The sequence below is a fragment of the Gopherus flavomarginatus genome, chromosome 8 (assembly GCF_025201925.1).
Source record: "Gopherus flavomarginatus isolate rGopFla2 chromosome 8, rGopFla2.mat.asm, whole genome shotgun sequence".
NCBI classification, from domain to species: domain Eukaryota; kingdom Metazoa; phylum Chordata; order Testudines; family Testudinidae; genus Gopherus; species Gopherus flavomarginatus.
The window spans coordinates 14,978,386-15,266,743 of record NC_066624.1 but is presented as its reverse complement, the minus strand read 5'-3'; the positions used below and the strand labels follow the sequence as shown (position 1 = coordinate 15,266,743).

The window sequence follows — 288,358 nt, the reverse complement described above, 5'->3', positions numbered from 1 at the left end:
CATCCTCTTTACATGCACTTAAATGTCATCCTTCACTTTCAAGGGAAGAGCTACATAGGAATGAAGTATTTATAGCACTTCTATAAAAAGCCTTATAATAGTCCATTTGTGCTAACTTATTACTTTTCCATTACAACAGTGTATAAATTGCAGTCTTGATCAGAGAAATATCTAGCTACATGAAACTAGATCACTAATTTTTGATCCCTTCATCTCCATCTTCCTTCAAGAGATGAAGAGCTGTTCTCATGAAAACTTAACATTACAGTCGCTGCAATTTATACACAAAAACTTGTCAGAAAAAGATCTCCATTCATAAGAAAATATGCAGTTAACGAAGCCCATAGCAGTGGTAAGTGAAGTTCAATCAGCCTTTAGCACAGCAATCTAGAACTCCTGTTATCAGCTGTCACAATTTTTCCAAAAAAATGGTGCATGCTAGAATATAATGTTCATCCACATTTTATTGCCTACAGGTAAGATTTGTTTCCCTCTATGTAGCTCATTTTCTCTAAACTCTTCTTTTCCTCTCCATCTCTCTTCCCATTACTCTCCTCTGAATGGTTTGTCTCCAGGCTGAATTGATATTGGTTTCGACAAATTGGTTAGCCAGGAACACAAAAAGGATATTTGCAGAAGTAGCGAATACCCACTGAGCACTGCCTCTCATCCCTTACTGTATTATTCTCAGGCTTTGTCTACACTACACAGCTTTTAGCGACACAGCCATGCAGCTAAAAGTTGGGCAGTGTAAACGCTGTTCGTCAGCACTTTTGCCGACAAAATACTTCCACCCCCTACGAGCGGGGTTCGCTTTGTCGACAGGAGAGCGCATCTGCTGACAATGAGCCATTTACACTCCCGCTTGCTGCAGTAAAACTTGTCTTTCGGCAGAGGGCTTTTTTAAGTATCTGTGAACGACAAAAGTTTTGTCATTCAGTTGGCAGTGTAGACAAAATCTCTGAAGAATAACAAATCTTTGAACTATAAGAAATAAAGCAAATTCTCCAGTAAGAGTTTCTGGCATGTTGGAGATTGTGTTATTGTAGTTTTCCCGCTATGCACAGTTTTCCTTGTCCTCCCCTGGAGGACAGGTAGTAACCCCAAAAGCAGTGTGTGCACACATGGTACTCCAGACCATTACACACTGCAGACAGAATCATAAGAAAAACTTGAGGCACAAGTGCAAATGGGTAGAAAGCAGAGCAGAGGTATTGGTTTCTTCTATGAACTCCACCAGTCCCCATCATATTAGTATCAAAAGCACCATCTAGGCCAATGGTGGGCAACCTGCAGCCTGTAGGCCATATGCGGCCTAACAGGGTAATCAATTGCGGGCAATGACACATTTTGCTGATGTTAACCGACCGCAGGCACGGTCCCCCGCAGCTCCCAGTGGCCGCAGTTCACTGTTCCCAGCCAATGGGAGCTGCAGGAAGCGGCGTCCAGCATGTCCCTGAGGCCCAGCACTGGCTAATTATGAGTGAGGTAAAATTCTGATGGAAGACACGGGCTAGAGTTGCCACTTTTTCGCTGATTAAAAAATGGATGTTGGGCAAATCACTCATCTCTTTATGCATCGCTTTCTCCATCCCAACAAGACTGGTTGAAAAATGAGTTTGAGATCTATGGAAGAAGAGTGCTACATAAGAACTAGTTTGGTAATATAGTGTTATCTCACAGGGTACTTTACAAATATTAATGTTTGTAAGATGCTCTGAGATCTTCTCATGAATGACGCTAAGTTCCCCTGTATATATTTATAAAGAAAAGAACTTACACCTCACATACATATACGTTACCATTCCTCCTTATTGCCAGCTGCTAATGTGTATTTGCATATGTGAGATTATGGCACCTGCTCACCACCTTATAGAATTAGCCCTTGACTTTCCACAAAACATCGATATTTACTCATAGGTGCTGGAACTAAGGGTGCAGGTGGTGCTGCAACATCCCTCGACGAAGTGGTTTCCATTACATGTGGGTTTACAGTTTTGTTCAATGGCTCTCGGCACCCTACTATAAAAATTGTTCCAGCACCCCTATATTTAGACTCATAGACTTTAAGGTCAGAAGGGACCATTATGATCATCTAGTAAATGATTTTGGCTATTAAGCAGAAACATATTAGCTCCCTGTGCACTGTTTTTTTTTTCTTTATGTCTCCATCTTCCTACGCAAAGACATCACTTTTTCCTTTTCTTTATTAAAAAGAAAATTAAATGCAAAAAGAAATTACAATTAAAAAAGATTAACCCTTGCCTTCTGTGGTTCCCTAGAGCTGCTGTTCTACTATGTTCTCTTGCTAGAAACTTTGAAATTAAAATTCTTACACAAATAAACTAACAAATCAAGAAACACAGAGATAAGTTTGACAGTCCATCCTTTACTTGCTTCTCTGTCCCTTTCCCTTTTTCCTCAGTCTTGATGTATATGTTTAGGATGGGGCTTTAGTTTTGAATTTCCTGACTTTTGTCATTCCGTGTCATAACTTTAACGTTATTTAAATGCAATTTCTTCTTCATTTAAATTTACTACCAAAGTTTATTGAGTTTATTTTAACACCATTATGGGAGATTAGAAATTAAATAATATTTATCTATTTGTATAACGGTAGGTTAGTAGGTTTAATTTCTTATTGTTCTAGTGAATGTCAAGGTGCAGAGCACTGAGCAAAGCCTGGCAGTGAATAACAATGGTATTTATGATATAAAGGTGATGTAGCCTACTTTTGCTTCAGGAGGTCAGACCTTGGTCTAACCTTGAAAACTATATATAAATTAAAGCCAGCAACGAGGTACATTCCTAGCCAAAGATCCAAACTTGCAAGCCCTGTGCACACTACTCCAATTACACTAAAGGAGAGTCCCACACGAGGAGGGGTTGCAGGACTGGCTTTTTTGTTTTGTTTTCTTTCATTTTCATGATGCCCTCATGCCTATTTGCTAAACCAGCAAGCCCTCCTCATTCAAATCCTTCCATAAAACTCACTTCTGCTGCATTGCCCCACATGGTTTGAGGTCATTCACTATAGTCAAACATTCCATGGCACAGCTAATTGAGTGTACATGTCTAAGCTACAAAAATGTATTACAAAGTTGATTTTATTAAAAAACTACAATATTTTCAAGACCCCCAACCATGGATCAGGGCACCATTGTGCTAGGTGCTGTACAAACAAAAACCAGCCCCTGCCCTGGAGAGCACACAATCCAAGTATAAGATGACAGAATAAACATGTGATCTTATCACTGTAACCCTCAGCCCATCCCTTTCCCATCATTTGTTACTCTAGTCTGTCATGTTCCTTCTAAAATTTGATGGTAAATTCTTCAGGGCAAAGACTGTGTCTTTGTATTTGTTCTGCAGCATGCCCAGCATGATTTGGGGGATGTAGAAATACCAAATTAATAATAAAATTAAATATTAGCAATAATGAAATAAATTAATAATGATAAATGACAACCCATTAATACTGGAGAATTGAGCCTACTGTACTGCAACCCTCAGACATAATAGAGGTTATGCATCTATTTTGTATCTTGCTACCAATGTATCTTGGTGAAGTCATTTTAAAATGAAATTAAAATATGCATCATGAGTCAAATATCTTTTTTTGCTTCAGAAGAGCACATTTGTAATGACAGACATTAAGCAGGGTAAAGAAAAGAAATATTTGATTAAAAGAATACTTTTCTTTTATTTCAGATGAGTATCACTATTATACCATTTTAATCTTCTAACTTTTTTAGGAAAAGATCTGTAATGTACTTTGGGACATATTGAAACAAACCAAAGGGATCCACAGCCCAATAACAATCACCCAAGCCACCCCAAAACATAGGATTCAGATGACAGACCTGAAATGTCTAAGGGCATTCATGGAATGTCTTGTAAAAGCCCAGCAATGAAAACATTCACAAACTTGAGTGAAATACAGTCAAACCTAGCAATCAAACTTCTGATCTTTAGAACAAAGTTGAGCTACAATGCGTAAACCTTATAGTTCAGAACCCAGGGTGTTTCTCTTCACGGATCTAGTTCACTGGCCTTTTCTATTGATATCCCTTATTTCTCTGAGCATGTGCAATTGCATGAATATGAATAATACTCAACTAATTAATCAGTTATAAGTGTGGGAGCTCTTACTTGTACAGTCACTATACTTATAATTGTGACTGTAGGCTCCATAGAAAGAAGGAGGTTATCTTAGACAAGAAATTTTTGATGTGCAAATCTGTAGGAGAGAATTTTACGCTATTGAATTAGAATTAACCTGAGCAAAACTAAGACAGACCCCACAGCAATTATTTGCAACATGTTGTGGTTACTGTCTCTAACTGTAGACAATAAGCGGCTTTAAAAATACCCAGAACCACCATGATCCATAGTTAGCTATTCACATGTGCTATACGTGATGCCAATGAAATATCTCTGGTAGAAAACAAACAAACCACAACCTATAGAAACAAGAACTATTTACACGTTGTGTGGTTTAACACAAGCATCAAGCAAGATGGAATATGCTTCTAGGTGATCAACTGAAAAATGAAGTGTTATGTACAACCAGTGAGGCATTTACTGACAAAGATCCTGTGAAAACCATTGTGATAAACCTTTTAGCACCCTGTGCAAAAGACGATTTGCAAAACCTTGTAAATGATATGAAATCCTGCTTCAATTAGAGGAAAAAAAATCATCAAAATTAACTTGTATATTCAAAATGTATTAGGGAAAGCTTGTAAAATTATCTTTTCCTATATATTCTTGTTTCTTTTCCTATCTCTTTTGTGTCACTATCTTGTCCTCCTACTCCCACCATTTTTTATAAATCCTAGATTGCCAGCTATCTTGGGCAGGGACTTTGATTCTTGGTTCCTTGTTTCAAGACTTTAATAATTATATATTTTAATTAGATCCGTCACGAAACAGATTAAGCTTTTTTTAAAAAAATGCAGGATTTTATTCCCCATTTTACAGTATAAAATCAAAATAATTTCACTACATAGTTCAATCTTCCTCTTTACTCTTAAAATGCACAGTGATCCTCCCCCAGAATGTTCAAAATGAAGATGATTTCATTTTATATGGGTGCTTTTTCTGGCATACATTTTACCCTTCATTCACAAAAATCAGAGCTGTAACAAGGAATTTTTGTGCCCGAGGCAAGGGCCAGCTCCAGGCTCTTTGCTGGCAATTCGGCGGCAGGTCCCTGAGTCCCTGTCGGAGGGTAGGACCTGCCGCCAAATTGCTGCCACCGTTTCATTCATTCTTTGGTGGCAATTTGGCGCCAGGTCCCTGAGTCCCTCTCAGAGAGAAGGACCTGCCACCCAATTGCTGCGGCCACTTCATTAATTCTTTGGCAGGACTTCGGCGGCAGGTCCTTGCCTCCGACAGGGACTCGGGGACCCTCCACCAAATTACTGCCGATCGCCGTAGAGCTGCGCCACTCCGCTTTGTGTGCCTGAGGCAAGTACCTCACTTGCCTCGCCCTTGTTACGGTACTGACAAAAATGCAAAACACTAAAAATAAAAAATAAAAACTAGAATCTGGAGAAGTAATGTAATCCCATCACCTATTCTGATTCCCTATTATACTTCCATATGCTGCTTACTGAATCAATACTGATGGGGGAAGAAATCACATACGCCTTAGACTCATAATGGGATATAATGTAACATTCTTTTCCATTTAGGTATCTTGCCAAAGAAGTCAGTCTGTGAAATTTCAAGTTCTAATGGAACTACAGTGGTTTGTAATGAGGCCAAGCTGATAAAACTTTAGCAGTAACCATAAAGTTAGGTTGGATATTGGCAGTCAGCATCATTAGATTGTAGGAGCAACAATCCCCAGCAAATATATGCTTATAAGCAAAGCCAGCCCACAACATTTTGGCACCTGAGGCGGGGAGCTCAAATGATGCCCCCATGCCCGCTCGCTTGGGCCAAAACTTTGAAAGGTCTCAAATTCTGCCTTCTTCCTCTTCTACTCCTCTCATGGTACTGCTCTGCTACCTGCCCCAATAAAGGAGAACTAACAAATTAAAATGCCTTGTTGAAAAATTTTAATACTTAATTTTCAAATGCCTGAACAGCAAATATAACTTTTCTTGTCTGCATAGTAAACACTGACATTTTTATCTATTTGAATAATCAAAGTGGTGCTTTCCATGCCTTCTTGGTTGCAAAGATTTGAACTGCTTCCCGAACGTCCAGAGTCTGGCCCAGCTCATGTTCTATTGAGATGGTTTCAAGGCTGACCAGCCTTTCCTGTATCATTGTGGAAAGTAAATATGTTTTTATTAAATTCAGCTTGGAGAAGCTGCGTTCTCCACTGGCAACTGTTACAGGAAGTGTTAGAAGTATGCGCAGAGCAACAAAAGCATTTGGAAAGAGGGTGGTCATCTTATTTGTGCACACATATTCCAGAACAGCATTTGGAGTTGATCCTGCTGAAATGTATCTTCAAAGGGCTTCCAGTTCATCACCTAAATCACTCGCATCAATATCATGCATATCTTCATGCATCAACACTGTCTCTAGTACCCTGCATTGCTGGTGTAGGTCTTCTTCAGGTATAGTGAGGAGTTTTGGAATATCATACAACATCCCAAATGTACTGCTGTGTTCCTTGATCTGCATGAAAAGCTCTTCAACTGACTGTATTGCACAATATAGCACCTGGTTAAACTATTCAACTTTGAATTGTTGTTTGGGATCTCTTATGGGATTATCCAATGCTTCATAATCAAAATGGCCTCTTCTTCGGTGACTCTTGTATTCTTGAATGGATGGGAAAATAGCTTCAGTGTGAAGTTCCTCTGCCAACTTCTGTGCACTCCTTCTGAAGCACTTTGTTCCATTGCTCCAGATATATCAAGTTCAACACCTTGGCATCTCATGCTTACAACTTTTATTGCAAACAGTATGTCATGCCACAACACTAAGCCACACAAAAATTTGAAAGTTATGGATGTTTCTGGTGATTCCATTTCCCTCTGCCACAGTTCTCCCACAAATAGTTCCTGCCATAACATTATCCTCCATAACGACAACGATGGCATCATCTATCTTCCCAATTCAGTGTTTGATAGGCTTTATTGCTTCCACTCGACTTTCCCACTGTGTGGCACTCAGTGGTTTCAGTGTCAGAGAGGATGCTCCCAGATGTTGCTTCAAAATTTCCCATCCATGAGTTGATGCAGAATAAAATACATAGCTGCTTTGAATTACATTAAAAAATTCAGCAGCCTCACTAGAAGCTGATGCTGCATCACTGACCAAGCTCAATGAATGAGAACTGCATGGGATAAAAAAAGCTCGAGGGTTTAACTCTCGGATCCATGTCTGCATTCGTCTGTTCTTTCCTCTCATGTTGGCACCATTATCCCATAGCCCTGACCTCTCGTGTCAGTTATCACAATTCCCATATCTTTCAGCTTTTTAAGAAGCACAGGGCAACAAAAATGATTGGGGAGCTGGAGCACATGACTTATGAGGAGAGGCTGAGGGAACTGGGATTGTTTAATTTGCAGAAGAGAAGAATGAGGGGGAATTTGATAGCTGCTTTCAACTACCTGAAAGGAGGATCCAACGAGGATGGATCTAGACTGTTCTCAGTGGTACCAGATGACAGAACAAGGAGTAATGGTCTCAAGTTTCAGTGAGGGAGGTTTAGGTTGGATATTAGGAAAAACTTTTTCATTAGGAGGGTGGTGAACCACCGGAATGGGTTACCTAGGGAGGTGGTGGAATCTCCTTCCATAGAGGTTTTTAAGGTCAGGCTTGATGAAGCCCTAGCTGGGATGATTTAGTTGGAGATTAGTCCTGCTGAGCAGGGGGTTGGACTAGATGACCTCCTGAGGTCCCTTCCAACCCTGATATTCTATGATTCTATGGATTTGTCACACCAGCTCCTATAGTACCATCAATGCCAATAAATTCTAGAAAATGCTCTCTGACAGTCACCATTGCAGAGACATATTCACTAGGTTCCATTGTTGTTACAAAATGCACCACTGAAGTCATTTGTTCCGTATGGCTGATGTCAGGTGTGCAGTCCAGAATAACAGAGTAATATCTTGCTGATTTCAGATCTGCCACAATCTTCTGTTTGATTTTTGTTGCCAGTAACTGTATGATCTCATTTTGAATTGTTTTTTCAAGGTAGTGGTGTGTGTACATTTCTTGGGTGTCACTCTTAGATCAGAGGTAGGCAACCTATGGCACGGGTGCCGAAGGTGGCACACAAGCTGATTTTCAGTGGCACTCACACTGCCTGGGTCCTGGCCACCAGTCCAGGGGGCTCTGCATTTTAATTTAATTTTAAATTAAGCTTCTTAAACATTCTGAAACCTTATTTACTTTACATATAACAATACTTTAGTTATATAGTATAGACTTATAGAAAAAGACCTTCTAAAAAGGTTAAAATGTATTATTGGCACGTGAAACCTTAAATTAGAGTGAATAAATGAAGACTCAGCACACCACTTCTGAAAGGTTGCTGATCCCTGTCTTAGATGCTCCTGGAGTACAGCATCAAACCCAGCCATCCACTCCACAATTTTAAGGAAGTTTCCATTATTTGGCACATACAGCTGATCTGAAGTGTCACGCAGTGCTAGGTGTTGGGTAGCAAGAATTCTCACAATGGCAATGAGCCTTTTCAGAACATTTTGCCAAAGAGACTCTGATGCAATCCTCTCCCGATTCTGATTATCTATGGTGTCCTTTAACCTTAGTTTCATCTCAAGCTCTTTCCACCTATGGAATGCTCTCTGGTGATTTACTACCTTCTCATGGCATGCCAGAGTTCTAGCCAGATTTTTCCAGTCCTTTGTTCCTGTAGAACCCAATGTGGCTGGAACATTAGACCGGAAGAGCTTGCAACAAGCACAGCATGCAGTATTCTGGGTTGTTGAGTATATAAGCCATGGCCTCTCCACTTTGTCACCATTGGGGATTTCATACCAGTAATGTGTTGGATGGAAACTTCTATTTTCATTGTCTTTGGGGAACATTAAGTTTTTCACTTGCCGTGGCCCATGCAGTACAAGGAAGTCCCTCAGGCGACTGCTCAAGTGGATCCACAATCTTGGATCATCTAAACTTAAGGAACTAAACTCAGCAGCAGCTGTTTCTTGTGCCTCCACCGCACTCTTCTCTGATCTACACTTTTCTTCAGGAATGTGCATGGTTACATCCATTTGAGATGGAGATATGGATGCTGCAGTAGCTGCCATGTCACCTACACTCTGACTGACTGGAATATCAGGCATCTCCTCGCCACTCACGTCCTCACTGGGGCTGGAAGGCTCACCGTGAACCTTTGTGTCTATGTATCTCAGGAGAGCTCCTTTCTGCCTAGATAGAAAAGCTTCCTTTGCTTTCTTTCTTTTTCTGAATGCTGCCCCAGAGGGGCGTTTTCTTCTTTCACTCATGAGTGCTGTTCTATGCCAGTGGCTCTCAACACTCAATTGAAGGGGACAAATTAGCAGGCTGGTAGCAGGGCCTGAGTGAGAGAAGATATCAGCGTCTTAAGGGCCTCATGGCTCCTACTACTTCAGTTGACTGCCTGTTCTCCTCAAGTGGATTCAGGGAAGGAGCAAGAAACAGGAAGCTCCCTGAGAAGCTAGTGTTAATCAGTCTAGGCTCCTGGCGGTGCTAGAGAGGTACATAAGACCAGGCCCGGCTCCAGCTTTTTTGCTTCCCTAAGAGGGGGGCGAGCTGCAATCGGCAGCACTTTGGCAGATGCTCTATTGCGCTGCTTCATTCTTCAGCTGCAATTCAGCAGCTGGCCCTTCCCTCCGAGAGGGACTGAGGGACCCACCGCCGAATTGCTGCGGAAGACCCGGACGTGCCACTCCCTTTAATGGGCTGCCCCAAGCACCAGCTTGCTCTGCTGGTCCCACATAAGAGGCTCCTCCTCCTCCTCCTCTATCTCACTGCAGCTCCTGCTATTTTCTGTTATTCCCTCTCACCTTTTCCTCGACTGCCTGTTATGTCTCTTGTGCCCTCCTTCCTCCAGCACAGCACTCCACCATCTCTGTGCATCTAGAGCAGAGAGAATACATATGCACCGGCAGCAGACACAATTTTCCACACTCTGGGTCTTAGTGGCGCCCTCCCATAGTCTGGCACCTGAGGCAGCCGCCTCAGTTCGCCTCATGGTAAGACCAGCCCTGCTTGTAAGTGATAAATTCAGTGAGAAATGAAATTTCATGTGGGAACTGCCCACTAATGTGCATTGGCCAAACATGCTGAGTTTCCAACCAAACTCTTCAGAATAGCACTGTGGTTCTCAAACTGTGAGTCAGGACACCAAAGAGGGTTGCAACCTAAGTTCCCTCTAAGCCACACGGCCACGCATCTGCCTATTAAGCCCCACGCAGAGGCTCAGGGCTGCGGCAGGGAGAGATGCCTCCCCCCCAGTGTGGAACTGATGCTGCGGGGAGAGGCGTCCCTCCCCCATACTTCCTGCAGCTGAGGCAGAGAAGCCCCTCCCTTAGCCCAGCCCAGGCCCCAGGAGCTACAGGAGCTGGGGAGAGGCGCCTCTCTCCTTGCCCTGAGCTACTGTGGTGAGAGAGGGCTGTGGAGAGTCTTCTCTCCCCGTCACAGCCCGCACCCCAAAAACCTCATCCCCGGTCCCAGTTCAGAGCCCACTCCCCAAACCCCTCATCGCCAACGCTGCCCTAGAGCCCTCACCCCCAGGCACCACAAGCCTCTGCCCCAGTCCTAAACCCCCTCCCACACTCTGAACCCCACGGCCCCACCCCATGAATTTTGTTATGAGCACCAATATGGAGGTGGCACATCATCTTCATATTGGTGACATATCACCTTCATATTGGTGCTCATAACAAAATCCATTCCACACATGGATGTAAAAAAGTTAGAAGGAACACTGGTTGCAAACCCATTTTAATGAGGTCATCAGGGCTGGTGTTATTGCTGGGGTCCAAGACCGAAGCCCGAGCCCCACTGCCTGGGGCCAAAGCCCAAGCCCAAGGGCTTCAGCCCTGGGTGATGAGTCTCAGGTTACAGACCCCCTGCCCAGGGGTGAAACCATTGGGCTTTGGCTTTGCCCTTGCCCTCTCTCGTCCCCCACCTGAGGTGGTGTGGCTTGGGCTTTGACCCTGGCCTCCTGCCCAGGGCAGCAGGGAAAGGCAGGCTCAAGCTTTTATTCCCCCTCGTGGAGTCAGGCAGTAATTTTTGTTGTCAGAAGGGAGTCGTGGTGCAATGAAGTTTGAGAACCGCTGTGCAACGTAGCCTTCTCCCTGCTGCCAGCCAACAGAGGAGTGAACTTTTTAAATGAGTGTGACACCTTTGTACTCAATTTATATGAAGCAGATCATTGTCTGCTGGAATCATGGGAGCCTTTGGTGCCTAGAAACAAACAAAAGAATGGCCATTAATAAAACACAATATGTGGAAAATGTATCATACTTAGAGACTCTGTAGTGCCTTATGATAAATTAATAGTGTCCATCTAGAATAAAATCTTCATATTGAATCATCTTCAATGTCCTATCTCTTCTCTCTCTACCGAAAAAACAAAACAAAACTGGTTTGTTCTCAGTTATTCTCTTTCAAACGTACTCATTCCACCCCCTTTCATCCCTGCCCCATCATGTCTATAGATGTCACTCATTTGATATACAGTATCCTCCATAGTGCACTTATTTGTGTATATAGATTGTAGACAGCAGTGAAATGCTTTAGAATTCATTTGTTAGAAAGATAGAAGACCTGAATTGTATTATATTGCATGGGAATTAATACACAGAAAGGATCCTGTACAATTTAATAATAGCTATAAACTTGCTTCCTGTACACTGCGCAGAGAATAAATAAATGTTAGAATATGAACATTCTTTTGACTTCCACTCTGCAAAATCCTGTTACATCCTTCATAAATTCATTTCTTTTTCAAGATGACTTCTTGGAAGAAAAGGTTACCAATAGCTCTAAATGGAGTAGCATTTAATCTCTGTACAAGTCAAGGTCATCCACTTTTTTTTTTTAAGTGTAAAACTGTTGACCACTCAACAGTACATAGTGAAAAGCTAGCTATCTGAAATCTAACCAGATTGCTGGGTGTGTGTGTGTGTGTAAGTAACTGCAGCACAGTAATAAAGAAAAGAAATGATCTCATGTTTGGGGGGAAAAAATCAAGTTTAATTAAGGCTCATTTCTTACAAGTTGCACTGAGAGAATGTTAAAATCGCAACGGCAGAATATCATTATATGGCTACAAATCTTGGTGTGATGCTTCAAATATCAGTTCCACAGTGACACTAATAGGAATTGCTGGTTTGTGTCCTTTGACTATGAGCCAATTTATACCATTAATAATGCATTCTTGCCCAATCAACATAATAATATGTTCTTTCCCTATGGTAAAATCATGTGTCTAAATAATTAATTGCAGTGATCTACTATGTGAGAATGGTTGCCTTTAATGCACTATGTGACAATTTTTGCAAAAGGCCTAAAGCTATGATCAACCAAATGTCCTCCTTACAGTAACAATACCCTTTGTAAAACAAAAACTTCGCCAACAAGAGAAATAAAAGCAGATTTTTCTAAGGGCTTAATCTTACAAATTGTTTAAGTCCCCCTTCAACTCCCACTGAATTGGATCATGCCCTTAAAAAAAAATTATAATTTTCACTTATTTTGGGATCAATATATTTTAAGATGACTATATCTTTTAAAAAGGGATCATAAAAGACATTTTTATTAAGGTTTTATTGTAACATACTGCTACATCTCTGCTAACAGAACTCCTTGTGTTCAAGTCTGATCTGGTGCTGTTGAAGCCAATGGGAGTTTTGCAATTCTGTTTCTCGTGAGTAGGGTCAAGACTCTTAGCTACTAATTGTTACATGCTGTGTGTAATAGCAGGTATATGTTGGGAGAGATTAGGGATACTGAGGCCATGGATTGAGGGACCAACTCATTAGTCAGTGTATGAAGAAAATTACAAAATGCTAGCTATTGTCACTTCTCTCTCTTTTCCCAGTGAGCATGAGAGCAAATTGTTAAAATTGAGAGAGCAAGGCAGAAGAAAAAGAGGTGGGGCTGGTAGTCCCCAAAAAAGAAACTCACCTTTCTTAATACAAAAGACAAGCAAAGGAAAAAGAACTCAAGTGTTTTTTTGGATTTGGTCATAATTCCCTAGGGAGTCCAGGGTCCTTCCTCTCCTCCTGCACAGCCTTGTCTCTTGGTTCTGATCGGTTATGTTCTCTCTAAAATGGCCAGTGAGAGAGCTGTCTTTGTATAGGCTTCCACTCCCCTTTGCTAGGTGGTCAGGCTTCCACTCCCCTGGTCAGCCTCAAAATCCCCATCGGGTAATCTGTTACTTGATCATCACCCCCCCCCAGAATCTAGACTTGAAAAATGGGTTTTTCTGGTAGCCAGGTCTCTGTTTAAGGGTGCTTTCAGTTGAATGGATGATCATCAAGGTTAATGACCCTCCATCGTTAGCTCTCTGCTAAGTGCAAGAATTTCGTTTGATATAGATACATACAGAGAGTATATAACATCAAACAGAATTCATAAGTCATACAGAGACAAGTCCTCCCCAAACTGTCAGAGTACGGACCAAATTCAGCCTGGTGCAAGTGGGTGTAATTCCTGTTACAGTTAGTTGGTGTTGTGGAGTGAATTTAGCCCTATATACTTTTCTGAAAATTAGCTGCTGTACTCTAATCTTCTCATAATATGGACAGGTGCTAAACATCTATTCCAACATTCCTCTTCCTTGTTTATCACCAGTGGCAAAGTATCCATTCAGCCTTCCTCAAACCTTTCTACAGGTTGTCATATATCAGAAACCTGCCTGGATTATGTTACTTTTTTCCGAATACTGTTGTTAAAAGCTGTCCTACTAGCAGCCAATCGCTTCTTTTATGCACAATAAATTGTACTCAAAACAGGAAAGATTGGTCAATATTCCCCTGATGGCTTGAAATGTCATCTTTCATAGCCTGACAATAAACACTGATTGCCATATGGCATATGCCTATACACCCCATTCAGTTAGGATTACACCTTGTGTATTACAAAAATGAGTCACTTTTACCATCTCTCACATATAGTCTCAAAGCCACATCTTAGTCTCTAAGAGTAGTATGCGACATTTCTCACCATAGTCTAAGATGTATTCTCCCTAATCTCTAAATATTGCTTTACGGAAAACCCATTTAAATATAAGTCAGTTATAATGATAAGCTTCCAATACATCTACTCTGAAAACATGCTTGTATAACATAACAGAATCTCCACACTCAATATGAAAAGGCTAAATTTTCAACAAACATTTTATCGGTTACAGATAGATCTTCATTTCCACCTAACAAAGACACTCTCTCTCTCTAGATTAACTGAAAGATTAATTTCAATCAAGCACGTCTTTCACTATGATTACAGCCTAGTGCTAAAACAGCTTAGCAGAAAGAGAGAAGACTGTCAAATCCATCTCTCACTTTGAAAACCTTCCATCTTGTCCCAGTTTTACCAAGCTGTGTATAGTACGTTATATTACAGAGGAATGAGAGTCACATTTGTCTACTGGGCTAGAAACAAAATGCAAGAAGAGCTGAAGGTGTGGCTGATAAATTGAGGGGTTAATGTGTTGAGTTAGAGTGATTTGAAACTGTGGAAGCATTATCGGCCCAAACGTGCCACCCTCATTCACTTTGAGTAGCACCTTTCTAAATTCACAGACCCACTGATTTCAGTGGGACTACTGCGCACTCTTAACTCTTCGCCCTGCATAAGTGCTGCAATGAGTTGAACCTCTCCTGGAAAAACTAAAAATTAAAAGTATCAGAGGGGTAGCCATGTTGTCTGGATCTGTAAAAGCAGCAAAGAATCCTGTGGCACCTTATAGACTAGCAGATGTTTTGGAGCATGAGCTTTCATGGGTGAATACCCACTTTGTCACATGCATCTGACGAAGTGGGTATTCACCCACGAAAGCTCATGCTCCAAAATGATAGTTAGTCTATAAGGTGCCACAGGATTCTTTGCTGCTTCTAAAAATTAAAAAGAAATTGAAAAGAATGAATTAGAAATTGAAGCATCTGGTCTGAAATGCTGACTTTCTGGAACCATAATCCTAACAGATGTAGCCCTTCAAGCCCTCCCAGATAGTTATATTCAGTACCTTGTGATTTACTATGTTTAAGGGTCTTTTGGATGGGGCCTTATGGTCAGAAAACTGGCTATTTTAAATACGGCACTGCTCAGTACTGCCAGTCCCAAGCATTCAGAAATCATGAGTTGGCCTCCCCAAAAATCATGACTGGGTTAAAAATGATGAGATTCTTAAAAAATAATACAGTGGGGGTTCTTCTTCTTTTGCTTTTTGATCAATGAGCCTTTAGGTGGCCTTCAGGTCACAGTTCCAAGCATTTTTCTGCAACCATCAGAGAAAGAAACATACTTCTTAAAAATGAAAGCTAAGATTCTTACTTAATCACAGGACTCGAGGAGCTGGAGTTTAAGGAGCATTGCAAGAGTTGGCAACATGAATTACTCCACAATTGTGGCCCTTGGGTGTATTGAGAATCATATCTTCTTATTTTACTGGCTGAAATAAGTTAGCAGTACCACCTACTCCCTGGCTAGCACTGCAGACCCAACGCAGCCGTGGCAGGATGAGCTGGATTCTATTCTGCCTCTCACATTGTTAGCACAATAATACACTAATTCCTTACTGCAGAATCTTTATATCTGGTGACACCTAGCTAGGCTTTTCCAGGCCTGAGCCTCAGGATCCAAGATGTGTTTGCGGAGCACACAGCAGACCCCATCTGAGTTCACTCTTCTCCAGTGAGTGGGATTTTAATAGTTTTGAGCCTGACTCAATTGCAGGAGTGAGTACCTGGAGAAAGAGCTGAATTGACTTCAAAGTCCCCCTGGTGCTGCAGCTAACAAGTTTAAAGACATTAAATGTTGTTGTGATTCTACAGAAATAGGTTTCAAATAGGGAGGTTCACATGAGAGAGGTGACCCTGAAATGTCAAATTCATCAGAGCAAAAATCAACCAAGCACCCAAAATAATAGAAACAAAGGAGAGAGAAAAGGAACCACTTAACAAAATCCACTTGTCATCCTGTCCAAATGAAAAGGGAAGCTTGGGTTTGGAAAAGCAATGCCCATGAGAGTCATATAACTCAGCTCGGTCCTGTGCTGGTTGACAATACCTCTTCCAAAGCTTAAATCCAGCCTAAAACTAAACTTTAGTTAGTTAATTAAATTGCCTCAAATGAATTCCTCTTGCAGTGGCCAACCCTTCCTGGACAAATTAATACAATTGAGGGCCAGACAGACTTAAAAAAAAAAAAAAAAAAAGATTCTCCACATAAAACAACATCCCCGCCAATGATCCTACCCTAGATTAGACGAGTCTTCTCATAAACAGTCCCAGAGAAGCCATTGCTTCCATGAATTTTCTCCCAGAAAAGCCACAGAAATGAAAATGCTATGTTATTACAACACACTGCCTGCAAGACAGACCCCCGCACTACAGCTATTTCTTCTTGTTCTTCCCTTTATCATTGCAATAGGAAACCTCATTCTGTTCCATTTCCAGTGGTTTTTAGGACCCTCATTCTGCAAGACCAAAATTTAGTAGTACCACGGGACTACTCGTGTGCTTAAAACCAAGGATGCACTTACATACCTTGCTTAATGTGGGTCCATTAGCAGAAGGTAAAGACAAATCTCTGTGTGTCCTATTATTGCACGAATATGAGGAAAGTACCAGTTCTCAAGTGATTGTGTAAGTGCTTTCCAAAAAAAGTGGCAAATATCCCCTTCCACAGAGCCCTTTGATAAGCCCCAGAAGTCATTTTGGTCTCCTAACCTCATTTGCAAGATTATTTATTTTGGATAAAAGTAAAGACACTTCCATTTCCATAGCTGACATTCTTTGCTGCAGGGCATGCATTTTATTTTCCATGTCGTTGATCTGTTCCTCCATGTATCACACTTATTAATCAGATTAATAAAGGATTATTTAACTTCCTGTAGGGTATTATTGATCTCACAGAGATGCCTGGCAATTTTTTTCCACTACTGCCCCCTCCCTCCCATCGCCCACCACCACCCAGGGGGATGGTGTCCAAATAGTTGTGATGTTGAAAAGTATTCAGTGAGCTCTTCCTGAAGCATGACACTGCAGGTGGAGAAGGAGTGAGCTCTTCCTGAAGCATGACACTGCAGGTGGAGAAGGCGGCAGGGAGCAGGGTGGAAATGTAAAATATACCCTTTCATTGTGTTGCTTCACAGTCCCTTTTTGTCTGACTCTTAGTTTGTCCAGCATATGTAAAACACATACAGGGAAGTAGGAGCGAATGATCTTCATTGCAACAGAAGGTTTAATAGAGATTCCTGACAACTGCCATCTGGAGAGCCTGGTATTGTGATTAAATGTATTTGCAGTATGGGTTTTTCAAATTCAATTGGTTTTAAAATCCATGGCCTCATATTAATTGCTGGATAATTTGGGGTCAGTATTAGATCATGGTTCACATCAAGAGTGTGGGCTTAAGCCAGTTCTTTCTCTCTTAACTGTACTGACGCTGTCTGTGTGTAAGATTCAGAGATTTACCTCATATTGGATCCAGAGATTTACCTCATTATTTTCCTTTGTAACTCATCCCACCCACCTGAGAGTCTCAGTTCCAGGGTGACTAAAAGTGAGACAGAAAAGAACTGGATGGAATTTCCTTCCTATCTCCTGTGCTCTATATGACCCGGTAGGCATCTATCTCAAGCGATGTGATCAGCTCTGTGCTGATTGCGTTACCATCACAGTGTGCCTATCCCTCGGCTAGATGAAAGACCAAGAGGATGAGTTTCACAAGCTGCATTCATGCTTCCGTGCAGCTCTATTATTAGATCACTGGGGCCCAGGCCTCAGTTGCAGCAGGTCTGAGAGGTTAAAATGCTTAGATTCATAGTCATCTTTGACTGATTCTAGCCTCTGACTAACCTTGGTCAGGGTTTAGTTTTAGACATATTTTGATGCCTCCCCCTTTTAAGCTCCACTTCAGTTTAACCAGTATGCTTTAAATAAGGTTGTGTTTATTTATCTGGCTTTTGGCATGAGAGATAAAATGAAGTTATACCAAAACTCAGTACATAAACCCCAACAAGTGTGTCAGATGTACCTAGATCGTAAAGTAAAATAACTGCAGAGAGCTCACTTTACAAAGGGAATAAAATGTTTTAAAACTGATGTGACAATAGCTGTGAACCTTTATGTCATGCTTATCCAAGTGGGTTACAATTGCACTCATGAATTCAAGATGATGTACTAACATTTTTACCACTACTGAAGCTGGTTCTATCTGTAATTTTCCTTGTTCTCCCCCATGACCGCTACTTTGGAATAGCCCAGGCACAGATCCTAGTACAGGAAATGTACTTTTCCTTCATATGAGAGCCAAAGAGGAAGAAGACAATGTCATGGTGAGCAGTCTTTTATGACAGAACCTTCCTGGTGATTTATATCTGCATCATGTGGAAGCATAGCTTCATTTCTGCCCTTGAAATATAGATCAAGCAACATTGTCAACAGACCTTCTTCCCTGACAAACATTCAACTAGTTTTTGGAATGTATAAAAAACTTAACAACAGGGCCTTCTGCCCATGTCACAGCTGAAGTGACTTCTTTGCTTTCATAATTAGTTTGTATTTGCACTAGCAAGCAACACAAATATCTGATTAGTAGAAGCACCTGCTTAACTAGAGAGCGTCTCACTGACTTCTCAAATGGGCAGATCTAGGCAAATAATCGCAAAACAACATGTGTCTCTGCTGTTCTGTACTTTCCAATATACCTGGACTAAGTTTGTGGTTTGTTCAAAACACCTCCAGCATAACAAGAGAGGTTTTGAATGAGTTGGAACTCAGTTCTTCAGTTTGTTTTGTACTTTGATATGGGTCAAAACTATTTATACTTAATGGCAGACCAGAATAGGCTTAGTTCATGTCTGAGAACTTAGTCATGCAAGATCCTGATCTACTTCTGAGAGGTCCTCAACTTTCTTTGACTTTGAGGTTGAGGATGCTCACCCTCCTTTCAATATTGGTCAAGCATATGCTGCTTTCCAGCAATACATTAACTACCCTGCAGGAAGTTACTGTTGCACCTAATTACATAGCATGCTTACATTCCTCTTCTTCCATCTCTACATGGTGAGTCTCCAACCCGTGCTGCACATGCACAGGTCCTCTGCTGTGCTAGTTAGCTCTTATGTAAGATTCCTAATGGGGCTTGGATGTAGCAAAGCAGGTGTGTTTTTAAAACTAATCGAGTACTTTAAAAGTGAGAGGGTTAAGACAAACATTCAAGGGGAACTGGCCGGTAAAGTATAAGAGAGAAACAAAGCTTTAAAAGGCTGGATATGAATGTAGAAAGAAGATGAATTTAAGAAACAAAAAATAAAAGTTGTTTTAAGACAGTTTGTGATGCCCATCCGTAATGCTGGACTTTTGACTCTTCAGGCAGTAGCTTCACACTTTGACATTGCTGTCTGCTTGGCAGCTGAGTTTTAACGCAGTGTCAAAGTATAGAGCCGGGGCTAGAAATACTGAACATTTTCACAGGCTCTTGAACAGCTTCCAAGTATATTTATTTAATTTAGCATCATAGAACTCAAGGCTTTAAGACAGGCTGAAACTATTGAAATTTTGGACAGTCTCTCCTCAATAGAATCCTGGATCAGCTCGGTTAAAATAATTATTAATACATGAATAGACTGTTGTATGACAGCAAAGTGAATGTACTATATATGATCGCAACAATGGATTACAGCAATGTACAAAAGAGTTAAAAACTTTCCTTGAGTTCTTCAGGTTCATGCCCCACTTAGCGCATTCCACTGTCACGGTGACATGCTTGGTTCCAAGCTCTTGATTCTTTCAAAAGAACCTGAGATGGGCCTGAACCACAAAGTTTGGACTTGGAGATGAACATTTCCAAAGTTTGGGTGCAAGGGTGGGTTAGATTCAGAACGTGGGTCCATTCCATTGTGGAGGGCTGGACCAGCCACAGAATTCAGCTATGTGGTGAAATCCTGTCACCACTGATTTCAGTGGGAGCTTTGCCACTGAATTCAGTGGGGCCAGTATTTACAATGTCATGGTTTCCATAGTGACAGTCTCTATATCAGACAGCTTTCTGTCATTTCCATTGAAATGATATTCATGGGGTGCTTTATAGAACACTTCCAGTTTCTCCATCAAGAACAATGGCCGCCACTTCTGACAATCAGTATCTGGCTGACAAGTGCCAAATTGTGTGTGCATGTATCATGAAGAACAAAGAATATAATGCCCAGCGGGTACAGTGAAAGCAGCCCTCATATTACCCAAGTGTGATATTTTCCTAAAATGCAACTACTACATTCTCCTTGGTTCTGGTTTTGAGAAGTGAACTGGAAAGTAAAGGAGAAATTTCCTCTCAGAAATTAAAAGCATCAAAGTGGAAGTGATCCATTTTATAGATTAACTTTCTCCTTCCCAAATAAAACAGGCAAAGGTGTGAGCACACAGATTACCTAATAAAATCTTAAATTAATACAACACTTTATAGCATCCTATCAAACCTGCAGACATCAGTTCACTCTCTGCTCAAATGCTGTCAGCCTTTCTCTGAAGTGGAAGGCAATGACCAAGAGAAAAAACTTGCAGCAGGAGGAGAATGGAGATTTCGAACCAGGACACTAGAGGCAGCCTTTAATTAGACTGTATAATAATGTATACATGCATTCATTACATTCTCATATACAATTTTTTCCATAGGATCTCTGCCTCATTCAGTGTACCGGATGGACCTCTGGGATAAATCAGGGGTGTGTACTGAAGGAGGCTGTTTGTCTGTAGAGCCACCGTTGTTGCAGAAGTTGGAAGATGTGTAGTGAACCAGGGAGAGTAAGGGTGGTCTCATGCTTGAGATGGTTGAATGCATCTTGGAAAACTCAATTCTATTCCTGCCTCTTCCACAGAGTTACTGTGTGATGCTGGGCAAGTCTCTTTAAACCAACATTTCACAGGTGGTCACTAATTGTGTGTTCCTCATTTTCTGGGTTCCCAACATGACACCCTGGAGCTGAGTTGCGGAAGTATTGAGTGCTTCCTGCTGCATCTGAAGCCAGTGAGAGCTGTGCTTGAATATATGAAGTGCTGTATGACGTGTACTCTGAAAAATCAGATACTGAGTGTGTCACGTTTGGGATCCAAAATTTTTGATTCTTTTGTCCTTAGTGCCTCTGTGACACAGTTACCCATCTGTAAAATGGGGATACCACCCCCCACATCTCACACGGATGTGGTAAAGATAAATTCATGAATGTTTGTGAAAGCCTCAGATACTGTAGTGAAGGGTTTCATAAAGATGAGGAAATGGATAATTCTGTCTTCAGAGCAGCGTTTGAATAATGTGTAGTAAATAGGGCCTAGAGCCATACACTGAACTATGAGAAGAAAGCAATGGAATGAATAGTTGCTCATTTAGTGAGCACTGTCTATTATTGTAATATGTATGCAACCCTTCTTCTGGCCATTCTTAACTGTTGAGTAGCTAATGATGTGTGTGTGAGAAAGTTACATCCAATGACAATCTCCTGATGATATTTAGAAGTGACCACCAGTTCAGATGTAAACTGAAACCAAAGACTGGGCTAGTTCGTCTTGAGATGGACATTTTATCTCAGTTGCCTATCTAGTTTCAGAGCCGATATTTAATTGTATTGGTGACGTAGTACCGATGATGGTGCCCTTTTAGTGCCTGAAAAGTTAGGCTAAGATTTTCAAAAGTGACTAGTGATTTTTGGAGCCCAAGTTGGGAGTGTGTGTGTGTGTGTGTGTGTGTACAATTTTCAGAAAGTCCTGAGCACTCATCCTCTGAAAATCAGGCCTCTTTGAGGAGTGTGTAGTGGGACACCAATAAATTGAGGCAGACAAAATCATCATAATCTTGGCCCATAGAATGTTCTTCATCAGAATAAATCACAATGGACTGCAGTGATTCGGTTGTTTTAGGGTGAACGTATTATAAGTGGGTCAATGGCTGATTGTGCTCACAGCTGTGCAAACATATAAGACCTAGACCCTTCCCCCAAGAAAGATTCAGTAAATCAGTCTACAGACGAGTTGAATAAAGTGTAATTAACACATTCGTAAAAGTGGGAGAATAGATGGATTGATCAGCACTTGGTTTATTCCCTTTCTTAAGCCTCAGTTCTAGTTTCAGTTTAGCAAGCTGTGGGATAAGAGAATGCTCATTCTTTGAGATGGGGTGGAGGTGCACATCTCATTTTAGTTGTGCACCACCTGGAATGCAGAGGTAGGTAGCCTGGTCAGCAGTACATCACACATTAGTCTTGTTAAATTTTAACTGCTGGCAACACCATAAACTTCGGTGGTAGACAATGGCAAGCAGAGCAGAGAAAAGAGAATATGGAGGATCCTGATAGTCCTAGCAGGATTTTTTTTAAAAAACGTTCATTTAGAAGCACAAAAGAAATTGGAACTAATTAGCTTGGTTCTCAACATTTTAGTCTTGTGTTATGTATTCATTTTTATGATAGTAGCTCCAGGGCCGGCGCTTCCAGTGAGGCAAACTAGGCAATCGCCTAGGGCACCAGGATTTTCGGGGGGTGGCATTTTGCCAGGGGGGGAGGCAGGTGGCTCCGGTGGACCTGCCGCAGCCATTTCTGCGGAGGGTCCTTTGGTCCGCGGCTCCGGTGGAGCTGCCGCAGGGATGCCCGCAGACGGTCCGCTGGTCCCGCACGGCTGCAGCAGCTCCTGCATGGCTGCAGCAGCTCCACCAGAGCCACAGACCAATGGCCCTCCGCAGAAATGTCTGCGGCAGCTCCATCGGAGCCGCGGACCAAAGGACCCTCCGCAGAAATGGCTGCGGCAGCTCCACTGGAGCCGTGGGAGTGGTGCGCGGGGCAGCAAAATGGCCGTGCACCTACGGCGCGAAAAACTCTAGCGCCGGTCTTGAGTAGCTCCCAGTGACCCCAACTGAGAATGAGAGGCCCAGCATGCTACATACAATATAGATATATAATGTGAGACTGTCACTGCCCTAAAGAGCTTACAGTCTGCATTGGCAAGACAGAGAAAAGATTTGCGAAGAAATGGAGGCACGGAGAGGCGAAAAGTCCTGCCCAAGGTTACAGTGGCAGAGCTGGGTTAGAAGAAATTAGTCTCCTGGCAGGTTGTTGAGAAATACATAGTGCTTGAAATTCTCTCTTTGTCATCAAATATTTTCTTTTCTCTAATGGTAATTTCACTTCCATAATTCCACCCCTCCCCACATGCAATCTAAATGCAGAGACCAAGTAAGCTTGATTTCTACCAAGGATGCCAAGACTTTCCACTTCAGCAAATTTATTATTTCAGTTCCTTTGAGGGCAGGAGAATCCTCTAGTCTAAGCACTAACAGATAATATTTTATTGTATTCTGTATGATAAATTAGTTGGAATAGTTATCAGACAGATGTTTAAAACTTTCAGTGCAAATCAAAACTATTAAACATGAATTAATACTCCATAATTCATACATGGAAATGTCTTATTCTGAATCTAATGTTTTAGAACAAAATGTTATTTAAAAATACCTGATGATGAGAGTAAAAGTTCTGAAACTGGAATTACACTGGGATAATTTCTCTGCTCAGAATTTCAATTATCTTATCAGGTTACTCAATGTGATTTATTTCTTTATAAAGAAATACTACATCTTCAGCGAGATTATTTGAAGCTTGATTCTGCATGAATCCCATTCTATTACGGTTTATGCAGGATGCATTTTTTAGAGTCACTCTTCAAAGTTGAGCTGCACTCTAAAACCCCAGGTCCTGTCTGCTTTGTATGAACTAGAGCTGGCTGTTCGCAGCGAGGCTCAACTGTGGGATGAGGCCAGGGGAGGTCAGTTATACCGACGGGTAGGCACAGCAGTCAATGGCATCCCTCTTTGTTTATTTCTAGTACTAGGATTGGCTAGCTGATAAGCGGCCCACCTACAAATGAATAACAGCAGGCAGTGGTGGCCTCTTTTGATCCACGCGGCACCCTTTGCTGTTGCAGAAAGCCAGGCTGCCTCTAGCGTCCTGGTTCGAAATCTCCATTCTCCTCCTGCTGCAAGTTTTTTCTCTTGGTCATTGCCTTCCACTTCAGAGAGAGGCTGACAATATTTGAGTAGAGAGTGAACTGATGTCTGCAGGTTTGATAGGATGCTATGAAGTGTTGTATTAATTTAAGATTTTATTAGGTAATCTGTGTGCTCACACCTTTGCCTGTTTTATTTGGGAAGGAGAAAGTTAATCTATAAAATGGATCACTTCCACTTTGATGCTTTTAATTTCTGAGAGGAAATTTCTCCTTTACTCTCCAGTTCACTTCTCAAAACCAGAACCAAGGAGAATGTAGTAGTTGCATTTAGGAAAATATCACACTTGGGCAATATGAAGGCTGCTTTCACTGTACCCTCTGGGCATTATATTCTTTGTTCTTCATGATACACACAATTTGGCACTTGTCAGCCAGATACTGATTGTCAGAAGTGGTGGCCATTGCTCTTGATGGAGAAACTGGAAGTGTTCTATAAAGCACCCCATGAATATCATTTCAATGGAAATGACAGAAAGCTGTCTGATATAGAGACTGTCACTATGGAAACCATGACATTGTAAATACTGGCCCCACTGAATTCAGTGGCAAAGCTCCCATTGAAATCAGTGGTGACAGGATTTCACCACATAGCTGAATTCTGTGGCTGGTCCAGCCCTCCACAATGGAATGGACCCACGTTCTGAATCTAACCCACCCTTGCACCCAAACTTTGGAAATGTTCATCTCCAAGTCCAAACTTTGTGGTTCAGGCCCATCTCAGGTTCTTTTGAAAGAATCAAGAGCTTGGAACCAAGCATGTCACCGTGACAGTGGAATGCGCTAAGTGGGGCATGAACCTGAAGAACTCAAGGAAAGTTTTTAACTCTTTTGTACATTGCTGTAATCCATTGTTGCGATCATATATAGTACATTCACTTTGCTGTCATACATCAGTCTGTTCATGTATTAATAATTATTTTAACCGAGCTGATCCAGGATTCTATTGAGGCGAGACGGTCCAAAATTTCAATAGTTTCAGCCTGTCTTAAAGCCTTGAGTTCTATGATGCTAAATTAAATAAATATACTTGGAAGCTGTTCAAGAGCCTGTGAAAATGTTCAGTATTTCTAGCCCCGGCTCTATACTTTGACACTGCGTTAAAACTCAGCTGCCAAGCAGACAGCAATGTCAAAGTGTGAAGCTACTGCCTGAAGAGTCAAAAGTCCAGCATTACGGATGGGCATCACAAACTGTCTTAAAACAACTTTTATTTTTTGTTTCTTAAATTCATCTTCTTTCTACATTCATATCCAGCCTTTTAAAGCTTTGTTTCTCTCTTATACTTTACCGGCCAGTTCCCCTTGAATGTTTGTCTTAACCCTCTCACTTTTAAAGTACTCGATTAGTTTTAAAAACACACCTGCTTTGCTACATCCAAGCCCCATTAGGAATCTTACATAAGAGCTAACTAGCACAGCAGAGGACCTGTGCATGTGCAGCACGGGTTGGAGACTCACCATGTAGAGATGGAAGAAGAGGAATGTAAGCATGCCATGTAATTAGGTGCAACAGTAACTTCCTGCAGGGTAATTAATGTATTGCTGGAAAGCAGCATATGCTTGACCAATATTGAAAGGAGGGTGAGCATCCTCAACCTCAAAGTCAAAGAAAGTTGAGGACCTCTCAGAAGTAGATCAGGATCTTGCATGACTAAGTTCTCAGACATGAACTAAGCCTATTCTGGTCTGCCATTAAGTATAAATAGTTTTGACCCATATCAAAGTACAAAACAAACTGAAGAACTGAGTTCCAACTCATTCAAAACCTCTCTTGTTATGCTGGAGGTGTTTTGAACAAACCACAAACTTAGTCCAGGTATATTGGAAAGTACAGAACAGCAGAGACACATGTTGCTGCTTCCTTCAGCAGAAACACTGTTGTTTTGCGATTATTTGCCTAGATCTGCCCATTTGAGAAGTCAGTGAGACGCTCTCTAGTTAAGCAGGTGCACAAGCATTCTTAATGCTGGCATTTACTAACTTCTCAGTATTTGACTTTACAATCTTAACAATGTTCTTTTAATGCCATCTTTTGGGGAGAAAAGTTCCTCAGTTTTTAAAAAAGCAAATTGAAAAAGCAGACATTGCATCACATGGCATCTTACTGACACCACAACAGATCAGAAGCAGGGTTGGAACCCTTAGATCCTCCACATAGACCTCTGCACTGAGCCAACAGAGTAACTGATTGTAACACTAGATTTTCATTCTCTACGTGGACCAGCACTAGAGGAGGAGGAGAGACACACTTTACCACTGGGTTTCACAGATATTTGTTGGCAGCAGAGGAATGGTGAGACTCTAGAAGCTTGAGTTCCATTCCAGGCTCCGAAGGTGAATGTTCTCTAGTGAGCATAGACTTTTGCCCATCGCCCTGAGCTGAACTCCTGCCTCATCCCCACCAACATGTACCTGGCTCAGTCTTACCCCTTTCCCCTTGTCTTAGTCCCACTCTCCTCACTGACCTAGTCCCAGCCTCCACTCCTTAGGTTTCTCATCCCAATCTGTGTCTCCTTGCTTCATAAATCCGAATCTCACTCCTCCAGACTCTGTTTCCCAGTTCCAGTCTCCATGACTGCCACTCCCAATCTCCCTACACAGCCACTCCCAGTCATCCCCCTCCCTCCCCGGTCCCAGTCCCCCTTCCAATTTGTCTCTTTCTACCCTGGCCATGTTCCCAGTCTCCCTTTCTGGGCTTCTTGACCAGTCTCAGTGTCCATGTTGCCTGATTCCTTCTCCCATTCAATCTCAGTTCTCCCCCTACATTCCACCTCCTTTTCCCCAGTCACAGCCTCCTTGCTCAGCCAGTCCATGTCTCTACCCCCAGTTTCCAACCTAAACCTCTCCACAAGTGCTAGTCTCAGTTTCCCTTCCTCACACCACCACCAGACATCAGTCCCAGTCTCCCTCACCAGGGTCCTCATCTCAGCCTATTCACCTCTCCCTTCTCCCCCAACCCCCAGGGGTCCAGCTCACATCCTTTTTGCATTTGAGCCAGGCAGCTTCCTCCTCCACACTGCCTGGGCACCACCAGGGGGTCGTTAGAGCAGAAGGCAGTAGGCTCTCCGTTCTCAGTGTCAGTGCCCAGCACACCCTGAACGAGATGAGCTAGGAGCTGTCATTGCAGTGATAGGCCGGCTTCACCTCTGTAGCCCTTTGCTTGAGGGAGCATGCTTGGCTCACTTGGTAGGAATGGCACATGCGCAGTCTAGTCACATATAGTAACTGTGAGGAGATGGCTTGTCATAACTTTCCTACTCAGATCTGAACCTTAGAGTTCAGAACATGAGAAGCTAGCATGAAACCTCCAAACTTAATTACCAGCTTGGATCTGATATCGCTGCCACCAGCCAGAAGATTCCAGTGTCTGGCTCACTCTGGTCTCCCCAAAATCTTCCCTGGGGAACCCCCAAGACTCAGATGCCCTGAGTCTCACCACAAAGGGAAATAACCCACTTCCCTTCCCCCTCTTTACCTCCTCCCAGATTTCCCCGCCCTGGGTACTCTAGGAGATTCCCTGCTTCAAGTCCTTGAAACACAAGTACCGAGAGATCAATCTCTCTCTCCCCTCACCCAGAGGGTATGCAAAGTCAGGCTTAGTAAATCTAACACAAAGAGATTCTCTCTTCCCCCCGTCTTCTTCCTCCCACCAATTCCCTGGTGAGCTGCAGACTCAATCCCCTTGAGCCTCCACTAAAAAAAAAAATCCAACAGGTCTTAAAAAGAAAGCTTTATATAAAAAGAAAGAAAAAATACATAAAAATGGTCTCTGTATCAAGGTGATAAATACAGGGTCAATTGCTTAAAGGAAAAAATGAATAAACAGCCTTATCCAAAAAGAATACAATTTAAAACATTCCAGCAACTATACACATGTAAATACAAAAAAATATATAAACTTATTGTCTTACTATCCTTGTACTTACAACTTGGAAACAGAAGATTAGAAAGCCTGGAGATTGCTGTGGTCACTCTCAGAGCCCAGAAAGAGAACAGACCAAGACCAAAGGACTCACACCCAAAACTTTCCCCCACCCAGATTTGAAAAAGTCTTGTTTCCTGATTGGTCCTCTGGTCAGGTGTTTCAGGTCACTGTTTGTTAACCCTTTTATAGGTGAAAGAGACATTAGCTCTTAGCTATCTGTTTATGACATGGCTCATGTTCAATGACACTGGGATCTTTGGAAATTTTAGCTACTAAAGTTGAAGAAGTCTCTACTGAAAATGTGTGAGTTGATATTTTTCAAATGGATACATTTCAAATTGCCAAATTAGGGAATATTTTCCCAGGAAAACACAAAGGCCTACACAAGGCCACTCCTGTGCCAAATTTCAAGACCCAGCCCCAAAGCACAGGGACCCTTGAGTTTTGTGGAGGGTGGGGAGAAGGGTTGTTTGTTTCTTTTAAGAAAAAGATCAAGAATTTTTTTTTTTAACATGAACAAATCAATGTTTTTCCCCCCAGCCACATTCTTGGAAACAGCTCAACTGTTTTGGCTGTAATTGTCTCCAACAAATCAGCCTGAGGCACACACCAGGCATGGAAAAATTCAACCCAAACAGTTGACGTTTGGCAAAGTTATCAGCAACTGAAAACAGGGTCTTGGAATGGGCATTTTAATAGGTGCTGGTACTAGCCCTGTCTGTAACCACCAGTCAGTCTCATGAAGCAAAAGGAAAGCTTGTGGAGAAGAGGAGAAAATGCCGTGTGTTACAGCTTTTTCTTCGGAAGCTCAGAAATACCTGGAAGAGCAAAGAAGAAAGAAGCAAGAGGGAGATATAACAGGATTTGAATATTTTAAATTCCTCTGACAGCAACGCACTGACGTGCATTTTATCTTTGTGAGATCTTGCAGCAACTGAGAAACTTTATGGCTGGAATCCCAAAGAGCGGATGTTATATAATGCTTAGCTCGCAGCATCTTACTGAATTTTACAACAACTGCAAAACTTCCCTCCCTGCTTTCAACCAGGGATTCAGCACAACAGTCTTTATTTTGCCAGCAGTGATTTTAAAACAAGCCTAGTGGTTTTAGGGACAGAATGAAAGAATGCTCTGACTCAGAGGGGATGTTCTCAAGCAATATTTCATGGGTAGTCTGGCTAATTAAATTGAGGAACAGAATGACGTCATCATCTCCTGTATTAAGAACCTTTCACCAGTCACGTCCCCCTCCCTTCCTTACTACCTCACTATCTCCTGCACAATGATCCATCCCCTCCCCAGCAGTGCACCCCATATAATCACTCCGTTGGGAGTTGGGAACAGACCCTGACAACACCCCAAGCAGAGTCCAGGGGATTTGCGGAAGGAAAAGGTCCACCAGTGCAGAATCCCCATGCGTCTTTGCTGCAACTCCATGCCCCGGCAGGGCTCTAGCCCCCACCAGCACAGCTCCAGTCATCTAGGAGGAAGCAAATTTTACTTAACCAAGAGCCACACCTGCAACTTGCTAGGAACTTAAGAGCCACATGTTTGTACACACTAGAGCAGGTTGCAATTACCCTGAACTTTAATACATTGGCACAGCCTGCAGTGCTAGGCCCCTCGAAATCAGAGATATCATTGTATGTTGGGACCATAGGCTCCTCTCCCCATTAAAGATTGGGGCTAATTGTAGAGCTCTATGGACGACACTCACATTTGATCTAGCAACTGCACTTTGAACCTCCAGGAGGAATCACACCCTAATCACAGGGTGCCCTGCAATAAATCTTGCAGAATCCAGTCTTTTTTCCAGGTCCAAGGATAACAGATGCCATCTTTCAAACAGTACTTGTCTATCACATTAGAAGGCCTTATCCCATGTATTACACAAATCAATTCATGTTTCTTACTCTCTGGTGTTTTCTTTCTTTGTCTGTGCAATTGTATTGTTTAACCCTGTAAAACATGCAGGGATACAATTTGGATGAAAGGCGCTCTGCAAAAGGAAATTGCATTCCATTAGCTAGTAGAAAGCCAGAGAATGAGAGTCATCAGCACACAAAGAATCTTAGAGGGACTCATGCATTTAACGCAACCACATTAATTTCAGTCTACATTCTTTCATACACAGTATCAAATAATTTACAGTAGATTTCAGATGTAAACTACAGCCTAAGAGAGGGTTTATTTATGACACCATGTGGACTATTATACAACATCCTGATGTATTATTTGTATCTAATAATTTACAGATCCTGCAGGACTGTGCCTAAATTTGGATTAGTTAAATTCAACCTGGATTGGAGTTCTTCCCAGCCCTCAGGAATCTACATAATTTTAAAAAATAGGAAACTTTAGACAAAAACAGAATCTTAGCTTTTGTGTCTTTCTACAGGGATCTAGAGTGCTTTTTCCATCAATCACCTGTGATATATAGGAACAGAAGTCCAAGTTACTTTATTAAAACCACTCAGACATAACTGGATACATTTACATATTAAGCAGGCAACTGAGACTCTAATCTTGCTATTTTATGTACCACTTTAATCATGAGTTAGAGTCAGAATGCCTGTGAAATACTCTGAATACCACAGAGTACTCTAAAAATCAAGATAAGTGCAGGTGACAAGAAAAGGCTTATATTTACAATGCTGATTTACAGTGCCATACTTTAATCTCTGTAAATAATTTTTGTGCTTTAGAAGCATTAACTCAGAACTAGTAAAATGATTTAAAACATGTATTTTGCACCAATAAATGTTTTCCTATTACACTAAAGAGCTTCACAATTGTCTGGGAAATGGTGCATTCCATTAAATGTTTTTTAATCTCTTTCCTGGAGTCTAAGCAGCAAAGGACAGTCAAGTACTACATGGCCAATTTTACCAATTTTCACAGTACACAATAGGTCATGCAACTCTCTTCTTCTGGACAGCAAGGTAAGCCTGAGTTATGCTACTACTTCATGCAGGCCGTGACACAATAACAGGGCTCAGAGGGTAGGGACATTCTTCAGAAAGCCAACCTCTAAAGCGATACCTCTTAAAGAAACAGGAAGGGCAAAAGCAGCAAAGAATCCTGTGGCACCTTATAGATTAACAGATGTTTTGGAGCATGAGCTTTCATGGGTGAATATCCACTTCATCAGATGCATGCATTCGACGAAGTGGGTATTCACCCACGAAAGCTCATGCTCCAAAACGTCTGCTAGTCTATGAGGCGCCACAGGATTCTTTGCTGCTTTTACAGATCCAGACTAACGCGGCTACCCCTCTGAAACAGGAAGGGCAAAAACTCTACATCCTTTCGTGGAAAGAACTGGACATGACTTTTATTTGACATCCAAAGGGCTGAATCCTCAGCTGAGGCTGGGTTCCATTCAGAGAAGCTGCAAAGTTAAATCAAATATGGATTTATATCAATTTATCATCCCCTCCCTCTGCTGTCACTCTGGGAACTGTTGGATCTCATCTTCAGGGCTTCTCTAAGTTGCATTGGTTGATAACTCAAGGGGCTACTCCACCAGCGAGAGATCACTGGAGCACAGCAGTATTCCAGCCGTGAGCCCTTCCCCCAGGGCTGGCGCTTCCATTGAGGCGAACTAGGCAATCGCCTAGGACACCAGGATTTTCAGGGGGTGGCATTTTGCCGGGGAGGGCGGGGGGGAGCGGCAGGCGGCTCCGGTGGACCTGCCGCAGTCGTGCCTGCAGAGGTTCTGTTGGTCTGTGGCTCTGGTGGAGCTGCCGCAGGCATTCCTGTGGAAGGTCCATTGGCCCCGCGTGGCTCCGGTGGACCTCCCGCAGGCATAGCTGCAGCAGCTCCACCGGAGCCGCGGACCAACAGACCCTCCGCAGAAATGGCTGCGGCAGCTCCACCGGAGCCGCGGGAGCGGCGCACGGGGCAGCGAAATGGCTGTGCACCTAGGGCGCGAAAAACTCTAGCACCGGTCCTGCCTTCCCCAGACTGTCCCCCATGACTCCTATGCCCATGTGAGTGAAAAAGCTGGGAAATAAAGTATTTCAAACAGGGCAGATCAATGAGGCAATGGTGTGTGGTTTTATGCACAGTAGATTGTGCTGCATCTCAAATCTCCATTGTCACTGTGCCCTCAGAACTGTCTGCTCACATTGTCTACCCTTCTTGCATATGAAACATTTCCAAGATAAGAATCTGTTTGCTTAGCAGGTGTATAATTCTAACCAAGCTCATTCTTTTCCTGTGCTGTTTTAATACTATTTTGTGAAATCTATATCCAGTGTCTTAATCCTCTTGCAAACCTTGTTCATGTTCCCAGCTAAAATTAGGACCCTAAATAACTGGAGAGTTGACCCAGCCATGTGCTTTACAATCACATGGAAACAGCTAGAAATAAGGAGACATTTGTGAACACCAAGAGCTATAGCCCTGATCCAAACACTGGAAGTAAATTGAAAGACTCCTTTTCACCCCAATGGGCTTTCGACCAGGCCCCAAATTCAGAGATGTTCTGCAAGATGGTATATTATTATGCATCAGAAAGTGGATGTAAGCAACTCTGACCCAGCAGCCACAGGTCACGTAGTGTAACATAGTGTAACCTACAAACTGAGGCATTAAAAAGAGGTGAGAGATAATGTGGTTACTTGAGCATACATCTCAAATGCTTCAGATAGTTGCTTTTTCTGCTTCATTCTTCTATTCCAGCCCCCCAGCTTATATTTACAGCTCTCAGAGCCCCTTACACCCATTTACTGACATATCATCAACAGTCTTTAACATCACCACAGAATTTGGCCTGAATTTTAGCAGCCTTTGGAGTTGCTAAAGAAGTTCTGATCATCATATGGCAGCAGATGTCTAGCGATTCAAACTTTAACCATGTAAGAAGAATTCTGTGGATTCCTTAATATAATCTGACCAATGTGCTCCTGAGTCACTAAAGTATATCCTATCCAGGCACATTGGCAGCAAGCTACAACCTGTCTTTTAAGAACATTCAGGAAGTATTGGCCCACGTTATCTTGGTCATCAGTTACACACTCACAGCATTTTTCACAGCCACAGGGGAAAAAAATGGGGGAGCATGAAATTACGATGACTTTGTCATGTAAATGGCCTGTGGTAACATTTGCTTTTGCAGAGCTGCCTGTTTACATTTTCTGCACTTTAAACAAAGAAAAGAGAAATGTGGTGGTTTATAGTGACAGTGTCATTCCTCTGGAGAGCACTGACTGTGCCTGGATTACTGCTTGGGGAGGGGGTATTTTTTGTCTATTTTTAAAACAGATTCTCTCTCAGCTAAAAGTCTGTGAAAGTGCAGAAGTTAAAGCATGGTGTCAACAGGGATACTCATGTGCCCCAAGGCATTGGCTGTTTCACCTCCAGGAAGCAGCATTTGGCTGGCTCTTTTTGTCCTTCATCTGCTCTTAAAATTTAACTAGCTGCATCCTCTGTGTTAGTGATAGGTCTTCATCTCTGGCGTTAGAAACTGTCCATTCTCCTCCCCCCCCCCCCCCCGCGAAATTACACACAATACGATCAATATCACAGGAAATCATAGAGATACTACAGCCACAGGGGCACAAGTATTGACCAGTGGGTGTACACATTTCAAATTGCCAGCTATGCACATGTTTAAATAGAATCAACAAAATGCCCAGAGCTTTTTATTTATTTAGTTTGCAGTGATCCGTATGTGGTCCTGATTTAATTTCACATTCTAAAACAGGGAACTGCTTCCATCCTAGCAGAATCACTCAGCTTCAGCAAAGTGTGTAAATCATGCACAAAAAACAACAGTAAAGTAACCAGGGTACATAAGACAACACGATAGGTGTCATCAAATCAATTGTTTAATCATTAATCAATGGTGGTGAAACCTCCAGTTTCTCATGTCATTACCATAAGCAGCTCTCCAAAATCCGCTGCTATAATTTTGAAGTATCAGAATTTTTTTTTAAGTGTCTGCGGGAAGGGAAGAGGAGGATGAAGAATTAAAAACCTTGAGAAAACAATTCACTCCTGAAGACTAAGTTTGAGAATGAAATTAAAATGTAAAAGCTGTGAAATCCCCAAAATCTGGGGACAGTGGCTGCATCACTGTTAGACAAGGGTGTGCTACTGAGCACCAGGCGAATAAAACAAGTCACTTTTAGTTAAAGACATTAGAAGAGATCATTACTCCTTTTGTTTTACATGTGCCTAGGCAGTACTGTTTCAGCGCAGACACCTGTCAATTACACAGCTGTCACATTTAATTCCTGTAAACCTGTTTCACAATTAAAAAAAGAAATTAAAGTGTTTATTGGTGTCTCCAGAGTAGTTTTATGAAAAGCAGCCCAGTGTCCACAGTTGGCACATAAACAGCGACAGTCTGTTCTTTCTCTTAAAAATATACATTTTAATAATCATTTTACTTGGAAGAAACACCACAATACAGTGCTAGAACAACAAATCTCCAGGCCCCTTCCCTCCCCCCCCACTCACGCATTTACGATCTTTAAGAGTGAAATGTCATCGTCTGCTTCCATAGACTTAAACCTGAAAGCCAAGGATACCCAATAGCAGATGCACAATTGCATCCTGAAGTGGACTCAGAACTTTCAGTAGGCCTGTGCCAGTCATTATTTTTATACTCACTCTTGTGTTATGTTGGCAATAGGGTTTGTTGGTGGTTCAGGAAACTTCTCAGCAAAATCCACTTTGCCTTTTTTTTCTTTTCTAATCAATGTAGAAACAAAGATGCTGGCAGGATAAGAGACAATCAGTACTGCCTGTTCACCAAAGTGCTAGGCAATGCTATATGTTGTGCAGTGTTACAGTTTAGTCCAGTAATGATGGAGTTAAATATCTCAAAGTGTCTGGCACATGCACTAACCTATAGTCCTGATGAACTGCTGTACTAACAGTAACCTAATACTACACTATCATTGGAGTGGTGTGTGCTCACATGTTGCTGAGCAGTGAAACATATCTCAATACAGTAAAATCAAACTTGAGGGTCTCCTACCCCAGTCACTATAAACACATTTCCTCAGACAGAGAGGCAAGCAGCCTTTCAGTGGGTCTGAGTAAATGTTGTAGGATTGGATGCATATTTTGCATAAGCTTTTTTACATACATAGTATCCCAAAGTACCTTACAGAAGTAAATAATCCAGTCATAATTAAAATAAAATAGAACAGGAAAGGAAAGGAACAAAGAGTTATGGCCAGAGGAAGAGAGAAATGTGATCAGATGAGAAATGACCAAAGAAGCAGAGCTCATAAGGAGCAGAAACAGAAGAAGCTGGCTACAATTAAGGGGTTAAGGGGGCAGAGAGGACATTGGTATCAGTATCAGATGAGCATTGGGAGTAGGGGACCATACAGAGAGAAGAGAACCTCAAGCCTATAGAAGGTTCTTAGAACAAGGAAGGCAGTTTTGATCAGGATTTTATTTCAGCGTGCAGGGATTTATGCAAATAATTCCCAGTACCACTAGTGGGGGTTACAGGTGCAAATCCCCATCCTCAGAAGGGAGAATAGAATTCTGTGGCTTTCCTACTGAATTAGAATGACAGAAACATTCAGTTCGGCTAAATTAGTTCTTGTGGATCTACTGTACACAAATGTGCAAAGTTCAATAGCCTTCAGAAATTCACATTCCTTTTCTAGGGCTGGAGTTACATAGTTTTGCTGTGGTTTAGAACAGAAAAGAACCCATTCTATTGTTTTAAATTATTGTATTCTGAAAAGGTCTCCCATCTCTAAAGGCTGGATATAATTAATACACAGAAAACAAGGCAAGACAACTGAGAGTACAAACCCAGAATTTCATATTGGACCCTGAGCCCAGAATACCCTCATGTAAACTGAACCCTTCTTCCATGAATTTGGTTCTGAGAGAAATCTCTTGTCCAGATCCATCTTGGATGACATCCATTCCTGAAGGATTTCAGCCCAGCATGGGGGAAATCTGATGAGGCCGGCTAATATCTCAATATTCCCACTTCATCGGGGAAGAAATCTCACAAGCAAAGCTCACAAGGTTTTTGGTGCTGCTGAGTCCAAACTTGCTCTTACATTTTGAACCCAGCTGTATCTCCTAAACCCACACCCTAATCCAGATCCAATCATTGAGCCCCAGAGTCCACATCTAATTAACACAAAATAGCCAAGACTTTAAAAAATTGGGTGACCTAAAACTATGTCCTGTAGATGTCCTTTACATTCTGCATTTATAATTCTCCCATTATTAAAAGCAGCAAAGAGTCCTGTGGTACCTTATAGACTAAGGGATGTATTGGAGCATAAGATTTCATGGGTGAATATTCACTTCATCGGATGCACGGCTACCCCTCTGATACCTGACACCATGCAAGGCACCTCCCATTATTAAAGGCATAGCTGTTATAACTCTAACAGGCAGAGGCTACTGGGTATGTACAAATGGCAATGCAAACATTAAAAATCTCACATGAATTAAACAAATTGCTTTGACTTTAAAAGCATGTGGAACTCATGCTAACATACATGCTCATGGGCACCACTGCCCTCTGATGGCTAGAGAAATAAAACCTTCTTGGGAATCCATGATTGTCTTATATTTTAGTGGCTGGCCTACAGAGGGGTGGTAAAATAATGGATTATAATCTTTAGATTGTGTGTTCTGGGATTGGGGTTTAATTCACACATGTATGAACGCTGCTCAGCTGACAACTCTGGAACCATACATGCAGGCAGCCTTGGCTCATTAGAATGGGTTCCATGAGATCTTGGTTCCAATGGGGGGCGGGGGGCAGGAGACGAGAAATCAGGCATGAAGTTCATGCACAAAAATTGCTATGCAATTGTGAGCCTAAACTTTGCACATGCAGTTGCAGTAATTGGGTGTGAGAAAGCAGACATTTGCACACACCCAAATGGCACCTAAATACTCAAGAGGTTAAAATAGTCTGGTGGGCCGCCTCTAAATATCCCTTGCATGCCAAATAATCTAGGCACACAACTGCACAAATCTTTCTGAAGGTGGGCTTCGTTGATAATTTTTTCCAAAAATTTGGCCTTCCGCATCTGGTACACACTGATTGCAGCCTCTAATTTGGGCTCATTTCCCCGTGCATCTCCTTTCAAAAGGTTTAAAGAGCTTTGTTTCCCTTGGAAGCTGACTCCAAATTAAAGCTTCCAAAAAGTCTAAAGCAGTAGCAGGGATTTGTCTCTCAGAGAAGGGCACATAAATGACAGCTGCAATGAGGCAGTTCCCAAAGGGGACCCTGTAAATTCGGGTAGCTTGCCATGCAAGCTTGCTATGCTTTTCAAGGGATGGTAATGCACAAGGCCAGGCAGACTCCTCATATGGAACGGAATACAGAGGACATGCAATAATGGGACCCAGCTTACCCGAGATACAATAGGTAACTTCTTAGAGATTCATAAGTAGTGGAATCAGCTCTGATAAGGGTTTCAAATAGCCTCTGATGCTGCCTCACTTTTGTGCTCCTCTCTCTGCATACCAAGAGGCAAAACTAATAAAAAAGTAAATATTTGTTCATGTTTGTTTGTTTTCTGGCGGATGGTGCTGGAAGAGGGGCAGAGCAGTGAAAGAAAGAATAGGAGGCACAGAGAGATTCAGCAGCTCTGAACATGAGTCTCCAACTATGAATCCAAACGCGGTGCCAGTAAGACCACAGTTGTACTCAATTGGAGCACAGGGAAATGTGATTGGGAGGCATATGGTGATTGTTCTGCACTGGCAATATATTCATCCCATGGCTCCTTTTACATCTGTTACCTATTAACATATTTTCCATAGTACTTGCTTTAGCTATGCTACAGCAGCCAAGCAGCTGCACCTAAGAGAAAGGGAAAGGTAAGCAAAGAGCCAGAGCTTGCACCACTGAGGGACGTTCCCTGCCCACAAAAAGCTGAGCCCTTGAGGAGGAAAATGATGAGCAGTCTGTTCAAGGGCCAGAAATGACAACAACTAAAACTCCTCTCCCAGATTAGCAAAGCTCAGCACCGCCCACTCTCAAACGCTCCCAGGAAGGTATATTTGGCAGCGGAGAATGAGTTAATTGGGAAATAAAGTCTACAGGGATGTTAGAAACAGAATCCTGACATGAGAGTGCAACAGCCAAAGAAAGCTGGGCTGGTGGCATGTTGTGGGTTTAGGCTGTGATTTTAATGGGAGCGGGGTGCTCATTCCCTGAGGTTCCTTTGAAACTCCCAGCCTGGGAACTGTGTTAAATGATACTACACTGGGGGAGTATAATGTGAATTTTCCCACTATAATGCCATTCACCACTCCCCAAACTCTTACTAAATCCAGTTGGCCAGGGTTGTGAGTTCAATCCTTGAGGGGGCCATTTAGGGAAGTGGGGATTGGTCCTGCTTTGAGCAGGGGGTTGGACTAGATGATCTCCTGAGGTCCCTTCCAACCCTAATATTCTGTGATCTGTGATCTAGCTTCTCTTTGAGCTCTTAATCGTCATTTCATTTCTAATTGTGTTATTTGTATTGTTCATTTTCACTGCAATGGCCTCCAAAGTCACCATTCAGGAGCAAGGCATCAGTGGCAAGGTGTTGTACAAACATCACAGCAGTATCCAAACCAGTGCAGAGGTTCTCCAGGGATAGGTCAAGTCCAGGCAGCAGAAGAATAGAATCAGGATTAAATTGCAATGGTGACCATCAGGCCCTGAAGCTTAGGCAATTTCCAAAGGAAGAGCAGTATAGTGTGATATCCTTGCACTCAGAAAACTAGGGCCAGGGTGCCGGAACAATTTGTACAGTGAGGGTGCTGAGAGCCACTGAACCAAACTATAAACGCTGTATATGATGGAAACCACTTCCAAGCAGGGGATGCGGCAGCACCTCTAGTTCCAGCATAGAGGCCTTTTAATTTGGGAAGTCAAATGTAGCAATTTCTAGAGGCCAAGAATTACAAAGAAATTATTTTCTATTACAATGTTCTTCTTAACATAATCCACATCTAGCATGTGGCATTACTTCCACTCTGGATTCCATCGTCCTATGAAGGAGGATGCCTATCTTGAGACTCATTATCTGTCAATGTTTTCCAGCTTAACCTGCTACAGTAAGTCATTCAAAAATTGCAAATGAAGCAAAATGTAATGTCTAAAATATCATTCTGTGATTGGACTGAACTTGGGAGCAGATGTCACTTCCTTCTTTTACTCCCTCTGCTGTCATTTACCGAGAACTAAATTTCAATCTTATATAAGCGAAAAAGGGAATCACTAAACAGTGGTTTACCTAATTCACTAAACCTCCTTCCAATCAGTCACTGCCTGCCTATACTTAGCCTGAATAATTCTTTTTGAATAATTTTATAGAAGAGGTGAGATCAATACGTTTGTTCCATATTTGATTAGTTTTTGCCAGATTTTTTATTCTCTTTTTTCCCTGTGTTGTTTTTCTTCATGCCCTTGGCATTTTATGCTTAAGTATCTCAATATAAGCAGGTTCCTTGACACTCATGCTGGCATAAAATCTTACACAAATTAAACCTACCATGGTTTCAATGCCATTAGTGGACAACTCTCAACTTGAAATTTAGCACATTGTCTAACAGTGACTCCAAAGTACTGCTGCAGTCCTGCTGCCAATATTTAATGGTTATACAATCACGCTTCCATATTTCTTAAAAAGTTTTTCTTCCTTCTCATCGCTGCATGAAGGACCAGCACAAACAATGGATGAAGATTGATCAAGGCCCTGGATCCCAATAATACTTACGCATATGTCTAAATACTTGCAGGAATGGGACAAATTGACTATAAACAAAAGGCCATCACTCTCACCAAATAAACAAATTACAAAAAAAACATTGGTTCTACTCTCCTTTAGTTATAACCACCTAGAAATGTTCAGACGGACGTGTGGTTTTTAAGATCTTAGTGACCATTTGACATGAAACAGAACCTTTAAACAAATGATCACACCATGCAGATTAACTAGTATGTAATGTCATTATATAGATGTAACTTCACCAACAGCACCAAGTAGCTGTAATAGAACTTTCTTGAAATTAAAACGTGAAGATCTAAACGCTTCTTTTAAAAAACAGAATTTTGCATTGTTTGCGTTCATTAATTTTAATTTAAAAATTGTTCTATATATGTACCAAATATAAAAATAAAATCCAAACCCTAAATTATAAATTACGCTCCACTGTGCACTGCAAACATCCCAGCCTACATGCTTGTAGCTTATCCTCTGTTGCAGACTTAGTCATTTGGCTTGAGCTGAGGAAACAACTTTACTGTCCAAAAGACGGCCCTCACCTATGAGAGTCATTGTCTTCATTTCCAAAAAAGGTGTGTTTATGATAGACTCATAGACTCATAGATTCTAGGGTCAGAAGGGACCAATGTGATCATCTAGTCTGACCCTCTGCACAAAGCAGGCCACAGAACCCTACCTATCCACTTCTATAGCAAATCCCTAACCTATGTCTGAGTTATTGAAGTCTTTAAATTGTGGTTTGAAGACCTCAAGCTGCAGAGAATCCACCAGCAAGTGACCTGTGCCCCACGCTGCAGAGGAAGGCGAAAAACCTCCAGGGCCTCTGCCAATCTGCCCCGGAGGAAAATTCCTTCCCAACCCCAAATATGGCCATCAGCTAAACCCTGAGCATGTGGGCAAGACTCACCAGCCAGCACTCAGAAAAGAATTCTCTGCAGTAACACAGATCCCATCCCATCCAACATCCCATCACCGACCACTGGGCATACTTATCTGCTGATAATCAAAGATCAATTGCCAAAATTAGGCTATTCCATCATACCATCCCTTCCATAAACTTATCAAGCTTAGTCTTAAAGCCAGATATGTCTTTTGCCCCCACTACTCCCCTTGGAAGGCTGTTCCAGAACTTCACTCCTCTAATGGTTAGAAACCTTCGTCTAATTTCAAGTCTAAACTTCCTAGTGTCCAGTTTATACCGATTTGTTCTTGTATCTACATTGGTACTAAGCTTAAATAATTCCTCTCCCTCCCTAATATTAATCCCCCTGATATATTTATAAAGAGCAAGCATATCCCCCCTCAGACTTCTTTTGGCTAGACTAAACAAGCCAAGCTCTTTGAGTCTCCTTTCATATGACAGGTTTTCCATTCCTCGGATCATCCTAGTAGCCCATCTCTGAACCTGTTCCAGTTTGAATTCATCCTTCTTAAACATGGGAGACCAGAACTGCACACAGTATTCCAGGTGGGGTCTCACCAGTGCCTTATATAACGGTACTAACACCTCCTTATCTTTGCTGGAAATACCTCGCCTGATGCATCCTAAAACTGCATTAGCTTTTTTAACGGCCATATCACATTGGCGGCTCATAGTCATCCTGTGATCAACCAATACCCCAAAGTCCTCCTCCTCCTCTGTTGCTTCCAACTGATGCGTCCCCAATGTATATCTAAAATTTTTATTATTAATCCCTAAGTGCATGACCTTGCACTTTTCATTATTAAATTTCATCCTATTACTATTACTCCAGTTTACAAGGTCATCCAGATCTTCCTGTATGATATCCCGGTCCTTCTCCATGTTAGCAATACCCCTCAGCTTTGTGTCATCCGCAAACTTTATTAGCACATTCCCGCTTTTTGTGCCAAGGTCAGTAATAAAAAGATTAAATAAGATTGGTCCCAAAACCGATCCTTGAGGAACTCCACTAGTAACCTCTTTCCAGCCTGACAGTTCACCCTTCAGTACGACCCATTGTAGTCTCCCCTTTAACCAGTTCCTTATCCACCTTTCAATTTTCATATTGATCCCCATCTTTTCCAATTTGACTAATAATTCCGCATGTGGAACCGTGTCAAATGCCTTACTGAAATCGAGGTAAATTAGGCCTACCGCATTTCCTTTGTCTAAATAATCTGTCACCTTCTCAAAGAAGGAGATCAGGTTGGTTTGGCACGATCTACCTTTAGCAAAACCATGTTGTAATTTGTCCCAATTACCATTGACCTCAATGTCCTTAACTACTTTCTCCTTCAAAATTTTTTTCCAAGACCTTACATACTACAGATGTCAAACTAACAGGCCTATAGTTACTCGGATCACTCTTTCTCCCTTTCTTAAAGATAGGAACTATGTCAGCAATTCTCCAGTCGTACGGTACAATCCCTGAGTTTACCGATTCATTAAAAATTCTCGCTAACGGGCTTGCAATTTCATGCGCCAGATCCTTTAATATTCTCGGATGAAGATTGTCTAGGCCCTCCAATTTTGTCCCATTAAGCTGTTCAAGTTTGGTTTCTACCCCAGATGTGGTAATATCCACCTCCATATCCTCATTCCTGTTTGTCATCCTTCCATTACCCCTAAGCTCCTCATTAGCCTTATTAAAGACTGAGGCAAAGTACTTATTTAGATATTGGGCCATGCCTATGTTATCCTTAACCTCCTTTCCATCCTCAGTGTTTAGTGGTCCCACTTCTTCTTTCTTTGTTTTCTTCTTATTTATATGGCTATAGAACCTTTTACTATTGGTTTTAATTCCCTTTGCAAGGTTCAACTCTACTTGGCTTTTAGCCTTTCTCACTTTATCCCTACATGTTCTGACCTCACTAAGGTAGCTTTCCTTGCTAATCCCACCCTTCTTTCATTCCTTGTAGGCTTTCTGCTTTTTCTTAATCACCTCTCTGAGATGCTTGCTCATCCAGCTTGGTCTACAACTCCTGCCTATGGTTTTTTTCCCCTTTCTTGGGATGCAGGCTTGTGATAGTTTCTGCAGCTGTAACTTAAAGTAATTCCAGGCCTTCTCCGCATTTAGATCCACGAGTTCTTCAGTCCAATCCACTTCCCTAATTTCCTTAATTCTTTAAAACTAGCCCTTTTGAAATAAAAAACCTAGTCCCAGATCTATTTTTGTTTATCCTTCCATCTAGATTGAACTGAATTAGCTCATAATCACTCGAAGCAAGGTTGTCCCCTACAACCATTTCTTCTATGAGGTCCTCACTACTCACCAAAACCAAATCTAAAATGGCATCCCCTCTTGTTGGTTCTTCAGTTTGGTGAAGGAATCCATCAGCTATCACATCCAGAAAAATCTGAGCCCTATTATTCTTGCTGGCACTTGTCCTCCAGTCTATATCTGGGAAGTTAAAGTCTCCCATGATCACACATTTCCCATTAGTGTTTACTTCATTAAAAACATTAAAGAGGTCTCTATCCATATCCAAATCAGATCCCGGCGGTCTGTAGCACACCCCAAGCACTATCTCAGGGGAGGCTCTAGTAGCTCTCTTTCCCAGTGTGATTTTTGCCCAGACAGACTCTGTCTTGTCCATTCCATCACTTCTTATTTCTTTACAGTTAACCTCCTCATTGATGTACAATGCCACTCCACCACCTTTGCCTTTATTTCTGTCTTTCCTAAACAGCACATAGCCTTCAATACCCGTACTCCAGTCATGACTACTATTCCACCATGTTTCTGTTATCCCTATAATATCCGGTTTCACTTCCTGCACCAGTAGCTCTAGTTCCTCCATTTTGTTCCCTAGGCTCCTCGCATTAGTGTACAGACATCTTAATTTTTGCCGTTTGGCTTCACTCATATTCTTTACCCTGTTAGGCACAGACATTCTACCACCAGCATCACCTGTTAGTTTGCTATCTACACTACCCTTCCTCCTTATGCCAATTCTTCTGTCCACGGCTGTATCCCCTCTTACTTTGTTTACTTCCCTCTCAAGGTTAAATTCCGGAGTGGAGATCTCCTGGACATCTCCCAATCATCTCCCCCAAATTTCTAGTTTAAAGCTCTCTTAATCAGGTCGGCGAGCCTCCATCCTAGAAGTCTATTTCCCTCCTTACTCAGGTGAAGTCCATCCCGAGAGAACAGTCTTCTGTCCGTAAATGCTTCCTAACGGCTGTACATCCCAAAGCCCTCCTTATAGCACCACTGCCTGAACCATCTGTTGATTGCCATAATCTTGTTACACCTTTGTTGCCCTTCTCTAGGAACCGGCAGAATCCCACTGAAGATCACCTGAGCCTCGATTTCCTTAAGCGTCTTCCCCAGTCTGGCATAGTCTCCCTTGATACATTCCAGAGAGTATCTAGCCGTATCATTCGTTCCTACATGAAGGACAATCAACGGATTCTTCCCTGCTCCCGGTAGGATCCTTTTCAGCCTCAGGTCCACATCCTGTATCTTAGCACCCGGTAGACAGCACACCCTTCTGTTCTCCCGATCAGCTCTAGTTACAGGCCTCTCTATTCTTCTCAGTAAGGAGTCTCCAATCATGTAGACCTGCCTTTTCCTAGTGACAGTGTGGGTCTCCGGTCTACCCCCCGCACCCACTGGCTGCAAGTCCTCTCGATTCCTATTCCCCCTTGCAATCCTCCTGGGGCTTATATTTGGTGTTGCCTCCATTGACTCCTCCCCTCCTCTTGTAGGACTATGAGCTCTTCTCTTTTTCCTTGCCCTCTCTCCTAACACACATTAGCTTTCTGGCTGTAAGATCCTAGTGGAGACCGGGCATCTGTAGTTTTACCATGAGCTAAACTAGATGAGATGAACCATGGGTGGGAGTATAGTGATGGTCTTGCCTAGCTATGTCAAGGCCCTGATCTCCACTAGGATTCTAGAGCAGGATAGTTCCCACACATTAGTTATCCGGCTGTAAAACAAACACAAACACAAACACACACGCACTCTTACTTTTCCTGCAATGAAGACAACCTGAGACTCACCATACCCAGGCAGATGAGAGCTCACTAGCCAAATACCAACTTTTCTCTCAACTGTAGTAGTAGCCTGTCCGTTCCAGGATATTAAAGGGATGAGGTGGGTGAGGTAATCGCTTTTATTGGACCAATTTTTATTAGTGAGAGAGACAAGCTTTAGAGCCCAACAGAGCTCTCTTTCAGGTGCTTTGTATGGCTCATAAGCTTCTCTCGCTCTCACCAACAGAAGTGGATCCAATACACAATATTACCTCACCCACCCAGTCTCCCTTAGGCCTCTTTGAAATTCCCAGGCCAAAATGCCAACTGAAGTTGAGAGAACAAATGCTGAGTCTCTCTCCTTACTTTAAAAAAAATGCAATTTACATTTCATTTTATCAGCTCTGCCTAGCCCTAGGAGTCAGCACTCCCACAGAGCTACAGCAACGAGCTTTTAAAATGAAAGGGAGAAAGAAAAGACCCAACCCTTATCTATGGCAAGGCAATGAAATTACTTTTTAATCAGTGCTAAGCAGAGTTATTAAATGGCATATACAGTTTCAGAAATCACTTTGAAGAGTCCCAAACTGTAATCTCTCTGCTGTCTCTGTCTCCCTCTCCACCCTGTCCCCATTATGTGTATCACATTAAACATATGCCAGCTAATCAGTTAGCTGGGTGACTGACATATTTTCTGATAAAAGGGGAAAAAAATTCAACTTTCAGCCACAGAATAATTTATTCATGGAACTACAGTACCCTTTGTAAGACTCATTTTAGAGATAAGCTACTCTCTGATTGGCTGAAGCACTGTATAAGGCCAATCCCACAATCAGATCCTCTTAAAACACCTGTACCAGTGGGGCTCTGTAAGGCAATCAAAAGGAAGATTAATAATGTTACAATGAATAATTGTCTGTGCAACCTTAATTCAGTCCCCCTTGTGCATGTGCATTATGATACAGCCTTCAAGTATACTATCTTGTGCTATTTTTTTCCCAGGGGATCCCTTATTCAGTGCACAGGATAGATCTGCTCTGTGAAAGAATCAGTTTTATAGTGAAGGAGGCTGTTATCTGTAGGAAACCTTGCCTCATTTGTTGCAGAAGTTGAAAGGTGAGTACCTATTGTAGTGCCAGGAGACAGTGGACCTAAGCCCGTTCATAACTAAAGGCCATCCCCACAACCAAGTTGGTTGAAAGGTGGGTAGTGAAAGAGGCAGAGGATTGCAGGAAGCAGGAGAAGGCGGGGGGGCTTATGATTATGGCCTCAGAGAACTCGATTCTATCCCTGCCTCAGCTACTGATTCCCATGTGATGCTAAGAAAGTCACTTAAAACTACTTTTTCAGAGGTGGTCACTAAAATTGTGCTCTCCTCATTCTCTGATTGCCAACTCCTGGGGCCTAAGGTGCAGAAGTGCTGAGCACTCAGAAGTCAGTGGGAGCTGTACTTGAATATATAAAAGGCTAAGTACTCATAGTGGGAAATGTTGGACAATTTTAATTATATACAGTGCTACCAGGCCCGCCAGCAAGAACCCCATTTAAAAAAGAACTAGGGGTCACCAAATGAAATTAATAGGCAGCAGGTTTTAAATAAATACAAGGAAGTTCTTCTTCACACAGCGCACAGTCAACGTGTGGAACTCCTTGCCTGAGGAGGTTGTGAAGGCTAGGACTATAACAGGGATTAAAAGAGAACTGGATAAATTCATGGTGGTTAAGTCCATTAATGGCTATTAGCCAGGATGGGTAAAGAATGGTGTCCCTAGCCTCTGTTTGTCAGAGGATGGAGATGGATGGCAGGAGAGAGATCACTTGATCTTTGTTAGGTTCACTCCCTCTGGGGCACCTGGCATTGGTCACTGTCGGCAGACAGGATACTGGGCTGGATGGACCTTTGGTCTGATCTGGTACAGCCGTTCTTATGTTCACATCTCACAACAGAAAGTGTTTATTAAAAGACTCTCCTAAGCTTATAGAAACTTGGAAATGAAAAGTGCCATTTATGTGACTGTAATTTTAAAGCCAAGAAAATTATGTACTGGATTTGCTTTTGCTGATTTAAACTATGTGCTGAATTAGTTAATTTGTAACGGGATTAGAAAATTAGATAGAAATGGGCATTGGGATTTTCCAAAAAGTATTTAAGGAAATTAGACACTTAATTCCCACTGAAAGTGAAGCAGAGTTAGGAAGCAAAAGGAGTTTAGGTTTTAGGAAGTCCCACCCTGGGACTTAAGGACTTTGATGTAGCAGCACTGCAGCAATAAAGGGATTTGGATCTGTAGACCAGGGGTCCCTGCTCTGATAGTACCAAATAGCATTGCAAAGATTTCATACTAGTTTTTAATCGTTTTCCACCTCTGGCTCATTGGTCCCGTTTAAATGAAACAATCGGGAATCTTTCCACTCCCCTTCCTCAACCCCAAAGAGAGATCGTAAGCTATGTGGAGATGTCACGAACTTGATGGGATATAACAACAATAGTCATATTTGTGAAAGTTAGCAGTGTTTTCTTGTGCTGGCCAAGGTTTTGCCTTTTGTGGTAAGAAAATTAATATGATGGTTATCTTCATAAGAACCAGCAGGAAGCTCCCTGTAATGTGCCAGGTTTCCTGTCATACGGGGGACTTTCTTGCCCAGCTCCATCATTAAAGCACTTTGAAACTGGTCTTTGAACATGTGCTCTCGAGGAAGCAAGGCACTGGTGAGCAAAGTGAAAGGATTAAGAAGACTGAAGCTGAGTATTTTTTCCCCCTTACATTTGTATTCTGAAAAATTTGGGAAAGCTAATAATAGACTTCAAACCTTGGCAATAACTTCAAAAACTGAACAGTTTGCTGTAAGGATTTCACAACTAATTTGATGTCATAGGCATATGGCTAAGAATGAATTCTTGCTGTAGCCCTGAAAGAATTTTGGTTCATACATTTCAGTGTTGGAAACAGGCTTTGCTTGCAACTAAAATCTCAGTGTGCATAGGATATTTGACTGAGTGCAACTGTCACAAGTCTCTTGGCTGCAAGCATGCTGCCCTCAACAATACAACTATGTCACTCTGCTGTCTCTGAGCTGTCCTGCAAATGCACACTTCCCCTGTGATGTGGATGCTTAGTGCTGGTGGCTTGGCACTGGTGGGCACACGTGAAGTGCCCTTCTATGAAGTTACTGTACAGCTTGGTAGGGAGTACACTTTACCTTCATCAGGGACTGCGCACTGGCTTCCAGGTTATTTCTGGGTGAAATTTGAAGAGCTTGTTTAAAATCTAACAAATCTTCCTTGTTTGTTTCCTGGCTGCCAGACACACCAACTCTCCACTGTCATCAGAAGGCAGGGAGATCTCAGTGATGTTTACTATGGAAGATACCTTAGTGCAAGACTGTCAAGCTCATTGATCTTTAGAGACGTCTGCCTTTTCTCCCAGTGCTTTCCAGAAGGAGGCTGTTGAAGAAGAAAAGGGTAGCCTTTAGGTTTGGTGAGTTGGGAGTCTTGTATAGACCAACAGTGCATTAATCTGCCAAATGCTGGATACATCTTTAAAGTATATGGGGCTTAGCACATAGGAAGGGCACTTGATAAACCTCCAAGGGTTCTCCTACTTATCCAGCAGGAGCTATGCTGGAGGGCTAATTTAGAACGACACTTTGGAACTCATGTAGTGCAGCTGTCTTGCAGCGAAAGGTGGGGAGACGAATCTGCACTCCTCTTAAGAGTTTTTAAACAGGACATATTCCATTTGTTTCCCTCAAAACACCCCTGGTAGTTTTCAAAACAGTTTGTCTGAACTGGGGCTTGGCATGCCTCACCTTGCTCTACTAAGCTATCCCTCTCTAGTCTTTCAGAGCCTGGTAAAATGACAGTTTCTGTCTTCTGCCCCACAGCCACCTGGTGTGCTTTGTGCAGTAACATGGTGCCAGACTGAGCTGAACTACTCTTGCTGTAATAGCATCGGGTGTGCAGCTATGGCAGCAATGCAACAACGGACACAGCCACGTTCTTTGGTATGTATTACAGAAGCCCAATGCTTCTTTTCATGTAACTAGGTAATTCAACTAGCCTGTGTGTGGGGAGACCATTTCATACCCAGATTACACTGGCCATTTTAACCCCAGACTGTCTGCATACTTTTGGACTGTGCTCTTGCACATGTACATATGCAAATAATGTGTTTACTTTGCCAAGTTACAACAATTCTTTGCGCTTATATTGCACCTTAAATATGAGCCTCCCTGAACCCTTAAACGCTGAGTTAAATCACACAACAGCTTGTGAGATAGGTAAATGCAGTATTATCATCACTAAGAAAGATGAGGAAGCAGTCAGAGAATGGTTAAGTGATTCCCAGTCTTGTGTGCTCACCACAAGACCATTCTTCTTTCTAACTAAAACACATGAATTAAATCCTATTCAAATAATGTCTTCTGGGAAACTTTGCTTCTGAGAGTTGCAGAAGTGGAGTGAATAGTGAGAGATGGTGTTGGAAATAAAATCAAATATTTAAACCCGCATTAAGCAGATGTGTTATCATGTCACTTCCTTTCTTGCTGGTTTTCTCACAGCTATACAGTTACTATTCTCAAGCCAGCACAGACAAGAATTTCTGACTTAGTTGCACTTTCTTTGTCTGGTGTACAGGATATTCTAATCACTAACAGCTCTCTGTGTGGCATCAGATTAATATTTCTGGAGCGCTTATTTACAATTCAATTTTTTCACTACTTGTACACACACATTTTTTTTTCACATTATAGTCTAAGCTAAAAAAGAAAAAAGTTATTTACCTTATAGTAACAAGAGTTCTTAGAGATGTGTGGTCCCTGGGGGTATTAGGAGAGGTACTGCTCTATGAGTCTGAGATCTGATGATTCTTCACTTGTAATATCCTTTGGTCCATGCTTGCACCTCCTTGTGCTCTGAACCAAGGGCATAAGGGCAGTGTGGACTTATCGCTCCAGTTCCTACTCTACTGCAAATCATATTCAGGATCTGAAACAGAGGGGAAGGAGGGCACATAGTGGAATACAGATAGGGAGAACTCCAGTTACTGTACAAGGTGACCACTTTTCTTTCTTCTTTGAATGACGGTGCCTGTAAGATTCACTGTGGGTGACTCACAAGCAGAACTCACTGAGGAGGAGGGTGAGAGGAACGATGCTGCACCACAGAGGGCAGGACCACTGTTCCAAAGGAAGTATCCAGAGATGAGGCTTGTATGAGGGCATGATGCTTTGTAAAAGTATGTACCAAGCCCAATGTCACTGCTCCTCAGATTTCTAAGAGGGGAATTCCTTGCAGAGAAGCTAATGAGGTAGCTTGTGCTCTGGTTGAATGGGCCCTTACACCTTGTGGGGGAGGGATTTCTATTTATTCATAGCAAAGCAGGATGCAGCCTGAAATTCATTTAGAGAGTCAATGCCAGAAGATTGCTTCTCCATTCATTCACCTGCCAATGGACCCAAATAGTATTGGTGATGTCCCTAAAGGATTTTGACCTTTGCCAGGAGAATGCCAGAGCTCTGCCAACATCCAGCAAGTGGAGCTTCTTATCTCTCTTATTGTGAGGTTTTGGATAGAAGACTATCTGATTCAAGTGGAATTTGGAAGGGACCTTTGGGGTAAACTTGGGATGCAATCTCAACCTCAAGCACCATGTGAAGAGGTCTGCCATAAGGGCCCTAAGCTTACCCCCTCTGTTGTTGGAGGTGATTGCCATTAGGAAGGCCACTTTCATGTATTGGTGTAAAGGGAGCAGGAGGCCAAAGGCTTGAATGGCAGATACATAGGTGCTGATAGTCCCAGGTTCAGGTGCCAGGCAGGTGCAGGTCTTGATATGGGGGAAAGATTCTAGTGATACCGTTTAAGAACTTCACACTCACAGGGAACTTCACACAAAGGTGTTAATTGATGCTACATGTACATGCAGAAAGCTAATGGACAGACCTGATGTCTAAGAGATGGAAGATATTCCAAAGTGATAGGGATCCCAGCATTTGATGGATGCAGGTGATGACGTTAGCACTAAAGAAAGAACTGCTTCCATTTGGTGGCATTACATTTCCTTTTAAAGGGTTACCTGCTGCTACTGAGGATGGATTGGACCTCTTCTAAACATGATCTCTCTATATTCATTGTCCATCCAAAAATGAGGCTGTAAGATGGTGAGACATTGGGATGGGATCATTGGTCCTACCTCTGTACTGAGTTGTTAGGTTCGGGAGCAGTGTAATTGTGCACCCAGGTGTGAGGCCATCTGGATGATGGTGATGAACCAAAACTATCTTGACCATCAAGGTGCCACTAGGGATCTGGTCCTGCTTGACCTCCTGCAGGACAAGAGGGGTGGAAGGGAAGTGTACAGTAGCGTCTCTGACCACTGCACCAGGAATGCAATTCATCTGTAGTTATGCCCTTAAGTGGCCTGGAAATTGTAGGTTAGAAGTTTTGTTTGCCTAGGAAACCAAAGAGGTCCCAGGATCGAAAGCTCCACCACCAAAAATGTCTTGTAGCATCAAGTTGTGGAGTTCCCACTCATGATCCTTGTGGAAATGCCTGCTGAAGCTGTCTGCTAAAGTGTTCATTTCTCCCAGAAGGTGCACCATCGAGAGGGTGATCTGGTGCCACATGCACTAGTTACAAAGTGGGGTAGATCTCACTCCTTCATGTTTGTATGTGTAATATATGGCAGGCATGTTGTCTGATGTGACTTGAATATGTATGGCATAGATTAATCGTAGAAACCTTTTGCAACTTTGTGCAATGGCCAGAGATTGATGTGCAGTTTGGACCCTTTCTGAGTCCAAGACCCTTGAGTCACAGGTTCATCCAGGTGTGCTCCCCATCCCAGAACGGAGACCTATGAAATTAGCTTCCTTGTGGGTGGTGGGGGAATGAAGGGGACCCGTACACACATAGTCTCCTTAGTTTCCCACCAGGTGAGTCATATTAGGACACAACCACACTGGAAACAGTGAAGAGAGAGCCTTGTGAAGGGTGTGATGTAGGCACAGTAGGCCATATGGCCTAGAAGGGGTAGGCAGGATTGAATGTCACCTGGAAGCTTAGTCAGGGTGGAGCGATGAGATCTCTCATCACAAGGAATCTTGTGGGAATTAAAGCCCTGGTCTACACTACGAGTTTAGATCGAATTTAGAATCATTAGATCAAGTTAACCCTGCACCCGTCCACATGACGAAGCCATTTTTGTCGACTTAAAGGGCTCTTAAAATCTATTTTTGTACTCCTCCCTGATGAGGGGATTAGCTCTGAAATCGACACTGCTGGGTCGAATTTGGGTTACTGTGGATGCAATTCAGTGGTATTGGCCTCCGGGAGCTATCCCAGAGTGCTCCATTGTGACCACTCTGGACAGCATTCTCAACTCAGATGCACTGGCCAGGTTGACTGGAAAAGCTCCGCGAGCTTTTGAATTTCATTTCCTGTTTGGCCAGCGTAGCGAGCTGATCAGCACAGGTGATCATGGAGTCCCAGCATCGCAAAAGAGCTCCAGCATGGACCAAATGGGAGGTACCGCATCTGATCTCTGTATGGGGAGATGAATCTGTGCTATCCAAACTCTGTTCCAAAAGACGAAATGCCAGAATATTTTTAAAAATTGCCACCGTCATGAAGGACAGAGATTATAACAGGGACCCGCCACGTGAAGCCTACTAGAGAGGCAAATGACCGCTCCGAGTCAGAGCCCCAGACATGCCGCTTCTATGATGAGCTGCATGCCATTCTAGGGGATGCCCCTACAACTACCCCACCCCTGAGCTTCCCTCTTGCCCCACCCCTCCCAGGCTACCTTGGCAGTTATCCCCCACATTTGTGTAAAGAATTAATAAAGAATGCATGAATTTGAAACAACAATGACTTTATTCCCTCCTCAAGCGGAGATCAAAGGGGGGAGGGGAGGGCAGTTGGCTTACAGGGAAGTAGAACGAACCAAGGGGGCAGCTTTTTATCAAGGAGAAACAAACAGAACTTTCACACTGTAGCCTGGCCAGTCATGAAACTGGTTTTCAAAGCTTCTCTGATGCACAGTGCGCCCTGCTGTGCTCTACTAACTGCCCTGGTGTCTGGCTGCATGTAATCAGTGGTCAGGTGATTTGCCTCAACCTCCCACCCCCCATAAAAGTCTCCCTCTTACTCTCTCAGATATTGTGGAGCACACAGCAAGCAGTAATAATGATGGGGATATTGGTTTCGCTGAGGTCTAACCGAGTCAGCAAACTGCACCAGCGAGCTTTTAAACGTCCAAAGGCACATTCTACCACCATGATGCACTTGCTCAGCCTATAGTTGAACTGCTCCTTACTACTGTCCAGGCTTCATGAGCCATGGGAGCAAGGGGTAGGCGTGACCGAGTGGTGCTGCCAACTGGGAGAGTAGCCTGAGGCAGAAGCCTCCAGCTGGCATGATATTCCAGGCAAAATCTCCATTAGATGAAACTTAAAAGAAGAGAATAACCTGGAGTCATTCCCATTTCTGTCCAGGTGCCCCCGACCAACCTACCCGAGGTCAGCCAGGAGCACCCATGGGACGACAATGACAGCTAGCACTCGTATTGTACCATCTGCAAGGCAAGGGGATGCTGCTGTGTAGCACTCAAGAGACATAAGGTGACAGTGAGCTGAGCGGGCTCCATGCTTGCCGTGGTATGTCATCTGCACGGGTAACCCAGGAAAAAAGCAAGAAACGATTTTTTGCCATTGCTTTCACTGAGGGAGGGAGAGAGGGGGGGCCTGATGACATATACCCGGAACCACCCATGGCAATGTTTTTGCCTCGTCAGGCACTGGGAGCTCAACCCAGAATTCCAATGGGCGGTGGAGACTGCAGGAACTGTGGGATAGCTACCACAGTGCAACACTCCGAAATGTGATGCTAGCTTCGGTACTGTGGATGCACACCGCTGACTTAATGTGCTTAGTGGGGACATACACAATTGACTGTATCAAATCGATTTCTAAAATATCGACTTCTATTAAAATCGACCTAATTTTGTAGCGTAGACATACTCAAAAGTGGTTATTTCCAGAGTTGCCAGAAGTTCCACATAGTGCAGATGGTCAAGTAAGGAAAGGACCACCATCTGTGTGATAGACTGACAATATCGTGAATAAACTTTACTGAATTAAGTTAAAACTTATTGAATTAGCTGCCTGAGCAGCTTGAGCAGCCCCTGAGCCAGTCAAACCGGCTGCTGCTGGGGCAGTTACAGACCACCCTGCCCCTTGGCAGCAGGAGTTTGGGTGTAGGGGTGCTCAGGGCTGGGGATTGGGGTGTGGGAGGGTACTTACCTGGGGGACCTCCCCAGAAGAGCGACAGGAACTCCCCTTCCTCAGCTCCCAGCTCCAATTGCTGCCTCCGCCTGCATGCACCGCCCTCGCAGCTCCCATTGGCCGCAGTTTCCAGCCAATGGGAGCTGCGGAACCAGGGCTTGGAGTGGAGAAGAGGCAGCATGTGGAACTAGGAGCTGGAGGTCACCATTTCCCTGCCCCAGTCCTGCCAACCCCAGCCCCAGCCCCCGCACCCCTCTCAGCACCCTCTCAAGCCCCTGGTCCATGCCCTTCTGCAGCACTCCATCCAGCTTTTTGGCATCCTTGTTTGAGGAAGTGGATAAGCGGGTGCAACCTGTTACTTTCTGTGACAGCCTGGACCAGCAGGAAGTTTGAGTGGAGATGAGAAAACAAATATTCCACCCTGTTTTGATTGGACAAAATACTTTGTCTCAGTCCTTTTTTGAATCAGAGCCTTGGGTAGTTGGGATAAGCCAAACCTTGTAGGCAGGTTCTAATATGGCCTCACTCATTTGCGCCACCACCTCACTAGGGCCTGTAGTCTGGAGGGTATCCAGTAGTTTGTGTGTAAGAGCCTGCACTTCTTCTAGAAGAATTCTGGAAACATCTTCACAATCCTGCTCAGGACATCCTGGAATCATCTATCATCTGGCGGCAGTGGTGAGAGTGCTGAAAGTGCTGAAAGTGCATCAAGTGGGACCAGATGGTGCAGCTGCTCCTCTTCCTCACAACTCTCCTCAGGGGGTAGGGAGTAATGCTCTTCCCTGAAAGGCAGCCTCTGTCTAAACTATCATTATCCTTGTATCCAGGGCAATAGAAAGGAACTGGAGAGGCAATTGGCCCGAGCCACCCCTTATGCTCTCAGTTTGGAGCACTAGGACAAGCAAGGTGCAGGTATGGATCAGCATACACTGCTGGTAAAAATCTTCCAGTTTCAGGTGCATGGAACATGTGTACACCCACAATGCACATCTATGGGAATCATCACTAGCAGAAACAGTATTGTATTCTCTTATTTCTAGATATAAGATATAGTGCAGGTGTACTAAAGGCCAGATATTCAAGAGTTCAGCTTCCAATAGTTCCAATTTAGGCACCTAAATAAGTAGCCACTCCCATTTAACCACCAAAATTAAGTTGCCAGATTTTCAAAAATGCTCAGCTCCTATCAACTCTTTGTTCAGATTTGGGTCCTGCTCTGAAAATTTGGCCATAGCAGCATGATAATGATACAATTCTGTTTAATAAAAAATTCTTAACAATGAAAGACAATATTCTCTCAAATGAGTTAATTTGAGTCTCTACTCTGTAGGGCTTTGAACATGGACAGTGAAATAAAAAAATTAGTATTTCTGCATCATTATTATTTATCAAAATCAAGCTATTCAGCATGTAACCTCAAGATACTGCAACAAAATCATGATTATTTTATCAATCAGAACTTTATGCTTCTATCGCTCCTTCCGCCTGAGAAGTTCAAAGTACCTTACAAACATTAATGAATTAGGACTTTCAACTCCCCTCCCCATTTTATAGATGGGGAAACTGAGGCACTGACTAAATGGCTTGCCAAGGGTCATTCAGGAAAAAAATAAATGGAAAAGTCAAGAACAGAAACCAGATCTCCTGAGTCCCAGCCCATATTTTAGTCACAAGACCATCTTTGTAGCTCTCTGCTGTTCCATTCAGTGATGAAGTTGCCCTCCAGCACCCCACCAATGGAATCTCACTGCTTCCAAGGGAACATCTAAATAATTCATCACAGTTACTCAGCTAGGAAATCAAAGGCATCAATTTCACTTAGTACATCCCCCTCACAATCATCTCCTTTGTCTGTAAGATAATTAAATGGGAGAGTCCACCAGATCAGGAGAGATTTCCCAGAATCTGTCAAACTTCATATTCTGGTATACTGACAAACATTTGACTACGTTATAGGGAGCGTGGGGTGGGGGTGAAGCCCCCCAATAAAAGCAGTTTAGGCCTAGCTCCTGGGTTGAAGTGATTAATCGATAAATCCAAAAACAAACTTACAGTTAATACAGAAAACGCAGCTCATTTTTAAAAACTAACTTGCACCTAAGGGAAGCTTTAATATGGCAGCAGTAGCATCAATACTGCGGCATTGACTGCTCTGCAGTTGCTACAGGTTCAGATGAGGGAAGGAAGAATTAGAGTGCTTCTAGCATAACTCAGACTCACTGGCTGGTGTAGAGTACCTCTGCAGTGCTGTATGCCCCAATTATTTGAAAGGGTCTGATTAACCTTACCATAGAAACAGCAGGTATTAAAATATCTGCCTTATTATATTTAATGCAGGAGGATAAAACCACTCATTTAGCTATTAAAATTGATTCTTTATTTGATGTTATGCAATCAGACAGCTGGAATTCAGCATTTGATCTGTATTAAACTATGATCTGTTTTATTCAGAAAGTACCACCACTCTTGTTCCTTTTCTCGCTCTCTCTTTTTATTCCCATAATCACCAGTATATTAATCAGGAAAAAAAAATTGGAGATCCTAGGGTGCTAGGGTCTCCTTGCAATTTCTGCTGCTCTTTACAGACTCCAAGGTTCTCTCTTCTTGTAAGCAAAGTTTTTAGTCCCTTTTCCATTATAAACCCTGCAAGTGCACCCGGGGACCTTATCCTGCTACTGGATTCCATGTGGAGCCCTGCTGACTGCAATAGGGGTCTACCAGTGTGGATATAATTGCAGAATCATGGCCATTGTCTGTTAAACCAGACTTCTAATGATGATGATTTCCAGCAGTGCTTTTCAAACTGTGGTCCATGCACCTCCATTCAAAAATGTTTAAAGGTCCACAAAGGAAAAAAGGTTCAAACTCCCTGGCTTATAGGGTGCACAGACCCAAAGACTTCTGAAGTCCAAACCAGCAGCTCTTACTCATGTGACTGGTTCAGCTGAAAAGCATGGCTTAATACTAGCCAATGGGACCACTCAAAGGAGTAAGGGCTGCAGGACTGGATCTGAGGCAAAGCACACTGAACTCAATAGGGAAGCATCCATTGACTTCATTGTGTTTTGGACAAAGCCCTATAACAGTGGCAAAGATACCGTCTCTTTCATAGCAATGTGGCACATTTACACTTCTGACGGGCAAACTTCAAAGGGATTTAAGTCTGATTTGGATAAGCATTAAAAAAATGTGCCATCAGTGAAGGTTCATCTCTCATCATCCTAGCAGTGAGCTGCATTTCTTATCTTCCCCTATACAAGCAATGGCAACACAGCATTTCCTACTTTATTAACAATAATTAATTATATTTAAGTCAGTTTTATGGTTTATAGGTTGCTTCCTAATGTTATTTACTCTTTCCATATTACAGTAGGGCTTCTGGTGTGTTGGTTATGGGGCCTCAAGCTTTGTTGCATGTGGAATCATTTAATTTATTGGATTAAGTTTGGTCTTATTATATGGTTTGATTCTTTCCACCACTGTCAAAACATGTCTGGACTCTCCTCCTCAAATCCTCGATCAAGTGACAACTATGAAATCCTCCTTCCCCAAATCCAGATGCACCTCAGGCCAAGTCAAAATCTGGGCAACAGCCACCCTCTGCATTCATTGCCATGTGTGAGGCACTCTTTCATAGTCTCAATGGATTTCTGACCTCAGTCCAGACAAAACAGTACTATCCACTTGAGATTGATGTTCCTTCCCATTGCAAAAGCACAAGCAAAAATGACAACCAGATACACCAACCTACCTCCCAGGTCCTCACCAAAGCAGATTTGCCCATCTCACATCAAAACTGTGATATCCCAAATACCAGCCCAGCCACAGTGAAGTTGTGTACTCTCTCTCACATTCCTCAATCTCAGTTAAAATCAAGTAAACACCTCCCGGCATTTCCTTTCCCCAGGTGAAAATCTTCCTGCGCTATACCTTCCACTAGATCCCTTCCTAAAGATGGTAACATTTTAACGAAGACACCTAGAAGTTGGTGTATTTTAACCTATCAATTGATTACTTTTCTAAAGGTAATGGGGATTGCCTTTTTTGTTCATTCACTGAAGGTAACATTCTGTTAGCTGAAAGGCCAAAAGGGTTTAGAATGATAGCTTTGTAATACTTCCCATTAAATACTGCTTACACAGAGAAAATGAAAAGAAACAGCATTGACTGATCAGTTTGCGGTCAAATGTGCCTATGGATAGAGGGAGAAATTTGCAAATGCACGCTTCTCTTTTTCAGCCCTGAAAAGGTGTCTGCTTGTAAACCACCATCAGAACTATCCAGGCTAAAGTAAAAATGAAAAAAAATTATATTCATCGTCTGTACAATACACATAGTGAAAGAGCCCCAGAGATGCTCCTACTGTACAGAACAGCACTCTGGAACTTGCTTTAAGCAATATATTTTCTTCACTTATATTATTCTTCTGGATGAAAATGCTAATAATCTTAACTAATTTTATCTTTTTCCATAAGTGGCTGATCATGACCCTTTGATGATTTTATCTTGGAAAAAAAGCATGTCTTTATGCAAAAAATCCCAAAACTTACTTTCTCTTTGTGCTTACTCTGTATCTTGCTCTTGTGTTGTGGCTAATTATGTGTGAAGACCTGCAGGTGCAATGTGATAAAAATGGAAAAAAGGCTGAAAGAGTTATACATACACATCACTCTGTGCTGTGAGTTTTGTAGATGACAAAACTCACTCTGTGAGTTTTATAGATGACAAAAAGTAGTCTTTTTTTCTGCCTGTAGTTAAAAAGAGGCAGATCCTCAATGGAGCTATGACAGGTTACACCAGTTGAGGATGGGCCCCTAGTATTTTCCAACATTCAGTTAAACTATCTTCATCTGATGAACCACCTTGAAAAATGCTCAAGTTATTTGGGAAGTACTTACAGTACCCAACTGGAGCCTTTGTCCTACCTGGTATTGAGGCAAGTAGAGAGCATGACCATTGCCCTTTGCTGTAAATTGTCTCAAAACACAGACTTATATGTCAGTGTTAATTACCTATGTTCAGATGCCACCAAACTCCATTGGTATCACAACCACAGCAACATTACACAGCTGTCTGGTGACAGAAATTAAACTGCTCTTACTTTAGTATCGAGTTTTAAACACAATTTGTTAGCGTGGGCCTATATACTTATAGAAAACAAGGATCTTCGGCTATCCCTCGATGCGAGGATGATGTCTGCCAAGAGGGTTCATTGGTGGGTTTTTAAGTGGCTGAGGAGCCACTATTTTCCCACAGAAATGACAGGTGAAATCTCGGAGGAGACATAGTTGTTGTCTGGACCCTTGTGCCCTTTCTTTCTTCCTTTGTCACTTTTCTGTCTCATGAGCACGTTTGTTCTCCTCAAAAGTGAGCCTGGGGCTTGGGTGTATGGTGTGGTGTCACTGTGTTCTGTTCAGCACTGAGTCCTCCCCGTTTGTTGGGTGTACTTTCAGTATGTCTTTGAATCACTTTAAATCACTTCTGCTGCCTTCCATAAGCCCTTCTTCCCTGACTTAACAGAGAGAGGAGTACTTGCTTTGGGAGGCAAGTGTCAATCATATGTACATAGTGGCCAGCCCACTGGAGCTGGTGTTTCATGACCTGCGCTTCTATATTGCTGATGTTGGCTGCAGAGAGAACACCGATGTTAGTGCGTCGATCTTCCCAGCTGATCCTGAGAATCCTCCTGAGGCAGTGCTGTTGGAATCACTCCAGCCGTTTGAGATGTTGTCTATAGGTTACCCAGGTCTCACACCCATAGAGAAAAGTGGGGATGACAACTGCCTTGTAAACCAAGATCTTGGTTCCTGTTTGCAGATCCCTATCATTGAAGACTCATTTGAGTAGTCTTCCAAAGGATGTGCTGGCACAGGAGGCCCCGTATTCAATTTCTATGTCAGCATTGGCTGTTTAAAAGAGGTGGCTACCAAGGTATGGAAAATGGTCCATATTTTCCAGGGGTTCGCCACTGACGGTGATTTGTAGAATATGAAGAGTAGTTTGTGCAGGTGAGGGCTGATAGAATACCTTGGTTTTCCCTATGTTGAGAGAGACTCAGGCTGTGATAAGCATCTGCAAAAAAATTTAGGGTACTTTGTAGGATGGTCTCTGTGTGTGCAAGAATGATGCAGTCATCTGAATAGTGAAGGTCAATGATGCCAAATTCTCATGATCTTAGATTTTGTTTGGAGATGTCGAAGTTGTGGAGTTGACCATCCATACAATACTCAATCCTAATTCCATCAGGAAGATGGTCACGGATAAGAATCAGAATCACAGCAAGGTAAATGGAGAAGAGTGTTGGAGCAATGAGACAGCCCTGCTTGACACCAGTGCAAATGACGAATGGTTCAGTCTTTGAGCAATTGCAAAGAATGGTGACAGATATTCCGTCTGATAATGGAAATAAATTTCTGTGGACAGACAAACCTACACAGCATCTTCTATAGGGCATCGCTATTGACAGAGTCAAAGGTCCTGGTTAAATTGATGAATGCTATGAATCTGTCATGCCATGAAAATCATGTAATTTGTGTCTTGGGGTGGCCTGAAGCCACACTTGGCAATGGCAAGAAAGCAGTTTAGTAGGATCTGGGCAAGGATCTTCTCTGTGACAGAGAGGAGGGCAATCTCTCTGTAGCTCTCGCACAATGATTTGTCCTATTTCTTGAATATAGTAACAATGTTGGCTCTCTTAAAAGTCAGGTGGAATTTCTTCATGGGATAAGAAAACAAGGATAAGCTAACATAAGACAAGTTGGAAAAAGTCTGGGAAAGAAACCAAGATGATGAATGATAAAGCAGCCACAAAAATCAATTTCTTTTAAAGGGAGGCTGGGTAGGAGAGAATTGTGTTTTGGTTTTTAGAAGAGAATTTTAAGGAATATCCATGTAGTCAAGATATCTGAAACTTACTTTACACCCTAAGAGAGACATCTTTCTACAAGAGCAAGGAAATTCTCCAAAGCCAAAAACTTTGTTGAGGTAACATTGAGACTGAGAACATATTAGCCCTTAAATAGTATAGCTATAAAATCTAGTTAGGAAATTCTCATTTGAGATAAGCACTAATGTAAATCTCTGATTTATTCTCCTAATAAGACACTTCCTCAAGGTTAGAGGCTTCTTCACTTCTGCTGACCTTTCCCATCTACCTTTCCAGATGTGGTCAGATATTATACCCTTCACAAGGTAATATCCTACATGTGCCCACTGAAGAACACCATCTTCTAAACAGTGATATTTTACTTGTAGCAACCATAAAGTATTTTGCTTTGGGGTATTTGTGTAGATATGCATATTACAATTAAAATGAAATTAAAAAAAATTCAACGTGCCAACTTGTGTCTAACTACATAGCACCCCTCAGACTGGCTGTACATGAGAGCATATGGTGAAAAGTACACCATGCAAGTTTGCACTTCCTACGGTCAGGGAGCAGCACTGCAGCTTTCCAAAATAATTCCTGCTCAGGATGAGTGTTGCACTTTAAGGGTACATCTAGGCTAGGAAAAGTCATATAGTTAACATGTAGCTAACCTTGACCCTTTTCCCAGTCTAGATGCTGGATAAACACCTTTTACCTCAAATTAGCCAATTTCCCTAGGGTCAACCTTGACCAGCTAAATCGAGATGTTTATCTTGAAACTGGACTTAGAAAAAAGAAAAGATTAGCTATAATATGTTAGTTAATCTCAACCACTTTTTCTAGTCTCCACAAACCCTAAGTGTCTGCCGTTGGTCAGAGCCAGGAGAAAATTGGGGGGGAGGGGATGGGTGGAAGCCTCTCAAGAATTTTCTTTCAAATTTTTTAACAGAGTTGCTTTGACTATAGTCACAATACTTTTGTATTTCCTTCCTTAAAATATTCTAGCAGATGCCAGTAAGAACAGGAATACTCACTCAACAGCCATTTAAAAGGAGATATTAAAGAATATTAATGGAAAGTGAATTCTGAATCCATAATCATGAGTCTAAATAAAGTATTCTCTATCAAGGAGCAAAATCAGATATTTGTCTATGTGCCCAATCAAAATATAAGAAACTGAGAACGGAATACTCACTAAGAACTGTTTATGAACATGCTATAGAGCAATTTGCCTGATAATTTTTAACAAATATGTTTGAGAAATTCCTGATCTGTCTGGACAATCAAAACAGAAGGAGAGACCAAAATCAATTAATTATTTGCCTGGCTCTGCTGCTGGTATAGTGAAAAGGGGATGAGATTAATCAGACTAGAGAATATGGCGATGAAATGCAGTGGGAATAAGACTTTTACTGACCTATTCTTGGAGTGATTGCAAATTACTAATTCAAAGACGTCTTTGTGCTGAAATGAGTTGTGTGTCTGGTATTGAATATTCCTGTTATTACTAATTTGAGCATTTAGGGCACAATTTTATTAGTACTGCCATTTTAGAATTTAATTATTTAGTAATCATTTGTGATATAACATAATATACTTAGTTTATTTTACGAAACATGCCGTTCCCAATCGTAATAACTATACAATTAGTCTTTCCCCACCAGATTACCCTCACCGCAATCATATAAAAGACACTCTTTGGTCCTACCTGATATCTTAATAGAAAAGCTTCTTCCTTTAGAACAAATCTCTCCAGGTTCACCTTTCTTAAACTCAGAAGGGAACAGAAGCATATAGCTTTGTTCATGTTACACAGATTGAACGGCTGCAGATATCATCTTGACAGAGATTCTTCAGAATGCACTCTCTTTTCATTTAAATTCCCTAGGATGAACATTTCCCCCTACCCCCATGGTTATCTACAATACTGTTTGAGGAGGAGGATCTGATGAAATCTAGCTTGATTGTTCTTCTGACTAGTTAAATACTGGATGAGAGATTGGAACTAAAAGACCATCTTAAATTCATATTGAAAATGGAAAATAAAGTTAAGTAGTGACATTTCAACCATGAAGCCTTCTTCAGGAATAATCTATAAAAGAAATAGCAAAGTCAGTTAAGATTTGCTTTACTTTTTGCTTCTATAAAATCTTTTCTGAAGAAACTTCATAGGTAAAATGCCACTGGTACATTTTTTTTCTATATTCAGCATGGATTTAACAACTTTTGTTCCATTTACACCTCTCATGCTGATGTAGCAACACTGCTTTTTTATTCCCAGAAAATGTTAGTCTAGCAGTTTGTTTCTTGACCAAGACTTTGACTTGATCCCTAACTTTTTTTCTGACAAGTTAAAAAGAAAAAGTTAGTTATTTCAGGTTTTAAATGGGTTACTCCAATCATAATCCATTTCTGCTAAGCATCGAGAAGAGAAAAAGCAATAAAGTAATCTGAAAACATTAAGAAGGAAACCTAGGGCTCTTTGGAGTAGAAAGAGCTGATGGTTTGTCAACAGGGACCCAAAGAACTCTGAATGACATGATGTCCTTCAAATTCTGCAGATGGATAAAGTGACCCAAACATAAATGCCTGAGACTGAAAAAGGGAAGAAGTTGTGATTGTCAATTGCTTCTGGACTGTTAGTCCAGATCCATAAAATTTGAAGCTACCACACCATAATAAAAACCTATAATTAACCAGATGTTCTGCTTAGTCAGTTATGAATGAATCCCAGAAAAAGGAAAAGAAGCCAGGCACCTGAAACTCCACAGCCCTAGGCTATTCTGGAGTCTGACTACAAAATGTTTCATACAGTGTACCACCTGCTTTCTGTCAGACATACAAAGTCGGCTGTCAGTCTGTCCTGACATCATTTGCCCATCAGACACAAGGGGAGATTAAAAGTAGAATAACTTCTTGCTCTGTTGGGTCGCAAAAGATGACAGAGTAGACATTGTAAGGAAAGTCACTTAAAAACACAATGTGTCACCTTTCCATTTTAGATCATATCTTCCGGCAAACCTCTTTTTGCCAAGTAATAGCTATTGAAAGTAATAGGAAACATTTTGTTTCTTACACTGAAAGACTCCATCTTCCAATTTTCTAGTATTAGTTTCCTTTAAAGAGTTATCACAGCAAAAATACAAATTCATACTCTCCAACAATTACAAACACAATATAGATTTGAAAATTGTAAACCAAGACACCTTAAAATAGTGTAGAAACAAAAAAATATATACAATTTAATTGGCAAAACTGCATTGCTGGAGCTTTAGATTCAGCATTATACACACTTTAAAGCATTTCAACTCATGGATGTAATGGAAAACTTCAGTAATTGAAACTGGCAAATCACTAGCTTTTTAGAAAGGCAAATTTCAATCTGATGAGAAGGGATGAGTTGTTATCTGTCATCAATTGGTACATAAGAAAAAATTGTGTAATGCAATACAGTATTTTGAAAAGTGAAAATCTACATATAAAAAGATACAAAGAGCAAGATGTTAAAGCAAGTTTAAACATAAAGTTCATCACATCTGGTTATCAGTAAGCTCCTTCATGCATAATATGAAAAACAAGTGGATGTGGTTTGCTTTTTTGCTTATTGTGAAGTTCAAATGTTAGAAAAACTGAATGTAAAGCTGTGACAGCAATGTGATGATAAAAAAAGAAGATCTGTCTACGTGTCACTCAAGAACTGTGGTTTAACTGCTGCTTAAAAGAAAAAGCAAAACACATGGCTTCCTGGAATGATCACATGGTGTGGCAAATAGCAAGAACTTTCATATGGAACTGCCAAGTTTTCAACATGTTGAAAGTACTCTCTAGAACATCTAGGTCAATGGACAGGTAGACCAGTTAACTGAGATGATGCAGAGTCATTCCAAAGCTCTGACCAAACCAAAGAGAAATATCTATTGATGAAACTATAGCAGAGCATGCATATCAATTTTAAAGAAATCTCTACCCTACTGTACCTCTGACAGATGTACTAAATTTATACCAGGGCTGAGCCCCAGTAGATTGAGCAGCATCCCCAGTTGTAATGGGAATCCAGATTAAAAAAAACAAGTCATCTCTCCCACTCACACAACTATCTCCTTTAGTTTTGCCAGCTCAATTGTAACATTGCTAATGTCGACAGAAGTTTCTCAGCTGACATTGTGATGCAGTACGGAGCCGCGTGGATTGACCTGGGAATGTCATTTAGTTTTACTGGGACTCTCTGCATGGGGGATGGGAGAGCAGGGGATGACTTTAGGTGAGGGACGGTACCTGAGCTTGTAACCTGAGCCAGGAAGGGAGGTGGGGCGAGTCAACATCTTTGCCCGGAAACTGGACAAAGGAAGAGGGGGAAAGAGCCTGCTGGAGCGGGTTCTGGTTTCAGTTTTGCGCTGGCTGGGAAGAGGCAAGGAACCCCAAGTCTGGGGTCTAAGATCCTTGCCCCCCAGAGGGATCTGGCTGGGGGGTCCTGGTTGTACCTACAAGCCCTGCTTGGGACCGTGTTCCTGTCATCTAATAAGCCTTCTGTTTTACTGGCTGGCTGAGAGTCATGGTGAATCATAGGAAGTGGGGGGTGCAGAGCCCTGATTCCTCCACACCCCGTGACAGACATTACTTAGGACAGGTGAATGGAAAATTTCTTACCTGGGCTACTCCTCTTACCTACAGAACTCAAAAAACTCCATTGGTGTTGCTGGAAACTTGAGGACTAAGCACGGTCACCAGAAATTCTGCTTTTGGCAGCATAACAAGTTTGTGATTCAGTTTCTCCCAATCATTTTGTTTTATATCTTCAATTTGTATTTGTTTTTCATGCAGTGGTGACTGCATCTCAACACTTAGTTCTTCTTCTCAGATGAGGAATAACTGGAGAATTGAGGCTCTCCGTCATTTTGAATTTTACATGCCATGTACCCTTGATATATAAAATTATTTCCAGTTCTATTTTTGTAATTGACTTATAACTCCCATTTTGACAGACTTTTAATACAACTTTTCTTTAAAGGGTGGATTTTTGAGGGGTGTGGGTTAACTACAGAATTCTGACTGATGGCCGTTTATCAAATACTGGGATTTCATTCTTCAATCTTTGTAACATGGATTTCATTCTTTATAAAGCTAGTGATATAAACAAATTGTTGATTTTTCCCCTTCGTTGTTCTTCTGTCAAAAAAATCAGCTATACTGTAAAGTGAAATTATTAAAATCAAACTCTAGATTATACTTTCAGAGTTAATTTTGGGAGATCCGTAATCATACCCTGAAAGAAATGCAGACATGGACTTACTTAAAAACAATGGCCACAATTTTCAAACATGCCTAATCCAAAACCCATTCAATTAAATGAAAATAATCCTATCATAATAATCAATCTCTTGGTATAAGAAACTATATCCATATTTAAAGACTTTAAAAAGTTGCCTGATTTTCAGAAGTGTATAGTACTTATGAAAAACAGAATACGCAATGAAACCTGTTTAAAAATATTAAGGTAAACACATACAAAGTTTTAGTTTTAAAAAGATCAGCTCTTAAAAAAAAAAAAAGTGCCAGGATTTTTCAGTCAGGGAAAACTCAGGAATTTAAGTAATCAAAGAAACAAGACACATGTAAGGCTCACCAAGGTGGGAACTGGAGGAAGAGAAGAGAGGTGAGGAAAAAAAGGATGAGTTGACAAGTTAGCATGAGTTGTGCCTTTGTCCTTTTTATATAAATCACTATTATATGGTAGATATTTTCTTATGTTATCTTGTCTTCTTGTACATATATGGTTTCTGAACATATACACATAAGTATATGTAGCTGATATCACAGCAGAACCAGAAATATATAATCCCGGGCCATGTTTACAGTACCAAAAATGTGGATAGGAGTGATCTGGGGAATTACATCAGGAAGCTTTTACTTCAGTACCACATAAATTTGTTTAAACTAAATATTACTTACAATTTTAAGACCTACACAATATAGTAAGGACTGGACAGCATAGCTTCTGCAAAAGAAAATTGAGTTTCGTGATCAGAATTCATTGGACACATCAACAAAACAAAAGATAAAAGGAGAACAAATTGCCAATTATTTGGACTTTCAACAAGCATTTGACAAAGTCCCTCACAATAGGCCTATAAGGAAACTTAGTAGTACTGAGACACAAACTACTGTCATGAGCCAGAAACTGTTTCAAAAGACATAAAAAAAGATGGTAACTCATCTTTGTAACTGTTGTTCTTCGAGATGTGTTGCTCATATCCATTCCAATTAGGTGTGCGTGCACCGCGTGCAAGTTCATCAGAAGATTTTTACCCTAGCAACATTCGGTAGATCGGCTGGGTCGCCCCCTGGAGTGGCGCCGTTATATACCCCAGCCAACCCAACGGCCCTTCAGTTCCTTCTTGCCGGTTACTCCGACAAATGGGAAGGAGGGTGGGTTTGGAATGGATATGAGCAACACATCTCGAAGAACAACAGTTACAAAGGTGAGTAACCATCTTTTCTTCTTCGAGTGCTTGCTCATATCGATTCCAATTAGGCAGTGGGGTCGGAGTGAGATATCGCAGGAATGTAAAACTGCTGCATCATCTCTGGACTGTTGTACCAATGCGTAATGTGATGCAAAGGTGTGAATCGATGACCAGGTAGCTGCCCGATATATCTCCTGGATGGGAACATGAGCCAAGAAGGCGGCAGATGAAGCTTGAGCCCGAGTAGAATGGGTGTTGAGGTGGCTAGTCGGACCGTGAGCCAAATCATAGCAGGCACAGATGCAAGACGTCATCCAAGATGAAATTCACTGGGAGTAGACTGAGAGGCCCTTCATTCGATCCGCCACCGCTACAAAGAGCTGAGACGACTTTCGAAAAGGCTTTGTTCTTTCGATATAAAAGGCGAGAGCCCTGTCGATGTCTAGGGAGTGCAGCTGTTGTTCCCAATGCGATGAGTGTGGCTTCAGGAAGAAGACCGGAAGGAAGATGTCTTGATTGACATGAAAGGCAGACATCACCTTAAGGAGGAAGGCGGGGTGTGGTCGCAGCTGAACCTTGTCCTTATGAAGCACCGTATGTCTGGGCCCGGGGGGGGAGGGGTGTCCGCTGTCAGGGCCCGAAGCGCGGACACTCACCTTGCCGAAGTAATAGCGACGAGGAAGGCTGTCTTCCAGGAGAAGTACAGCAGCGAGCAGCTGGCTAGCAGTTCAAAAGGAGCACCCATAAGCTTGGCTAGAACCAGATTGAGGTCCCAGGTAGGGGAAGGGCGTCTAACCTGCGGGTACAAACATTCCAAGCTGTTGAGAAACCTTGAAACCATGGGGTGAGAGAAGACTGATCACCCGTTCTCCTCTGGGTGGAAGGCGGAGATGGCTGCCAGATGTACTTTTATGGAAGAGACCACTAGACTGTGTTGTTTCAGGGCCAGAGGTAGTCCAGGACAGTAGAAACTGGTACCTGCGTGGGGACAGCGTTACATTGAGTGTACCAGCAGGAGAAACGCTTCCACTTGGCCAGATGTGTCAACCTAGTGGAAGGCTTTCTACTGCCAAAGAGTACCTGTTGGACCGAGGCAGAGCAACGTAACTCGGACTGGCTTAACTATGCAGCAACCATGCTGTGAGGTGAAGAGACTGTACGTCTGGATAGTGAAGTCTGCCGAAGTCCTGAGTTATGAGATCCGGCCAGAGTGGTAGGGGAATTGGGGCTGCCACTGAGAGGTCGAACAACATGGTGTACCAGTGCTGCCTCAGTCACGCTGGAGCGATTATGATCAGGTGGGCCCTGTCCCTGCAGAGCTTCAGGACGACCCTGTGGACCAGTGGGAATGGTGGAAAAGCGTAGAGTAGATGGTTTGTCCACAGTATCAGGAATGCGTCTGAGAGGGAGCCCGGGGAGCGACTCTGGAAGGAGCAGAAGACGTGGCACTTCCTGTTCTCATGAGAGGCGAAGAGATCTATGCGGGGAAAACCCCACTTCTGGAAAACAGAATGGATGACGTCCGGATGAATAGACCACTCGTGAGCTAGAAAGGATGTGCTGAGGCGATCTGCCAGGATGTTATGAACTCCTTGGAGAAAGGATGCTACCAGATCGATTGAGTGGGCTATGCAAAACTCCCAGAGCCTGTTTATATAAACATGGCTGTTGTGTTGTCCATAAACACTGAGGCGCAACAGCCTTGGAGATGCTGATGAAACACCTGGCACGCAAGATGAACCGCCCTCAGTTCCCGAACATTAATGTGTAGGATTAGTTCTTGGGCCGACCAAAGACCTTGAGTACGGAGACCCCCTGTCATAAACAGATAGCTAAGGGTTAATGTCTCTTTCACCTGAAGCACCTGACCAGAGGACCAATCAGGAAACTGGATTTTTTCAACTTTGGGTGGAGGGAATTGAGTGTCTGTGTCTTTGTTTTCTGGCTGCCTGCTTTCTCTGAGCTTTGGAGAAGTAGTTTCTTTTTTCTAGTCTTCTGTTTCCAAGTGTAAGGACAAAGAGATCAGATAGTAAGTTATATGGTTTCTTTTCTTTGGTATTTGCATGAATATAAGTGCTGGAGTGCTTTGATTTGTATTCTTTTTGAATAAGGCTGTTTATTCAATATTCTTTTAAGCAATTGACCCTGTGTTGTATCATCTAATACAGAGAGACCATTTGTATGTATTTTTCTTTCTTTTTATATAAAGCTTTCTTTTAAGACCTGTTGGAGTTTTTCTTTACTTCAGGGAAATTGAGTCTGTACTCACCAGGGAATTGGTGGGAGGAAGAAGTCAAGGGGAGATCTGTGTGTTGGATTGCTAGCCTGACTTTGCATTCCCTCTGGGGAAATAGGAAAGTACTTTTGTTTCCAGGATTGGGAACGGAGAGGGGGAGTCCCTCTGTGTAGTTTCACAGAGCTTGTGTCTGTGTATCTCTCCAGGAGCACCTGGAGGGGGGAAGGGAAAAAGGATTATTTCCCTTGGTTGTGAGACTCAAGGGATTTGGGTCTTGGGGTCCCCAGGGAAGGTTTTTCAGAGGGACCAGAGTGCCCCAAAACACTCTAATTTTTTGGGTGGTGGCAGCAGGTACCAGGTCCAGGCTGGTGGCTAAGCTTGGAGGTTTTCATGCTAACCCCCATATTTTGGACGCTAAGGTCCAGATCTGGGAATAAGGTTATGACATGGTGTAGCAGCGGTTACGGGATAGACAGAACCCAGAAGCCAGTGGAAATATTGTATTTTTCTTTTCTCTGCTAAGGGCTTTTTAGCAGAGAGAAGCAGTTGGTTTTAAAAGGGAACCAGAGAGAATTTTTTTTTCTGCTCTCTCTCGCAGTTTGTGGCTTGCATGTTAAGGGTCTTTTGTCATGCAATAGCCCTCCCATTAGGAGGCAAGTACCAGCACTTATAGGCATGCAAATAAAGTGGTTTTTCTGGTTTCCCTTCATTGAACATTAGCTAGAGAGAGAAAAGGAAAATTAGCTAAAGGCACTGTTGCTAGGCAGACTTCAAGAGGCAACAGAGAACCTGCAGTTCAGAAGATAAACACCGGAGGGCACCCCAACACAAGAAAACAGGAATCATGACTTCTAAGGCAAAAATTGAGGCCGAAGAACAAATCAAAGAAGCTGAACACTGGCGACAACTGGAAATAAAACAAAAAGAGATGGAGATGAAAGAAAGAGAAGAACAGATCAAAGAGGCAGCCTACCAAAGAGAACAGGCAGCCAAAGAGGCAGCCAAAGAGGCAGCACACAAAAGAAAACTAGAAGAAGAAGAGGTAGCCTACCGAAGGAAACAAGCAGAAGAAGAGTTGGCCCACAGAAGGAAGCAAGAAGAAGAGGAGGCGGCCCACCACCGTGAAATGGAAAAACAACAAAAAGAAATGGAAAAACAACAAAAAGAGAATGAAGAGAAGGAAAAACAGAGAAAACATGAACTGGAGTTGGCAAAAGCTGGGATGCCTGTGCCAGCCAACCCTAACAACCCGGCGCCAAATATTGCTCCCCAGCACAGAAAATTTCCCACCTACAAGGCAGGTGATGACACCGAGGCCTTCTTGGAAAATTTTGAAAGAGCCTGTCTTGGGTACAACATCCCCGAAGACCAGTACATGGTAGAATTGAGGTCACAGCTCAGTGGACCTTTAGCAGAGGTGGCAGCTGAAATGCCTAAGCACCAAATGAATGACTATAAACTTTTTCTAACCAAGGCCAGATACAGGATGGGGATAACCCCAGATCGTGCCCGTCGGCGCTTCAGAACCCAAAAGTGGAAACCCGAGGTGTCATTTCCCAAACACGCCTACTACATTGCAAAAAACTATGAGGCCTGGATAACAGGAAACAACATTCAAACCTTGGAAGAACTAAACCTCCTCATACAAATGGAACAGTTCTTGGATGGTGTTCCTGAAGACATCACACGGTACATACAAGATGGAAATCCCAAAGATATCGCTGAGGCGGGGGAGATTGGAGCCAAATGGATGGAACTGGCAGAAAGCAAGAAAGCTACTGTCAAGGGGAACGATTACCCCAGGGGGCACACAGACCATAAACCCTACAACCGAGGACAGCCAAAGACCCCACATACCACCCAAGTAAAGCCACAGATACCCTACCCTTCAACCTCACCAGTCTCCAGTAACTCACCTCGGCCCAGTGACCCATCAGATGGAAGATGCTTTAAGTGTAATGAACTGGGACATATCAAGGCCAAGTGTCCCAAGAACACCATGCGAGTGCAATTCATTACAACACCATCACACCAAAGATCCCCAGGCCCGGATGCCTCTCAAATACCCTTGGAGCGAAGGGAAAATTTGAGAGTGGGCGGAAAGAAGGTTACTGCGTGGAGAGACACGGGGGCACAAGTGTCAGCTATCCACCAATCCTTCGTTGACCCCAAATTCATCAACCCAAAGGCCAAAGTTACAATTTACCCCTTCATGTCACAAGCTGTAGACTTGCCTACAGCTCAACTGCCTGTCCAGTACAAAGGCTGGTCAGGAATGTGGACTTTTGCAGTCTATGACAATTATCCTATCCCCATGCTACTGGGGGAAGACTTGGCCAACCAGGTGAGGCGGGCCAAGAGAGTGGGAATGGTTACACGTAGCCAAACCAGGCAAGCTTCCAGACCCATTCCTGTTCCTGAGCCGTCCACAGAGGCCCCGTCTGTGTTACCAGAGACCCAGACAGAGGTAGTGGACCCGGATTCCATGCCTACCACTGAAACAGCCACAGCATCTCCAGTCCCAGGCCCGGAACTGGAACAGCAACCAGCACCAGCAAGTGCAACCACATCTTCAAACTCAACACCAGAGGGCGCCAGCGAGCCACAACTGGCAGAAGCAACAGACAGCCATACCCAAAAGGCTCAGCCAGAGCCTGAAATACCCTCAGGTGCACCAGCGGAGAGCGGTTCACCAGCAACGGAAACAACCCCATCACCTACATCGCTTCCAGAGGGACCAAGCCCAAGTCCACAGTCTGAGGAAGAACTGGTGACCCCAGCCTCAAGGGAACAGTTCCAGACTGAGCAGGAAGCAGATGACAGCCTTCAGAAAGCATGGGCGGCGGCACGGAGCACCCCACCGCCTCTCAGCTCTTCTCATCGATCCCGGTTTGTTATAGACCAAGGACTTTTATACAAGGAAATTCTTTCTGGTGGACACCGGGAAGAATGGCAGCTGCAAAAACAGTTAGTGGTTCCAACTAAGTACCGGGAGAAGCTCTTAAGCTTAGCCCATGATCATCCCAGTGGCCATGCTGGGGTGAACAGAACCAAGGACCGGTTGGGGAAGTCCTTCCACTGGGAGGGGATGGGCAAGGACGTTGCCAAGTATGTCCGGTCTTGTGAGGTATGCCAAAGAGTGGGAAAGCCTCAAGACCAGGTCAAGGCCCCTCTCCAGCCACTCCCCATAATTGAGGTCCCATTTCAGCGAGTAGCTGTGGATATTCTGGGCCCTTTCCCAAAAAAGACGCCCTGAGGAAAGCAGTACGTACTGACTTTAGTGGACTTTGCTACCCGATGGCCGGAAGCAGTAGCTCTAGGCAACACCAGGGCTAACACTGTGTGCCTGGCCCTAACAGACATCTTTGCCAGGGTAGGTTGGCCCTCTGACATCCTTACAGATTCAGGGTCTAATTTCCTGGCAGGGACCATGGAAAAACTGTGGGAAACTCATGGGGTGAATCACTTGGTTGCCACCCCATACCACCATCAAACCAATGGCCTGGTGGAAAGGTTCAATGGAACTTTGGGGGCCATGATACGAAAATTCATCAACGAATTCTCCAATAATTGGGACCTAGTGTTGCAGCAGTTGCTGTTTGCCTACAGGGCTGTACCACATCCCAGTTTAGGGTTTTCACCATTTGAACTTTTGTATGGTCACGAGGTTAAGGGGCCATTACAGTTGGTGAAGCAGCAATGGGAGGGGTTTACGCCTTCTCCAGGAACTAACATTCTGGACTTTGTAAGCAACCTACAAAGCACCCTCCGACACTCTTTAGCCCTTGCTAGAGAGAACCTAAAGGATGCTCAAGAAGAGCAAAAGGCCTGGTATGACAGACATGCCAGAGATCGGTCCTTCAAGGTAGGAGACCAGGTTATGGTCTTGAAGGCGCAACAGGCCCATAAGATGGAAGCATCATGGGAACGGCCCTTCACGGTCCAAGAGCGCCTGGGAGCTGTAAACTACCTCATAGCATTTCCCAATTCCTCACTAAAGCCTAAAGTGTACCATGTTAATTCTCTCAAGCCCCCCTAGGTGGGCACCCCAACCGAGAAATGACGTGTCTGAGGTTAGGGCCATTGAAGGTTGTGGTGGGTGGAATGGCACTCCTGCACAGAGCAATGGGGGGTCAGCCACCAGGTTAGGGAGCCTGAAACATTCGTGGGAACAGTTGAGTATTGAGTCCAAGGCTGTCCCGGCCCGGCCGGTATACTGAGGCAAGCCAGGTTTGACGTGGACAGAGGTGCAGCCTGGCGTGTTTGGTCAAAAAGGTGCAGGCGGCCATGTGACCTAGTAGGCTGAGACAGGTGCAAGTCGACGTTGTCGGGAAGGTTTGGAGGCCTTGAATAATTGTAGCCATTGCCTGAAAACGAGGCTGCGGCAGGAAGCCTCTGGCCAGATTGGAGTCCAGAATTGCCCTGATGAAGTCTATTTTCTGTATGAGTATCAGAGTAGACTTCTCTATGTCGATCATCAGGCCTAGGCTCCTGATGAGATCTTTTGACGATGCACAGGTGATGTCTCACTTGTGACTCAGAGGTCCCTTGAATGAGCCAATCATTGAGATACGAGTAAACATGCACCCGACGATGCCGGAGGGAGGCAGCAACTATGGCCATGCATTTTGTGAATACTTGCGGAGCTGTAGGAAGGCCAAATGGAAAGACCATGAACCAGAACATGTTGATGGTTGACCACAAAACGGAGGTACCGTCTGTGTGGTGGGTAAACTGCAATGTGGAAATACGCGTCCTTCATATCGAGGGCAGCATACCAGTCTCCGGGATCCAACGACAGGATAATGGTCCCCAGAGATACCATGCGGAACTTCAACTTTATCATGAATTTATTGAGTCCTCGCAGGTCTAGGATCAGTCTTAGACCTCCCTTTGCCTTTGTGATTAGGAAATAGCAGGAATAAAACCCCTTGCCCCTCAGGTCTTTCAGTATCTCCTCTATGGCTCCAATGGTTAGGAGAGACTGGACCTCTTGTAAGAGAAATTGCTGGTGAGAGGGGTCCTGAAGAGGGACCAAGAGGGAGGGTGGGAAGGTGGGGTTGAAACAAACCGAAGGTGGTATCCCAACTCCACCGTGTGCAGGACCCAACAATCCGAAGTTAGCTGGGACCATGCAGGGAGGAAATGGGAGGGGCGATTGTAAAAGGGAGGAGAAGGATCCGGGAGAACAACTGCTGGGCCATCCTCGGGCGTCCCTTCAAAAGTTCTGTTTGGGCCCCGTCGGTGGTTTAAGGGGGCCCTGATTTTGACCCCCTTGGGGGCCAGACTGCCTCTGTCGATTCCCCCAGCCACGCTTTCTGCTGAAATCACGTCGTGGCCTAGGCAGGGGGTAAGCGCGGTGAGGCTGGGGCCGGAAGGACCTGTGTTGGTCACTGGTGTGTGCATCCCCAGCGAGTGCATGATTACATGATTGTCCCTCAGACTTTGTAATCTGGGATCAGTCTTGTCTGAGAAGAGCCCCGGCCTTCAAAGGGCAAGTCCTGAATAGTTTGTTGTCATTCAGGAGGAAGGCCTGACACCTGAAGCCAGGAGATACACCTCATTGTCACTTCTGAAGCCAGAGTCCTGGCCGCAAAGTCTGCTGCGTCCAGAGAAGCTTGGAGGGAGGTTCTCACCACCTTTTTATCCTCCTCAAGCAGGGCCGCAAATTCTTGGCGGGACTCCTGGGGAAGAAGCTCCATGAACTTCCTCAAGGACGTCCACGTGTTATAGTTGTACCTACGTAGGAGGGCTTGCTGGTTTGCCACTCTAAGTTGAAGGCCCTCAGCTGAATATATTTTGTGGCCCAGGAGGTCCATGCGCCTAGCCTCCTTAGACTTGGGAGCAGGAGCTTGCTGGCCATGACGCTCCCTCTTGTTTACCGATTGAACTACTAGGGAACAAGGAGAAGGGTGCATGTAGAGATACTTGTACCCCTTGGAGGGTCCCATGTACTTTCGCTTTACTTCCCTGGCTGTGGAAGGGATCGAGGCTGGGGACTGCCAAATGGTGTCCACGTTTGCTTGTATAGTGCGGATAAATGGTAGGGCCACTCTAGTAGGGGCGTCTGCAGATAAGATGTCCACCACAGGGTCCTCTATTTCAGGGACTTTCTCCACCTGCAGATTCTTATTCTGCGCCACTTGTCTCAAGAGGTCTTGATGGGCCCTTAGGTCAACTGGGGGAGGGCCGGAAGAGGATGTCCCTGCCACAGCCTTGTCTGGCGAGGAGGAAGAGGAGAGGCCAAGGACAAGAGGGTCCTGTGGGGGCTCCTGTTCCTGAGGTGCGGCATCAGACTCAGGTGGGACCTGGGTGTCTGCAGGTGGTACCAAAGCCTCATCTGTACCCATGGGGGGAGGGGGGACTTACGGTTGCCTCTGGTGCCCGGTGTTCTGACGGGGCACACCGTGGTGCAGCTGAGGGAGCACCCTGGGCTTGGTGGTACGCCCACGGTATCCAGAAAGACCACTGATGGGGTACTTGCTCGTGGCCTTGGCTCTCAGGAAATATATGGCTGAGGACATCCGAGTCACGATCCTGTGGATAGGAAACGCTACCAGCCTGTGACAACACCGAGATGTCTCTTGACGGCCAAAACAGTGCTGATAGACCCTGAGAGGAAGCCATGTCTTGGGTCGGTCTTTCCTGGGACGGCACCGGGGAGTGGTACTGGGAACTGTAACGGTGCCGAGAGGTCGACCGGGATCTCGAGTCCCTTCGCCTGGAGTGGCTGCGAGATGTGCGGTGCCGTGAATGGTGCCGGGAGCCGGATCAGTACCAGGAGTATCTGGCAGGCGAACAGGAGGCCGGGTGGTGCTGTGAGTGCAACTGGTACTGCGACAGAGAGCAGTGCTGGGACTGTGAGCAGCGTCAGAAGCAGGATCGGCGTGATCGAGAGCATTGGTGAGACCGAGATCTTGAACAACATCTCTCTGTGGGTCTGACAGAGGGCGGCCGCCGTCATGGCTATCAGCTCCCTTGCCGCGGAGAAGGTCTCTGGCGTAGACGGGAGAGCAAGCTCAATCACAGGGTGAGCCAGGGAGCTTTTAGGCACCGGACTCAACGGCCCTTGTAGGACTGGAATCGACGGTGCTGGGCGATCCATCTTCGATGGGCGTTCCTTCTGCGGTACAGATGGTGCCGAGACAGTTGGAGTGCTGTGTTGCTTCCTAGGCCGCGGGGACAGGGAGCGGTGCCGAGCCAACGCCGTGGCTCCTTCGCAGTATCCGAGCCAAAGGAGCGCTCCTCACAGATGCAGGCTGTTGAGCACTCGGTACCGACGTTGCAGGGCTAAGTGCCGCCTCCATGAGGAGCTGTTTCAGGTTAAAGTCCTGCTCCTTCTTCGTCCTCGGCTTAAATGCCTTACAGATGCGGCACTTGTCAGCAAGGTGGGATTCCCCAAGGCACTTGAGGCAGGCGTTGTGGGGATCACTTATTGGCATCGGCTTTTGGCACGCTGAGCACGGTTTGAATCCCGTTGACCTGGGCATGAGCCCCGGCACCGGGGTGAAGGGAAGGGGCTAATCCTCGATCCCCCGTCAGCTATATACACTAACTATATCTATACACACACACACACACACACCACAACTAACACTAACTATAATTGTAAAAACTCGAACTATAAACACAACTAACAGTAAAGAACGATAAGTAAGCTCGGGGAAGTGGAGATCAGCAAAGCCGCACTCCACAGCTCCAACGACCGTCACGGGCAGTAAGAAGGAACTGAAGGGCCGTTGGGTTGGCAGGGGTATATATCCGGCACCATAATGGCACCACTCCAGGGGGCGACCCAGCCAGCCCACCGAGTGTTGCTAGGGTAAAAATCTTCCGACCAACTTGCACGTGGTGCGCGCACACCTAATTGGAATAGATATGAGCAAGCACTCAAAAAAAGAACAGTAGGTTTATATTTCCATCATGGGTAAAAGTTAACAATGGGTTGTCCTGAGGTTGTGTGTTAGAAACGATGAATTTTGTTACTGATCTGGAAAAGGGAGAAGAGCAGTGAGGTGGCAAAATCTGCAAAGGACATAAAGTTAGATAAATCATGACCAAAGACTACTACGAGAAACTTCAGAGGGCCCTAGCAAGCTACGTTAATAAGTAACATGATGGCAGACAGGGTAATGCATATTAATAGGAGTAATTTGAATTTACACACTTTACCAGACTCTAGTTTAACTCAAAACTCAAGGGGAGGCAAAAAGACACTGGCAACTGTTGGCAGCTCTATGAAAACTTGTGCTCCACTATTAGAGAACTGAAAAGGACTTCCATAAGTAAAGGGGACTGAAAAGATTGGGACTGTTCAGTTTTGAAGAGACATGATAAAGGTATACAAAATAATGAATGGTACTAAGACGGTAAAGAGTACGTTATTTACCCTCTTCCATAGTACAAGAAGTTGGCAGTGAATGAAAATACCTTCTACAAGATGCACCAATGTCACAAGGTATCATTTAGGCCAATTGTTTAACAGGATTTAGAAAAGGTCAGAACATTTATAAGGATAATGGGAACATTTAGAGTCATATACTTCTAATTCTTAGTAATGTATCAACAACATTTTAAACAATCATTTATTTGCAATGACAGGACAAGTAGAGAAGGAGAGAGAGAGGCCTTGCCAAACCAGATCTTTTAAAAAAAGATAGCAAAACCTTTGTGAATGTTTGTTTTCTGACGTTCATTTTTAGTACATTTTAACTTTCCTTGCTGTTTCTTTCTCTTAACAATTAAACTTGAATTGTTTAACTTATTATACCAGGAGTCAGGATGTTCGTGTGCAACAAATGGAGAGTGCTGAGCACTGAGCTATTGCTCACAATAAAAAGAATCATCACCTTTAATGACATGCCAACATGTGTAAATTATTGCTCAATTTGATCCATTTTCACCCACTTCCAGTATCTGAATTAAAACAGCAGTTATGTTAAACGTCAGTTAGTAGAAGAAAAGACCGACATATCCTTAGGAAGAGAAATGCTACAGAGCAGTTACTGTCACACTTGATTTTTTTTTTAAAACCAATTAGCCATTGATTTCCTGGCATACAAGAGTATTGTACAAATCTTAAATTTTATTTTCAGGTACTACCCTCTTTAAAAGATTTCTTTGTATTTACACTGCTAAAGATTTGTATAACAAGTTTATCCCAAATTAAATAATATTTAAAACAATCATGATTGCATAACTTTTCTACTTTAAATTATTAACCCAATTAGTGCTTTATTCACATTTTAAAAACTTGTACAATTTATTACAAATATAAAACAGTGCAGTTTTCCATACATTATCTCAACTCTGAGACAAACACTTAAAAGACATGGAAAAAGATTTAATTTCTATAAACATAACATTTGCATCACTCACATCCTTATTTTCAACGTCCTTCCCTACCCCGATTTAAAAAGATCAAACATACAACATACTGTAGGTTTATTTTTATTCAAAAAGTTACTGTCTCAAGACATAAATACAAATCAGATAACAGTACAATTAGGACAATAGAATGTGGAGGACAACAGGTTAAGGTAAATATATAAAACATTTTAGCTGGTTGAAAACAAAGCTGTAAGAACTGCTTTCACAAAGAAACACTCGTTCAAGAGTAAGAAAAAATCAATTTAAGTTTAAAATCATATATACAGTCCTCTCAGCAGTTCTATTAAATGCAGTGGTGTGAAAAACAATATAGGCAGTACTTTAAGAAATGAGAATATTTATTTATGTAAAATGAGTTAGGCAGATCTGGTTTTGAGTATATGGTTATCCCATGACTTAGTAAAATAATTACATTTTATCATGATCCTTTAGATAATCTATGGTTTTTGGCTACCACAGCCCAATGTTTAATTTCTGAATCTAAAAAACAGGAAGCCTTTTTGTGTTCACCCATTTGGGGAAATTCTTGTATTGCAAGCGTATTAAGGCATGGAATGATTAAAATAATATACCTCAAGAACTGAGAGACAACTGACAAAAAATATACATATGTAATATAAGTTAATATTTCCTTTAAAATGATGTCTAGCTGCCTAAGCCTTGCAAAATAAGTTGATGTCAAAATGGCATAAATCCACTTTGTTTTAAACTGATTTAATTTATTTGTGAAAGGACAAAAAATGAAGTTTAAAGCTTAGCTTTCAAAGAATATTATGGGGTGGTTTATGAATTTCTATTATCCAATCTAATTTACATACAGAGGAAATGTACTGTAACCTGTTAGAAGTATCTTTAACCTGAAGACTGCTTGCAAAGACAGATAGATAAAACAATATAAAATACAAATTTAAAAATCATTTTTAAAGCATGTATTCTCATGCTTTTCTATTTTTAAACATTGTTAAACTTTCAATATATTTCTGAAACCTCATAATTTTAAGTTGGAATTTAAAAGTAAGAAAAAACTAAACAAACTGCGCAATTATAAAATCAGCACCAATTTATATATATATATAATTTTATTTAAAATTTAGATCCCTATTCCCACACTCTAATAAGCTGTATAATTTTTGTTTAGAATTTTTCTGCAAACATACTACAATAAGCTTCTTTTATTTGGAGACAAAATACAGTGGCACTACTGGAAGGAATTTCACAACATTACATTTTTCTTAAAGGACAAGCAAACTTTCAGGGTTGATAATGGGGCGAGCATGACAGAATTATGTTACTTTCTGGCAGTTCTGAGAAGGCTAGAATGAAGCTTTTGGATTTGAAAAATATTTTAGATGAAAAAATTGATAACATTCTGCATTTAAGCTTACTCTTCTCCATGATTATCTTAACTAAAACAAAGCTTCTCTTGATGCAGATTAAGCATTTAATTTAAAATGCCAAAACTCTGCTGGTTTTACAATTCTAGAAAATCAATCCATCTGCCATTTCAGTTCATGTATGTAAACAAACCGAGCAGAGTTCATGATTATTTAGTACATCCAATAAATGTAAAAAAAGAGGAGCTCAAATCTGTACCAAGCACCTCTCAGAATGTTAGATTAAAACAAACGTGGAACACTTCTTATGATTCGGAAATAAACTAACACATAAAATATTGGTTTTTCAACAAAAACTGTAGCTTATCCTCAAACTGTTTACTTGTCCTTTACATTTCATTTTTCAGGCAAACAAAACTGCCCCTTCAATGCACTTGATCTTGAAAGCATGTCATTCTCCTTAGAGAAAAATCTGTTCAGAATTTCACTGTATCTACCACAATTTTGTATTTAAAAACTTCCTCTTCCACTTAGAAAATGACTTCATCATGGATTTATTTGCTGATCTTGTATTAAAACATTGACACTCCAAGAACCTAAAACAAAGAGAAAAAAATTTACGTATTAAAAGTTGCCTGCTAGTCAATTTCTATTTTTCCACAAATTCTAACTTAAATGTAAAGAACAAGACACAGAATGTATACTAAGATTATATCACACCAAGACACATACAAATGTTCCAATATATTTTAAATTTTCTATCCTCTCCTCAAACCAAAATTAGCAAAAATGAAGAGGATATTACCAAGTCTTTAGTATGGAAACAATACATCTCATATCTATTTATTAGTGGATCCTCAAAAAAATTGAAATGTGTTTCATCATATTTCTATGAATTTAGATAAGCAAAAATTAGCTAGTTTTTCCATGAGTTAACTATCTGGAATTCTTTGAAGATGACAATTTCTCAGGCCCAAAACAGAAGTCGAGTATCTTGTTCTTCAGAACTGTTAAAAAGCAGTTAGTCTTGGATGAAGTGGTCTATATGAATGTATGGTCTGGCGCATAAACTGTCTCTATTGGGGGGAGGGATAGCTCAGTGGTTTGAACACTGGCCTACTAAACCCAAGGCTGAGAGTTCAATTCGGGGGGAGGGAAACTTATGGATCTGGGACAAAATCAGTACCTGGTCCTGCTAGTGAAGGAAGGGAACTGGACTTGATGACCTTTCAAGGTCCCTTCCAGCTCTGAGATAGGTATATCTCCATTTATTATAAAAGAAGACATCTTGCCTCTCAGTTGCTGTCCAGGATACAGAGACTAAACAGTGGGTACTGATAATGAAGGCAACATATTCAGAAAAATACAACTAGTAAGTAATCTAATAAAAGACAAAACCTCACTTGAGAGACCACATGATTAAGTGAAAGAAAGCTGGATCTGGGTGAAGAATCTGCTCAGACTTATCTGACATCAAGGAGGGCAAGCTGCTTCCTGAACTATCAAAAGCAGGTTCCAGGACTGACGACTCCAAACCAAAAATATCCAGATGCATTCATTTTCCTCCTTTGCTTTGTATAGGACTTTGAGGATCAAAATATAGTGCAGTGCAACTATGTAAAAGAAATTTCATTCCCTGTTGTAGCAAGAATTTACACAATACTGCTGTGCACTTGCTCTTCTCTCTGGCATCAAACCAACTCTTAATGTTGACCTTGGCACTAACTACTAACATGCAACTGAAGTAAACTATAAAAAGGCATACAAAAATACATTGTGATGAGAAACCAGTAGTCCAAAGTGCCAATGACACTGTGTGTGCCACAAAACAAGTGAGATCACAGGGAACTATCAAGACTTATTTATAAACTAAATTTTGGATCCACATAGTCACAGAACCATCATAACTTAATTGCTTTTTAATGTGTCCAGCATCTATACCAAAGGGCACAAACTCCAAGAGTGAGAGATCTGTACAAGCAATTCCATGAAGAAACCTACAGTAACACTACCCAGGAGGAATGTATGTTTATAAAATTAGACAGAATAATTGGCTTTGGTTTTTTTTAAATATTGAGTGATACAATTCCTGAATGATGTTTATATATGGATTAATTATTGAAATCTTTGAAATAAGCAGTTCAAGACAGATTTTTCTTCTTTAAATTTAAGCAGACTAATTCATTTTGTCTTGCACATTCACTTGACTCAGAATATGCTCTGGATGCATGCACTTGCAGTACTGTAACTGATCATCTGCTGCCATCATGTGGTAATGCTGATAAACTGCAAGTACAGATGCATGTTAAAATTTAAGCTTTATTGAAGGTGAAAATTCCAGCAGAAGTATATGCTCTGTGAGAGAGTGTTTTAGTAGGAATGGGGTAAAAGAATGGGGCATGTGGCAACAGAAGTGAGCCTGTGGTAAAAGTGTAAGCTATGACGTAAGTTTTGAGGTCAGAACCATCAGACTGGAAAGGTATAATGGCCCTGGATTCAGAGGAATGAGCTCTGTGTAAGATGAAATTGGCGACCAGGATGAACAACATTAACATTTTAGTAAGATGAAAAAGATATTTACAACAGTTCCACTATCTACAATTAATGGAAAGGCATTATATTTTACATATGAAATAAAGCTTGGTGTCTGGTTGGTGTTCCCAACAGGTGTTATCTGAGGAGAGCACCAATATCCTACTGAAAAAGCCATACTAGTGCAAATCCTGGAATGACTTCCTGCTACCAGAAGATGCTTGCTAATATGGAGTATGTATGTGAGCCAGAAAAATGGATATTGGGCAGGGGATAGGGTTTAAAACTTTAATGGAATTTATATTATATATCCTTCCACTAAATAAACCCCACCCCATTATAATTTTGACTATATGTATGTGAAATGATTTTTTCCTAATTTCGTTTTTCTTCCTCATGCCCCCATGAAGGTTTCCCACAGAACATCTCCTGTTTCCCTTTCCTACTAGAGCCTGGCTGTTTGGGTGCTGCAGCTTGTTATTCTCAATGTAATTTTGTAATACTAAAAGAAAGCTGAAAATGGCTAAAAATGACAGTTGGTTCTGAGAAGGAAGGGAAAAGGATGTTTACAGCTATTTGCTTTCAGAACTAATAACCAGGCTACTTTTAACTGGACGTGACTGATGAAAGGAGCTGATTAAAGGTTCCTGATTCAGCTGTGACGACACGTTTATATGGAGGCTGGAGACAGCAGAGAAAGTGGGTGAGGGAAGGGAAAAATAGCTGTTCAAGTGGGAATCACAAGCTTTAGTGGCCTATGCAGCTAAGGCTTTCAATTAAAAAAAAAAAAAAAAAAAGCCTCTGCCCACTACAGATAATAGGGGAAACACATTTAAACATTTCTCCCCTATTTAAATTCTGTAACCTGTGTAGCACAAAGGATGTAAGTGATACATATTTCAATTGGTGAGAAGATCCCAGCCAACCATTGCTGACAACTGGCTGAGAAATCATGTGAATGGCTCATTCAGCCAGAACAGGGATCTTTGCCTTAGAGTCCAGTCACATAGTATATAATATATACTATTAATTGCTCCTACAGAAATGTCTTTCCACATTAGTAGTACTATCCTCTTATTTTGCTTTTGACCTAACCACAAAGAATTACACTCAGACCATGGAAAATCAGAAACTTGGAAATACCTTAGTATCAACAGCATGTAGTATTTCAGTTATCCCTACTTATAAATTCATGAATATTGTTTACATTAATTACTTTTCCTGTCATGAAAAAAGCCACTAGTGATATCATATGAAGTATCTTATATTACATAGCCAAATCCGAAAATTTTACAAAACAGAATTACAGCAGAAGACAGTTTCATCAGCTACATACCAGTTGTCAAAATAATCACAAAGTTCTCCTTAGTCTTTGATTAAGTTGCCACAATCTTGGGTATTCCTTTCCAGATACACACCCAGTTTTATTATATATTTAATCTTACAATTAACATTCTTTTTAGTTCCCCCCTTTTCACTAAACCTACTGATTCATCCATGATTGAAGCAGGGTCAAAGAAATCTGGTTTTAGCTCCGTCCTCTCTCTCCTGTTCTTTGATGGTGGCTAAAAAAAGGCAAGCAAACTGTCACCAAATATGTTAATAGTAAGTTACATTTAAGGTACAGGAAAAAGGAATCACTTATGTTGGAGCACAGATGATATTCATACTTTAAAAGCATAAAAATGTACAAAAACTAATTTTTATTCCCGCATAACTGTTTCTTTTTTGCTTTTTGTATGACAGTTTGAACAAGTTGTATATTAAGTGCCAAAAACTATTTTAACACATATGCAAACTCAACAAAAACTTAAAGTAACCTTCCTTTATTTCTTGAACTGGAATGCTTTGAGATGCATGGTCCCTATGGGTCATCACTCTTGGATGTGCATGCACTCTGTACGTCCAAGATTGGGAAGTCTGCAACAGCAGCATCTGTTGATTCACGCCTGCATTTCCTCATGCTCCCAACCGAAGGCATAATGGGCGGCATGGACCAACCACTTCACTAGTTCTGACCTATCATGAATCACAAGATGATCCGAGCAGAGGGGAAAGCAGGGTGGGTTGGGACTAACCACAGGGACCACACATCTCGGATAACTCTGCTTACTATAAAGTAACTTTCTTTTCTTCTTCACATGCTGGTCCCTAGGGATATCCACTGCAGGTGACTCCCAAGCAGTGCTCATTGAGGAGGAAGGTGAGCGGAAGTACGCTGTAGTAAAGGAGGTGTCTCTAGCTGAAAACTGAACCATAGTATGCCTAGTGAAAATGTGTATGAAGCCACAAGTAGCTGATCTATATATCTCTGATCGGGATATTCCCTGTAAGAAGGCTACCAATGCCTTGGCCACCAGCAAGTTATCAGGATCACTTGCGCAGTTGAGCTCAATGTTCCTGAGTATGGGAGGCAATAGGGGAATGGGAGTGAACGCAAACATCAGTGTATCTGACCCTTGCACCAAGGTGGTGGCCCATCTGGAGTTGAGGTCTTGGGCAGTCTGGGAGCAGTGTGCTGGGCACTCCTTGTTCTGTTAGGTTGCAAAGAAGATCCTAAGATGAGACCCCCTTCTCCTCCTGTCCTACTACTGAAAGATGCACTATAAATGGGTAGAGTTCCCATTCGTGAATCTGCGTGGAAACGCTTGCTGAGGTGGTCTGACAAGGAATTCATTACTGTTGAACATGTGCTACCAGGAGTGTGACCTGATGCATAATGCATCAGTTCCAGAGCTAGACTGCTTCTCTGCTGAGTAGGGTAAGTCTCACTCCTTCCTGCTTCTTTATATAGTAGATGGTGATGCTATTGTCTATTCTTGACCTGCATGCATGAGATCCAAATAATGGCTAGAAGTGTCTTGCATACTTTGTGAACCATCCATAGTGCGAATAGCTTGATTCGTAGCCTGGATTTGTATGGGGACCAGGAAACTTGGGCAGTTTGATTGTTGAGATGAACTCCTTATCCCAGTAGGGAAGAAGCATCCACGATGAGTGTCTTTGTAGATCGTGTGGGAACAAGAGACACATACACAGTTTTCCCACCAAGTGAGCAGTCAACATGTCCTGTGGAAAAGAAACTTTCTTGTCCAAAGGATCACTGTTCTGGGCATAGACGTTCTGTAGCCAGATCTGAAGGTGTCATAAGTGCAGCTGTTTTCATGGGATGACACAGGCGCACGCTGCCTTGTGGCCCTAACAGGACTAAGCAAAATCACACTGCAATCTGAGGGCTGAGATGAGGCAGCCGATGAGATTCCTCCTGGCAAGGAATCAGTTCTGAAGTAAATAGGTGCGCCCCATGACTGAGTTCAGTTCTACTCCGATGAATTGTATGGTTTGTGTGGATATTAAATTTACTTGGAGTCCTAAGGAACAATTTGAAGTGCAGCGGTGGTTGCTGAGTACTTCCTGGCATGGGTGACTATGAACAGCCAATCATTCAGATAGGAAAACATCGGTCTGCCTTGCTTAGGAAGGTAAGTGGCCACCACTGCAAGCATTTTGTAAAGACCCTTGGGGCTACTGAGAGGCCAACAGGGAGCACTGTGTACTGAAAATGTTGTTATATGTGGCTAATGAGAGTGCTATCGTCAAAGGGAATGTCCTCAGTGGTAGTTTGGTCTGCTCTGGGAACCCTGAAGCCATGAACCCCTTCTCATGACTACTGAAATAGCAAAGGAATGTGATGCTATGTCCAGTGTATCAAGGGACTCCATCATCCAGGATGGCCTGGAAGTGAGGCCTGCATTCCGGAGGCAGTTTGTTTGCAAAGTCAAATAGCTTGTTTTAATTCAAGGAATCGTATCTACACATGAACAACTGGTAATTTGCTATTTGGAATGCTAAACTGTCCAATGAGAAAAATCTTCCTTCTGAAGAGATCCAGCTGCTTTGTGTCTTTGTCCAGGGGAGTGGATTGGGCTGGTGTAGCTGACTTTTCTCTGTGACAGCCTGAACAACAAAGGTGTTTGGATTAAGCTGAGAAAACAAATATTCTGCTGCCTTGAGGGAAAACAAACTGTTTCTCAACCCCGTTTGGGGTTGGGTCACATGTGGCAGGTGTGCACCAAACCACTCTGGAGAGAGTCACACCCTGGAGAATGTCTAGGAACTCCTGAGTCAGATCTTGGACCTCCTCAAGCAGAACCTGACAAGAGTCTGATTCTCCTGAGATGGTCCTGGTACCGCTTAAAGTTGTCCACTGGTGATGGAGATGCTAGCGATACTGCCTCATCTGGAGAGGACAAAGAAAGCACTGCTGGTGGAGCTGATGCTCGTAGCTATTCCTCCTCCATCGATTGTTCCACTGGAGCCTCTGGTTCAGGTGGATGGTGCAGGAGGACAAGTCATGGAAGACCTCTTTTTAGAGGATTCAAGAAATATGTACTTCTTCTTGCAGTGATTTTGCCCTTATCTTCATGTTTCCACTACATGGAGTCCTAATGCTTGCTGAAGGACTCCAATCCACTGAGAGCGGGTGTGGAGGGCTGCCCAGAGGCTCCAGATGGGTTGATGTGAGGAGGAAGGGCTCAGGCAGGGCCTCATGGAGATCTCTATAAGGTACCTCCAGAACTTGAACTCATGAGATTGTCTGGTATATGGAAGGAAAGCATAAAAGATGCCACATTTTGAAGGAATGTTTGCTTCTCCAAGACAATACTGATAGTCCTGTGCAGGTTACTCACCAGGACAATCCGGGGACATTCCGCTTAAGGTTTCAAGCCTGGAACTTGGGACATAATAGGTGCTTGAAACAGTGAGGGAACTGCGGAGGTGGGGGGAGTGAAGGGGGATTCACATTATCCCCAACTCAATATCCAGAAGTTTAACCACTATTTATATTTACAGGTATGATGAAGCAGAACACTAAACAGGAGAAACAGACACTTGAAAATTCTGTCCCAGACTAAGTTGTAGAAAAGGAACTGGAGAGGCTATCAGACTATTTTCCCCTTAATGCCCTCAGTTGAGAGCATGAGAAAGTGTAGGGGCAGACCAACAGACACTGTTATTGAAGAGTTTCGAATCTCAGCCACTAGGAATGTATGTGCACGCCGTACTGAATACCCACAGGAACCACAATGTGAAGAGGAACTTTGAATAATAAAAAAAATGAACTGTGCTGCTAATATCTTTACATTAAAAAAACATCTCTGCCAAAACTGTTACAACCACCTTCAGGCTTTTTTTAAAAAAAACCACGATCACTAATTGTTCTGTGATGCAAAGAAAATAAGTTTATTTAAGAAGAATCACTGGCTTAGCTAATAATGAAATAATAGCAGGTTTAAATGAAAAAAAATCATTAAATTTTCTTACCAAGTCTATGTCCATGGTGTCAAAATCCATGCCTTCATTTAGGTCTTCGATTCGCCCTTCTGATGACATCATCACATCTTCAACAATCGGCTCCTCATCATCTTCCATCAGGCTTGTACCACGCCGACTGAAGAAATTAGAAAAAAAAGATTTATTTCACACTGGATCTGAGCTACTCAAAATAAAAAATAAAAACACATTAGAAAACCCTAGATATGGATTACAATTGTAATGAAGAGTGATGGAACTAAAAAAAGGAAGTGAGAGTTCGGTTATCTGTCGCTGAACCTGAATGACAAAACCAGGCCCAGCCCATGAAAAAAGCTCCCTTCTTATTTCATATGAAGAGAGGAGACTGGGAACAACAACAAGATTTGCTGTACACCATCATCTTCCTCAGCATTATTGGTGTGCGGACACAACAGATCTCAGAAAATATCAGACTCATGGCCAATTTATAGGACTCAAAAGAATGATTGTTGTTACTCTTTTCACAGTCTAAGGTGTTTAAATTGACTGGACTTTTTTTTATTTGGATCGGAGATCTTAATGAAACCCGACTTTTGTTTTACTTTACCACATAAAGGAACAGAACCACCTTCTCCAAGGGCAAGTCTCCTTGAGATACTCTGAGGATCTTCTCCCTTAGGAAGGATCAGAGACTAGATTCTCAGTTCTTTTGAGCTCTCAAGCTGAAAGTGGTTGAAAAAGAGGTCCTCTGTGACAGATGAAGAATCTGTATGCAGGCCCACCTTGTACATCTTTCCATTACACAAAGGGCATCATTTACAGTTAGTTACCTTATCAACCATCCTTTTGGTACCAAATGGCAATGCTAACAGCAATATCCATAACACTGAGAGACTGAAATAAAGTTTTTAATTAAAAAAATAAAATCATGGAAAAGCACATCTAGAAAACACTAAGATCACAAGAGTGAAGAACAGCTTACAGAAAGTAGCTGGAGGAAGAGAAGGTTACTCATCCTGTGCAATAAATGAGGTTCTTCAAGATGTCCCTATGGGAGCTTCACTGTAGGTGCAGCAGCACCCCCAGTGCCTGGGATTGGAGATCTTCATTAGCAGTGCCCATTGGACTGCACATGTGCATCTCCCCGTCTTGCCCCAGGAGTGGCATGTATATATAGCGCTGGGTAGTCCAACCACCCACCAGTTCTTTCTCTACCAGAAAGCTTATCTTTCAGCTCTGAAGCAGAGGGAAGGAAAGTGAGTAGTGGAACACTCAGATGGACACACATCTCAAAGAACCTCAGTTACTGCACAGGGTGACTAACCTTCTTTTCATCTTCGAGTATGTCCCTATGGGTGCTCCATATTAAGTGACTATAAAGGAGTGCCCCTAGTTGAAACGCTGGAGCTTCAGAGCAGCATTTACTGCAGATGATAGGACAGTGTGTCTGAGTAGCGCATCTGATGCTGCATTATGATTAATTGCATAATGGCGGCTAGAAGTGTCCATGGATGTCCATGTGGCAGCTTTGCAAATGTCAGCAATTGGGACATTGTTGAGAATGGCAATCGAAGTGGAGAGAGCAAGTGAAATGTGCTCTAGTTCAAGGAGGAGACTGTCAATTGTATATTTGGTAGGACAGGTGTATACACTGTGAGATCCATTTGGAAAGGCATTGCTTAGAAACAGCTGCACTTTTCTATCTTTTGGCCGTTGAGAGGAATAAGCATGGTGACCATCTGAAAGGTTTAGTTCTGTCCAAATAAAAGGCTAATGCTCGTCTTATCTCCAAGGTGTGTAACGGCACTTCCTCCTTATTGTTGTTTAGTTCTGGAAAGAAGCAGAAACGATGGATAGATTGGTTTAAGTAGAAAGAGGATGGTATGTTGGGTAAAAATTTGGGATGCTGTCATAACATAACCTTGTCTTTATGAAAAATCATGCACAGGGGGTATGCCACAGGTGCTCCAATTTCACCTACTTGACGGGCAGAGGCGATAGCGATAAGAAATGCTGTTTTTGTGGATAAGTGGACATAAGAGCAGATCATCACTGGTTTGAACAGTGGTCTAGTAAGAGAACATAGGAAGAGCTGGAGCGGGATCCCGTATCTTAGGGTAAAGATTTTGGAGGCCTTTCAGAGATATTTTCATGAGTGGGTGAATAAACAAGGAGTGGCTGTCTATATTGGGATGAAAGGCCATAATAGCAGCCAAGTGTACACAAATGGAGCTGGTGGACAATTCTAATCTTTTAAGGTGTACAATGCAGTTTAAGATGAGTGATAATGGAGCGCTCATTGCCTTGACATAATTGGTGATGCACCAGGTTTGGAATCTAAGCCCATTTTTTGGAGATAAGCATGACGACTTGTCTCATATCTGTTATTCAAGAGTACTTGTTTAACTGCCTCTGAACAGGTCATCTCTGAATCCCGGACCCATAGAGGTGCCATGCCTTCAGGTGGAGTATCTGTGGACTGGAATGGAGGATTCAATCTGCATCCTGCGTGAGGAGTTGTGGAGTCTGTCGCAGAGTGATTGGAGGGCAGTCATGCGAATAAGTTAAGTATACCAAATCTGTCATGATCATGTCAGAGTTATATGGATGACTTGGGCTCAGTCCCCTTGGATCTTTTGAAGAAGAACGGGAGGAAAGTCTTAAAGGTGCGGCACATTCCATGTGAGGAGGAATGAATTGCCCAGGAATCCGTGGACTAGGCCTGCTCTTCAGCAAAACTGAGGACATTGGATGTTCTCCGGGGTGGCAAAGAGATCTATGGTGGGGAATCCCCAGTGGCTGAAGATATGATAAAGGCCCACGTATTCAGCTCCCACTTGTGGTCTTGGGAGACTCTCATGTGAAATGAGTCTGCTGTGGTGCTCTGGGGTCCAGGGAGGTATGCAGCTAAGATGCTGATGTTGTGTTGGGTATGACAGTTCCTAATTTCAGTGCTTCCGAGCATAGGAAGTGGGGCCTTGCTCTGCTTTGGCTGTTGATGTAGAACATTCAGGCAATACTGTTGGTCATAACTCTTATAGTGTGATGTCTGATCAATGGCAGAAAATGCTGGTAGGCATTTCAGACCGCTCATAGCCCAAGGAGACTGAAGTGCAGGGTAGATCTCATAAAGAACCATCTGCCCTGCACCGTATAGTTCTGATGGTGCACTTCCCAACCAATTAAGGAGGCGTCCATTAGGTAAGTTCTTGACCTTGATGGGCAAGGACAAGAGCTTGTGAGGTTTGTGTCTGTGAGGTACATACACTGTACGAGGCCATGTCTGGAGACAGCGGATGTGTAACCTTGCACAGTTTACTATAAAAAGTAGCTGCTGCCATGTGGCCGAGTAGCTGGAGACAATGTCTTGGCTGAGATCTGAGGGCAAGTTCTCACTGTGAACAGTTCTCACTGTGATTGACTGCTGATGAAAATCTGTGAGGCAGGCTCTGGCTTTTATGCCATCCAGTTGTGCCTCAATAAATTCCAGGTGTTGCACCAGTATCACTGTAGATTTCTCCAGGCTTATGCAAAGGTCAAGGCTTGAGAAAGGCTTGTCAGTTGTATGGTGTGAAAAGCATCAGGTTCGGATGAAGCCTTGAGGAGACAGGTATCTAAGTATGGAAATACAACAATGCCCTGTTTGCACAGGTAGGTGTCCACTACCGCCAAGATGTTGGAGAACACTCAGGGGGCTATAGAAAGTCCGAAGGGTAGTACTTTGTATCAACAGTGATCGGTCCCCATGATGAATCGGAGGAACGGTCTATGGGCAGGGTGTATTGTGATGTGAAAGTATATGTCTTGGAGGTCAAGGGCCAAGAGCCAGTCGCCCTGTTCCAGTGTTGGAATAATGATGGACAGGGTTGTATCTTGAAGCATTGCAGTTTGACAAACTGTTGAGATTTTGAAGGTCTAGAACCAGTCACCACTCTGCCAGATTTCTTTTGGATCTGAAAATAATGGGAGTAAAAACACTTCCCTCTGCGCTGGGATGGGACCAGCAGTATGGCTCCCAGTTACAGAAGGTGGATTATTTCTTCTCGTAGAATGTGTTCATGAGAAGGGTCCCTGAAGAGGGATGGAGGGTGTGTGGGATAGATAGGAATGGAATGGAGTATCCTTCTTTGATGATCTCTAGAACCCACTTGTCCAAAGTAATTAGCCACCATGATGGAAAGAAAGGGGCTAAATGGTTGCCAAACTGGTGGAATGTTGGAGATGGTTGTCGTGACTGGAACAGGGAGGAGGCTTCTCAGGTCCTCAACCACACCTTCAATATTGTTGTTTAGCTGAAGGCATGTGAGAGGTAGCCCCTGGGGAAGTTGAATGTCTGCGCTTGTTAGGGAGCATTGTGTGTCATAATGTCGATGAGGAGTGAACGGTGGTGCTTGGGATCGTAGGGGAGGTTGGTATTTCCCTAGTCTCTTCAGTGCTCGCTTATAAATATCGAGAGGGCAGAGAGTTGCTTGAGAGTTCTTTAGGGAGGGTAGGGGACTCATCCGTGTGCTCTGCAAATAATTTGGGGCCCTCAGAGGGTAGGTCCTCAACGGTGGTTTGTACCTCCTTTGGGTGACCAGAGATGCCCATCTCATGACTACGACAATCATGATGGAAAACGTAGCAGTATCTGCAGAATCCAAGGCTTGTAAAGCTGGATGGGCTAAGAGGCGTACTTCTGACCTGAGCGCCTGGGGCTGCTCCTTCTCATCATCAGAAATGTCTTGGCAGAATTCCTGTACAGTAGAACCTCAGAGTTGTGAACACCAGAGTTACAAACTGACCAGTCAACCAAACACCTCATTTGGAATCAGAAGTACACAATCAGGCAGCACCAAAAAAAGCAAATTACATGCAACAGTACTGTTACATGTAAACTAATTTAAAAAAAGGGAAATTTTAAAAAAAGATTTGACAAGGTAAAGGAATTGTTTCCATGCTTGTTTCATTTAAATTAAGATGGTTAAAAGCAGCATTTTTCTTCTGCATAGTAAATTTTCAAAGCTGTATTAAGCCAATGTTCAATTATAAACTTTTGAAAGAACAATCATAATGTTTTGTTCAGAGTTACGAGTATTTCAGAGTTACGAACAACCTCCAGTCCAGAGGTGTTTGTAACTGAGGCTCTACTGTATCTTGGAATAATTAACATAATTGTATTTGCCCAAGACAGACTCATAGTTGGAGATGCAGAATTGGAGTGGACTGGACGAATAAGCCTTTTGGCCGAATAGGTACAGTCCAGGGCTGTCTAATTTTTTTAATCACTTATCGTGAATAATAGAATACCGTTTATTAGAATAGTTTTGGGTATCTTCTACATTTTCAAATATATTGATTTAAATTACAGCACGGAACACAAAGTATATAGTGCTCACTTTATTTTTTATTTGCACTGTAAAAAATAAATGTTATAGTATTTTTCAATTCACCTAATAAAGAGATTGCACTACAATACTTGTATCAAAGTTGAACTTACAAATGTAGAATTATGTACAAAAAAACCCTGCATTCCAAAATAAAACAATGGAAAACTTTAGAGCCTACAAGTCCACTCAGTTCTACTTCTTGTTGAGCCAATCGCTCAGACAAACAAGTTTGTTTGCATTTGCAGGAGATAATGCTGCCCACTTCTTGTTTACAATATCACCTGAAAGTGAGAACAGGCGTTCGCATGGCACTGTTGTAAAAAATATTTATGTACCAGATGCACTAAAGAGTCATATGTCCCTTCATGCTTCAATCACTGTTTCAAAGGACATGTGCCCATGCTCGATAACCATCCAAAGCAGTGCCGACTGATACATGTTCATTTTCATCACCTGAGCCAGATGCCATTGGTGGTTCAAGTTCTGTAGTTTATGCATCATAGTGTTGATCTTATAAGACTTCTGAAAGCATCTCTCCATCTTGTCCCTCTCAGATTTTGGAAGGCACTTCAGATTCTTAAACCTCACATTAGTACCTTCTTTGCATTTTGTCAAATTTGCAGCGAAAGTGTTCTTTTAAGAACAACATGCGCTGGGTCATCATCCAGGACTGCTATAACATGAAATATATGGTAGAATGCAAGTAAAACAGAGCAGGAGGCATACAATTCATCCCCAAGGAGTTCAGCCACAAATTTAATTAACATTTTTTTTTTAAGTAGCATCATCAGCATGGAAGCATGTCCTCTAGCCGAAGCATGAACAGACATACGTATGTTTAGCATATATGGCACGTAAATACCTTGCAGTGCCAGCTACAAAAGTGACATGTGAATACCTGTTCTCACTTTCAGGTGACAATGTAAATAAGAAGCAGATAGCATTATTTCCCGTAAATGTAAACAAACTTGTTTGCCGCAGGCTCAAAAGTTTTCCATTGTTTTGTTTTTGAGTGCAGTTATGTAACAAAAAAAAATCTACATTTTTAAATTGCACTTTCACCATTAAGAGGTTGCATTACAGTACTTGTATGAGATTAATTGAAAAAAACCACGCTTTTGTTTGCCATTGTTATAGTGCAAATATTTGTAATAAAAATTAAATATAAAGTGATCACTGTCTACTTGGTATACTGTGTTGTAATCAAAATCAATATATTTGCAAATGTAGAAAAAAAATCCCGAAATATTTAATAAATTTCAATTGATATTCTATTGTTTAACAGTGCGATTAAAACTGCAATTAATCATGATTAATTTTTTTTTAATCGTGTGAGTTAACTGCGATTAAATCAACAGCCCTAGTACAGTCACTTCCAATCCCAGTCATAAGGGGTGGATTTAAGTTGGTATTCGTGTCCCTTTTTGTGCACAGCATTGACAACTAGGTTATTTAGAGTGGGATAAGAAAAAAGAAATTCCATGTCTTTAGTGGGGACATAATATTTCTTGTTTGCTTGCTTGTAGATCGGTGGGATGAATGCTGGGGTCTGCCAGAGCACCTTGGCCAGGTCAAGAAGGGCCTCATTGACAGGTAGGGCTATTTTGGACGATGAAGAGGCATGCAGGATGTCTAGCAGTTTGTTCTGCTGTTCTTTCACTTTCTTCAAAAGGAACCTGGAGAGAGTCTGCTATCTTGCAAAACAGCTCCTGAAAAGTGTTTAAAGTCATCTGCTGATGTAGGGGGTGGGAAGTATGATAGCCTCATCGGGGGAAGAAAAGGAGTGGTAGTGTAACCTCCTCCTCCTGTTTTTCTTCCATGTCTGCTGTTTGGAGTGTCTTGATCTCTGGTGGTCGAGAGATGAATGGGGATGGCGAATGTGTATGCCTCCAGCTTTACTCTATGGGAGAATTCCCAAACTGTGATCTGTACATGGCCCACGGATCACAGTATGGCCAATGTGTAGGGAATGGCATGTGGGGTTGCAGCCATGGCATTCCGTCCTGGTTTGTTTGGAAGTTGCAGATAATAAGGATATGTAGCTAATGTGTTTTCTGCCTGTCCTGAATATAAGGGGGAGGGGTAGTTCTCCTCTTCCTCATCAGGGAAGAGCAGTGCCATCCTTAGAGGGGAAAGGAAGTAGTGCTGTAACTCCGGAGAAGAGGATAGAGGCGGAAGGAGGTCGTGTCTAAGTAATGGCAACAAAGGCAGGTCAGATATGAGCCGCTCTTTAGGATATCTGAACTCCGGGGAGGAGGAAAGAGCACCATTGGCACCGGCGGATGCATCAGTGTGGAGGGAGAGGTGCATTCGCTTGAGCAGCCAGCAGATGGAGTTGAGGTCCTGCATGGTGTCGAGGGTGTCAATGGTGCCAGAGAGCGCACAGGTGCAGAGCTTGGTTGATGCTGCATGTACTGTCGACACCAACAGAGTTGCCGGTGGTTTCATCCGTGCCATGGAGCCTGAAGTTGATTTCGTTGGGGTGTCCATTTTTGAAGGTCTTGTGCCCAGAGATGGTGCTGTCGGCTGCAGGTCTGCCCATTTAGGCTCTTTAGCTGTGATACCAGATGGTCTCTGGAGCTATGTCTCATCCCCAAAGATATCAAAGCTACTAACCTTGTAGGGGGCGGTGTTCTGGCAGGCTGTTTGTCAAGAGGGTGATGAGGTAGTTAGTTTCTTCCCATCAGCATAGGAAAAAAAACAGTTACTAACCTTTGTTCTTCGAGATGTGTTGCTCATGTCCATTCCATGCTAGGTATGTGCGTGCTGCACGCATGGTTGCTGGAGATATTTCCCTGGTTATAGGGCCCTTTGGAGTCACGCACAGGTATGTACTAGTAGGGGAAGAGGGGGCACCACTGGCACCGCACCCTCTCAGTTCCTTTGTGATGGTTAACTCTGACAAAGGGATTGGAGGGTGGGTCATGGAATGGACACGAGTAACATCTCGAAGAACAATAGTTATGAAAAGTTAATAACCATTTTTTCTTCAAGTGCTTGCTCATGTCCCTCCCGTGCTAGGTGACTCACAAGCAGTACCGTAGTAGGTGGGCTTGGAGTTCATGGACATGCTGACTGTAACAATGCTCTCCTAAAACTAGCATCATCTTGGGCCTGTTGGGTGATGGCATAAGTAAAATGCGAAGGTATGAATTGATGACCAGGTTCGGCTCTGCAGATGTCCTGGATTGGTACCTGCATGAGGAATGCTGCTGACGAAGCCTGGGCTTTTGTGGGAGCGATGGCTGGAGGGGGAACGTTTGCCTGTTCATAGCAAGCCGAATACAAGTAGTTATCCAGGATGAGATTCTTTGGGTTGATACTGGGAACGCTCTCATCCTTTCTGCTACTGCCACAAAGAGTCACATGGACTTGCGGAAGGGCTTAGTCCTCTCAATATAAAAGAAGGTGAGGGCCTGCCTAATGTCCAGTGTATGAAGCCATCGTTCCTCTGAGCTTTTGGACAATTGGCCCCCTCCTTGCTTGTTGATATAAAACATGGTTCCTGGAATGGCAGGATCAGGCAGAGCTTGCCCATGGGTGGTGCCGGAGGACCTGGTGTCGGAAAGGTGCCTGATGAACTCTGTTCCCTCCTGGTTCTGGAAGCAAGAGATAGCAGGTTCCCCAATGGGGCTGGATGGACTGGAAGAGAGAAGGTTCCTTGCCACCCGATAAGCCTCCAGAGTTGACAGCACTGTCAGTCCATTGGTATCTTGGTGGCTCCCTGGTGTCAGTGGAGGGTCCCACACCAAACTCAACTCTCTTGGTAGAGTCAGCGGTGCCGATGCATGTCCAGGGGTAGAAGAGCGGCCCAGTGTGGGTCTCACGCTGTCTCCCTGCTTGTTCCTCTCTTGCACCAGCAAGCACCCTCAGTGCGCTGCTTTTTGTGCTTCTTACATGGCACCGGGGATGAAGAATAGGGCTGGGAAGCGCTTGGTGCCGAGGGAGCACTTTGCACCAATGCTGAAATACTCAGTGCCAAATTGGACTCGCTCGGCTCTGAGACAGGCTTGAGGGTGGCCTCTATGAGGATAGCTTTTAGTTTGATGTCCTGGTCCTTCTTAGTGTGGGGTCTGAAGTCTCAACAAATTTTACACTTGTTCTTAATGTGAGTTTCCCCAAAGCACTTTAAGCAACATAAGTGCAGGTCACTCACAGGCATACGTTTGCCACGAGAGGTACAAGACTTGAAATCTGGGGACTGGGGCATGCTCTGCTCCTGGGACAACTCTCCTCTGATAAGAACTCCACTAACTATGTAACTATCACTTTCAAAAACTATATACGCTAAACTATTAACACTATGAACGGAAAAAAGGTCCAAAATCACTAGGAAGAGACTAGCCAAAGCAAGGCAGTAAGAATGAATTGAGAGAGTGTGGGACTTCAGCACCCCTTATACCAATACACACACGCATGGCTCCAGAGGGTGCTAGAGCTGACACAACAGATACCGCTAAGAGAAAAATCTCCGGCAACAGTACATGTGGTAAGCACATACCCAGCATGGAATGGACATGAGCAAGCACTTGAAGAAAAGATTTCTTCTTAGAAGGATGTGGTGAATGAGGGTTGGTGGATGACCTAGCAGCGTGAGAGAGCCACAAAAGGGAAGTGTCCAGACCATGGTCCGATGCTGGACGCAATGATCTCTCCATGAGAAGTCATAGCCAATGTCTCTGTCTTTTCTGGCCCTGGCAGTCAGATTGTGGCAATGGGTACACTTCTGCGGGATGTCCCCCTCACCCAGGCAGTGGATGCACTGTGGGTGACTGTTGCTTACCGGGAATGCCTGCTAGCAGGAAACATACCTCTTAAACCTAGGAGATCCGGGTACAAGGATGAGGAAGAAAGCTTCCCAGTCGGGAAGGGTGGGAAGTGGCAAAATGAAATCCTAAATTACAAATTAACAGGGAGGGTAAGAGGAAGGAAAAATGATAAAGAAAAGAACTAGCTACTAAACTAACAGGTAAGGCACTATATAACAGCTCAAAGGATAGAACGGCTGTGCTCTGGATTCTGTCCCATACCAAAGGCATTTGAGAAAGAACTGGGAGGTAGATGGACTGCACAGCAGTATATATACATGCCACACGGGACATGTGAGACAGGGAGGTGTGCATGTGTGGCCCAACAGGTACTGCTAATGAAAATCTCTGATCCCAAGTGCAGGGAGCACTGCTGCACCTACAGTGGAGCACCCATAGGGACATCACTCGAAAAAGGAATCACTCTTGGTTCAACTAGACAGCCTGGTAGCTGGAAGGAACTGAGAAGTGGGTCAAAGCCATGGATCCTTTTATATGCTTGGGTCTAAATGTTCAGAGCCATGAGAGAGCACAGTCCCAAAGGCCAAAGCTTTCTAGCATGTTCTGGTAACAATATGTATGTGAAGGTGCTTCCCAAAAACACGGACTTCTACAGGCAATTCTTGAACCTACACAGACCAAAACTCCTGCCCACTCTCCCAATTCACTACAAATCATTGGCCCAAGAAAGCAGCACTGGCGCTGCAGAATGCACTATGATCTGGACATTTCACCCATCATTTATAACAGCCTATATGAGTGTGGGGTATTGTGTTTTCCCTCTCTGCCTAGCAAAAATGAGACAAAATTTTAACAGTCTTAGTTTAAAAAAATTAAAAATATATGTTATTATTTTGCAAAATCATGCAATCATTAAAAATTTGAAGCTCCCTGTAACTTGTCTTAAACCATCCCCATAAGAGCTAGTTCTAGCAATTACTTGACCAGGATAACAGTAGTTGTGACACTCCTTTGTAAACTCATTGAGTGACAACCAGATGATTGGTTGTGTGCATGCCTAACATGGGAGACACTGTTCATTAATTTATAATGTGTTAAATTCATTGTTAGTTTTGTCATTTGGAGCAAGTAGGCAATGTTTTACAGTTCTATTTTTTTAGATCTGTGTAAGTAAGTTTGGATAATCATTAGTACATACCACTGGACTTCTTGGACTAAACAACTTCTCTGAACTTTAAGTGTTTGTTTTTCAACAGTCACAAAAATTAAATGTGACCTTGGAATCAAGATTACTACTTCTACACATATAAAACTATTATTTTAATAATCTTTTTACTCAGAAAGATACTGCATTCGAAGTGTATTCTCCAGCACAATTCAATACAGTATACCAAAATTTGCCACAGATAACAGTTAATTTAGCATCAGATTCAAGTTCATATCTGTATCAAATTTATGTCATGCTAAAAGACATACTATTACTTTAAATCTTTGGAATCTATATGAAAAAATAAAAATAGTAAGAAATGAAGCAGCTTAAATTGCTTAGTCATATAAGTTAAGTTAATTTTATCTTAGCTTCAATTTATTTTGCAATTGCTTCCATCTCTAGGCATTTCTAAGATGCTAATTGCCAAGATATCAAGACAACTCAAAAATAGTAAAATTCAAAAAGTGTAATAGGGAACTATATAGATATCTATAGTCTATGAAGCCGTGCACAAGAAAATTGAAAAAAATATATAATCTTTTTGCTCAGTCTTACTCACATGGCATGCTGCAAGTTAGTTCTCAGTTTGACATAGTTCATCGCTGCCCTCTCTTGCTGTTGCCTGGCTGCTTCTTCTTGTTGTCTTTGAGCCAACATCCACGTTACCTGCGTGCTAAAAAAAATGGTTTTCCTTTAAATGTGAACTGGTTTCATATTTGAATGGTAATACAGCGTATGTGTTAGTTGTTTCTACATACTTGTAATCAAGTGGAGCTTGATGGTGTTCAGGCTGCATTGGATATACACCCATGTAACTGTCTTCAGGTCGCAACCGCTTAGGCTCCCTCATGATTGTGGAAGTGAGCTGTGGCGTTTGCATCATGACTGGTGTGTGCATTGTCTGCTCCCTGTTCAACCACATGCTGTCACTACTACTGCTTTCTTCAGCTGAAAGTGAAGAACAATATCAGCATATACTTTTCACACCAATTTAAAATCAAATTATTTAAATATGACAAATATAGAGTGATATATCTGTCAAGGTGTCCATCGGGGATCAATAATACATTTCTTAACTTTTAAGAATCTGCAGAATAAAATGCCTTGGCACAACTGATCATTGCATAAATTACTTTAAATACCTTACCACTAAAAGCAAATTGTTTTTTCCTTCACTTGATCTGTGCCCATGTCTTATCATTCAGACTTCCTATTCAGGGTAGCATTGCAAGAAATATATATACACAAAATTAGGTTGTAAAGATATATTAAAGATACATTGAAGGACAGAGATACTCTTATCAATCTGACCAATATGAAAACTCAAGGTCAGATCCCCAGCTTGTGTAAATGAGGTTGGTTTCATTAACTTCCGAAAATGTCAATATATTTTGTCAGAAAGAAAAAATTCACACCTTCAGGTATTTTCCGCTTCCCTGTTGCTGGTTTTGTTTTCTTATTCCTTACTGTAGAGCCTCGACTGCTGATTCCGCTAATGACTGACATAGTATCATCATCACCTCCAGCTAGTAAGGAATTCCTATAAGACATGAGAGGAAGCCACACATCTTCTCTTCGTAGAGACATCTGAAAGGTCATGAACTTCTCCAAGTAAACATACCTTTAAAAGAAATAATGATTATAAATGTGCAGAATATATTAAGACATTCCTATATTTTAAGAAATGTAAATTTGATTACTCAAAAACTTGCATCATAATGTCATCTTCATTCCTAATTTCAAAGACTTTTATAATCTAATTAACAAAAAAATATTGCCAACAGCAAACGCAACAAGATGTCTAGACTTGTTCATCCACCTTAGTGTGAAAATAACTGAAACAAATAGTTTGCCTTGTTGTGATCAGACTTGTTTGCTCCAGTGTAGTTACTCATGGCATATCAAAAATTCCATTTTAGAGATTATATACACATTTACTACATGAACAAATAAAGGTTACTTGTAACTTGGCATATTCACACTTATGGATAATGTGCCAACTGGTGCAACCTAACAATCTCTAAGCAGTGCCCGTTAGTGCGTACATGTGTGCTCTATTACCCCTTCCATCCGTGTTCAACATTCTGAGGGTGAGAGACTATGCAAGTGGATGCTGGGCCTTCTAATATCTCAATTCCATCTACTGCTGACCCACAGAAACAAAGATAGCACTCTGAGAAGGAGGGGAGGTGGGTGGGATTGTGAATATACAGAGTCACCGCAAAAGAACTCAAGTTACAAGTAAGAATACTTCATTTATTCATGTCTTAAATGCTTACATAATCTGCAAAATGGAATCTTTGGTATTGCATTTTGTTTTGATGAAGCTTGGACCTGAATGACTTCCTCTTTTGTTGAAACTGCAAGGAAGAAGCTGTTTGCTGGTGTTGTTGCTGTCTTTGAGTTGAAGGATATAATTTTATTCTCAATCTTCATTGTATCTAGTAACGAAAAGGGGTAGATGGTCTCCTTCTTACAGTGGAAAACAAACCAAGCAAATGAACAGTAGATTTAGTCTCAACTGTTCCAAAAGCTCATCCTCCTTGTTACTGAAAAGAGAATCACTTTCAAAGGCGAGATCCCAAATCTTAAAACTAGTCTTCAGGGTCATCAACAGATCAGGGATGTCTTCTCAAAGTAACAGCAGATACCAAGACTCTGGCTGAAGAATCAAAAATATCAAAAGAAGCCCTGAGAACATGCTCTGGCACATTATGTCCCTCTCCAAAGATAGCACTGGCCAATCTTCTGTGTTTGTCTGATAACTCTTGCACAGAGGTAGCCATTTTCTCCTACGGATAGAATTTATAAAGTGGGACATTGCCATTGGGTAATTAGATATTCTAATACCTAGAGATTAAGAAGAAAAAAATTCTTATCAGGGCACCCAACTTCTTCCCTCTTTATCTGTGGGGGTTGAATGAGCTTGACCAGACCTAAATATATTACTTGCTACTGCAACCACCAAACAATATGGTAAGGGAAAAATATAAAAAACAAAAAAATCCCTCACATGGGATTTGATACAGTTCATCTGCCTTCTTAGAAACGGGCTGACAGGAAGCAGGGGTAACACAAACTACCTTAGCAGGCTGCAAGAGACTATCCAAAATAGAGGTACAAAATGTCCAAAGGGCTGAGAAAACCAAGAGTTGGGGGGGGGGCATAAACTTGGAAGGCTCAGATCTTTTGATTCTTTCTTGATTCTCTTTAATTGTGGATCTGTCCTCAGAGGTACTATGGATCTCACTGGAGAAAACAGCCCGGAGGATGAAGAAACATGAACTGTGAGAAAGGTCTGTCTGGCGATACCGTAGGAGATTTAGCAGGAGGAGGCAGAGATAGTCCAGAGAAAGAGTAACTTCCATCCTTCCTCTCTTATCATCAGTAGGGGATTTAGACCTTGGAACTAACAAAGTCTTCCTTTTCCTATCCTCAAATGATCCAAAGAATAATCAGATGCCAAACAAACTTCTACTACTACTGTTAACGGTCCTCTTCAGATCAGTCATTGATACTAGGTTTGGTAAAGATAACTGTGCCTATCCGACAGCGACTGTCGGATAGGCACAGTTATCTTTACCAAACCTTCACCTTTTTCTTTGGAACTTACATTCTCTCAGCTTTAATAGGAGGATCTTACTAACTAGGCATGTCAGCTAGAACCAACAAAGACATCCCTTGGATTTCTTAGGCACCCTACCTTGATGCAGTTGGAGCTGATAGAGACCTCTTAGCCTTCAGTTCTGAAGAGCTCTCAAAACCCCAGGGTCTAGCAGTAAGTTTTCTTAAGCAGGAGCACCTGGCAGCCTGTTTTACCTCTCATTACACATTCTGGGTATGAAGGTCCAACAGATGGAAAATCCAGAAGGAGTGTGACTCTCACTGAGGCACTTAACACATCTCACTTGATAATCCCAGTGCCGGAAATTGGCTCAACAGAGAGGACATTGCTTGGAACCTGGCTTCTTCTTTGGATCTGTCAACCTACAGACCTATAGAACCAAACCTAAACACTAAAACTAAAAATTACTAATGCGCTAACGTCACCAACAGGCTATCCAAGCCACTACAGTAGGAATAAAAATCGGATCCAAAGGACCGGAACAGTTCACTTCCATCTAGCACTAGCAGTTGGAAGAAACTGTGGTAGTAGAGGGCACAGCGCCCCCTTATATAGCCCCACTCTCAGAATATTCATGAACGCTGAAATGAGAAGGTGCATCTGTGTTCTAACAGGCACTGCTCAGAAAGGCTCCACAGATGAGCCAACCAGTGCAGCCTATTATCTATATAACTAGGAATATAGACAGCCACTTGAAGTGCAAGCTTTTCAAACTGTTAATGCTATTTATTCTTTCCATTAAAAGCTATGATTTCAATAGCTGAAAGCAGAACAGGAGACACCAAGTAATCTATTAACAATTATAGAACAGCTAATACTTCCGTAGGTATTAACTAATATTATATACTTATTACAAAAATGAGGGACTCTGCTATAATAGCTTGCATTTCCCTTGTTTTTCTATTAATTCTAAATGTTACTGAAGTTTACTTCAATATTAGTGATAGCAATTTTTTGCCTAGTTAATAAAGGTGGAATTAGAGATAAAATGTTATCAAATTTAACTGTTTTCATCATTTAACATTTCATAATATTAAAAACTTTCAGAGAATACTTACACTGTTCTTTTGTCTTGTCTGAGAAGTTTGGAGGAGAACTCACTCAGAATATCAAGAAATGCCAAATTTAAAGGAGGATGGCTCTCACCTTGCGGATTAGGCTCTTTAAAAGCAAACTCTATGCCATCTCTGAAAATAAAAGTTAAAAATTAAGATTTAGAAGAATTACCTATTTTACAGTTTTCTATAGCACCACCCACATGACCAAAGTATCTAATCACTGAGAGAGTTCTAATTTGTCATTTCACCCCTTTCCCCTGTATTAAATCCATGAAGAAACAAGATCAAGGTCAAAACCACCATTCTTCCGGAGGTATTAGATAGGACACCCTTGAAAGCTGTCAGTGTTACTCCTATGTGAACTGGTGGAATTGCTGTCTCCGTAATCTTTCTTGATCCTCTCTAGTGCATGGAATGAATTTGGTTCTCCAGCATGACAAGGAAGAGTACTACCAGTAGTCAACTGGGTCAGCCTTCTTTATCAACGAAGAGGTTGAAAACACTTCTTCGTAATACTTGCTAGCATTTCATGTAGTGTAAAAGGAACTAGAATGAGGCTGAACAGTAAACTTTTTACTTTGTGCTTCAGTTTTTATTTTGGTGTAGTACAGTCAGGCTCCCCTTAAAGCTCTGGGAAAACATGGTTCTTAGAATCAAGTGAAACTACAACAGAAAAATCACTTTTTTCACCTCTACTTGACTAGCAAAATAAAAGATCCTCAATTAGCACTAAAACATTTTGATTAATATATCACTTTGGTAAATTCCCAAAACAAAATATTTGTCATGTCAAAGATAAAATTTCATGTCTGCGGAAATGAAGTAAAAAAAAAAGTATCAGATAATTACTTATGTAACATGGCAATAGCTTCTCTTGTTTTCAGTTGATCGAGTCCAAATGTTAAAGCAAAACGTCGAGCAAGTTCCTTAATACCACTAAATGTCGGTGATGATCTGTCAAAATTATAACCATTTTCTTGTATCATCTCATTGAAAAGCTGCATGAAATGAGGAAGAAAGATATTTACTGATTAAAATATACCAAATGTATAAAACTAGACTGAGAATCAGATTTCTCATTTTAGTGATTGTAAGAAAATAAATTTTGCATAATTAGGCAATGTGTCATTACAAAATAATGAAAACTGGCGATTTATGAAAACCTAAGTCTACAAATGCATCTCCCTGCCAAGTCAGGATTATTCCTTAAAGTACATTCTCTAATACGTTTAGTCTAGATTTAGCTATCCCAAGATATCGGGCTTTCAGCACATTCCGAATGAGACAACTGCACAGTTTAGCACACCTTGTTCTCAGGGTAATTCCCCAGATTCCCATCCTAAATATTTTCTATTTAGGTATCCATATGGTTTATCATGCGACTCCTGTAGTAAGATGAGGCCCTGAAACAAACTCTTGTGTCAGAGGCCCAGTCTGAGGCATGAAGCCTGAACCAAAGTATTTCCAGGCATTGCTAAGCAAAAGCTTGGCTGTGAGCCAGAGGCAGGCTCCACTCACAGAAGTTGGTGAGAAGAGGGTTGTTAGAAGCAGGTGCATTCACATGTAAGTGCTAATAAAAGGAACTTGTGCCAAGATGGCACCTGGACATCCTGATACAAGGACACTCCACAGAGGTAACAAGGAACAGGCAGGTGCATCTTAAAGATAGGGTCAGAAAGACAGCATGATGGATAGATCTGTTTGAAACAACATGATCAAAGGGGGAGACAGCACCCTAATGAGCCAAGGGGCTGTACCTCAATACATCAGTTAAGGATGAGTAATCTGTCCTTTAACTGTATAAAAGTAGGTCCCGGAGTGCGCATCTTTGTCTGGCCTCGGGGGCAGTGGAAAGTCCCGCCACTGACTGAGCTGGTTCGTTGCCAGGGGCACAAATTCATAGCATGGCTTGTAGAGTCTACAGGAAACTATTACTGTGCTTCATTTGACAATAAACATGGCTCGGGTTCCTTCGTACCTTACTAGAGTCTGTGGTCTTTGGGGGTTCTCTTGGGGTTTGCTGTGTTAGCTATCCACGCAGAACTGGGGCAGCACAGAGGGAACACGCACACAGCTAACTTATCGAACAAGAGCAGAGCACCACAACAGTAGCTACTGGCAACAACTATCACTGTAGTGTGGAGTGCCTACTCAACCCATCAATTTCTAGTTCACCCCTTTGTACCATCCTAAATGAAAGTTCCTCCTCTCCACCTCTATGGTGCAATTCTGACCCCACTGACATAAATGGCAAAATTCTCATGACTTCAATGAAGCCTAGATCTCACCGCCCCCATGTTTATATCCTTCATTTACTGGTAGACCTACACCAATATTTGGCAAAACTGAACACACTAAGCTCTTTTAATCTTTCCCCTTAAATCAATACTTCTAGCTTCCTTCTTCGGTGCTATTCACTAAACTTCTTTCCATCTGTCAGTATCTTTTTTGTAACAAGATTTTGCTCCAGCAAAATACAATTTACATGCATTTATGAACAAAATGATTGCTAGCAGCTTGTCCCATGAAGTGTCTATTTATGCAGTTCATTGCCTTTTTTGCAGTTATATTACACTACAAAATGTCTTATTTCTTGTACACTATGGGTATGTCTACATGGGGATAAAAAACCTGCAGCTGACTCAGGTCAGCTGACTTGGGCTCAGAATCTGAAAAATCACTGTGCAGCTGTTCGGGCTTGGGCCCTGCGAAGCTAGAAGGTCCCAGAGCTCCTTCTCCAGCCTGAACCTCTACATAGCGACTTTTAGCCTCGCAGTCTGAGCCTGAGTCAGATGACGTGGGCCAAACACACCCTGGCTGCAGGTCTTTTATCCCTGTGTCGACACACCCTATCAGTCCTATGGTCTCCTTTCAGCTCTTCTGCTTCCAAGGGTTCTCTCCTATAATGTCGTTTCCTAGATGCATTACTAAGCATTTTTCCAAGTTTAATATATTTTCTATATTTTCTGAGTCCCTTTGTATTCTTTTTTCGACCACACTGCTTTATGGAACTCCTATCCAGTTGGCATTATGTGACCATTATTAGTATACTGTTTAATACCTTTTTTAGATCATTAGATTGTCTATAGGATACACACAGAGAAGGCTGATGAGATTTTATGGTTTCACAAAAAAATTTTTTGGTTTCACAAAACAATTACTAACTTAAGCCAGTTGGATAAAGTCAAAAACTGTATAAAGAGAAATTAGCAGTTATTTGAACATTTTTTTCTTTCTAGGCCAGGGGTTCTCAAACTGGGGGTTGGGACCCCTCAGACGGTCGTAAGGTTATTACATAGGGGGTTGTGAGCTGTCAGCCTCCACTCCAAATCCCGCTTTGTATCCAGGATTTATAAATGGTATTAAATATATTTAAAAGCGTTTTTAATTTAAATGGGAGGAGGGGGTCGCACTCGCACTTGCTATGTGAAAGGGGTCATCAGTACAAAAGTTTGAGAATCACAGTTCTAGGCCTACAATCCTAAAGTGAGATCCATGTGGGTAGTCCCCTGCAAACACACAGCACCCCACTAACGTCAGTGTGGGTCCACCTGAATTATGTCATTGCTGAATTAGGGCTTTGAAAGATATTTTAATTTCTGAGATGAATGAAGCCTTTGCCAAGCACTGATGTGTAATAAATAAGGTAAGTCTTTTTCATTACTAGATAGAATGAAAACAATTGGGGGAAAAGTGGGAGCTATTTTTCCTTGTTGATTGGCTCAAGAACGTGTAATTAAGGAAGTTTGTAATGCATTTATCATATTATTAAAATGAACATGCGGCTCCACTCACTATGCCAGAACTGTAAGATATTATGATAGAGTACCTCTTCGTTAGATTTTTACAATCTTTTCCCCACCTTTCATTAACATAATACTTGAAGACAAATGCAGAATAAGCAGCGTTTTCTTTAAATATCACCTTAAAAATTATTAGAGCCTTACTTTACAGTTTAATACCTCCTCCTAACCCTCCCCTCCACACAATTTCCTATGAAAAAGTTAACCACAACCTACAAGGAATATTTTATTATTCTGTATTTATATATGAATATTTAAAATGAATAATTCTTACCTGCTGTAAACTAAGAATAAGTGTCTTCGCACACTGAATTTTGTCTATCTGTCTTGTTTTACTCATTGTTTCTTTGATAATATCTCCATAGTCATTGTAATACTAGGAAAAAATCCACACAAAACAGCTGAAGCTTTAGATTTTAGAAAAATACATTTTACTACTGAGACCTTCAGAAAAGAATAATGCATTATGTACTTTCTTTACCATGTACTTTGCTAGAAACATGTTCAGTACCTAACAAGAAGGAAATGATGAAATAGCTTTACAGTGTTAAAAAACATATTTTTCACCACTATAAAATTATACTCTAAAAATCTGAATTTTTTGAAAAGTTCAACAGAAGTTTTCCACTGCCTTTTATACCCTGCTTAATGAACAAGAGTGTTTGTTTTGAGGCAGAATGACCTATATTAACTCCTCACTTAACGTCCTCTCGCTTAACGTTGTTTCGAACTTACATCCCTGCTCAATTATAGAACATGCTCCACTTAAAGTTGTGCAATGCTTCACTATAACGTCATTTGGTTGCCCACTTTGTCCACAGCTGGCAGCCCCCCTATCAGTTCCCCTATGCTCCCCTCCCCCAGCGCCTCCAGCCGACCAGCAGACCCCACGGATCAGCACCTTCCCCCTCACTCCCCCACACCTCCTGCCCATGGCAATCAGCTGGCTTGCGGCATTCAGGAAGCGCCTGTGCGCCATGTCCTCGCGCCTCCCTCCTGAATGCCACAAGCCAGTTGATTGCCGCAGGCAGGAGGGAGGGAGGGAGGAGCAAGGACACGGCGTGAGGAGTAAAGGGGGGGGATGGGGGGGGAAAGAAGAGGCAGGTTAAGGATGGGGGCTTGGGGGAAGGGGTGGAGTGGGCAGGCTGAGGGTTTTAGCCCCCTGCCCCTGGTGCTTGCAAAGTAGAGGAAGCTGCTGCCACTGCGCAATGTGCTTCTCCTAGTCTACAGCACCTTCAGCCTCCTTGCCTGCCTCACAGTCTCCAGTGCCAGTGGGCTGTGCCTGTGTGGGGTAAGGCGGGGGCACCTCCGAACTATAGTACTGTACGGTAAACAAAATTCCTGGAACCTAACCTCCCCTATTTACATTCATTCTTATGGGGAAATTGGATTCACTTAACATCATTTCACTTAACGTCGCATTTTTCAGGAACATAACTACAACGTTAAGTGAGGAATTACTGTATTTAGCTTCACAGTTGACAGGCAGCCATATTTAATAAACACACAAGCATTAGTAGCACTGCCTTTCTTGGGAGGAGAGCATATTCTAGTAATTTTGGTGCAATGGTGAGGGAAAACCCATTTTCTTTGTGGCAAAGGGGGTATCCTTTCTCAACTTCCACAGGAGGGCTACCTGGCCTCTGTAGCTGCCTTTTTAAATTAATAAATAATAAAATTTCTGCCATTGTTCCTTAAAAGTATTTAAAATTGAATAAAGAATCTATATTTACTCCTCAGTTATCCAGAGAGCACGTTAAAATAATTAGGAGAGAATCTGTCTGTCACCGTGCTGAAAAAAAAAAGCTGTACACTCAAGCTAAGTACACACTACAGCTTAAGTCGGTATAATTTATGTGCCTCAGGGGTGTGAATAATACACCCCTGTGAGTGATGAAAGTTACACCGACCTACGTGCCAGTGTGGACAGCGTTACGTTGGTGGAAGAGCTTATCCTGCCAACACTGCTATTGCTGCTTGCGGGGGCTGGAGTAATTACGTCAATGGCAGATCTCCCTTCCTTCAGCTTAGAGCAGTGGTTCTCAACCAGGGGTATGTGTACCTTTGAGGTTACACAGAGGTCTTCCAGAGGGTACACCAACTTATCTAGATCAGTGACTTTCAACCTTTCCAGACGACTGTACCCCTTTCAGGAATCTGATAGGTCTTCCATACATTATACCTCACTTAAAAACCACTAATTTACAAAATCAGACATAAAAATTCAAAAGTGTCACAGCACACTATTACTGAAAATTTGCTTACTTTCTCATTTTTACCATATAATTATAAAGTAAATAAATTGGAATATAAGTATTCTACTTACATTTCACTGTATAGTATATAGAGCAGTATAAACAAGACATTGTCAGTATGAAATTTTAGTTTGTACTGACTTTAAGTGCTTTTTTTTTTTGTTAGCCTGTTGTAAAACTAGGCAAATATCTAGATAAATTGATTTAGGCCCTGGATGACCTCTGTGTATCCCCACGGTACACGTAGCCCTGGTTGAGAACTACTGGTTTGTTTATACAAATCAGACTCCTGAAGGGGGTAGAGTGGTCTGCAAAGGTTAAGAGTCCCTGGTTTAGGGCATCTGCACTAGCCGTGCTACAGCTGTAAGCTCTGTAGTGTAGCCATAGGTCAGAGGGGGGAACAGCATGGAATAGTTAATGCATTTTTTGTACAGGTAAGAAGCAAAGACTTCTGTGTTCACAGACAGAAGGCTCAGGACGAGCAGGCATGGCTCTGGATCCCAGGAACAGAGGGTATTATTTATTGAACTAAAGCAGTAATCTATGTGTAATGAGTAAAATTTCTAAATGTGGGAAATCTCTGTTCCCTGGATCCAATAACTTTTCCATCCTACAAAACTCTAAAAGAACTTGTGTATCAAAAAGAATTTCATTTTCATTTGGAATTAGCCATCACTGAGTTGATTTTTATTCATCTACAGTAACGAGGTTAAAAAAAGCCAGCTACCTTCCCGTACTCAAACAAGAAATCAAAAGTACCATATATCAGGATGGAAAAATAAATCTATTAAAAGTGTTAAAGTTTGGCTGTGGGAATAATTTTACACAATAAAACAATGTGTTACTCTGACATAATAAAGTTGTCTTTGCAATTTTCCATATGGAAACATGGGAAAACAACTACCTGTTTATATTGGATTTAAAATATATCTTTCACATAATCAAAGAAACAGGCACCCAACAAGGTTTAATTACAAATACAATTTTTGTTATACTGCAGTATTTTTAATGTTTCACTATTATACAAAGTCTTCAAATTTACCTTCATATATTGCTTGAAAATATCTGCAGCAGTATTCATTTCAACCACAGTATATACAATAAGTTTACAAAAAGCTGCAAGCAAATTTCTTCTTTTGTGCAATGCTTCAATCTTGCTAGCTTCATCATCCTGCTGTCCATCTGGAAGGTACGCAAAGCATTAAACTACCTAGGACTTTTGTTGTTTTTTATTATTCAGGTCATTTACTTACTCAAGTGGCTGAACACTTTACATTTTGGCCTTCTACCTCTATATGAAGTGCTATAGCAAAAGCACCAGGAGTCAAGGCTCAAGAATTTTGTTAGCTTTCCCAGTAACCCACTGTTACCTTGAGACAAATGACTTCACCCATCTGAAAAATGGGACTAGTACCTATTCCAAAGGAATGTTATAAGGTTTAAATAAGGCTTCTAAAGTACTTTGAGATCACTGAATGGAAGGTGTTACTTTACCGTAAGTGTATTTCCTAATAATAAAGCAGCCACATTACTGTGACAAACTATTAATTTCAATGTTGTGTGGCAATATTTGGCTAAACTAATAATTTTTACCGTTTGCTAAAAGCAGTTTTATTACTACAATTTATTTTCTACTTTTTGGTAATGAAAAAGTTTCTCTTTTCAATCTTTACACAGTTACATCTGACCAAAATCTTGTAATACACCAACCCTGTCATGGGAGAAACGCCTCTAAGTAAACATTCCCTCAACACACTCAAATCCTGTCTTTTTAGAGACTATCAACAACTATGCCAATTCTAGTAAAGATTTGTATGACTGACACTTCCTTTGCAATCTCTACACCACCATTTTATTGTAACTATTTTTAAGTCTCTTTCTTGCTGGGATTAATCTGAACAGATGTAAATGTGAAATGCCCTACACCCTTGTTATTGCATGCTGTTATCAAGCCCCATTTCACTTTACACCCTTATTAACTAATCATTGGCTTTGTGAAATATTGACTATGTAGTATTTATTTCGAGTGCAACCAAGAAAAGCAAAAATAGAAGCTCACAAGCAAAACTGTAAAGAAGTTCAGTAACAAGGTTAACAATGTGGTTTTAATACATGGGATAACTAAATCACATAGGTTAACTTACTTGCTACCCAAGGTTGCAGAGTAAGCTTGCAACTATCAGATGAGAATCTAAAATACTCTGGTTTCTAGACTCTTTTGCTCTAACCAGTAAACCTTTCAGACCGCTAAGTAAGTAAAACAGCTCACAAACCAGGTGTTTGTGTTGTGGGTTTTTTTAGGGGGATGGGGGTGGGGGGGGATGACTGTATATTACATTTTAAGATTTATAAATAAATAATTTTTGGCCTAACCCTGCACCATCAAAGGCAATGGGAATTTTACTACTGACTTCAACAGCAGCAGGCTGAAGCCCTTTATTTGGGCAAAAAGAAAGATTTATTTTACAGGATTTTTCCTTACTTATATATATTTTAAAAAGTAAGAGTTGGAAGAAACCTCATGGCTTTGTTTGCCAATTCTGGATTGTTCCACACAATATGTTTTCTAGTCTATTTTTAAACATCCCTAGTGATGGAACTTCTACTACTTCCCTGGGAGACTACTCTACAGCCTAACAAGTCTGCCTGAATCTCCCCCACTCCCCTGCAAATATTCAGTCTAAATGTTTTCATTCTTATATTAAAGAGTGAAAATATTTTTGTATTACCCTAAACAGTTTCTCTCTATACACAGCATTACTCTTCAAATACTTACGATAACATAAGTTATCAAACACAACCAAGATGCTTCCTAAATCCATGGTACGCACACATCTTGAATTCTGTGTGCAGATGTGGTCACCCCATCTCAAAAAAGATATATTGGAATTGGAAAAGGTTCAGAAAAGGGCAACAAAAATGATAGAACGGCTTCCATATGAGGAGAGATTAATAAGAATGGGACTTTTCAGCTTGGAAAAAAGGTGATTAAGGGGGGATACGACTGAGGTCTATAAAATCATGAGTGGTATAGAGAAAGTAAACGTGGAAGTGTTATTTACTCCTTCTCATAATACAAGATCAAGGGGCCACCAAATGAAATTACTACGAAGCAGGTTTAAAACAAACACAAGAAAGTATTTTTTCTGGAACTCCTTGCCAGAGGGTGTTGTGAAGGCCAATACCATAATGGTGTTCAAAAGAGAGCTAGACAGATTCATGGAAGATAGGTACATCAATTGCTATTAGCCAGGATGGGCAGGAATGGTGTCCCTAGCCTGTTTGCCAGAAGCTGGGATTGGGTGACAGGGTATGGATCACTTGATCTCTATGGATAGTAATTTCATGCTCCAATAAGAATATAACATTAGGGATCTATTATTGACCAACTGACCAGGACCGTGATAGTGACGATGAAATGCTAAGGGAAATTAGAGAGGCTATCAAAATTAAGAAAGCATTAATAGTGGGAGATTTCAATTATCCCCATAGTGACTGGGAACACGTCACCTCAGGATGAAACGCAGAGACAAAATTTCTCAATACTTTAAATGACTGCTTCTTGGAGCAGCTGGTACGGGAACCCACAAGAGGAGAGGCAACTCTCGATTTAGTCCTGAGTGGAGTGCAGGAGCTTGTTCAAGAGGTAACTATAACAGGACGGTTTGGAAATAGTGAACATTTAACATCCCTGTGGTGGGAAGAACACCTCAACAGCCCAACACTGTGGCATTTCATTTCAGAAAGGGGAATTATACAAGAATGAAGGGGGTTAGTTAAACAGAAATTAAAAGATACAGTGACTAAAGTGAAATCCCTGCAAATTGCATGGATGCTTTTCAAAGACACCATAATAGAGGCCCAACTTAAATGTATACCCCAAATTAAAAAACACAGTAAAAGAACTAAATAAGAGCCACCGTGGTTTAACAGCCATGTAAAAGAAGCAGTGACAGATAAAAAGGCATCTTTTAAAAAGTGGAAGTCAAATCCTAGTGAGGTAAATAAAAAGGAGCATAAACACTGCCTGCCTAAGTGTAAAAATGTAATAAGAAAAGCCAAAGAAAAGTTTGAAGAATGACTAGCCAAAAATGCAAAAGCTAGTAACAAAATGTTTTTTAAGTACATCAGAAGCAGGAAGCCTGCTAAACAACCAGTGGGGCCCCTGGACAATCGAGATACAAAAGGAACACTTAAAGACAATAAAGTCATTGCGGAGAAACTAAATGGATTCTTTGCCTCAGTCTTCATGGCTGAGGATGTTAGGGAGATTCCCAAACCTGAGCCGGCTTTTGTAGGTGACAAATCGGAGGAATTGTCACAGATTGAGGTCATTAGAGGAGATTTTGGAATTAATTGATAAACTTAACATTAACAAGTCACCGGGACCAGATGCATTCATCCAAGAGTTTTGAAAGAACTCAAAATGTGAAGTTGCAGAACTATGGTTTGTAATCTGTACTTTAAATTGGCTTCTGTATCCAATGATTGGAAGATAGCTAATGTAACGTCAATATTTTAAAAAGGCTCTAGAGGTGATCCCAGCAATTACAGACTGGTAAGTCTAACATCAGTACCAGGTAAATTAGTTGAAACAATAGTAAAGAATAAAATTGTCAGACACATAGAAGAACATAAATTATTGGACAAAAGTAAACATGGTTTCTGTAAAGGGAAATCGTGTCTCACTAATCTATTAGAATTCTTTGAAGGGGTCAACAAACATGTGGACAAGGGGGATCCAGTGGACATCGTGTACTTAGATTTCCAGAAAGCCTTTGACAAGGTCCCTCACCAAAGGCTCTTATGTAAATTAAGTTGTCATGGGATAAGAAGGAAGGTCCTTTCATGGATTTAGACCTGGTTAAAAGACAGTTAGATTAAAAGGGTAGGAATAAATAGGAAATTCTCAGAATGGAAAGGGGTAACAAGTAGTGTCCCCCCAAGGGTCAGTGCTAGGACTAATCTTATTCAACTTATTCACAAATGATCTAGAGATAGGGGTAAAAAGTGATGTGGCAAAGTTTGCTGATTATACTAAACTGCTCAAGATAATTAAGACCAAAGCAGTCTGTGAAGAACTTCAAAAAGATCTCACAAAACTAAGTGATTGGGCAACAAAATGGCAAATGAAATTTAATGTGGATAAATGTAAAGTAATGCACATTGGAAGAAATAACCCCAACTATACACACAATATGAAAAAAAGCAAACGTGATTTTGGGATGCATTAACAGGTGTGTTGTGAGCAAGACACGAGAAGTCATTCTTCCACTCTACTCTGAGCTGGTTAGGCCTCAACTGGAATGTTGTGTTCAGTTCTGGGCATCGCATTTCAAGAAAGATGTGGAGAAATTGGAGAGAGTACAGAGAAAAGCAACAAGAATGGTTACAGATCCAGAGAACATGACCTATATGAAGGAAGGCTGAAAGAACTGAGTTTGTTTAGCTTGGAAAAGAGAAGACTGAGAGGGGACATAACAGCAGTTTTCAGTATCTAAAAGGGTGTCATAAGGAAGAGGGAGAAAACTTGCTCATCTTAGCCTCTAAGGATAGAACAAGAAGCAATGGGCTTAAACTGCAGCAAAAGAGGTTTAGGTTGGACATTAGGAAAAAGTTCCTAACTGTCAGGGTGGTTAAACACTGGAATAAACTGCCTAGGAGGTTGCAGAATCTCCATCTCTGGAGATATTTAAGAGTAAGTTAGATAACTGTCTATCAGGGATGGTCTAGACAGCACTAGAATCTATGAATCTAAACAATTACAATATGTTGACTTAAGTTGCCTTTATTTACTAAGTACATACACACATGCATATTAGAAATATATCCATGTGATAAATTATTTATTATGTTCCTTTGGTCACTTCCCCACTTTTCTGTCTACCAATCTAAATCTGTCTCACCAAGGATACTACTTCCAACAACCCAAAATCATGAACAGATTCAAATGGTTGCTTCTATGTTCATGTATACTTTTGTGTTTGCATGTACACAAGAACTGGCAAGACTGCATAAGAACATGGACACAGGACAGCAAGCATACGCAAGTGCACATGCTAGAAGGCAAAGTGAACACAGTGAAAAACCTGACTTTTTTTTTTTTTAATATATCTATATCTCCACACACACATACATACCTGCACTATTGCTGTCATCATCCTGGTCAATGAAGACATGATCTAGAATAAAGCTGAGCAGTTCAGACTGTAATGAAGAATCAGGAGTGTAAACAAGAGGCTCTAACATGTCACGTCCTCCTGACATAATCTGATGGCTGAAGATCATCAAGACATCACACAGAATAGTGAAGGCCTATATTAAAAAAAGGAAAGAAAAAGAAAAAAAGACTTCCTATACTGAATTTCTTAAACGTCTGCTCTTTCATCAGAAACTGTATTTTAAATAAACTGGCAGTTAAACATCAACAAAAAAGTTACTTACAGTCCCAATGCAGAAAATATTTACATTCAAAGTATGATTCTAAATAAACATTTGTAACTTTACTCACATAGAGTAGTTCAACTGGATGCAGTGAGACTACCCACGTGAATAAACTCTTGCATGTGTGTGCTTGCTGAATTGGGATCTGACCTTTAAATAAGGGCGCACTCACGATGAAGTCTATTACAAATTGAAATATTTATAGGACCTGCGAAATTCTGATGTCTCAAGTTCCGTCTGAAAGGTATTACGGAGTATTTTTTTAAAAGAAGCAAAATAACTGGAAAAATATAAAGGGTCCTCCACTCAAAAATAAAAAAGTAAAGTCTGAAAATTTCATACTTAACGTTCATACAATAAAGAATGCTCAAGATAGAGCCCCGCATTTTTTGCGAACGGAAAACACCACAAAATAAAATGAAAACAAAGAATAAAACAAAAAACAACTAATGAAACAGAACACATTCACCCATTCATGGTGGCTTCCTGCTCCAGGCATTGCAATCTGCTGAAAGGGTCACAGTGCTGCTTGGGTTTGGTCCAACTGCCCCTCTGTCATTATGACCTCCTCCTCATCCTCTACAGGGCTACCTAGAACTCTGGCAGAACCTGGTTTAAACACTCCAGGTCCTCTGAACACAGAGGGCAGGACCTGACTGTCCCCATTCCTCAGGGACAGGACTCAACCTCCTTTTGCCGCTAGGAGGGATAAAACAAAATTATCAAAAAACCAAACACACACAACCACCTGAAATATTGTAAATAAAAAGATTCTCACAGGGCTCTCACTACAGGTGAACTATTTTCTCTGCATATTTTTCCTTCGTCCTTCAGTTTTTTCACAGCATTTTTCTATACACAATTTCACTATTTTCCCTTAATAGTCACAAGAGAGACATGCTTTGATTACTTTCTCTGTTTGCCTGGATATTTACACAACAACGGGGGAGAAAAAGCCATCTGTTCCTCAGGACAGGGACTGTTTTTCTGTTCTGTGTTTGTACTAGCAGAGTGGGGTCAATACAATCTCAGTCCAATCCCTTCCAGTCTCTGTCCTCCCTCTTTCCCCCCAGGACTTCATCCAACCTCAGTTGCCAGGGATCACTGTGGCACAGGGAACCAGAACTGAGAACAGAAAGACTCACTCCTCTGTGCTGTCAAGGCCACAGAATTGTCTGGTAAAGATGAGGAGAAATGACTACCTTCTGGGACAGGAGTATCAGTGGCATCTTCATCCTTCCATTCTTGTGAAGATGATGGTGGTTTCATCTTTTATTTGTGCAAACACTCTCATGCCCCATTGGTGAAAGTGCCAAGATAGGAGAAGACAGAACCAAATTCGAAGTAAGTACAGAAAGATTATTCTGAAGGAGCTCGACCAGTGACCAATGCCAAAGTCAACAGAACAGAAAGCATCAAGGCAACTGAATCCAACTCCTAAAGAGTGGTTTAAAGGCGTCCTGGCATCAGATCCAAACACATGAGCTGATCTAGAACCCAAGCTTCACAAACTACCAGATCCTGAATCAATAGAATGAGATTAGGATCTCAGTACAGACTCATCAAGCAAATCAGTGTCAGAAAATAATGTCTTTATATCCATCTATAAGAGGTGTTTCTTTCTAATGGACCTTTCTGGTCTCTACATAGATAGTTGGTGACTGACTTGCACAAAGAGAAAAAATTAAGAATATGTCCCACAATTCTTGACAGAAAAGAAGGTCCTAAATGTGTTTGTCAGAAACAGACACTGAATTATCACAAGATAGGACACACCCAGAAACCAAAAGACTCTGCTTCAACTGTAACTATATCCACAGCTAACAACATAGAATTTTTAACCCTACTGGGCATTTTATTTCCATTCTAATAACTACTATTCCTAAATATAAACAAAGAACTATTTTATACCTATGAAGTAACAGTATTCCCTGAAAGTTTGTACTTGCTGCTTATGGCTGTCTGAAGGAAATGAGCTGTAGTTGGGCATATAAACCTCTTTTATATAGTAAAAGGGCGCATGAGGCAGAATACATGCGCAGCACTACTGGACACTGCTATTCACTGAACTTGAGCATCTAGCAAACTGCACATATCACATACCCATGCAGGCAATACTAAAGTAATTACTTCTAATTTAGATCATTTAAACACTTCTAAAAGCATCAAATCACTGTTATAAAAGAGTAAGGCTCAGAATAGTCACTAACCTGCTCTTTAACTGCAGTGTTTACGTTGGTCAGGTAGTGCTGACAGATTTGACAGAATACCCTCATCTGTTTCTTTAAACGTAGAAGGTCCTCCTTTAAAAATAAAACATTTTAAATAGAAATGAAATACAGTTTAACACTTTTTAAATTATATTGAACAATAAATATTCTATAGATTGAAATGGGAGCTAGGTGTTTAACTCTCAGGTGCATTTGAAAATTCCAGCCCATATGAACTTGACAGAGGCGTGCTGTAGTAGACTGAATATGTCATCACTCCGATATACTTGGAGGAAACATACTTAGGGGACTGAGTTTAAGATATGCTCAAGGAGCAGAGAAAATCTCTCAAGTTTGAAGATGGAAGCTGTGATTTCTCTCCTCTATGTTTTGGTTAAAGAGCTCCTATGAGTGGATGAATGGGAGCTCTCCTTTCCCTCCCCTCGACAGTATTTGAAAAATGCAAGCAAAACTTTCCTGCCGCTTTTCATTTTTTAAATAAAAGAATCTGTGAGGGAGGGGTTGTGTTCAGGTTCACAGACTTCCAATTGTGACAGCACTCCAGAAAATTAGGTAAGCCAAGCTAATACTGAATGAATTTTGTGCATATGGCTGCATCATCAACTCACTAATTTATCCTCCCAAGACTAATACCTATGTTCCTTTGAACAGATATTTCTTGAAATAAAAAAAATAGTCAACATGGTAGAGAAAATAATTCTGAAGTTAGAGAGACAAGGTGAGTGAGGTCTTTTACTGGACCAGCTTCTGCTGGTGAGAGAGAAGCTTTCTTGCTTACATAGAGATCTTCAGGTCAAGGAAATGTATTCAGAATGTCACAGCTAAATACAAGGTGGAACAGCCTACTATAAGCAGTATACACATATTTCACAGGACCATTCAAAGTGAGGCAGCCAATTAACACCTCCAGTCATCCAGGGGAGAGGAGAAAAAAACCCTTCACAAAACTGAAACTTCTGACCCGACACAGGTAAAATTAATCCTCCTCCTACTATCCTTTGGGCTACAGGAAGCTTAATTAGGCTAGGAGCTGGACACCACAAGTTCTAGTCTCACCTCAAGCTCAAGGTGGTCAATCATAAAGGTTATGAAGTGCATTGAATTATCAATAAGGCTAAACATCTCTAGCATAGGAGAGAGGCAAACAGCAATATTATTTCAGAGAAAGAGTAACTGAGAGGTTGTACAGGACACTTCTGATAGAACCGGGAAGAAAACTCAGGCCTCTAATATAGCAGACTTAAATCTCATCCACTCAATTATTCTGCCTTTAAAAAAGAATCTGCCAGATCCATGCCCTTAGTACACAGTCTATAAATGCATATGTAAATCTGCTGTTTCAGTGTTATATATATACTCCCCTCTGGTGGCTGGTCTATAGAGGATAACAGACTACTACTGCTACCATCTAAAGTAATTATTCCTTTAGCCCAAGTAGTAAGGAGGTCTGTGCTGCTCTCACCAGTGATTAAAACCTGATGTGAGGCCCAAACGGTGGAGCCTAAACAGGTGACTGAACTCTAGTAGATCTTGGACACTTGAAAGATGGCTCCCTATAACAGAGAAATACGTAATACCCACACATTCAGGGTGTTACACCCCCCATTTGAATGGGTAACCCACAAAAAAATAACTTGTTATTGGTGTCAGCTCAGGTTTAACTTGTTCTTGTGCTCAAGCAACATGTCCTACCTTTTACATGCTTGTCACTGAAATGTTAATATTGTTTCTATGTATTTTTATATAATACATGAAACATATACTCATTCCATCCAACATTCAAAATTTATTACATGAAGTCAATGGGACTACACATATGAATAAGATATTCTGAATTACATCTGCGCTCTCACTCTTTAAAACAAAATTTATTCTGATCTTGAAAGTATTAAAATGGATTTCAGCTATTCTCAAGAGAAAAATAATGTAATCTGCCAGTTTGATATCCTGCACTCCACCACCAGCAAAGCTGAACCTTACATTTATTTCCATTTCAGTTTGTTCAGACTGTCAGTGACTAAGCTAGACCTTGTACTGTTACAAAACTTTTATCAAGCTTAATGCATCCCTTCCACTTCTCATTCTCTGCTCCAATCCCTTTGCCATCATGTTCAATTGGCATTCAATTGTAATCAACTGAAGTATATACCTAGTATATTTGGCAGCAGTGAAACAGTTAAATATATAATAAAATAGGTTTAACTTTTAAACTAAACGATGAAGTTTTACTTTTCAAAAATGTGATTGTTTAATAAGAAAAAATAATCTCAAAGGGACCATCTTTTCTAGTATTTTTTCTTCATTTCTACTGAAGGCATTATAATGTTCCCCTAGCTTATATGGGCCCACAGCTCTATAACTCAGGCCTGCAGAGCTACCAGCCAGCTGCTCAGCGGCAGCTGTCATCAGCTTCCACTTCAGTACCCATGATCCACTGGGGCCACAGCCCATGGGAAGTTCTTCCCCAAGGGTATGCAAGACAGCAGCCTCATGGCTCCTGATTGGCTCCCTGCCCTACGTAAACTGAGTTGTCCAGGCATCACAACAGACAGGACTGGCGCTAGTGTTTTTAGTGCCTTAGGCGCACAGCCATTTCGCCGCCCCGCGTGCTGGCCTGAGGAGAGGGTCCACTGGTCCGTGGCTCCGGTGGAGCTGCTGCAGCCATGTCTGCGGGAGGCCCACCGGAGCTGCGACAGCAGCGGACTGTCAGCAGGAATGCCTGCGGCAGCTCCACTGAAGCCGCGGGACCAGGGGACCCTCTGCAAGCACGACTGCGGCAGGTCCACCGGAGCTGCCTGCCAACTCCCTCCCCCCCAAAATGCCACTCCTCAATAATCCTGGCGCCCTAGGCGATTGCCTAGGCCGCCTAAATGGAAGCGCTGGCCCTGACCACAGATCTCCTGTAGCTGCCATGACCATTCCTGCTCTTTGCTCCTGAATTCCTGGCTTCATGTCTCAACTTGGACCATGAAACCTGACTTGGACTCTGATCCTTGGTATCAACCCTGGTCTAGAACCCAACTGCAAACTCCTCTGCTACTCCCCCTGCTCTGACCCTTGGCCCTCTCTGCCCTTATTGGGATCCTGACATAGTTTTAGTGAACTGTCATTGTTTCAATTCTTAAACCTCATTATTCAGTACTTACCTCCATTTCTTCAATCACCCTTGTGACAAACCTTAATTACCAGGCACTAAACCAGTGGTCCCCAACCTTTTTTGACTGGCAGGAGCCTGACGACGAGCCACGGAGGACCGTGGCGGAGGACGAGCATCTGCCAAAATTCCGCCAACAAGCAGCAACATCAATAGGCGTCGCCACTGAAATGCCACCGACAAGCACTGTCATCCAGAGGATTGCCACCAAAATACCGCCGAAAATCGGCAGCATTTCGGTGGTGATGCCTCTGGATGATGCAGTTTGTCGGTGGCATTTTGGCGGATGCCCGTCTGCCGGCCAGTACGTGGGCACCCTGGTGCCCACGAGCACAGCGCTGGGGAACCCTGCCCTAAACTTTTTGCTAACCACAATTCAGTCAATTCCATTTTGTTTTGTTTATTTATTGAGCATCAAAACCAGGGTACATGACATTTGCATTAATGGGCCTCCTCCTGTCTCCCCAAAAAAAACCCCACACCAGAAGCTAGCCCTTTAGGACTTGATACATTTTGCTTTGTCAAACCCTTTATATACCACATAATGAAACACTATATTAAGCAATGTTAATATTTCCTTTTGGAAAAACTACAATGGACAAAACTCAGAAAATTCAAAGTCAAGTCCCTAATTTGAACTATTTTATGCATTTGAAAAGGAGAGAAGCACCAAGTAAAGTAGTGTCACCTAATTCAGCACATACCCATAAACTATGCAATTTCTTGATTTTACCAGGTAAAGTTTGATCCTTCAAATGATTTTTTCATTACAAGCTTGTGTTTTGTTCATCGTTTACTAACTTTTATACTGTTTAGTATTCAGCAATACAGAAACAAATTGCAGGATACTGCACCGATTTTTTTATGAAATTTAATACATAAAAACCTCTTCATTTAAATGCATTACCACAGATACCTCAGGGCTTGTGCACAATTTAGATCCAATTCCTGAAGGGCACAAAGAGCCTTGATTATACTATATTTTGTACACTTGGTTCACTACTCTGTATTAAGAATTTTATTTTGATATGTATCACACTGACAAAGTAGCTAATTTGCAGCTGAGTTACTTTGCTACTGTTACTTTAAAGTAGATCTTTAAAGTTCTACAGCTTGTTTATTTACACAGACTCAAAGTTATATTTTAAATAGCAGGAAGGAAAAAGTGAAGACAGAAGGAATTCAGATGTGTAAAAAAAAAATGTGTAAAAATGTGAAAAAAAAAGTCATTTTTCATCATAATTTCAAAAGTTTCAACCAGCACTAAAAATTGAGGGTAGATGGGGGTGATCCTAGAGGTGATACAGATTCTACCAGGAAATTAAAAGACTCTCACAATGCTATAAAAAGATTATACATTCAATTGGACTTACCGCTCAAACATGACATACCTTTGTGGAGCTGCTTTCAGTAATTTTTGCTAATTGCCAAAGGATTACATAATGAGTACACTGCAGTGCATGAATAACAATCTGTGATTAAGAAAAAAAAGTTAGATGAAAAAAATCCCAATATAAACATTAACAAAGTATCTTCACTGCTATACTTCTATATGCATATTTTAAATACCTGTTCTGGCATGTCTCCATTTTCAATACCAGTTTTCAATAATTTGTAGTTGCAACCAAACAAGTCCCACCTTGACAAGTCATGAGCACTGGAGAAAGCAGAAATGAAACTGTGTTGTACACATCAAATGGCTATATTTTATTACACTAATTCTGGAATTTGGTATTTAATAACTACTCTATGCTTTTAACTGTCCTAGTAAAGAAACCAGAGAGAGTTTAGTTTAAATCATAAGGATATTTTTGTATAAATGTTTTTGTATTTACAATAGTCTTCCATTCAAGATTTGCCAATGTCATGCACAGTTCCGAATTTAAACTGAACAAAATATAAGTTTCTCACAAAATTTAACATGGTTAATTTAATAATATAAGAAACTATAGTACGTTACAAATATGAAAATCAAGACATTCAGGCTGAGATTCTACTTACTTGTGAAAAGCAGTGATTCTCTTTAACGTAGACAAGACTTGATAAGCATCATCTTCGTCAGGTTCCTCACCCTATTACACAATTATTTTGTGGTAAGAGTTGCAGTAAAAAGTGTGTTAAATGAAATAGTATGAAGGCATCAAAACATTTTGGAATAAATCATATCCGTGTTAGGAAAAGTGGCATTACAACAACAAGATACAAAACACTAGCTAGAGTAAGTTATGAGAACTATCGATCCTCACATTTCAGATAAATTGCTCACCAGAGCTAAGATCAGGTAGAAATTTTCTATATGGCATACGTAGCATAGCACAATCAGGCAGGTGTATTATGAAGGTGATTCAAGTTTCTCTATAGAATCCAGCAGAGGCCACTGTCACACAACAGATACTGGACTAGATGGACCATTGGTCAGTACTGATACGGCAAGTACCTCAGTCATAAAACAACTCTTTTTCCAAAAAGAAATATGGAAACCTTCAATGTAGCCTAGTAAACTCCTTAGGAACATGTTCAGGCTCAACTCTAACCCAAAACAAAAGAGATAGGTAGGAAACTTTACAGATGTTCTTTCCCTGATTTGTACCTTACATCTAAACTTCTCCTTGCCCCACTACTTCTCTCCTGTCTCCCCAAGAGTACCCTGACAACTTAAACATAACATATCGCCCATGTGGTTATGTGTACCTAAGACATTAAATTACTATTAGTTAGTCACTGGAGTACATATTGCTATCAACTTAATTTTAACAATTAGGTTGTTCCTACTGCTGTCAGAAAATTTCAAAAAGAGGGCCTGGGGAAAACAGTAATTGAAGTTTCTTGAATAAAATGGCTGACCAGCAGGCAATATGTGCTCATCACTATGCTTATCTGGGAAAAGACTATTCTGGCAATCTGACTCACCTATGAAGATGATATATATATAAATGTTTAAAATTTTCACTAGAAGAAATCTCCTTTAGATATTTAGAAGCTAAATTATAACAAATTAGTTCCATAAACAAGGGAGAGAACCTTACAAGTTAGGGACTGAGTATGAACATACTAAAAATACTACTCAAACTAAGTGACAACAAATCAAAGGACTTCAACACACACTTTAAGTTACAGAATTGGTTCTCTGTAATTTGAATAAACTCCTGTAACGTAATCTGGGTTCAGTTTCAGTTCAGCTAGCTGAGTCACATGGCAGAATCCTGCTAAGTGTCTTGGATTATTTTTGGAAATTCTCAAGTGTCATGCTCTTTATTTTTTTTTTTGGTGGTAGCAGTCAACCGGGCTATTTCTGAGAAGAGGTTGTACATAGAGACCATAAAGATGAAAGATCTTCTGGCTAAGACAACAAACTTGGAGACTTAAGACCTATTCTTAGCACTTCCTTTGTAGCCTTGGTCAGGTCATTTAACAACGCACTTCCATTTCATCTTCTGAAATATGGTTACAATACTTCCTGACCCTGCAGAGATGTTGCAATCATTTTAGAATGGCAACAATTTTTTTCTATTTTGCAAAAGAGGTTTGAAGTAATTGCTTAATTTTAGATTTATAGAAATTCTCTTTACCATGTCTTGTAAAATGATTTAGGACAATACTCAAAAGTCAGTAATGAGCGTACTAATCTAGACCAGATTTTCAGTCTCCTATGATTGGTGGGGTTGAGCCAGCAATTCTTCATTTATGCTTGCTTGGAGAAGGGATGATGCTTCTGGAAAGAGGGCCCAGAACAGAATACCTAAATCTGTTATGAAATGACCATGGGGGATGGTGTTTCTCCCTCCTATCCTGAAGAAACTCAAACTTACAAAGATCTGAGGATTACTTCATGACAACATCCTAGGTCTTCCTCATACAACTTGATGCTATCAGAGAGGGCCTGCACCAAGGGGGATATAAATATATCTTCTGTTTCTGAAGCCCAGACCCACAAAATCCTTCTATCAACAGTTAACAATAAAATGTGAACAGAGTTATGTCAAGTGCAGCATCACAAATAGGATGACAGAGGTCTGGAGACCTTCAATCATTTCTGTGAATTCCCAGCACATTTTGCAATTTACACTGTGTTTGTAGCCAGGCACAAGAGCTACTACACATGCTGTAAAAAAAAAAAAAAAAAAATCTTTATTTCTAAGACTGTAAAGGACAGGATACACCAACTTGGATAAGAGTCCAGGAATAATAATAATAATAATAATAATAATAATAATAAAACAAACTACACCTCTACCTTGATATAAGGTGACCTGATATAACACGAATTCGGATATAACGTAGTAAAGCGGTGCAGGGGTAGGGGGGGCACTGCGCACTCCAGTGGATCAAAGCAAGTTCGATATAATGAGGTTTTTCCTATAATACGGTAAGATTTTTTGGTTCCCGAGGACAGCGCTATATCGAGGTAGAGGTGTATCTTCCCCACTGAAGTCCAGTTCTTCCTTCAATTACTTAAGAGGGTGGAGAACTTTTCATTCTTTGAGGAAGAGAAGGGCTTTGTTTTCTTCAGGTATATCTACACAGCCAAGAAAAATCCGTTCATGGCTTGTGACAACTTGGGCTCGCACAGCTTGGGCTGCGGGGCTGTTTCATTGCTGTGTAGACTTCTGGGCTCAGGCTGGAGCCTGGACTCTGGTCTTCCCTAGACTTTTATAATCTTGCATTTCCAGGAGGAAGAAGGACCACAAACCCCCAAAAGTATCTGGGTCACAGATTTTCCACAGGATGTCCTATCTGAGTCCACAGACAATCTGAAACAATATATCTAAGAGGTAGATGCTCCACTCATCTCAATCAGGACACAATGGATTCCACAATACTTATTTTTCCAAGATGCCATTGGGATTTCAGCATTTTTTTTCTGAGTTTGCCATTTTTGAGTGATATTGACTTATCTCCCTGCCACGCCAGGATCCACCTCTTGCTTTCTATCCTCTCTCTCAAAAGGAGGCAGTAACTGGATTTTCACCGCCTGTTCTGTGCACTGTTTCAATGAGGCAGGCACTGCTGTTTGGGATTCTGAGGTGGAATCCAACTTCCAGCCAAAGAGCAGGAAGAGCCAGAAGCATAGCTGGTGAGTAAGGCAGGTTGCAGTACAGTGCAGTAGCTGAGAACTATGGGGGCAAGGGAGATGAGCAACTAAAGCTTTTCCCTTCTTTTTCACACGTTGGGAAGGAGAATCTGATCATAACATCAAGGGGAGGGATAGCTCAGTGGTTTAAGCATTGGCCTGCTAAACCCAGGGTTGTGAGTTCAATCCTTGATGGGGCTATTTAGGGATCTGAGGCAAAAATCCGTCTGGAGACTGGTCCTGCCTTGAGCAGGGGGTTGGACTAGATGACCTTCTGAGGTCCCTTCCAATCCTGATATTCTATGATCATCACAGAAACAGAAGCCCAGGGAGCAGAGCCAAGTTGCAGAAAATTTTGTCCTCCAAAATAATAATTGAGAAATTCATTTATGTTCAACATCAACGAGTATTTCCAATGATGAGCCATGATTGTGTGTGTCGAGGTAGGAATGAAGTTATTTCACACAAATAAATTAATATTGTAGCAGAATTTGTTTTCATGCAGAGGTCTATGCAGGGTCTTGCCAAGACTAACAGCTCTATTGTGCAAAAAAACCCTTTTGAGAAAAATTTGGTTTAACTATAGCATTAATGCTCTCATTCACTGTGGGATAGCTAAGAATATCATCCTCCTGGTAATTCACAGTCAGCGGGATATGGAAGTCATAAAACTGGTTTGTGAAATTTGCAAAGAAGTTTTCAGATCTTTCATGATGTTCTGGAAAAATCAGCTTTTGTGGTTTCTTTTTTGTTTAGATACTACAAGATGGCTTACACTGTCTTTAGCAGGACAAATTTGTTGGGGTTCCTTTCAGTTTCTACTGAAACACACCTCTACCTCGATATAATGCTGTCCAGGGAGCCAAAAAATCTTACAGCATAATAGGTGAAACTGTGTTATATTGAAACTGATTTAATTCGCCAGAGTATGCAGTCCCCTCACCCCCCCGAACGCTGCTTTACCACATTATATCTGAAGGCATTATATCGGGGTAGAGGTGTATATCTAGAATAAAGGGTACTTATGCATACTGGGATTTACAGAGAGTGCCTAACACTTACCTGCCATAGAGAAATTACATGAATAAGCAACAATAATAATTCAGAAAACAAAGCTCCTTTAAAAATTATTTATCAGCAAAATCTTTCACCTTCTGACACCAAAAAGTTAAAATAGAAAAAAGTTCCATTTTTGTGCTGAATCCAGTCACTAGATTGAGTATTATTAATTTAGATTGTAGTAGCACCCAAAAGACATCTGGATTGAGGTCCCTATTGTGCTAGATGCTTCAACACAGCAGAAGACATGGTCCCTGCCCCACAGGGCTCATTGTTCTTAGATGTCTTCTTCCTGAAAGCTGGTGTAACTGGAGCTTGACTGATTCACCCTAATTTATCTCTCTTTTCTATCTCCTCACCTCACTTTAAGAGCCTGCATTACAATGTTTTGATTAAAAGTACCATTCACAATGGAATGTCACTTAGATTTTTACTCTCTCTTATATAAACCTGAAACAACTGCTGTATGTCTAGAAAAGCCAGTATACAATATAAGGACTCAATGCAGCATTCCCAACCCCATATCAATCTAGTAATATAAGAGCATAAAAGCTTAAAGGTCACTCAGAGGTGAACCTCTACCATCTGTAAGTTCTGTGAAAAGATATAAACAAGACCATCTTGTCCATTATTGTACCAATGTAGGATTTTCCCCTAATATTTTGGGCAAAGTTTTCAAAGGTGCGTAAGTGACAGAGGAATCTAAGTCCTACTGATTTTCAATGAGTCTTAGGCTCCTAAAGCAAAGTCACTCAGGCAGTTTTGAAAATTTTACCCTTTGTCGTTTTCCATTTTAGATGTCACATGCGGAAGTTCCTTTGCCATTTCTCTTGGGAAAGAATTCCAGTACCTGATGTGTGCCAATGTCATTACGTTTTTCCTGCCACTATTCCCAGGATAGTCCTTTTTACACGCTACATAATTCATCTTCATCCTTGGTGTTTACCTCCTACTAATATTTGAACAACAATGGGATAGGATTGTTTAAACAAAAAATACTTCCTAATGCTGCAATAAGTGCCTCTGATGATTGCATATATAATAATAAATAACTGAACTCATTAAAAAAAACAGTTAAAAAAGACGAAATACCACATAATAGAAAGCATGGATGCCAATTGAAAGTGTTACTAGCAAAATCTACAAGCTAACTAACTCATCACCACATATAAATTTTGCAACTTGACTGTTTAAAAATTGAAGGTCCAAGTGAATTTAATAGCATAAAGAGACAAACTATGAAGATATGTTTAAAAAAATCACCAACAGATTTTGACCCATATCATGTTGAAAGAGTAGGAAACAGAATCATCACCAACTTAATTTCAGAACAAAACAGATTTGGATTCACCAGACTTGAAATGGTATGTTACTATAATGACATATATTATATATAAACATGATTATATATATTATCTATAATGGTACAGTACTGTGATTACTATATTAAAAGTTTCGTAAATTAGAGTGGATTTAGTATGTTTTGTAGATACTAAGCCAACAAGATATGATGAAAATGGCAAGATATGAAGATCATCATGCACATGATGTACCTCTTGCAGAAAATCTTCCAGAAGTCGGTTAAACTTGTCTGCCAGCTCATCTATTAACTGACTTCTTGCAATGTCAACTCTGTTAAAGATTGTGAATTCTTCATTACAGAGTGCATGGTATGTTTTAGAACATGCTTCTAAAACATCCGTATCCGTGTGCTTCTCTACAATATCCCGGATCTGTCGCAATAAGGCATCCAAATGCTACAAAAGTAAAAACAAAGTTCCAATTATATTCTAGTTATTAAAGCAAAGATTTTTAGATTGTTCTGTTACTTTCATGACTGTGTCGTATTGAACCTAACACTATTTTAGAAAACTGCCAATTCTCTAGAGAAAGCGATAGTAGCAATACAGTAAAATACAAAATAAAAAATTAACTGGGGGGTCAGTGAAGACTACAAATTTAAAACATATACCAAAATTAACATTTTAAAATACAAAACACAAAAGAAAACTTTTAGATAGTAGCTGAATTAATGGTGATAGTTGCACAGTGTACAGAAAAATATTTATTTCCCATTCTAAAATACTTGTATTTGTACCTGATGGTCACCAGAAAAACATTTTAGTTGTGTTGTGATGTAATGTATGATATACAGGCAACATTGTGGTAATATCTAGTCATCAAAAGCAAAATAGAAAAGCTTTTAAGAGCAACCCCTGTATTCATAAACACATATCAAGTATATTTGCTCTATACCACCACAGGGAGAAAATGTCAATATATCACCTCTCAAATTGTAACACCAAACAATTTTACTAACAATAAAGTTTACAACTATGTAGCTCAATTGACACTTCTCAAATGCAAGTTTTGTGTTTTACTAGTTTTAGTACTTACAAAAGTTAGAACCTAATTATATTAGCTACAACTAAGATTAGCACAAGCATCTCTCACCAAATCGTGTACCTGTTCTGAAATGTAACTGATAGCTCAGAACTGGGATGCTCTTACATGACAATCATTGCCTAGAAAGACTCTCCTCTACTGACCTTGGCCAAGAAATCTTTCGAAAGTAAACTTGGGCTCTGACACAGTCTAAGACAAATAGCCAGTGGAGACCATGAAGCTCAGGCCTTTTCTTCACTGGTGTAGATGCACCAGAGCAAACAGCATTTACATAAGCGGTTTTCACCAGCGTCGCAGAGCTGATGTCTGAAATCTCAGTGAGGACAAGGACTCAGTTCATTTTTCCCTCTCTTTAATTTCATTTTATGTTATCTTACCTTTTCTAATCGTCCTGTTGTATAGATTTCCAAGTCAAAATACTGTGGCAGCTGCAACAAGTTGGTCACTTTTTCTGCATCTACAGAATACTGTCAAATAAACAAAAATAATTAAAGCCTACAAGATTTTTGTTTTGAAGTGATTACAATAATAATCTTAGCTATAAGACCTAGCTATTTATTACTAACACATGATCAAAACAAAAAGCTAAACAAGTATCTAATATACAAGTGCCTAACATTTTGACAACACACAACCACTACCTCCAAATGGAATTAAACTTACTTTTGCTAATAACTGAGGAAGTGCCACTGCAAAAAGCTCTGTAATTCTTGTCCTGTCATCCAGCTGTGTTTTCTTCTCTTTTGCTGTCAGCACCTAAATTATTGATGTAAGGAAGTTTTTATAACTAAAAACTGACTTTTTGTTTTTTTAGACAGGTTTTGGAACTAAACTATTTTACACTCTTCTTATTCAGTACAGTCAAAAAATCAGAGCTATGAAAGGCCTGAATACTAGAACAGAAAAAATAATAAAAAGGCAGAATTTAACAGAATTTCTCTCGTAACAATAAATGTTGTTTCAAAGTTACAGATCATACCCTTTTCCCTGTTCCTCTTCCCACAGGTGGATGGCACTCTGCTGCTTGTCGAATTGTACACAGCATTATTTCAATCAGTGCACTTTCCTGTCTATCAGTTAAAGCTGAAATTAAAAAGCAAACATATCATAACTGCAACTTGTCACTTTTTTATATATATTAGTTCTATAGCACTGGATTCCTTAGACATCAAGCAACAAGGTTTTTACTTCAAAGTTTATAAACCGAGGGCTTATGACTCTGAGGTGCAGAGAGCCCTCGACTATTCTTGATATGAAGAGAAACTGAAGATGCTCAGCACCTCACAGGATCAGACTGAAAATATATAATGTTGGGGGAATGATGCAACAGAGTCATGTGATCTGTGCTGTAAATTTAGTATGCTGTTTTTGTTTTTCTAGTGTAAAGAAGGCTACACTTATGTCACAGAAGTGGCAGATTTTGTAATTTTCCTATTTCCCCTCTCCCCAAAAATCTATTGTTTTTGGCATTTAATTATTTTTGCATGTGGGTATGTAGATATGACAGTAAACAGAACTTTAGAGTTATTCACCTATAACTGGAATTCTACAATATGACCTCTTCACGTTAGGAGTCTTGGGATGAGCTGGCACTGCAGCTTGGACCTGTGGAACATTCTGACAGCAGCAGCCATTGGGGTACCCTTACGCTCCCTGCCTCTCCTTCACTTGAGCTCCAAATGTTCAGAGAGTAGGGCTATAAAAGGTGACAAGGTGTACTAGTTGTCTCAGTTCTCTCTACTGCATTCTCGGGTTCAAAGTTGAAATTAGGATTCCAAGGAAGAGGAGAAAGTAGGCAGGCAGTGTGAATGTGCACAATCCATCATGAGAACCTATGATTACAGGTGAGTATTCTTCATTTCTTCTTCAACTGACCTCTGCACATTTGCATCCTTGGCAGTCTGGCCAACAGTACTCTCCTCCCTTCAGATATTGTGAAAGGATGCCTAGTTAAACAGATTGTAATTCTGCTTTACCAAACTGTGCATCTGATATAGAAACCAGTTCTAAGAAATAATGTTTTGTGAATGTATGAATAGAGCTTCAAACAGCAGCTCAACAGGTTTTTAATCTGGAATATAACTAAGGCTGGACATGGAACTGGCCTTTACTCTAATCAAGTGTGCTCTAAGCCCTCATGGAAGAGTAACAGGTGCGTGTTTATAACATTCTTCAGTACAGAGTCCAAGAGCATTTAGAAAGACATTAATATGCAACAGCCTGACCTTCACTCTTTTTCTCCATAAGAGAGACGCAGTTTAGGTGATTTCCTGTATTTCTGAGATCTACTCAAACAGAAAGCTAATGCTATCATAGCATCCCAGGCAGGTAGCTTACTTCTCCTGAAAGAGTGTGGTCTAGGTAAAAATACTAATAAGTTTACAAACTGGTTAAGATGAAATTCTGTTACCATCAGGAAAAAATTTGGGTATGGAAGTAGGATCACTTTATCTTTGTGAAATACCACAAGAGGGCATGGGAGGGTGTCAGAGAGACACGGTGGATGAGGTATTATCTTTCATTGGACCAGCTTCTGTGGGTAAAAAAGACAAGCTTTCAAGATACACACAGGTCTTCTTCAGATCTGAAACAGTCCTGAAGGAGAGCTCTGTGTAGCTCAAAAGCTTCTCTCTTTCACCCACAAAAGCTGACCCAATAAAAAAATATTACCTCATCCACCTTCTCTCTCTGATTTCCTGGGAGCAACCTGGCTACACCACCATTGCAAACACAGGAGGGTGTGTCAGTTATGAAAGCCCTTCTCTTACTCACTCTTCTAGCAGATTAATAGTTACAATAAAGGCTGTCTTGAGAGAAAAAACAGGTAACATCTTCTCAGGAGTCTGAAGGGAAGTTTCATCAGCTGAGTAACTACTAGACTGAGGTGTCGTGTAGGTGTAAATACTCTAAATGAAAGGTAGACATTCACCAACGACTTCAAGAATCTACATCATGGATAAATACAATCTTTTGCTTGACTACAGTATAATGAGTTGAGATGGCTATTATAAATACTTTTACCAATCACTGAGTCCCAAGAATTTCAAATGAAGTATCCCAGTATGGACTGGTCAGGAGTTGAAGCTGAGTTTATGATATTGTTTGTTTCCCACAAAGAGAATTTTTTTTAGTTATAACACAAGTGATTTGTCTGGTTCTTGGAGTTCAACTGAATCTACTGCACCTTTTCTTAAGAGTACAGTATCAGATTGGTGAGGTTCCTGTGGCTTTTACTGTTAAGGGCACAGAGTCTGAGTTTGGATAGCAAATCAGACCTTTTTGCTCTGTCAATAGGAATGGAATTGAAGAGACAGACAGATAAAACTCCTTGTGATAGTTGAAATAGTTGAACCACTGTTTTGCCCAAGCTGGAGCAATCAGATTAACTTTGGCTTTACATTGTTCGATATTTACCTAAAACTCTTTGAATTAGGGGAAATGGGGGTGAGGAAGAGAACACAGGAGACCTATTCCCCATCTACAAGAAATGCATCAGAGAGTAATGGTCTGCTCCTGGTCTGGAGCAAAACCTCTGACATATACAGCTGTCTCTTGCTGCGAATAAGTCTCTGTCCTGACATCTCCACAGGGAGAAGTCATTCACTCCAGAATGACCATTCATACTAATCTGCTAGTATATTCTCCTTGCCTGCAAGTGGAGAGTTTAGGAACTGAATAAAACTCCTTTGAGGACACACTGAAGTTTGAGTCCACCATATGAGAGTCAGGAACACAACCCTAGGTAGAGTCAATTTCATAATCATGCTGTCTGTATTTGGCACACAATTTTTTGATAGCCAGAGATGCAGAAGCCTCATCTCTAGCTAGGCAAACAGAGCCACATATGTGAGCAAAGCCCATCTTGAAGAATGTTACTATTTGATGTGAGTCCTTCTGCAACAATTTTATTGCTGCAACCCAATTTTTAAAATGCTTTTCTTCTGGAAGAAAATCTCTGCTTTTTTGAGATTCCAGATTGCCCCAATAAAAGGTCTGATCTGGTGGTGTGTGTAATTTCTTCTGGTTTATCCTGAACCCTAGTGCATATTTATGACAGAGCTTTTGCTTCAACCTCCTGTGAGGATACCCTGATGAGCCAATCATTCAAATAAGAGTAGACATGGAAATTCTGATGTATTAAATGCACTACTACTGCTGAAAAGCATATTGTGAATACTCAAGGTGCTACAGACAGGCAAAACAGAAGAACCTTGTATTGGTAATGATTTCCTCCCACAACGAACCATGAGTATTTTTAATGCAAAGGTCAAATTGAGATGCGAAAATATCCTATAAACTGTATGACTGGAAAATTGCTAACAGTTCCTATCTTTAAGAAAGGGAAAAAAGGTGATCCGGGCAACTACAGACCTGTTAGTTTGACATCAGTAGCATAAAAGGGCTTGGAAAAATTTTTGAAGGTGAAAGTATTTAAGGACACTGAGGTCAATGGTAATTGGGACAAAATACAACATGGTTTTACAAAAGGTAGATGATGCCAAACCAACCTGATCTCCTTCTTTGAGAAGGTAACAGATTTTCTAGAGAAAGGAAATGCAGTGGATATAATTTACCTCGATTTCAGTAAGTCATTTGATATGGTTCCACATGGAAATTATTAGCTAAATTGGAAAAGATGGGGATCAATATGAAAATTGAAAGGTGGATAAGGAACTGGCTAAATGGGAAACTACAATGGGTCATACTGAAAGGTGAATTTTCAGGCTGGAGGAAGGTTACTAGTGGAGTTCCTCGGGGATCGGTGTTGGGATCAATCTTATTTAATCTTTTTATTACTGACCTTGACACAAAAAGTGGGAATGTGCTAATAAAGTTTGCGGATGACACAAAGCTGGGAGGTACTGCCAATATAGAGAAGGACCGGGATATCATACAGGAAGATCTGGATGACTTTGTAAACTAGAGTAATAGTAATAGGATGAAATTTAATAGTCAAAAGTGCAATGGTATGCATTTATGGATTAATAACAAGAATTACTATTATAAAACGGGAATGCATCAGTTGGAATAACAGAGGAGGAGAAGGACCTTGGAGTATTGGTTGATCATAGGATGGACTATGAGCTGCCAATGTGATATAGCCATGAAAAAACTAATGCAGTCTTGGGACGCATCAGGTGAGGTATTTCCAGTAGAGATGAGGTTTTGTTAGTACCGTTATACAGGGCACTGGTGAAACCTCATCTGAATACCAAGCGCAGTTCTGGTCTCCCATGTTTAAGAAAACACGGTTACTCACCTTTGTAACTGTTTTTCTTCGAGATGTGCTGCTCATATCCATTCCAATTAGGTGCGTGCACGCTCGTCGGAAGATTTTTACCCTAGCAACACTCGGTGGGTCGGCTGGGTTGCCGTCTAGAGTGGCGCCGCCATGGCGCTGGGTATATACCCCTGCCGACCCAACGGCCCTTCAGTTCCTTCTTGCCAGCTACTCCGACAGAGGGGAAGGAGGGTGGGTTTGAAATGGATATGAGCAACACATCTCGAAGAACAACAGTTACAAAGGTAACCGTCTTTTCTTCTTCGAGTGCTTGCTCATATCCATTCCAGTTAGGTGATTCCCAAGCCTTACCTAGGCGGTGGGGTCGGAGTGAGATGTTGCAGAAAGCAGAACTGCCGAGCCAAAGGCTGCATCATCTCTGGACTGTTGAACCAGAGCGTAATGTGAGGCAAAGGTGTGGACTGAGGACCAGGTAGCTGGGCGACATATCTCCTGGATGGGTACATGAGCCAGGAAGGCAGCAGATGAAGCCTGAGCCCTGGTAGAATGTGCGGTGAGGTGGCTCAAGGGGACATGAGCCAAGTCATAACAAGTATGGATGCACGCCGTCACCCAAGATGAGATCCTCTTGGAGGAGACAGGCAGGCACTTCATTCGGTCTGCCACCACGATGAAGAGTTGGGGCATTTTATTAAAGGGTTTTGTCCGCTTGATATAAAATGCGAGCGCTCTCCGGACATCTAGGGAGTGCAACTGTTGTTCCCGTTGTGATGAGTGTGGCTTCGGGAAGAAGACCGGAAGGAAGATAGCCTGGTTGATATGAAAGGCCGATACCACTTTAGGGAGGAAAGCCGGGTGTGGTCGCATTGCAGCTTGTCGTTGTGAAACACAGTATACGGGTCCACCGTAAGAGCCCTAAGCTCAGAGACTCGTCTGGCCGAAGTAATGGCTACGAGGAAAGCTGTCTTCCAGGACAGGTATAGTAGCGAGCAGGATGCTAACGGCTCGAAAGGGGCAGACATCAGTCTGGTTAGAACCAGGTTGGAGGTTCCAGGTTGAGGCGGGACGGCATACTTGGGGGTATATGCAGTCCAAGCCCTTGAGGAACCTAGAAACCATAGCATGTGAGAACACAGAGCAGCCACTTTCCCCTGGGTGGAAGGTAGAGATGGCCACCAAGTGCACCCTCAATGATGATACCACTAGGCCCTGTTGTTTGAGAGACCAGAGGTATTCCAAGATGGTGGGGATCGATGCCTCGGTGGGAGTAACATTATGTGTTTTGCACCAGCAGGAGAAACGCTTCCATTTGGCCAGATACGTTGACCGAGTGGAAGGTTTCCTGCTACTTGTTGTACTGAGGCAGAGCAATGTAACTCGGACTGGCTTAACCAATCAGCAGCCATGCTGTGAGGCAAAGGGACTGCAGGTCTGGGTGGTGAAGTCTGCTGTGGTCCTGAGTTATGAGGTCTGGGCGAAGATGCAGAGTAATTGGGTTGGCTATCGATAGGTTGAGCAGCATGGTGTACCAGTGCTGCCTGGGCCACGCTGGAGCGATCATGATCAAGCGAGCTCTGTCCCTGCGGAGCTTTATCAGGACCCTGTGAACCAGCAGGAACGGTGGAAAGACGTAAAGCAGTTGGCTCGTCCACGGCATCAGGAAAAGCGTCCGAGATAGAGTCCTGGGAGAGGCCTTGGAAGGAGCAGAACATCTGGCATTTCCTGTTCTTGCGGGAAGCGAAGAGGTCTATACGGGGAAAGCCCCACTTCCGGAAAACAGAATGAATAACGTCCGGACGAATAGACCACTCGTGAGACAGGAAGGATCTGCTGAGTCGATCCGCCAGAGTGTTCCGAACTCCTGAGAGAAAAGATGCTACTAGGTCTATCGAGTGGGCTATACAGAAGTCCCAAAGCTGGATGGCTTCCTGACAAAGGGGGGAGGACTGTGTCCCTCCCTGCTTGTTTATGTAATACATGGCTGTTGTGTTGTCTGTGAACACTGAAATACAACGGCCTTGCAAATGCTGTTGAAATGCCTGGCACGCAAGGCGGACTGCTCTCAGCTCTTGGACACTGATATGCAAGGCCAGCTCCTGAGATGACCAAAGGTCTTGAATGCGAAGATGGTCGAGATGAACACCCCAGCCGAGAGATGACGCGTCCGTCATCAGGGACATGGAAGGCTGAGGTGGATGGAACGGCATCCCTGCACACACCAAGGAGGGCGTCAACCACCAGTCCAGGGAGCCTAGGATGCTCGGGGGAATCGTGACTCATGTCTATGGTGTCTCTGCCCGGGTGGTAGACCGAGGTGAGCCAAGATTGGAGGGGACAAAGGCATAGCCTCGCGTGTCTGGTCACAAACGTGCAGGCAGCCATGTGACCCAGGAGACCGAGACAAGTGCGAGCCGAAGTTGTCAGGAAGTTCTGTAGGACTCAGATAATTGTTACCATAGCCTGAAACCGAGGCTGTAGTAAGCAGGCTCTGGTGAGACTGGGGCCATCCTGGACTCCAATGAAGTCTATCCTCTGTGTGGGAACCAGAGTGGATTTTTCTGTATTGATCATCAGGCCTAGACTCACGAATAGGTCCTTGACGATGTCCATATAATGGGTGACTTGTGCCTCGGAGGTCCCTCGAATGAGCCAATCGTCGAGATATGGAAAAACATGTATCCGACGGTGGCGGAGGGAGGCGGCAACTACAGCCATGCACTTTGTGAATACTCTTGGGGCAGCAGAGAGACCGAATGGAAGGACCGTAAACTGGAAATGTTGACGGTTGGCTACAAACCGGAGGTACCGTCTGCGTGGAGGATAAATGGTGATGTGAAAATACGCGTCCTTCATATTGAGGGCGGCATATCAGTCTCCAGGATCTAAAGATGGGATAATGGTCCCCCGGGATACCATGCAGAACTTCAACTTTATCATGAACTTGTTGAGTTCTCGCAGGTCTAGGATAGGTCTGAGACGTCCCTTCCCCTTGGGGATTAGGAAATAGCGGGAGTAGAACCCCTTGCCCCTTTCGTCCTTTGGTACCTCCTCTATGGCTCCCATCGCAAGGAGTGTCCGCACCTCTTGTAAGAGGAGTTGCTCGTGAGAGGGGTCCTAGAAGAGGGACGAGGTTGGGGGATGGAAAGGGGGGGCAAAAAAAACTGGAGGTGGTACCCAAGTTCCACCGTGCATAGGACCCAACGGTCCGAAGTTAGCTGGGACCACGCAGGGAGGAAAAAGGAGAGTGGTGGTTGTAAAAGGGAGGGAAAGGATCCTGGAAAGTAACTGGTACACCGTCCTCGGGCACACCTTCAAAAGTTTGGCTTTGGCACCGTAGGTGCCTTGGAGGGACCCTGATTTTGGCCCCCTTGGGGTCCTGACTGCCGTCTATGACCGGCTCGACCATGCCTTCTGCCAAAGTCCTGCCTCTGTCTAGGCAGAGGGTAATGGCGGTCAGGCTGGGGGCAGAAAGGCCAGCGTTGAGTCACCGGCATGTGCATGCCGAGAGAACGCGTAATGACCCTGTTGTCCTTCAGGCTTTGCAGCCTAGAGTCAGTCTTTTCAGAAAAGAGGCCTCGACCGTCAAAGGGCAAGTCCTGTATGGTATGCTGTAGTTCTGAAGGAAGGCCTGACACCTGAAGCCATGAAATGCGTCTCATGGCAACTCCTGAGGCCAGAGTCCTGGCTGCGGAGTCTGCTGCATCCAGCGAGGTCTGGAGGGAAGTCCTTGCCACTTTCTTCCCCTCCTCCAAGAGGGCAGCAAACTCTTGACGGGAATCTTGAGGGACTAACTCCGTGAACTTGCCCACCACTGCCCAGGTGTTGTAGTTGTAGCGGCTAAGCAGGGCTTGCTGGTTTGCCACCCAGAGTTGGAGGGCCCCTGCAGAGTATACCTTACGGCCCAGTAAGTCCATGCGCCTAGACTCCTTCAATTTTGGGAGCCGGAGCTTGCTGGCCATGGCGTTCCCTCTCATTGACAGACTGCACGACAAGGGAGCAGGCACGAGGATGGACGTACAGGTACTCGTACCCTTAGAGGGCACCACGTACTTGCATTCAACTCCCCTGGCAGCAGGTGGAATAGAGGCTGGAGACTGCCAGATGTTATCAGCATTGGCCTGGATCGTCCAGATGAATGGTAAGGCCATTCTTGTGGGGGCGTCCGCCGACAGAATATCCACCCCGGGGTCTTCTATCTCCGGTACCTCCTCTACCTGGAGATTCATATTGAGTCCCACAAATCTCAGGAGGTCCTGATGGGCCCTCAGGTCAATTGGAGGAGGGCCCGTGGAGGATGTCCCCGCCACCGCCTCATCAGGAGAGGAGGAAGAGGAGAGGTCAGGGACAAGCAGGTCCTGTGTGGACTCTTGCTCTTGGACGACCTCCGGCTCCAGTGGGATCTGGGAGTCTGGTGGTGAACACGCGCTTCCTCCATACCGGTAGGAGGGGGGCGGCTGATAGTCACCTCCGGCACCTGATGCTCCGATGGAGCAGAGCGAGATGGGACTGGAGGTACACCTTGGGCCTGGTGATACGCCCAAGGTGTCCAGAATGACCACTGATGGGGGCCTTGATCTTGGGCCTGGGTCTTCTGGAAGATTCTGTTGGGCACATCGGAGTCACGGTCCTGTGCATAGCAACTGTCCGCATGAGAGGACACTGATGCGTGTCGGGATGGCCAAGGAGGGGCTGAACACCCCTGGGAAGAGTCTCCCTCTATGACTGATCTCGCTCTGTGCAGCACCAGGGATCAGTACCGGGAGCCATACCGGTACCGGGAACGAGATCGGGACCTACGACCGGACCGGTGCAGGGAGATCAACCAGGATCTCGAAGCTCAGCGTCTGGAGTGGCTGCGAGAGTCACGGTGCCTGGAGCACCGGGCTGGCAAACGGGACGCTGGTCCGTGCCGTGAGTGTGACCAGTACCGAGAAGGGGATCGGTGCCAGGACTGTGATCGGCGTCGGGACTGGGATTGGCAACGGGATCGTGGGCGGTGCCGACAGAGGGTGGTCTCATCAAGGCCGGCTTGCCTACTGATTGTATGCCCAATGGCCTGTGACGGGATGTTAGATGGGGTGAGATCTGAGTTACTACAGAAAATTATTTCCTGGGTGTCTGGCTGGTGAGTCTTGCCCACATGCTCAGGGTTTAGCTGATCGTCATATTTGGAGTCAGGAAGGAATTTTCATCCAGGGCAGATTGGCAGAAGCCCGGGGAGTGGGGGAGTGTTTGCCTTCCTCTGCAGTGTGGGGCACTGAAAGATTCTCTGAACCTACTGTCCTCTGGAACTATGGCCAAAGCATGAATTAAGAGGCATATGAATCTTTAGAGCATCTGGCACGTAAATATCTTGTGACACCAGCTACAATAGTGCAATGCGAATGCTTGTTCTCACTTTCAGGTAATGTAATTAAGAAGTGAGCATTATCTCCATAAATGTAAACAAACTTGTTTCTCTTAGTGATTGGCTGAACAACAAGTAGGACTGAGTGTATTTGTAGACTCTAAAGTTCTACATTGTTTTATTTTTGAATGCAGGGGGTTTTTTGTACATAATTCTACATTTGTAAGTTAACTTTCATGATAGGTTGCACTGCAGTACTTGTATTAGGTGAATTGAAAAAAAATTTTTACAGTGCAAATATTTGTAATAAAAAATGTAAAGTGAGCACTGTACACTTTGTATTCTGTATCAATATATTTGAAAATGTAGAAAACATCCAAAAATATTTAAATAAATTGTATTCTATTAAAAACGTAATCATGCGGTTGTTAATTGCATGACAGCCCTAGTTAAAAGTTATACGAATAAAGGCTTCTCACATAAAATTACAGTCTAACCATCATGTACAAACTCCATTGTGACTACAATTAGTCAAATAATTAGTGGTCTAATCTGGGCAGTCCATATCAATCTGAAGTTATTTATGTTTTGCTTAAATTATTTCAAAAATTTCGGTGAGTTAGTTTCAGTATCTCAACTATATCAAACGCTGAAAAATGAACAATACATCAATTTGGACAGCAAGATAATGAAATCTCTTACGCTCCTCTCCATTGAGCGGCTCTTCCAACAGAAGACTATTCATACATTCCCAGTCCTTCAAGAGTTCTGTTGCACAGTCCCACATGCTGTCCACAAGGTAAGCAGCATGCTCATGTAACTAAAAAGGAATACATTAGTTATATTCTCCAGCCAATGAAAAAGATAGTTTTTAACTTTGTGGCACATTAATCCAGAGATCTCAACACTGTTACAGCAAATATGAAATAGTGACTTTTAAAGTACAAACATTCTTACCAACTTCCTCTTTGGTTTATATTTTAACATTTTCAATTTGCTGAGTTACTAACAGTTATTTAGACAGAATTTGAAGCAGCAGAAAGCAAACTTTCTGAGTTGTCTGAATCCAAACCTTTTAATGTGAGAAGACTGTACCTAATTTTCCCAACTAACAGGTCTGATGCTGCAAGACACTTAGCACTTTTATCTCCCATTCATACAGGAGACATTCAACACCTAGCAAGGCCCAAACTTCTTTGTCCTTGTGATGGGGCAGAGTGGCCTTGCACTGGTACAGCAGGGGTTAACTCTTCCTTTCTAGCAGAGGAAGCCACACCCCGGAAGCTCTGCTGGGCATGCTTCAACTGGAGAACAGATATAAAAACCTGCAAAACAGCTCAGTCTGGGCTGACCACTAGAAGAGAAGGATGCATGCTGCCTGCTCCTGAGGAGGGAGAGCCTGCGCGTCAGGATCCACAAGTCAGTCAAGCTGAGGCACTACCTGGGACCCTGACGGGGGACGTCACAGGGAGAAACAGACCAGAGGACCCCAAGCCCCAGATGAACTAGTATTTACAGTGGAAAGTGACCCAGGGGAACTCTAGAGACAGTGTTAGAGCTGTGAGGAAGCTCGGCATGTTACAGGCAGATCCCTGCCAAGCAAGAGGCAAGGAGAGCTTGCCACTATCAGGGCCCTGGGTTAGGGCTCAGTGGAGAGGGAGGTCCCAAGTCCCCCCTAACCCTCACCTCAGAACCATGAGGGATCTTATGTGGACTCTGGCCGCTAGGCCGCGCTACCCCGCTCACAAGTGGGTTTATATGGACTCTGGCCACTAGGCCACGCTACCCCGCTCAGAAAGGGGTTTATATGGACTATGACCGCTAGGTCGCACTACCACGCTAGAATCTTTTCAACCCATACCTGGATCCCCCTGACACTTGGATCCTGCCTTGCAGAGCCTGCTGCCCAAACAGAGGGGCAGGGCCATGGGGTGTTTCTGGGGCTGGCCATGTCCTTGTGCTATGTTGGGGTTGGATGCAGCCTCATCACTAGGCCCACCCCCCCGCCGGCAGACAGCTGCACAGTGATCTCAGTGGCCTGTGCTCCCCAATGCCATGTTGTAGCCTCCACATTTATTTGTAGAATTTTATTTTATTTTTTGGCGCAGAATGCCCTCAGGAGTTTTTTTTTTTTATATTACCTCTCTCTCATATAGTTTTAAGTGACTGGCTGTCTATTCCATTAAATGGGTTCCTGTACTCTGCAGATCTTCAATGATATACTACACTATAAAGAATAAAGTCTAGTTTCCCAGAGTAATGATTTAAAACAGGAAACCAGTATGGATATGTAATACATAAGAGCAGGAAAGAATGGAACTCTCTCTTGGGGTACGTATATACCACCCGCTGAATCAGCAGGCAGCGATTGAGCCAGCGGGGGTCGATTTATCACGTCTAGTCTAGACTCGATAAAACAAGCCCCAACAGCTCTCCCGTAGACTCCTGTACTCCACCGCTGCGAGAGGTGCAGGCAGAGTCGACAGGGGAGTGGCAGCAGTCGACTCACTGCAGTGAAGACACTGCGATGAGTAGGTGTAAGTCAGTCAACTTCAGCTACGTTATTCACATAGCTGAAGCGTCATAACTTAGATCGATTCTACGCCCCACCAGTGTAGACCAGGCCTTAGCCACAGTGATAAAACGGATAATGTGAAACTCAACTTACTTCACTTTCCAAAAAGAAAAATACCAAAGTCTTCACAAGGTTAGCATTTGGACCTTGTCTCCCCCTCCTTTTAAGCAGTCCATCATCTTCAGGCTCTCTGCGACTGAAAAGTCTAAGAAAATAAAATATTTTTAACATAACAAAATAAGAAATGCTATACTGAAATAGACTAACAGTATTAGTATCCTGTTTCCAACAGAAACCAATGCTGAATATTTCAAATGAAGATGTAAACTGCTCCTCTTGAGGTCCCTTCTAGTTCTATGATTCTATGATTTGAGCTCCAATAGGCAGCTTTGTAAGTTTCAGGAATTGATAGAGCTGCCTTTCCATTAGTGTCATTCAGGATTTAGGCCTTAAATCCCAGAAAAGCTTAAGCAAGTGATTAACTAAGCATTTGAGTTGTCCAACTTTAAACACTCATTTCAGTGGGACTAATCAAGTGTTTATAGCTGAGCAAGTGCATAAGTCAACAGAACTGAGGCTGAAATCTTAATGACACTGATACTCCACATAGATCATTGCAGGTCTGCATAACAAAATTATCCATTTTTATAATCTCTTATAAATGGCCTAAATTTCTCAAACAATGTAGGTGTCTTACAAAAGGACTTTGCACGATTCCAAGTAATTTTTATTATTTGCAATATCATACTGCTTGAGATCCCCGATCATGGATCATAACCCCATTGCGCTAGGAGCTGTACAAAATCTGTACAAAAAGACAGTTCCTATCCCAAAGAGTTTACAATCTCAGTAACTATGTAATAGTTACCCAGAAAGTTTGATAAGTAAAAGGACTGAGAGCACTTTTACATCCATCTTATGCAATCTGTCATCGTCAGAAGATTAGCTGAAGCAACGGCCATTAGAAATGCACACTACAGAGAAAAAGCATTATCGCAAACGTGTAAGCTTGGTAAGGACAAAAACTTGGGTATGGGCCAAATTCAAATCCCATAGACTTGTAGATTTACCAATTGATGGACATAGATTTATCAGACTCTTCATGAACTCTTTTACTGAAAGATGATGAGAAAAATGAAAGTTTACAGGAGCAAGCTAAACCACAATGGCTGCCACATGTACCAAGACAGCAGACAATCCAAAATAATCTGGATCAGTCATGTAAGAGAATGTAATACCAATACACATCCTAGTCCATTCCTTAAAACATCTCCACTTCTAAGTGTAATATATGCAACATTTTACATGGCATTCATGAGAACAGGGTGTATTCTTTCCATAATTTAGCTGGGATGGCCACATATTAAGCAAGAAAACTATGAGCTACTTATGCAATTGTATGTTTTATGTACATGCTACATTACACAGAAAACATATTTTAAGAATTCTCTAAAACATTTCCCAAACAACAGCCAGCACCAGGACTAACGCTTCTATCTGAGCCTGGGTTGTGACTTTTTTTGTTTTTAAATGCAGATCTCACTACAAGTTATTCATGCCTTTGTATTTTAACACCTACTTCCTTACTCAGCTTTCCCTTTTCCTAGCTAGAAGGTAAATATCCATTATGTTAGTGCTTTTTTAGATAGTCCATACAATAAAAAGGTAATCAATTAACATTAAGTATATTGCTCCTCACTTTTTATAAAGAAACTCCCCTGCAGCTACTGCTACTGGCCGGTGAGCCGAGTAAACCAGATGATAGACATTTTCACAGTCTTCTGCAGTCAGAACTTCTTCACTACTCCTAGGAAGAGAAAGGAAAAAAATACACAGACAAAAAATTTAATTCTATCATTAGACAGGAAAAAAGGGAAGAAAGAGTCAAAAGAAAGCCTTTTCTCTAAAATATCCTCAATCCTTTAAAAACAAACAAACAAAAAACCCAACAAGTGAATAGTCCTTCTACATGGAGGATACAGCACTGCCAAAATATTAGTCTAATCTGTTGGGCAACCCTTTGCTTTGCCCACATGTGCCATGCTTTTAAAATCAACACGGTACTGAAACTATCAATTCACAAACAAAATCAAGTCAAGCCTGTCTCCAGTTACATACTCTATAGCAAGCTAGTTCTTCTGCTTCATGTCATCTCATCTTGTTATGGATAAGAAAGGTTAGCTACTAGGGTTAAGATTTTCAACTCAATCTAGGAGACTCCCATCTTCCAATAAAATTAATCAGGATTGTTTCTATATGGCCTATAGTAATGGTTAACCTCGCCCTAAGATTTTAGTGTCATGTATACATTTCATCTATAGCATTTAGTTTAGAAAAATACTTTAATCTGATATTATACTAGTCCTAACCAGAGAATTTCTTTGAAATAACTGTCTACTGGTTCTCAGAAAGGTTCTCAAGATATAAAAATGTTCTGTTTTTAAAATAGCATTCCACAAACTTACACTACATTTTCTAAAACATATCCAAGACACAGTATGTTGTGACTTAAGAGTCAGTTTAGTTCAATTATTGCCTCCTGTCAGACACATCCCACCTGCAGTATATCTTTTTAGTTCAGCTCTATTATGAAAAACTTCAAATTGAAATGAGTGTCATAATATTTCTAGCATTTAAATGTGTAAATTGGGTAAAGGTTGGGATGATATCCTTGCTGGAAATATCATTGCTGATTATTTCTAGAATACATCATTGTGCTAGTGTAAGATGGACAAACTTCTCTCAGACTCTGTACGGAGGCGTCTGACTTACACTTACACAAAGATATTTTTAAAGTTCTTGTACTGAACATTGATCAGAAAAAGATATATACTTACTGTAAAACAAGAGTAAGTAATTTTATTGCTTGGACTGCAACATCATATTCTTTGTCAAGAGTCATAGACACAATTCTATCCTAAGAACAAAAAGGAAACTATTTTCAAAGCAGCACAAAGTAAAACAGAACAATTTTTTAAAAGCTTAAAGTCGGTTTTCTTCAAAATATCAAACTATACGTACCTTGAATCGACTGGTGAAGAGTTCCAATTTGGAATTAAGCTCTTTATTATAGTAAAGTCCTTGCAAAGCAGTAAGACATTTGAGTCTTACCTCCCCTTGCTAAAATAAAATTAAGAACTGGATTAAAACCAAGTATGTATCTGAAGTGTATTTCATCTTCAAAGCATATATAATTTTCCACTCTAAAATCTGAATTTGTCATAATAAAATTAAGATCCTGTGGCTCGCATTTTGTTTTCCCACATCACTGGCATAATTATCAGCAGCTCTTCTCTTGAGGAACAAATAACCAAAGATCATCATCATATTGATGTCATAATTACTTTTTACACTTTCAGGGTGTAAAAAACATTTACAAACTTTGTAACTGTTGTTCTTTGAGATGTGTTGCATATGTCTAGGGCCCTATCAAATTTACAGTCCGTTTTGGTCAATTTCATGGTTACTGGATTTTAAAAATTGTAAATTTAATGATTTCAGATACTTAAATCTGAAATTTCACGCTATTGAAATTGTGTCTTACTAATCTATTAGAGTTCTTTGAAGGGGTCAAACATGTGGACAAAGGGGATCCAGTGGACACAGTGTACTTAGATTTCCAGAAAGCCTTTGACAAGGTCCCTCACCAAAGGCTCTTACGTAAATTAAGTTGTCATGGGATAAGAGGGAAGGTTCTTTCAGAGATTGAGAACTGGTTAAAAGACAAGTATCAGAGGGGTAGCCGTGTTAGTCTGGATCAGTAAAAGCAGCAAAGAATCCTGTGGAACCTTATAGACTAAACAGAAGCTTTGGAGCTTTCGTGGATGAATACCCACTTCATCGGATGCATGTAGTGGAAATTTCTAGGGGCAGGTATATATATGCAAGCAAGAAGCAAGCTAGAGATAGTGAGGTTAGTTCAATCACGGAGGATGAGGTCCTGTTCTAGCAGTTGAGGTGTGAAAACCAAGGGAGAAGAAACTGGTTTTGTAGTTGGCAAGCCATTCACAGTCTTTCTTTAATCCTGAGCTGATGGTGTCAAATTTGCAGATGAACTGAAGCTCAGCAGTTTCTCTTTGAAGTCTGGTCCTGAAGTTTTTTTGCTGCAGGATGGCCACCTTAAGATCTGCTATTGTGTGTCCAGGGAGGCTGAAGTGTTCTCCTACAGGTTTTTGTATATTGCCATTCCTAATATCTGATTTGTGTCCGTTTATCCTTTTCCGTAGAGATTGTCCAGTTTGGCCGATATACATAGCAGAGGGGCATTGCTGGCATATGATGGCGTATATTACATTGGTGGACGTGCAGTGAATGAACGTGCAGTGATGGTGTGGCTGATCTGGTTAGGTCCTGTGATGGTGTCGCTGGTGTAGATATGTGGGCAGAGTTGGCATCGAGGTTTGTTGCATGCACTGATTCCTGAGCTAGAGTTACTATGGTGTGGTGTGCAGTTACTGGTGACAATATGCTTCAGGTTGGCAGGTTAACTGTGGGCGAGGACTGGTCTGCCACCCAAGGCCTCTGAAAGCGTGGGATCATTGTCCAGGATGGATTGTAGATCCTTAATGATGCGTTGGAGGGGTTTTAGCAGGGGACTGTATGTGATGGCCAGTAGAGTCCTGTTGATTTCTTTCTTGGGTTTGTCTTGCAGTAGGAGGCTTCTGGGTACACGTCTGGCTCTGTTGATCTGTTTCCTTATTTCCTCGTGCGGGTATTGTAGTTTTGAGAATGCTTGGTGGAGATTCTGTAGCTGTTGCTCTCTGTCTGAGGGGTTAGAGCAGATGTGGTTGTACCTCAGTGCTTGGCTGTAGACAATGGATTGTGTGGTGTGCCCGGGATGGAAGCTGGAGGCATAGCGATCGGTAGGTTTTCGGTATAGGGTGGTGTTAATGTGACCATCGCTTATTTGCACCGTGGTGTCTAGGAAGTGGACCTCCCGTGTAGATTGGTCCAGGCTGAGGTTGATGGTGGGGTGGAAGCTGTTGAAATTGTGGTGGAATTTTTCAGAGTATCCTTCCCATGGGTCCAGATGATGAAGATGTCATCAATGTACCGTAGGCAGAGAAGGAGCGTGAGTGGACGAGAGCTAAGGAAGCGTTGTTCCAGGTCGGCCATAAAAATATTGGCATATTGTGGGGCCATGCCGGTGCCAATGATCTGGAGATATATATTGTCATCAAATTTGAAATAGTTGTGTGTGAGGATAAAGGCACAGAGCTCAGCAACCAGTTGTGCTGTGGCATCATCAGGGATACTGTTCCTGACAGCTTGTATTCCATCTGTGTGTGGGATGCTTATGTGTAGAGCCTCTACATCCATGGTGGAGCGCCTAGACATCCAACTGCTAGAACAGGGCCCCATCCTCCCCGACCGAACTAACCTCGTTATCTCTAACTTGCTTCTTGCTTGCATATATATACCTGCCCCTGGAAATTTCCACTACATGTATCCGATGAAGTGGGTATTCACCCACGAAAGCTCATGCTCCAAAACGTCTGCTAGTCTATAAGGTGCCACAGGTTAAAAGATAGGGAACAAAGGGTAGGAATTAATGGTAAATAGTCAGAATGGAGAGAGGTAACTAGTGGTGTTTCCCAAGGGTCAGTCCTAGGATCAATCCTATTCAACTTATTCATAAATGATCTGGAGAAAAGGGTAAACAGTGAGGTGGCAAAGTTTTCAGACACTAGACTGCTCAAGATAGTTAAGACCCAAGCAGACTGCGAAGAACTTCAAAAAGATCTCACAAAACTAAGTGATTGGGCAACAAAATGGCAAATGACATTTAATATGGATAAATGTAAAGTAATTCACATTGGAAAAAATAACCCCAACTATACATACAATATGACGGGGGCTAATTTAGCTACAACGAATCAGGAGAAAGATCTTGGAGTCATCGTGGATTGTTCTAAGATGTCCACGCAGTGTGCAGAGGCGGTCAAAAAAGCAAACAGGATGTTAGGAATCATTAAAAAGGAGATAAAGAATAAGAAGGATAATATATTATTGCCCTTATATAAATTGATGGTATGCCCACATCTTGAATACTCCATACAGATGTGGTCGCCTCATCTCAAAAAAGATATACTGGCACTAGAAAAGGTTCAGAGAAGGGCAACTAAAATGATTAGGGTTTTGGAGAGGGTCCCATATGAGGAGAGATTATAGAGGCTAGGACTTTATAGCTTGGAAAAGAAGTGACTAAGGGAGGATATGATAGAGGTATATAAAATTATGAGTGATGTGGAGAAAGTAGATAAGGAAAAGTTATTTACTTATTCCCATAATACAAGAACTAGAGGGTCACCAAATGAAATTAATAGGCAGCAGGTTTAAAACAAATAAAAGGAAGTTCTTCACACAGCGCACAGTCAACTTGTAGAATTCCTTACCTGAAGAGGTTGTGAAGGCGAGGAGTATAACAGCGTTTAAAAGAGAACTGGATAAATTCATGGAGGTTAAGTCCATTAATGGCTATTAGCCACTATGGGTAAGGAATGGTGTCCCTAGACTCTGTTTTGCAAGAGGGTGGAGATGGATGGCAGGTGAGAGATCACTTGATCGGAGAGAGATCACTTGATCATTACCTGTTAGGTTCACTCCCTCTGGGGCACCTGGCACTGGCCACGTCGGTAGACAGGATACTGGACCAGATGGACTTTTGGTCTGACCCAGTACGGCCGTTCTTATGGAAATGCGCCACGTAGACAGCAGATGAGGCCTGAGCTCTCGTCGAATGAGTTTTCACTATAGGAGGTGGGGGAACCCCTGCCAGGTTATAACAGGTGCGTATGCACGAGGTGATCCAGCAGGAGATCTGCTGGGTGGACACTGGTCGCCCCCTCATACGCTCAGCATAAGCAATGAAAAGCTGAGGGGATCTACTGAAGGGCCTGGTTCTGTCTAAGTAAAAAGCCAGCGCTCTACAGACATCTAGCATGTGCAGGCGTCTTTCCTCATTGGAGGAATGGGGCTTAGGACAGAGGACTGGGAGGAAGATTTCTTGATCCATGTGGAAAGCCGAGACTACCTTTGACAGAAAAGCTGGGTTTGGGCGCAGCTGGACCTTATCCCTATGAAAGACTGTATATGGGGGTTCGCCACCTTACACAATAAGTGGGACCACGAACACGTGGCCAAAGGCTCAAATGGAGGCCCTGTGAGGCAGGAGAGCACTAGGTTCAGGTCCCAGAGGAAGACTGGGGGTCAAGTGTAAGGAAATGTCCAATCCAGCCCTTTCAAGAACCGGGAGGTCATATGGTGTGAAAACACCGAATGGCCCTGCACTGGGGGGTGGAAAGCCGAAATGGCCGCCAGGTGCACCCTGACCGAAAAGGGCGCCAGCCCTTGGGTCCTAAGGGACAGGAGATAATCGAGGATGAGCTGGATAGATGCAGAGGAGTGGGAAGAACCCCTCTCCCTTGCCCACATGGAGAACCAATACCATTTTGGCCAGGTAGGTTCGACGTGTGGACAGCTTCCTGCTCTCGAGCAAGACCTGTCTAATGTACTGAGAACGCTTCCTCTCCTCCTAATTCAACAACGGAGCAGCCATCCTGTTAAATGGAGTGCGGCCAGGTTGGGATGGAGGAGACGTCCCTCCTCCTGGGAGAGGAGATCCAGTCAGAGCAGCAGCCTGCACAGGGGAGGCTGCTAACAGCTACAGGAGGGACCCATACCAATGTTGACAGGCCCAATCTGGGGCTATGAGGATAATCTGAGGCCCGTCTGCCTTTACCTTCTGGAAGACCTTGCCTATCAGCGGAAAGGGCGGGAAGGCGTAGAACAGGCGACCCGACCATGGGATTAGGAACGCATCCGATATCGCCCTCTTCTGCCCTGGAGCAGAATCGTGGGCATAGGCAATTCTGGATGCTGGCGAATAGATCTACCTGGGGAGTGCTCCATTCTAGGAAGAGCTGCCTGGTCACCTCCCTGTGTAGAGACCACTAGTGTTGTTGGGAGAAGAACCTGCTTAGGTGATCTGCGAGCGCATTGTGCCTGCCAGGCAGGTGAAAAGCCCTGAGAAGGATGTTGTGGGCTATACTCAACTCCCACAGGAGCTGGGATTCCTAGCACAAGGCACGGAACGTGTGCCCCCTGGCCTGCTGATATAATACATCGCAGTCATATTGTCCGTGAGAACCCTGACCACCTTCCCCCCAGGTACTGGCTGAAGGCTATGCAGGCCAGGCACACCGCCTTGAGCTCCCTGACATTTATGTGCAGATGCAATTCCGAGAGCGACCATCTGCCTTGGGTTTTGAAGCTCTCTATGTGGGCTCCCCATCCCAAGTCCGAGGCGTACAACAACAGATCTAGTGCAGGAGGGGGTTCCCCGAAGGGCATTCCCTGAAGCACGTTGCTCGGGAGGGACCACCACTGCAGGTCGGCTACTACATTGGGTGGCAACGTGACGACCTTGTCCAGATTGTCCCAGGCCAGGGAATACTGGGAGGCTAGCCAAAGTTGGAGGGGCCTCATTCTGAGCCTGGCAGGTCACGCACAGAGGTGCATGCTGCCATATGGCCCAGGATTTGAAGGAACACCTGTGCCATCGTCACCAGAAAGGCCGTGACTGAGGTGACAAGACCTTTGAGCATCTCAAACCTCTCCTGGGGGAGGGAGGCCGTGGCTACCCGGGAGTCTAACAGTGCCCCTATGAAGTGTGTGCGCGCTGGACCAGGACTAAAGTGGACTTCTCTTTGTTCACCACAAGGCCTAGACTCGTGCAGGTATCTAGCAGGAATTCCATCTGCGTCTGCACCTGGGACCGAGACTTGCCCTTGAGCAGCCAGTTGTCCAGGTAGGGGAAGATCTGAAGCCCATTCCTCCTGAGGTGGGCCGCCACCACTGCCGTGCATTTGGTAAAAACCCTGGGGGCCGTGGAAAGGCCAAAGAGGAGGACCATAAACTGGTAATGTTCTGTCCCCACCAGAAAGCGGAGGAAGCGCCTGGGATCTTCGAAAATGTGAATATGGAAGTACGCATCCTGGAGATCCAGGGATGCGAACCAATCCCCTGGGTCCAGGGACAGAATAATAGAGGTCAGGGACACCATATGGAATTTGCAGTGAACCAGAAACTGGTTGACATTCCTCAGATCGAGGATGGGCCTGAGCCCACCTTTTGCCCTCAGCATCAGGATATACCGAGAGTAAAACCCTTTGCCCTGGAATTCCTGAGGGACCCTCTCCACCGCACCGAGATAGAAGGAGGGCATGCTCCAGTTCCTCAGAGACATCCCGGGACGGAGGATGATGTGGTGGGGTTTCATCGAACTGCCGCCTGTACCCCTCAGACGGTACTGAGGACCCACTGGTCTGACGTTATATGGGATCAATGCACTCTGAAAGCTGATAAACACTTGCCAAAAAACAACTTTATTAACTGAGGGGTTTCCCTGGCAACAGGCCAGGTGGCCCCCCCATAAAGAGTCAAAAACACCTCTTCCCTTGCCTCTTGCCCATCGAGGGGCTGGGACATGGGGCTGAACGGGACTGGCACTGAGACCTGTGCCTCTGGTCCCTAGGCCTCCTAGGCAGAGGTTCGTATCTGCCCCTTATGTGGGGAGCCGAGGGCTGCAGCCTGGGTTTGTCCTTGGCTGGCAGGGCATACAGGCCGAGGGTCTGCAGGGTGGTAAGGAAGTCTTTCATCCCGTCCAGACAGGTATCCATTTGGTCCACAAATAACGTTTTGCCGTCGAACAGCAGGTCTTGCATTAGGGACTGGGATTCCACGGACAGCCTTGACAGCGAAAGCCACGATGCCCATCACATGGAGATAGCCGAGGCTATCGAACGTGCTGTGTTCGAGGCTGCCTGGAGACCCACTTTCACTGCTGCTGCCCCCTCATCGACTAGGGATGCCTTAAACTCCTTCCTGTCCTTCTCTTGAAAGGAAAGCTCAAATTTAGGCAGACTCCCACAAGTTCAAGTCATACCTGCTCAGGAGTGCCTGATGGTTTGCCACCCTGAGCTGGAAGCTCACAGAGGAATAAAGCTTTTTCCCAAAAAGTGTCCAGCCTCCTCGCATCCTTGTCACTGGGGGTAGGCGTGGGCTGGCCATGTCTTTCATGGTGGTTGACCCACTTCACCACTAGTGAGTTCGGGGCCAGGCGAGTGTACAGGTACTCATGCCCTCTCGTTGGCACAAAGTACTTCTGCTCTGCCTTCTTAGAAATGGGCGGCAGAGAGGCAGGGGTTTGCCATTGAGCGACTGAAATGTTGGCTACCCCTTGGTGAAGCGATAGGGCCACACAGCCTGGTGCCGAGGAGGAGAGGACATTAAACAAATTGTCCGACGGTTCCTCCATCTCCTCCGCCTGGAGCTGGAGGTTGGTGGCTACACGCCGGAGGAGCTCCTGATGAGCTTTGAAATCCTCCTGAGAATGGACCGCTATGAAGTCGTGTGGTGCCAACGAGACGACCGGTACCGCTCCTAGGGCATCAGGCGGTAGAGGTAGGTCGCACTCCATGTCTGCGTCTGGTTGTGGTGCCGGGGGTTCATCGCCCGAGTACTGCTCTCGGTGCCGAGGTGGAGACGCAGGGGGCGCTTGGGATGCCTCAGCCACGGATCGGGGCCTCGGTGGTACAGGTGCCTGGGGCCACGGTCCTTGCCATGGTGCACCTTGCCACTGCACCGGCTGAGGCCTGACCAGGGTTACGCGTTCCTGAGGGATGGTGCGGCCTGCGGAAGGACAACAGAGCCGAGGCTGAAGTGACGGAGGATCGCACGGTGCCATAGGAGCGGTTCGATCGGTATGTCTATGATGCGTCAGCCCCGGGATACAGACCTTGATGACGATGAGACAAACGTCAGAGGTGCTGTCTCTGGACTCCTGTTGGTGACCTTGGCCCCGACGCGCCGGTGACGGTCGGGAAGCACTTCGAGCATGGCGCACGTTATGGTGAGATCGACGGTGCCGATGATGTCGTGACCTACTATCACTACAGCTGGATGAGGAGCGTCAATGCTTTCTGTCTCGGCGCCTGTGGTCCCTGCGTGCCGAGGAAGACTCCAGCGACTCGCTCCCAGGCAACCCGGACAATGGAGTGGGAACCTGACATGGGCTACAGGAAGGCCCTGCAGATCGAGCAGGGACCTCAACCTCCGACCTGGCTGGTGAGCGCCCAGTAGCGGCTTCCCTCAGGACCGGGGCCCCAACTCGGGAGGCCCGCTCGATACTGGCATGACCAGGATGTCTTGTGCTGCCTGAGCTGCCTCTGGCATTGACGGAATCCTCATTGTCGGGGAGGCACACGCTGACGGGGCCAGACTACTCCGCTCCACACATGTTGGAGGTCTGGGTCCCCAGGGGGATCGTACGCTGCCCAACTCAGGTCCAGCCTCACCCCAGACCTTATCTTGATGCCGCTGGGTCTTGATTTGCTTCTTGGCCAGGTAGCAGTGACGGCTTGTGGATGGGGCTTCGCGCCACACCGAGGATGCGGTGCCCGGTGCCAGGCTGTGTTGGTGCGGCGGTGCTGAGGCCAGAGTCGACTCCATAAGCAGGGCCTGGAGTCAGAACTCATGTTTGCGTTTAGTCCGCGGCTTGAAGTACTTACAGATTTTGCAGAGCTCACTTATGAGAGTCTCACCCACACAGCGAAGACACTCAAGAGTGTGGATTGCTTCTGGGCATGGAATTGCAACAGGAGTCGCACGACTTGAAGTTTAGGGCTCAGGGCATGCCCCAAGCCAGGCTCCTAACTGGAGAAAACTAGTAACAGACGAAGACTGTACTACTAAGGAAGATACTGCAGCAAAGCTGGAGCAGAAGTTCCGATTACCTTCACTGATGGCAAGAAGGAACACAGTGGGGGGAGCGCGCAGACCCCTTTATGGCACGATATAGAGGCACCACTCCAAGGGTTGCAGCGGGGCTCCCCCACTATAGGTACTACTAAGGGAAAAACTTCAGATACTGGTGCACGTGGCAAGCACGCACACCTACTGTGGAATACACCTGAGCAATCACTCGAAGAACAACCAATAAGCAGCAAAAACTAGCTACTTAATTACTAACCACACTCACTAACTACTTACAATATACAGAGTAAAGTCCATGGAAACCTTGTGAATGCAAAAACAGCAGTTCCAATGACTATCTCGGATGGCAAGAAACGGGAGCAAGAAGTTGTATGCTTTACTGGCACTAAAGGCACACAGCAGTACAAGGTGTTTGAGCCACCCCGCCGGGTACTGATAAGGGAAAAATTTCGGAGACTGTGCACAGGGCACGTGCACATCAAAAGTGGAATGCACATGTGCAATCACTTGAAGAATTTTAGTGCTTAAGACATTAATTTTAGTGTAGTATTCCACACAGTGCTTTTGCACCTCAATCCAAACTAGCAATTTAAAAATAAGTAACAAGTTTTTGGCAGAAAGCCAAAAACAGCTACTCAGACAAACCCTCCTGAAATTAAATTTTACTCTGATGCAGAAAGCAGATTAAGACTTTTGCAACGAGCAAAACTGTTCAATTACCACACACAAACAAACTGCATCAGCCAGAGAAACTGAAACAGTTGGCATAATCCAGTGTCATAATTAATGCGAAAAATAATATAAATAAGGAAGCTGAAAATTACAGAAAGGAAGTCAGTGTTGAAGATACTGACTAAACAGGCATTTAAAAAGATTAAGTATTTTCTTATGGTTGATATTTCCTTTAATATGTTTGATATCTAAACTCCTATCTTAAATATGTATGATCTGCTTTTTTAAAAGCGTATGTGATGAGAACAACTCCAATAAACTCTCTATTGTTTATCCGATCAAACATCAAAAAATAGATTCGTAAGAAATGTATTTGTACAACTTTAATCCATGTTGTGAAATAAAGTAATAGACTCAGAGGTATTATGAACTCAATTAGTTCTTATATGACAGGAAAGTTTTTTCTTTTAAAAACAACAAGATGAATTATTTAAAAAACTAAACTGCACTGATATAGTATTTATACTATAAATCAAAACCCAAGAAAATATTGAAACTAACACTCATATCAACATTCCCTATTTTACAATGGGACTATGAGTATATAAAATCCATATACCATGATCAAAATTTTAAAACTTGGGTACCCAAGTTAGGCACCTACACCCACACCTGAGGTACTACGTACCTACCATTCCCAGACTTCAACAGGAGTTGAGGCTGTTCATCACCTCTGAAAAATTACGCCACTTGAATCCATATTTAGTCACACAAATTGAGACCTACAGTTTCCAAAGTGATGAGCAATTTTAGGTTGTCCATCTTGAGATGCCTTAAAGTGACCTGATTTTTATAAAGTGTGAGGAACCGACACTCTGAAAATAAGCCCCTTTTAGAGATACCAAGTTCGACACTTAGCTTTTAGCATCCACAATCACTGCTCACTTTTGAAAATGTAGGTGAATGTGCTTAACTTCATGGAAATTGTGAAAATGTTGGCTGATACACAATTGGATGAGTTGAATATATATTGCATTACCACACTAGTAGACCTCAATAGTTTAGCCACTAGTTTCAGTATAAATAGGATCACGGACTGAATATATTAATTTTTTTAATTGGTTTTGGTTTTTTATCTGCTCAAATGCTAATTCAAGGTCTATCAATTCAAAAATAGGGAAGCTGATTTTTCCCCAGAAAATAACTTGTGGGTACAAACAGCACTGTTCAAACATACAGCTTACCTTATCATGCATAGTCCAACCTACATATTTTAAATAGCTGTCATTAAGAAAGGCATCACTATACATTTTCATCCATATGCCGATTTCTTCAATACAGATAGCTCTTATTTCAGCTATTGCATCTCTGCAAGGGGGAAACAAAAAGGTAATGGTGAAAGGTAAAGTATTTACAACAAACCCCAAAAAAGTTTACAAAAGCTACAAATTATAGAACAGGTTAAAAACTTACCGGTATCTATGCACAAAAACACCTTTAAATATTGCATTCATCATATTTTCTATTTCATCCTGATTTTCTTGAAGCTAAAAACAAAAAAAGAGTATATAATTACTGAATGATTGTAAAAATGTGAGTACTATAATTGATTTTGGTACTAGACGGAGTGTACCACATGTATATTTTTATAGTTTATTTTATGAGTCTTACACAGATTCTACTAAAAAGAAAATTGATTCAAAATTGTTTTGACAGTTCAGTCTACTCTGCAGTGAATATTTGTAAGTGCCAGTTTTCAGCATCATGCCCTATTATTTAAGACACTTTAAATATTACAGCATGTCAATAACTATAATGTTGACAACTAGAAAAAAGACCAAATGTTTTCCTCTCCTATTACAAAGGCATTCTAACCTTTAGTAAATTACTTTTGCTTAATAATTTTGTTTGGAGTAATTTTAATTAAATGTATTGTGTTCCACATCTGGCATTCACTGGTTTAACCCTCTCTTTTTGCCTCATTGGAGGAAAAAAAGGGAAATTGAATGAGGGACTTGTGAAGAAATTAATTTCAAGGAAGAGTGAGAAATTAGAAATGATGGAGGCAAAACAATCCAGCTTCCACATAGAGAGAGAAAGCGGAAGAAAGCATTGACAAAACAGAGGGAGACAAATGAAGAACCCAGTTAGTTGTGGAGCTCGGGTGAACAGAAGAGAAGAAATGTGCAGAGCTATAAAGGCAAGGACCAGGAGCTTAAATTTAATGCAGAAGCTACAAACATACAATCAGAAGGCAAATAGATGAATTAACCAAAGCTATAAAGGGCTGACAGAGAAAGTCTAATGACCAAACATACATGGGGCAAAATAAAATAGGGCAGTCTCAATTCTTACACCCTTCCCCTTTTGGAACCGTGTGCTGTCTATTCAAGACCTAATCTTGTAAACACGAGTAGTCCCACTGAATTAAACAGGACTATGCATGTGTAATCTTCAAAGGGTCAGGGCCATAAATAGAAGCTCTTTGGACAACAAACATGAGACCATCTTACTAGTAATATCTAATAGTATATTTCCATTGTTCAATCTAAAATAATTAAAATTAAAAAATAATTGCATAAAGGATGAAAAGAAAAACTAAAAATTCTGGTTTAATCACCTAGAATATTTTTAACATATGTGGGAGAAGATATTTTTAAAAGACAAAAAAAATACATTAAAAACAAAACGTATTTGCCATTTTTAATGCTTAAAATGAATTAGGGCTCATGAAAGGTGCTACAGCAGTAAATTAGCAGAATTTCCTATGTTCAGAAAGGAAATGATAGACACAACTTAAGTTAACAGCTTTACCTCAACTTTGACTTCAGATAGGACAACTTCTATGGACAAGAAAATAGTTCAAAAGACTTTCTGCTGAGATTGTTTTTTGTGACAAGGGCTTCTGATTATTACATTGAAATAACCTACTTTAACCTCGAACAAGAAGAGTAGTCAAAGGATGGTGAGTTTTCTTCATTATCTAGCTGAGCTCAATTTGAACCAAGAGATCCTTCTAGTTTTTATAACACAAGCATGTTTAAGTGTTTAGTAAAATAATATTTGACCGTTATGTCAAATTTAAAGATGAAACAAAATGGCAAAAAAATTTCCTTTGCAAAAACTAATTCACACAAGATTGTCGTCATTTCATCAACATTTTCTCTCCTTCATCCCATCACACACAGCAACTAGAAATATTAACAATTGCTCTAACCTCCTTCCTCTTCTGTAGCAAAAGTTCCAGCCTATCATTAGCTCGTTTTCCAATTATTTTATTTCGCTCTGCTTCGTACTGCCGTTGTGTATTGTCCATGTTAATGCTAAGATTTAATGCCACATTCACTAAAGCAGTCATCAGTTTCATAGCTACAAAAAAGTAAAAAGTGAGAATTGATTATAAACGTTATCTTTGTAACAAAGATGAAAACAAATGAGTTATAATATTCAAGTAAAATACTCTAGTACCACTTGTAAATACAATTGCTACATATATTAAAGTGTTGTGAATATCTTCAATACGTCTGTTTTAAACTTTAAGATATCCATAACAATTGCAGACTTATTTAAATAAGAGCATAATTTTGCTGATAACTACTACCGTAGAAAAATAAAGAATTATTCAAACTGTATTTATTCATTCAAATTGGTTAGCAATACAAGGAATGCATAAAAAGGGCAGATAGGATAAACTTGTGGGGAAAATGCCCTAACATTTTTACTCAATAATTAGCTATTTTATTTTTTATTTTATTCTATTTACTTTTTCATACTATGACCATCGTTGTAATCTCTGAACTGCAACATACACATTTATGTAACAGAGCCTTCATTTAGCATTTCATTTAGCTGATCATATATGAATGTTAAAATGTGTTGCAATGGAAACATTAAATTAAGAGGACTCCACCGTTAAAGTAAGTAATACAGTCCACTGTTCAATCACAACCTCCAAAAAACTAGTCAGAATTTCTCTCTCTTCAAAAGGAGATCACAGAAAGTTAGGACTATGATTTTCTCATAGAGGTCACAGAAATCATGAATATGAATAAAATCTGTGCAATCTTGGAAATGGCTGTAAAAACACATTTGATTAGGCCTCAGACTGAGTGGTGTTGTGACCCCATGCACTAGGTCACACCACCACTCAGGTTTGGACCATAGTTTGAGTCCGAAGGATGGATGGGCCAAAACTCAGTGGTGCTCCAACCCCATGCACCAGGTCACAACACCCAAAATTATAAAAACTACAACTAAAAAACTGATGCAGAATACAAAACTGAATAATTAAATGAAAATGAAATGACTAAACCCAATGCAACAAAATATGAAAGAGCCAAATACTGAATATTCAGAAAGTTTTACAAAAAAAGTCTTTTCTCTGATAACGCTGAAAATTGAAAAGAAAATGTATACAGAAGCTGAATAAATAAAAAGATGCTGACCTGCCAGTGTGCTAGTGTGTCGAAATGCTCTGACTTGTGAGTCCGATAGTCCTGTAAGCAGTGAAATGACTGTATCCATCATATATTCATCATATATGATACTATATTGACACTGTCGGACCAATACTCCAATGAACTCACAAAAACTGGATTTGAACTTCTTCCATTGAGGACCAGCCATGGTAAGTGGATAATCTCCACTATCCTATAAACATAAAAAGATATTCAAACATTAGCCGGCATAGAACTGTAAAAAATTATATACTGTTAGAATATAACAGTACAGAATACAGATAAGTTGAAGGATAAAAAAGGTTCGTTCAACCAGACAGAGCCCAGTTCTCTGCTGGTGTAAATGGGCACAGCTCACTATCTGGCCCAAAAATTTATATTTACTTGTCAATTCAATTTTGCTATGCATAAAGCGAGCATTCACCTAGTGGAATTCATTGACATTCCTTGCATAAAAATATACTGAGCTAATGTTCCACTGACCACTTTTTTTCATAACACACTAACAAATAAAGTAACACCCATGACAACAAAAATATTTAGTATAACTAGAGCTAAATTAACAGAAAGGCCATCTAATCACAGTTATACACCAAGCTCATGAGCCAAGGAACTATTAGAACACTACAGAACCAGAAACTGTAAAAAGCTAAACTATCACCCCACAAAAATTAGTATCTACTTCCTTTCTGCCTCTACAAAAAGGAAAAAAAAACAACAAAACTAAAAGTGAAGGGAGGAGGGAGAGACCAGTGTGCACACTGAAAGATAAAACAAGTAAAATTGGTAAGTGATTTACATTTTCCTTTATTAATTGCTTCTGCAGACCCCCATTTCAAGAGACTAACTAGCAGCAGTATATTTCCAAAGGAAAGTTAAAGTTTACTTAATTAAAAAGTGATTAAACCTCTGCCCTGAAACAACTTCCAGACCTAACTCCAAGCAACAGAGAGCAATGCTTTGTGACTGTATAACTCCAAGTGTCAGTTTGATAGATTTTATGAAGAGACACTCCTTAAACAGTAGTTAATGATTATCTAAAACAGGGGCCCCCAACGCGATGCCCACGGGGGCCATGGGGCCCACCGGGGCATCTGTGTGCACGTGTGTACTGGCTGGCAGACAATCATCTGCCAAAATGCCACTGAAAAGCAGCATCATCAAAAGGTGTCGCCACCAAAATGCAGCTGATTTTTGGCAGGATTTTGGCAGTGATGCCTCTTGACGTTGCAACTTCTTGGTGGCATTTCAACAGATGCTTGTCTGTCGGCCATGGTCCAGAGCCCGCCACCAGGAAAAGGTTGGGGACCACTGATCTAAGATATATTCCCAATCTTTATGGTAATGTAACTCTAAACCGGTCACAGACTTGAACACAATGTATAATCCAATTAGAAAAGCTTACTCACCCTGTGAAGTAACTGAGGTTCTTAGAGATGTGTGTCCCTGTGGGTGCTCAACAGTAGGTGCAGTAGTGTCCCTGTGCCTGGGATTGGAGATCTTTGGTAGCAGTGCCCGTTGGGTCGCACATGCAATACTCCCCTATCCTGCACCATAAGCAATATCTATACAGTTATGTGTGGTCCAACTGCTCTCAGATTCTTCTCTAGTGCAGATCAATGTATGAACTCTGAAGCAGAAGGGTGGGTAGTGGAGCACCCATAAGGACACACATCTCCAAGAACCTCAGTTACCGTATAGGGTGAGTAGCCTTCTCTTCTTCGAGTAGTGTTCCTGGGGTGCTCCACTGTAGGTCACTGTAGAGCAGTGCCCCTAGTTGGAAGGCTGGGGCTTCGGAGTGATCGCTACTGAGGAGGATAGGACTGTAGGGCGATATAGAGGAATAAATGTGGTGATTGAATCATTTTGTTGTGTCAAGGTACAAGGCTAGTGCCCATCTGACATCTAAGGTATGAAGTGAGGCTTTTGCTGGTTGCCACGTGGCTTGGGAAAGAAAGAAGGAAGGTCTGAGAAAAAGTCCATCATTTTCCTTATTGCTTCAAATGCGTTGATTTTGCACAGAGCATTGAGGAGGCAGTTGGCTAGGTATGGGAACAGTGCAATCCCTTGTTTGCACAGGTGTGTCACCACCACCACTGTGAGGACCTTGGAAAATACTCTGGGTGCTACAGAGAGGCAAAGGTAGTATCTATTATTGATAATGGTCAGACTACAAATCTTGAGGAATTGCCTGTGGGAGTGTGTATGGTGATATGGAAGTAATATGCCTTGGAAGCTGAGGGCTGAGAACCAACTTCCTTATTCCAGTGCTGGGATTACTGTTGACAGTGTGACCATCCTGAAGCATTGTCGTCTGATCAACTTTTTGAGGTTCCTTGAGTCCAGGATAGGTCTACACCCGGAAGATTTCTTCTGAATCAGAAAATAGTGAGAATAAAGTCTTTTCCCTCTCTGTTGGAATAAGATCAGTTCTACGGCTTCCAGTCACAGTGGTTTATTTCTTCTCATAGAAAGTGTTCATAAGAAGGGTCCTTGAAGAGGGACAGGGAGGTGGAGAGAGGAACAGAATAGAATATCCCTTCCTGGCAATTTCCAAGGCCCACTCACTGGAGATGATTTGTTGCTCTGATGGGTAGTAGAGGTCACGCGGTCACCAAACTAATGGATTACTGGAGATGGTTGCAGTAACTGGAGCGGGAGAGGCATCTTAGGGCCTCAACCAAATGTTCAAAATTGTTGTTGGACGAGTGGGGCATAGTCACTTGTGCCAATGTCTGCCTGCACTTGGGAGGCGGTCTCTGTCGCCTATGTTGTGTATCATAATGCTGTTCAGGGGTGAAATGTGGAGGTCAAGATCTTGGGCCAGGTTGATACCTACTCTGTCTTCTCTTCAGTGCTGGTGTATATATGCCAAGGTAGAGCAGTGTCGCTCTCGATAGGTGCCAACAGATTTTTTTTGTCTGTCTGTCTGTCTGTCTCAGTCCTGGTTCTGAGTAATGGTGTGCCTATTTGTGGTTCTGCTATTTTAGGGTCTTTGAACGCCTCAACAATCCCAGTACTAGAAGTGTCCAGATGGTCACAAGAGCCAGGTCTCGCCCCAAAGATGTTGAGAATCTGACCTCAAAAAGGGACATCTTTTCCTAGTTGGCTCCTTGGTGGATTAGCTGAGGACCCATTTCTTCTTGTCTTGGCAGAACAGTGAAGATTTTCTTTTGTGATGAGCAGTGAGTGGGGCCTGGCCAATGACCAGGCTGATGGTGACCAGCACAGAGGAGAGGTATCGGGGCCCGGGTCTGAGGTTGGTTGCAGTGAGCTCTCCATTAGTAAAAGTTTTAGCCTCAATTCACAGTCCTTTCAGGACTGAGCCTTCAATTTGAGGCACTGGGTGCACTACTGTGATATGTTCCCCTCACCCAGGGTACGTACTGTGATCGGACATTGCTCATTGGGATGGTCTCATGACAGGAGAGGCACCACAATGGGAGAGGCACCCTGGAAATCTGGCTAAAGCCCCAGTAGGGACGGGCATAGAAAGGGAAACCTATGTTAATCTAAAAATAATGGGGAGGAAGGAGCCAAAAGGAAAAAAAAAAAATTAAGAGCGGGTAAAGGAAAGAAAAAAAATTAAAGGAAATAGCTACTAAATAAGAAATAGTAATGAAAGCATAAGTATTACTAAGGGCAGTAAAGACGTATGCAGGTCTCTGCTAAGGATTCCGTCGCAGGTCAAGGCCATTGAGAAGGAACTGAAGGGCGGGTGGACCGCCCAGAGCTATATAGATTCCACTCATGGTGCAATACGGGGAGGAGCACATGTGCTCAATGGGTATGGCTACCGAAGATCTCCAATCCCAGGTGCAGAGATGCTATCATACCTACAGTGGAGCACCTATAGGGGCACTACTCAAAGGACAACATCTAAAATTAAAAAAGAAAACTTGACATTTTGGTCTTACTGCCATAAGGTATAACTCAAAATATTTTGATTGTTTATTTCCAAATTGTGACAAAAATGTCTTTTTATACATATAGTTTGTGCAATCTCATCTCGACTGGCAGATCCTGAGACATATGATAAAATGTAGAGAATTATAAACTGATTTCTGAGAAAATCTGTTACCATCTTAGGCAAAAGTATTCAATGAAGTTTTAGAAGCAGGGCTTTTTTTTTTGTTTTTTTAAATACAGAGCAAGAAAGATCAGCCATAAGACCCTGCATCTCATTCACCCTAATGTTCAATGCAATAGCCAATAAGAAGGCAATTTACAAGGAAATAGCATAAAGAACATTCTCATGAAGGGTCAAAGGATAAAACCATCAGTTAGGTAAGACCCAAATTCAAGTCCTGGGGACTTACGGGTTCATCAAGGGATGGAAATAGGTTTAGCAGCTATTTTAAAAAAATACTTTAACTGATGAATAAGGACAAAATAGAAGACCCCTCTCTCTCTCTCTCACACACACACACACACACACACACACACACGGCTGACATGGACAATCTGTGATAAGGAAATGCTAAGATTCTTCAGAAATAATATAATCCAATATCCACAGGGAACCTAATTTTCCTTAAGCAGTTATTTTATTATTTGTATTCTAATAATCCCTCGTTAATTGAGATTGTGGTCCCTCTGTGCTAGGCACTGTAAACACACAGTAAGAGACAGCAAAATAATTGAGAATAGAAGAAACTTTCAAATTTCAATGCACTTTACTTACTTATGGAACCTTGATTCCAACAAGACCTCTAAACTCTTTAAAGAAAACTAGGACCTGATTATTGAAACTGCTAGGTGAAGGGACTCAAGATGCAGATGGAGGAGTCAGCTTTCCGTTTAATAAAGGAAGGCTCCATGGCAGAGCTAACAGATTGGAGTACCACAAGTGTGTAATCTAAGATGAGGCAAACAATATTACTCAGATCCAGTCCTTATACTTTTCCCCAGTATCTTCAGGAGAAGCAGAAACTGAGCAAAGGCATCAAAAACCCCTTTCCTTCAGCACCAGGTGGCAGCTTCCTATTCAAAGTTTATATCCATATTCTTACAGCCTGAAATAAAATCCCTTGCACTTGCTATTTAATGCTTTTTTACAAAAAAAATTCCACTCTATATGTGTGTCACTGAAGGAAAACAAAGAGAGGCTAAGGAAGTCTCTAGGGAAAAAAAATTCTGCTGATTTTGGCCCTTGAGACTTGTATGGCTAAGGATATTTTTCACTCCGCTAAAGAAAGCGATTAGCTCATTCTGAATTCATAATTCCAACAGATCAACTACTCCAAATTAGAATAAAGTATACTGTATACCTTGCAGCCTGGCTGAATTTGTTTGTAACAAAAATGACAGTTTCTGAACAAATAGCTTATCTTAATATATTACAACAGGAGACTCCATTTAACATTTAGGACAAAGCAAAATTAACTAGGAATATGAGCACATAAGTAGGGGGCTGGAGAACATGACTTATGAGGAGAGGCTGAGGGAACTGGGATTGTTTAGTCTGCAGAAGAGAAAAATGAGGGGGGATTTGATAGCTGCTTTCAACTACCTGAAAGGGAGTTCCAAAGAAGATGGATCTAGATTGTTCTCAGTGGTATCAGATCACAGAACAAAGAGTAATGGTCTCAAGTTGCAGCAGGGGAGATTTAGGTTGGATATTAGGAAAAACTTTTTCACTAGGAGGGTGGTGAAGCACTGGAATGGGTTATTAGGGAGGTGGTGGAATCTCCTTCCACAGAGGTTTTTAAGATCAGGCTTGACAAAGCCCTGGCTGGAATGATTTAGTTGGTGATTGGTCCTGCTTTGAGCAGGGGGTTGGACTAGATGACCTCCTGAGGTCCCTTCCAAACCTGATATTCTATGATTCTACAAATGGGCAAGAAATTCACTGGGGCCTGAAGACATCTCATGCTGTTAAAGGAACCAAATAGACCTGAACTTTTCCAGTGAACATCCTTGATTTTCTTTCTGAACACCCTCCTAAGATGACTATGGCACGTCTTCTATGGCTCTCATTTGCAGCAAGGCCAAGATCTGCTCTTGTAACTATTTTCTAGGAGATTGTTCCCTAAAAAGGGAAGGAGAAGGAGGGCTAGGCTTTGGTATGGTCTTGAACTAAACGAAATACTCTTATTCAGCCTCCAAGACCAATAGTTCTAAAGGATTTGCCTTCCATGCCAGATAGCCTCCAAAAGGTGGGACAGAAGGAAAAAAAAAAACTAGGCACAGGATTAGTTATAGACAGCTGCAGCGGCATAGGAACAAGCAAACAGAGCTGTGAACAGGGGAGTTTCAGTGGGAGTTCTATTGGAGGAGGTTTCTGTATTCTGTGTATTATATTTTGTAGTTATACGTGTCGAGGCTGGTAGGGGTAGTGTGCTGGGAGAGAAGCTGAGCTCTAATTAGGGAGTGGGGCTTCTCTGCTTAGGAGTCCTATAAAGGTAGTCAGCCACTCAGGCAGCGGCACAGACAGCTGCAGCAGCACTGCAGCCAGCAAGCAGAGCTGTAAACAGGGAAGTTTCAGTGGGAGTTTGCAAGGGGAGGTTGTGGGGGAGACTAAGATCTAGGCAGAGGAATTGACAGGCTAGTGAAGGGAGTGGGTGGTGGTCTGCTGGTGTTCTGGTGCCTGCTGCGTTGTTTTGCTGTAGGTGGTGGTGGTTTGCTTTGGTTTGTGTTTCCTGGACTAACAGGTTTTAGGTGGGAAGGCTATGACCGATACAGAGGCAGCAGTGAAAGACACAATGAGGATGACTGGATGTGGAAGCTGCAGCATGACATGATCCTGGAGGGGGTACCTGAAAAGAGAGTTTCATCTGCATGAAGTGCCACCTGATAGAGCTGATGAAAGAAAAGAAAGATCAGAGGACTGGAAATTTAGGTGGAAACTCTGGTTGAGTTTAGAAGGGGCTTTGAGCGGATGATGGAGCAAAGACATGATGGAGGCTGAAGGGAAAAGCTCAGACTTGCAGATGGAAGCAGGACCAAAGAATTCTGAGGGGAGACTGCTGGGTGAGGGAAGTGGATGGTGGAAGCATGTGACTAAGAGAACCAGGCAGAGGAAAAGACAGGCCAGTGAAGGAGAAATAAAGCTCAGGAACAGGTTTGCAGAGTTGGAAAATGAAGACGGGGCAGAGCAGGTGGTCGCTGAAGGTGAAAGGGCAAGGAAGAAGAGAAGAGAAGCTAGTCCTATAGGAAGAGGGGAAGAGTCAACACCAAACATGAACCCCAGGAGGATACAGGATGGGTTGCAGAGGATTGCAAGGGACAACGGAAATTGAGAGGACTTGCAGCCAGAGGGAACAGGGGATAGACCAGAGAATCACTCTGTCACCAGGAAAAGGCAGGTCTACGTGATTGGGGACTACTTACTGAGAAGACTAGACAGGCTTGTAACTAGAGCTGATCCGGAGAACAGAAGGGTGTGCTGTCTGCAGGTGCAAAGATATGGGATGTGGACCTGAGGCTGAAAAGAATCCTAATGGGAGCAGGAAGAATCTGCTGACTGTCCTTCATGTGGGAACGAATGACACGGCTAGATTCTCGCTGGAACGTATCAAGGGAGACTATGCCAGGCTGGGGAAGACACTTAAGGAAATCAAGGCTCAGGTGATCTTCAGTGGGATTCTGCCTGTTCCTAGAGAAGGGCAACAAAGGTGTGACAAGATTATGGTGATCAATAGATGGCTCAGACAGACAGTGGTGCTCTAAGGAGGGCTTTGGGATGTACAGCCACTGGGAAGCATTCATGGACAGAGGACTGTTCTCTCGGTATGGACTTCACCTGAGTAAGGAGGGAAATAGACTTCTAGGATGGAGGCTGGCACAACTGATTAAGAGAGCTTTAAACTAGGAATTTGGAGGAGATGGTTGAGAGATGTCCAGGTAATCGCCACGCCAGAATTTAACATTGAGAGGGAAGAAAAAGTAAGAAAGGATATAGCCATGGGTAGGAGAATGGACATAAGGAGGAAGGATAGTGTAGATACCGTCTAATAGGTGATACTGGTGGTAGAATGTCTGTGCCTAATCAGGTAAAGAATGTCAGTGAAGCCAAATGGCAAAAATTAAAATGTTTGTACACTAATGCGAGGAGCCTAGGGAACAAAATGGAGGAACTAGAGCTACTGGTGCAGGAAGTGAAACCAGATATTATAGGGGTAACAGAAACATGGTGGAATAGAAGTCAAGACTGGAGTACAGGTATTGAAGGTTATGTGCTGTGACAGAAAGGCAGAAAGGCAAAGGTGGTAGAGTAGCATTGTATATCAATGATAAGGTAAACTGTAAAGAAATAAGAAAATGATGGAATGGATAAGACAGTCTGTCTGGGCAAAAATCACATTGGGAAAGAAAGCTACTAGAGCCTCCCCTGAGACAGCACACCCAAGCACTACAGAACACCGGGATCTGATTTGGATATGGATAGAAACCTCTTTAATGTTTTTAATGAAGTAAACACTAATGGGAATTGTGTGATCATGGGAGACTTTAACTTCCCAGATATAGACTGGAGGACAAGGGTTACTAATAACTAGTGGATCTAAAGGTGGAGGAGGCCTGGAATTACTTCAAGTCAAAGTTGCAGAAACTATCAGAAGCCTGCATCCCAAGAAAGGGGAAAAAATTCATAGGCAAGAATTGCAGATCAATCTGGATGAGCAAGCATCTTGGAGAGGTGATTAAGAAAAAGCAGAAGTCTACAAGGAGTGGAAGATGGCAGGGATTAGCAAGGAAAGCTACCTTATTGAGGTCAGAACATGTAGGGATAAAGTGAGAAAGGTCAAAAGCCATGTAGAGTTGGACCTTGCAAAGGGAATTAAAACCAACAGTAAAAAGGTTCTATAGCCTGTGACAGGGTCAGGCCAGAGGGCTACAGGAGAGTGATAGAAGGCAGATATATTAGCCCCAAGTTAAGTAGGTCCCCTTTCCCTGGGTAAGGTAACAGGGAAGGTTCCAGAACAATCAGGAGCTTTCTGGAAACAATTAAGGCAGACAGGCTTATTATAACACCTGCAGCCAATCAAGAAGCTGCTAGAATCAATTAAGGCAGGCTAATCAGGGCATCTGGGTTTAAAAAGGAGCTCACTTCAGTTTGTGGTGCGCATGTGAGGAGCTGGGAGCAAGAGGCGCAAGGAGCTGAGTGAGAGAGTTTGCTGCTGGAGGACTGAGGAGTACAAGCGTTATCAGACACCAGGAAGAAGGTCCTGTGGTGAGGATAAAGAAGGTGTTTGGAGGAGGCCATGGGAAAGTAGCCCAGGGAGTTGTTGCTGTCATGCAGCTGTTACAGGAGGAGTTGATTTGGACTGTGGGTTCTACCAGAGGGAAAGATCTCTGAGGCGAGCAAATCCGCCAATAAGCACAGGACCCACCAAAGCAGAGAAGAAACTTTGTCATGAGCCACATAAATAAGAAGAAAACAGAGAAAGAAGAAGTGGGACCGCTAAACACTGAGGATGGGAGTGGAGGTTAAGGATAATCTAGGCCTGGCCCAGTATCTAAACAAATACTTTGCCTCAGTCTTTAATGAGGCTAATGAGGTGCTTAGGGATAATGGAAGGATGACAAATGGGAATGAGGATATGGAGGTAGATATTACCACATCTGAGGTAGAAGCCAAACTCGAACAGCTTAATGGGAAGAAATTTGGGGGCCCAGATAATCTTCATCTTGGAAATCTGAAGGATTATTTCATTTGGAAGGCAGGCTGATCAAAGCACCTTGCCAGTAATTTGGTGGCCTTCATTTTTATTATAGCCCTCAAAAGTCTTTCAACTGAAATAGATCAGCACCGTCAAAAATACAGATCAATAAACTTGGCACCCAAGCGTAGATGTAGTCTTTTTTAAAGAGAGCTCCTAAAGCCTTCCCCATAGAATCTGGTAGAAACGAAGTTCCTTGCCACTAGGCAGTTGATACAGGGTAGTTCAAAACCACACTGGTAGGTTCTAATAATTATTCATTAAAAGGGAGAGAGTCATCTTGTCTTACTCCTGCAGCTCAAGGATACAAAAAAGTTTGTTCAATTTTCTATGAAAAACTAGCAAAGGGATGTCGAACAATGAACCCTTAAAACACCCAAGCTGTGGAAAATCCTGATGGCATTCAGGAGAGTAAAAGAAACGTCACCACAGTTTAATATTTTTGTGGAGGCAGCAACAGGGATCTAGATATCATGTTCCCCCTCTCCCGCCAGTTGCTAATCATGTAATTTGTTGAGAAAGGGAGGATCATAAGGCAAAACCCCCAAGTGGGTAAAACACATGAAGGGTGTCAACTAATCCATATAAGTCTTATATAATCAGGAGCTGATCAGGGAGACACAGGGTGTGGAGGGCATAATCCTATACCAGTGTTGGGCTTTCCAAAAGGAACAGCATCTGAATATGGTGGAAACTGGTTTCATCAGATCCAAAAAGCCCATGAAACTGAGCAAATACTCTAGCTAGACCCAAGAATCTCCCAGAATCAACATCATCACTAACTTGTTATGCAACAGAGACATCCAAAGCATCAGTAATATATCTGCACGTAACCAAGGAAATAAAGGCTCTGGAGAAAACTCCTATGGAGCTGACCTTATGGTTCCATTGTGGAAATAGCATGGGCTTGGTCACAGAAAATTAGATGATTCCATTCGTTATCTCTCCATCAAAAGCCTTAGGATATTAGCAGCTGGCAGAGAGAGATGAACCATGACTATTAGAGGTAATGTGGTATTTATACTCTTGGTAAGTAGAATGTAGGGCTTGCTCAAGGGACATACACATGTGCCCCCAACTGTTTCAACAGCCACACTGCCAGGTGTGGAATTCCTATAGCCTGGCTATATGGAACCAACATCATGAAGAATGCTGTTTAGTTGGGTTAATAGGTGGTGGTTTGAAAGATTTTTAGCTCTCTTAAAACAGTTGTTTCTCAAAGTTACAATCTAATCAATCAAGTCAGTGATTACTTATTTTGATTTCTTAGCAATGAACATTTCAGACCAATACTACACTTTTTCCTCTTAAAATTATACAAAAAGACGAAGGCAAAATCATTTTACCAATACTTGTTGAATGACTGAATGGCATTTAAACTTAGTTAAAAAAATTCCTTTAGATCTTATGAAGTCCGACTGACGATGCAACAACTAACAAGTCTGCTGGAACATGTACCCAACCTACAAAGCTCAAGTCAGTCATTTGTGTGGATGTTGCAAAGTTTACAAAAAGAGAAAAATGTGCAATAAAAACGAAAAGAATTTTTTTAAAAAGTATACCTCACACAAGAGAAAGACAGAGACCTTAAGAACTAATTCCACATACCAGTAGATTGCTCTCATAACTATGTCATCACAGAATAATGCTGAACAGAGGAAGGTAACAGGATGCAACGGGAACTAAACAAGCTTTTTAAAACTGGAAGTTACTAGTTTTGTACACATTGAATAAAAACTAACTGTATTAATTTGAGGAGTATTATTTATCACAAACGGGTTTTCAGTTTTTGCTTTGCAGTTCACTCAAGGCCACAACAAACCAACAAAATGTCATCAAGTCACGTCGGGTATTACTGCTTTCATAATGAATTTGCTTGATTCAGTTACAACCTAAACACTACTTAAGTGAAGCTTCTGTGCATGAGCATTATAGGTATTGGAAGTTTACACTGTTAAACAATCACATAAAACCCATTTTACCATTTGTGTGTGTTAAAAATGAACCTTCTTTCTAACAAAACTTATAGTCATGCTGAAATGAAAACTAGGAATAGCTTTTAAGTTCCTAGTTTACCCTTTAAAAGAATTCGTGAACATTTCAAGTAATCCGTATCTACTAAATTATGAACCTACTACACTGGATTTAACTATGCCACAAAGGCCAAAATAATTACCAAGCACATGGTTTTACAAAAATTGATTGCTTATGTCCAGAATAGAGCAGCAGTATTTGGACCTGTCTGAGACAGCAGCAAAAGAAAGATGTAGAGAGCAATTATACAAACACGAATAAATTTGGATTGTTTCTTGATACGTTTGGATAAAGAATGCTAAGATAGCCCAATAATGCCAGACTTCCATTCCATCTGACTTCTTTTTTTTTTTCCCCGTCTTCCCACCCCTCCCACGTCCCCTTTTTCTGCCTATGTGTGTGGTTTGTTTTTTTTACTCTTATCTCTACCCTAATATGTTATATCTAAGCAGTGCAGTTGTAGCCATGCTGGTGCCAGGATATTAGAGAAACAAGGTTGGTGAGGGTAGTATCTTTCCTTGGACCATCATCTGTTGGTGAAAGAGACAAGCTTTCGAGCCACACAGAACTCTTCTTGAGGTCTGGGAAAGATACACCTAGCATTACAGCAAAACACAAGGTGGACCAGATTGTTTGCAGTTCTGACAAGTTGCGTAATAACAATTATTTTTTTTAAATGAAAATTAATTTAAAAAGGAACCTGGAAGCAGATGAAGTTGGACGTTTCCTTTAAAAACTGCTGATGCTATTGTTTTTTAAAATGATGTCATCAGGCTCAGCCACTCATTTCAATAACTTTCTTCTTATGCTAAGTTTTAAACTTTGCAATTCTCATTTTAAAAAAAAGGAATATTAATCAAATATCCTGCTGCTATCTTTAAAAAAAAATTTTTTTTAATTTCTCATACTCAGACTGAATTCAAACATGACTTAAAAACCCACAACACTGTATGCAATAAAACACTCCATTTGATTTCATGATGAAATGATGCATTACTTGAGATTTTCAGTTATGGGATGAGTTACTAACTGGTTATAAAGTTGTGCCAAATGCGATAATTTTTTATAATATCCACTTTTTCCCCGTGTTATTAATATATTTTATAAAAAGAACAGGAGTACTACTCCTGTTCTTTTTCCCCGATACAGACTAACACGGCTGTTACTCTGAAACCTGTCAATATATTTTATAGTTGCCCCTAGTTTAGAAATTTATTACTGGGGGTATTATCATCCAGTAACCTGAATAAGAGAATTTCAAAATTATTAGATGGCAGGAGATTCTCAGAACCTGTGTGTGTTAAAACAGTTACCTCATCAAATTCTTCAGTCATTTTTCGGATTATTTCAGAATTCTGCATATGTCGAAACATCTCTGCTGTAACAACTCCTACAATTCAGATATTAAATTATTAATACTGTAGATATAAAAGAGGCATTACATATTAGTTAGCATCTGAAAAAAGTTCAGACAACTATCAATTTATAGACTTTAAACATCTGAAGTTTTTCATACAAAACAGAATTATACAGAAAGAAAAAACATGATTTAGTCAAACATGTTCATTGTCTGTACACTCAAATTATTTAGAGCACTATTAATGTAACTATTGATGTTAAACAGCAGAAGCACCCACATATATTTTGGGAAACATTATATATACAAATTTAATTGATAAGATTCATATATACTCCTTCAAACCGTAAAAAAATTTTAGGAGTACATCAATTTTTGAGGCTAAAAACATGGATTGGCTGGCTCCCATTTCTAGAAGTACAGATACAATTATTTATGAGAAATTTCGTTTGATATATTTGAATACAATCGTTTTACAAAGTTGCATAATTCCCTGCAAAATAATGCAATTATGAGATAATCACTAAGGACATGATATTTTAAGGTGACAAGCTCAACTCAAAATGAAACAAGGAGTATTTGAATGAGAAATATAACATAACCTCTTACAGTTTTCTTTCCAACGTTCCCTCCCTCAAAAAACCCAAAGGCAAAAATAAACCAAAAAAAAATCAAACTTTCAAGGCTGAAAATTGAAAATTCAAATTATTTTAAGGCAGGAAGGACTAGAACTACTGTAGAGATAGGTTGCTCAGAGTTCTAAATGAGAGGAACCACTGCATCTTTAGGATCCTCTCCAGCCAACTAAGTCACAGCAATGAGGTCACGAGTGAACCAATCTCCACAATCCTCATCCAGAGGTCTGATGTGGTGTGATGCCTTTGATGACAAAGGGTATGTTTTGGGAAGCGGGGGCTTCTAGAAGACCTCTCCTACTCAAGATTGAACTACAATCAGTGCAAAATATTAGGTCCCAAGTACCACACCTGCTTTTGTAGATAACATGGAATATCTCACTTCTGAGAATGAATGGCATTTGCGCCTGACTACAACACTGGATGAAAGACTGCATTCATGTGAACTAATCTTACAGTATCTAAGGTGCTAAATAGAATCATATAATGATTTTCTGCAGTTACTGGTACCATAAAATGTTTTAGAAGAAGTTTTCAGCTACAGACATCTAAGTTATTACAAACATTAACAGGTAGATTGTAAAAAGTGATACGAGGGCATAAAAAAAGACCTCCTGGTTCCTATTTCAACTATGCTCACTGCTTCATGACATGGATCATGGTAAAAAAATAAAGGACTCTGGAACTTTGGTGCCAACATAAAAGAGATGCACTACTGAACTCAGTCCTGCTCTTGGAGGTGTACAGAGCTCTAGAACAGCGGTTCTCAACTGAGAGTCCCTGGCCCCCTGGGGGGCTGAGAGACATTTCAGGGGGCCCCACAGGTCCTCGTGGCTGAATCCTCAAATCCCGGCGCCTCCACATCAGGACTGGGGCTAAACTCAAGCATCCCCACCACCCGCCACGGGGCTAAAGCCCTGAGCTGCAGGACTGAAACTGGGAGCCATGAGGCTGAACCCCTGAGCCTCGGCGCCCCCGGTAGGACTAAAGCCGAGAACCAGTGTCCCCTGGGGCATAAAAGCCAGGAGTCCTGAGTTTTGGTGCTTCTCTGGGGCTCGAGCCCAGGTGTCACTGTGGAGCTAAAGCCAGGAGCTGCATGGCTGAAGCCCAGAGCCACAAGCCCTAGTGCTACCGCAAGGCTAAAGCCCTGGCACTCCCTGTGGGGCTGAAGCTGGGAATAGAGCTGCAAGGCTGAAGCCCTGACTCAGTGCCTCCCCACAGGGCTGAAGCCGTGAGTAGAGCCACAGGGCTGAAGCCCCTATCGTCAGCCCTGAAGTCCTGAAACCCAGCGTCCCCATGAGACTAAAGCCCTGAGCCCATGGACAGAATTGAAGATTACTGGGGGCATCATGCTTCCCTCCCCCGCCCGAACTGAAGCACCTTATCCTGACCATGGCAGTCCCAGGGACAGCTCCACACTCCATCACCTCCTTCTCTCCCCCAGCCCTGCCCCTGAGGCCCCACCCCTTGGCTAGGTCAGAGGCCAGAAGCTGGAGTCAGGCCATGCAGGGCTGCTGCTGGTGCTATGGAGTCAGAACTCCCACATCTCCTGCTGCTGTTGCCTGGGGTTGCGGCTGCTCCTCAGCTCCCAGCTGTTTTTGACTGCAGCCAGCAAGGGCCACCGGGTGGGGGGGAACCCTCTGGGGGCAGCAACCGTGGTGGGAAGCCCCCAGTCACACAGTCCTCCATCTACCTATCCCTGCACCCTGAGCTACCCCTTCGTCAGCACACAGCCCCTAGCTACCTCTGATCCTGCACCCTGAGCTATCCCCTGCCTTCACATAGCCCCTAACTACCTCCCTGCCTGCACCCAATCCCTAGCTACTTCCGTCCCTGCACCGAGCTACCCTCTGCCTGCGCACAGCCCTTAGCTATCCCCGCCTGCACCCAGAGCTGCCCCATGAGCAACCCCCTAGTTATCCCTGCCCACTGAACTACACATACTCCTGCCAGCACACAGCCCCCAGCTGCCCTCCTACCTGCACCCTGAGCAGTTTTCAAACTTTTTGAGCTGAGTCCTCACTTTGAGCTATAATTTTTTGTTGCACCCCTCCCCCCTACAACCCAGACAGGCAGGGTGGCCTGGTGAGGTGAGTCAGGGGATGGAGATGGTGCTCCCTCTCCAGATCCCACCATGAGGAACTGGCCCAAGCCCCGCCAGATCCTCCCTCTTTCCCCCAATAGAAGTAAAACTATGCCTATGCCCCACAGAAATAACATAAGATCCTCTCTAGGCCACCTATCTTGAGACTACTCAATAAAGATCTTTCAAATCAAAAAAAGAAAAAACTGTATTAGACTTCAAAGTTAAAATGTTTGCAATAGATGAAACTATTTAGTAATGTCCAACTCAAATCCAATTTCTAAAATAGAACAAATTTGAGGCATAGCATGACAATCAGTGCCAACAAAATTGCTGAAAGTCTTTCTGGAATGTTCAACTATACTGAAATTCATCAAGGGGCAAAAAAAAGAAAATCTCATCTTTCCAGTGTGGGCTGGCTAAAGTATGATTCGAACTTAAAACGTTTCCACCTGTGTTTCTGTTTTGCTGAAAAAAGTCATTCTCCTATCTACAATAGTTACACAGGTAAAATCCCTAGTGTGGATGAAGTTATTATGCTATAAAATGAGTTATATCAGTGTAGTTACTCCCTTTTCTGTACAGAATGTCCATATTAATATAAAGCACTTCTGTACTGCCATAACTGCACCCAGTCTAGGAGGATTCTACAATTAACTGTACTAGTATAATTAATGCAGCACAACTGCCTAGTATAGACTAACCCTAAGAGTGAGAAGGTACTCACTACACCATCAGCATAACAGCAAAGACTACTAAAGAGAGATCTGGCAGACAATTATCTAAACAAAAGGGATGTAGAATAGCTAATAAAGTATTTTAACTTAACATGCTTCCAAAACTATACATCTTACCTTTGCAGCCTGAACACTGAATAAAGAAGTTGATGAGGTCAAGAAGTGCTATATCTCTGTCATGTTTGTATGACTCTATCCAGTCATCCACTACAGACTGGGTCATGGCGGAGGGCAGGAGAAAGAGGTAGAAAGAAAAAACAAAAAAACTCTATTAGCTTTCAACAAATTGATGAGAAAATGAACAGTATTTCTCAACTGCTTCTCAGAACACACAAACGGAACCCTTGAAATACACTGACTGATACTGAGTAAAGGTTTTGAATGGATTCCTGCTTTACCCTGTAAATATATACAAGCACAAAAACTGACCATTAAGTGTGTGCAGCTGACCAAAAGCATATAAATATTGTGCTTCCAACAAATGACAGAATATAGTGCAAAGGCTCTACAATCCTATTAGTAAGGGGAGGTGGAGAAGTGTCTGATTAAGAAACTTATTAATCAGCCTCAAATTTCCAGACCAGAATCCAATTCAGCTCCTACTCATGTGATATAGATTTGCATGAGATAATTTAAGCTGCACTAATTTGTGGCAGAAATAGACAGACCTTTAGTGGTAGCAAGTTTACACAATACCAGGAATTTTATCCTTACCCATTTTAAGAATTCCCATGTTACCCTTCGTTATTAAATGGTCACAAAAATCCTTCCTTGTAAATGTTTAGTTTTAATCCTCCCTACTTTAGCTTTTTAGCAAGCACTAGTAACCCCCCACATACTTTATATTGCAGCTTTACTGTTATTATGTGCCCTTCATAACTATAAACATGATCTATACCTATTTAGTCATTCAAGCTACTTAAAGGGATAAGTAAAGAATCGTATGTAAACAAATGAAAACATCCTATATCTGAGAAACTATATAATTAAAAATCTTTCCATTTTACATCAGTATTTACAAATTACATTTTCATCTCTCAATGAAAACCAACTCAGCCAGTTAGTTTCACATTTAGGTTCTTAGTGATGCAAAATCTGGGTTTCAAACACTGTAGGGGAATATTTGTTTAAAGATTTTTAAACAAAATTGTTTAAAAATTGGGGAAAAACCTGTAGTGGGTTTAATTTTTATAAAAACTTTTTTAACAAAATTTGCAGCCCAACTTAAAAGTTGAACATCCCTTTAAGCCTAAAGAGACTCAGATCTTACCTGCATAGCACTCTTGCCCATTTTAACAACCTCAAACAGCATCATGTTTTCCACACCATTCTGTTGGTGATGTCCATTCATCCGGTTTGGACCAGCAGGTTTCCCTCCTCCGTTTCCACCTTTCCCCTTTTCTCCTGGGCCTTTTTTCCCTTTTTTACAGGTCTGCAATCAATTCAAAAGCAAGTTTAAAATCACTACAAATGTAAGAACATAAGAACAGCCATATGGGTCAGACCAAAGGTACAGCTAGCTCAGTATCCTGTCTTTTGATAGTGGCCAATGTTAGATGCTTCAGAGAGAATGAACAGAACAGGTATTCATCAGGTCATCCATCCGCAGTCACTCATTCCCAGATTCTGGCAAACAGGGGCAACGACCACCATCCATGCCTATCCTGGCCACTGATGGACCTATCCCCTCCAGGAACTTATCTAGTTCTTTCTGAACCCTGTTACAGTCTTGGCTTTCACAGCATCCTCTGGCAAAGAGTTCCACAGGTTGACTATGTATTCTGTGAATAAAAACTTGCTTTTGTTTGTTTTAAACCTGTTGCTTATTAATTTCATTTGGTGACCCCTAGTTTTTATGTTATGAGAAGGAGTAAATAATACTTCCTTCCTTACTTTCTCCACACCATTTGTGATTTTATAGACCTTGATCGTATCCCCGAGTTGTCTCTTTTCAAAGCTGAGAAGTCTCACTCTTATTAATCTTTCCTCATATGGAAGCTGTTCCATACCCCTAAATCATTTTTGTTGCCCTCTTCTGTACCTTCTCCAATTTCAATAATTGTTTTTGAGATGTGGTGACCAGATCTGCACACAGTATTCAAGATGCGGGTATACCATGGATTTATATAGAGAAAATAGGATATTTTTTGTCTTATTATCTATCCCTTTCCTAATGATTCCCAACATTGTTAGCTTTTTTGAATGCTGCTGTACATTGAGTAGTTGTTTTCAGAGAACTAGCCACAATGATCCCAAGACCTCTTTCTTGAGTGATAACAGCTAATTTAGACCCCATTACTGTATATGTATAGTTGGGATTATGTTTTCCAACATCCATTACTTTGCATTTTTTAAAAGAAAAAGGAAGTTTAGATATTTCTAGTTCAATTTTTCCCCCACATGGTACAGCCACCTAACCAGCATTAAAACAATTCTTGTACTTCTCAGTCTGCACAAAATTTCAAGTGTTTCAATATCCCTGATAAACTGAACATACTTTTCCTTTGCCTTGTTTTTGATTTTTTCCTTCAATATCTTCAAAGTCTGTATCAGAAGAAAAGTGTGTTTCAGACTCCCTGTAACGACAAACAAATGTTTACTTACTGTCAGAAACCTTACTCTCAAAATAATTGTAGCAATATTATCTACATCTTCAATAAGACTATGTCAACTCAGTATGAACAAATATTTAAATTTAAGCTTTTCCTTTTAAATCCATTTTGTCCTAACAACTAATTAACATGCTAGAGAACCGTAAATAAAAGGTTCCTTCTGCTGACAACACAGGAAGGTGTCTTCTGTGAAATCAAATGGCTATGGAATTTTCTCTGTTTTTTTTTTTTTTTTTAAACTTACAGAAATCCAACTATTGAACACTGAAGCTGGTTGAAAATTTTTTTTTTTCCAACAAAAAAAGTTCACAAAAAAAAATATTCTGGCTTTTTCAACCAGCTGTGTTAGAAAATAGATAAAGAGATAGTAAGAATCCTCCTCTAACATCTTTATGCACACCCCTTAGTTATCTTTACCCAGCCCTCACTTTGAAAAAAAAAATTAAACATACTCAAAGTAGCTTTGTATTTTATCAAAACCCAAATTTTGTAACATGTTAATTGGACAGCCAAGAAAAACATAACATTCTGTGTTTAATTTTAATCAAAATGTTGACATGCTGTTTGCTCAAAACATGTTTACAAAGTGCTTTTAAAAGTCTTATCCCTACAAATATATTTTATTAATTTAATTGCATGATAAGCCATTGCAGAGACTAGACACTAATAAAACCATTTCTGTCATATTATTAACGATTGATGTCATATTCACAACATTCAAATATTCTTGATCCCTGATTTGTTCTTAATTTAGGTTTGATATAGGAAGGTACTTAAGCATGTGCTTCTGTTCAGTCCTATTCAGAACAGCACTTAGGTGCCTGCACACAAGGCACCAAGATAAGCACATATTTAAGTGTTGTCCTGAACAGTGATGCTTTCCTGAGTCAGGGCCTAAAGAGTATGAAGTTCAGACTGTTAACTGCGCAAAATTTGCTTAAATTGATGTTTTGTGAAATGGCAAGATTATTCAGAAGAGAGAGATTACTCACTCTGTGCAGTATCTAGTTCTTCAAGATGTGTTTAGCTATGGGTGCTTCCCTTCAGGTGCACAAGTGCCCCACACACCTTCTATCAGAGATTATAGTTAGCAGTGACCGCTCAAGCCCATGCATCCACTGAGATTATATTAGGCTGCACGGGGGAACACCCCAAATTCCTTCTCCACCCATCACCGAGTCTCAGAAGAAAACTCAGAAGGAAGGAAGGTAGTGGAAACCTATAGGAGAACACATCTTGAAAATTACAGTTATTGAACAGGGTGAGTAACCTCTCTCCCTCTCTTTGAGTAATGTCCCTATGAGCATTCCACTTCACATGACTGCCAAGCAGTATCCCCATAGGAGAAATGAGCTTTGGAATTGAGTCCAGAACGGAGCAAAGAATTGCCGTATCAGATCTAGAGGCACTGACTAGGGCATAGAATCTAAAGAAGGTATACCAAATACCATGTAGCAGCTCTGCAAATCTCAGATACTGGGACACTATTAAGTAGAGCTATAGATGTAGACTCTGACCTCAGAGTGAGCCAACACACAAGGAGGAGGTGGAATGCTGGCTGCAATTTAACAAGCAAATTATAAAGCAGAAATCCAATTTGCTGGTCTTTGGGTAGAAATAGCAAAACCTTTAGATCTGTTTGCAAATGCAAAAAACAGCACTAAATCGTTTTGGAAATTTCTTAAGACTATCTAGTCAGAAAGCTAATACCCTCCTGACATCTAGAGTATGAAAAGCAGTCCCCAGATTGGAATTACATGGCTTTGGAAAGAAATCGTTAGGTAAATGATCTGATTCAGATGAAATTCAGAAGATATTTTAGAAAAGAAATTGGGATGCGACTAAGGAAACCTTATCCTTGTATAATACTGTGAATGGAGGATCTGCCATCAAGGCCCCAATTGCTCCTACTCTATAGATTGATGTAATAACCACGAAGAAGGCTGTCTCCATAGACAAATTCAGTAAGAAGCAGGTTGCCATCAGTTCAAAAAGAGGTTTCGTGAGCTTTAAGAAATAAATTATGGCCCCAACCTAGGGACTTTTACCTGTGGGAAAGAATTTCCAAGACCATTCATAAAGCCTATGGTTGTAGGGTGGGTAAACAGTGAAAACCCCTCAATTGTGATATGAAAAGTAAGATGGCCAAACAAATCTTGAGAGCACTGACAGTCCTTTTTCTTTAGTTGCAGAAGGTAATCCAGAACAAGCAGAAGTGAGGCAAATTCAGCAACAATTTTCTGGAGTTCACACCAGTGACTAAATATTCTCTACTGTTGAAGAATTTTCCTACTATTCAGTAATATCTGTTGTAGCTCTGCAGTACAGGTCGACTTTAATCCCGTGAACTTTCACAGCCCCTGGTGATTTCTTGGGGCAACCATCTACCCTGTACCATGGGAGCACTGAGGTGTGCCGTCCATCCTAAGAGAGATGCATCCATGGTTATGGTTACCATGGCGTCGACTGAAGGAAGTAATCTCCCGTGCATATGCAGTGATTAACCTTCCACTGATCTAGTATGTACTTCACCTGTTGAGGAACTGACACTTGTTTGTCTAGGCCAGGGGTCAGCAATCTTTCAGAAGTGGTGTGCCAAGTCTTCATTTATTCACTCTAATTTAAGGTTTCACGTGCCAGTAATACATTTTAACGTTTTTAGAAGGTCTCTTTCTGTAAGTCTATAATATATAACTAAACTATTGTTGTATGTAAAGTAAATAAGTTTTTTAAAATGTTTAAGAAGCTTCATTTAAAATTAAATTAAAATGCAGAGCCCCCGGACCGGTGGCCAGGACCCCTGGTAGTGTGAGTGCCACTGAAAATCAGCTCGAGTGCCACCTTTGGCACGCGTGCCATAGGATGCCTAACCCTGGTCTAGGCTGTGTCTGTTTGGCAAGTATACTGACTGAGACAGCCCTAGAAACTGCAGAGGTGTAATCTCGCATGTTCTGTCATGGAAGTGCAAGTGACCTACAAGTGACCTAGAAGTTGATGACAGTTTCTGACTGAAGTCTGAGAGCTCCCTTGAATAGTTCAGACACGTGTCATGAACCTGTTCACAGAAAGGAAGGCCCTTGATGCCAAGGAATCCAGGGATGCCCCTATAAATTCTATGTTCTATATGGGAGTCAGTGTGCATTTTCCCACATTCAACTGAAGACCCAAGTCCAAGAACAGAGACAGTGCCCTTTGCATGACAGTCAACACCTCTTAGTATGACTGATCCTAAAGCACACAATCATCAAGGTACAGGTACACTATGACTGCCTGATGATGGAGGTAGTTTGTCACTACTGTTTTTAAGGTCAGAAGGAACCATTGTAATAATCTAATCTGACTTCCTGCATGTTGCAGGCCACAGAAATTGAACAACTCCTGAAAAAGACCCCTAACCTCAGGCTGAGCTACTGAAGGCCTCAGATCATTTTTTGGAGACATCAAGTTACAGAGAATTCACCATTTATATTAGTTTAAACCTGCAAGTAACCTGTGCCCCATGCTGCAGAGGAAGACAAAAACCCCCCAGCATCTCAACCAATCTGACCCAGGGGAAATGTGGGCAAGATCCCCCAAGCAGATAGCTGGGAAAGAATGCTGTGTAGAGCCCTCCCAGCTAGTGCCCCATGTCCAGTAGTTGGGAATTTTTGCTACTGGCAATCTCTGATGGGCCACATGCCATCGAAGGCAATTCCATCAAATTCATGGAGGGACAATATATCAAGCTCAGTCTTGGAGCCAGTTAGGTTATTTTTCCCCCACTGCTCCCCTTGGAAGGCTGTTCCAGAACTTCACTCCTCGGAAGGTTAGAAACTTTCATTTAATTTGAGCCTAAATTTGTTGATGGCCAGTTTATAGCCATTTGTTCTTGTGTCCACAGTGGCATTTAACTTAAATAACTCCTGTACCTCCCTGGTATTTATCTATCTGATGTAGTTAGAGAGAGCAATCACATCTCCCCTTAGCTTTCTTTAGTTAGGCTCTTTGAGTCTCCTCTCATAACACAGATTTTCCACTCCCTGTATCATCCTAGTGGCTCTTCTATGCACCTGTTACAATTGGAATTCATCGTTACTGTGGCCAGGGTTTGCCAAACCATTTTTGCAGGTTCCTGCAGAGCCTTTTTGATAGGGATGGGCAACTCTGGATGATGCTGCAAAGTGAAAAACATCCAATAGCTTGCGTTGAGATTCTTTAACCTTCTCAAGCAGTATCTGCAGGGAATCTGCCCCGTGTTTAATGAGGCCTTGAAACTGTCAAAAAAAATAATCGGCCATTGATGGAGGAGAAGGTACTACTGCCTCATCTGGTGATGAGGATGAGATGGCAATCTGAGGAGTAGGCTCTTTCTGTCCTAGCCTCCTGATCCTCAAATCTTTCCTTCCGTTGAGTGGTGTGCTGGGGAGCGGAAGCTTCAGTCTCCTTGTCATCTCAGTGAGAGAGGGTCTGAACCTTGGAGAACTGTTGGTGATAAGCTCACCAAGGATTTCAATATGGCCTCTGAGAAGCACTGGAGGGAGAGGGTAGCATACAGGGATGATCCCACCAAAAACCATGTCGCCAGACATTTTCTCTCTCTCTTTATGAAAGAGGTTTTCCTATGTGGTTATTTAGGAGAACCCTGGACAGAGACTGATGATACTGAAGGGAGGTTTCCCTCATCGTCCTCTTCTTCCCCTAACCAAATCGGGAGGTGAATTAGATGGTACAAGAGATGTATAAGGATCCAGACAGCAAGTGGCTCTCGGTACCAAGAGATGCAAGCAATGGAGACTCTAGTTCAGCAGTCACCAATAAATCCTCAGGTACCTAAAGTCTTGCAAATCAAGCAGAGTGGAATTGCAGTACCGAGTGAGGTTGTGATATGCACTGATTGTATTGTATGCTTGTCCCTGGAGGACAGTACCAAGGGTTTTGAGCACTTCACAGAAGGTGCTGACACAGCTGGAAGCTTAATCTTACACAGTACTGAAAAACCCAACAGAGGTACCAGGACATAGGTTAAGTCTAATGGCACTGGTCTTCTCTATTTGTTCAGATCATCTCTGCTAGATGGTACCAGCACCTTCTCAGAGGCACACTTACTTTCATAAGAGCTACGGTACCGGAGGAGCCCATTGCCTCTGCAAGACTGAGCCCTGAGACTAGATTCTGAGGCTGTTACCTGTTCAGAGAGTGAGGTCTTTTCAAAGTGGATTCCTAGAGTGGAGTTAGAGCTCTCTTCTTGGAACCTCTTCTTGAGGTCTCTAACGCTTTTCCCATTCTGCGAGACTGCTGTACCAAGATGGAAGGGGTACTAGATATCATTGGAGACTGGTGTACAGGGGGGTTTCTTGTGACCTGTTTCCAAAGCAGGGTGAAGGGAGAGCGCCATAATTAATAGTTACAGCTTGATTTCCCAATTCTTCCTTGCCCTGGATTTGAGGGCAACACAGAAGTTACATTCTGTGGGATGTGCAACTCCTCTACATAATGAACATACTTAAGAGTGTCTGTCGTTGACCAGGATAGCCTGTCTACATGTGAGGCAGCGTTTAAACCCTGGTTAACCAGGTATGCCCCTCAGGACGGACCTCCCTGGAAGAAATAAAACAAACTTCCCAGTAACTAACTAAAATAAACCTAGCTAGACTGAAATCAGCAGGTAGTGTAGGCATAGACAATGCGGATATGCTAAGCTTCATCACAGGCTGAGATAGCTGTGAAGGAACTGAAGGCTATTCACTCAGGCAGCTTGATAGCCCCTCAGTAACGGGTACAAGGATTTCAGCAGAGTACGCACAGGCTGAATAGACACTGCTAATGAAAATCTCTGATCAAAGGCATGTGGGGCACACACGCACCTGAAGTGGAGTACCGAGAGGGACACTACTCTTAGAAGAGCCATTCATTTTTAGACACCTACAAGAAATACAGTGGAATATAACGTTGCAGAATATTTGCAATTAACTAAAAGTGTTTCACAAGGGTAAGTTATTTTCAACATTGGTCTTTTTGAAATACTATAAGCATGTCTAAGATGAAAAAAGTGTCACTACTTTAAGAATTTTCATATTAAATTAAATATCAAATCAGGCATCTTAACAGAACAAAGGGTGGGTTTTTCCCCCTTATATAAAGAAAATTCATAACACCTTGAGGTAAAAGGAGAGAAAAATGGGTAAAACAACAAATAAAATTGGAGCTTATTAGCTTTTTCCAGACTATGAATATGCATGAGACTATGTCACATGTATGTTTCTATGAGACCCGTATGCTACACTTCACTACATTTTCTTAACGTCTGCCACACTACTGCAAAACTGAAGCCTTTCCTCCCTGCCAAAGCTGGTAAGCTATTAGAAAAATATACATAAACGTCAATGGGAGTTACACATCTATTACGAGAATAGAGACAGAGAATACATCTACTGTGGTTCAAAACTCAGAAGTTTTCTACAAAAGTTTTGAAAATGTTGGAAGTGTAGCAATTTTTGTATTTCCTAATTACACTTTTACTTTAACATACCATACTTTTTTAAAATGCTATAATATAAACTGGGGTTGTCAATGGATTAAAAAAAATTAATCGTGATTAATTGCGTTGTTAAAAAACAGAATACTATTTTAAAAAATTTTGAGGTGTTTTCTACATTTCCAAATATACTGATTTCAATTACAACAACATAGACTACCAAGTGTACAGTGCTCACTTGATATTTTTATAACAAATATTTGCACTGTAAAAAACCACAAGAAATAGTATTTTTCAATTCACTTAATACAAGTACTGTACTGCAAGCTCTTTATCATTAAAGTTGAACGTACAAATGTAGCATTACATAGAAAAAAATAACTGCATTCAAAAGTAAAATGTAAAACTTTAGAGCCTACAAGTCCACCAAGTCCTACTTAAGCCAATCATTCAGACAAAAGTTTGGTTACATTTGCAGGAGATAATGCTGCCCACTTTTTGTTTACCATGTCACCTGAAAGCAAGAATAGGCTTCGTACGGCACTATTGTAACCGGCGTTGCAAGACATTTACATACCAGATGCGCTAAAGATTCATATGTCCCTTCATGCTTCAATCACCATTCCAGTGGATGTGTGTCCATGCTGGTGACAGGTTCTGATCAATAATGATCCAAAGCAGAGCAGAACGACATGTTCATTTTCATCATCCGAGTCAGATGCGACCAGCAGATAGCTGATTTTCTTTTTTGGTGGTTTGGTTTCCACATTGGAATGCTGCTCTTTTTAGACTTCTGAAGCATGAGCCACACCTTGTCCCTCTCAGATTTTGGAAGGCAATCCAGATTCTTAAACCTGGAGTTGAGTGCAGTAGCTATTTTTAGAAATGTCACATGGATACCTTCTTTGTGTTTTGTCAAATCTTCTGTGAAAGTATTCTTAAAATGAACACGTGTTGGATCATCCTCCGAGACTGCTATAACATGTAATATATGGCAGAATGGAGGGTAAAACAGAACAGAAGATATACAATTCTCCCTCAAGGAGTTCAGTCACAAATTTAATTAACGCACTATTTTTTTTAATAAGCATCAACAGCATGGAAGAATGGTGATTGAAGCATGAAGGGGTATCTGAAAGTTTAGCATATCTGGCACGTAAATATCTTGCAATGTCGGCTACAAAAGTGCCAGGCGAACACTGTTTTCACTTTTAGGTGACATAGTAAATAAGAAGGCAGCAGCACTATCTGTAAAAAGTAAACGTAAACAAACTTGTTTGCCTTAGTGATTGGCTGAACAAGAAGAAGGACTGAGTGGACTTGTAGGCTCTAAAGTTTTACATTGTTTTGTTTTTGAGTGTAGTTATGTAACAAAAAAATACATTTGTAAGTTACATTTTCACAATAGAGATTGCACTACAGTACTTGTATAAGGAATTGAAAATACTATTTCTATCATTTTTACAGTGCAAATATTTATAATAAAAATAATATAAAGTGAGCACTGTACACTTTGCATTCCATGCTGTAATAGAAATCAATATATTTGAAAATATAGAAAAACCTTCTAAAATATTTGATCAATTTCAATTGGTATTGTATTGTTTAACAGTGCGATTAATCGCGATTAGTTTTTTTAATCACAGTTAATTTTTTCGAGTTAATCGCATGAGTTAACTGCGATTAATCCATAGCCCTAATATAAATATACGAGTTAGGAAACAAAAAGCCACCTGTTCCTACATCAATATTAACTTGGCTAAATTTCACCAACATAAAATTAGTATTTTTGCATTTCTTGTTATAATAATGTTTAATAACAAAATGTATATTCTAAATTATACAGACTATGCATTGTATGCAAATGACAGTTGCCACAGAACCTATAAGTTTGCATTTGCTGACATGCTTTTAAACTATGCAACCTTAAATGTGATCTGCAAAGGGAAAAACTGTCTGTACTTCCTTCTTTATATTAAGGATGCCAGAAAGCTGAGAGCCCCTACAGATGCAAAAACATTTTCAAGCTTGTTTGTTCATTTTTTAAACTTTAGAATGATCAGGTATGTCAACATTTTGTTGTTCCTGTTTTGTAGAGGAGGACTCAGATATGGATTGGAATTGTCCCCAACCATTAAAGAGAACAGGCTGGTAAGTCTTTAATAAAAAAACCTGTCAGCCCAAAACTTGGCATGTGAGAGTTTAATAGGTGTGAAAACCCAAATTCTAAACATATGACTAAAGGCTGGTCTACACAAGAAAGCTATACCAGTTTAACTTAAGGTATGACTTTCAACAGATTTAATTAAACTAATGAAAAAGGCAGTGTATACAAATCTATTTTGGTTAAACCACATTTATTTCAATTTGCTTTAAACTGATTAGGAATCAATTTCAACTAAACCAAAATAAGATATTCTTAAAATAAAAAATGCCCACACAGATTTTTGCACCAGTTGAAATCATCTTAACTTAAACTGGTGCAACTATTTCTTCTAAATAAGGTCTAAGAATTCCTCCTTCCTCCTTTCTCAACTGTTAAGTTTTACATCCATAGTACTTCTGTCGTCATGATCTCACTAGTTCTCCAGAAATCCCTACAGTCTTTTCAGGAAAAACAATAGACAAAACCTATGTCTTACATAAATGCCACACACATCACACACAAAAGTTTTAATTTAAAAACTTATCCGAAAAATACATTGTGAAGAAGCAAATAAATCACATAAACCCAAATCCAGTTTGTGGACATGCACACAATTTGGAGAAATTGTTTCTTGATTTAACACTTGTGTGTATTTAATTTTCTTGGAGAGTGAAGACAGAGGAAAAGAGAAGGGTAGGGAGTAATAAGGTTAAGTGACTGTGCTTAGTAAAAGATATAAAAGAAAGTTAACCTTAGGAATCTATTAGACTCTGCTAATCAATATATTTTTTTAAAAAGGTCTTAAATACTACTGATGATGCTCTAAATCAATTTTTTTCCAATCACATCATCTTCCTACCCCACTACTTTTTTAATATCCTCAACCAACCCGAAGAAAGTTGGTACTCTTCATTAAGCACTAATTACACATAAAGATCAAATTTTAGGTACTTTTCAGCTGAAGTCATGACTCAAAGAAGGGTTTTTAGAATTTCTTAAAAGTGAACTACAAAGGAAAAATAGATTATGTATAAAGAAGGCCTAAAAGGTTTCTGTCTGTACCTATGAGATGCATTTTGCTTTTCCTCCCCTATTTAAAAAACAAACAAAACAAAAAAAAAAACCACATTAGGAACCCAGATTTTGTCTACCCTGGCAGATTATGGATGACTAGAGAACCAGTAGGAAGATATTACAAGTATCTGAGAAGTGATATAATCTACAGTTAAAGTTTATCAAAAACACACACACACACACACACAAACATTTGGCAAAAAAGCAACTCTGTTAAGGATTAAGCAACCCGAGCCCTTTAAAAAAGACCTCAATCAACATCTGTCTTCAAAAACAGGAAGATAACGACTTGACATTACTCATATTTCTGTCCAGAAAATTTCTAATTCAAAAGAAACGTTTTTCAGAAAGTTTGAAACATTTTTCTGATGCTTATATAATGGAAACTATTCTGTGACCATGACAATAGCTTCTTCTACTAGCAAAACGCTTCATTAAAGATTCTAAAAATCTATAGTAAAAAATAAAGTTAAACCAGTTATACAATTGCTATTTTAACTCCCCTGGAAACACAGGACACCATTCAAGCAATGCTTTAGATTTAAATCACTGTAATTACTTGACAGAATAAACCTTGTTACGGCTGCATTAAGCACTGTTACTTACTGAAGGAGAGTAAAATCAGTTGGTATTTCTGGAGCTGCTATCATTTCTTTATCATCTTCTGGACCACTACTGTACTGGAAATATGTTCAAAAAAGTTTACGGTGCAGAAGCACGTTTTCTTCCTTTCACAAAAGACAATTCCTATTTAAAAAAACACAACCAGGTCAATTTTTACTCTCAGTGAAATGCGCAAAAATATTACTGTCATTAATGTCTTGTACTGTATATCAGCCTTTTTACATATATTTCAGAAGATCAGAAGTTTATTTTTCTCCTTTTAAATTACAAATTTTATAAGTGCTGTTTCCCTCGCCAAAATCTCTCCTCCAACTCCTGAAACAGCATCACAATATTAAAAAAAAACATACAGCAAAACATGGTAAATGATATATAGGGAAAAAAATCTCATTAGAAGTGGCAAGGAGAATATGCATGCATTCCTTATTAGTCTAGATCATTTTAGAAGACTAATCTAAAGAACAAAACCTCAATTTTTTCTTTGAATTAAGGCCTTGTCTACATCGGCAGTAGCTACACACCACAGTGAAAAAAGCAGGCAGTGTCCACAATGCAGTGAAAGGCTCTGGCAAGGAGGAGGCAGCGGAGAAAAGCTCCAACAGAAGGGAGCTGCCAAAACCTCTCCACTGCCAGAGTCTTTCACCAAAGGGGAAAAGCTTTGGCAGAAGGGAGGCAGTGGAACACTTAACTGCTAAAAATAGAAGTCTTGACATAAAGACTTGAACCATTTAGGGTGCATACTCTAAATTTCTGATGTGTCTTTACACTACTCACCCAAGCAGAGCCTGTCTGCACGGTTATTTATTTATACCAGTGCTAGTGGGCATGCACCATGTGTGTATACATCATGCCACATGTAGTACATGTTAAAAATACACAAAAAGGGGGTCTAAGATATTGGCTTTTCTGTTGGTCTACTCTTCAGTGTGTTTAATATGCCAGATTAACATCAATTTTTATACTGAAAGCATTTTAACAAGCTGTATCCGACTAATTCTCAACAGCTCCTCAATATAGATACTATCCCCGTTACAAACAGGAGCATAAGAATTGCTACAGCAGTTCATTGGTCCATCTAGAATGCTAGCAAGAAAACTCATACCAGACAAAAAATTAAAAAGTACTGCCATCTAGTGCAACTGTGAACTATTATGGGCAGAGCTGGACACATCACCTATACCCATTATAAGACCTTAGTTGCTTAAAATTTAGCTAAACTTCAACTGTTCAGGGTGAAATTTTCATGGCTTCCAGGTAGTCGTCTGAATTCCAAAGTAGACAATGTGAAAAAGACAGTTGGTGTCCTTATTGCAAAAGCTCCTCATGCATCTAGTATAAGGGCAGGCAAACTATGGCCCATTGGCCATATCCGACCCCGTCAGACCATTCAAACAGTCCCTCAGCTCCCGCCGTGTAGCAGGGTCAGGGTTTGCCCCGCTCCAGTGCGCCAGCAAGGGAACAGGGCCAGGGGCTTGCCCTGCTCCGCGCAGCTCCCAGAAAGCAGCTGGTATGACCCCTCTTCGGCTCCTACGTAGTATACAGAGACGTGGCCAGGCGGTTCTGCACATTGCCCCATCTGCAGGCAGTTCCTGGCCAATGGGTGCTGCAAGGATGGCGCCTGGGCAGCACGCAGAGCCACCTGGCTGTGCCTCGGAGCCAGAGAAGGGACATGCTTCTGGGAGGTGCTTACAGGAATCGCCGCCCAGAGCTTGTACCTAATCCCCTGCCACAGCCCTGATCCCCTCTCGCCCTCCGAACTCTCAATCCCAGCCCAGAGCCCCCTCTTGTGCCCCAAGGCCCTCATTCCCAGCCTCACCCCCTCGTGCCTCAATAGCCTGCCCCATCCCTGAGCCCCCTCCCACCCTCCGAATCCCTCGATCCCAGCCTGCAGCCCCCTCCTGCACCCCAAACAATTCATCCCAGCCCCAATCTAGAGCCCTCACCCTACTCCATACCTGAAACCGGAGCCCCCTCCCGCACCCTGAACTACTCATCTCTTGCCCCACCCCATAGTCCACACCTCCAGCTGGAGCCCTCACTCCCACCCCCAATTTTGTGAGCATTCATGGCCTGCCATACAATTTTAATACCCCAATGTGGCCCTCAGGCCAAAACGTTTGCCCAACTCGGTCTAGTACCGGAGGGATGGGACAATATTCACAATGAGGGTGTCAATAACTTAAGGGTAACTCCACAACCAGCATTTTACTTATTCCAGTGCACAACTGAGCATCACCACTCAGCCCAATATATTGCTGTTTAAAAATACAGTGAATAAACTGTGACCTCAGGACAGGAGGTACAGGTCACCTCAAGACAGGATGCAGAAGTAAAATGTCTAGAAACCATTAATGACTGCTTCCTGGAGCAGCTAGTCCTGGAACTCACAAGGGTAGAGGCAATTCTTAATTTGGTCTTAAGTGGCATACAAGAACTAGTCCAAGAGGTGAATATAGCTGATTATGGTCGCTCTTACCAAATGAATGTAATTAAATTTAAAATCCCTGTAGGGGTGGGAAATATCAAAGAAACGCTCCACTGTAAATTTTAACTTCAAAAAAAGGAAACACCACAAAAATGAGGAAGCCAGTTAAACTGAAATTAAAAGAAACAAGTAACAAGAATGAAATGCCTGTAAGATGTATGGAAACTTTTTAAAGACATCGTAATAGAGGCTCAAACTGTATGTATACCCCAAATATTATTATTATTATTATTTTTAAAAAAGCAACATGACCAAAAAAATGCCACTATGGAAAAACAAAGTTAAAGAGGTGGTTAGAAACAAAGATACCCTTTAAAAATTGAGTCATATCCTACTGAGAAAAATACAAAGGAGCATAAATTCTGATATGTCAAGTGTAAAAGTATGATTAAGCAGTCCAAAACAATTATTTAAAGAGTAACTAGCAAAAGATACAAAAATGAACAAAAAACTTTTCTGTACATCAGAAGCAGGAAGTCTCCCATACAATCAATGGGGCCCACTGGATGATCATGGTGCTAAAAGACTGCTCAAAGAACACAAACCCGTCGCAGAGAAGCTAAATTAATTATATAGATTTTCACTGCAGAAGATGTGTGGGAGATTCCCACACCTGAGCCATTCTTTTTAGGTGACAAATCTGAAGAAATGTCAGAGATTGAGGTGTCAATAAAGGAAGTTTAGGAACAAATAAATAAAACAGGATTAAGTCACCAGGACCAGATAATATTCACCCAAGAGTTCTGAAGGAGCTCAAATAAAACTAGCTGTGGTATGTAACCTACCACTTAAATCAGCCTCTATATCAGATGCCTATTTTTTAAAAGGCTCCAGAGGCAATCTTGGCAATTACAGGCCGGTAAGCCTTACTTCAGTACCAGGCAAATTGGCTGAAATGATAGTGAAGAACAGAATTATTGCATTCATCTGTTTGTCTGATATATAGGGGAAGTCTCAACATGGCTTTTGTGAAGGGAAACCACGCCTCAATCAATCTATTAGAATTCTTTGAGAGAGTCAAAAAACATATGGACAAGGGAGATCCAGTGGATACAGTGTACCTGAACTTTCAGAAAGTCTTTGATAAGGTCCCACAGCAAAGGCTCTTAAGCAAAGTAAGCAGCAATGGGGTAAGAGGGAAGTCGTCTCATGGATCAGTAACTAGTTAAAACAGGGATTGACAACCTTTCAGAACTGGTGTGCCGAGTCTTCATTTATTCATTCTGATTTTAGGCTTCGTGTGCCAGTAATACATTAACATTTTTAGAAGGTCTCTTTCCATAAGTGTGTGTGTTTTTATATATATAATACACACACACACACACACACACACACACACACACACACACACAATTGTTTAATGTAAAGTAAATAAGGTTGTTAAAATGTTTAAGCAGCTACATTTAAAATTAAATTAAAATGCAGAGCCCCCCAAGACCGGTGGCCAAGACCTGGGCAGTCTGAGTGCCACTGAAAATCAGCTCGCTTGTCTCCAAGTCATAATGCATATTGGAAAACAATCCCAATAATACACAAAAAATGATGGGATCTAATTCAGCTGTTACCACTCAAGACAGGTTTCAGAGTAGCAGCTGTGTAAGTGTGTATCCGCAAAAAGAACAGGAGTACTTGCGGCACCTCAGAGATCTGAAAACATCTACTCTGTGCAGCGGCAGTCAAAAAAGCTAATGTTAGGAACCATCAGGAAAGTGATCGATAATGAGACAGAAAATATTGTGATGCCACTATATAAATCTATGGTGTCCCCATGCAGTTCTGTGTTGCCCTATCTTACAAAAGATATATTAGAATTGGAAAAAATATTAAGAGCAACAAAAATGATTAGGGGTATGGAATAGCTTCCATAAGAGGAGAAATCAAAAAGACGGGGACTATTCAGTTTACAAAAGAAATGACTAACGGGTGGATATGACACAGGTCCTCAAAATCATAAATGGGGTGGAGAAAGTGAATAAGGAAGTGTTATTCACCCATTCATGTAACACAACTGGAGGTCACCCAATGAAATTAATAGGCAACAGAAGTACTTCTTCACACAATGCACAATCAGCCTGTGGAATTCTTTGCCAGGGGAGGTTGTGAAGGCCAAAAGTATCACTGGGATTAAATAAATTATGAAGAATAGGTCCATCAATCGTTATCAGCCAAGATGGCCAGGGACTCATGCTTCAAAATATTTGACCATTTTTACATTATTTTATAATACTTGACCTATCAATTGACCAATCATTTTTGGAACAGTCAAATGCTCAGTCTTAATCTGTAATCACCACAGCACAGTCCTATCCAGAATTTATAAAAACAGCCCAACGTCCCAAAGTCTCAACATTAGTCTGCTGTTAAGCAACCACGTATGAAACCCCTACTGGGAAAAATGTTTGTATCATCCGCTAGCACAGGGGTCGGAACCACAAAAACTTTTAAAGAATATAATCATCACAAACTGAGTAAAGGAATGTATAAACTGTTAAAAAATAATCTCAACACAGAATTTAAATTATATATTTGGTGTATCTCTCATTCTGAAATTAAAGACCATCTATTAAAACTAGATATCTGGAGTTTTGCAACACTCTGTAAATTTCATAATTAGATTTCTAGCACAGACAATAAGAAAGAAAACCAGATGATTTTTCCTGAAGTAAGTGTTGAATTTCTACCTTCTAATTATAGAACAAAAGAGGGATATGAACCTGTCTCCTGGAGCTCAAGAGTCTGTGTTACAAAAATAGAAGTGTTTTGGGATTATGTTTTTGGTAGGGGAGAAAAACAGAAGAGAGGAGGGTCCTAGCATTTGGCAAGCAACTTTCTCAACATATGAGATAAATAAATTATTTACATAGTACCATGAGTATGCAAAATGCTCTACATATCAGCAGGATGACAGAGGAGTTTACATTAACCCCAGCAAAGAGGTTATGAGAAGGATTGGGACTATAAACAGTAAAAGGGCAGACATATGCTTTTGTTATACAAGTACCTTATTAGATCCTTTTTAAACTTAATTTTTAAACAAAAAAAATACTTTGATGTAGTCAATTCAGCGAAGAAGGCAAAAAAAGAGTCTATTTTGCAGATGCCATTCCAACCAGCAAAAAACTGAATCATCAACAGTAAGCACAGATTTAAAGCCAGACTTTGGCACCTGTTACTGGTATATGCATCGGCTAAGGTCAACATATGTCTCTAATTATCAAGAAACTGTAACTCTCTTTTATATCCTTAGTACTTAAGCATTTTAATTTTGTCTATTTATATATTTCATACAGCTTTCAGTGTTTGTTGGCAAAATTAAATTGATTTATGAGTTTATGGATGAATTTCAGACGACCATGAGTTTTACTGAAACATAATTAACTTATTAACTTTTAAAAGAAAATGTATCATGCTGAAAGATCACAAGGTGGAGCTCTAGCCTAAAGCTAACTAAAGAAACTCTAGAAGACAGGTCATCCAGAGGTTGACCTAGTTATTTCTTTACAATAAACTTTATAATACATTGTTAAAAACATACTGTAGCATATTTTGCTTACATTTGCCAAATCTCTATACAAAACAGTTCAAATATACCAAAAGTTCCTGCATCTTAGGTGAAATTAAAAAACACATTTATTTGGAATCACTCTGGACTCTCCTTGGATACAAAAGTGTCAAGGGCAACTATATCATGACCTTGCTGAACTTGGTAGACTGTTCCAAAAATAACTGCAAAAAGATTTAAATTCCAATTTTTTACAGTTATAGCATCTCCCACAGTGATGCATCGCCATACTGTAACCGAAGCCCTTTGTTTTCCGTTTCTATTTTGTTTATAATTTCCTGAAAACTTACGAGTGTTTTATTGCAAATATTTTAAAAATGGGTGAAAAAATCAGTGCAAAAAATTTACTTCAGTGTTCTGGGAAATTATTAGGGAAAGGGAGGACAGAAAATAAAGCAACAAAAAGTACTTCTGATCTAGCTTCCCACTCTGCAAGGAAAGACAGCAACTCGGTGACCTGAGCAGCCCAGGTCACCAAGCTGCCATCTCTCCTTCCAGAGTGGGTAGACTGATCTGTGGAGTTCCGGCACATCTCTTTTTAGGACTTGAGCACTGACATACACATATGTACGTAAGTGTGTGTTTGTATATTCCACTACATTGCGTTCTTTTAACAGGCAGCCTTGCATTTACATCAAGCCTCGGTCTACACTAGGGGGTGAGGGGAAGGAAATCGATCCAAGTTATACAACTTCAGCTACATCAATAACATAGCTGAAGTCTACGTACTTAGATCGACTTACCGTGGTGTATTCACTGCAGTGAGTTGACTGCTGCTGCATCGACTCTGCCTGTGTCTCTCACGGCACTGGAGTATAGGAGTCGATGGGAGAGGGCTTGGGGTCGATGTATCGGATCTAGACGAGACACGACAAATCGATTCCTGCTGGATCGATCACTGCCCACCAATACAGCGGGCAGAGCAGACATACCCTTAGACTAATTTATTATTAGCATAAACATGCCTACCTAGTATAATGGATTTTCTTAATCAGTATTCTGATTTGAGTTGTCTAATCTGGGACAAAAAATGGTAAAAAAAAAAATAAATAGGTTTTGTAAAACCTGGGAAATTTTTGGTAAACAATTAAAAAAATCAGTAAAAACTGAAAGTGAAGGACCTTGACTATAACCTACCATTAAAGATTTAACAAACAAGAAGAGTAAGACCATTATGATTCATTAAAGTTGGGGGGGGGTGCAGGAGAGAAGAGGTCTCCAGTGACATTAGTCAGTCATTTAATTATATCAGTAATTTACAATGTATCATAAGAACAGCCACACTGGGTCAGAACAAAGGTCCATCTAGCTCAGTATCCTGTCTACCGACAGTGGCCAATGCCAGGTGCCTCAGAGGGAGTGAACCTAACAGGTAATGATCAAGTGATCTCTCTCCTGCCATCCATCTTCACCCTCTTGCAAACAGAGGCTAGGGACACCATTCCTTACCCATAGTGGCTAATAGCCATTAATGGACTTAACCTCCATGAATTTATCTAGTTCTCTTTGAAACCCTGTTATAGTCCCAGCCTTCACAATCTCCTCAGGCAAGGAGTTCCACAAGTTGACTGTGTGAAGAACTTCCTTTTATTTGTTTTAAACCTGCTGCCCATTAATTTCATTTGGTGACCCCTAGTTCTTGCATTATGGGAATAAGTAAATAACTTTTCCTTATCTACTTTCTCCACATCACTCATGATTTTATATACCTCTATCATACCCCCTCTTAGTCTCCTCTTTTCCAAGCTAAAAAGTCCTAGCCTCTTTAATCACTCCTCATATGGAACCCGTTCCAAACCCCTAATCATTTTAGTTGCCCTTCTCTGAACCTTTTCTAGTACTAGTATTTTGAGATGAGGAGACCACATCTGTACGCAGTATTCAAGATGTGAGCATACCATCAATTTATGTAAGGGCAATAATATATTTTCCTTCTTATTCTTTATCCCCTTTTTAATGATTCCTAACATCCTGTTTGCTTTTTTGACAGCCTCTGCATACTGCGTGGACATCTTCAGAGAACTATCCACGATGACTCCAAGATCTTTTTCCTGATTAGTTATAGCTAAATTAGCCCCCATCATATTATATGTATAGTTGGGGTTATTTATTCCAATGTGCATTACTTTACATTTATCCATATTAAATTTCATTTGCCATTTTGTTGCCCAATCACTTAGTTTTGTGAGATCTTTTTGAAGTTCTTCACAGTCTGCTTTGGTCTTAACTATCTTGAGCAGTCTAGTATCGTCTGCAAACTTTGCCACCTCACTGTTTACCCCTTTCTCCAGATCATTTATGAATACGTTGAATAGGATTAGTCGTAGGACTGACCCTTGGGGAACACCACTAGTTACCCTTCTCCATTCTGAGAATTTACCATTTATTCCTACCATTTATTCCCTGTCTTTTAACCAGTTCTCAATCCGCGAAAGGACTTTTCCTTTTATCCCATGACAACTTAATTTACATAAGAGCCTTTGGTGAAGGACCTTGTCAACGGCTCTCTGGAATCTAAGTACACTATGCCCACTGGATCCCCCTTGTCCACATGTTTGTTGACCCCTTCAAAGAACTCTAATAGATTAGTAAGACACGATTTCCCTTTACAGAAATCATGTTGACTTTTGTCCAACAATTTATGTTCTTCTAGGTGTCTGACAATTTTATTCTTTACTATTGTTTCAACTGATTTGCGTGGTACCGATGTTAGACTTACCGGTCTGTAATTGCCGGGATCACCTCTAGAGCCCTTTCTAAATATTGGCGTTACATTAGCGATCTTTCAGGCATTGTGTACAGAGGCTGATTTAAAGGACAGATTACAAACCACAGTTAATAGTTCCGCAACTTCACATTTGAGTTCTTTCAGAACTCTTGGGGTGAATGCCATCCGGTCCTGGTGACTTGTTAATGTTAAGCTTATCAATTAATTCCAAAACCTCCTCTAGTGACACTTCAATCTGTGACAGTTCCTCAGATTTGTCACCTACAAAAGCTGGCTCAGGTTTGGGAATCTCCCTAACATCCTCAGCCGTGAAGACTGAAGCAAAGAATCCATTTAGTTTCTCCGCAATGACTTTATTGTCTTTAAATGCTCCTTTTGTATCTCAATCATCGAGAGGCCTCACTGGCTATTTAGCAGGCTGCCTGCTTCTGATGTACTTTAAAAAAAAAATTTGGTATTACCTTTTGAGTTTGTGGCTAGCCGTTCTTCAAACTCCTCTTTGGCTTTTCTTACTTCATTTTCACACTTAATTTGGCAGTGTTTATGCTCCTTTCTATTTACCTCACTAGGATCTGACTTCTACTTTTTAAAGGAAGTCTTTATCTCTCACTGCTTCTTTTAGATAGTTAAGCCATGGTGGCTCTTGTTTAGTTCTTTTACTGTGTTTCTTAATTTGGGGTATACATTTAAGTTGGGCCTCTGTTACGGTGTCTTTTAAAAGCACCCATGCAGCTTGCAGAGATTTCACTTTAGTCACTGTACCTTTTAATTTCTGTTTAACTACCCTCTTCATTTTTGCATAGTTCCCCTTTTTGAGGATTACAACACAAACACCTGATGTGGTACAAAAGCAAGGACTAAATTAAGCTTCTAACTCTACCCACAATTGGAGCTCTACTTCAATACAATGTTACTGTATATACTCATTCATTAATAAGCTGACTCCCCCAGGATGGATAGGTAAAAATGCAAAGACTGTATGACCCTTTCATAAGATGACCCTATATTTCAGGGGTTGGCAAACTTTGGCTCCTGGTCCATTAGGGTAAGCCGCCAGCAGGCATGGGCGTTTTGCTTACCTGAAGCGTTTGCAGGCATGGAACCTCTCAGCTCCCGGTGGCCACAGTTTGCTGTCCCCAACCAATAGGAGTGGTGGGAAGTGGCGCCACTTCCCGCTGCTCCCATTGGCTGGGAACGACGAATGGCGGCCACTGGGAGCTGAGGGGCTCTGTGCCTGCAGACGCTCCAAGTAAACAAAACATCCCGACCCATCAGCGGCTTACCCTACAGGGTCAGGAGCCCTGCTATATTTTAAAAGTTTGCATCACAAGAAACACTCAGAAGTTTTCCTAGAATTATTTTAATGTAATCTAACAAAAAACCTGTTACAATAAATATGTAAACACCTTCAAAATTAGTCAATTTAAAATCAGTAAATGGATATTTAAAACAAGTACCTCAGAACAATATAAGACTTTAAAATGTCTTTAAATCTTTCAAAGTCCGAATCACCAAACAGTTCATTAAACTCTGCTTCAGTCACAGCTGCTCCTGCACTGTAGATGTCAGCAATGTCATCTTCAGATTCAGACTCCTTCTCATCATCAGGCTCTGTTGTGTCATCATCAAATATGGCATCATCTTCTGACCCCTCAAGTGCATTGCTGATACAGCATTTCCAAAATAATTTTTCTATAGTTTCCAAGGAAATGGACACCCACGCATCCTTGACCCACTGGGCAACCAGACTGATTTTGGGCTTCATAAGATTCCCGCCATTTGTCAACTTCGCCATGCCTGAGAACATCCATACAGACCACATTTTGTGTAGCTTGTCTTTAAAGAGTTTGTTCAGGCAGACATCAAGCAGTTGTAAGTTAAGCCTCCAGATATTACAGCCCAAGTAGTTTTCATTTTTTTGGCCACATTTTTCACCTCATCTTGTGTGCCCTGAACATGTCCCAAACAAGCATAGCAGGCTTCTTGAAAAGTGCTCCTGGTCTCTCTTATTCCACACTTTTTTCAGCCATTCAATAGTCCGACTTTCATCCATCCATCCATCCCTTTTCAAGTGCACACAGGATGACACCAGCAGGAAATTTCATGTATTTAGGCAAGGTTTTTTCTTTTAAAAACAACAACAGGAGGGAGCTTTGATCCATTTGCCAAACATGATAAAACCACTGTAAAATGGATTTTTTTCCATGGCAAGCGGTTTTAATTAAAACTAGTTTTTCACCAACACCAGTTACCGTTCTGTTGCTTGGGAGATCGAATGTCATCAGTATTTTGTCCATATTTCCTATTTGTGACAGCTCAAGTGCATATTCCTTAGATATTTTATAATAAACCTTTGAAAAGATTGGATTTTTTCTTCCAGATCTCTCAGCATCGATTGTGCTATCTTTGTTCACTGACAAAGACAGAGACCACGATGGTTCAAGAAACAAAGTACACTAACCCACTGACGCGACAAACACTGACGGCTTTACTGACTTGTATTTGTCGTCTTTCTACATTTGCAGAGCACGTGGACGAATTCCAGTGACATTGTACCCATTGTCAACATTCAACAACCCAATTATTGAGCTCTTTCTCCAGTTCAGAAAATGAAGCGCACCCCGCTGGACATTTTTTCTTGCTTCTTGGCATGTCTTTTAGTGTTGTTTTATTTTTTTGCCGTTCTCTTACTTGCTTCTCATTGATACAGAATTCACTAGCAGCAGCGCAATTATTGTTTGCTTCTGCATATTCAACAACTAAGTTTGAACGCTGTGTGATAAGCAGACTTTTCTTTTGATTTCACCGTTCATTTTAAATACTATTATGAAAATAGATTATTATTGTTATAGATTTTGTAGGACTTTATATGGGAACGTCACCTGCTTTATCACTGTCAAATTATTATTGTTCTTTGGCATGTCTGTGGCGATAAAAGCCTATTTTATTAGAGATTCCATCGATTCTGCACGTTATATTTTCATATTGGCCTGAGACTCATGCAGTCCATTGGCAGAAATGCATGAAGAGATCAAATTACACAGCAGCAGACTGACACCAGTGCTATAGTACTATCGTTAATTGTATTTTTCTGACTGGCTTGTAAGGTATAGCATTTTGTGAAATGCATGGGTCAAATGTCATGCAGATCTGCAGCACTGCTCATTTAGTATTCATTTCAAGCCAATCTAGTCCACTAAACAGAGCCTTTGCAACTTTAAAAGGCTGCAGTACTGACATCAATAAATAGGTTGGCAGACTTTGGCTCCCGGCCTGTCAGGGTAAGCCGCTGGCAGGTCGGGATGTTTTGTTTACCTGGAGCGTCTGCAGGCATGGAGTCCCTCAGCTCCCAGTGGCCACAGTTCCCATTGGCTGGGAATGGCAAACCATAGGAAGTGGCGCGGGCCGAGGGACATACTGGCTGCCACTTCCCGCAGTTCCCATTGGCTAGGAACAGCGAATCGCAACCACTAGGAGCTGAGAGTCTCAATGCCTGCAGACGCTCCAGGAAAACAAAACAACAATGTATTAGATATTCAAGTCAATAATTCCATAGATCTTAAAATCCTCAAATTTTGGTGTAGACCCATTTATAAGCCAACCCCCACTCTCTGAAGCTTCACTTTTTTACCAGAAATATTTGGCTTATGAACCAGTATATACAGTAACTCAAATTATAACTTGCCCCTAACTCCAGTCCCTTACACAAAAGAAATTGAGTTTAGCACTACTTTTAACTCAAATTGGCTGGCTTGTGACAAAGCATAAGCTAAAACTTGAGAATACACAACTCATCAGATGTTAACACAACCACAGGCTAGCACCATTCAACTACCAATAGAGCTCCAATGCCTCCCCTCTCCATGTGCCAAAAAAAAAAAAAAAAAAAAAAAAAAAAAAAAAAAAAATTTCTCCCACAATTTACTTGGGAAATAATTTAGAAAGAGATTCATTTTACTACAGCACTAAGGACTATCGGATGTGCCTCCAGAAGACTTGGCATCACACACAAGTGTGAGAGTGGATACACTAACTTGAGCGCTATTTTGCAATGTGGTCAGCCTCACTTGAGCTAAACTAAATTGAGAGAAGAGACTGAAATGCAGTTCACTTCAGTGTTAAGAAGTTAAAACATATCTTTAGTCAAACTTTCCTTAAATGTAGCAGCAGATACCTGTAGTATACAAGTTACCACTGACCAAACCACCCAGTAATATGTAATCCCACATACAGTGCCAAAGGGTCAGGTTTAATTCAGAATTTGTTACAAATGGTAATACAGACAAAGAAAAGCAAATTATCTAATGTTAATTTACACTTAGAGACTTCGAAAGAAATTATAAACAGTTTTATATCAGCTCTCTTTTCTTTCCTTTTTAAAAACAAAGCTCACAATTCTTAAGGAGACTTTCACACTTAAAATTCACGATAAACCTCGTCAGGAAGTGATACAAAGAAAAGAATGACGGTCTTACGGACAGGTCATGATTCTGTACACTGGGATTCAATTTCTCATTGAGCCACAAACTTCCTATTTGACCTTAGGAAAGTCACAATCTACGTAGTACCTCAGTTCCTCATCTGCATGGAGCAACATCTGAAGAAGTGGGGTTTTTTTACCCACGAAAGCTTATGCCAAAACTCATCTGCCAGCGGACTCCTCGTTGTTTTTACTCAAATTACAGAATCACTCAAAAACAATAAATACATAAAACAGCACAACATAGAATAATGCATGAAGTGACTATTGGACATGTTATATGCTCTACTCAACTGAATACATTACAGTAGCCACAACCACAGAGTTAATTGCTAGTGTATTGCAATGTGATTAGAACCATTAGATGAGTGCCTTGTTGCATTTTTCCAATGCTGTATTTTTAATATGGAAAGATTAAAATATTTTACAAGAATATTTTAAACACAGACATTTAACTTCTTCTATGCTTAAGAAATTCAGCATTATCCTTTTATCATAACAATGGTCCATTACCTGCATACCAGATGCTACCAAGGATGGTTTAATACCCCAACAAAAGGCAAACAAACAATTTGCTTTCATCACTCTTTGTGGAAAAACAAATGTCAGGATCACGCACAGAAGCTAAGCTTCTCCAATACTGTGGCTCCAGGCACTGCCCCTTTCTGAAGGTCTTTGCATTTTTGCTAGACTAGTGAGAGAGTTTGTAGGATTTGTCACCACAGCCTGTTCTTACCCTTTCCCTCTCCCTGTGTCTCATAGCCAGCAGGAAAGGTATGGCTGGGAGCTGTCACCAGGGTCATGTACTTCAAAAGCAGGAGCAGAGACAACATTGTCTACCTCCAGAGTGTGCTGGGACTCAGAAAATGAACCATCATTCTGTGGTCACTGTTTAGCCAGTCAGGCCCTGACACAGGTCCTGCATAAGGAGAGAAGTATCTGATTACCAGATCAGGTTTAGGCAGCTAATGAGCTAATTAGCCCGTTAACAAGCAGACTGGATAAAAAAGTGCAGGAGGGAACTGCAAGAGGGAAATCAAAAGAGAAAAGGCTAGCTGGGCCTGAAAAAGGGAGTTCTCTGTGCAGAGAGATGTTTCCCGCCCCTTCTAGGTAAGCTCAAGGACTGTAAATAATATGCCAGCATGAGTATCTAAAAGATGGTGAGGTGAAGCACTGTAAATAAAAACTCAACAGTGGTATCTACAAAAGGAATGTCTCTGAGTAGTCTGAGGGTGAATAAAGATGACTGGAGAGAGGGAGCCCCATCACAGGGAGTTGCACACTTATCTCCCTTAGACATCTGAATATCCCAGCCTTACACTGTACGGTCTGTGGGAGGGGACAATCTTAATAAAGGATAGCAGTAAGACAGAAAATATAAAGTCACTATATAAATCGATGGTATACCCACACCTTGAATACTGCATGCAGTTCTGGTTGCCCCACCTCAGAAAAGACATAAGAACTGGGAAAAGGGCAACCAAAATTATTAGGAGTATGGGAACAGTTTCCAGGGAGAGATTAAAAACACTGGGACTGTTCAGTTTAGAAAAGAGACAACTAACGAGGGATAAGACAAGAGATCTATAAAATCATGAAGGTGAGGAGAAAGTGAAAGTGTTATTTACCCCTTCATATAAGACAAGAACTAGGAGTCACCTAGAGAAATTAATAGGCAGCCGGTTTAAAACAAATAGAAGGAAGTACTTCTTCACACAATGCAGTTAACCTATGGAATTAATTGCCAGAAGATGCTGAGAAGGCCAGAAGTACAACTAGTTTAAAAAAGGATAAGTCCATGAAGGATAGGTCTATCAATAGCTATTAGCCAAGATGGTCAGGGATGCAAACCCATCTTCTGGGTGTCCTTGAGGCTCTCATTGCTAGAGCTGGATGACAGGGGATAAGTCACTTGACATTTGTCCTGTTCATTCCCTCTGAAGCAGGGGCTCTCAACCTTTTTCTGTCTGAGCCCTCTCTCTCCACTACATGCTATAAAAACTCCACGGCTCACCTGTGCCACAACAATTGTTTCTTCTATATATAAAAGGCAGGGTCGGCATTACAGGGTAGCAAGCAGGGCAACTGCCCGGGCCCCACACCAAAAGGGGCACAGCAAAGCTAAGCTGCTCAGGCTTTGGCTTGAGCCCCGAGTGGGAGGGGCATGGTGCCCCAAGCTGCAGTCTCGTGTGGCAGGCTTTGGCTTTCTGGCCCGAGCTCTACCAAGTCTAAGGCTGGCCATGCTTGGCGGACTCCCTTAAACCTGCTCACGGACCTCAGGGGGCCACGAGACTCACGGTTGAAAACCTCTGCTCTGAAGCATCTGACAATAGGTCCCTGTCAGAAGACAGGATTCTGAGGTAGATGGATCATTGGTCAAACCAAGTATGGCCATTCCTTTGTACTTAATATGTATTTGTACAATTCCTATTACAATGGGTTTCCCCAATGTGCTACTGTAATAAAAATAGAAAATTACTACTACAACAACAACCGGCTCCAACTACAGCATTATTCTATTTCATTGGCATCTGTAGGCCTGATGCTAAAAGGAAAAAGGCAGTATATTGGCTGAGTTTGAATGGCTGCCTATTTGTGTGAGGACTTTGACTCTAAGCAGATATATTTTCCCACCTGTCTTATGCAGAATGGAAGCTTTGCACAGGAAGAGTCTTCATTAGTGCATAGTACACTTATTAGCATAATAATTTTGAGAACAACAGCAGAGCACTCTATTCATACTGATGCTCCTGATATTGCTGTTATACAAGCAAGAGGTAGTTAATCAATATCAGTTCCTAAACGATTTACCTACTGATGCAGAAGATGACTGAATGCTACAAGGTAATCTATGCCATTGAAATCTGAACATTAATTTAAAGAGAGTGGACGAAACATTGTTTCATCAAAAACCTTATTCTCTGACAGGCTTGTAAAAACTAAATATATCTTGGGTTTTTAATTTTGTTTTTTAGACTAACATTTTGCTATTTCCATAAAAGCTTTGACACATGATATTGATATACATGAAATCTATATAAAGAACATACTATCTTCAAATTAAAAAGTTAGTTATCCTTGTAATTTCACCCCTTCTTAAATCCGTGCCATATACAAAAGTAATAACTTAAAGCTTATTTAATATCCACTCCCTCAAAGATTTGTACTAATGTCCACATTATTTGTTCAGCAATTTGTGGCATCAAATACTACTCTTTTTAAGAGACAGCAGCAGTGTTTTGCATGACTAATGCAACTTATTGGCTGACCTTACACATGACACAGGTTATCAAGCAACCAGTTCTACAATTATTATAACAAGACTTATCATATACAAAAGTCACTATAAACAATTTTTTGTTTAAAAAACCCTCTTTACTTGCTGGGGAAGAGAGGAAGATTAATGTGGCACAGTAACATATTGAGACCTAGAATTAAATTAGGTTACAAGAGAAATACGTTATAGTGGTCTCAATTTAGTTTTCACTGGATACTTTTTTTTAATATCCTAAAATCACGATAAAAGTTTGGCATTATTCAAGTCCAGCAGTCCTTTCAGTTCTGGAAAGGACTACTTCTAGCAGGTTAAGAATTGCGGTTACTGAAAGAGCTGTATCTTAGTAATAGTAATAATTGGAGATATACCAATCTCCTAGAACTGGAAGGGACCTTGAAAGGTCATTGAGTCCAGCCCCTGCCTTCACTAGCAGGACCAAGTACTGATTTTGCCCCAGATCCCTAAGTGGCCCCCTCAAGGACTGAACTCACAACCCTGGGTTTAGCAGGCCAATGCTCAAACCACTGAGCTATCCCTCTCCCCAAAATCTTTTGCTTTTACAAAATTCAGGAAGTAAATCCAATTATTTGTTTTTAAAAGATAACAAATAGACAACTGCTTTCAATCTGTCCTTACATAAATTCAATATGGGGGATTTTCAAAAGTACCTAAAACGTAAAAGCAAAAATGTCCCACTGATTTTCAATGGGACTTGTGCACCTAAATCTCTTAGGTGCTTTTGAAAAAAGTCTTCCCATAAAGCCTTAAGATACTATGCATCAAGCTTATTAATGCTAATCAACCAAAATTCAAATTGAACCCAAGGGTTGCCATGGTATCAAAATGTTTAAATTGCAACAAAATTTGCCCTCAAATAATTCAATCCATAATCTATCTTCTTGAAAAAAAAATCAAGAAATAACAAATACTTAAGTAAGCATGGTGTCTCACCAAGATAAGAATGAACAGTCATACTCCGGACACAAAGTGTCAAGTGCATGGTGGAAAAATAAATCCCCAAAATTCACTGGTTCCACTTCTTATGGATCTTTTATTTTGCAATAAAAAATTATCAAGTAGTTAATATTAAGTGAAGAGTTTAAAATCATCTAAAACAACTACTACGGTATCTATTACTTTAGCCCCTCCAGCAGATAATGTTCAAGAAAGACTGAGCAGTTGCTGTCACCTTCTCTCTAGTGCTGTTCTCCTGCTTTTATCTTTTGCAAAAGTAGCAGAAGCAACAGTGCCAGACAGATGTCTCAAACAAGTTACATATGCTATGAATTTTCCCCCCACACACACACACAAGAGAAATAAAGGAATCCAATACTCTCTACTATTCCAGCTCACTAAGTTATGAGAATTCCTTCATACTTAGCATACCATGAAGATCACACTAAGTGCATAGGGCTCAAAAGGTATCAATGAAACTGCTTCAGCTATTTATTGTCACATTCACCTACACATATGAAAATTCTCAAACGTAAATAAGTATTGCGCGAGGAGGGGAGAAACAGGCTTCTCCAAAGGCTGTGACAAAAATATGCTTGATATGAGCAAAGCAATTAACATGCAAAGTATGTCACAAAATCATACTTCAACTACATATTCAACATCCTTTTGCTATTGCTTTTCTCATACAAGACATACTAGCAGGCTATTTTGGATCATTCTCTTCTAATACGTTGTACATTTTTACAGATTTTTATTGCCATTAACATTACAGTTATTGGAAATAAGATGACATTTTACTGTAAGATTTTAGTTTTCATATTAGTTTAATACTTGTAATCAGTGAATTTTTAAACATAACAAATCAAATCTGACTCATCTCTGGGTTAAGGTGAGGAATGTATCTCAAATAGTCTGCTTCTACCAGTATGGAAAACTGCTCCAGCCACTCAATTTTAGTTTTATCCCAATATTTGGACTTGTATAATCCTGTGTTTTATCATTTCTGTTGATGCTTGATTTGACATCAACAGTTAGTTTTGTTTTTTTTTTTAATTTATTAGATATCAGGTACACCAGCTACTGAGTCTCCCTGCTAATTTTTGTGGCTTCACACTCATATTATTTTAGTGTTTCTTTTCACTGTTTCTATGTGGAAGACCCACAAAAACAGGAGAAATTACTTAACTATACAAGGGCAGCAATGAAACTGTCTAAACACAAAGAGTTGTCAAGCACACAAAGGAAACAAACTGAAAAAGAAAAATTCCTACTGGTTTCTCCAATGTCTTTCAGTTATACTAATCTTAGGCATTACTTGTAACAATAGCTGGCAAAAAATTCAGACAGAACAGTATCACTTTTAAACAGCTATATTCCTGTTATATTCCTTCTTTCCTTTTCTGAGGTAATACACCATTAATGACGTATTACTTGAATACTAGTCAACATATTGCTCTAAAAACTGTATTCCATGATGTTCACAAGTAATAGTGCTCAAATTTTCAATTTGAAGGTATTAACTTTTTTATAACTATTTATTCAATGTCAGGGCCTCTTCGTTCTAATGAGGTAGTTAGCCACCAATTGCAGAATACTCAGCACACTCTGGATCAAGAAAAGTGGTGACTGCCCAAGATTCTGCTGTGATTTATTGCTAGCAGATGTGCTTCTTGTTAAGGATTTTACCAATAGCTTGTGATCATTTTTCTCATAATTCTATCATTTTGTTAAGTCTACAGCCTGTTAAAAGCGGTATTTTTAAAGTTAAAAAGACCATTTTTAATAATTCAAACACTTTTACTGTTATTTATAGTAACCTCTTGATATCTGAAACTAAAGTCCACTTTTTCGAAAATATTTTTTCAGTCCCACGTTAACTTGTTATTGTGGGGTTGCTCATGAATGCTGGCATGCAGATACATAGGGCAAAAGAACACCTTAAGAAAACAATTCGGTTTAGAAATTCAAAACTGAGATAGGTTAATTTTTTATTTAATAATTTAGCATTTTATGGTATAATGTTAAACAGTGAATTTTTCAAAATATGTGCTTCAAATCCCTCAAGTACTGATCTTTTAATAAGAATGATGGATTGGCATTGAATTACCTTGTGTCACGCTAATCTCTTAGGATTGTGAATATAGCATGTCAATCCTATGTATTGCATATTCAAAAAGACTGTTACTTTTGGGAATTGCTGTTTATTTCAATACGCAACAGAAACGTTAAAAGCTGTTGTCTAGCCAAGTAAGATTAAGAATATAATTTAATCTATTTAAAAACGGTCTGCATTTGAAAATTCCCAAAATTTAAATGAAGGTTTTCTGACAGACTCTACATTAAGTAGATCACATGACAAACGTTATATGTTGCCAGTAGTAGCAATTATGTGGAGGTGATTTCATTATTTTTTTTTTTTTATCATGATGGACCTGTTAAAAAAAGACATTTAGATACAACAGAATCTGGTCACCATCTGACTACATATTGTTAGAATAAGATGTAAAAATATTAAGGCTGTCGAGAGATTTAAAAAATTAATCATGATTTACTGCACTGTTAAACAACAATCGAATACCATTTATTTAAATTGTTTTGGATGTTTTGTACATTTTCAAATATATGGATTTCAATTACAGCAGAGAAAAGAGCGTACAGTGCTCATTTTATTTTTTATTATTCTTTTATTTTTTTTAGAGTGCAAATATCTGTATGATTTTAATACAAAAATAAAAGTACCATAGTGCAATCTCTATCATGAAAGTACAACTTATAAATGTAGGTTTTTAGTTACATAACTGCACTCAAAAACGAAACAACTTTTAAACTTTTAAAGCCTTCAAGTCCAATCAGTCCTACTTCTTGTTCAGCCAAGATATTTACATGCCAGATGCGCTAAAGAGTCATATGTCCCTTCATGCTTCAACCATCATTCCAGTGGACATCCGTCCATGCTGATGGCAGGTTCTGCTCGGTAACAATCCAAAGCAGAGCGGAGAGACGCACATTCATTTTTGTCATCTGAATCAGATGCTACCAGCAGAAGGTTGATTTTCTTTTTTGGTGCTTTGGGTTCTGTAGTTTCCGCAGCAGAGTGTTCCTTTTTTAAGACTTCTGAAAGCATGCGCCACACCTCATCCCTCTCAGATTTTGGAAGGCACTTCAGCTTCTTAAATCTTGTGTCGAGTGCTGTCGATATCTTTAAAAATTTCACATTGGTATCTTCTTTGCATTGTGTCAAATTTGCAGTGGAAGCATTCTTAAAATGAACGTGTGCTGAGTTATCATCCGAGACCGCTATAACATGAAATATACGGCAGAATGTAGGTATAACAGAGCAAGAGACATACAATCCTGCCCCAAGGAGTTCAGTCACAAATTCAATTAATGCATTTTTTTTTAAAACGAGCATCACCAGCATGAAAGCATGTCCTCTGGAACAATGGCCAAAGCATGAAGAGGCATATAAATCTTTAGCACATCTAGCACGTAAATACCTTGCAACGCCAGCTACAACAGTGCCATGCAAATGCCTGTTCTCACTTTCAGGTGACATTGTCAACAAGAAGTGGGCAGCATTATCTTCTGCAAATGTAAACAAACTTGTTAGAGCGATTGGCTGAACAAGAAGTATGAGGGATTGGACTTGAAGGCTCTAAAGGTTTACATTGTTTTGTTTGAGTGCAGTTATGTAACAAAAGACCTACATTTGTAAGTGCATTTTCATGATAAAGAGACTAATACAGTACTTCTATGATATGAATTGAAAACCTATTTCTTCTGTTTATCATTTTTACAGTGCAAATATTTGTAATGAAAAACAAAGTGAGTAATCTACACTTAGTGTTCTGTATTGTAATTGAAATCGATATATCTGAAAATGTAGAAACATCCAAAAATATTTAATAAATTTCAATTGGTATTCTATTGTTTAAGAGTGCAATTAATCACAATTAATCGTGATTTTTTTAGTTAATTGTGTCAATTAACTGCAATTAATTGACAGCCCTAAAAACATTTTTATAAACAATTATTTGTTTTGAAAGAGTAATTTTAATAACCCTGCTTAAACACTTACTGGTTTAAGTCACAGCAGTATAAATCACCAAGTGCAAAGTTTTGATTTAAATTGATCACTGATTTTAATCAACTTTTCCATCTGTACCTCAATTACTTTCTGAAAAAGATATATTCTCCTTTGTTGATATGACCATTAAAACACATTGATTTACAACTAGAGCCTTTATACTAGTTTTGTTTCATCTTTCTGGCTCCTAGGAGGGTACAATGTAATTCTCTTGCTTTTATTTAAGCAACTATATAGTTCAATATTTTCAGATTCTTATTAATTGTACATTTTAGAATTAAGAAAATTACGAATTGTACACTGCTCATTTACTACTATCATGCCATATTTATAAAGATGGACCTCAGAAGTCAGAATCGGGGGGGAATATAGCTTTCTACTGAAAAACAGCCTTTAACTGAAAGTTTTTGATAGAGGCTCATGATTTAGCATCTTTACTTTTTATGTACACGTTTTAATAGGTTATAAGTAGTTTAGACTTTTAGCATATTTTGTATTAAATCTAGATTATTTTAAACAGATTTTTAAAAAGAAAAATTTATAATTAATTTAAATGGAAAAAAATCAATATTTATCCACTCTGACACTATTTATGTCCTCCATCTTTAGCAATTATGATATGTAAATTCTGAAAAGAAAACCATAGCTTTTTTTGACAACAAATATGAATGCTAAAGTTGTGAGGGTTTTAACAAAATTATGTATAAAGATTCCAATGTCACTGACTGATGCGTTTCAGAGATTCCACATTATTTTATGGTAGGGGTTGTGCTTAGATTAAGTTTCTTAATACCCTGCTGTACAAGGATGCTGTGGATCACAAATATTGATATCTCATCCCTTGCAATTTCATAAATGTGAAGAGTACAACAAATAATTTCACTCCAAGGATATTCATTTGGCATCAGAGCACAAAGATGGTTCATCTTCATCCTTAAACCCAAAACGAAGAAATATCAAGTTTTAGAGAAGAAGGCTCAAAGAGACATTAGTACCCAACTCAACGATACGACAAGAAAACTTCTGAGTGTAAATCTGAATGTAAATGAGGTCTGGCAGTTGTTCAACCTCATCTCTACTTAAAACATTCCCTATATAGCAGGGTCAGGCTACCTTTGGCACGCATGCCAAAGGCGACACGCAAGCTGATTTTCAGCAGCACTCACACTGCCTGGGTCCTGGCCTCTGGTCTGGGGGGGGCTCTGCATTTTAATTTAATTTTAAATGAAGCTTCTTAAACATTTTAAAAACCTTATTTACTTTACACACAACAACAGTTTAGTTATATATTATAGATTTATAGAAAGGTATCTTCTAAAAACGTTAAAATGTATTACTGGAACGTGAAACCTTAAATTAAAGTGACTTAATGAAGACTTGGCACACCACTTTAGAAAGGCTGCCGATCCCTGCTCTATAGGGTATAAAAATTCTTGATAATTAAATGCCATCAATTTGGTTCTGTAAGTAACAGGATGAGCCTGCAACGTCTTTTTTCATAGAAGAGTGTTTTTTGATTTCACAAAAGTAGGGACTCTACCATTAAAGCCACGCCCTGACTTCAATTAGAACCCTATTTTCTATTAAGATATTAATCATCCAATTTTAATTAGAAAAAGGCCACATTACACTCAGCCAAGAAGTGAGAAGAATTTTTCCTTAAAATTTACAAACAAACACTTTACCTTTCAACTTTACTTAATCCAAACTATTTTTATTATATCTATTTTTACAAAGACCTTTTACTTTTTTGGCCACTTTTTCTTGTTACAGGAAACATTTAAGAATACCAAATTTCACATATGTATATAAATCTGTAAACACTCAACATACAGCAGTTTTCACAAAAAAGACGTTTTTCTAGATATCAATGATTCTTCATTATTATGGAATGGATCTCTACCAAAAAGTCATTAAAGTGATTTAAGCTTTAATTACTACGTAATTAAGACTTCAAGTGTCAAATATGTAACTGTGTTCTAGAACTGCCAGGAAACTTGCAAGCTTAATATACCACATGGGAAACGGCAGACAGAGAAACAGAATGGTGTGCAAGCACCTTTGGCAGCTGGTCCACTTGCTAAGTTCCAAACTAGCAGGGCGGAGAGCAGAGTGGGATGGGGCACAGAGAGAATCAAAGAGACTGGCAAGCCAGAAGCAGGAACTCTAGGACTGGTATTAGACTATGGAATGGGGCTGCACCTTGGGAATGACTGGCTAGGGTCTGAAATTGGGGAGCCAGGACTAGATTGGGAAACTAGGAATGAGACTGAACAGTTGGGAGGCTAGTCAGGGGAGCTACTAAAAGAATCACAGAGTGAGTGAGTGAGTGAGTGTGTGTGTGTGTGTGTGAGTGTGTGTGTGTGTGAGAGAGAGAGAGAGAGAGAGAGAGAGAGAGAGAGAGAGAGAGAGAGAGAGAGAGAGAGAGAGAGAGAGAGAGAGAGAGAATACCAACACCACAACAGGAGACACCTGAGGACACCCACCAAAAAAAGCTTTAATGGACAACCAAGCCATCACCTTATAGTGCACAGTACTTTACACAATAAGCAGGAAGAGTCTGGCATGATATCAAATCAGACATTTTAAAAAAAAAAAAGGAAATTCCAAAACTAAAAAACCTGATAAGTCAAATCATTTCAAGATATGATATGCCATTACCCATTACCCACAAAAAATAACCTATGCTGAAAACTACAAAAACAAGCTAAGAGTTACAAATCTGATATCAAGCTCAATACCCAATTTATGAACAGTTTAAATACCCAGTGACTAGCCCCTAAGCAACTATAACTGCTCCTGTAACAAGACAGTAACAAGGACTACTAATTATAAATTATTCATACAGCTCTCTCAAAAAATACAAACTTTAATGTCTTACTCTTATTCATAAAAAGTTTGGTTTTATACAATCCACAAAAATCAAAGGAAACTTTACCAATTCAGATCTACTGGAATCTTATCTGCCTATGTCAGTTCTCTATGGCACCGATCACTTGATTACACTAGCCCATACAAACAGTAATCTGTTCCAACTGAGCAAAATTCCAGAGAAATTATATTAGTCAGACTATAATCAGACACTACTGTATGAATACAGACTAAACACAATTCATGTTGATTTAACAAGAATATTCTAATCACACATTTTTATATTAAAAAGTAACTATTAATGTAATAATCTAAATTGATACTGCATAACAAGTAACACTCCATTTTCAACTTCAATGGTAGTAAACTCAGGTCTCAAGACATTAACAAATTCAGGGGTTAGAGTTAAGGTTTTCTGGGTGCTAGTTATTAAGAAGGTTTCTGTTTAATGGTCTGTGTGTGAATTGAGTGTTAAGGCTAATATTCAAATTGTTTATGGATGTGTTTAATAGTATATCTTCTCTTAAATTACTGGTAAGGTTACTATATGCAATTCATATATTTTTGGTTATAGAACAAGATTAATAACTTACAGTTCTCACATGGTTTTAGGGTTTAGAGAACTTCCACTGTTTACTTTGATTGCCTCTCCTAATACTAAACAAAAAGACAAGCTGGAGTCCAAATTAATCAGCCTTCTGGATACACAGTGAACAGTTAGAGAGGTGGTTTTCAAACTGCAGGTTGCGACCAAGTACTGGGTCGTGGCACGTAAGATACTGGGTGGTGGCGGTTGCGGTCAGCACCGCCAACCGGGCCATTAAAAGTCCCGTCGGCAGTGCTGTCTGGTAAGGCAGGCTCATTCCTACCTGTTCTGACACCACACTGTGCCTTGGAAGCAGCAGGTCCGGCTCCTAGGTAGGGGTGCCACGGGGCTCCACATGCTGCACTCACACCCATTTCACCCCGAGCACTGGCTCCAGGGACCAGCCAATGGGAGCTGGGGGGAAGGTGTGCAGTGCCTGTGGGCGAGAGCCACATGGAGCTGCTTGCATACCTCCGCCTAGGAGCTGGACTGCTGCTGGCCGCTTCCAGGGAGCAGCGTGATACGCAGTGTCAGGACAGACAGGAAGCCTGCCTTAGCACCCCTGCTGTGCTATTGCCTGAGGTAAGCCTGTGCCCCAGTCCCCTACCCCAGCCTTAAGCACCTGTGCATCCCGGATTCTTTTTCTGCACCCTCACCTTCAGCCCCACCCCAGAGCCCTCACCCCCAGCCCAGAGTCCCCTCCCACGTTCTGAATCCTTCATTCCTGGCCCCACCCTGCAGCCCTCACCCCCGCACCCTAACCCTGAGCCCCTTCCATACCCCAAACCCTTCATGCCCAGTTCCGTTGGGTCACGGGCATCAACAATTTTCTTCAACTGGGTTGCCAGAAAAGAAGTTTGAAAACCATTCAGAGCAACATGAAATCATTCCTATGTCAAAGGATTCAAGCTGACTCCACTGGATTCCCAGTACATGCTGGCCTAGGGCGCTCTCCTCGATCTCATGCATATAAAGAGTTGCCATAAATGGCTTTCATTACCAGTAACACTTCCCTGTTCACAATGGAAGACAATACATGTGGTAGAAGGATATTTTTCTCTGTAAGAGATGTATTATTTGTAATACCATAGGAGCAACACACAGACAGGACCATATTGTGCTGGATTCTACAAACACAGACCAAAAAAAGACAGTCCCTGTTTGTGGGGCACCCAGGTTGGAAGCTACAGCAGGAAAGGTTTATGAGGCACCCAAGGTTGCAGGGCAGGTGGTAACACAACCCCTTACTAGTCTGGATTGCACTCCAGAACATGACAGAGCGTGAAAGGGAAATGGGGTGAGGAAGACTGTATATGACATTTCCATTTTCAGAAAATTCTACATTTTTACATTGCCAAAACAAACTCAGAAGTAACCACCCTTAAAATATTTCAGTCACCAAGGCCATCTTTGAAAAGGGTTATTGGAAAAAGAAAATAAGAGATCCAACTTGAGATGAAAATTAAAACAAATATTTTAGCCCTAAAATGTTGCCTTTCAATTGTATACATTATTTACAGAGAAATCATATTAACATTAGCATACTTCCAGTACCAAAAACCAGACTAATCACAAATTCTTTTAAATTATGATAGAAAGAGTGCTGAAACCAACAATTAAGGTTTAATTTGTTAAGAGGATTAACAAAATTAATTCTGCCAAATATGACTCTGGTGAATGTGGTGTTTAATCAGTTTCTGCACAAAATTTTCTAACATTTATAGTTACAAAGATAAACATAAACGAAGTCTAGGATTTCAAGCTATTTGTTGGAAGATGCATAGATAGGTAGAACCAAAGAACCAACAACCAATCTGCACTGGGTGGTTTTCTAAAACTATGGTAAAGAATACATTGCCTATTTTTCTTACCCAGTTCACTTAACAGTAGCAGTGCCTTTGGTGTTTTGTCACTACTCCCACTGCAGTGCTCCTGTACATCCCTCATCTGCGGGGATAGAGAATGAATGGAAAATCTGTTTTACAGAAGATCCTCAGCAACACACTATAAGAGGTCCTCAATTGCTCAAGACATCAATACACAGAGAGCTCCCACACAGTCATTTTTTTCCAGCTAACAGGCTGTTTGCTTTCCTAGCATGAGTTCCCAAAATCCTTCCTCAGCATCACACTATAAGAAATCCTCAATTGCTCAAGACCAGTCAATATCTGTCCTCTGTAAGATGTGAACCGTCTCCGATCATTTCAAAGTATTAATTCTGAAGCCTCTCTGCATCTCAGCTTACCCTTAAATTGTGTGGAATTTCTGGGAGGCTTCATTAATTTCCCTCTCATCTATGTCAAATCCTACACACACTGGAAGTGCTGACAGTGAGTAGGAAAAATCTGGCTAGTGACCAACTGGATGATTTGTCAAGGTTTGACAAAAAAATGAAACAAACGGTGCTGCTGTGCATCTCAGATACAGTGCTAAAGCTAAATGCAAAAGAATGTGCCTCCTTGAACAGCTGCTTTTATGTATTTATTTTTATGTTTACAAAAATGCTATCAGAAAATATTAGAAGGCATGTGTCTATTTCCCAAAAGCAACCACTGACTGTGTCAAATAAAATATATTCCCTAAAAATATGCTATTAATATAACCGCTATCCAACCTCTCAGGAATGGCAAGCCTTATATTCTTCCCTGAGAGTCAAGAGACATTAGCTCTGTCAAGCCAGGGATGTAGGGGTGCAAATTTAAAATACAAGACCCTCTAACTGAGAACAGTCCGCTACCATCCTCCAGATACTTAAATTCAGGAAAAGTGGTCTCAACTAGCAAGAACTCAAACCATATACAGCTTTATGCAACAAAGTCAATACCTTCAGTTATAACTGGAAGGTACTATGATCTTCAGAAAGTTACTGTATTGTACACTGTCAAGCAGGGACCCAGTCAAATTCTTTGGGAACTGTAGCTTTTAGGATAGCATTCTATGATTGGTGCATGTACTGTACAGAGCATTGCTGTAATACAATCTGGAATGGCATGGTGAACTGTGGCAAGATGCATCCTCTCCCAGAATTCCTGCTTAGTGGATGCTCTTGTCCCACAGGATCACCTCTTCTAGGGGCACAAGTAGTGCAACACAACACACAAACTTTGCACAGGACTCTAAAATCATTGTTCTTTACTTGGATTTATACAAAAATATAACCTTACATGCATTTCCCTGCCTCCGTTTATTCACCACTCCAGAACATTCTTTGTGCTGGACTCAGGGTCCTCTGGGGCAATCCAGTTTTGCTGTAGTGCATGGCTTCAGTTATGGAGCTTTCTCTTCTTGCCAGAACTGAGTGTGGCTCTTTGAGTCTTTATTCTGTTGCTAGTAACTTTCCAGCCTCCAGACTTCCAGAATCATACAGACAAACTGAAGGAAATGCCATCTCCTAGATCCAACCAACCTCCTCAGAATATAAATTGACCAGTGAGAGTAGTTGTTAAAGTCAAGTACTCTCCATTGTCCTTCACTGATGCCAAGACCAGAAGGGACCATTGTGGTCATCTAGTCTCATTTCCTGTATAACAAAGGACCTAGAACTTCTCCCAAAATATTCCCTACAACCTATGTTACAGAAAAAACATCCACTCTTGATTTTAAAATGATCAGTGATAAAAAATCCACCATGACCCTTGGTAAGTTGTTTCAATGAATAAACTACACTCACAGTTAAAAATGTACACATTTCCAGCCTGAATTTGTCTAGCTTCAGCTTCAAGCCACTCAATCATGATATACCTTTCTCTTCTAAACTGAAGAGTCCATCGTCAAATATTTGTTACCCACGAAGTTACGTCCGGAACATAATCAAAATCATCAGCTAACTTTCTCTTTCTTAAGCTAAATAGATTGTGCTCCTTAAATTTATCACTATACAGCACGTTTTCTAATCCTTTAATCATTCTCAGAGCTTTCTCCAATTTATCAACATGCTCCTTGAATTGTGGACATGAGAACTGAACATAGTATTGCAGTACACATCATATCAGAGCCAAACAAAGAGGCAAAATAACCTATCTACTGCTACTTAAGATCAAAGGATAATATTTAGCCCCTTTGGCCACAGCATGACAGTGGATGCCCATGTTCAGCTGATTATCCATCACCACCCCCAAATCTTTTTCAGAGCCATTGTCACTATAAATATTGCCCATATCAGAAGTGTCCAAACTGGCTCACAAGCCACATGCTGCTCTTTTACTGTTAAAATGGGGCTTGCAGAGCCCTCCTTCCCCCTTCTCCACATGCCAGACTGGGGGCTCGGGACCTTGGCCTTGCAGTGGGGTGGTGGCTTCTGCTTCTGCCAGTGGGAATGGGGGTCTCATATACGACAATATTCAGAAGTTCAAGAGCTGGGGCACACCTATCAGGGCTCAGGGCTTTAGCCCTGAAGGATGCACATACTTGGGCTCAAACTTTATCAGCGATGGATTATGTTTTCTTCCAGAACAACAGTGTAGGGCCAAGAACCAATCTCTGCAGGATCCCACTAGAAATACACACACTCAATTCTCCATTTGCAATTACATTTTGAGATCTATAATTAAGCCAGCTTTTAATCCATTTGATGTGTGCCATATTAATTTTATATCACTCTTTTTTAACCAAAATATCATGCTGTACCAATTAAAATGTTTTATCCAGGCAGTCCTCAACTTTATGCCATTTGACTTCTGACAAACAGCACTTACGTTTCTGAATTGACACCCTGATTAGACTTACGACAATTGGTTTCAACCTTGTGACACTAGGTCCCGCAATGGAGCGTACAGGGAGTCCTCGGATTTACAACACAATTAATCCCTCAGAATTGCGTTGCAAGTCAAAACCACTTCTCCTATAGGAATCAATAGTATGAAGGGGGGGTTGGCTCCTGAACCAAGGCTTGATACACTATTTTCATCACAACAACACAGACTTTTGTACTAAATGAATTATAGATAACTAATGTTGCAATATCAATATATTTACCACACACAGTATTTGTAAGCAGCATTCAAACAAACATATAAACTCATATACGCTGCTCAGAATGCCAGCAACATCGGCTCAGAAAGCCAAGGAAAATGGCACACATGCTGAGACTCAGCCTGAACAGTGATTGGCTTTCTAATGGGCTAAGCCCAGGGCTGGGAGCCAATCAAAAACAAGCACCAACCCTACCTGGCAACAAGCTACCCTGCTGCCTTGAAGCCAATCAGAAGCAACCCCTTCTAGCTCCACACCAGTATAACACAGCCAGGAAGTGATTTCAAGCAAACTTTATGCAAATTGAGAGTCATAAGAGTGAACAAGCATTTAGGAGCGAAACAGGCAGTCAACTGAAAAGCGTCGTAAGTGGTGTCCGATGTAAGTCGGCGTCTTAAGGCCGAGGAATCCCTGTATTGTGGTTGAGTTCCAATGTTTCGACTTACAATTGGTTCCTGAAAATTGCATTGTGCTGTAAGTCCGAGGACTGCCTGTACAAGCCTAAGTCTATTACATCAATGCTATTACCTTTATCAACCAAACTTGTAACCTCATCAAAAAAGTTATTAAGATAGTTTGACAGAAGCTATTTTCTATAAACCCATGATTATTATAATTAATTTTATTACCCGGATTTAACTCTTTATTAATTTAGTTTCATATCAGCCACTCCATTATCTTCCTCAGGATCAACAGACTGACAGACCTATAATTACCCAAATCATCCCATTTATCTTTTTAAATATTGGCAAAACATAAGCATTCTTCCAGTTTTCTTGAACTTCCCCAGTATTCCAAGACTTACTGAAAAAAACATTACTGGTACTGCAAGCTCTTCAGCCAGCTCGTTTGTGACTCTTAGATGAAAGTTATGCAGACCTGCTGATTTAAAAATGTCTGTTTTTAACAGTTGCTTTTTAACATCCTCCTGAGGCATCAGTGGAACGGAAAAATGTTATATGATATGACTGCATCATCTGTTTTTCATCAACTACAAAACAGAAATATTTATTGAATGTGTCTGCCTTTTCTACATTGTTGATAATTTTATCTTTTCCATCAAGTCACGGACCAATATTATTGTTAGGATTCTTTTTGTTCCTAGAATACATGAACTCCTTATTGCCCATAATTCAGCTGAGGATACAAGTACAAACTGAGGCCCACTTCCCTTATCAATTCTACAATTCCTAGCTTCTGATTTATATTCATGACTGTCAACCTCCCCTTTCTTCCATTTGTTTATATATTTTATAGCTGCCCTCACTTCCCCTGTAAACCGCAGTTTTGTTGGAGGGGGTTTTGTTCTGTTTTTTAACCAATACAGCCTTCTCCCTCCACTGTGGCTTTTTTCAGCATCTAGAACAGAGTCCTTAAATAATTCCCAATCATTCACATTTTTCTGATTAAATTCTCCCTCTCAGTTGACCTGGCTCCTAATTGTTTTCAGCTTTGTGAAAATGGCCCTTTTCAAGTACCAAATATGTGTGTAGATATCTGTATCGATATCTAAATAACTGGTTTGGACTTTTTTCTGTTAGCACACTATACATTTGATCAAGTCACAATCATTTTCTACCTAAACTACCATTTATTTTTAGTTCTGTGACCAATTCCTCTTTATCTGTCAAAACAAGGTCTAACATGAATTCCCGTGTGTTGATGCAACATTTTTTGAGTTAGGAAATTGTCATCTATAATATTTAGAAATCCAAGGAAATTTCCAGTACTGGCAGCATGAGACCTTCAGCTTATATCACTTAAATTGAAGTGCCCCATGACCATGAAGTTTTTTTTTACATATTATAGATAGATGCATAAGGAGCCACTCTCTTCCCTATGATGTGGTTATCTGTAGCAGTCACCAACTAATACCATATCTTGTGCTTTATGTATTAGGACACTGTTCCCTAAACATTCAAAATCATTGTGATCAGTGGCAGTCCATTTTAGTCTGGTGTGTGTCTGCTAGAGGTCCTGACAACAATGGTGGCTACACAAAGATACACACGCATTGGCATTCCATGACACAGCCATTTCAATTCATAAGTTGTACAGACTCACTCCCCAAATCTTCACATTTCTCCCTCCTCAAAGCAAAGGTGTGTGACAAATACCCTGGGGCTATTTTGGCACTTAACTTCTAAACAGAGAATCTGCTGTTACTGCCTGAATATATGAAGTGTAAACAATTATAATGATCACACAGTTACATGAAAACATTATTGGTCAGTTTCCATCTACAGCATATAAATACATTTCATGCCTTATCTTAGGAAACGGATAGACAAGGCCAGAGTTTGTGGGACCTCTGTATGCTATTGTCACCCCAGTTTTCTATGTCAGATTTGGCCCCTTGCAAGGTGGGTCTTTGGCACTGATATGCCTCAGCGAGATGAATGGTCCCAAGGAGAAGTAGCATCTCCCAATTTTTCTTGAGCCCAGTAGCCCACTTCACACCTCCACCGGGAGAAGGGAATTGTGCTTGCTCCACTATCCCTCTCAGGTTCAATTACATCTTGACTGACTCTTCTGAAGCCATTAACTAAGGGGAACTTTCCTCCTGAATTTCCTCACGTAGTTGACTCCCACCACTTTGGAGCCTTTCCCCACCTTCTACTTGATATCATAAGTCTGACGGTATTATTTACCGCCTTCCACTTCCGTTTTGTCCATGGAGTTCTGGTACAGAACCTTTTAGCCATATCTCAGTTTCACCACGATTTCTGACTGTTGACAGTCCACACTGACTTAATTTCTTTGCCAATGGTAAGCAGAGTGCTTGGCCCCACAGCCAAGAAGTCTGGCTTTAGCACGTTTGTATCTGAGATTGCTACAGTGAGCATCCCAGAATCTTCTTTAGCATCCATTTTGACTAGCTATAAGCACGATGGGATTCATCACAGGGACATTTACCCACATTTGCCTTCCAGCACCTGACAGGCGCACTACACAGGGTGTGTCACTCCTCCAGGATCCTTCCATTTATTCACACCTCCCATTTCCACTGGTGGTCTGTCCAGATTCAACACGACACATGCAGAGGACTGGGATGTAAATTCATGTGTCTCCATATTATAGACACACACCTCATGTCTGTACTCATACAGGTAAGCCTACTGCACTTGTGAGACGGTGTCCCAACCGTTCTCTGGATGGGCTGCCACGAAGTTAATCTGCTGTGAGGCACAGCCAACTCCCTGGAACATGGCCACTGGGCAGTTTACCTTTTTGTGTTCCAGTCTCTGAAAGGCAGAGACACATTAAGACCCTGAAATCAGTCCTTGGGATTTGGCTTGGAGCTTCTGCTCCCTCGAGCCTGGGACCAAAAAAAAAGGAAACAGTCCTACGGCCATTCACCATGAAACTAGCCATGCTCAACATAAAACACTTGGGGATTCAGTGGCTAGATCCCTCGCAGCAGTCTGATAAGTGGCCAAGAGGAAGCATGCAACTGAAGCTGACACCCTACTCCTACACATATTTTCTCTGTGGCCTTCAATATAGTTAGGCTTAGAAGGATTAGATTTCTATTGGTAAATATCAGTAAACATCGATTTCACTGTAAACACAAAGACAAAAAAATATTTCTATTCATAAAGAAATTTACAGATAAAGAAAAATGCTGCTTGAGAACCTGAGACTTTGATTTAAGAATATTTACATTTTGCGTATTTTGACATGTAATGAAATCATCTGTGTTTAATTATAAAGCTTTTTTAACATTTTTAATCTCAATGTCTCCTGCCAGTAAATAATCACTGTCTAACCCTCCCACATTATCTGACCCATACCCATAATTTCCCACAACTGAAAATTTTAAAAATTTATATATTTTTTAGAAAACATCAAAAACAAACATCCATCAACATTACCTGTTAATTATTAAACAAAAACTGAATTCTACCAAGCCTGTTTCTCTCAGCGCGGGCTTTCACACTTCTTCTCTCCTAGTTCTGATGCTATGTCTTTGATCACTCACTCCATTGTACTAGACGATGTACAAAGTACAGGAGCACACTCCCTGCAACAAAAATCTTACAATCTAACTTCATGAAGCAATAGGGGATATAACAAATAGCAGGAATGATGCTAATGAGTGCTAAATTGAGGGGTAAAGTCTCGAGTTCCCTCTTTTTCCAGGACAGGAAAATACTTGCTTTCTTGAGGTTCCTCTTTATTTGATACAAGATTTGGCTTGTCTATATGCAATTCTATGCTGAGATACTTAAACTCTGAAAATTCTCCTTTATCAATAAAAAAGCAAGATGATGATTCTGAGGAGTCTCGACATCAGCAACTCTTCTAGGTTTGTTTGTTTGTTTTTTAAAATCATGTTGCTTTCTGGATGTCACACATTTGTGGAGAGGAAAATCCGGGGGGGGGGGGGGGGGGGGCACATTATCAGAACAGAAATAGGCTCCTAGTGCTGCAAGGAGGAGGCAGTAAGCGTGGGTGTCAGAAACATAGGGGAAATCCTTGCTTGAATCTCTCCAGCCATCTGCTCTGCCTGCTGCAAGTGATAAAGTATGGTTCCTTAAGTAGGACACTGGAGAGTTTGAAAATGGAGTGTCCTACCTGAGAGTTCTTCAGTTTTTAACAGTTTCATTACAAGTGGTTGTTTGAGCTTCTCCTGCTTTCCCAGTGGCAGTTACTACTGTGGTTCCTTCAGCCTGTGCCTCCTTTGACAGCTCTTCTACCTCTAATTCATTGCACAAAAAGAGAATCAACCCATGTAAAGGCTTAGGGAAAACACTAACAAGAAAAGAATTCTCTTTTTTTGAATCTAATAAAATAGGGTTGTCACCATGTCTCACACACCAGGACATAATCAGAGTGCTCTTCAAGCTGTGGGGGTTAGACATTAAATCTTAAAAAGGTAGAATCCATTCATAAACAGGGAAGGAAAAACAATGCAACGTAGTTGATGTTGAATATAAATCAAGAGATCCGTATTAATTAGTTTTACCTGGGAAATAAAATAATTTGGTCTTCATTAAGTGAAAGTAATACTACTGCAGTATTTGTTCGGCATTATTTCCACTAGGCATTTAATGAAGTGAAATTAGCTTTCAGATATACTCTTCTTAAGTGATTAGCAAACTTTACTAACAATTATAATTAAATTTTCCTTTTTAAATATGATTAGAGAGGAAAAAATTGATAGTGAGGGAAAAAACCTGACCAAACTGGAATATCTCCAAAAATCAGATTAACAATACAATTTATTTTTAAAAAGAAAAAAAAAATCGATCTGGCTATTAAGATCGTTTCTCAAAGATATGACTACTCATCCCTGACAGCTCTAAACTGTTTCTATAGCATTTGAGATTTCTAGAATCGAAAGATCAAGTTTCTTATCCTGTGCCACATGCATGTCCAGCAATCCACCACTGAAGAGTTATGTCCTGCTCAGAAGTATGAAGTCAGAGACAACAGAAGTGTTATTAAGAGCCCCTACATGAGCAGCAGATACTGAAACAGACACATGTTTGGAAAAAAAGTGAGTACAATAATGGTTAATTATAAATTTTTCAATTTTTCAAGACATATGTATGGAACAACAATGCAATCCGCAGAGACAATAGATAAAGGATAATGCTTTGACAGGGATTCTAATATACATTTCTTGCAATATTCTTTGTGTCCAAGGAGACCACTCTTTTGTGAAAGGATAACTTGGTTGCATTCAAATAACTCACTGAGAGTCCAAAAAAAGTCATAAATTAGAAGTTGTAACAGGGTGGTCAAATCACCACTTCGTACATTTCTGCAGAGCTGTCTGTTCTTTCTGCCTACAAGAGAATCATAAATTTTTAAGTCCAGAAGGGACCACCAGATCACATAGCCCAGGGGTTCTCAAACTGGGGGTCATGAGGTTATTACATTAGGGGGCGGGGGGTCACAAGCTGTCAGCCTCCAGCCCAAACTTTGCATCCAGCATTTATAATGCTGTTAAATATATTTAAACGCGTTCTTAATTTATAAAAGGGGCTGCACTTAATGGCTTGCAATGTGAAAGGGGTCACCAGTACACAAGTTTGAGAACCACTGACCTAGTGTGACCTCCTGTAGACCACAGGCCATTAATCACCACCCAGCCAAGACCAACAATCAGAATTAGACCAAAGTATTACAGCCCCCCTCAGGAGACGGAACTACCACTGGGACCAAAGTGCACCAAATCTCAAGGTCAACTGATTCACTGCTCTTGTTGATTGAACATTTGTTCATGAGTGGATCCATCATATTTTCACTTGAGTTGATGTAAAATTCCAATACACACTTAACAGATTATTTAGATGCCTCCTCTATAAAGGGTGGTGGAAAGCAACAATACCCAACTATTACTGTCTTATATTAAGACATTGTTAATACACTGCTGAGATTTGCAGTGAACACAAGCCTAAAATCTAATTGTTGAATTTAGACTCCAAATTTGACAACTATTTAAAGAGAAACTGAATTTTCCACATTTAAAACATCCTCATCATCCCAACTTTTGCAGAAGAAATTTGTCAAGATACCCCCTTAGGAAATTTAAGCTTGAAAAGCTCACTTTTTCAGTCTCCCTCTAAACCACCATTGTCCCTACAAATTCCCAACTTTTCTTACATACACTTTAATCATTTGCAGACATACGCCATATTTCATATTATACACTGAAAGACCATCAATTCATTATTTCCAGCAAGGAAGTTGATAGAACTGCTCAGATTCTTCAGCTATTTCTGTTTTCTAATGTTTCAGAGAGCAGCTGCCTCCAGAGGAGACCGGAAACATCACTTGTTTGGCATACTTATGTTTCTATTCTCCATTTGTATGTACATGCTTCCTCTATGGCCCCTTGTAATTAGAAGACTAGAAAAGAGCAGGAATTCACAGCAGATTTAGCACCCCATTAACATCCTTACTTCTGCGTTGCTGCTGTGCCCCTGGGACAATATGCAGAGCCTCGTCACCCCAGAGCCGATACCTGGAGCTCACAGCTCCCCTGACACATTCCCACATGTCCTCTGGAAGCCCTACCCCATAGTCTGAGAACAACTGATCTAACAGACCTAAGGAACTCAGTAGGATTAGAACTCAATTGTCAGACATAAAAGTTGTATGTAAGCAGGAAGGAGTTGGGTCTGGGTTACGAACCGGATTCCACATTTCCTCCCTGACCCCTGCTCCCCACCTCTACCCTACAGGCTCACTATCTTGGCCCCAATGCTCACTTCGGTTCTCCAGTACACTCCCTCAAAATCTTCTTCTACCCTATTCTGCATACCAAATGGTGGTTTTCCTATTGTTGATCCTGGAGAGATGTCTGCTCTCCCAGGAGGCATTACAGAGGGAAGCCAATGTTATCTCTCGATAGAATCCAGCTTCAAACAAACAAACAAACAAATAAAAGTTGCCCATTTTGCTCTGTATGGAATACAGTGCTGCCTCAAAATGTCCAATACCATGCACGCTACGGCAGCACATGAAGCAATAGATGATTCAGTATCTCTTTTGAAAGAGATTTTCTATATTCAAGTCAGCTAAATCCTTTACAGAATGTATCCCACTGACAGAAATCAAAATTATTTTTTGCTCAAGGACTATTCTAAGGTAAAGGAAGGATGAGCCAATCTTCAAGTCGAAGAATTTGGTCTCATCCAAATGGTTCTGGTATGATTTCAGAGACCCTAAAAAGAGTGGACTTTTTTATTATGATGACTGGATCAGTTTTCCTCAACAGATTCCCGTATGGAGAAAATGAATCTGTCTTTCCAACACTTTCCCCACAGTCTTCGTTAAGAAACAGATGACTCAAATTACCCAATTCAGAGTACAAGGAAAATGGTATTTTTTTTTTAATTTCTGAGGAAATCACTGGAAGAAGCCTGTTTGATTCTCTTGGAAATAGTGTTTCTGGTTCCTGCATCAAGAATCCTGAAAGAGAAGAGAGCCCCAGTTACCTGCTTTTACTGGGACAGTGAGTGGCCATATGGGGTCAAATCAATGGTCCATACAGCCCAGTAGCCAATGCCAGGTACTTCAGAGGTAAAGAACAGAATAGGCAATAAGTGATCCACCTCATCCTCCAGTCCTAGCTTCTGCAATCCCAAGAGCACAGTGTTGCATTCCTGATCAGCCTGGCTAATAGCCATTGATGGACCTCTCCTTTATGAACTTCTCTAATTATATTTTAATCCTTTTATAGTTTTGCCCTTCAGAGTACCCCCAGGCAATGAGTTTCAAGTTGGCTCTGTGTTGATTGGGCATTGACTGTGCTGTCCTTTTCTTAGCTTTAAACCTGTTGTTTATTAATTTCATTCGGTGACCTCTGGTTATTGCATTATGTAAAATAACCCTTACCTACTCATTTTCTCCGCACCATTCTTGATTTTATAGACCTCCATCATATCTCCCCCTTAGTTGTTTCTTTTCCAAGCTGAAAAGTTCCCTTTTTCCATCTCACCTTATATGGAAGCTGTTTGAGACACTTCAAAAACTAACCTAAAAGAAAAGTTTTAAGCCTGAAAAAAACTAGCAGTTGGGACACTCACCAAGTTCCATCTCTCGGTCACGGGCAAAAACAGAAAATCAGAATAGGGTAGGGTAGGGACTGCTCCACCATTTATGTCCTCATACAGGAAGGCAAAGGGCACACGTATGGCCCTTACAGACACTACCATCAAAAAAAAAAACCTCCCATGCAGGAAGCACATGAGAACCTACAGAGGAATTCACCTGACGTACCTGAAGAAGCTGTATTACATCTAGATTTCTGACTCAGACCTTATTGGTTGTAACTGAGAAAACTGCACAAATGGGTGTCACTGGAATCCAGAGAGCAACTGCACTCTCTCTCTAACCAAAGTCAAGAAGAAACTGACCAACATTTGAAAATCAGTATTTATCAATGATACAACATGGTGCTTAACATCAGGTAGGGGCATAGCAGGATAGAGCATGAGCTATCACTGTCCTAAAGGGTCAAAAGATTAAGAACTAAGTGGAGTTCCACTACTTTTGCACTAAGGAACAGAAGCCTGAACATACACAGTCTTTAGAGAAAGTTATGTTTATTAAATACAAAAGAAAAAACACCTTTTCATTTCAGGACTATATCTGTCATTATCTTATTTTTTTTAAAAAGGAAAAACTTTATAAATTTTTTGATGAGGTAAATTCTCTCACTGAGGGAGAGATATTCAATTTGTCTGCTAAGAAGTCAATGTGTAAGAACAAAAATAAAACCAATCAGCCTTCGATGGCATCTAGACACTAGCAAGGTAAGATTTATGCATTTGATTATTCTTGGGAACACTGCTGTCGTATTTGGTTTATGTCTGCCTGCTTATTTTCACATTACCAAGGCCACACAACATATTAAGCTAGGTTTTTACTTCTATTAAGCAATGTTCTTTATTATAGATGTACCAAAGGTTAAACTTTTTTAATGAATTGTTCCTACAAAGCTGTTTAATATTGTCTCCAACTCACTGCATTGCTTTTAATATTTAAATATGACAATGCATATAATTTATATATCATTTTCTCACAAACTATTCACTGAGAATATTTTTATTGAGATTCACCATTTTCTACTAATTTATTTTCAGCAGTTCTATTATCTTATATTTCTCTCATGTTCAACTTGATTATCTTGTTTTATGTGCCTGTGATATCCCCTCCCTGTCCCTGAGCACTTACTTTATTCTCAGCTTTTGTCTTCCCAAGCCTGGAAATTCTAGTCCAACACGAAGCCATCTGTGCAGTGTACCTCAAATGAGATGGGGTTTTGTACAGCCATTGTAATAAATTTGTTTATTGTCCATTAGCTGAAATGATGTACTTAGTATTATAACCTGTATAAAAAGAACTCATTTTCAAAGCATGACAACTACAAGTGATAGCTTAAATTTTTCCTTCAAACTCACACAACAGCCCATGCACATTTCTGGAGCACTTGTACAATTAAACATATTGTCTGATTCTTTTGTATTGTTTGGAAAGCTGGTGACAAAGTTAGAGTCTCTACTTTCTTGTCACTGAGCAACCAGGATATAAGAGGGAAATTTACATTATACCTCAGGTAGTGACAAGTTTGTTATTCTCCAGTAGCACTAGAACACTATACAGTGAAATGTTTTATATATCTACTTAAGTGATCGACTGCATTAATTCCTTTATTTAGGTGATCTTCTAATGAAAGACTAAAATTATACTTGATATTTGAAGTATTCGCCTAACACAGGTGATTGCCTAATAAAAGTGGTCTTTTTTAGATTTGACTTTCCCAATCCTACAACAATAGCCCAATATACTAGTCTGTTGTGGTATGAATTGGTCTTTTCACCTGCAAAACTGTTGTCTCTTTTTTGTCATTTAGACACCCAAGGTCCAATGCTACAATGGGTCAAAACTCGAAAGTTATTAGTATACTAACTGTACAAAAACTACTTAACTGACACTTATTTCAAAATCATTAGTTCAGTTTTAAACATTTATAAGCCCCTCGATGTAAAGATGTTTAAGATTAAAGTTTAATTACTGAAAAATTACAGCTAGAAACATAAAACATATGAAACATGGGACTAAACGAACCTTACTTCTCAAGTAAATTAATCCTACATCATTTTAAGATTTCTTTAGTATTTTTCTTGCCCTCCTTAGTTTGGGTCTCTGTCTCTTTTCTGAGCCTTCTCAGGCTGTAACATCTTGTCCTCAGAAGACTAGCTGTACAATATAAAAAAGGTAGCAAAACACTATAGACATTTCATTGTTCTTTCAATTTTCTTTAAATAGGTATTATATGAGAGCTTTTATAAAAACACCCTGACAGACTGTTAATTTAAATATACGTTATATTTTCTCCTCCTCGGTGGCAAGGGCCATCTTTCAGTAGGGGCTTGTCCACATACAGTTTGGCTAAATTAAAATCAGCATAAAAAAACCTGTTTAGACCACCAGGACGTGTTTGAACAGCAACTAGCCAACGAGACCCTAATCACAACTGGGGTCTCTGAGTATTACCACAATACCAACTATTAACAACTTCTTACTGCAATACTCTTCAAGTGATTCAGGAAAAATATTCCCTATACCATCTACTACAGCAACATACAATGACATTCAGATCAAGTCATTGTTGCAAAAAAAGAGACTTATTCAGAACACTACTATATTTTACCAAGCAGATCTAAAAAAACAGTCATTTAAATTCTATAACTGATTACTGTTAAACAAGGATATTTTTGAAGTAGTATAAAACACACTACAATTCCTGTAATTTCAGATAAAAATCACAAAGAACTAGCTTGATTCACTCATCATTGAGCAGTTAAATATTTAAGACCACAGAAACAGAACTAGTTACATCAGAAAAGTTGAAAATACTGTTTTTCCTTTGGGGGCATATTTATTGTTTAACACCATTTGACAATTATAAAAGAAAGCAATGAAAGTCTTGAAAATTGCACATAGATATATATCCAAGTTGTTTTGACTAATATGGTCAAATGGCAACAGAATATAAATACAGATTGATCGATACTGTTTAAAGAAAAACAGTGCTTAAAACCTGTACTGTAGTAGCATATCTAAATTTGGCTGTTGTAGATACTTAAATGTTTGCACCTTTGAGATTGTTTTTTCAAATTCTCTACTGGTATTTTAGATTCTATTTTTGCACTATTACACAATTGAAGGGGGGGGGCGCACACACGCACACAACCTAGAATTTCGTTCAGTATTAAGTTACCTTGCTTTATAACCAGATCAGCAGCACAGAAAGAAAATTCTTGTCTATTATTTTGCTATCCATAAAACAATTAAAAATTGACAGACTACTCTTCCTCTTTGGGAAAGTGACAAGTATCAAAAATAAACCTCAGCCAGACTGTTTTGGTGCCATAGGTTCTGACTTTAGCTGACAACTCTATAAACAATTTCTTTCCAAATAAATAAATAAATAAATGGATATGTTAAAAATTCTAATCCAAGGGTAAATTAAACTCAACACTTTTTGGTCCCAGAATAAATTACAGGAGAGACTATATATATATGTGTGTGTTATCAAATGTATTATTTTCCAAAAGACAATATTCCCACTCTTACCTCCCAATTGGCTTCTTTGAATGAACTAGTCATGGAACTGAACTAACTGAATAAACTGAAATAAAGAAAATATTCTCTTTGCATTTACAAAAGCAGCTACTGCTGTAAAAAACTTCAACAAACTCTGGTTCCAGGTGCTTAGGCAGTGACTTCCATCAATTCAGCAATATGACTCTCTTTAAAACATGGCAACAAATATGTATTGCTTAATATATTTTTAGTCAATGTAAATGATTCTAAATATTATAGTAAAATTAAGCCTTAACACAGACTGTTAATGTCAAATTTTAATTCTAAATAGGTATATTTTAAAAGAATGCTATAGTTACATTTTAAAAATTTATTTTTTTTTAAAATCAATGTTTATCCACCCTGACCGGTATCTTTATAACCTTAATTGTAAATTCCATTTAAACAATTACTTGAGGAGGAAGAAAGACACAGAAATGGCAGTTTTCTCAAAAAACATATGCTAGGAAGCCTAGAAATTCAAAGTTAAGGTTACCGACTACAGACACTTTTTTTTAAAAATAAAACAAGAAGTCCTAGAGAAACATTCTGAATGTCGTCATTTTTCATGAAAAGATGCACAAACCTGTTTGTGTTTCCAGCAACTAAATATGGTCTTAAACGTAAGTCACCAGCAGTATACTGCTGCAGAAGAGTACTATTTAAAAAATACTACAGTAGTTTACAGTCGATTAACAGCACAAGCAAGATAGAAAAATCAGGAAGTGATTTAACGAGGCTAATTCCAAGACAGTTTCAATATGGTCTATGGAACTTTAGGGGAAGAAATCCCATCATCAACACCGTTGTTAGCACTGGAAGGAGCCCTACTGTAAATAAGACTAATGGCTTTTGGAGCTATGATCATCAAGCTAGTTAAACCCTACCTTGAGCAACTTTAATTAAAAAACTACTCTCTCCAATAAATCACATGACACTAAAACCATGAAGGAAAAAAATATATCAGGATTATTGAAATCTTTCTACCTTACACATCCTATATGATCTCAGGATGCTTCAAGCATCATTTATACAAAAGCTTTGTGCATTTCACATTGGTACAACCATTAACAGTTTTTATGACTGCCAGTGTATTCCACAACAGAGGCCTCAGTTGCAAGTGCTGCAATATTGTGCACTGCATATCCACAGGTACTTAAGGAGGTTAAGTCTGTTAATGGCTATTAGCCAGGACGGGTAAGGAAGGGTCCCTAGCCTCTGTTTGTCACAGGGTGGAGATGGATGGCTGGAGAGAGATTACTTGATCATTGCCTGTTGGGTTCACTCCCTCTGGGGCACCTGCCATTGCCCAATGTCAGTAGACAAGACACTGGGCTAGATGGACCTTTGGTCTGACCCAGTACGGCCTCTCTTACATTCTTACTTATCTACTTCTGTGAGTATTTCTCACACCTTCTTTCCTGTCTCCCTTAATGTTATGTCATTTCCCTTCTCCATCTTTTATTTGATTTAAGATGCTCTGCCCCACTTTGTTCTTTATTCTGTAGGTCAACTGAAGTTTACTTAACGGAGACCTAAAAAGCTTTGGTAAAAAAAATATTTAAAATTGCCAAACTACTTTAAATATGGCACAAATCCTATATTTGCTTAATCAACTGCATCTTCCCATACTAACCTCCATGACAGCAGGACTGATCCCTACATTTTTAGGGTTGAAATGTCAAAACCACATTTAAAAATCCCAAAAAATTAACAATACTTCCCGCCCTCCCCTAACAAGTCCTGAGATCGAAGTACTTTATTGAAGACATAAGCAGACACCTAAATCTGAGCAAGCAGGCTGAAACATCAATGCTAGTTGTAGTGGGAAATAAGGATTCTTGAAGTCCGATCTTTCCATGTAAATGAAGGAAAAGTTTGGTTTTCATGCTTTTTGTTTTCAAATGTATTTATCTATTCACAATATTACTGATTTGGAATTTCCAAAATATAAATTTCTGTTCTGTAAAATTTCTGTATAATTTTTAAATACTGCAGATGCATAATAATTTGTCTGTCTTACCACGCAGTGTTTACTAGTTAAAATTGTATTTTGCATTAACAAGATACTGCTTTGAGGCACCAGCACGCTCACTTCTGTGTTCAGGGTATTATTAAATTTCATATGACTGCCACTGCACTACATAGAACTTAAGTTGAGCAATGTAACTAAGAAGAGAAAACAAGATGGCAAATGACAGTGAAATACCCAGAGCATCTTGGGCTCCAAGAACTGACACTTTTAAACAATTTTCAGGTGTTGAGCCCCAAGTGTTTTAGTTTCTCGACTCTGTTCAATGTAGTCACATGGTACAATAATACAGAACACATGCATACTTACTTGAGCAATGTATTTTAAAAATAGATACATGTTGGGTACAAACACTGATTGGAATATCAAGGGTTATCAAAATAAAATGAAAGGTAACCCACCTCATAAAATGGAAAGATATGGGGTGTTTATGAGACACACAAATAAAAATGAAAGCCTGAAATGTTCCTTAAAATTGGCTAGTAAAAAGAAAACTCATTTCCACCCCTTTCACAGGCAAACTGCCCTAATAATGCATTTCCTTGGTAGGTAAATCAATATGCATAGGCCAGTTTCAATTTTTTTTTTGTTTTGGGAGGCGGGGAGTTGTCAATCCTTTATCAGAAAAGTAGCAATAGAACTATAATAGAACTGTAACACAGATGCAGAAGAGATACTAGTGCAGCTTTGCTTCTGGTTGCCAAAGTTGCAAAGGTTTCTGGAAATAATAAAAGTAGTTATGAAAAGAAATAAAAGAATACTATCTGATTATTTACACATAAAAACGAATTTAAAAAGCAATACTGAAAGAACACGATTTATATCTCACTGATGCACAGATAAGCGATTTGTCTAAAAAAGGAATCATTTATAGCATATTAATAGTAGCATTCTAGGTAAGTGCCACAAAAAGGGGAAAAGAAGATAAATGACAGAGGCACCAAGAAAACCAGGGACATGTTTTTATTTCAAAGTCTTTTGCGAAAATCCTGTCTGGTGCATCCCCCAATATAAATGCAAGCCTTCTTTCACCCAAGTCATTCACTTGCTGTGCCCAGGACAACAGGTATTTTTCAGTGCACTTAGCTATAGTTTCAGTAACACTTTATCTTACCAAAATAAACTTTTTTGTCCTTTAAATGTGTCTAAATTAAGCTTTTTAAACAAACACTACTGCAAAAATCAAGACTGGAGTCATCTTTACAAATGGGGGATGAGGAGGAGAAGGGATGAGTTTTAAGTCATTTCAAAGGCACCACAACTAAGAAGTATCTCCTGTTTATACACCAGGTATGTAAAACAAAGCTTTACTTCAGATCAGGAGCACAGGTGTGCATATAAACACCCAAATACCGCCCTACCTTTTTTTTTTTTTTTTTTTTTTTTTTTTTTTTTTTTTTTAAGTATTTAGGACCCAATCTTACAAATATACACATTTGTAACGAATAATTCCTGCAAGTTCATTGGTGAATAATGACAACTGTAAAAATCAGTCACAGTGTGTATAGGATTAGGACGTTAGTGGTGTTGTATAGATAGTATTAAAGATAGAGGCTTTACTTGTCCATTGAAAAAAAGTTACAGCACAAGTAGTAACAATGCAAGATACCTCGCACTACCAAAACCAAGGAGTAGCTAGAGACATTATGTTAAAAAAATATTTTAAATGTTTATTTATGCTAATACTCTAGATTATTAAAACAATTTTCTATATCTAATTTACTTTTCATCACTTGTGCTGGTTCTTCTGTGCGCTTCATTTGGTTTGTACAGTGGAAAGCAGATAGTCAATTTCACTTTCTGGTTTTCACGAACAAGCACAAGGTCGCCATGCCTGGGTTGAAAACACAGAAGTAATCTAAATTCAAACAAACGGCTTTCAATTAAATTTCTATTAATAGTAGGTTTTCAGAGCTCTTTTAAAAAAGCCTCAACTCCCAAGCAGTATCATTATTAAATCAATCCTCAGCTTCTGATGTGACTGCCAGTAAAAGTGACAATATTACAGGTGTCTTTGTGATGTCCACCCCTCATTACTCAGTAACAAACTAATTCAGACCATGTCTGCTCTATCACTTATGCTGGCAAAACTTACGTTGCTCAGGGGTATTGGGGGGAAAAAAAAACCCTCTGAGCGACATAAATGGTAGTGGTATGCACAGCACTATGTTGGCAGAAGAGCTTCTAGCTACCACTGCTTGTTGAGGTGATTTTATGTCAAGAGGAGAGCTCACTCCCATCAGCACAGAGAGGCTACACAAGCGATCTCACAGTGGCCTGGCTGCATCAGTGCAGCTTACTACTGTAAGTCCACTACTGTAGACATGGCCTTAATCAGCCAATTTCAAGTTTGTCAAGTAATGGAGACAGTAACCTCTTTTTGTCACGAATAACTAGGGCCCATGTAAAACAATGACTCTGATAAAATCCAAACTTTATATTCCAGTATACATTAATTTACAATGATCTCAAAATGTTATACAAGACCATACTACAGGATTCTGCTAATTTACAATGATCTCAAAATGCTATACAAGACCATACTACAGGATTCTGCTAATGGGTCAGTTACCCAAGAACCGAAGTTACTTGTTTATTTTAACCTGCTGATATTTATATCCTTAGATTTTATACTTTTAAATTATATACCCTTGCTTAGAGATTTGCTTGATATCAAAAATATTAATACTCCTCTTCCCAATATTCCACCATATACAAGCCACTTTCCCTTAAGCTCTGATCTGTGAAACCACATTCACGCAAGCAAAGCAATCCATTGGCTAGCCATTGTATACAAATATGCCATTATTTTTTCCTACATGCTTTCTGTTAATTAAAAAAGCATATATTCCCAGAAAGACACCTTAAAAACTGATGGTGTTAATTTTTTTTTATACTTTCTACAGTCCACAGTTTTTACACGAAGTCAAAAAATCATGAGATGCAGTAAATTAACCTCTTAATTACTTTCTTATAATTATAAACAGGCTCTAACAGATTTGTTTGAACATCCACAGTAAATTCAATCTTCATTCCCAGATTATGTGCTGTAAATCTGAGGAAAATATTCTTCATGCAAAACAGAAGTTGAATCCCTGCTTTAATATGAACCGAACCATAAATAAGGAGCTGCTATTGTAGTGACTTCATATTTAAGGGTTGCATTCCAAAAATCGGCTTAAATGAGGTATAAATTCCTGCTTTTTTCCTAAAGAAGGTGTCCAATATATTTTAAATTTCACTCAGGGTTAGAGATTTCAATTTAGTTTGTTTGGTTTCTCTTTATAAATTCTTAGTAGAAAGCCCTGGGATTTCATATCAGACTGTAATTCTCTCATTGTTGATTGATCTACAAAACAACCTGTTAGAGCTGACCCCGAAGAGCACTAGTGCAACAGGGAAAGGATTTATTTTTTTAAAATGTTGGATTTAGGGACAGTTTTAGAAGTGTTTACAGTATAAATGAAAGTTTGCACACTGTGTATACAAGTTTGATTGGTTGATGGGATGGGCAAACATACACAAATCTGGTTGATGGGCACAATCGCATATAAAGCCTTTTCCAAGAAGAGCTACGTATCTCTCATGAGCAGATGCTGTTGGATAAAATATTCCCCCACTGTGCTAAATAATACTACCACCATAGAAAATTAATGCACAAAAATATAGTCTGTGAAGCAGTTACTGCCACTATGCCATTGAATATATCTAACCCAAACCCACACGAGGAAAGTTAGTTAGCCCACCTAATGGTATAAGCACATCATTACCACAACGACAGCAAACCAAAAACCAAACACTGCAACCTGTCCTCTCACTGCCAACCTTCCCATCTCATCCTTTAACTATCCTTCTGCACACAACCCTTTCATAAAGTACTTTCTCCCAACACAACCAGCTACCATGCCTAACATCCATATCTTCTCATCTTGTAAAAGCAGCAAAGAGTCCTGTGGCACCTTATAGACTAACAGACGTTTTGGAGCATGAGCTTTCGTGGGTGAATACCCACTTCATCAGATGCATGTAGTGGAAATTTCTAGGGGCAGGTATATATATATATAAGCGGACAAGCTAGAGATAACGAGGTTAGTTCAATCAGGGAGGATGAGACCCTGTTCTAGCAGTAGAGATGTGAAAACCAAGGGAGGAGAAACTGGCTTTGTAGTTGGCAAGCCATTCACAGTCTGTTTAATCCTGAGCTGATGGTGTCAAATCTGCAGATGAACTGAAGCTCAGCAGTTTCTCTTTGAAGTCTGGTCCTGAAGTTTTTTTGCTGCAGGATAGCCACCTTAAGGTCTGCTATAGTGTGGCCAGGGAGGTTGAAGTATTCTCCTACAGGTTTTTGTATACTGCCATTCCTAATATCTGATTTGTGTCCATTTATCCTTTTCCGCAGAGACTGTCCAGTTTGGCCGATGTACATAGCAGAGGGGCATTGCTGGCATATGATGGCGTCTATTACATTGGTGGACGTGCAGGTGAATGAACCGGTGATGGTGTGGCTGATCTGGTTAGGTCTTGTGATGGTGTTGCTGGTGTAGATATGTGGCAGAGTTGGCATCGAGGTTTGTTGCACGGATTGGTTCCTGAGCTAGAGTTACTATGGTGAAGTGTGCAGTTACTGGTGAGAATATGTTTCATCAATGTAATATATGCCATCATATGCCAGCAATGCCCCTCTGCTATGTACATCGGCCAAACTGGACAGTCTCTGCGGAAAAGGATAAACGGACACAAATCAGATATTAGGAATGGCAATATACAAAAACCTGTAGGAGAACACTTCAACCTCCCTGGCCACACTATAGTAGACCTTAAGGTGGCCATCCTGCAGCAAAAAAACTTCAGGACCAGACTTCAAAGAGAAACTGCTGAGCTTCAGTTCATCTGCAAATTTGACACCATCAGCTCAGGATTAAACAGAGACTGTGAATGGCTTGCCAACTACAAAGCCAGTTTCTCCTCCCTTGGTTTTCACACCTCTAATGCTAGAACAGGGCCTCATCCTCCCTGATTGAACTAACCTCGTTATCTCTAGCTTGTCTGCTTATATATATACCTGCCCCTAGAAATTTCCACTACATGCATCTGGCGAAGTGGGTATTCACCCACGAAAGCTCATGCTCCAAAACGTCTGTTAGTCTATAAGGTGCCACAGGGTTCTTTGCTGCTTTTACAGATCCAGACTAACACGGCTACCCCTCTGATACTTCTCATCTTGTAAAAATAATCTAGTAAAGGGTGAAAACTGAGCAAAGTTATGGTTGTGCATGGTTTGTTGTACGTCAGTTTTGGTAATGGTAAGGTACGCACTGAGGGGCAGCTTAACTTTTCATTTCCTTGCTATTATAGGTTTGTGTCAGGCAAGTTTTGTCTGCACTAACCGCATCTGTTTAACAATCAAGTTTTCTGAGTATTAATATATAGGTTTTGTCCTAACATATTTAAGGTTCCCTAGACTACATGGACCCTTTATCCCAAACTCTTCCTGAGACACAATTACAGTTGCTCTCTCAATAACAGTTCCCAATCCAAAAGCCATTTAAAAAAAAATATTCCCCAAGAATATTAGTCCTGAGCCCACATCATGGATCCACTAGTACAGACAGCTCTTAGGGCCCTGAGTCTACAACGGTGCTCCTGCCAATGTCAACAGTCACTCACAACATCAACTTAACTCCACCTCTGTGAGAGTAGCAGCACTTAGTTAGGACAACACAGTCAGTGCAGACCAGGGGTCGGCAACCTTTTGGAAGTGGTGTGCCGAGTCTTCGTTTATTCACTCTAATTTAAGGTTTTGCATGCCAATCATACATTTTAACATTTTTAGAAGGTCTCCTTCTATAAGTCTAAAATATATAACTAAACTATTGTTGTATGTAAAGTAAATAAGGTTTTTAAAATGTTTAAGAAGCTTCATTTAAAACTAAATTAAAGTGCAGAGCGCCCCCTCCCCCCCGGACTAGTGAACAGGACCCGGGCAGCATGAGTGCCACTGAAAATCAGCTTGCGTGCCACTTTCTGCACTCATGCCATAGGCTGCCTATCCCTGGTGTGGACACTGCATTACAGATGCTCCCCAGGTTACACAAGACCCGATTTACGCAAATTCGCAGTTAGGGAAAAATTTCCATAAGCCAGAAATAGGATTTTCAAGTTGTGAAAATTTTTGCGTAACGTATGGGTATACGTTTCCAACTTAGGAAAGTCTTTCCGGAACGGAACAACTGCATAAATCGGGGGGCGTCTGCCCTTACATTGCCAGTTGGTAGTCAGCCACATGTTGGGCACAAGTGAACCCTCCTCCCTGGCTCACAGCTGGAGCTCCCCTTTTCCCCAACACCTCAATTTCACAGCAGGGAGCCTACCAGGCAGTCAGCCCCAGGGTAGGGGGGCCTCCAACTGTAAGCCCCACATGGCTGTCCAGTGCACCACACTCCAGCTGTCAGTGCCCTACAATGCCCCACTTCAGTCGGTGCAAGCGCTAATGGTGAGGACACGCACCACCAGCAGGAAGGCAGTGTGGACACTTACAACTAATTTAATTGTTGTGGTGGCTATAGGTCAACCTAACTTAAGTCAACCTAATTTTGTAGTGCGGATAAGCCCCTAATTAAAACAATTACATACAGGCACAAAAGTATGTTTTAAACTCTCAGTTCTGCTGAATCAAAATAGACCACCAAAAGGCAAATGTCCAAATTTGTTACAGACAGAGATAATGGCTAGGGTATTTTTTCCCTCTCACTCTTTGTACTCAATGAACCATTACTTTGTTCAAACTTTGTAAAGACAAACAAAAACTATATACACACACCAAGAAGAGAAATGGTCTGCAAACACTTGGAAGGTAGTAAGGTGATAGGGAATAGCCAGCATGGATTTGTAAAGAACAAATTGTGTCAAACTAATCTGATAGCATTCTTTGGTAGGATAACGAGCCTTGTGGAGAAGGGAGAAGCGGTGGATGTGATATACCTAGACTTTAGTAAGGCATTTGATACGGTTTCGCATTATATTCTTATAGATAAACTAGGAAAGTACAATTTAGATGGGGCTACTATAAGGTGGGTGCATAACTGGCTGGATAACCGTACTCAGAGAGTAGTTATTAATGGCTCCCAATTCTGCTGGAAAGGTATAACAAGTGGGGTTCCACAGGGGTCTGTTTTGGGACCGGCTCTGTTCAATATCTTCATCAACGATTTAGATGTTGGCATAGAAAGTACGCTTATTAAGTTTGCGGACGATACCAAACTGGGAGGGATTGCAACTGCTTTGGAGGACAGGGTCAAAATTCAAAATGATCTGGACAAATTGGAGAAATGGTCTGAGGTAAACAGGATGAAGTTCAATAAAGATAAATGCAAAGTGCTCCACTTAAGAAGGAACAATCAGTTTCACACATATAGAATGGGAAGAGATTGTCTAGGAAGGAGTATGACAGAAAGATCTAGGGGTCATAGTAGACCACAAGCTTAATATGAGTCAACAGTGTGATACTGTTGCAAAAAAAGCAAACGTGATTCTGGGATGCATTAACAGGTGTGTTGTAAACAAGACACGAGAAGTCATTCTTCCGCTTTACTCTGAGCTGGTTAGGCCTCAACTGGAGTATTGTGTCCAGTTCTGGGCACCGCACTTCAAGAAAGATGTGGAGAAATTGGAGAGGGTCCAGAGAAGAGCAACAAGAATGATTAAAGGTCTTGAGAACATGACCTATGAAGGAAGGCTGAAGGAATTGGGTTTGCTTAGTTTGGAAAAGAAACGACTGAGAGGGGACATGATAGCAGTTTTCAGGTATCTAAAAGGGCGTCATCAGGAGGAGGGATAAAACTTGTTCACCTTAGCCTCCAATGATAGAACAAGAAGCAATGGGCTTAAACTGCAGCAAGGGAGATTTAGGTTGGACATTAGGAAAAAGTTCCTGTCAGGGTAGTTAAACACTGGAATAGATTGCCTAGGAAAGTTGTGGAATCTCCATCTCTGGAGATATTTAAGAGTAGGTTAGATAAATGTCTATTAGGGATGGTCTAGACAGTATTTGGTCCTGCCATGAGGGCAAGGGACTGGACTCGATGACCTCTCGAGGTCCCTTCCAGTCCTAGAGTCTATGAGTAAGAGATCTTAGGCTATGTCTGCACTAGAGAGCTTAAAGTGGAGCAGCTGTACCAATGCAGTTGTGCCGCTGTAAGATCTCTCCTGTAGCTGCTCTATACCGACATTAGAGAGCTCTCCCATCGACGTAATTAATCCACCTCCAACAATAGGCAGTAGTTTGTCAGTGGAAGACGCTCTCCCACCGACATAGCACTGTGTACACTACCACTTATGCCAGTGTAACTTATGTTGCTGGGGGGATGGTATTTCACACCCCTGAACAACATACATTTTGCTGACATAAGTGGTAGTGTAGATGGCCTTAGACTCTGAAAATTGTACCCCAAAAGTGAAAGTTTAATAAAGGTATAAGCAATTGAAATGAGTCCTTTGGAATAGAAGCACTTGGGAAACCTTAACTATAGGTCTTGCTCCAGCAATATTAACAAGAGGATTGCATCTTCTATTGCTTCTGTAGACCAAGTATATCGCACACACCAGGGGATTCTCTGCATTCCTCCATTGCCTCCAAGGAGCTCCCTGTGTGTCACCCTCCCTTTCCCCTCTTTTTTAGGGATTCTCTGCGACCCCTCCTTACCTTCTACTCCTCATTTCTGCGGTTCTGAAAGTCCTCCCTCCATTCCCCCTCTGCCACGTCACTGTCCCCCAATCTCCTTATGACAGGGCTCTGTGTGCTCCCTTCGCCCCCATACTAGCATGCCACATTATCCCCTGTTCTATGGTTCTGCGTGCTACTTCTTTCCCCCCCCTTCCCCACCATGGCTGGGGCTCTACGTGCACATATCCCATTTCCCCCTCCATCACATCAGGGTCTCTGTGTTCCCCATGTATCCTTTCCCTCTTACTATGGTCCCCCATTCTTGCCGCCCCCACCCTGCTAAGGTTCCCCTTTCTTCACCCCCACCAGTGACTGTGAGCCCCCACCCCCGGCCAGGGGCTCTATGCATGCTCCTATTTCCCCTGTCTTTTTTTTTTTTTTCCTTTTTGTCTAGGACATGATTTTTTCAGGTTGTCAACATTTAAAACTGTATTAAGAGGATGAGCAGGGCTGAGATGAGGGACATTATTATGCTAGAATTTATTATTGGCCGCCATCAAGAGATTCTTTGATCTGCAGACAATTAGAGAAGTGGCTGAAGTTGCTGGTTCTGCTAACCAGATGCCAAGGACTCTGTGTGTCCCCTATTTTCCCCTTTCATTTTATACAACTTTTACCAAAGTCAAAAGTGTTCTGGGCATTGACGCCTAAAATACCCCCTGAACTTTTGGAAGGAATCAGGTGCAGCATTCAAGTCATCATGTTACAGGCGGAAATCAGAACAGACAAGAAAACATTTAACGAACCTCAAGTGAGATTTTTAGCCAAAAAAATAAAAATAAAAATCAGGGGCTGGAGTATTGTACAAGCTCTCATGACCCGTGTAATTAGAAATGGGTTCCATGGACAGGAATAACTTCCAGAGAGTCTACTTTTATACTATGCTGTGAAATTTGCTTAATATTGATACAGAAAGTAACACTGAATTATCATGATTACAGGTAATCCAGTCAAGATTTCTTTAAGGTCACACTGCACCTGAATCATAGTGACTAAAAGAGAAGTCACATAAAAATGAAAATGTATTCTGACACATCAGAAAATATTACAACCAATATTTTGTAATCTGACCAAGTTTAATATAGTCTCTTCCACGAATAAGAGTACTCATCTCCAAAAGGGTAACACCCTACGGCTGTTTTCTATAGGAGACAATGGAACTACCATGTAATAGCCAAAAGAAAAAAGCAGTCTAAACTTCTATATACGCTAGTTTTAAAGTGATTCAGCTAATGTTTGTAAGTATTACAGAAACCCTTAGAAAATCAAAGGACATTTAATGAGTTACATAGTTTCACGTCTTTTGCAAGTTGAACATAAAAGCATTTCTGCATTTAATAAGCTCGATATTTTAGTTTATAAGAACACAGCTGTACTGAGATGATTTAACTATGATAAAGCACTGTGAAACTTGTTGAGCTAAGCCAATGATTTACTAGCTACATTTTCACATTTAGTATCAGAGGGGTAGCCGTGTTAGTCTGGATCTGTAAAAGCAGCAAAGAATCCTGTGGCACCTTATAGACTAACAGACGTTTTGGAGCATGAGCTTTCGTGGGTGAATACCCACTTCGTCAGATGCATGTAGTTTTGTGGGACAGTTTTCCTGTCCCACAAAACCTTGAGATTTCAAAATATTTTCTCATTCAACATTGGGAGAAAACCAAGATCTTTCAAAAATGATCATGGAAAATTAAGACACCTGTCCTAAAAGTAGCCAATAACCTATAGTTGGGGCACTCATTTGGAAGACCCAGGTTCAAATTCCTTTGAATCGGGCAGAGCAGCAACTTGAACCTGTCTCTCTCACCCAGTGAGCACCCTAATTGGCTATTCTGGGGGATGGGTGAGGTCTCACTCTCTCAGGTCTGATCTACATTTAAAGTTAAGGCCACAAAGCTGAAAAATTTACACCCTAAGTGCTGTAGTTAAGCTGATCTAATCCCTGGTAAAGATGCAGCTAAGTCAACAGAAAAATCTCTTCTGTTGCTGTAGGAAGCATCTACACTACAGCACTAAATCAGTCAGCTATGGCACCATAGCCCTGCAGCAGTAGCACCCATGGCATAGACATAGTCTCACTCAAAAATGACATCCTGATCCTGAGAAGCCTCCCTGAAAAAAGCTTCAGTTTTATGGAAACAAACTCCTGCAAAAAAATTCAGTTTTGATTAGTCAGCATTATCCAACAAACTGTTTTGTGAAAAATCTCAACCACTTTACTCTAGACTTGGGCCTGGAATATCCTTAATTTTACTTGTAAACCCACTACACTGGAGTGGGATTCATGATGGACCGCTATAGAAACACATCAATAAGCCCCAGACTCTAATCCCTACCGCAAAGGAACAGACAGAGAGCACTCACAGAGCTGGACTTAATACAAAGAAAGCTTGCATCAACTTAATAGGCTCCCCAAATCTTGCTTATACCATGTGCAGCACACAACATTGGTGTTTCCACAAGATTGCTGTTGACAGCTACAAGGGGTAGGGAGCACTATTTATCTGTTAAGAAAAAGAAATTATTTCCAGTCATCTCTTTGGAATAATTTTAAAGCTTCCTTCTCAGTTTTATCCCTCACAACAGTTACATGTCTACAATCCTCATGAATCTTCAACCACCACAACCAGCCCAAACCTTGTGCATGCTGCAAGCAGTGGAATATGATAAATCTGACTACTAACCTATCAGATGATATACCACAAATAGTTGCATTTTGATTTTTATCAAGATGGTCACTCTCATACTAAGAAAGAGAAGCAAGGAATGTTGTTACTGAGGCTTGGTCTATACTTACATGTTGAATTGACATAGCTACATAAGGCAAGGGTGAGAAAACCACATATTTCTGACCAACATACTATGCTGAACTAAATCCCAATCTAGCCATAGTTATGTTGATGAAAGAAAGCTACACTGACCAGAGCAAACTTTGTTCAGAGTAGTGTTCCTACACCCAGGGAAAAACTCCATCCACCAGTGAAGGCTTCATCTACACACTACAGGGTTATGCTGTCATTGCTACTCCAAAATAGTTATGCCATGACATAGATATACACTAATTGTTGAAGACCCTCCCCCCCCCAAAGTATTAATTGGTATTATGAGGCCACAGCAGAGTACCATTACAGTTTTTATCTGTAAAATCAGACAGGGGGATAAACTACCTCTTCGTCACAAGACTAGCATTAAAATCAATTAGTGTTTGTAAAACATGAGTGCTAAATATTATCTATACACCACCGAGACTACACACAAAACTATGCACAGTTCCAAATACTTTTTTCTGATATTGAGGTATATGACTGGGAAAGAATTCCAAAAAGAATGAAAGGCATCCAGGTTAAAGTCCTCCTTAAGGAAACAACTTTCTGCCAGGACAAGAGTTAAAGCTAGAAGCAGTAGGATGAAACTGAACAATGGAAAATGTAGGATGAATATTAATAATATTCAGTAACAACTGAGTCTATTATATTGTGGAATATTTTATTAAGGAAACAATGAAAGACCCAGTAACCAATCTTCTAAAACAAGACTGGACAAAACACTCAAGTAGGTACTGTAAAAAGCCACAGAGTGTCCTGTGGCACCTTACAGACTTACAGATGTATTGGAGCATAAGCTTTTGTGGGTGAATACATACTTCGTCAAGTAGGTACTGTAAAGAACAATCCAGCATTGGCCCCCACGGAGTGGACCTATGAAGAGTTTTTCAGTTCTAATTTCTAGTAGTATATGATATCAACAGTGTTCCTTCCAGGGATCCAAAGCATGAGCACTAACTTTATTTAACAAAGCACATTCTTACTGGATTTCTCGACTGTGTACATTTCGGACATATTGCAAACAGCACCAGCTCTGACCCCAGACTTTCTAATGTAGCTACACAGCTGAACGCTTTTCTGTGCCGCGCATCAGCTTGTGTTTGTGAAGCCCAGAATCCAAGTTCACTAAACCCATTGTAGTGTGCTCTCACCCCAAGGGAGAGCAAGCAGGCCACCTCCTTCTCCGTGTGCGGATGACCAATGGGAAGAAAGAGAAAGGAGAGGCGGGTGAGTGCTCCGAGGACATGAACAAACACAATCAGCTCTCCAGCAGGCCCCATTAGGGCAGCGTATGACGCACTTCGGTAACCCGACTCCCCACCCCGTTAAGAGTCACGGCGCTGACACAGCCCCTCCTCCCCTGAAGGAGGGCGACACGACAGTAAGAGAAAAGCAAGGTTTTGAACCGCTCCAGGCTACCTCCAGGAAGCCTCACAGGGCAAAGGAACCTCTTGTCTCAACCCTACACCTGGTAGAGGAGAGAGAGAAGGGCTGAGTCACCAGATCAAGCTGTTAATAAGAGCAGGTCCAAAGACACAAACACAGGGTGTGGCTGTAGGGAGCACAAGGGGAGGCAATGCTCCTGAACAAGCCATCATCTGTGTTTACACAGCTGAAGGGGAAATAGAAGAGTTTTAAACCAAACTGCCAGGAAGCTATTAAAAACCGGGAACGAAATCTTTCCGCAGCTCTTACGGAGAAGTTTGTAACAGCTAAATAAATGCATAATCTTGTGGGAAAACAAAGTAGCTGATTCGAAAAGAGAAAAACCGCCGTTCAATTGCTACTGCTGGCGCGGGGGGAGGGGGAAAATCAACCAGCCAGTCATCCCGGGTATGTTCAGGGACAGCAAGTATCACCTACACCACTAGCTGGAGAAGAAGACACCAAGCAGCAGACCATACAGACAGCGAGGGCACCAGCATCACCACACACACCAGAAGCAAGCGTTATGTTTACGCTGATATAAAGAAATATGAAAACAAGCTTCCAAGTTCAGCGGAACTAACTTGATGCTGCTGTGCCCTGCCCTTCCACACACACACCCCCACCTCTGCCCGCTCCAGCGAGTCCCTAAAGACGTCTGCTTACGCGTACACGAGAGAGCCCAGAAAGGAAAAAAGCTGGGAAATCTGCTTCCTCCTACCTGGGCAGGGTTCAGCTCAGTTCAGTGTGCATGTCGGGAGGGAGGGGGCTCTGGGCAAAGCTGTCTAAAACAAAAGTGGCGCCAAAAACCCCTGTAATCAGCCTTCTTCCTCCTTCTCTTCCCCTCCCCCATCATAGCCGGCTAGGGCCCAGCAGGGCTCCAGCAACACGCGGCTCCCGACACAAGTTTGCAATGGCCCCTCTTTCCCAAACCTGAACTGAAACGGCCCCCAAAATCTCCTGCGGGGCGCGGGCGGGGGGAAAGCCCCTTGAACAAGTGAGGTGGAAGGGGGGCCCGCTCCCCGCGACTCACTCGCACAGGCCCTGCTCGCTCCCTCCTCAACTCCTTCAGGGCGGGGGGAGGTCAGACCCCGCGGCTTCATTCCTGTCCGAAAGGGGAAAAGGCGCTTCCTCCATCCTCCCCAAAGTGCCGCGCGGGAAGGGGGCCGACCCCCGGGCGCGGGGGAAATCAATTGGGGGTACCAGTCCCTGGGGGGGCACCATGCCCCCCCCCGCCACTGGGGGGGGGGAGAAACGAGCTGTCAGGTACACTAACCCCGGCCACTCTCCAAGACGCACGACTCCGGGGCAGAAGTAGCCGCCCCACCATTTTTCTCGCGCGCGCCGGGCCGCCCCTCGGTGCGCTGCCGTCCCCTAAGTGGCCATCGAGCAGGGCTCCCCCTCGCTGGCTCCGGTCCCCTCCCCTCGAGCGGACCTGCCCGGCCCGGCCCGGCTCTCCCCACACACACACACAATGCCCGAGTCCTCCATCTTGCCAGCAGCCCCTGCTCGGCTCTAGAGGAGGGGGAGGAGGAAGAGGAGGTTCTCCATTTTAGCTCGCGGAGCGCTGGGCCCGGGCCGCCCGTGGCCGAGGAGGGGGAGAAGGAAGGGGGGCTCCTCGAGGGCGGGCGGGCAGCGAGGCCGCTTTCGGAGCCCTCTCTCCCCCTCCCCGCCGGGGAGCGCTGGGAAGAGGGGGTGGGGAAGCGGGGGGCTGGAGTGTTTTCTCGGCTCGGCCCCGCGTCCTCCATCTTGGCTGCACTGTAAGTCCTGTGGCCAACCGGCCCGGCGCCCCGCTCTGTCCCCCAGGGCCCCGGCCTGGCCTCGCCCTATCGCCATACACAGCCCCCGAGTCCCCCCTCCAAACTTCCAGAAGCTTCGCCGCCATTTTCTAACTTACCTTGCCCAGTGTCGGCGCAGGCAGCTCGGAGGCCCGGACCCGCGGCTCCGTCCCTGTCCCCCCGCCCGGTTGCGGGGTGCGTGCGCCCGGCTCGGAAGCTCCGCGGTGGAGGGGTTTAGAAACGGCGCTAGGAGCGGGCAGGTTATTTAATTTGGCGGCGGCGCTGGGGATTGTTTGGGGTGTTCGCTGCTCGGCGGCTCGCAAGCGAATGGAGGGCGCAGGCGCCACCTGGCGGCCACTGAGCAAGGCCGGCTATCCTGGGCGTGGGGCGACATCTGCCGGCCGGGCTGGGGAGGCCACTGCGCTCCCCTCCCCGCCGGGCTCCGAGCGGGTAAACAAGGTGGCGCGCATGCCCGACAGTGCCAGGCTCACCCCACCCCCCCGTCACCCAGCCCGGGGCGGGGCGGGGCTGGGCACGCGCTCAGCGCGGGTAAATGTGGGTCATCGCGGCCTTGTGGGGCGCGGGAGCAGTGCGCGCGGCGCCCGGGGGTGGGCACGCGGGCTGGGGGGAGCCTGGGCAGGACGGATACCGGGGCTCGGGGCCGCGGGCCGCCAGCGCAGGGAGGGTGGAGACAGCTGGGCCCAGCCCCTGCGGGGAGGCGCTAACTCAGTAAAGGAGCAGAAGTTACTGCCTGAGTTTAGCGCGTGGCCCAGCGAGGTCTGTCCGCTCACGTAGCTAGGGCACAGCCTAGGCAGGAAGGAGCCCTCAGCGTAGGGGCTGGGAGTGCTGATGCTGCCTCACCAAACCCCCTGGATTGAAGTGGGTTCCATCATATACAGAGTTTGCAGCTTGATTCAGTGGCTGGCATCAGCCTTTGTCCAAGCACCACTGCCCATCAGCCACCCTCAGGGCATGGCCTGGCTCAGCCCACCGCAGCTCAGCAGGGACTCAGCAAGCACGTGCTACTCTGCTGGCAGGGTGAGGACAGCCTAGCAGGTGCGGGGCATGGCCATGGCTGGCCCTTCAGGTTCCCTAGCCCTGCTCAGACCCAGAGGAGAGTGCTAGCAGCACCACATGGTCATATGAGGGCTATACCTGTTTTACAGTAGTGTTGGGTCCAACACTCAGAAGGGGCCTATAAACCCTCCCTTTCCATGTACAGGGTGAGCCTGGCAGGGGGGCCAGCACTAACGGTGGAGTAGGCACATGGAGCAACCTGCAGGTGCCACACAGCGGCTGCCGCCCAGCACTGCATCTGGCTCAGCAAAGTAGCCAGAGCTGCCACGGGACAGCCAGGAGCAGGGCCATGGGGAAGGGACTGTGCCAGAACTCCTTGGCCTGAGGTAGCTGCTCCCCAACTCCTGGGGGCGCTGCTCTGTGAGGCCTGAGTTCCACTACCCAGGGCACAGCTCCCTCAGGCACTGGGTTCCACTTTGTGGCTGTGGGATACAGATCACGACTCCAAGCCCCTGCTTCTGGAGTTGCTGGTTTGGCTCTGCCCCCTCCCTCAACCCTTCCCCTGGCTCTGCAGCCCCTACCCTGGATCAGGGTGGGGAGGGGTCCGGTTGAGGAACAGATACCATGTTCTGGTAGGAGATTTGGGTCAAGAGGAGTCAGTTCATAGAGAGGTCTGGTCCAGTTTGCAGGTTTTGGTCTGGGGAGGGATGCAGGTCTGGTCCACTTCAGACTGGGGAGGGATGTGGGTCTGGTCTGGTTCTGGGGGTGGGGGTCATTCTGGGGAGGGATATGGATGTGGTTTGGGACATCATTCTGGGGAAGGATGTTGGTCTGGTCCGATTTGGAGAATTGGCCCAGTCTTTTGGGGGCACAGCTGGTTCTGATCCTTGTCTCTGTCTCTCTGCCTGCAGGAAAGGACAAGCAAAGCTAGTATGAATGATGCTGTAAAGAAAATGTGTTAAAGTTTTTCATATTTTTTATTTTAAAAATGTTTTAAATCTGCCCCCGTTTCATACAAAAATTTAATTCAAGCCCTGGTATTCATGTAAGAAATGTGAAGGGTGAGAGAGTGTGAAAGTTCCCTTTTAGGGGTGCAGCACATGGCTGGTGTTTTGACCAGCCTTGACTTTTGTTAGCGGTTTTTACTCACTGTGCTTTATTTTGTATTTTTTCTTTTATGTACACTTATGTGTATTCCTTTTGCCCTAGGGCTATCATTGCTAGTACTCTGGTGGCAGCCACCTCCATCTTCAACTTAAACTTGTCCATTTTGTAAATAAAGCCTGTGATGCTGTGTGCCATGTCAAAGACAACTTCTATGTCAATCGCCTGTCTTTTACAATCATTCCCCATGGGGGCCCACAAAAGGTTAATTCGGCCCTGCATGAGAGACCTCACACAAGTGGGGTGAAGAATGTGGGGTGAAAACCTCCCCCAGTGTGAGGCAGTTGTGTCAGACACTGCTACTCTGCCCTGTTCAGGGAGACACTGCTCAGTGGGCTGGTGGCAACAGAGCCTCAGCATGCTCCCCTGCTGAGTGCTTTAGGCAGAGAATTTGCTCCCTTGGGGCAGACAGTTCTGTAATCAACCAGGAAAAGCATTTTGGAAGGGAAACAAACTTGTCCGGAAACAAACAAATCTCCTCTAATGATGATATTTTTCAGGTAAGAACCATGTCAGTAAGCCATTGTTATTGACCTAATAAGGACAGTCCTGTGCTATGCAAGCTGGGCTGTGCACACTGGTTAACAAGGTCAGCTGTTTATTTCATTCAAAGTGACAGAATTGACTGGAATAAGAAATCTTGAGTGCATCATACCAATATCACAAAACACTGAAGCACAAAATTCTGTATATAAACATTAGTATCTAATTTCCTCTCTTAGTTCCCAAAAGGTAGAGCAATTACAAAATTAAGTTACTTCTCAATGTGAGAAAAATGTTTTAACTGACACACAAATGTCACACTGTTTTTCATTAATTGGACTGCATTATCAATTTACATCCTTTCTAATGCCCTCAAGTGTCAGCTTGTTCTTTAGGCTAGCCACAGGCAGAACTGTGTTATCTTAAATTACTTTTTTAAAACTGTTCTAAGATTCTCATTATATATAATATTTAATAAAGATTGTTGTGTTTGCAGAGCTGTTTACAATTGCATACAATGTGCATGTATGTTAGTTTCACTCTCATTAGACCTGTCTGGAGAATTCGGACTTGTCTGCTGATGTTGGTGACGCTTCTTCTGGTTAAGACCAGTCTTCCTCAAAATTTGTTGTTTTTTGTTCATTGCTAAGTGTTTTCAGTTGAGATTAGTTGTTGCTCTTAGGCTCTGAAGGAGACGGCCCTTCTGAAAGCTTTCTTGCAGGCACTCCTGTAAAAGTTTAAAAGCCCAAGGTCACAAATAGATGATAAAACATGTTCAGGTAATACTTATATATTGACCATCACAAATCTTAAGACTGATTATATTATTCTGTTCTTTTTACCAAAATCACAGAATCCAAGAGTGCTATAGAAAGGGGTTCTACAAATATTGGATGGGGCGCCCTCAAACTGTTGTTAATTCACAATAACAGCGAACAAGTTGGTTGATTATCAGAGATTAGGAAAGCTAATTATATTGAGAGGAAAAGTAGTTCTGAATTTCAACCAGTTCACTTTCAGAGTTTGAGTTTGCAGGATTGCACCCTATTTGAGCAGTCGCACTCTACCATCAAATGATTTTTGGTCTCCTGGAATAGTATGGCATGCTGCCACTGTGGATCATAAGTCACTGTGGATCATAAGTAGTGCTATTTTATTAGATGCAAAAAAGCACAAGTATTAGGCTATGTTAGTAAGAATTTGTCATCTACTGGTAGTGGAACTTAGTGTTAGATATATTAACTAATGCTAGTATCAAGTCTATTCCATCTGTTTAACTTTTCTTTCCAGTTGTAAATTATAGACAATAATCTACCAATGTAAGCATTTTATATAAAATAAGTAGGGCTGTCAAGCGATTAAAAATGTAATTGTGCAATTAAATAATAATAGAATAGCATTTATTAAATATTTTGGGATGTTTCCTACATTTTCAAATATATTGATTTCAGTTACAGCACAATACAAAGTGTACAGTGTTCACCTTATATTTATTTTTTATTAAAAATATTTGTACTGTAAAAAAACTAAATAGAATTTTTCAGTTCATCTAATAGAAGTACTGTTTACCATCTCTTTACTTTGTAAGTTGAATTTACAAAAGTAGAATGATAAAGAGATGGCACTACAGTACTTGTGAGGTGAATTAAAATACTATTTCTTTATGATTTTTACAGTGCAAATATTTGTAATAAAAATAATTTAAAGTGAGCACTATACTCTTTGTATTCTGTGCTTGTAATTTAAATCGATATTTGAAAATGTAGAAAAACATCCAAAAATATTTAATAAATTTCAATTGGTATTCTAGTGTTTAACAGTGAGATTAATCACGATTAATTTTTTGGGGTTAATCGTGTGAGTTAACTCTGATTAATCGATAGCCCTAAATATTACCCAAGCTAGTCTGGTCTTTTCTACTTTTAAAAAAGTCTTTGTTAATTTTGATACACTTGTCATACTTGTTTATCAAAGAGTATGGAGTGGATCATGCTACTGTAAGTTTTAAAATGCAATATCTATAGTCAGCATTGACAAAGAGATTAAGACAATTCAATCTATGCATTATTCTAAGCAATATGAAAAATAATAAACATTAAAATTAACACTTGTGACATAAGGCAATAATACTCAAATAACAGATCAAAAGATTCTGGACATGTTCATATGTGGTTACTATCTAAAGTTAAATTTTTTAATCATGACTACATTTTTTGAGTTAATCACGTGAGTTAACTGATTAATCGACAGCCCTAAAAATAACATAAGAAAATAATTCTACTCACTTTTGAATTATGACTTTGTCTAGTCAACTACATCTGAATTATTTTGTGTTGGGGGCTCTTGGGGCAGGCACAGTGTATTCCTGTATGGTTTGTACATCACCAAGATCACTGATGGAACTCAATAAATAACATCTATTGAAAAAACAGTGTATTTTCAAATGATAAAATAAATATTTTGGGATACATACAGAATGTTCAGATTCTATTACTTGTATATTCATTCCTTAAAAGAACAAATACAGTAATGGAAACATACATAGTGACCATTATCCCAGCTACTTCTTGTTAATTAGTGTCATATGATAGGGTTGGTCTACACTGGGGGGGGGAGTCGATCTAAGATAAGCAACTTCAGCTACGTGAATAGCGTAGCTGAAGTCGAAATATCTTAGATCGATTTACCTCTCATCCTCACAGTGTGGGATCGACATCCTTGGCTCCCCCTGTCGACTCCGCTACTGCCGTTCGCGCTAGTGGATTTCCGGAGTCAACGGGAGCGCGTTCGGGGATCAATATATTGCGTCTAGATGAGACGCGATATATTGATACCCGAGAAATGGATCGCTACCCGACGATATGACGGGTAGTCTAGATGTACCAATAGAGAGGTATGCTATAGGCCGGGGTCGGCAACCTATGGCACGCATGTCAAAGATGGCACGCAAGCTGATTTTTAATGGCACGCTGGAGCCTGCAGGGACTTCAGTGTGCCATTCAAAATCCTGCCGACACGGCAAGCTGCAGGATCCGCGTTCCCCGGCTGGAGAGCCGGCTGAGCCCAACAAGCCACCAGCCCCTCCCACGCCTTCCCCGCCTTCCCCCGGAGCCCTGCCGCCACCGCACGCAGCGCTCTGGGGGCCAGGCTGCGCGCTCCCGCAGGGCAGCGTTTGGCTCCGTGGGGAGGGAAAACCACTCCCTGCTCATCTGGAGCCCTGGCGCCACGCGCGCAGCACTCTCAGGGGCGGGGCAGGGCTCCAGATGAGTGGGGAGCCTCATGGTAAGGGGTCTGGGGTTGGGGGGGGCGGTTGGATAAGGGTTCAGGGCAGACAGGGAGCAGGGTGGGTTGGATGCAGGGGTGGGATCCCGGGAGGTGGTTGGGGCGGGGGTCTCTGGAGGGGGCAGTTAGGGAGCAGGGGAGGTGGATGGGGCATGGTAGTCCCGGGGTCTGTTGGGGGTGAGGGGTAGGGGTTAGAGCAGTCAGGGACAGGGGCAGGGAGGGTCCTGGGGGGCAGTTAGGATGTGGGGGGTTGGATGAGTCGGGAGTTCTGCGGGGGGCCTGTCAGGAGGTAGGGGTGTGGAGACAGGTTGGGGCAGGCAGGGAGCAGAGGGGGTTGTATGGATCCAGAGTTCTGGGGGTCCTTTCAGGGGGCAGGGAGTGGTTAGATAGGCATGGGAGTCCAGGGGGTATGTCTGGGTGCGGGGGTGTGGATAAGGGTTGGGGCAGTCAGGGGAAAGGTAGGGGGTAGGTTCCTGGGGGGCAGTCAGGGGACAAGGGGTAGGGAGGCTTAGATAGGGGGTGGGGTCCCAGGAGCAGGTAGTTGGGACTAGGAGTGGGGGCGGTTTCGGGGTTCTTGGGGGGGACAATCACCCAGCCTTCTGCCCTGAGCCCTGACCACTCCCCCCCCACACACCCAGCCCTCTGCCCTGAGCCCTGCAGCCCCACACACAACCCAGGCCCCTGCCCTGAGCCCTGTACCACCCAGCCTTCTGACTCCACCCCCTCCCATGACCCCAGCCCTGACTCTGGCACCCCAACACATACCCAGCCCCCCTACCCTAACACCTGCACTCCCCTCACATGCCCCCGCCCTCTGTCCTGACTCTTGCATCCCCCACATCCCCAGCCCTCCCACATCCCATGCACCCTGCACATCCCCACCCCCACCCTGAGCACCAAACGGGAGCTCCTGCACCCCTCACACCAAATGGGAACTGCCCAGGTAAGTGCCCCCACACCCAAACCACCTGCTCCAACCCTGAGCCCCCTCCCCCATTCTAGCTCCTGGCCAGACCCTTCACCCCCAGCCCTGTGCTTGGTCCACACCCATCCTCAGCTCAGTGCAGAGAGAGGAAAAGAACGGGCCAGAACCAGAGAGAAGGTAGGTACCCACTGTATGTGGGCAGGGCCGGGACCCCAGACCGGCAGCGGGCTGAGCAGGTCCGGCAGCCGGGATGCCAGCTGGCAGGAGCTGGCAGATGGAACCCCTGAGCGGCAGTGGGCTGAGCCGCTCAGCCCCCTGCCGATCTGGGGTTCTGGCTGCCAGACCCTTCCCAGCTGGGGTCCCAGCTGCAGGCCCCACTCAGCCCACTGCCAGCCTAGGTGAACAGAACCCCAGACCAGCAGCAGGCCGGCGGCATAAGATCAACAATTTAATTTAATTTTAAATGAAGCTTCTTAAATATTTTGAAAACCTTGTTTATTTTACAATATAACACTAGTTTAGTTATATATTACCGGCACACGAAACCTTAAATTAAAGTGAATAAATGAAGACTCGGCACACCACTTCTGAAAGGTTGCCAACTCCTGCTGTAGGCTCTGGTATCTATTGATAAATACACAGCATATAAGGGATGGGCATCTGTCCCTAAATTCTGAAACATGCAAATAGTCTGCCCTGAATAAATCAATATCTATTAAGATGCCAAAAGACAGTTGAAAGATAGCCCAGCAATCCTTGTCACAGCAGTATCTTGCACATATTTCTTGCAAGGTATTAACAAATGTTTCACATGGAGGAAACTATTGGGAAATCCTGGCTCCATTTGAGGTCAGTGACAAATTTTGCATTGATTTCAAGAGGACCAGGAATTCACCTTCTCTACCTTTAAAAAATAAATAGCAGAAAAACACTAGTGTTTTTTATTTTTTAATAGGAGCCCAGGATCACAACTTGGAGTGTCACCCCTAGACTTTCCTTCTCTCACATTCAGACGTACCAACATTCTACTGCTGTAATATGATTTTTCCCCTCTGGCTAAAACAGTTGTCCAAGCCCTGAGAGTCTCCTTATGTCTAGCCTCCCTAATGGCCACCATAGCCCTCTCCTGTCTGTCCAAAACACAGCTGCTAAAGTTATCTTACTTGCTACAGCTGGTCAACAATTTTTCAGTGAAAAAAAAAATTGCCCTTTTTTCAAAAATAAAAGATTTTAGGAATAATTTAATTTTTAGTTAAAAAAATAGGAGGAGGGTTTTATGGAAAAATTAATGTACCAATTACACAGCCAGAAAACAGACAAATAGATACTTAGATATTGGTTACTTTCTATTCAATACTCAGAGAAAGAGTATTCACCTTCAAAAACCATCAGAATGCCTGTCCAGTTTTTTTGCATATTAATTTTTGATAAACATTCCTGATCTGTTAAAAATGTGTAATCAGAGATTCAATTCAATGTAATAAAATCACTAAAAACAACATATCATAAGTGTTATAATACTCTGTAGTATGGTAACACTACATTAAGTAGAGAGATTAGACTACTATATTTCTGCATAACATCTCTTTAAACATAAGTTCACTGTTGTAATGATTATTCTTTTGATTCTGGTATTTATATGACAAGGACTTGTAAACCTATCAATTCTTCCTAAATACATAAATAGCATAATATTTTCATTTATAAAAAATGATATTTTTTCTATTAAATCCCCAAACCCTTTACAGCTTTTTTTTGTTTTGGTTTTTCATATTCCCCTCCCACTCCTTATTTCAGTGGCAAAAAAGAAAAAGGGAATAAGGGGAGAAAAGGATGACCAAGAGGGGGGGAAACATGAAAGTTTTATAAACCAAATATTTGATAAAAATTTTCACCAAAAAATTCAGAATTAACCATTTCCTTTAGAAAACTGTACAATGAAAATGTCAAAATATTTCATGACAAATCCTGACTATTTTTTGACCAGCTGTCATACTCTCCCAAATATCTATGTCATTCATCCCCATTTCTAAATCCCTCTAAGGCACACCACATCAAATACAAACTTCTTCTTCTGGCCTTTGATCCCTACACAACTGCCGTGGCAAACATCTGACATTATTGCTTCTCATGTAACCTTTGACTCCTCTATTCCACCCGTGATGCTTGTCTCGATAAGCCATAGGTTTCCATCCTTTATTTCAATCTATGTATTTTGACACTGCCCTCTATGACCTCTTCACCCAGTTTACCACACTCTACTCATTCAAATCCCCCTTAAAAACCCACTTCTTCCCCAGGAACCCACAAGAAGTGAGTGTACAGTTATGGGGAGAAGATACACATTTTTAAAACATTAATTTATTCCCATCCCTGACTCTCTCATTGTGTCCTCATTTCTATATATATATTGTGAGGGGGGAGTTCTAAAGTGCTTCAATTCAGGGCCTTTCCTTTTGTGTATTGGACAATGCCAAGCACATTGTAGGTGCTTAGAAAAATAATAATAGTCTTGTTGCATGAACATATCTAGCTGGAGCACTAGGCATAAGCACATTCTTGCCTGATTCTTCATTCCTTAAGCATCCTCCTCTCTAGTTTCATCACTCTTTATTTTCATCTTCTGAACAACATTTATAGAATGGTAGAACCACTAACACCAGCTTGACTAGTCCGTCCACCTATCCACAAAGGGTAAATAGCTCATAGAGGCTGGAAGGGACATTGAGAGGTCATCTAGTCCATTCCCCCCACACTGAGGCAAGACCAAGTAAATCTAGACCATCCCCAACAGGTGTTTGTCTAACCTGTTTTTTTAAATCTCCAATGACGGGGATTCCACAACCTCTTATTCCAGGATTTAACTATACTTATAGTTAAAAAGTTTTTCCCTTGCTGTAGCTTGGACAGATTCCTTCCTATTGTCAGTGGACATGCCCTTAATATATGAAGATTGTTATTGGGAGCCCCTCAGTCTTTTTTCTCAGTATTAAACATACCCAGCTTTTTTAACCTTTCCTTGTACGTCAGATTTTATAAACCTTTTATCATTTTTGTTGCTCTCTTGTGGACTCTTTCCAGTTTGTTCACATCTTTCTTAAAGTGTGAAGCCCAGAACTGGAGGGAGAGTACTCCAGCTGAGGCGAGGCCTTGCTGATGCCAAGGAGAGAGGGACAGTTACCTCCTATGTCTTACATATGAAGCTTCTGCTAAAACATCCCCAAACTATATTAGCCTTTTGCAAAACTGAATCACTCTGTTGGCTTATCTTCAATTTGTGATCCACTGTAATCCCCAGATCCTTTTCAGCAGTACTACTGCCTAGTCGGTTTTTCTCCATTTTGTATCTGTGCATTTGATTTTTTCCTTCCTAAGGGCAGGAATTGAATTCAACTTCATCTTGTTGATTTCAGACCAATTCTCCAATATATCAAGGTCCTTTTGAATTTTAATCCTGTCCTTCAGAGTTCTTTCAACTCCTTCCACCTTGGTGTCTGTGACACTCTGTACCACAAAGTAGCACCCTGGAACCCCCATATGCACCACAGTCATATGATTATGCTATATTTTGTACAAAGTATGCCTTGTGAGGTATCATTTAAGAAGTCTTGATTTGTTGAACATTAATATCCTGTTGAATTGTATGTACTATCATTGTATGTGAAGTTATGAAGTATTGCTATATGTGTTATTGAAATACGTTGTGAAGTTGGGAGATGCCCACAGCTGGCCTTTCAGTAGGGAGAAAGGAGCAATCATCACTGGCCTGACAGGGCTTAATGGCCCATTAAGAAGAATCCACTAACCCAGAGGTTTCTTAGAGAAGGCATGTACACAATGAGCACTACCTGAGCCCCATGTCACAGAAAGGATCTTTCCAGCAGCTGGAAGAAAGTATACAAGAGGGGAAGTGACATCATCACTTGGCCTCTCACTCTCCCACCCCCACCCCATCTCAACACCTAGAAAATCATCTAGAAGTCAAAGTCTTGGAACTAGGGAGATTGGTCCCAGGAAGAGACCAGTCCACTCTGTGTTGAGGAATTGTGAGCTGCCTGTAACATCTGTTAGCATGAGAAACTGCTTCATTAAAATCTTGCTTAGTCTGTTAAAGTTGAAATTTAGACTGTTTCTATTTTTATTTCTTCTGTAGCCAATTTTGATCTCTATGCCTGCTACTTACAATCACTTAAATCTGTCTTTCTGTAATTAATAAATCTGTTTTATATTTTACCTAAAACTGTGTGGTTTTGGTTGAAGTGCTTCGGGAATCTCAGCTCAGTTTATAAAGGGTGGTATATGCCCACTTTCCTTTGAAGTGGAAAACTAATTAATGAGCTTGCACTGCCCAAGAGAGTCTTGAGCAGTGTAAGATGGTATATTTCTAGGGTGCATGGCTGGGGTGATTGTTTGGTGCCTCTCTGTATGATTCATGACTGGCTCAGGGAGCATTCATGTAATACAGCTGGGTGTGGGGCTCCACATGCTGATGGCTGAGTGATCACAGTGCCTGAAGGAGTGTTGCTGCTTGTCACTAGCATAGCTTTGTGAGAGACAACCCAGGCTAAAGAGTTAAGGGAGTACAATGGTCCCACAGTTCCAGATTGTACCCTGGGGATCCCATCACAGTGTTTTCCACACATTTTGTAAGCATGTTCTTCACTCCATTGTGCAAGTCATTAGTGAAAATATTGAATTGTACCAGACCCAAGACAGACCTACGCCACACTAGATCATCCTCCCAGTTTGACAGTTAACAAGCCTGTTGGGTGCCTGGAGAGAAAAACATCCATTAGTAGTTGTGATCTTTTTGTAACTAGAGTGAGTCTTCATGGATCAAATGGTGGGTAAGGCATTTTCTATATAATCTGCAGTCAGCTAAAGAGAATTTAAAAATAAATAAATGTTTGATGCAATCATTTGTGCTGTCTAGTTATTCCATGTGTAATCAACCAGTTGGTACATTCCAAAATGTATTTGAAGGGCATTTGAACATAAAATATATGCTATAACTAAAATTTGCTTCCATGAAAGTACAGGTTCTTTTCCCCTTTCCCCAATTCCCAGAATTAGAGGGAATCATGAGGATAAGCAAACAAACTGTTTTGAAAGCAGAGTACATTTAGACATTTTTAAAACTACAGCATCTATTATGTGTTCTGGTATATTTTTGGAGAAGGTTAAAAGGAGTAAGAAGGTTTTCATGAGAGCAAATGAATGGGGGTAAAAGTTAAAAGTGTGGTGGAAAAGTCCTGTTGTAAGACTTCGGGTACACCCTGAAATAATATCTAGAACGCCTAGTTACAGAACTACATTCAAAGTGTTATTTTCATGCTTTACGCATAGGAACAAAGATGCTGTTGCTGATCCTGAATATGAGCCTGCAAATATCAGTTTGGAAGTTGTGGATGAAGTACAAAAAAACTAAAAGCTAAATTTAAAAACTGGGCTTGTTATGTAGGCATGTTAAATGAGAAATAGAAAGAAAAGACAGGAAGGACTTAGGTCCATCTGTCTGTCTGCCCCCTACAATTGAAAATAATTGACTAGGTATGATATATCCACTTTACATTAAGACAAGCTATACGCCCTCAAAAATAAAGTTTCTGGTGTTCCTGAGAGTGTGGTACTCTGTCATTTTGCTCAGGTGAAAGCTCAAATAATAAATTTTGAAGATTGTACAGATCTATTGCAAAAGCTGATAAAAGCACAAGAGTGAAGCAGATTCAGCTGTACATAAAATCCAAATATTAACATTAGTTCCACATATTTAGTCTATTGAGAAAACAGTGAAGTTCAAATGCAGCCTACTCTTAAATTTATAGCTGAGGTATTTTATGTAAATGACTTGAAGAAAGAAAACTTTAGGTAGTTTTTAGGCATTTACTCTTTTATTTTTCTCAAGTCTCTTTGGAATTCTTCCCTTTGTGTTCTTCCTTTGACTGATTTTACTGGTGCGCCTGGGACTTCATGTAGGCAGAGCAGGAGGAACCAGGTTAAGTGTACTGCCAGTGATAGCATATCATTTTGAGGGGCTAATGGCTGAGACAAGAGAGTGATTAGTTGGCAGATGGCAGAGAGCAAGCAATGGACCTTGTCTTGTTCTTTTAGCTTCTTGAGAGAAGCTGAAGAATGATCTAAAGTTCCTGATGCGGCCTCTTGCTTCTTAGGAGTCCTCATTCCCAATCAGATCAAGTGGAACTATGCAAAAAAGGCCACATTATCCAAGGATGACAGAGAAAAGAGACCTTAGTAAAATCCCCACCTCCCCACAAGGTATCTGTGGTGTCCTAGTTGTAGCTCCTCTATTCCACGAGCTACCCAGATGAGCTTCAAAGTCTATTCTTTGTGGTGGTGAGGCCAATTCAGACAGCCCCTGGAACTGAGATGCTGCAACACAGAACTCTTTTCTACTAGATACAACTCCAGTCCTCATCAGACACAGCCATTTCAGTAGGCATCATAGAAGACAAAGGCATCAGCACTAACAGATCTGAACTGGCAATCAGAGGAAGAAAACCTTGGAATCTACACCATAGATGCAAAGGGTACTCTCAATACCCGTGAATCCTCCTTCCAATCATCAGAACCATGCTGATACCACTTCTGCCTCCTCTTTGATAGTACTGGAGCAGGAACCCACACTGCAACTCTGCTTCCTCTCTCTTTTATGTGCAAGAGAAGACCAGAACTAAATAATCACTCCTTGAAAGATAAGAATTCACCCACATGAGCAAAAGAGTTTGATTTACCTTTGCTGGTGCTGAGGGATTCATCCCCAGGGAAGGACAGATGTGTGACAGGTCAAACTGAATAAAAGCCACACCCCTGGATTATATATATAACTGAGTGAAAAAATCTCCACTTGCCAGATACTTTGCTTCCAAGTCCTCTGAAATTAGCTCAACCCTCACCAGATGGGTCTGCCTCCAATCCGTTTAAAGATGAACCCAATTACATGAGAGAAAACAATGGAGTACTTTTTCATAATTTCCTGAAGAGCTACTTCACACGCCTAGCTCACTCGAGGTCTCTCCCTGGTCTGTGGGCAGTGTCTTTATATATTCCACCCCTGTTTTCTGTTACGCCTTGACTGGATTCCAGACTAAAGTTCTGACCACCTTTGGATCTATAATTTCCAGCCTAACATCCTTCCACGGTCCTGTCAAAGAGACTGCCTGGAATCACAGAGAACCAACGTGATCCCTCACTGGAGAGAGACGGCAGTGTTGCAGCTCACCCTGGCCCTAAATAATAAGCCAAACAGCCAGCCTCCTGCAATATACCAGACACCACTTGTATGCTAACTAAGGGCTTGTCTACACTGGCACTTCACAGCGCTGCAACTTTCTTGCTCAGGGGTGTGAAAAAACAGGTGTGCCTCTGAGCACAGCAAGTTTCAGCACAGTAAAGTGCCAGTGTAGACAGTGCACCCTCCCAGCACTGGTAGCTATTCCACTCAGGGCGGAGGGTTAGAGTGCTGGGAGAGTTCTCTCCCAGTGCTATACCATGACTACACAAGCCATGTTAAAGTGCTGCCGCGGCAGTGCTGTAGCTTTCCCAGTGAAGACATGCCCTAACTCCCAGACAGGGAGTTTTATTCAGTTCACTGGACCCCCACCTGGAGTCCTTTCTCTTTCTTGTCTACACCTCTTCAGGCTAGACTTCCAAGATAAAGAGTCCGTAAAGTTGTTTTAAAGTTTATATTTTCAAGACAATGTAAAGCCCACACAAGCTTTAGTCAGAAAAAAAACTAATCCCAGATTCATGAGAAAGGCCTCACCCCCAAATGAGGCACTACTAAAGATGGAAGGGACAAGCTATCACTCAGGCCAACTTCTCCAAATCCAGGGCATGATTTTGTTCCCACTTCCAGACCTGACAAGTCAGAGTCTAGGGCTAGGGGCAGAGGATGTGGGAATATTCATCCATAGTTGTGCCCACAGATAGATGTTTCTGCTAAAATTGTTAGTGATAAAATCAGTTATGTCACTATTTGAATTATCATTGTTAGGCTTCAGAGATAATACACAATTCCAATGAATGGGGCAGCTCTCAGAGCTATATTTTCAGGCAGATGGCATTGCATCAGTTCACATCCAGATTTTCTTCACAACTAAACAGTAAGGGCTTTGGAATGGGTTGTTTGTTTGTTTTCTTTTGATACTTAGATAATGATTTAAATTTCCTGAGAAACTGATGAGTCCCTCGCTCAGAAGCTCAGGTAGGCTTCAGCTTAGATGACTAGCCTGAGTCTCTGTTGGAACTGCAAAATCCACACAGCTATTTTTAGTGATCTAGGTTGAGCCCTGCTAGCTTGAGTTTCTCTATCCCTAGCTCCCAGCTGCAGTGCAGACATGTTCATAGCCTCTCCAAGGTTCATTGGCCCCACCAGCACCCATCTATACAAAAAAGCCTGTGCCAATATTCTATTATGCAAATTAATCTACTTGTGTACACCAGCGAGCATGTGTTTGTGGGGTGGAAGCAGTGGGTACGGAATGTCTATGAAGTGCCAGTTAAACTGCCATAACAGATTTTTATTTACACTCAACTCCTAGAAAACCATTGCTAGAAGGAGGCACCTGATTCTAGACATTTCAAGGCTTGATCTAAATAGGGGAATTGACTAGCATAACTATTAAATAATAAGATATTCCACAATAGTTATTCCAGAATAGATGGTCCCCATATGGACACACTACTCCACAATAAAAGCTTAACAGTCATCAGTTGATCATAAAGGTCACACTTAAGGGAATATATGAATGAGCTCCTGAAGGAAGAGAGGTTTCAAAGCCTTCAGAATTTTAAACCTAAGTACCCTAAATTTTAAACCTAATTTCAAGGGGGACAAATATATATAAGAGTAACAGAAAACAAATGGAGCCTTATGATTGTGAATAACTTGGCCTGTACAGTCAGAGAAAGCAGGATGTCCATCAAAAGTACTTCAGAGGAAGAAAAAAATCATTCATGAACCACTCTTCTCGTTTGGCTGCTTGAATTTTCTTTGGGCTGCACGCAGGGAGTGGGAAGATGTGATGTTCCCCTCTGGTGTTATCTGGACCGGTAATCTGCTAGGTCACTCCAATCCTTGACTCTGGGAGCCAGCCTTACCCTGCTCTGCTGTGAGAACCCCCGCTCCTGGGCTGTTCACGCACAGCATCTGGCATGTCAGCTGCTCCCAGCTACTTGCAACCAAATGACACTAGCCAATATCTCTGGTCCCAGACACAGCTATAGGAACCTCCATTTTGCAGTGTCCAATTATGGCCGCTGGATGCTGCAAGCTTATATGAGTTCATCAATTTAACAAAGAAATTGATATGTACCAGGCTTATTATCCCAAGGGGAGTCTGACACGCTTCAAACCAAATGCACTGCTTCAGGTATGTGGGCAACTATCGTGTATTTTAGGCCGCAATTTGTCAAGTCAGTCTGGAAAAATACTGGGACCCTTGCTATAATCATGTGACTGTCTGAGTTTTATCTGACCTTGCATAGTACAGTAAACAGGACCTTTTATGGTGCCTACAGGATTGCTGCTTTGTGCATGCTGCGCGCGTGATAGTATGCTTTTGTCCAATTATATGATTAGTATGTACAACGTCAGTATGCATGGCTAGCCCTTATGTAACTGAAATCAACTATATAAGGAAGTAGAAGTAAAAATAAAGAAGAAGCTTTTTTACTTGCTTACAGCTGTGTTGTGTGAGAGTTTTCTGTGCTCCGCATTGAGACGCCACAATTGGTGACCCCGACGTGATCCGATCCGGCAGGACCTGGTCGGAGTGCTCGAGAGAAGAAAAGCGGAGGTGGTGGCCGCGGCAGGAGGTACCGAGGGGATATCGGCTCCTGGTCGTCCGAGAGTGACGTTCGTGAGCTCACAGGTGAGCGGCCGCATATTATAAAGAAAATATGGGTTCTGCATTGTCTGTAGAGGAGAAGACAGTGCACGAATTTCTGCTGCGTATAGCAGAAAAGCAGGGAGAAAAGCTTTCCCCTGAACCACTGTCCCGTCTGCTTAAGTGGGGGCAGCGACGAGGATTTTTTATCACCCCGAACACTGTCTTCGACAAGACTGTCTGGGAGCAACTTGGATCAGATCTGTGGGGGTCGGTTGCCCACGGCAATAAAGAGGCTGTCTCCCTTAGTCAAATATGGTGCAAGGCAAAGAAAGTAGTGGAGACACTCGCTGCCGAAGCAGGAGTTCAGGCCGCCGTGGAAGAGATTTTCCGATCGAAGAAGACGGACGAGCCGCCTGCGGTGCCGCTTGAGCCGCCCGTCGTGTCCCCGGCTGGGGATAAGGATGAGTCGTCTGTGGTGCTGCCTGAGCCACCCGTCGTGTTCCCGGTCGGAGCTAAAGAATTTTTTGCACCTGGAGAGGACACAATTATCCCTACTGCACCTGGTTTTGACCCTGATGGGACTGACATTGATCCTTGCACGGTCCCTCTTCCTCCGGATTCGGACAATTCTTTTGGCAAAATGGATGTCGATTACCCTCCCTATTTGGAGTCCGCGGAATTTCGTGAGGAGATGAGGCGGCAAGGATACCAGTTGCAGGAGATGTTGAATCACTTGTCCCGTATGGCGGGAGAGCCTGTCCCTCCTCAATCTCATCTTCTAAAGACTTTGCAGGACTATGAGAAATATAAGACCCATAAAACTAAGCCGCCGGACCCCACTTTGCGTACGGGCGGTGCCGCCGTTCCCTGTCGCACCTGTGGAGATTGGGATTGTGGTGTCCATGGAACTCCATCGCTGGATGCTCCTTGTCCTCGTTGCTTTCGTTTGGGGTGCCGTGGAGAATGCGGGCAATCACCAGGTCGATCTTTGACCGCGTCCCCGAGACCTTTGCAACCTCCGAACCACTCCAATCCTTTTCTTAATCAGCCGCCCGCGGCCTCCAGCCGTGCCCGCTGCGCTTTTCTTAATCAGCCACCCGCGGTTCCGCCGCGTCCAGCGGCTGCGCCTGCAGCCCCGCCAACCACCCGGCCGGCGTATTCCTCTGCAGGCGCTGGAGCAGGCTCGCCTGATCCGGTCCGACGATGGCATGGACTTATAAAAGAAGCACGCATAGAAGGGGAATTTTTACCCAGTGCCTTTCCGGTTATTATGCCGGACCCAAACAATCCTGCCCGGCGACAATGGGCACCATTGGATTGGAAACTCATTCGTGAGGCACAGAAGGCTATAATGTCTTATGGCATGAATAATCCATATGTGCAGTCTCTCGTGGAGCAGGTATTTGTTGGACAAGCTATGTGCCCTTACGATTCGTCAAAGTTTGCAGATATGCTTTTAACACCTACTCAACGGTTGTTGTGGAAGGATAATTGGTCAAAACGTGTGGAGCTGGCTATGCTACAGAATATTGAATTGGATATAAATAATCCGTTACGTTTTGCTACTCAGGATATGCTTATGGGAACTGGTGCTTATGCAGATCCACAACGACAAGCCCGCCTTGATCCTCGAGTATTACAGCAATCGCAAAGACTGGCTTTGGCCGCTTTTAAAGATGTGCCTCAAATTGGTAAACCGATTCCACCGTATGCAAAAATTGTCCAAGGCCCTTCAGAGTCTTATTCCACATTTCTTGACCGACTTCGAGAAGCAATAGATCGCTCCCCAAACTTGACAGCCGAGGCGAAAACAGCCGTTGGACTCGATCTTGCCACGCAGAATGCCAACGCCATTTGTCGTCGTATCCTAGCCACCCTGCCAAAAACTGCTTCCTTAACTGAGATGGTGGAGGCCTGCAGCAGAGCGTCAATATATGAAGAGACAGATAAAGCAGAGATACATGCAAAGGCCCATGCATCCGCATTGGCGGTAGCCCTTAAGCCTTTGGTGAGAGCCGGTAAGCCTTCCCGCCCGTCCGGAGTTTGTTTTGCATGCGGAAAACCGGGGCATATGAAAAAGGATTGCCCAAATAAGAGTGCGCGGGCGGGGACCGAAAACACGACAAAGGCTTTTGCGGGAACCTGTAATCGCTGTGACAAATTTGGACACCGTGCATCCGAGTGCCGGTCTCGTTTCAAGAAGGACGGTACACCGCTTCAGGGAAACGGGACGCGGAGCGCCCGCCGGGGGGGCGCGAAGATACAAGTATCTCCCAACCCCAAGCCGGTTGTTTGGAATACCTCACAGGAGCAACCCGAGGAAGTGCCGGAGTGGACTTGGCCACAGCCGCAGATGTAACGTTGGACAACGATAAGGTGCAAGTCGTTCCCTCGGTAGTGAATGGCCCCCTGGGATACGGACTTAGTGCTCTTCTAATCGGCCGTTCCTCTATGTCTAAACAAGGAATCTTTGTGCTGCCTGGCCTTATTGATGCGGACTATACTGGAAATATCGGAATGATGGTCCGGGCCCTTTTTCCTCCAGTGAATATTGCAGCTGGCACTCGTATCGCTCAGCTGATTCCATTTCGCAGTTCCGTGCCAAAGACTAAATCAACGGAACGTGGCCCTCATGGATTTGGCTCTACAGATTCTCCACAGGTAGCTTTTGCCATGACAGTAACTCAACGTAAACCTTCCCGGATGGTGTGTCTACATGGCCCTGATGGCCGCCAGATCCGACATGATGCCCTTTTGGATACTGGAGCTGATGTGACTGTTGTCCCGATTCAGTTTTGGCCCGACTCCTGGCCCTTACAAGATGCCGCAACCTCGGTTAGGGGCATTGGTGGATCCCAACCCACTCACATCAGTACGTATTATATCACAATTTGCGACGATGAGGACCCTGCTACAACTGCAAAGGTGCGTCCTTATGTTCTTTCTGCTCCCGTCTGGCTTTTAGGCCGTGACTGTTTAAGTCAGTGGGGAGTCGTTTTACAAAACTCACCTTTTGCTTAGCGGCCATTGAGGGGCGGCCGATCCTACGGTTGGAATGGTTAACCTCTACTCCAGTGTGGGTCGCTCAATGGCCGTTACCAGCTCACAAGCTCGCCCATGTACACGAACTGGTCCAAGAACAACTTGCAAAGGGTCATCTCGAACCCTCTCTGAGCCCCTGGAATACTCCAATTTTCACTATCCCCAAAAAGTCGGGAAAATGGCGTCTGCTGCATGATTTGCGAGCAATAAATGCAGTTATGAAGGATATGGGAGCCCTCCAGCCAGGCTTACCTACCCCTACGATGCTTCCGCGCAACTGGCCTCTACTTATAATTGATTTAAAAGACTGTTTCTTTACAATTCCTCTTCACCCTGACGACAGGGATAAATTTGCCTTCTCAGTTCCTTCCGTAAATAAGGCTGAACCTGCTCAACGATATCAATGGACAGTGCTCCCGCAAGGCATGAAAAACTCACCCACCATCTGCCAGTTTTACGTGGCCTGGGCATTACGGCCCCTTCGTTGTGCACATCCCGATTGGCTTATTTATCATTATATGGATGATATCCTTTTTGCTGCAGCAACTCTTAATCCTGAAACAGCTATTTCGGAAATTACCTCTGTGCTGCAGTCTGCTGGCCTTATAATAGCTCCGGATAAAGTTCAGCGACAAGCGCCCTATTTTTACTTAGGCATGCGCATTACGGATTCCATTGTACGACCTCAAAAACTGACTTTTAATCTCACCGTTCACAATCTGCATGATGTTCAACGTCTGGTCGGCGACTTACAGTGGGTCCGTGGACTTTGCGGCATTTCTAATGAGGACCTTGCTCCCCTTCTTCAACTTCTTAAAGGAGGCCGTGATCCAGCTGAACCTCGATCCTTGCAACCGCACCATAAAGCCGCCCTTCGTACTATCGCCGATAAGATCACCCTTCGGTATTCCGGTCGTATTTTTCCGGGATCGCCTGTGTCCCTGGCAGTACTCTCCAGAGATACCTCCCTGGAGGCGCTACTTTTTCAATGGCTTCCTGATCTTCCTGATCCCCTTGTTTGCCTTGAATGGATTTTTCCCTCTTCCCAATTTTCCAAAACAGTTACCACTCGACTAGAGGCTATTGCATCGCTTCTTATGACCGCTCGCTCCCGTACCGTTGCAATTACGGGAGCTGATCCTGATGTTATTTATGTGCCTTTTAATGCTCCGTTATTGTCTCACATTTTTGCTACTGATGTTTCTTTTGCTGTTGCCTTATTGAGTTATACTGGTCGACTTACCAATCACTATCCCTCTCACCGCCTTTTATCAGTGACCATTCCTTTGGAAAAGGCTGTCATGCGACAATCTTCCCCTGTCCAGGGACTTACTGTGTTTACTGATGCAAGCGGCAAAATGGCTCGCGCCGCCATTTTGTGGTATACCGCCGGTGCCTGGCATCATGAAATGGTGGTCGCTGAAGGATCTCTGCAAGTTTTAGAATTTCAAGCCATTATTCGTGCCTTTGCTAAGTGGCCTACCACCCCCCTTAATATTGTCAGTGACTCCCTTTATGCTGTGGGTGTTACAAGCCGCTTGGAACGTTCTCTTTTGAAACAAGTGCCTAATCCTGTCCTGTGGCAGGCCCTTTTAAAACTTTGGCATTTACTTGATGCCCGTTCCTGTCCGTATTTTATTACTCATATTCGCAGTCATTCTGGTATTGTAGATGGTCTGGCCCAGGGCAACGCCATTGTTGACCAATTGGTTGGCTCGGTCCATGTTCCTGATTCTTTTGCTCAGGCTCGTCTTTCACATGACTTTTTTCACCAGTCCGCCCGTGCCTTAGCCAGACAATTTAAACTTCCATTATCTACTACCCGTGCCCTTGTGGCCTCTTGCCCTAGTTGTCAGCAACATGTTTTGCCCCCTTCTCTTGCCTCCGGTGTTAACCCTCGCGGTTTGTCCTCTTTACAAATTTGGCAAACTGATGTTACCCTTTTTTCTGAGTTTGGCTCCCTCAAATATGTTCATGTTACAGTGGATACCTTTTCAGGATTTATATGGGCAACAGCATTGGCCAGTACTGGCTCCCGAGATGTTATCAAACATTGGCAGGTTTGCTTTGCTGTTATGGGCATTCCCGCGTCCATTAAGACTGACAATGGTGCTGGATATATTTCTCGTCGTACAGCTCACTTTCTTTCTCTATGGGGAATTTCCCATGTTACCGGTGTGCCTGGCAACTCCACCGGCCAAGCTATTGTGGAACGCTCTCATGCCTCCCTGAAACTTCTTTTGTTAAAACAAAAAGGGGGAGTTGCCCCCGATGCTGATCCATTGTCCCGTACACCCCATGCTCGCCTTTTAAAGGCTTTATATGTGCTTAATTGGCTACAGGTGGGACCCCATAATGTCCCACCAGTTATGCGGCACCTTGCTGGTGCCACGGGCCAAGATTGTCAGTTGCCCCGTCCACAAGTCCGATGGTTTGATTATACAGATCAAAAGTGGCAAGGTCCCGCAGATTTATTAACATGGGGAAGGGGTTATGCTTGTGTTTCTACTGTTACAGGTCCTAGATGGCTGCCCGCGAAGTGGGTTCAACCGTGGCTTGCCCGCAGTAACCCGGAGCAACCACCGAGTGACCCGCCGAGTGACCCGGAGGACGCAAACCAGGACGACGATATTCCAGACCTTCGTTTTCTTTTTATTTGAGATCAAGATGTGTTGGATAATTGGACTATTGTTTTGTGTGATTTTAGTACCTGCTGCAGCTGTGCCGGATTTAGAACAGCGCTTGCGCTATAATATTTGGGTGCGACTGGCTAATGTGCTTAATCAATCTGAATTTTGCTTAACTGTTGCACCCGATATGCATGGCTTATTGGGAACATGCCTTGTGCCTGTTTGTAAAGCACCTGAAAATTTACCTATACCGAAAACTTCTGGCTTGTGTAATTTGCAGTGGTATCGGACGGCGTCCAATGAATCAATAATACAATATTCCCAGCTGTTTAATTGGGGTGGTACCCCCCGTCTTTCTCTTCCCCCGGACGCTGTGCAACTTTATACCCCCTTTGTTGCCAATCATCCCAATAATACGTGTGCGCGCATAGTAAATTGCTCCAATCATCGCCCAATAAAAGGCTGCCTGCGCACTGGGCCAATACGCTGGAATTGTACAACCCCTCAAAATGTAACCAGTAATTATGCTCATGTCCCTTTGCCTAGTGGGTGGTTTTTTACCTGTGGAAGCCGTACATTTAATTATATTCCTGCCAATTTGTCTACTACCCAATGTTGCCTTAGTCGCCTGGTTCCTATAATGCCTTCTGCAACCCTGCTTGATCGAACCACCCACTCACGAGTTAAACGAAGTGCTTCCCCTTTGACCCCTGAATGTAATGGGAATGTGACCCTGCTTAGTAAGGCTGAATATGTTTCTTTAGCTGCTTCATTGGTGGGTCTTCCGGGCTTGGCAGTAGGATATGGGAGAAATTTGGCCGAGCTTGCCTGTTTATTGGCTAAAACCATTAATACCACATCTAGTGCTATTGGATTATTGAACCAGGAACAGCAGGAATTGCGGCATGCTGTCCTGGATAATAGAGCAGCTATTGATTTTTTGTTGTTGCAAGAACATTTGGGATGTGAAGCTGTAAAGGAAATGTGTTGTTTTAATTTGACTGATAATAGTAATCGCATTCAACAGCAAATTGCTATGCTTAAGGCTTATGCGCTAAGCATAAAACAAAATGATGATCCCCTGTGGGCTTGGCTCGCAGGTTTTGGTTGGCCCAGTTGGCTTGTGTCTTTAGCTCATACATTTATTATTGTTTTGCTGGGTATTTTGTTCTTGATACTTTTTATTCCTTGCATAATTCAATGTATTCAGCGCAGCTTGCAGCGCCTTGTAGACTCTGCTTTTAATAAAAAGGGGGGAATTGTGGGCAACTATCGTGTATTTTAGGCCGCAATTTGTCAAGTCAGTCTGGAAAAATACTGGGACCCTTGCTATAATCATGTGACTGTCTGAGTTTTATCTGACCTTGCATAGTACAGTAAACAGGACCTTTTATGGTGCCTACAGGATTGCTGCTTTGTGCATGCTGCGCGCGTGATAGTATGCTTTTGTCCAATTATATGATTAGTATGTACAACGTCAGTATGCATGGCTAGCCCTTATGTAACTGAAATCAACTATATAAGGAAGTAGAAGTAAAAATAAAGAAGAAGCTTTTTTACTTGCTTACAGCTGTGTTGTGTGAGAGTTTTCTGTGCTCCGCATTGAGACGCCACACAGGTAGAATAAACAGATTTATTAACTACACAGATAGATTTTAAGTGATTATAAGTCAAAACATAACAAGTCGGATTTGGCCAAATGAAATAAAAGCAAAATGCATTCTAAGCTGACCTTAACAGTTTTGATGCCCTTACAAACTTAGATTCTTCTCACCACAGGCTGGCTGGTTGCCCTTCAGCCAGGCTCTCCCCTTTGATCACGCTTCAGTCCCTTGGTGGTTATGTCTATAGATGAAGGTGGGAGAGAGAGAGAGCATGGCAAACATCTCTCCCTTTTATCATGTCCTTTCTTCCCTCTTGTCTTTGCCCCCCCCCCTTCAGAGTCAGGTTAGCATTACCTCATTGCCGTCCCAAACGAACCAAAGGAGGGGGAGGCATGACTCACTTGAGAGTCCAACACATCCTTTGTTGTCTTTTGTTCCTGTGAGGCTGGGCTGGGTTTGTCCCATACATGTCCTGATGAGGTGTGAACTGCCCCTCTGCTTCTGGAGAGTTTTTGCCTGGGCTTGCTTTAAGCCATGAGGATACATTTTCAGCCTCATAACTATATACGTGAAATTACGACCTATAACATTACTATAACAATGATTACTATAACATTACCATAACAACAATGCTCAATACATCATGAGCCTTCCGAAGACACCCAACATGACAAACTGCATTAGATACCACACGGTCATACAAGGATGAACATGGGGGTGCTGGGTGTTCCCCCGAAAACATCACAGAAGGATGTTTGTTACTTTACAAATTTGTAAGCTGAGAAAAATGATTTGTATGTCATTGCTTTGTAATTAGGAGAGATAAGGTGGGTAAGGTAATATCTTTTATTGGACAATTTCTATTGGTGAGAGAGAGATGCTTTAAAGCCACACATAGCTCTTCTTCAATTCTGGGAAAGGTAATCCCAGCATCTCAACACAATGCAAGGTGGAACAGATTGTTTAGCGTAAGTAGTTAGCACATATTTTAGGGGACTGTGATGGGGCACACTCTCCTCTAGTGAGTGCATCCCATCGGCTGTGAACCTGCACACTCACTTTCTCTCACGCTATTCCCCCACCCCACCCCGTTAGCTGTTGCCTTTGTCAGGAGGGTCATCAGTGGCTCAGCCCTCCAGCTAAGTAACACATAGTCTAAAATGGATTAACTCTTTCTGGGGTAGCAAAGGTCTAACAAGAACAGCGAGGAGTCTGGTGGCACTTTAAAGACTAACAGATTTATTTGGGCATAAGTTTCATGGGTTAAAAAAACCACTTCTTCAGATGCATGGAGTGAAAATTACAAGGACTATCTAACAAGGACTATCACTGTGCCCTTGTTGGTAATTGTGGCCCTGCCTCTGGGCTCAATTCTCAGCCTTTGTGGACTAGCTTTAAGCCTCTCCCAGCCATACTATAGAACACTACCCCCCAATGCCTTCTGCCTCACAATTCTTTGACATTAGCAATTCTATGGTGTCCAAGCTCTCCAGCCAAGTTACATCTTAACTTCATTCCCACTCCAGGATAACACATTTCAGTGAATGGTTGGCCCTCTCCAGGATCTTCAGCCCTGTATCTAGGCCTGTTTAAACTCTAGCCCCTTTCTCAGGCTTTTAATACAGAGTCTTATTCCCTTCTTGTGACTTAGGCCACTTCTCCTGTGGCTTGGTCGGTGGCGGGGAGGGGCAGAGGCACAGACCCACTAACTACTCCGACTCCCAACCCAGGAACCCTCTAGACAGCCACCTTTACTTAGTTGCTGCTGCTGTTATTCCCTGGGCCACTTCCCACTCGATCCCATCACCTTCACCCCCATTACCTTAGGTTACAGTCCTTGGGTTCTATTTGTCTTGTTCCCTGTTTGCACAGGGCTTCCCCAAACCTCCCTGCCTGGAGAGTTTTTCTATCCAATCCCTACTTGAGCAGAGCTTTCCCTTTCCCTTTCCCTTTCCCTTTCCCTTTCCCTTTCCGGACTCCATCGCCCTTCAGAGCCTAGCCAGGAACTGACCTGAGTAGGCCTTGCAGATCCTTTTAACTGATCCTGCTGCACTCTGATTGGCTGCTTCGCTGCAGCCTTTCTAGGCAGGGCTGGAAGACTCACCTTCACTGCACCTTTTCTGGGGCAGGGTGTGGTAACTGCAAGGTCTCTAGCAGGGAGTCTCAGAGGGCCTGGTACACTCCATCACAGGGATCATTCAAGGTAGAGTGGCCCATTATTTCACATGGGCCAAATTCTGTGGTCCAAATGTGGCAGGGCTTCTGCAGGTTCCCCTGGAGGAGGTAAGGAGAACATGCTGCAGGTAGAAATGGAGGGAAACATAAGAGCCATTGCATTTATCCACTATTCATTGCCATTTGAAGAAGAAAAACATCTCTGCAGTCATAAAACAAAAAGAGGGGGTTAGTGGGTTACAGATTGTTGTAATAAGCCATGAATCCACAGTTTCCCTTCAATCCATGATTTTTAGTGTCTAGCAGAGTTATGAATTTAAGCTCCCAGGCTCATCTTTTGAAATTTCATTTGATGTAATAGACTCTCCTTGTGTAAAAAGGTTAATACATGAAAGATAGTGGCTGATACAGCAATACGATTGATAAGCTGGTTTCAAAGAATCGTCTGTTGGCACGGATATTCAAAATAGGGAAGACCAAAAAGAGTATTTTCTAGGGTGCATTTTATCTATTTTAAAAGTGAATTTAGTGCTGTTGAAAAACATCAAAGTGACAGCAATGAAAACAAATGCTTTATTCACCCTTTTATGGCAAAAGGTGATGGCTGGCACATTAGGAGTGTCTGATGTACAGACACCCAGGACAAAACTCTATAAAAGGTGCTAAAGATGCAATACAGTAACCACCTTCAAAGAGCTGTTAAGGGTATTGCATTGGGTTAACACACTCTTTTTGTCTGCTAGACCTATATGAGGTTCCTTTATATTGCAGAGCAGCTGTACAAAGGGAGAAGTAATTGCCAGACCATCTTTCCAGACCATTCAGTCTGAAGTGGACTATGGACTAGGGTTGGTGCAGGGGTTGTGGGGGGCATGAAAAGGGCACAGACTGTAGTTAAGCAGTTGATTTGTTTGAGTTGTGCGTGAGTCCTGGGGTTTGTCTACATACAGAAGTTATGTAAAGGGACAAGATAAACCCATGTAAGTATATCCACACAAAATTGAACTTGTTTAACTAAATTGGTCCAATATTGCATCTTCATTGAAACCCGTGCAAATGTGTGTGTGTGTGGACCAGGCCCTGAGAGACGGGCAGAGGGGCCTTACCTGAGGTTTCTGCAACATGGAACAGCCTGGTGCTGTTGTGACCACGTCCTTCAAGGAAACAGGACTCATGTACATTTTATATAAGAACAAACTAAGAAAATAAACTGAAGGAGTCACTGATTTCTGCTCCAAATGGGAAAATGACCTTCCCAGCCACAAAATGCACTCAGCAAATGGGCAAGTACTCATAGAACAGGTATGGTGGTATCAGTGCAAATCTCCCCACCTTGCCCTGCCAATAGGATTTCATCTTGACAACCTCTAATGGCAAGTTTGATCCCTGTGGCCCAGTCTATTGTGGCCTTTTGTTAACACAGCCAGCCAGGGTATGACCAGTATTGTAGCTACTTGCCCACAAGAAACTGGAATAAGACCAACAACTCATTTCACATAGATCACCAAACTGACATCAGTTAATTCATACACCTACTGACCAGGTAATTAATCAGTTAATTTCATATACCTACTGACCTGGGACTGATCCACACTGGAAAGCTTGTGTTGAAAGGCTCCCTCTCCCCTAAGCCAAGATTTTTTTTTACAGCATCACCATGAGGCATTAGTATGGTAAATTAGAGCTGTTAATCATATCAAGCCCTCTCCATCTTAGGAGGGCAAGAATGGGACCAGGATATGCCATGAGGTTCCTCTGGTGGAGTTTCCTTTTGCATGGTCTTCTCAGAAAGGATAGGTTCAGTGCACTGTACAGGGTCCTTATATACAAAAAGTCCAGAGAGTTCTGTGAACCCTGGCCCCAGGCCCAGGGAGTCCAGTGTCCATGTTGCCCCTTAGCTGACACAGGCACAACACAACAGCATGACTCCCAAAAGTCACTGGCTGCTTCTGACTATGACTGCAATAAATTGGAGTAGCATTAATTCCTGCTCAGCTATTCGTAATGTCCTGGTGGAGCAGCAGTGCTAAGTGGCTGCGTCCTGGTTCCACCCTTCCACCCACTATTTCATATAGGCCAAATTCTGTGGTCTGAATGTGGAAGGGCTTCTGTCTGTCCCTGGAGAAGGTGAGAAGAGCATGCATGCTGCTGGTAGGAAGGAAACATAAGAGCCATTGCCTTTAACCACTATTCATTACCATTTGAAGGAGAAAAACATAAGATCTAGGATTTGTCTTCATGGGGAAATTGACCAAGGTAGCTGTTCTGGAATAGCTCCCCATGTAGACAAAGCCTTAGTAAACTGAAAATTTTCTGCTTGATTTATTAGAAGTATTTCTGTTTTCCTCACATCACTTCTGTTGCCTTCTGCAACAGCTTATGTATCATAGGTTATTCCTAGTGCACAACTTATTAAAATGTACATACATGTTAAAACATTACAGCATTACAGACACCCACATTAGCTTGTAATATTTTAATATACTAAAAACATGTTAGAACAGATGTAGGAAAATCCATGTGCAGCACTAACAAAATATTTTATATACAATAAAATTATTATAGACAGGGCCTGACTGTTTTCTGTGATAGGACAACCAAATTCTGCAGCAAATATTTACATTCTGTGACAAATCTCTACAATTTCCTCTCTCCTCATTCGCCACCTTTACAAAAACTATAAGTTTTGGATGTTTATTTTCATTATGTTCTGCACAACTAGTGTCCAGGCAGACCTGCTCAGAAATTTCCCCCCCACCCACCGTGTACCAGAGAAGCGGGGGACTTGGAGGCATCTCCACTGTCTCTTCTCCGTAGATCTCTGGGCCATGGCCATGGCGGTAGTCTACAGGCAGCCTAGTCTATGCTTTTGGTTCACTCCATTCCCTAGCTGCAAGCAGGACTACAGTTCTGGCTCCCGCATCTTCAGCTGATTGGCTCCCTGGAACTGTCCTGGAAGCATGCATTGTAAACCAATTAACTCCTGCATCTGGGTAAAGCTGGACAGCAAGAGGCAGCTATAAGGAGGTCCCAGATGGACAGGGAAACAAACCAAAAACATCAGGCGCAAATGACAAATTCTGTAGCAAAAGTGCTGTACTGTGTAGCATCTTGGGAAATTGCCAGAATCCATAGCTGCAGAATAGAGTCCATAGGGGCCTGACTGAGTTAAATGGGGCAGTTAACATATCAGAACTATTGTTTCAGGCTGTCTGCAGGCTCATGAAGATGCCACCACATCAGTTTATATTAGATTCACATTTTAAAAGTTATCTTTGCTAAAAACAATGTTTTTTAAATGAAAGGATTCTGGAACACATTCTGCTGTAAGGGCTTAATTATTTGGCTAATTCCACAGTTGTGGGTACATGGAATACACGGGGCCCTGATTAATGCATTGTTGTCCCTATGGAAACAAACTTCCATTTTCAGCTCACAGTTAGTTCAATTTCCTGCCCAAAATGTTCTTTGAACCTCCATTCAATATTAAGACAGAACTAGATTCCTTTGTAACATTTTCTATGAAGAAACATTTTTAAACTAAAGTTTGCTATAAAAAGTTACGCCAACTCCTTTTGAATGGTCTCTTCTAGATTCAGTCACAATCGTTTTTGTGAAGTGGGAAGGTGAGGGTTTGTTAGTTAATTTGTGGCAGGACATGGTTTAACTTAAATGTGCAGACTAAATCTATACATTCAAGACACTCCCTTTAATTGTGAAATGTTTACAGGTACATGTATGGATTTCCAGTAAACTTGGATTTCCAGTAATTACAATCCTCTTTTTGTAAACCAGATTTTCCATGGTGTTTTCAGAGGGCTCTTCATAAGTTTTTGATCTCCACTTTTGATTTTGTAGACCTCACTAACTAAACTGAGAGTAGTCCAAGTCCTCAACACATTTCCAGTAGTTTCAAGAGCCAATAGCCAAGTTATCCATGCCTCCAGTTCCTGTCGTCACTCCTATTATAGGCTGGGTCAGTATAAAGCAGCGTTGTTACCCTCAGAAGGCAGAAGATTTTCACTTACCTTATCATTCTTGGTACATCACATATTCCCAATGTATCCCCAACCATCTTATCATTGTATTTTTTACACAGACTACTTTTTAAGTGACATGTCCAAAGCGTTTAAAAACAAGTACTCTCCTTATCTCCTTACATAGGCAATGCTAATGTCTCTGACACATCACATTCCCATAGTAGTATCAATAGCACTGATCATACATCTTATCTTACTTTAATTTTGATGCTATCATTGTTTAAATTTGGAATATTCACACCCTCTTGCAGGAATGCTACTGTATCTTTCTGCTGTGTGGCTGTGGAGAATATTCTCTATTATAAGGGGGTCTTTCCTCACCATAGGCAACCAAACAATGCTAATTTTGGCATTATGAAACCACAGAGGTCTGTCCTCTTCCCAGGGGCACGGTGTGACATGTATAATGGCAATTAGGTTCATGGAGAAGATTTGGAGGGATTCTGAGGTGTTCTCAACAATCTGAAGTGCAGGGGAATGGTGGCAAAGTTTGTTCTCTGTCAGATGGATTTTCAGGCTACCCATGGAAGTGTGTAAAGGAGATACATGGAATAAAGTCACTTATCCATATTTCAGCTCCATCAATGGAACTCCGCTAAAAGGAGAAGAGGTTAGGCCCATTTGACCAACTGGTCCCCCAACTCCCTGCCTCCCCTCCCCCTTTGCCATCAAAAATAATAAGAAAAATGGTAAATGAAGAAAAGGAGATTGGAACCATTTCACATTGAACAGGTACAAGAACAAATGGACACCCAACTATTTTTTCTTCAATAATCTGGGGTGGAAAAGCCAGCAGCACAGTAATGCAAATTGTATTTTCACACAAAACTGTTCATCACCTAGCCCTGGTTGGATATAGGGGTTAATCCTGTACACAATGGGAAAGGTGGAGTAGAAGAGACCGGCTTTGAATCATTATTTGCAGCCATCTAGGGTTTCCACATACACACCCAGTAGCTCTGCAGCTACACAATCTAAGGGGGTTTGGAGATTTGGAGGATTTAGTCTTGTACATGCTGGATAGGCTGGCCTTATATATAGTCCACATGTGTGGCAACCATGAGTTTGCATGCCCCAAAGGCAACATATATTTTCTTTTGAATAGTCTTTACTCTAGTACTATGGTGATATATTTCACTGCTTTAGTTCAACTTTCCTGTCAGGACAAAATCATTTCCCTTTGGGTTGAAGCTTAGCATATGTTATTAGCAAACGGTAATCACATTTTATTGTTAATCTCCTACAGTTATATTTCAATTGTAGCAGATCATTCAAACACTTTCCCTATTTCTGGTTACAGTATAAATAAAAACCATTTTAAAAACTAGCAGTTATATGGTTTGGTATCCTCTCTGAAAACTAGTGGGCAAGGATAGTGGAAATATACTGGGAATGTTGGCAGTAACTGCAAGATCTTTGTCCAAAAATGCAGGATTGCAGTACTTATTTTTGTTGACTACTTTTGGCCCTACATTACTGTCAGACCTAATGTATAACACAAAGAAAGTCTTTAAAGTATTTTATTTGTTAAAAGGGCCTTATTCAAAACCACTGAGGTTAATGGAAGTCTTGCCATTGTGTCCAATGGGCTTTGGATCAGGCCCAAAATGAATAAGTTACTAAGAGAAATATGCCAAACTGAGTATTTGTGAGCTTCTCTCCCAACCTCCAGACTCATCTGGAATAAATGAACACCACATTTTGAACCTAATTTGAAAGGCATTAAGTAGGAATTAAAACAAATATGTAAACCCATGAACTACAGACTGATAACTAAATGGAGGTTTCTTACCTGTAACTGAAGGTTCTTCTAGATGTGCAGTCACTATCTGTATTCCACATGCAGCTATGCCTGAGCACCATCTGCCCGAGATTGGAGATTTCTAGCAAGTTGTGTCATTTGGACTGTGTAGTTGTTCTTCTCGTGCTCCGAACCAAGCACATAAGGGCTGGTATGGACCGACGCCTCTCCAGTTCCTTCTTACCACAAATCCAGTCATGATCTGCAGCAGAAGGGAAGAAGGGCAGGTAGTGGAATACAGATAGGGACCACACGTCTCGAAGAACCTCCAGGTAAGTAAACCTTAATTTCGTCTTCAAGTGCATTTTACACATGGGTAATTAATAAGCAGTAATCAAACAGGATATATAGATGTCAGCAATACTGCTGTCCCCACAGCTGCATCTGCAGAAGAGGTCTGGACTAACGTGTAATGTTTTGGGAAAGTACTTTGTTCAGTATAGGTACATCTTGAAGAGCACCAACTTGTTTGTGCTGTAGTGGAGTGAGCTCTCACACCATCCAGGGGAGGAATATGCACTAGCTGATAAAGAATGATCCAGTTGGAGGTCCAGTTAGAGGGTATCTGCGCAGAAAACGCTTGTCCTTTTGATTGTGCCACTAAAGGAACAAATAATCTAGGCATTTTTCTATTGGGTTTCATCCTCTGCAGATGATGAGTGAGTCAAGTCTTCTCTCCTCATCGTAAGTCTGAAGTGCTGGGAAAGAATACCCATAAGTGAATAGGTTGATTCGTGTGAAATTTAGTTACCTTAAGAATGAATTTCAGAAGAAAGTGAAGGGAAACCTCCTCTTTATGAAATGTGTTTTATGTCAGAACTGCCCTAAGCGCTCCCAGTTCACTTACCCTTCTGGCTGATGTGATGGCGACTACAAAGGTGACTTTCATGGAGAAGTAGGACCTAGAGCAGGTGGCTAGCAGTTCATAGGGAGGTCTGGTAAGTATTAAAAGACAAAGATTGAGGCCTTGTCTACACTACAGGGGAAATTCGATCTAAGCTACACAATTTGAGTTACATGAATAGTGTAACTCAAATAGACATAGCTTAGACCTACTTACTGCAGGGTCCACACTATGCGATGTCGACGAGAGACGCTCTCCTATTAACTCCCCCTACTCTTCTCAATCTGGTGGAGTACAGGAGTCGACGGGAAGGCAATCTGTGGTCAATTTAGTGGGTTTTCACTACACCCACTAAATTGACTGCCGATGCATCGATCCTCCAGTAAGTGTAGACAAACCCTTAGATCCCACTGCAATGTTGGTTTCACCAATGATGGTAAAGTTCTAATGAGGCCCTTCCAGAATCTGGAGTTAGCGGAGTAAAAACAGCATAGCCCTCAAACGGAGGATGGCAGGTGTTGGTTGCTGCAAGGTGGACCCACAGCAAGCTAATGAAAAGGCCCAACAACTTGAGTGTGAGTAGATAATCTAAAATAACAGGAATTTCCACAGATCTTGGGAATAATTGGTTCTGTTTTGTCCAGCTGGAGAAATGTCTCCATTTGGCTAGATAGCATTTTCTGGTGTAGACCTTTCTGCTTTGATTGAAAATAGACTGAATGGCCTCTAAATATGAATGCTCTAGACTTGACACCCATCCAAATAGCAGGCTCTGAGAATAAAAGAGGGCCTGGATTGACATGTCTGGCCTTGCCAGTCTCGAGTCAATAGATCCAGAAAGGGTCAGATGCTGATACGAGGTCTGACATGCACAGAAAGACTGAAAACCATCACTGTCTGGGAAAGTTGGGAGCAATGAGAATGACCTGAGCTTTTTCATGGAAAACATTTGCATAACTTGGGGCATCAGTGGGTTGGGAAGAAAGGCATACCTGAGGTATCTGTCCAAGGTACCAGGAGGGCATCACCTTTGGACCCTCAGCCCAGAAGTGCTCTGGAGCAGTATGAAAGAAATTTCTTTTCCATCTGGGAAGCAAACAGGTCCCAGGATGGCATTTCCCACTAGGTGAAGCTCTTGTTCAGGATGGAATTGTGTATCTCCCATTTGTGGTCTGTGGAGAAGTGTCTGCTGAGACTGTTTGCCAGAGAGAGTTCTGCACACCTGGTAAGTATGTTCCCAAGAGTGTTACATGGTTTCGGATGCACCAGTTCTGTAAGTTGACTGCTTCTATATGGAGATGAAGGAATTTTGCTCCACTCTGTTTGTTTACATAGAAAATAGTTGTCATGTTGTCTGACATTATCTGGATATGGCGGGACCAAAGTGGAAGGAAAGACTCCCACACGCACTCATTCCAGGTTCACCCCACCAAACAAAAGAAGCCATGATCTTGGTGCGAATTGTAACTCTGGTATTCATTTTCTGTCTGATGACATAATCACAATGAAGCCAAGCCTGTAGGCAACAGATGTGGCAATTGGGGTTACTCAGGTACATGAGGCCAAATCACTTAATAGGGAAGGGCAGACCGTGCCTATGGTCTGAGGGTGACTCGTCTTATCAAGTTGTTCATGGCCTGGAATTTTTCCCATAGAAAGGTAGGCCTTTTCTAGTCAAGTCTCGGGTTGTTTCTATGACTTAATGGGTGTCAAAGTGGGCTTCTCTGTGTTGACAGATTTGCAAGGAAGATAAAGGTAGGATTAAAGATAGGGTTGCTGAATCTGCCTGTCAGGAGCCAGTTGGCCAGATATGGAAAGATGGTATAGCTGTTTCATCTCATTTGGACCACCACCATTGAGAAGACCTTTGTGAAGAGTTTGGGTGCTGAATCTAGTCCAAATGGAAATACTCTGAATTGGTAGTGCTCTTGTCCATTCCAATCAGGTGTGCACACGCCACATGCATAGTTGTCAGAAAGCTTTTCCTTAGCAGCTCCCGTCGGGTTAGCTTTGGAGCCCCTTGGTGTGGCACCTTCATGGCGTTCAATATATGATCCTGCCGACCCAACCCCCCTTCAGTTTCTTCTTGCCAGCTACTCCGATGGAGGGGAAGGAGGATAAATATTGGAATGGACGTGAACAATACACCCCCCTTTGCCTTGGGGATTAGGAAATAACAGCAGAAGAATCCCTTGCCCCTTAGTTCTTGAGGAACCTCCTCCACTGCTCCTATCTCGACGATGGCAGATAATTCAGCCCTAGAGTCTGCAGGATCAGCTCTTCAACTTCAACATGGAAGTCCATGATTTGAAGTTATACCTACTGAGGCTATCTTGCTGGTTAGCTATCCTCAGCTGGAGGCCCCCAGTGGCATAGAACTTCCTACCGAAGAGATCCATCCTTTTTATGCCTTAGATTTGGGAGCCATCCCTTGCTGACCCTGACACTCTTTCTTGTTAACCATGAACATGACCAGAGAGCATGGCTGCAGGCGTGAGAATAAGTATTCACATCCCTTAGAAGGGACAAAGTATTTGCATTCCATACTTCTGGCAGCTGGCGGAATCGAGGCCCGGGTCTGCCACAGCGTCTTTATGGTGTTTTGAACCATCTTGATCAAAGGCAGAGCTACCCATGATGGACCTTCGGGAGTGAGAATGTCCACCATGGGATCCTCAGCCTCGACCACTTCCTCTGCTTGCAACCCCATGTTGCAGGCAATCTACCTAAGGAGATCCTGGTATGCCCTATGGTCATCCTGTGTCAGAGTCACCTCGACCATGACCCGAGCCTGAGGGGGCGGTTGTGATAGAGTGGCCTAGGATCCCCGAGGCATAGGCCTGTCCCTGGAAGAGTGGGGTGGCTGGTGTTCTGAGGCTACCAATCTTGACCCCCTTCAAAAGGGGCTCTGGGCCTGATGGTAAGCCCAGAGGTTCCAAAAGGGCCATTGTGCTGGGGGCTGTCATTGTGGTTGCCAGGTCAGCGGCACTTTTCCTTTGTCGCCTTTCGGACCTATGTCAACTGTGCCTTGAGTAGTACAAGTCGGTATCAGACTCCAAGGAAGCAGAGCCTGATCGCGATGACCACAGTGGCGCTGAGGGCCCACGCACTAACAATTGGTGCCACGATAAAGTGGGCAACTGGGATCCAGCGATGTAGACCTAATGTCCAGTGCTGGCTATCGAGGACGAGGGCCCTGGTGCCTTGGGACAGTGCCAGTCCTCTGTCGTCGGTGCCGGTCCTCTGTTGGTGCCAGGGATCAGTGCTGATCAGAGTGTTGCATCGCTGGTGCTGGAGGTGCTTTCATGGGGGTTGGTGCTGGGGAGCAGTGCCGCAGCAAAGGTGACTGAGAGTGCCAGGTATTGTGCCGAACTGGGGATTGTGAATGCTGCATCATAGCAGACTTGCCTCTAGATAGTACCGGTCTTATTGACACCGGACACTTGTCCCTGAGAACCAGGGGCTGTGCCACCATCATCTCGATCAGGTCTCTGACAGCTTCAAAAGTGTCTGGAGTGGAGGGTGGCTCTAACACCTCCACCTAGCACTGCCCTGCCTGAGAGTCGCTATGTGCTAGACTCAACAGTCACCTCTGGGGCACTGAAGACAACAGCACGGACTCATGCTCACTTGGCACCAGATCCTTTCTGGGGTGTGCCCGTGCATCCCCTGATGCTCCCTCAGCTTTCGGGGCCCGTGAGCGCCCACTTTTGCCCTTCTTGTGTCACTGTGCAGCACCAGGGAAGTCGAGTGGTACCGGGCCGCTATTCCTGGCTGCGGTGCCATAGAGCACCAGTGCAGAAGGTCTCTTGCGCTAGAGTCCCTCCTCGGCACTATGTCACATATGGATGCTGGAGCACTCCACAGAGACATGCTCTGTGCCGGATCCTGGCGAGCCACAGCCAACTGTAGGCGGAGAGTGGTGTCCATTAAAAGTTGTTTTATGCAGAAATCATGCTCCTTCTTGGTTCTTGGCTAAAAAGCCCTGCAGATTTTGCACCTCTCCATTTGGTGTGCCTCCACCCGATGCTTTAAGCAAGAGTTGTGGGGGTCACTGATGGGCATAGGCTTATTGCAAGCACTGCAGGGCTTAAAGCCTTGGGCTTGTGGCATGCCCCGGAGACCAAGGGGGGAGGGGGCTAGAGATTGGGAAGAGACCCCGCCCCCAACCTAGTATCTAAACTATCTATACAACTATGTACTAAATTAACTGTAACACTAACTTGAAACTCGAATGGCTAACAGGAGAATGCTAAGGGAGCACTTGCTGAGTAAGTGAGCGCTGTTCCAATGGCCCAAACAGACAGTAAGAAGAAACTGAAGAGGGGGGGAGGTTGGCAGGGTCATATATTGAGTGCCATGAAGGCACCACTCCAGGGGCTCCACAGCCGACCCAATGGGAGCTGCTAAGGAAAAACTTTCTGATGACCGGGCACACAGCGCATGCACTCCTGATTGGAATTGAGGTGAACAAGCACTCAAAAGAAGAATTATACTTTGCTAACAGGGCCTATTAGTTAACAATTCAAAACTGAAGTCTAGTGGAAGAAAATAGCTTCCCTGCCTAAACAGACAAGGCATTTAGCACCCTTGCTAGTGGGTGTTGTCTTGGGATGTTCTAGCCTAGACCTCAGTGGTTGCTTGTACCACCAGGGAATTGGGTGCTGGGTGTGTAAACAGAAAATCTGCTTCCTTGGCTGGTACATAATAATGCCTCTAAGCCCTTTTTAGCATGGTGGTGCAGGAAGCAGGAGTATGCCAGATTAGCCTGGTTGATTACATAAAGGCCTCGTTGACAGGAAAGGCCACCCAAACAGGACCAGAAGACTGCAAAATGTCCAGGACCCCATACTGAGTATCCTGTCCCTCCTTGGGTTGGATGTAGTGCTCTGGCCATCAGCTGGGGATGGCGAAGACGGGGCAACCACCTCATCTGGTGAGAATAAACCCATCAGAATCATCAGCTGCAGCTCAATTCCTTCTCCCTTGCAGCCTGATGGAGCCAGCCTCAGCTAGGAAAGGGTGTGTGGGATGCATGCATGCATGCTTCAGAGCAGAGGTGGGCCACATCCAGCCCACAGAACCGTCATGCCCGGCCCCCGAGCTCCTGGCCTGGGAGGCTAGCTCTGGCCCCTCCCCTGCTGTCCCCCGTCCCCTGCAGCCTCAGCTTGCTCGGCCACCGACACATTGCTCTGGATCCAGGGCTGTGAATTCATGGGGCAGCGCAGCTGCAGAGCGAGGCCTGACCCAGTGCTCTGAGCTGCGTGATGGCAGCAGTGTGGCCTGGCTCCAAGAGGCTGAATGGGGGCAGGGATCCCCAGGGGGTAGTCAGGGAGGGAGGGTTGGGTGGGGCAGCGGTTCTGGGTGTGGTCAGGGGACAGGGTGTGTGGATAGGGCAGGGGTCCCGGGGGGGGCCCCCATCAGGGAATAGGGGGGTAGAAAGGAGGTGGGGGCCAGGCCACAACACCCTCCCCTAACTGGCCCTCCATACAATTTAGAAAACCCGATGTGGCCCACAGGCCAAAAAGTTTGCCTGCCGCTGGTCCAGAGACTCTAGCATAGGGATAATCCCACTATGAAGGGTCAAATGGTGATAGGTACTCCATAACACTGGGTACCATTAGTCCCTTAGTTGGTCATATCTAAACTGAGGACAGATCACAGACTTTGAGGAGCCCCATCTGGGCTAGCCTCCCTGTGTTGAGATTCTCCGTCTGGAGCCTCTAATTTGGCAGATGAGAAGGTAGGGTCCAGTTCAACTGTTGGAGCTGTCAAATACTATGGCTGGGTGGGCCAGGGGAGTATTCCTGTCTCCTCAAGTTTTCTGGTTCTGGAGGTGTAATGTATCTGAATAGGGTCAGACCTGAAAGGAGAGGAGATTGTGGATAAGGTTCTCCTAACCTGAATATGTATTTCCAGTGTTTTCTAGTAAAATATTTCTAAATATCTAAAATTCTAGTATACATAATTACTTAATATCTGTGAAATACCTGCTATAATAGCAGTGAATGGTCCTGCCCTAACTCAATGGAAGCTATCATTCCTAGGAACTAGGATGAGAGTGAGACTCATTCTGCAGAAATGAGTGGAGAAAGCGCCAGACTTTGAATATTAAATGTTTCAAATAGATTAAATGTAAACTGCTGTGTAAATTAATTTACTGGCAGTTGGGGGCCAGAAGGCATCTATGGTCCCCCCTCCAATGCCTTTCCCCAAATATCTGTGCTCCTTCAGACTTCCTTGCATCCTTCATTCCTGTTATTTCTCTAAATCCTTAGTGCTGGTCTCCAAGGAATTTTGCTGCTTATTTCAATGACACACTGAAAATCACAGTAATTTAAATAAAAAAAAAAATCTCCTTAATTCAATCAGTCACAATTTGATGGCTTGTTAATTGCATTCTCACATTTAGTTTAAATGCAGCACTGATTACAATTTTAAAAATTGCACCT

The 288,358-nt window shown here is 41.9% G+C and overlaps 1 protein-coding gene across 3 annotated transcripts; it reads right to left on the bottom strand.

The window, feature by feature from the left end:
* Positions 1-79,097: 79,097 nt before the first annotated feature.
* STAG2 (stromal antigen 2) lies at positions 79,098-249,384 on the bottom strand. Of its 3 annotated transcripts, none has more exons than XM_050964464.1 (34): positions 249,168-249,384; positions 190,134-190,274; positions 179,739-179,817; positions 178,512-178,673; positions 177,359-177,455; positions 173,743-173,819; positions 160,722-160,926; positions 159,494-159,645; positions 157,750-157,823; positions 157,521-157,644; positions 146,851-146,949; positions 146,667-146,746; positions 145,529-145,636; positions 143,923-144,034; positions 141,957-142,074; positions 131,645-131,748; positions 131,329-131,421; positions 131,043-131,132; positions 129,813-130,016; positions 124,131-124,201; positions 123,699-123,786; positions 123,521-123,601; positions 118,955-119,047; positions 116,441-116,615; positions 111,343-111,482; positions 108,320-108,421; positions 105,092-105,240; positions 104,243-104,371; positions 100,975-101,180; positions 100,318-100,507; positions 100,119-100,232; positions 88,242-88,368; positions 84,404-84,481; positions 79,098-80,980 (listed from the first exon to the last, which is right to left on the bottom strand). In XM_050964464.1, the coding sequence occupies exons 2-34, from the start codon at positions 190,175-190,177 to the stop codon at positions 80,957-80,959; spliced, it is 3,789 nt and encodes a 1,262-aa protein (XP_050820421.1). In that variant the 5' UTR covers positions 190,178-190,274; positions 249,168-249,384; the 3' UTR covers positions 79,098-80,956. The 3 variants fall into 3 exon arrangements, with proteins under 3 accessions (XP_050820421.1, XP_050820424.1, XP_050820423.1); XM_050964467.1 differs by lacking the exon at positions 249,168-249,384 and adding an exon at positions 248,304-248,380; XM_050964466.1 differs by lacking the exon at positions 249,168-249,384 and adding an exon at positions 197,168-197,191.
* Between the last annotated feature and the right edge of the window lie 38,974 nt (positions 249,385-288,358).

Coding starts and splice junctions, on each gene's coding strand:
- STAG2 (XM_050964464.1), bottom strand. CDS start 190,177: ATGATAGCAGCTCCAGAAATACCAACTGATTTTACTCTCCTTCA. Junction 131,422..131,644: donor GAAGAGGAACAGGGAAAAGG/GTATGATCTGTA, acceptor TCAATAATTTAG/GTGCTGACAGCAAAAGAGAA. Junction 130,017..131,042: donor CAACAGGACGATTAGAAAAG/GTAAGATAACAT, acceptor TTACTTTTGTAG/CATTTGGATGCCTTATTGCG.